Source organism: Eubalaena glacialis, chromosome 11 (assembly GCF_028564815.1).
Source record: "Eubalaena glacialis isolate mEubGla1 chromosome 11, mEubGla1.1.hap2.+ XY, whole genome shotgun sequence".
NCBI lineage: Eukaryota > Metazoa > Chordata > Mammalia > Artiodactyla > Balaenidae > Eubalaena > Eubalaena glacialis.
Genome location: NC_083726.1, coordinates 8,353,152 through 8,596,944, shown reverse-complemented (window position 1 = coordinate 8,596,944; position 243,793 = coordinate 8,353,152). Strand labels below are relative to the sequence as shown.

Here is a 243,793-nt window from a genome sequence, read left to right as displayed (position 1 = left end):
CACAGGAGTTTCCTAGGAAATAACAAGCTCCTATCAAATAGTGATGTCAAGTGGCCACAGATGAGGTTGAGAGGGAGACTGGAGCCATGAATGCTTCGGGTCAAGTTTCCATCCACAAATGATGGAGCCTTCCACTGACATGGCTCTAGGGCACTGAGAAGTTTAAAACTATGGGACAGTGTTACACCTCTGCCATGGCTTTATAAAGTTGTAACTAGGATAGTGCTAGTTGTGAGAGTACAGGCCAAGGACAGTTGACCCTTGAACAATGTGGGGGTTAGAGGCACTGACCTCTGTGTGGTTGAAAATCCACATATAACTTTAGAGTTGACCCTCTGTATCTGCAGTCCTTCAACCACTATTAGTTCCCATTATTGATATTTTGGCCAAGTTCTCTGCAAAATTCTAATGATAAAATTTGCCCTGCTTTTGCCACAGGAGTGTTTGTGAATAACATGAAAGTGCTTTGTAAAGTGAGCATAATACAATGAGGTCATGATTGAGAATGCCTTAGTGTGTTTTGTAGGCTTCACCTGTGGTTCCCATTAATTCACTGCATCATCCCCACCTTGGAACACCCGTAGGAACCCGAGCTCAGGTTAATAAGCAGTTCTAAAACGAAATTGTGGTACATCTCTTCAGAGTAGGGTGAAGTTTCTAGAAAAATATTCCTGTAATCCTGTTATAGCTTTTGGTGACCTTTCTAAAACATGGCAAGTGCTTTTTTTTTTTTTTTTAAACTAGAGCCTGATGTCCACTGGGACCTGGATATCAAATAGAGATGGGCCCTGCTACCGTCATGGACTGTTCATTCGTACTGCACTTCAACATTTTCTCAGACAGCATCCAGTTCTCACAACCACCACAAGTGCACATTCTCATTTTATGGGTGAGCCAAATGTTAGCGTGGTTGATAGACTCAAATGCAGGCCTCTGACTACACCCTCTCATTGCATTATGCCCGAAGATTGAATTTCTCGGGTAGGACCTCAACCAATTTGTTACTAGTTGCGGCTCCTTCCAAGGCTTGTGAATTGTGTAAGAGTGGATCAGGCCGGTCTAGGACTGGTTTGTACACCCGTAAAGAAGGCACTTAAATGTTTAGAAAATGAATATCAGGTAAGCCGCTCCTTCCGAGAGCCCTGCCGCGTCTATCCCCCATCCTGACCACTGGTCCACCCCATATTCCCCTAACTCCTAGGGATGCAGCGCAGACGGGAGGCCAGGTGGGCATCGCTAGGCCAAAATTGGGCTTCGAAGGTCGCCTCTCCACCTCCACCCCCAGTACCCCTCGACCCCCCCACCCCCGCCGGAGGACGCGGCCTAGTCTCCGAAAGGAGGTTGGTGTGCGGGGTCCAGAAGCGCGCAGACCCCACCGCACCTCCCGGCCAATGGACCAGAAAGACTACAGCCCCCAGCATGCCCCTCGGCCGCCCGCTCGGCCCGGCGCGCGTGCGCGGTGACGCCGCCGAGCGCCGATAGGGGTCGAGCTTCGAGCCTGACAAGCTTTGGCACAGTGGTGGCGGAGGCGCACGGCCGCGGGGCAGCTGGGCGTCCCCCGCGGGGCAGGTGAGTGTGGAGCGAGAGGTTGGCTGAGACTCGCTGGGTTTGCGGGGCCCGGCGCCCACCTGTGCCCCTCCGGTGGGGACGTGAGGGTCTGTGGACCGACCGACTGACCCACGGACTGATGGGCCGAGGAGCAAGGCGGCGCCGTAGCCGGCCGGCCCGGCCCTCGCTCGTGCGGCGCGCGGGGCGGGGGTCCCGGCTAGGCCCGGGCTCTAGAGGTCGGGCGCGAGGCCTGAGGGGCGCGAGGCCTGAGGGTCGCGGGCGGTGCTCGGGGCGGGGGGCGGCCTCCCGGGGCAGGACCCCCAGCCGGCCCAGCGGGAAGGGGGGCTCCTGGCGCCCGAGCTGAAGTGCCCTGGGCGCTCGAGCCCGAATACGGCCCCCTCCCGCGGCTGGGAGCAGTTTACAGAAGCCGCACCTCAGGCCGGCGACCTTTTTTGTTTTTTGGGTTTTTTGAAAAAACGGCTGCCTCGGATACGTTTACAGCAGCAAAGTCTTCTTCAGGTGTGACTTGTAACTTTACGTTAAAAATTCAAGTCTGGTGTCAGAACACAGGCTCAGATTCTGGCCAGACTCGGAACACACTGTAATATGGGTTTTTAACTCTGGAGAAATTGAGGCATGTACTAGCCAGGACTCAGCCAGTGTGGTTAGGATTGGAATTTTGAAAATTATTCTCATACACGGTTTAATGATCGATCCAAGGTGCTTTTTATATGGGGCGGCGGGGAGAGGTGATTTAAAGTCTCTTTTTGGTGACGAATGACTGTATCATATTTTCCAGGCTTGTGCTGCATATGCGATTTGTGGTGGGTTGCTGGCTCTTTTATGCTTGCTCTTTGGTGGGATATTTAGAAGTGTCTGGAATATTCTTTACCCTTCTTTCTTTTTCTTTCTTGGTAAATTCAAGTTCCTAATCAGACTCTGTTTCACAAAAAGTGAATTTTCAACTTCGACTTGTTTATTTGTAGCTTTTGTGATTGTTTATGATTAAGTTTGTAGGTACACATATATTTCCTCCTTTTCCTCTTCATCTCTTTTCTGTATCTTCCAGTTCTCTCTGAACTCTAAACGATGGAGTTATATCTTCTTTGTTTTACATATTTATTTCTGTTCTCCATGATTAGCTGGTAATTGATTCTAAATAATAGTCAACATCTTTCCTGTCTTTTAATAATCCCAGGTGCCGGTAGCCTTTTCATCACTAATTGTTACATTAGCCTGGGCTTTAGCCCTCTTCCTATCCCTTTTTAAGCATGGGGGTGTGTGATCTGGGAGAGAGGGCCGGGGTGAGGTGTTTTTCTTGACCAGATATAGGTAACAGGTGAACACGACCCATGGCATCAACTTTAGAAGGCTGTGAACAAAAATTGTTTAAATATTAATCTTGTGAATTTGGGAACTTGTCAGGTTGACAGAAGAGTTGGTGAGGTACCTCACAGAAATGAACCTGATGTCAGGGTAAAATATTGAGAAAGGATCTCAGGAATCATCTCTTTTATCATACCGCCATCTTTCAGTGCCCAGAGTGGATGCTGGGGACACCTTGTTGGCTTAGAAACTTAAACAAGGTTTTGTGTGTTTGTGTTTTTGGTTTCTCTCTTCCTAGTTCTCAATGAACGCTTTGGCAGGAGCTCAAAATCTGGTACATTTGATAATTTAACATCAGTTTCATCTGCTTATTCTCCAGATTGTCTCTCTTCCTCAGCTGGTGACATCAGTAATTTTCCACAGCAGCCATTCATGAGCTCATGCAGACTGTCACAAGGAAGTGGAATAGCACAGAGGGTGGCACATACAGGAGAAATAAGGGTCTTGTTTCTTTGCCGTCACATATTACACAAGGAATGAGACAGGAATTCTGGACTGAAGCACAAACTATGCGGGAGGGGTTAGCACACCAGAGTCCAGGCTTCCACATACGGTAATAATCATTGGTACCACTTACTGAATCTCTTCTCTTTGCCAAGTGCTGTAATCGTCACAGTGAAGTACAGGTTTATCATTGTCATTTTATATGTGTGTAAGTTGAAGTACAGAGGTTAAGTGATTTGTCCACAGACATAGTGACAGGGCCAGAATGCAAATTCAGGTCTCTGATTCTGGCATCCCTGCTCTTTCTACTGCACTGTACTACCCTACCAACATATATGTTCAAGTCTTTCTCATTCTTAAAAAAAAAAAACAAAAAAACCCACCTTTCCTGTGGCCACAATTCTTCTTCAAACTACTGTCACTTCCCATCTGTTTCCTTTCTAGATTTGTCCTTAAAAAGCAAACTCTATGCCCTTCTCTTCTGTTTACTCCTTATTTCATTGCAGTCTGGCCCCCACCCCTCGACTCTATTGAAATTGCTCTCATGAACTCCACTCAGCCATTGATTGAATATCTACCTTAGGTACCATCTTCTAGACTTACAAAGAGGCTGAGATATGGTTCTTGCCCTGAGGGAGTTTAGGAGCTAATGAGGGAGAAAAAGAATTTTATACGGGTCACTGTATGTTAACTCCTGACCGAGCAGTCTTTGCTCTTGGGAGTGGGGGAGGAACACTTCACTGAGAAGGTGATAGTGGACTGCCAACAGAGAGAAACCCTAAGTTGTTCCAGGCAATGGTGTCAGGACTGCATGCTTAGGTGTGGACTCTTAGAAGTTGTAACTCGCCAGTGAGAGATGATACAGTTGAAATATACAGTGTAGGCTTTAGAGTCTGCCAGACCTGGGACCTGAGCCTTAATTTCTTCTTCATAATACCTGCCTACAGTGTCAGCTCTGTGAAAGTAGGGCCTTTGTCTTTTTTTTTTTTTTTTTTTATGGCTGTGTTGGGTCTTCGTTTCTGTGCGAGGGCTTTCTCTAGTTGTGGCAAGCGGAGGCCACTCTTCATCGCGGTGCGCGGGCCTCTCACCATCGTGGCCTCTCTTCTTGCGGAGCACAGGCTCCAGACGCGCAGGCTCAGTAGTTGTGGCTCACGGGCCCAGTTGCTCCGCGGCACGTGGGATCTTCCCAGACCAGGGCTGGAACCCGTGTCCCCTGCACTGGCAGGCAGATTCTCAACCACTGCGCCACCAGGGAAGCCCCAGGGCCTTTGTCTTTTTCACCACCCCACTCCTCTCTCCTAGAACACTGGTCAGTAGATGTTTGTGGAGTGAATACCTCATAGGATGTTGTTCAGCTCGTGGGAGGTGCTAGACTCTCAGCAGCACCATGTGACTGAAGTAATGAGGCTGACGTTCAGTGTGGTTTATGAACTGATTTTGAAGACACCATTGTTTGAAATAGTATACATATAATCACCTCCCCTTTTTGAACATTAAGGCTTGTTAATTTATGCTCACAATTCATAAATGAGGAGAGAGACATTCACCTCTTTTCTGTAGGCACAGTTAACTGCTAACTGTTTTCACTTCCAATATTATGCCTCTTTTTCAGTTATAAACACATCTCTGCTTTTTCTAAGTGTTTGTGATGTAGGTTTTGTATGTATTTTTTTTCTCTGCTAATGTTCTGGATTGTTTGGGGAAGTTAATTTCTTTGGAATCATTAAATACCTTTATCAGTAAGAGTAACGTGAGAAATGAGATTGAAAGCACCAGTCCAGTTATCAGAAAGCTTATTCTTGGGAAGGGCCTGATTTCCAATTAGGACTAATAGATTTTTTTTTTTCCTTAACAAAACCATACAACTATTCCTGGTCTTCCTAGATACCTAGTTAGCCTTCTAGCTAACATTCTAAAGACATGAAACAACAGATCATTTCCCTCTTCTTGTGTTTGAGTTTCATTTGTAAATATCCTTAATTTGTGTGACTTGAGGTCATAGGATTAAAGTCCAAGTACCACTTTTTTTTTTTTTTTTTTTGCTTTTGAAGTCAGTGGGATATAGTAATTAGCACCTACAATAAAGTTCAAATTCTGGCTCTACCACTTTAAACTTTGAAAACTTAACAAAAGTGATATAGCTTCCCAATGCCTCATTTTGCTTATCTGTAAAATTAGGATAGTTACTACTACTGTCACCACTCAATAATAGCTCTTATTTATTGGGTGTTTACTATAGACTTGGCACAGTTCTAAGAATTTTACTTCTATTAACTCAATCTTCACAACCACCCTGTATAGTAGTATTATGCCCACTTAAGGTGAGGAACAGTGACAAGATGGTCACCTGAGAGTTGTAATAAAGGTGTTTAATAATGTGATGGGTAGTTGTACTAAATGACCTGTAAAGTTCTCCTCAATTATGATTCTCTGATTGAAATCTAAGTCTCCAGACTCTGAGCCCTAGAGATTGTTCTAGAACAGACTGTTCCTGCCTTTCCGTGTATGGCCAGCCTGGTTTCCTGTTGTCTCTGCCCCACACCCCTGCTTCACCCAGCCCCTTACATTTTTTTTTTAACAGTTTTTTTAAAATTAATTTATTTATTTTTGGTCATGCTGGGTCTTCGTTGCTGCACATGGGCTTTCTCTAGTTGCAGGGAGTGGGGGCTACTTACTCTTCATTGCAGTGCGTGGGCTTCTCATTGCGGTGGCTTCTCTTGTTGCAGAGCACGGGCTCTAGGCACGTGGGCTCAGTAGCTGCGGCTCGCGGGCTCTAGAGTGCAGGCTCAGTAGTTGTGGCGCATGGGCTTAGTTGCTCTGCAGCATGTGGGATCTTCCCGGACCAGGGATCGAACCCGTGTCCCCTGCATTGGCAGGTGGATTCTTAACCACTGGACCGCCAGGGAAGTCCTGCCCCTTACGTTCTTCACATCACCTTCTCATTGAGCCTTCCCTGAACACCTAATTTAAAATAGCAGCTTCCTGGGACTTCCCTGGCGATCCAGTGGTTAAGACTCCGTACTTCCAATGCAGGGAGCGTGGGTTTGATCCCTGGTCGGGGAACTAAGATCCCTCATGCCGCGCAGCCAAAAAAAAAAAAAGTTATTGTCTAACCCTAAGGTTTATAACAGCAGGAGGACAACCTCCTCTGACATCTTTCCTGGAATTTCTGGTGATAATGATGCTGGTCTGAGTGTAATGCAGTTTGCCTGTTACCATGTTGTTCCCAAGTTTTTGATTCAGTTTGAGGTTGGGATAGTGGAAATAGGAGACTTAGCTTCTGGTCCGGCTGTGTCACCTACTCTCTTTACGGCTTTAAATGAGTCTTTTGACCTCTTTAGCCTCAGTTTCTTTCTTTTGAAAAAAGTAAGAGGGAGATGAACTCAAAAGATCCTTCTAACTTCATCATTTGTGACTCTGTTGTAAGAGCCTTTGCCCTGCGCCCAGCATTGAAGAAGCTAATGATCTCTAAACATAGGTGCAGGTCTGTTAGAGAAATTCATTTGCTCTTGTACTATGGGGATTCTCTCCTAATTTATATTTAATTTGGAATTTTCACAGAAATTTATGTTTCTTAATACAGTTGCTTGTATCATGTTTTAACTCTGCCTGGCTCCCACTGGGCTCCATTCCCAAGTCAAGGTACATTGTTCTTACACACGCACAAGTGGCTTCTGTGTCTTCCCAGGGCACTGTGCTGGAGAATTGACAGCTCAGTTGTACTAGTCAGTGTGGTAGAGAGAGAGGGACCACTTAGGAGTCACTTCTGACTCACTGACTGATAATGGGCAAGCTGCTTAACCTCTCTGAGCCCTGGATTTCTCAAGTATAAAATGGGGAGTGCTTAGCAAGTATGGTAAATGCTCAATAAACACTTTTCCTTCTTTCGTGGTATCTCCCTTCTAATACCTCCATCTAACCACTGCCACAAAGTACACAGGATTGGATTACCATACTCTAGGGTTATTGGGTAGGTGTTTTCATATCTGCAAATGAAAAATTCCCAGTAATTATATAGATGGTATGGCCAAATGAGTGACTTAAAGGTAGTTTTTGACCTCTGTGGTTTAATTATATGAGGAATAGGGACTTTGTTAACTATATTTATGATCTGTTCCTTTTAAGTGCCCTAAGCTCCTATGTTAATATAAAGCTTTAAATATAAATTTTTCAGTGCCCTTTTTTGCCAGTCAGCCCTCAAGGAGCTTTATTTTCCTCAAAAACTCTTGTCTGCATTTTTCAGAGCTACCTGAATGTCGAGTTGAGGTTAGGTACCCATTGTTTGTTTCACTTTTACTTCTAAGGGGGGTGTTGCTCCCCAGCCCTGGTGGCGGGAATGACAGCAGGTCCAGGCGGTACCTTGCTTCTGCTTTCCTTATCACAGTGCAGGTGCTTCCAGGCTGTACATCTTAGGGGAGTGATCCTGGGAGGTACTCAGGGAAGTGACCAGAGTACCTTGGGTGATTATTTTACAGGAAGACCTAGAGTGGATGGGCCTGCAGAAGCCTGCACAGGAGAGCCTCATTTACCTGGTGCTGCTGTGCAGGAAAGGGAGAGCCATACCTGGGCTTGTGGAGTTCTGGCGGGGAGAATCCTGTTTCCCTCGTCTGTGTTTCCAGTCCGTGCTCTACCTTGCACAGTCGTGCCTAAATCTTGCCTAAAGGAACACTATCTCTGGTCACAAAGAAAATATTGACTCAGGGACGGGAAAGCAGCCCTAGCTGTAAGCCTGTGGGAGCGGGAGTGGAGGGAGTGGAGCGCAAAGTGGAGTTGATTCCTGGGTCGTTTTGCTCTTTAGCTGATGCCTGTTTGGAAGGAGGCAGTTTGAGAAATTTGGATGCCTTTTTCACTGAGGAGATTAAGAATAAAGTGAATAATAAACATGTTTTCAACAAGAATGATTGGGGTGACTGGAGGGGGGAGCCAGTTCTAGAAGATTAGTGCCACTAGCTGCTTTATCGTGGTGTTTGGTGGGGCTCAAGTTTTGAGACTTTCTTTCCATACTGTGGTAATTGCTTCATTTAGCAGCATGCTCTGAGAGAAAGTGGTGGGTTCTAAGGTCTGAAAGAAGGGTGCTACGGCTGGAGCGTCGAGTGAGTGTCAAAGGCTGAGAGATGAGGCTGGAATGGTCAGCAGGGACTACTAGCTCATGCAGTCTTATAAGTCAAGTTAACAAATTTGGACTTTTTCCAAAAGTCAGAGGGAAGAAAAGGGGCTTTAAAGAGGAGAAGGAAATAATCAATTGCATTTAAAAAGGATTTCTGTGCTGGGTAGAGAGTAGAAGCTGCAGAATCAGAAATTCTGGGGGGTGGGCCCCAGCTGTCTGGGTTTTAAGAGCTGTCTGTTTTTTTAAAAAATTTATTTATTTATTTTTGGCTGCATTGGGTCTTTGTTGCTGCGCGCGGGCTTTCTGTAGTTGCGGCAAGAGGGGGCTACTCTTCGTTGCGGTGCGCGGGCTTCTCATTGCAGTGGCTTCTCTTGTTGCGGAGCATGGGCTCTAGGCGCGCGGGCTTCAGTAGTTGTGGCACGCGGGCTCAGTAGTTGTGGCTTGCGGGCTCTAGAGCTCAGGCTCAGTAGTTGTGGTGCACGGGCTTAGTTGCTCCACGGCATGTGGGATCTTCCCGGACCAGGGCTCGAACCCGTGTCTTCTGCATTGGCAGGCAGATTCTTAACCACTCCGCCACCAGGGAAGCCCTGTCTGGGTTTTAAGAAGCCCTCCAGGTGATTCTGATACACTCTGCAGTTTGAGGACCACTGATGGAGGTCATTTAGGAGAGAGGGAACAATATTGTAAAGTCAGGGAACTAAACTCCATGGTATTGCTGAAGTGTAGCTCATGTTTTTTTAAAAGTAGTTATTTTATATACCTAAATAAAGAAATAAGATAAGCTAATAAAATGTACATTACATAATCAGTCTAAATCACTTACCTTGAAATGTCAATAAAATGGGCATAAGCCCTATATCCCACATTATGTGAGAAGGCCAACACCCTCCCCCAGGTTTTTCAAATTTAACTCCTTTAATTCTCGTAACAACCTGTACGGTAGGAATTATTATTCCTATTTTCAGACCTTTCTTTGATTTTCCCCTCAAACCACAGTCAAGGCTATTATGAGTCCAGCAGGCTTTCTTGAAGGTATGGATGACAAAGGGGTATTACCTTGCAATAGCACACTAACTTAAATTGGGGTTTGGATTGTTCTTTGCTTAAGAGGCATTTGGTCCACCCCTAAGACCTCCCCACTCCCAGGCACGCAGCATGTCACTGTCTCGTGGGTCGCTCTGTCCTGAAGGATGCAGCTCCTTACCCATCTCTGGACTGCTGTTCCCTTCCCCTCTGTAGTCCAGGCCACCCCTATTTTCTGTTCTCCCCTACCTCCAAATTTCCATTAATTTGCTTTGCTAGACAATCGATAGATCTCTCCTTTTCTAATCTGTGGCTTCAAGGTTTACCTTCCACCTTTAAGGAGCTTATCAAAATATTTTCCCAAAGATAAACCTCCTCTCTGGGAAGCATTCTGGAGCCAACTTTTTTTCTTTTAAATAAATTTATTTATTTATTTTTGGCTGCGTTGGGTCTTCGTTGCTGCACGCGGGCTTTCTCGTGTTGCGGCGAGCGGAGGCTACTCTTCGTTGTGGTCTGCGGGCTTCTCATTGCGGTGGCTTCTCTTGTTGCGGAGCACGGGCTCTAGGCGCGCGGGCTTCAGTAGTTGTGGCACGCGGGCTTAGTTGCTCCGCGGCATGTGGGCTCTTCCCAGACGCAGGCAGATTCCTTTCCTTCCTTCCTCCCTTCCTTCCTCCCTCCCTCCCTCCCTCCCTCCTTCCCTTCCTCCCTTCCTTCCTTCCTTCCTTCCTTCCTTCCTTCCTTCCTTCCTTCCTTCCTTCCTTCCTTCCTTCCTTCCTTCCTTCTTTCTTTCTTTCTTTCTTTCTTTCTTTCTTTCTTTCTTTCTTTCTTTCTTTCTTTCTTTCTTTCTTTCTTTCTTTCTTTCTTCATTGGGTCTTCAGTGCTGTGCGTGGGCTTTCTCTAGTTGCGGCGAGTGGGGGCTACTCTTTGTTGCGGTGCGTGGGCTTCTCACTGCAGTGGCTTCTCTTGTAGCGGAGCACGGGCTCTAGGCGCTTGGGCTCAGTAGTTGTGCCTCTCCGGCTCTAGAGCGCAGGCTCAGTAGTGGTGGCACATGGGCTTAGCTGATCTGCGGCATGTGGGATCTTCCCGGACCAGGGATTGAATCCGTGTCCCCTGCATTGGCAGGTGGATTCTCAAGCACTTCGCCACCAGGGAAGTCCTTGCAGGCGGATTCTTAACCACTGTGCCATCAGAGAAGTCCCAAGAGCCAACTATTAAAATAGTAATTTTCCACTGTCCTATTATTATAATATTATAAAATTTTAGGTTCATTTTAGGGGTCACTAGGTTAATTACCTTGCTTCAAGTGACATCGTATTAAACTCTAATAGCAATAATTTGTTACTAATCTGTTCTTTGATTTCTGTTTACAAAGCTGACACTATAAAGTAGAAAAGGCACATTTTTTAAAAATCCAAATCCTCTCCCAAACTAGAGGAATGTACTTCATTTAAAAAATCTTCAAAGGTCAAGTTCCTCACAGCACTGTTTTTATTGCAAAAATTGCTGTTAGGTGCTTAAATGTTGTATCTACAGATGACTGCATTAGTAAATTATAGAACGTATGGTTATAAAGACTCCATGATTACTGGGGAAATGCTGATAATTTGATGTGCAGTAGAGAAAAATATTTTAAAATCTGAAATATAAGAACTGTGTATGTGTGTAGAGAAAAACCAAAAGAGAGCATAGGAAAGAAGAAAGTGTGATTTATTGAGATGGCAAACTTGTGGCAGAATTTTTAAAAATTTTGATTTCTGTTAATGTCATTGTGTTAGTATAATTACAAAACTCAGAGGAGAGTCCCACACTTCCTTCCCATGATAAACCCAGTGACTGTATATGCTGCAGAGATTTTCTTCTGACCTATAGCTTACATATATCCTGCTACCACTTAAGTCTGTCATCTGTGTTCTCAGTGGAAAAGAACGGACCTGTGCAAAGTGCCCAGAAGTGCTGGGAAGAAGCCCCCCTGAGCCTCGGGCTCTGACAGCCAGTGTCCTACCTGACCCCAGCTCGGGTGTGGCTGGGGACCAAGTAAGCGCCCGGGCTGTGGAGAAAACTCAGGACAGGGAGGCATATCTGTACAAGTAGATTCGGAAATAGCATTTTTTCCCCCTTAGAGTCTGTCTTGCAAATTGATGTACTTTTCTGGTCTGGTTTATAAGCATCTTTTTCCTTTAAACTGCTTTTAGTGACTTTTGCTTTGGGCAGAGTATTTCACTTCAGTGTACTGGAAAGAAACTGCAACTCCATGTGAAGTCAAACACCTGGGGATCTTGTTTAGCCTTAAACGAAACAAAACAAAAAATTGGCGTGGAAACCTGGTTTCAGCAGCTTAGGGAGTTCCTGACTTCACAGTTGCTGTTAAGATGTCAGATTCATACTGAGCAGTGTTAGTAAAGTGTTAGTTACAAATGAGAAAGAAAGGGATCCTTTTCACAGTTATATATAAGCTATCTGTAATAGTTTGCACCTTTTTTTTCACTTTTGCTTTCTTTGGTTTCGTATAAATCCCTGTGGAGATGGATATTTGAGGTGATAAGTAGTAGCCCTGTGAGAGGAAGAGGAAGGCAGGATACAGAGAAACTGCATAGTTTATGTAAGTTCAGGCTTCATTTGTGGACCTCAGAAAACTCAAGGACACATTCTTATTCCCTCAGTGTTCTGTACTTAAACTGTAATTTTTAAAATTGAGATATTATAATTCATGTACCATAAAAATCACCCTTTTAAAGTATACAATTCAGAAGTTTTCAGTATATTCACTGTTGTGCAACCATCACCACTATCTAATTCCAGAATATTTTCATCACCCCCAAAAGAAACCACATACCCACTAGTAGTAATTCCCTATTTCTCCCTCCCTCCAGCCCCTGGCAACCACTAATCTACCTTCCTTCTCTATGGATTTGCCTATTCTGAGCATTTTATATAAATAGAATTATACATTGTGTGGTCTTTTGTGACTGGCTTCCTTCACTGAGCATAATGTTTTCAAGGTTCATCCATGTCGGGACATGTGTCAGCACTTCATTCCTTTTTATGGATGAATAATATTCCATTGTATGGATATACACATTTTGTTTATCCATTCATCACTTGATGGACATTTGGATTGTTTCCACTTTTGGTTTTTTGTTTGTTTTTGTTTTGTTTCCACTTTTGGACTATTATAAATAATGCTGTTGTGAACATTCATGTACAATTTTTGATGTGGTATAATTATTTTTAAACACAGTACCTCTGTACTTTTTCAAAAAAGAGAACATTTAAAATCAAAACCAATGAGCCCCATACTCCTACCACTTAAATAAGCCATATTCCTTTTTATATTACCTTCAACATGTATATATTATATATTTTTTAAATGGCTGAAATCACATACTGTCTTCATGCTGATGGCTCTACTTTTCTTCTCTTCCCTCTTCAACTCACTCCAACTGGACTTCCACCCTCACCATTAAAAATTAAAGCTCTCATAAATCGTAGCGATGTTTTCTTAGGTCAGTCTCCCAAGGCAATAGAAATTTTAAAATGGGACCTAATCAAACTTACAAGCTTTCGCACAGCAAAGGAAGCCATAAAACGAAAAGGCAACCTATGGAATGGGGGAAAATATTTGCAGATGATGTGACCGACAAGGGCTTAATTTCAGAAATACACAAACAGCTCACACAACTCGATAACAAAAAAAAACCCAATCAAAAAGTGGACAGAAGACCTAAATAGACATTTCTCCAAGGAAGACATATAGATGGCCAATAGGCACGTGAAAAGTTGCTCAACATCACTAATTATCAGAGAAGTGCAAATCAAAACTACAATGAGGGGACTTCCCTGGTGGCGCAGTGGTTAAGAATCCACCTGCCAATGCGGGGGACACGGGTTCAAGCCCTGGTCCGGGAAGATCCCACATGCCGCGGAGCAACTAAGCCCCTGTGCCACAACTACTGAGCCTGCGCTCTAGAGCCTGTGACCCACAACTACTGAGCCCACGTGCCACAACTACTGAAGCCCACGTGCCACAACTACTGAAGCCCGCGTGCCTGGAGCCCATGCTCTGCAATAAGAGAAGCCACCACAATGAGAAGCCTGCACACCACAATGAAGAGTAGCCCCTGCTCACCACAACTAGAGAAAGCCTACATGCAGCAACGAAGACCCAACACAGCCAAAAAAAAAAAAAAAATACAATGAGGTATCACCTCACACCGGTCAGAATGGCCATCATTAAAAAGGCTACAAATAATAAATGCTGGAGAGGGTGTGGAGAAAAGGGAGCTCTCCTACACTGTTGGTGGGAATGTAAATTGGTGCAGCCACTCTGGAAAACAGTATGGAGATTCCTTAAAAAACTAAAAATAGAGTTACCATATGATCTAGCATCCCACTCCTGGGCATACATCTGGAGAAAACTCTAATTCGAAAAGATACATGCACCCCAGTGTTCATAGCAGCACTATTTACAATAGCCAAGACACGGAAGCAACCTAAAGGCCAATGAAAAATGAATGGATAAAGAAGATGTGGTACATATATACAATGGAATACCACTCGGCCATGAAAAAGAATGAAGTAATGCCATTTGCAGCAACATGAATGGACCTAGAGATTATCATACTAAGTGAAGTAAGTAAAACAGAGAAAGACAAATATATGGTATCACTTATATGTGGAATCTAAAATATGATACCAATGAACTTATTTATAAAACAAACAGACTCACAGATACAGAAAACAAACTTATGGTTACCAAAGGGGAAGGGGGGGAGCGGGATAAATTAGGAGTTTGGGATTAGCGGATACAAACTACTATATATAAAACAGATAAACAACAAGGTCCTTCTGTATAGCACAGGGAACTATATTCCGTATCTTGTAATAACGTATAATGGAAACAAATATGAAAAAGAAGATGTATATATATGTGTATAACTGAATCACTTTACTGTACACCAGAAACTAACACAACATTGTAAATCAACTATACTTCTATTTAATTAATTAAAATAAAAAGTTCAAGAAAAATTATTAAAGCTCTTGTCAGTATCACCACCAACCTCCAGCTTGCCAAACCAATGGCCAGTTCTCTGTCCTCCATACCACTTGACCTCTAAGTAGCACCTGACACTGATGATCACCTCCTCCTCATAGAAACACTTTCTTCTCTTGGTTTCCACAGCGCCACACACTGCTAGTGTTCCTTCTACTTCACTGGTCACTCCTCAAACTTTATTTTTTGTATATTTTTCTGCGTAATCTCTAAATGTTGGAATGTTCCAGGATCTGGTCCTCAGCCCCCTATTCTGCATTCTCTCCTTAGCCACGACATCTAGTCCTGGTGATTCTCAAATTCACGTCTCCAGTTCTGACTACTGTGAACTCTGTGCTCATATATACAATTGCCCAGTTGACCTCTCCACTTAGAGGTCTAATAGACATCCCCACTGAACATGGCCAAAGCAGATTGCTTGCTAACCATGAAACCTGCTCTCCCTCCATCTCCCTTCATCTTGGTTAATGGGATCTGCACAGTTGCTCAGGTCAAAAGCCTAGGAGACATCATTGATTCTTTCCATTATCTACCTCTATATCTCCAAATTATATCCAGAATCTAGTTACTTCTCATCATCTCAACTGTTTTGGTCCAAGATACCATCTGTCACCTGGACAACTATAATAGTTTCCACTCTTAAACCCCTCTGTAGTTCATTCTTCACAAAGTAGCCAATGTGATATCTTTAAAAACCTAAGTCAGACCATGTCATGCCCATGCTCAAAGCTCTCCAATGGCTTCCCATTAAAATAAAATCCAGAGTCTTTGCTATGAGCAGTAGGCCCTACATAATCCAGTTCGTCCTGTCTTTCCAGTGATATCTGCTACTTTCCCCCTCATTGCTCCATCTCAGACACACTTGTCTTTTATTTCTCCAGTGTAATAAATCTTTTGTTCCTTAAGGTCCTTGCACAAGCCGTTTCCTCTGTTTGAGCTTCTAAGTCTTTGCAGAGCTGACTCCTTATCATTCTGGTGTCAGCTGAAATGTCATCTCCTCAGAGAGGCCTTCCCTGACCACTTATCAAAAATAGTCCTGCCCCTACCTGCCTCTGAAATTATTCTTTCATTTACTTATTTATTGTCTGTTTTCTGTCACTAATATTAATAGCTGGCTTTATTAAGCACATACTATGTGCTATGTATTGTGATAAATATTTACATTTTCTCATTTGTCATCCTCATTTTACAGATGCGGAAACTTCAGGTTCATAAAAGCGAGAACTTTGTCTGTCTTGTTTTACTGCTATATCCCGTGCATGTGGAACAGTGTCTGGGGCATAGTAGTTGCTCAAAAAATATTTGTTGGTTGGATAGATGAACAAAAGACTCCTAGGTTTATATCTCTAGTTTTTACATCTCCTTGAAGATGTAAACTTGTGTATCCAGTCACCTGCTTAACAGCTCCGCTTGGATTTCTAAGTAACATTTAAATTATCCTACAGCTCTTCATTCCCTCCTCCCCCAAACCTGTTTCTTTCCCACTCACCACCATATTAGTAAATGTCATCATCGTAAACTCAGGAGTTCAGACCAGAAACCTAGGCCTCACTTTGGGATGCTCCCTTTCTTCACTCCCCACATCCAACCCAGAAGCAAGGCCTATTGGTTCTGCCTCTGGTTATATCTTGAATCCATTTACTTCTCCCCACATCCACTGTCACCACTTTAGTCTCAATCCCCGTCATCTTTCCTGGAGCTTGTACTTCCAAACTGGTCTCACTGCATCCACTCTTGTCTCTCCACAAGCCATTTGCCAAACAGCAGCCAAAGTGATTTTTTAAAAAACGTGTTAGTTCATGCCACCGCCATGTTTAGGATCCTTTTGTAGCTTCCCATTGTCCTTAAAATCTAAATCCTTCACTGTGACCTACAGTCCCTTGACAATCTGGGTGCCTCTACCTCTCCAGTTTCCTCTTACCGTTGTCTCCCTTGTCCACTGTGTTTCAGTTACTGGGCTTTCTCTTCTTCCAAGGCCTTCCCCACCTGAGAGCCTGTGGACTTGCCTTTCTTTCTGCCCATGACTCTACCCCCATCTTTGCAAGGCTGGCTTCTTGTCCTTCCGGTTTCAATTCAAGTAGTGCGTCAGTGACTCCTTCCCTGGATTCTTTTTGTTTTGGTTTGGTTTTTGGTATTTTGTGTGTGTGTGTGGGGGGGGTGCAGTAGAAAAAAATAGCTTTATTGCTTTGCCAGGCAAACCGTCCCTGGATTCTATATCACATCACCCTTTTGTTTTATTCAGATCACTTGCCATACTCTGAAATTCTTATTTATTTATCCATCTCTTTGTTTTCTGTTTGATTTCCCCCCTCTAGATTGTAAATCATTGTTGCCCTAGCACATGATATGTGTTGGGGAAATATTTGGGGAGTAAATGACAGATATACACGTTTCTGAGTGCACATGCTACATACATTTTCTGTTAATATTATATCATAAATAGTATCCATATTTCTTTAGTCCCTATAATTGGAATTCTTTTTTTTATATATAAATTTATTTATTTTACTTATTTATTTTTGGCTGCATTGGGTCTTCGTTGCTGCGCGCAGGCTTTCTCTAGTTGCAGCAAGCGGGGGCTACTCTTCGTTGCAGTGCGCGCGCTTCTCATTGCAGTGGCTTCTCTTGTTGTGGAGCACAGGCTCTAGGTGCTTGGGCTTCAGCAATTGTGGCTCACGGGCTCTAGAGCACAGGCTCAGTAGTTGTGGTGCACAGGCTTAGTTGCTCCGCGACATGTGGGATCTTCCCGGACCAGGGCTCGAACCTGTGTCCCCTGCATTGGCAGGCGGATTCTTAACCACTGCACCACCAGGGAAGCCCATACCACAGTTCTTTATCCATTTACCAGTTAAAGGACGTTTGAGTTGTTTTCAGATTTCAGATTTTGGCAGTCACAGATAAAGTTGCCGCAAACGTTTACATACAGGTTTTTGTGTAAACAAAAGTTTCATTTTCCTTAGATAAACATACCTAGGGGTGGGTTTGTTGGGTTGTGTGGTAAGTACATGTCTAACTTTATAAGAAACTGCCAAACCTTTTTCCAAAATTGTGGTACCATTTTGCATTTCTACCAGCAGTGTATGAGGGTTCTAGTTGCTCTGAATCCTCGTCAGCACTTAATATTGTCAGGTGGTTTGTTTTTTAATTTAAGCCATTTAATATGTGTATGGTAATATCTCATTGTGGTTTTAATTTGCATTCCTTAATAACTGATGACGTTAAGTATCTTTCTGTATGCTTGTCATCTGTATATCTTGTTAATGTTTCTGTTCAAATCTTTTGCCCATTTTATTTATTTTTAATACTTATTTATTAATTTTTGGATGTGTTGGGTCTTAGTTGCAGCATGTGGGCTCTTCGTTGTGGCGCACAGGCTTCTCTCAAGTTGTGGTGCACGGGCTTCTCTCTGTGGCACGCAGGCTCCAGAGCACATGGGCTCTGTAGTTGTGGCCCCTGCGGCATGTGGGATCTTTGTTCCCCTACCAGGGATCGAACCCGTGTCCTGTGCATTGGAAGGTGGATTCTTAACCACTAGACCACCAGGGAAGTCCCGCCCATTTTATTTTTTTAATTGGATTGTTTGTTTCCAGCTCACTGAGTTTAGAGAACTCCTTATATTCTAGATACATGTTCTTTATTAAATGTGTGATTTGAACATATTTTCTACCACCAATGGCTTCTGATAAAGTCTAATTTAATCAAGTTTTTTCTTTTATAGATCATACTTTTAGTGCAATATCTAAGAAATCTTTGCCTAACCAAGGTCACAAACATTTTTTCCTATGTTTTCTTCTAGAAGTTTTGTAGTGATTCTTCTAGGACCATTTGTTGAAAAGACTATCCTTTCTCCATTGAATTGCATTTATATGTTTGTTGAAAATTAATTATTTACTTTCCTAGGGCTGCCATAATAAAGTATCACAAAGTGGGTGACTTAGAACAACAGTAATATTGTCTTACAGTTTTGGAGGCCAGAAATCTGAAATCAAGGTGTCGGCAAGGCCATGCTCACTCTGAAACCTGTAGGGGAGGATCCTTCCTTGCTTCTTCCAGCTTCTAGTAGGCCCAGGCGTTCCTTGGCTTATTACACCATAATTCCAGTCTGTGCTTCACATGGTGTTCTCCCTGTCTCTTCATATTTTCTCTCTCTATATATCTGTGTCCAAATTTCCCCTTTTTATAAGGACATGAGTCATAATGGATTAGGGCTTACCTTAATGAGGTCGTCTTAAGTTGGTTAAATCAGCAAAGACCCATTCTCCAAATAAGGTCACATTCTGAGGTACTGAGGGTTGGGACTTCAACATATCTTTTTTGGGGGACACAACTCAATTCATAACGTTAATTGACCATATGTATGGGTCTATTTCTGGATTACCTATTCTGTTCCATTGATCTATATGTCTTGCCTTTTGCCAGTGTCACCTGTACTACATGTAGCTTTATAGTAAGTATTGAAATCAGGTAGTGTGAATTCTCCAACTTTCTGCTTTCAAAATTATTTTGAGTATTTTGATTCCTTCGCTTATCCATTTAAATTTTAGAATCAGCTTGTCAGTTTCTGCAAGATATCCTACTGGGATTTTTTTTTTTTTTTTTTGAGTATAGCTGCTTTACACTGCTGTGTCAGTTCCTGCTGTACAGCATAGTGAATCAGCCATACGTGTACATATATGCCCTCTTTTTTGGATTTCCTTCTCATTTAGGTCACCACAGAGCACTAAGTAGAGTTCCCTGTGCTATACAGTAGGTTCTCATTAGTTATCTGTTTTATATATAGTAGTGTATATATGTCAGCCCCAACTCCCAATTCATCCCACGGTCCCCTTTCCCCTTTGGTATCAATACATTTGTTGTCTATGTCTGTGTCTCTATTTCTGCTTTGCAAATAAGATCATCTGTACCATTTTTCTAGATTCCACATATATGCGTTAATATACCATGTTTGTTTTTCTCTTTCTGACTTAACTTCACTCTGTATGACTCCTACTGGGATTTTGATTGGAATTATGTTGAATCCTGTCCTTGTTCCCAATCTTAGGGGGAAAGCATTCAGTCATTTATCATTAAGTATGATGTTAACTGTAGGATTTTTGTAGATGCCTTTTATTAGGTTAAGGAAGCTTCCTCTATTTCTAGATCTCTGAGAGTTTTTTATCATGAATGGATGTTGACTTTTGCCAAATGCTTCTTTTGTATCTATTGAGATAATCATATAGTTTTTCTTCTTTAGTCTGTTGATATACTGAATTACATTGATTGATTTTTTAAATATTGAACAAGTCTTGCATTCCCAAGATAAATCCCACTTGGTCATGATGGTATTGTTTTTATGTATTGTAGAACTTATTGGCAAAAGTTGTTCATAATATTCTCTTATTATCCGTTTAATGCCTCCAGGATCTGTAGTAATGTATCCTCTTCCGTTCCTGATAATACTGGTAATCTGTGTCTTCTCGTTTTTCCTGTTCAGTCTGATCAGAGGTTTGATTTTATTGATCTCCAAAGGAACAGATTTTGGTTTCATTGATTTTTCTCCTTTTGTTTTCTGTTTTATTGATTTCTGTTATCTTTATTGTTTATTGCTTTTTTTTCTTCTGCATACTTTGGACTAAATTTACCAATAAATTCAACAACTTGGATAGTGGACAGATTCCTTGAAAGTACACAAACTATCAAAGCTCACTCAGGGGACTTCCCTGGTGGTGCAGTGGTTCAGAATCCGCCTGCCAATGCAGGGGACATGGGTTCGAGCCCCAGTCCAGGAAGATCCCACATGCCGCAGAGCTACTAAGCCCGTGTGCCACAACTACTGAGTCTGCGCTCTAGAGCCCGCAAGCCAGAACTACTGAAGCCCGCGCACCTAGAGCCCGTGCTCCACAACACGAGAAGCCACCACAGTGAGAAGCCCGCCCACCTCAACGAAGAGTAGCCCCCGCTCGCTGCAACTAGAGAAAGCCTGCACGCAGCAACAAAGACCCAACGCAGCCAAAAATAAATAAATAAATTAATTTTTTTTAAAAAAAGCTCACTCAGGAGGAGTAAAGATAATCTGAGTAGCCTTATCTCTATGAAAGAAATTGTAGTTGAAAATCTTTCCATGAAGGAAACTCCAGGCACAGGAGACTTCATTGGTGATTTCCTTTCAACATTTAAGGAAAAAATAATACCAGTTTCTACACAAACTCTTCCTGAAAATGGAAGAGGGGGGACTACTTCCCAAATCATTCTATAAAGCAGATATCATCCTGATACCAAACCTGAAAAAGGTGTTATTAGGAAAGAAAACTACAATCAAACATCCTTCATGAACATAGATGCAAAAATTCTTAACAAAGTTTGGGCAAATTGCATTCCACAATTTCTGAAAAGGAAAATACATCACAATGACTCGGTAGGGTGAGCTTCAGGTATTATTCCTTGTGTTGCTTGCAGGTGGCTCTCTTCCCAACCTTGGGTAGCTTCCTCACACACACGCTCTGACCAGTATTCACATGAAGATTTGGGGGTGCTCTCTGCAGATTTCTGGAGCTCTCTGTGCAAGTCTCTGCTCTCCAACTTCAGGCTGCTTTGGCCACCTCTAGCTCTCAACTCAGCTCCTCTGCCCTCCTGGATGCCCAGTCCTGGCTGCAGACTCTCTCCAGGTGGTAGCGGGCCGTCACAGGGCTCAGCTCAATTGTTTTCTCTTTCTCAGGCTTCACTGTCCTGTGCTGCCTGTCATCCAATGTTTGAAAACCATCGTTTCGTGTATCTTTCTGGCTTTTTAGTTGTTCAGGTTGGGAAAGTAAATCCAGTCCTTGTAACTCCATCTTGGCCAAAAGCGGAAGTCCATAACTGGAATATGAAATGATTAAATCACATTTTATTGTGTCACTATACCCAGATTTGATTAATTCCTCTAATGTTTGACATGTAAATTGTCCTCATGTTTTTGTTGTATAGGTGGTGCTGAAGTAGACCTTTTCATGTACATACCTTTTCACGTCTATTGAATTATTTCCTTAAGATAAGTTTCCAGGAGGATAGTTACTGGATCAAAAGGCATTTTAAAAAATTTACATGCTTAAAGATGACAGTCTTTTAATCTTCCTCCAGTATATTTCTTGTTTTTCAAAAGTTTCTGCCTCTCAGTACCCCTGTGACAACAGCAGGGCCGCCAGTGATGTGGCTGCTTTAGCCAGCTCCCAGATGGCTGCTTTCAGGAAGGTTTCCATAGCGACTGGAGGCTGGAAAAACCTGCCCGCCCAGGTTTGCAATATCACTTCTGGCTCCTGTTGGGAACTTGGGGACTAGGGGGTAGTTGGTAAGAGAAATGGCATATACGTATTATTGCAGAGACTCATTAAAATATATCCAGATCTGACCGTTTCTCACTGTCCCCATGGTAGCAAAGCCAACATCATTCCTACTGTGTCACCCCCTCCTGCCCTGCAGTCTTCTCTGCACAGCAGACAGAGAGAGCTTTGAAATCCTAAATCAGATTCAGGTTTGCCTCTGCTCAGAACCCTTCTGTAAGGAGGATAAGATCCAGTTCTGTACTGCACTCTAAGGCCCTCCTGAGCCGGCTGCACCTCCCACTGTTTCCTCATCCTCCTCCCGCTCCCCAGCTCCTCCCCAGCCCCTCTGCCCTGCAGCTACTTCACCTGCCACCTCTGTTTCTGCCTTGTCTTCACCCTGCTGCTCCTGCTACCTGGATCTTCCTTCCCTCAGGAGCCATAGGACTTGGTCTCCCACTTCCTTTTGTTTGGGTCTTTGCTTGGATGTCACCTTATCCTCAAAGAGCTTTTCCTGACTACGTTATCTACATGGCTCCTCTCTTCTGACTCTCCTATACCTTTATCCTGCTTTATTTTCCTCAGAGTACTGTAGTTAGCATCATCTAACACAGCTGTATTTATGTTTGTTGTCTGATTCTCTGCTGTGATGTAATGGCTGGGACTTTGGTTTTTCACTGTTGCGTCTCAACCCTTAGAACCATGTGTGGTTCGTGGCAGTGCTCAGTAACTGTTGAGTGAATGAATGAGGGGGGCAGGCCAAGGCTAGGAAAGGGAGCTGTGGACTGAGAATTGTCTTCCCAGCCCCCTCAGTCCTCCACAGCCAGAGACAGCTCTTTTCTTCCACTTATAGACAACGCCTGCTTCCTCCACACTTTCTCTACCCTTCTGGAAGAAACAGCCAAATCACTACCTCTGAGGCGTCAATGATGAGGAGTCTTTCTGATGATCCCAGCTGGCATATGTTACATTGAACCATACGAAGTTGTCGTTTTTACAGGTTGTAATGGCTGGATGGCTATCAGCAGTATCATATGGCCTTGAGTAACCTCAGTGTAGAGGGCCCAGATATTCACAGTAACTTTCTGGAAATTATGAGGACTCCTGCTAATTGCCTGATGCTTCCTGAGCACTCGCTGTGTGTCAGTGTGCTGGGGCTCTTTGCGTTCTCACGTCATCCTCATAACCATTGTGAGACATAGGTACTGTTACTCCAGTCTGTGGAGAAGAAAACAGACTCAAAGAGGTGACGTGAACGTGCCCAAGGTTATAACAAGGGGGGAGCCGCAGAGCCGGGATTTGAATCCACATCTGTCTGTCTGGAGAGGTCTTCACTTTAACCGCAGCGCCGTCCGACCTCTGCACAAAGGTGGCAGAGGATGAGCTCGGAAGCCTTGCCCTCCTAACGCTGGTGCCACAGCAGTATGCCTGCCCAGGGCTCCAGGCCAGCGGTGGCCTGGCCGAGCATGGGGTTATTTCCTGGCACTGTCAAGCTGGTGGCGGAGTGACATCATCTCCCCAGCATGGTGGTGCAGGGGGCACATTTATCAGGGTCCATTTGGGAGACTGTACGTGCGTCTCTTCTAGGCTTGTTTTCTCGTGTGTGAGGACCAGAGATAATCTGCTTCAGAATATGCTGTGAGGACTGAACGGTGACGTGATTTTAAGAACTTCTAGCTCAGTCCCTTTAATGTTAAAATACTTGCTCCATCCAGCACAGAATTCTGATTCAAACCAGGCCCCGCATACCTGTTATACTGAAGGAAGACGTTACGTTTTCCTCACGCAGAACAGACAGACAAGTCTAGGATGGCTGGCCCATTAGGGAAGTGGGTTCTGCCATCTGTTTCTCAGCAAGGCTTGTCTGGAAGCAAGAGGGCTCCCTCCCAGCTGGGCACCAAAGCCTCCACGATGGGCATTTAGCCCAAATGTGGCCCAGTCAGGGTGTGTCTGGGGGCAGGAGTAGAGGTTGGTGACCCAGCCCTTGGGACAAGCTGTTTGGCCCCAGATTTGCAAGTGTATCTTTAAAGAGAACTGGGATTTTTTTCATGTGCCCATTTTTCAACATTCGCTGGAGTAAAGGGTCCATAGGGTAATGTTTTCTCACGCTTCTCACGGTGCCCTCGAAGTGGTTCTTTGATTTTCCTCTTTTGTTTCTTTCTCACTCACCTGACCCTTCTCATTTACCCCGAATTCCCAACAGCAGACAGCACGCAGGAGACGAGGCCAACAGCTGTCACCTCTGAGCTCCTGTCACCTGAAAAATGGCGAAAGGAGGTCTAGGCCTAGGTGAATATGATTCCAAAACCTAGAAGGCAACTTGCCCTAAAATATTTCACCCACATCTCCGTTGTTACCTTCCATTTATGTTACCTTCCTTTCATTTCATGGTTAGAAGTAAAAGGTAGAAGTAAAAGGCTTCATATTCAGAAAAAGATTGAGAAAGCCACCCCTCAAACTGTATTTCTGTTGAAGCTCGAGTGGGTGATAATAGGCTCTTGCTTGTTCTAATAGAAGCAGGCTAGAAATAGGAAGTCAGAGGGAGCCCCAAGTGCTGACGCCTCAGTTGATGGCTTATTTAATTTTTTTAAATTGAGATATAATTCACATGGTACAAATTTCGCTATTTTTAAAGTGTATAATTCAGTGGTTTGAGTATTTCATGCTGTTGTGTAACTATCACCACTCTCCAATTCCAGAACACTTTTCATCTCTGCAAACAGAAACCCTGTACCCATTAGCAGTCACTGTGCCTTCCCCTCTCCTCCAGCCCTTGGCAGTCACTAAGCTACTTTCTGTGTCCAGGGATTTGCCTCTTCTGGACATTTCATTTAAATAGAATCATACAATATTCATCCTCTTGTGACTGGCATCTTTAACTGAGCATAATATTCTTAAGGTTCACCTGTGTTATAGCATTATTAGCACTTCATTCCTTTTTATAGCTGAATAATATTCCATTGTATGGATATTCTATGCATTTCATATATCCCTTCATCGGTTCTTGGACATACGGGTTGTTTCTGCTTTTTTGGCTATGAGTAATTCTGCTGTGAACATCCAAGTACAAGTTTCTGTGTGGACACTTGCTTTCATTTCTTGTGGGTAAGTAACGAGGAGCAGAATTCCCGGGTCATGTGGTAACTCTGTGTTTCACCTTTTGAGGAGCTGTCAGTACTTTCCACAGCAGCCCACCATTTTACATTCCCACCAGTAGAGTATGAGGCTTCCAGTTTCGCCACATCCTCACCAACACTAACTGTTGTCTTTTTTTTTTTTTTATGTTGAAGATAAGTTTTAATGGCAGGTGCCTACTGCTGTAGGACAAACAGGAGCTATGTGCCTAAGTGTATTCATCCCATATGGCCAAACACTGCTCTTAAGACTTTTGTCTCCAGGGACTTCCCTGGTGGCGCAGTGGTTAAGACTCCGCCTGCCAATGCAGGGGACACGGGTTCGAGCCCTGATCCGGGAAGATCCCACATGCCATGGAGCAACTAAGCCTGTGGCCCACAACTACTGAGCCTGCGCTCTAGAGCCCATGAGCCACAACTACTGAGCCCACGTGCCACAACTACTGAAGCCCGCGTGCCTAGAGCCCGTGCTCTGCAACAAGAGAAGCCACTGCAATGAGAAGCACATGCACTGCAATGAAGAGTAGCCCTGCTCGCTGCAGCTAGAGAAAGCCCGCGTGCAGCAACGAAGACCCAACGCAGCCAAAAATAAATAAAATATTTAAAAAAAAAAGACTTTTGTCTCCAGTATGCCATCCTCGTGGGTGTGAAGTGGAATCTCATTGTGGTTTTGATGTGCATTTCCCTGATGACTAATGATGTCGAGCATCTTTTTACCTGCTCATTGGCCATTTATGTCTCTTCTTTGGAGAAATGTCTATTTAAATCTTATGCCAGTTTTTATTTATTTCGTTTTAATATTTATTTATTTATTTATTTTGGCTGCTCTGGATCTTAGTTGTGGCACACGGGATCTTTTAGCTGTGGCATGAGGACTTCTTAGTAGTGGCATGCGGGGTCTAGTTCCCTGACCAGGGATCGAACCCAGGCCCCCTGCATTGGGAGTGTGGGGTCCTAACCACTGGACCACCAGGGAAGTCCCCTTATGCCCATTTTTAAATTGGGCTGTTTGTCTTTTTAATTGTTGAGTCATTTTTTAAGAGGACAAAAAAAGGAGGGAGGCAGGGGTTAAACAGTGACATGAGAGACTTAGATGGCAATTTCCTAGTTGCCCAGCTGTGAGGTGCTGGAAGGTGTAGTCGAGCAGACTGGTGGATGAGGTGGAAACGTCGGTGTCGGGTGAGTGGAGGCACTGACTCAGAAGTGTTGTACCTAAGTGATTCCTCAAAACTTCTGGCTCAGAGGAACCTATTCATGGAAGTTCTGGTGGTGGCTGGTTTTTGTTTTCTTTTTTAAGAAACATTTGCCTGAGTACAGAGCATCAGGAAGTCTGTCTGTGTGATCCTCTCCTTCCTTAGTAGTATGGGAACTGAGCAGACCCTCCTCTTGGCTCACAGAGCTGTTGGAGAGCAATAGTTTTGTAGCTTCTTCAAAGTGTATGCTCTCGGATGAAATGTTCAGAATAGGAGGCTTTTTCTTTCAAGTGTGACTTTTCCTTCCCTGTCAAACAGTGGCCAGGATTTACCTCCCCACCACCTCTGGGCCAGCAAATCAGAGTCGGGTAGAAAGGACTCCCAGGAGAGGGGCTGCGTTAAATGACTTTCTTCTTTGCGCTCCTACCAGGGTAAATGTTTCTGGACCAGATGAAGCTTGAGGAGCCTTCCAGCTGTAAGATATTAGGATAGGAAACTCCCGAGTCTGGATCTACAGAAGACTTGCCTGTCCTCTCCACACAATGTCAGGTGGGAGGCAGGGGCCTGGCTTGGACATGGGGCGACAGGCTCTCCAGGGGGAAGGGGGTCTTATCCAGGAGGACACGCCGGTGGGAGGGAAGCAGGCTTGTTTTCCACGGACCTTCGAGGGTCACGTGGACCATCCAGGTAAGAGGTGGAGGAAGGAGGAAGTCGTCTGATGGGCATCTGGGAGAGTTACTGCAACTCTCTTCTCAGTTTTCCTGGATCCCTGTCCTCTCCTTCCAGCCTGCAAATCCTCACTCAAAGGTGGAGGGAGAGGCAAGGAGATGAAGTCTGGTTATGTCTTGTAACACACTGCTGGCTTCCTTTTCCTTCCTCCAGAAAGTTGCACTTTGCTAGGTTTCTTCCCTCCCCCATCCATCCCACTCTAGATGGTCCAGTCCTTTAATGCTGGCACTCTGGGGGTGGGACGGGGGGGAGAGGAAGGGAGAGGGGGTGTCTCAACTTGAATTTTCCCCCTGAGTGCTCTGCATTGTCTTCATCTCCTATTCCTGGTCCTCCTTGGTTTTAGGAAGCCACATACCTTCTGCCAGTGGCCCCTTCTCAGCCCTGACTCCTAGCATGTGGCCCCAGGAGATCCTGGCCAAGTACACACAGGTACAGCAGTCAGCCAGCGGGCGCCAGTGGCTCTGCTCCCACGCTGGGGCACCCAAGGGGACCCACTGCCCGCTGCAGGCATCCTGGGATGGGGGCCACTCCCCCGTATTCACACAGGGTCAGAAGACCCCATCAGAGACAGCATCTTAGCTCCACGTTCCCTGTGAATCGGGCATTAGGTTGGGGAACAAGTATGGCACTCTGCTCTCAGTATTATGGGGACACAGAAATACATAAAACGTGTTTCTTGCCTTGATTTTATCTTTGACCTCTGAGGAAAACAAGGAAAACTCTGGGAGAATTCAAGAGGGTCGTGGCCCCCGTAGCTGAGTGATGACCACAGAAGCTTCAGGGGAGGGTGGCCTTTGGTCTGAGTCAGGGAGGCTGGGAGGCGTGGCAGCAGTGCACGTAGGCCCAGGCTGACTCTTCCTACTCCTGGGTCTAGAAGGAAGAGGCAGTGGAGCAACCAGAGTTCTGCTATGATGAGTTCGGCTTCCGCGTGGACAAGGAAGGTGAGACAGCCCCTCGGGTGTAATCTCTCCACTGTCCTTGGGGAGGACCAGCTCCAGTGACTGATTACACTGCTGTGGCCTCGGGCTCTAGATGTTTTACCCAGATGTTCCAGAATCAAGGACAGAGCCACATCTGATGGTGATGCTGTTATAAGTATCTGGAATCCTTTGGGGGGTTTTTTTGCCATGTTGCGCAGCTTGTGGGATCTTAGTTCTCCAACCAGGGATTGAACGCACGGCCTTGGCAGTGAAAGCACCGACTCCTAACCACTGGACCACCAGGGAATTCCCTGGGTTTTTTTTTTAAGATTAATTTTATTGATCTTCATATGATAATAAAAGCAATAACGTTCATTATAGAGAATTTTAAAACTACATCAAGATATAAAGATTAAAACAACCCATTATCTGACAACCTGAAGATAACTGCTGACATTTCAATGTATTTTTTTCCTGGCTTTGTGTGTATCCATATGTAACTTTTCATAACTAAGATGATATCATATACATGTTTTTATATTGCTCTTATATCTGTTAACATTATTCCATGAGCATTTTTTTCTGTCCGTTAAGACCTCTTTAAAGCATGTTTTTCAGTGGCTGTGTACTATCCTTGTAATTATAATGGATTTGTCATCATATTTTTTTTTAATTTTTAAAAATAATTTTTATTTTTGGCTGCATTGGGTCTTCGTTGCTGTACGAGGGCTTCTCATTGCGGTGGCTTCTGTTGTTGCAGAGCACAGGCTCTAGGCGCGCGGGCTTCAGTAGTTATGGCACGCGGGCTTAGTTACTCCGCGGCATGTGGGATCTTCCTAGACCAGGGTTCGAACCCATGTCCCCTTCATTGGCAGGCGGATTCTTAACCACTGCGCCACCAGGGAAGTCCCTGTCATCATATTTTTATAACCATTCTTCTGTGAGTGGGGCCCTAGGCCATTTCCATTATTTCCTACTGTAAAGACACCTGTTGTTGTCGAGTGGGCTGTTGGAAAGCCATCTGCCAGAACCCAGGGTAGCCTGTTACCAACCAGATGTTAACTGACTGACTGAGACCAGTCATCTTCAGGTCACTCATATTCCCAGTTCTGATGAGTCTTCCTTGTTCTCTAGTTTGCAGGCAGATATTTAGAAGGTAAAAGCTGGGCCTGAGAGGAGCACAGGGAACTTTCTAGTATGATGGAAGTATTCTGTATCTTGATGGGGACAGCGTTTAGACTGTCAGTGTTTAGACATTTGTTTATTGATACTCAACAAAGTGTACACTTAAAGTTTGTGCACTTTATGTGAATTCACTGAAGGTGAAGTTTCAGAAAGTGGAGGCCAAGGGCATGGCTTTAGGATGAGTAAGGATGAGGCTCAGTGGGGCGGCCCCGCCCCACTGTGCATCCCCAGTGCCTCAAACAGAGCCAGAGGCGGTCTTGGCCTCGTGAGTTCCCAGGCAGTAAACAAACAAATGTATGCTGGGGGCAAGAAGAGGCTGGGAGAGGAGGGGAGGTGGGAGACGTTTGAACAGAGACTGGGAGGAAGTGAGGCAGTGAGTGTGGCCAGGAAGGGGAGTAACAGGTGCAGAGGCCCTGAGGCGGGAGTGGATTTGTGGGAAGGAGCTGGGGTGGAGGGAGCAGGGCGCGAGGAGGCGGGGCTCGGGCGCTGTATCTGCGTGAGAGGCTCTGAGCTGTGACGGGGCTGTGGGCAGCCTCTAGGGAGGCAGGGCAGCACTAGGAGGCCGGTGAGGAGGCTGTCGGCTTGGACTAGGGCCGTGGTCGGAGGGGCGCGAGGGCCGAGGTTCTGCCTGTGCTCCGAAGAGGAGGAGCCTGAGCACCTGGTGGTGGGTGGCCTCGTGGGTCTGGTTTGGGGGTGAAAGCGAAGAGCTCGCGCTGGCTGTTCAGGGTGCCATGGGAGATGCTTGGAAAGGTGGTGAGATCCGGGCGGCGGACCCAGAGCCCAGTCTTCTGCTCTTGGGGCACAGGCGGCGGGGGTCGCTCTCCCTCCTCCCCCACAGGCGCAGACGGCGCCCCCCGCCCAGGCCAGCTGCTGGAGGACCCCCCCCAGAGGCTGCGCTGGCAGGCCCACCTGGAGTTCACCCACAACCACGACGTGGGGGACCTCACCTGGGACAAGATTGCCATCTCCCTGCCCCGCTCGGAGAAGCTCCGCTCCCTGGTGCTGGCCGGGGTGCCCCACAGCATGAGGCCGCAGGTGAGGCGGGGCCCGCGGGGGCCGAGGGCTTCAGGGGCCCCTGGGGACTGAGCGCCGTGCTCCCCCCATCAGCTGTGGATGCGGCTCTCCGGGGCCCTGCAGAAGAAGAGGAACTCCGAACTGTCCTACCGAGAGATCGTTAAGGACAGCGCCAATGACGAGACCGTTGCTGCCAAGCAGGTGGGGCCCTGTTTGGGGGGGGGGCGGGGGGGCAGGGGGAGGCCCTTCGGGGGGGCCCGGGCGAGCTCGGCAGAGCTCGGCAGCCGTGAGGCAGCCCTGGGCAGTCCTTGCACCTACAGACGTGTGCCTGGAGCCAGCCAGCTTCCTCCTGGTCCCTCTGTGGCGGGGGGCCCGGGCGGGGCGTGGGGGGAGGGATTGTCAAAAAGGCCACTGGACCGGTGCACATTAGGATCCCCTGGAGATTTTTTTTGTTTGTTTTATTTATTCATTTATTTATTTTGGCTGTGTCGGGACTTAGTTACAGCACGTGGGATCTTTCGTTGGCGGCACGTGGGCTTTTCTCTAGTTGTGGCGCGCGGGCTCAGTTGCCCTGCGGCACGTAGGATCTTAGTTCCCCGAACAGGGATCGAACCCACGTCCCCTGAATTGGAAGGCGGATTCTTAACCACTGGACCACCAGGGAAGCCCCTCCCGTGGAGATTTTAAATACAGGTTTCCAGGCTTCATTCCAGAGATCCTCATTCCACAACTGTGGTTTGAGTCCCGGGAATCTGTAATTTTATGTTCAGAGGCTCCCCCGTGAATCACGTGGCACCAGCTGCACACCAGCTGGGCTCTAATTCTGAAGGGAGGAGGGTGACTTTGACCCGGAGCCTGAGGAATGCCCATTCCTGGGAGAGAAGCCAACCTGAGGTTGCCCCACACAGGGGCCCCTGGCCTCCTTCCCGGGGGTCTCGGTGTCAGGGGTGCGGAGGCTGTGCGCCTGCTCCTGTGCCTCACAGGCTCTTGTGGGCGGGCTGCCAGCAGATTGAGAAGGACCTGCTCCGCACCATGCCCAGCAACGCCTGCTTCGCCCACGTGAGCAGCGTGGGCGTACCCCGTCTGCGCAGGGTGCTCCGAGCGCTGGCCTGGCTCTACCCAGAGATCGGCTACTGCCAGGGCACGGGCATGGTGAGCACAGCGCGGGACGGGGGCAGTAGGCCTGGAGAAGGGAGTGGAGGGGGGGGTCCCCAAGCAGGGAGGGGTTCCAAGCCTGAGGCAGGCATGCGGTCTGTGGCGTGACCCCCCCGCCCAGAGGCGGCCTTGTTCTAACTGGTCACCCCCGAGGGGGTGCCTCTTCTAATTTGCATGGACACCTGGGCAGAGGCCCCTTACCCCCCTGCCCCGGCCAGGTGGCTGCCTGCCTCCTGCTGTTCCTGGAGGAGGAGGACGCCTTCTGGATGATGTGCGCCATCATCGAGGACCTGCTCCCCGCCTCCTACTTCAGCACCACCCTGCTGGGCGTCCAGACTGACCAGCGGCTCCTGCGCCACCTCATCGTCCAGTACCTGCCTCGGTTGGACAGGCTGCTCCAGGAGCATGACATCGGTAAGGGCCCGAACCCACCTCTGCTCTGGAGTCAGGGGGTCCCGAGCTCTGGCTCAGGTGCTGCAGATCTGAGGCCTCAGGACCCAGCTGAGGATGGGGCAGCTGGCAGCTCAGGGGGAGGAAAGGAGCTCATCTGACGACGGCCACTCACGCTGCCTTCATTGCTCTCTTGTTCTCTGATGGTCCCTGACGCCCCGCCTCCTCTCTGCCGTGGAGCAAGCATGGCCCCTTGCTGCTTTGGGAGATTCGCTCCACCTCCTCCACGGCTTGCGTGCCTGGGGGATGCCCCTCCTCTGTGGCTGTTCTGCACCGGCCGTCCCTGGTCCCAGCTTCAGGGCCTCTGGCGTGTGTCCACAGAGCTCTCCCTCATCACGCTGCACTGGTTCCTCACGGCCTTCGCCAGCGTGGTGCACATCAGGCTGCTGCTGCGCCTCTGGGACCTGTTTTTCTACGAGGGCTCCCTGGTGCTGTTCCAGACCACGCTGGGCATGCTGCGCCTCAAGGTGAAGGCCGGAGCCCCGGGTGCCAGATGCAGCTGTCCTGGCAGCCTCCTCGGGGTCTGCCCTCCCTCCACCTCTGCTCCAGTCCGGGCCTCAGTGTCATGTGGCCTGAGCCCTGGCCCCTCTGGAGAGGCCCCGGGGAGGAGGGAGGTCTCTCTGCTGGGGCAGGGCCTCCCTGTGCTCAGCTGGACCATCCAGGGAAGTCACACATGCCTGAGGCCGGTGATTGGGGTCAGCCAGGCAGTGACAGCGCCCCCCTTGCCCCTCGCATGGCCCAGGAGGAGGAGCTGATCCAGTCGGAGAATTCGGCCTCCATCTTCAACACGCTGTCGGACATACCGTCGCAGATGGAGGACGCGGACCTGCTCCTGGGGGAGGCCATGCGGCTGGCGGGCTCCCTCACTGACGTGGCTGTGGAGAGCCAGCGCCGCAAACACCTGGCCTACCTCCTAGCTGACCAGGGCCAGCTCCTGGGCGCCAGCCCCACCGCCAACCTCTCTCAGGTGGGCCCGTGAGGGAGGAGGCCCCAGCTCACCACCGTCCCCTCCAGCTCAGTACCCAGGGCCCGGCCTGGCCAGACCACAGCTGTGCAGGGACCTGCCGCCTTGTCCTTGGCGCGTCTCTGCTGGGACCTGCCTGGTTTGGGCGTAGGACAGACCCAGAGTTGAACTGACGATATGTTTCTGAGCCTCAGAGCCGGCCTCAGAGGCCATGTCAGAGGAGGCACGAGTGAGATGCCGGCCGGGCCTCTGCACGGAAGGGCTCTGCTCACCGTCCCCAGTGCTGGGGCGCCATCCACTTGGCTGGGCGCCGGGTGCCTGGGGCCGCCGCCGACCTGATTTCCCCGCCTGCAGGTTGTCCGCCGCAGGACCCAGCGGAGGAAGTCTGGCATCACGTCGCTGCTCTTCGGTGAGAACTCCGTGCGGGTGGCCAAGCGCTGGGCTGGGCTCCGAGAGCGGGGCGGCAGGGGCGGTCAGACCCGGGGCGTCTGGCCTCACACCCCGTGTGGACTCTGCGCTTCCTTGGAGTCGGGACAGGGCCGGGCTGGGCCACGGCCGCCATTGCTCTCTGGGCCTCGCAGGGGAGGATGACCTGGAGGCGCTCAAGGCCAAGAACATCAAGCAGACGGAGCTGGTGGCCGACCTCCGGGAAGCCATCCTGCGCGTGGCACGCCACTTCCAGTGCACAGACCCCAAGAACTGCAGTGTGGTGAGCCTCAGGTCCCAGGCTGTGCACGCAGCTCAAGCAGGGGCCCTAGCCCTGTTCCAAGCGCCCCCTTGCGGTGGGCTTTTCTGCCTCCACAGCAGGAGCTGAGCCCGGACTATAGCATGGAGAGCCACCAGAGGGACCACGAGAACTACGTGGCATGCTCGCGCGGCCACCCACGCCGGGCCAAGGCCCTGCTGGACTTCGAGCGCCACGATGATGACGAGCTGGGCTTCCGCAAGAACGACATCATCACGGTGAGTGGGGAGCGGGCGCCTTCGTCCCCGCCAGCCCCGAGGCTACGGGCGGGTTGGCCGAGCCCTCACGTGGCCAGAGCTCCCAGCCAAGGACGAAACCAGGCAACTGGAGCTGTGCTTCCCGCCTTTTTCCTCCGTAGATCATCTCCCAGAAGGACGAGCACTGCTGGGTGGGGGAGCTGAATGGCCTGAGAGGTGAGGCCTCCGTCTGGTCCTGTGTCACGCTGGGCGAGGGGAAGGCGGGCCTGGCTGGGAAGCTGCAGCGGGCACTGGGTTTGCTCAGACAGCGGCCTCCGTCGCTCCCGTGTGTCCTCAGCCCCATTGGGGGGAGCATCAGGACGCCAGGACGCCCGCTCCTCACAGGCCCTGCTTCTCCCACAGGCTGGTTTCCAGCAAAGTTCGTGGAAGTCCTGGATGAGCGGAGCAAGGAGGTGAGAGTACGCACGAGGCAGGCCCGTCCCTGGAGCCGCTGCTGCCTCTGGCCCGCGAGGCCTGCACCCTCCTTGCTGGGCCTGCGTCCCAAGCGCATGTGGCTTGTGGCAGTGGCTGTGAGGACAGGGAGGGGCTGGCTGGGGCCTCTCAGACCCCGTCCTCCACCCTCAGTACTCCATCGCGGGGGACGATTCTGTGACAGAGGGGGTCACGGACCTCGTGCGAGGGACCCTCTGCCCGGCCCTGAAGGCCCTGTTTGAACACGGGCTGAAGAAGCCTTCCCTGCTTGGGGGCGCCTGCCACCCCTGGCTGTTTATCGAGGAGGTGAGTCAGTCCTTTTCCCTGAGCCCCTGCACCCTGCGGAGCTGGTGGCAGGAGCTGGTGGGGTGGTGACCTGAACTCAGTTGGACTCTGTGGCTTTGACCTGGTACCTACCCCGTTGCCTGATGCTCACCCTGCCCCCCAGGCGGCGGGCCGGGAGGTCGAGAGAGACTTCGACTCGGTGTATTCGCGCCTAGTGCTGTGTAAGACGTACAGGTAACCCTGCCCTGGCCTCGGTGTCCTCCTGGCAGGGTCACCCGGCAGCCTGGGGCTGGGGGTGGAGGAGGGAGAGGGAGCGGCCCGAGCCCACCAGGGCAGCGCTGGCAGCTTTGGTCCCCCCTTTCAGGTTGGATGAAGATGGCAAAGTCCTGACCCCAGAGGAGCTGCTCTACCGGGTAAGCAGGGCCGTGGGTGGGACAGGCCTTCAGGGTTGGCAGCTGGGGACACCTGAGTGACAGCTGTGCCCTCCAGGCTGTGCAGTCCGTTAACATGACCCATGACGCTGCACACGCACAAATGGACGTCAAGCTCCGCTCCCTCATCTGCGTGGGGCTCAAGTGAGTGTCTGCGCCGCTGCTGAGTGGGGGCCGCGGCGGGGGGGGGGGCCTGAGCTGGGCAGACGGAGGTGGAAGACGGCCAGGGTGGCTCCCGAAGCCCTTCCTCCAGCGTGAGACCAGCCACTGCTTGGGGCGTGGGGCTGGCGCTCGGGTTTTGGGGAGCACAGATTTCAGCAAGGTGAGCAGTGAAGGCTCACCAGGGATGCGGCTGCAAACTAGGGAGGGGCGCCTGCCGGAGGGGCTGCAGGCTTGTGCGAGGCTCGGACCTTGGCCAGGCTGAGTGCGGTGTTTCTGCACTTGCCATGCAGCAGAGGGGTGGCCTCCAGGCTGCCCTGACCTGGAGAGGCGGGGCAGGGGTCCCCGAGACCTGCTTGGAACACGCCGTGGGCCTACCGGCCAGAGAGCGGGCGTGTCGCTCCCTGACTGACCGGCGGGACTGAGGCCCCGGGGCCCGGGGTGGTGGTGGCCGAGTCTCAGACATGGGACCGAGGGGAGTGGGGGCCACAGGGACCTTGGGCCCCTGGGCACGTCTCCCCACGTGGAGGAGCCAGAGTGGCTGAGAGGGAAGGAGGCGGGGTCACCTGCATAGGCCATCAAGCGGAGGGAGGTTGGGGGTGCGGATGGAGGGGCCCTGGAGCAGGGGTGGCCCAGCGCGGTGCGGTGCGGGAGGGCAGAGCCCCGCCTACGGTCCTCAGGACCCTCTGCCTGGAGCCGCCCCCGACCCCGCCCTGCCTGTGGCCAGTGAGCAGGTCCTGCACCTGTGGCTGGAGGTGCTCTGCTCCAGCCTGCAGACCGTGGAGAAGTGGTACCAGCCCTGGTCCTTCCTGCGCAGCCCCGGCTGGGTCCAGATCAAGTGCGAGCTGCGGTGAGGAGGCCCGGCCCCGGGGGTGGGCCGAGGGGCGGGCCGAGCCCCCTGCGGCTGCTGACAGCCTCCCTCTCCCTCCGCCTCCAGGGTTCTCTGCTGCTTCGCCTTTAGCCTCTCCCAAGACTGGGAACTTCCTGCAAAGAGAGAGGTGGGTGGTCGGGTCCTGCCTTCCCCGGGAGGGATGGCGGCTGGGGCAGCGTGGGTGTTTGTGCTGGCGGGTCTCCCCCAGACGCGTGGGTGCTGAGGCAGGCCTCCTGGGGGCCCTGAGTGCTGGTGTCGCCTGTGAGAACCACTCTGGCCCCTTGGGCCCTGTGGTGTGCCCTGCGGCCGTGACAGGAGGGCTGTTCCTGTGCAGGAGGAGAAGCAGCCCCTGAAGGAGGGCGTCCAGGACATGCTGGTGAAGCACCACCTTTTCAGCTGGGACATAGACGGGTGATGCTCTTCCTCCAGGGACCCCGTCACACCCAGGCCTCCCCAGACCCCTTGGCTACCAGGCCCCTTCCTCAAGCAAGAAGAGAACAGCCCGGCGCTGGCCAGCCCCGGGGCCCACCCCAAGCTGCAAGGTCGAGGGGAGGACACACTCGGGAGCTCTGGCTGGGCACCGTGGTAGGGAGTCCGGGGACACCGCCCTGGGTGTCAGAGTGCTGGTGGAGGGCAGCAGGTGGCAGGAGCAGAAGGTGGGGGCCCGGCTCAGCCTGTTACTCTCAGCGCCCGGGGGAGGGCTCTGCCCTGCCAGGGTCTTTACCAGAGGCCCCGGGCCCCAGGTTCACTGTGCTGAACAAAAACCTTGTGAGGTGGCATGCCACCTCTGTTCTGTCAGGTTTTGCTCAGGAGGAGGGTGGGGGTGGCTGAAGGCTCCCCGGCCTCTTTGATTTATAAATAAACTGTCTTTGAGAAGCACCTCTCCCACCTTCTGTCTAGCCAGCTGCGCGTCCAAGGTTCTGCTCTTCCCGGAGGAGTGGTCCAGAATGCACAGCCAGGGATGGGAGGTGGCCTCACGGGGAGGTGCAGTCAGGGTCACAGCGTGGCACCCAGATGCTAGGACACCTAGGACACAGCCACACCACCCACCTCTTCCCTTCCATGGATTGAATGAGATGGACTAACAAGTGGGGTTTTTGTTTTTATTTTAAAAAGTTCACACAGCTTTCCCACCTCTGTCCCAGCACTGGTTTTGGTGACTCCATCCCTGATCCCCTATGAATGACAATGACAGGCCAGAAGGGAGGCCAGGCCCCAAGGCCGGAGGAGGCCATAGCTTGAGGGCCACCTCTGACTCCACTGCTGTCCCAGGGCCGTGGTGGCTGCAGTGAGGCAGTGGGACGGAATGTGGGCAGGTGGCCAGGAAGCACCTCTGCCCTCGTGGCACTGATAAGGAGCAGGAAGCAGGACAGGTGCGGCACAGGCTGTGATGAGGCGTCTACATGTCAAATACAAGTGATGGGTGGGGCCAGGGTAAGCTGTGTTCAGCCCCGGGAGCGGTGGCTTCAGGCCCTTCCGTGTGCACAGAGCAGAACGGGGGCGGGGGGCTGCATTCACCTCCCACCCCCCCCAAGATATATGTGTATATATGTATGGCGATATATAATATAGAGGTATATACACCTGTACAGAAAATATTTGCCACCAACCACTAAATGGTTACACTACACCAAGACACTAAAATGGCAGGGAGCCCCCCCCTCCCGGGAAGCCTGGGTCAGTGGTGTTGGCATCACGAGGGTGGTGAGGTAGAGGCCCAGCCAGTTCCTTCCCTTGCAGGGAAGGGGGAAGAGAAGGAAGGACATGCACCCCTTGCCCTGCCTCAGCCTCGCCTCCTGAGCAAACTGCAGCAGGCAAGTGCACCCCGACCTCACAAAAGGAGGTCAAATAGAAGCCCCTGGCCCATCCAGGCCTCTTGAAACCCCAGGGTGTGACCCAGAGCTGCTGCTTGGAAGCTCTTCTCCTTGGTGAGCCAGAGCCAGGTGTGGGGACACCCTCCTCCGGCCTCCCACGGAGGGGAAAGCAGGGCCTGTGATTGTCAGGACTCACGACCACGTGGAGGGGCTGCATCAGGCAGGAGAGCGCTGAGCTCCCTGGAGTTCCCGAGGTCTCCGACTTGCCAGCCCTCCCAGCCCCCGGCTCTGCAGCCCCCAGAGCTACAAGCAGGAATCCCAGTGTAGCTGCAAGTCGTGGCCGTCGAGGAAGTCTGTGGAGAAGAGGCTGGGGGCCGTGGTGCTGAGCGGGGCCAGGCTGAGCACCGGCCCACCCGACGACAGCTCCAGCCAGTCCATGCCGTCCAGGTGGCCATCGGCCAGGTCCAGGCCCACGCCACTGGGCTCAGGCGCAAAGTGCAATTCTGAAGTGTCCATGGGGGAGGGGGGGTGGTCCAGGATGGCAGAGCTGCTCAGCATCTGGCTGTGGAGGTCGTCAATGAGGGAGAGGGGCTCTGGCCCCTCGTGCCCGCCGGTCAGCAGGGGCAGCCCTGTGCTGCTCTCCAGGAAGTCCTCCAGGCGCCCAGGGAGGGCCGGCGAGCCGGATGGAGGCGGGACAGCCTGAGGGAGCTCGGCGGACGGTGACGGCTGTGTGGCCAGGGGTGACCCGCAGGCTGCTGTCAGGGGGGACTTCTCTTTCCCTGGCTCCTTGAAATCTGCTGAGATCTCTGCCAATCAATCAAGAAAGTGAATGGGTGTCAGAAACCAGCCTGACGATGACCTGCTGTTGGGACCCCGCCTTACACCACATACAAAAAAATAACTCAAAATGGGTCAAAGATCTAAATTTAGGAGCCAAAACTACAAAACTCTTAGAAGAAAAGGGAACATCTTCATGACACTGGATTTAGTAATGATTTCTTAGTTATAACACCAAAGGCACAGGCAATGGAAGAAAAAATAAACTGGACTACATAACAATTTAAAACTTTTGCACATCAAAGGTCACTATCGAGACTGAAAAGACTGCACAGCAACTATACTTCAAAAAAATTAAAACAAGTGAAAAGAACCCATGGAATGGGAGAAAATATCTGCAAACTATGTATCTGGTAAATGATATCCAGAATAGATAAAGAACTAGAACTCAACAACAAAATCCAACTGAAAAATGGACAGACAACTCAGACATTTCTCCAACAGAAGATATTCAAGTGGCCTATAAGCTCGTGAAAAGATGCTCGACGTTATTAGTCATTAGGGAAATGCAAGTCAAAACCACAGTGAGGTATGTGACTTCACAACTACTAGGCTGGCTATTTTCAAAAAACTTTCTTGAAAATAAGTGTTGGTGAGGATGTGGAGCAACTGGAACCCTTGTGCGTTGCTGGTATGAATGAAGACAGCACAGCTGTGTGGAAAACAGTTCTGTGGTTCCTCAAGAATTAAAATACAGAATATGACCATATGATCTAGCAATTCCACTTCTGGGTATGTACCCCAAAGAACTGAAAACAGACTCAGATACCAGTGTTCATACAGCATTACTCACAATAGCCAAAAGGTAGCAACCCAAATGTCCAGTGGATGAAGGGCTGAACACAGTGTGGTACATACACACGATGGAATACTATTCAGCCACAAAAAGGAAGGAAATTCTGATACAAGCTACAACACGGAAGAACCTTGAGGACATTATGCTAAGTGAAGCCAGCCAGAAACAAAAGGACAAATAGTGTATGATTCCACTTAGAGAAGGTATCTAGAATAATCAATTCACAGAGACAGGAAGGAGAAGAGAGGTTACGGGGGCACGGGGGGGACGGAGGAATGGGGAATTAGTGTATAAAGGCCTGACCAGCTGTCTCCCACAGCACCAGCCTCTTCAACCCGCTTCAAGCAGGCTCTGGCCCTGGCCCCCCTGCAGCACCCTGGCTGAGGTCACCAGCTGCCACCACAACACAGCCCGGGACTGGATCCCGGTCCTCGTCTTCCCTGACCGCCCATCGGCAGCCCATGGCCTCAGGACGTCACCCTCCCAAGGGCGCACTCCCACCCTCCACCTGCTGCTCAGCCTCCACCCCGCCCTCTCTGCTCGCCCTGCCTCGCTGCTCCCAACGCCCCCCTGGACGCCAACAACTCCCCAACTCCTGACTCAGCCCAGACCTTGCCCGGGCTGGCCATGTGGCCCTCCACTCGTCTGTCTAGGGACTGAGGCTGCGACTGATGCGGCCACCACTCACCCCGGCCCATGCCCCCGGCGCTCATGCTGCTGCACCCAGTAACTCCCCACACCCTCGGCCTCATCCTTGGCTGCCCTGGGGTCCCCTCGCCACACACCTAAGCCGTGAGGAAACCATACTGGCGCTCTCTCCAAGATACACCCAGATTCCAGCCCTTCCGCACTTCGCCGCTGCCTCCCGGCCCACACACCCCGCTCGCGCCTGGACCACCGCGCCTGCCTCCCTGCTCCTGCCCTTCCAGCGGGGCAACCCTTCCCTCAAAGCTGTGCCACGGCTTCCAGTGTCACCCAGAGCCCATGGGCCTCCGCCCGGCACCCACCAGGCCTCCCAATCTGCCCCTGGCGCCCCCCCCCACCCCCGCCCCCCGGCACCCGTCAGCCCTGCAGGCTCAGGAGCTCCCCAGGGACGCCTGCGGCTAAACTGCACCTGCCCGGCAAGGCTGACCCTGACACCCCTCGCACCTGTGACCCTTCCCGTCCCGGCTTTTCCTAACACCTGTCTGACATACGATAATTTACTTATTTCATTCACCGTTCATCTCTCCACGCTGGGCTATAAATCCTGCCGAGGCAAACGTCTCTCTTGCTCACTGCTACGCCCTGGGCCGCAGGCACGGCGCCGGCCACACAGTGGGTCAGGGTGAGGCAAACGTGTGTCGAGGACGGCACCCCAGGGAGTCCCTGCCCAGGCCTTGGAGAAGGGACGCGTCTCACATGTTACCTCATGCAAAGCACCAGGCCTGCCGGGCATCGTGTTCAAGAACGAAACCAGGGCTTCCCTGGTGGCGCAGTGGTTGAGAATCTGCCTGCCAATGCAGGGGACACAGGTTTGAGCCCTGGTCTGGGAAGATCCCACATGCCGCGGAGCAACTAGGCCCGTGAGCCACAACTACTGAGCCTGCGCGTCTGGAGCCTGTGCTCCGCAACAAGAGGCCGCGATAGTGAGAGGCCCGCACACCGCAATGAAGAGTGGCCCCCGATTGCCGCAACTAGAGACAGCCCTCGCACAGAAACGAAGACCCAACACAGTCATAAATAAATAAATTAATTAATTTAAAAAAAAAAAGTATAAAATAAAGCATTTAAAAAAAAAAAAAAAAAAAAACGAAACCAAACCCAATAACCAACCAGCCTAGGAATGGAGACAACCTGCGAAGAAAGGAGGAGGTCGGGGAGCAGAGCGGCGGGTCTGGACTTTACCTCCACTCTGAATCAGAATGTCAAACAGGTCATCCATCTGCTGGCTTGAGGAACCATTTTCCTGTGGTACAAAAATAAGAAAACGAGATGGAAGTCTAGAACAAGAGGCCCCCCAGCCTGGCTCAGGGCACAGACCCTACCTTGTGGCCCTGAGCCAGCAGCCAGGCCCACAGAGCCCGGCGGCCTGCGCTCAGGCTCCTGGAGCCCACACTCACTCCTGCCCGACGGCTGCTCTCCAAGGCCTCTCTGACCTGCGAGGCTGGCTCCTGCCTGCCCCACCCTCCAGCCAGGCCCGGGGGACTGTGGGAGCCCAGCCCAGCCTAGCCCAGCCAGGCCCCGGTCCACCCTCTTTACCTGCTGTCTGGGCTGCTGGCTCACAGCTTCCTCATAGCCAGGCGGCTCCTTCTTCGGCAGAGAAGTGTGGGGCCCAAAAAGGGGCTGTGGTGGGTGCTCCAGGTCCCTCTGGCCTGGGGGGCCAGGGGCTGGAGAGCCAGGCTGGGACAAGAGCTAGACAGGAGAAAGGGAGGGAACCAGTGGCTGGGGCGAGGGCGACAGCCCAGGGCCCACACGCTCCAGGCAGGCAAGGCGGGCAGCTCTGCCACCTGCACTGGCTCTCGGAGAGCTTTCGTGGAAGCCCCCGGGGAAGAAGGGATGTGGGATGGGGGAGGCCCTGACCTCTGACCCTACAGAGGGCGACTGGCTCCCTGGGGTTTGGTATAAGCCACACGGGGCAGAGGGGGGTCTCTGGGCTGATTCCCTCTCTCCTCCCTGGAGTTTCTGCCTGAGGCTGCTCAGGGGCCTGTGTCCCTTCCTGAGTACCCGAGTCCTGTCACTGCCCCCCTGACCCCCAGCTCAGCAGGGCTGAGAGGCCACACAAAGCCTAAAGCAGCCTCACCTTTGGACCAGGCTGAGTTGAGGGTCTGGGCTGCGAGGGCGGCAGCAGCAGGGAGCCAGCTGCCAATGTCACCTTGGTGGGGGACAGCTGGCCTCTCTGAGGGGAAGGAGAGGAGTGGAGCTGCATCAGGCCCAGCCTGGCGGCCCTCAGTCTCTCCCAGGAGGGGCTTCCCCGACCCTCCCCTGGGCCTGTCCCACCCCACAGAGCAGGGGCAGGAGTGGCCCAGCCCGGGTGGGGCTGCTCAGGAGCCCTCGGCCGGGCACAGAAAGGTTCTGAGGCCAACGGCCAGAGCAGTGGGCAGGCCCTCGTGGCCCCACCCTCAAGGCTGGGGGCCTCACACAGGTGCCTCAACCTTTTCAACTCTGAGCACCTTCCTGGGTGACACCGGGATGGCGATTCCTAGTTTCGGAGAGTTGAAGGGAAGATGAAAGGAAGCGAGCATAACCCACCCGGCCACGGGGGAGCCTGGTGCACAGGGCGCTGTCACGAAGAGTGCCTTCACACCCTCCTGGGGCTCCTGCCCCTCCCACACCCAGGTACCTGCTGGGGGCTCCCGCTGGCCAGGCCAGGGCTGTCTGCATTCTTATTGGTCACAGTGAGGACAAGGTGGGTCCCTGTGGAGTCAGTGAGGAGCGTGGGAGGTGTGACCCCCTTGATGAGGCTGGGGCCCTGTGGGCCCAGAAGCAGCTGCGGGGCCAGGGCTGGTTCAGGCTCGGGCAGCACGGCTTCCTGCTTCACCACCACGGCCGGGGGCACCAGGGTACAAGTGTCATGGTGGGCAGCGGGGCCCGCGAGGCTGGGGCCGAAGGGGTGATCAGGGCCCGGGGGCTGCCTGCTCAGCTGGCAGCTGGCAAGGCTGTTCTCCTGCTTCACTGAGGGGCCAAGAGTGACCTGGGCCGGGACTGGTTCAGGCTCGGGCAGCACGGCTTCCTGCTTCACCACCACGGCCGAGGGCACCAGGGTACAAGTGTCTACATGGTGGGCAGCGGGGCCCGCGAGGCTGGGGCCGAAGGGGTGATCAGGGCCCGGGGGCTGCCTGCTCAGCTGGCAGCTGGCAAGGCTGTTCTCCTGCTTCACTGCGGCACCAAGCGTGGCCGGGGCCGGGGCCGGGGCCGGCGTGGGCTGCTGGGCGCGCTTCTCCTGCTCCAGCTGCAGCCTGAGCCACTCCACCAACTGCTGCTTCTGCCGCAGCATGCGGGTCAGCTCCTCGATCTGCTTGTCCTTTTCCTGCAGCATCTGGTCCTTGTCACGCCCCTCCAGCTCTGCCCGCATCCCAGGGCTGAGACAGCAGGACCCAGCGCGGGGGCCCTCCTCCTTTACAAGGATCTGCAGCGGCGAGGCCTGCAGGGTGAGCTGGGTCACTGGCGACGTCACCATCTCACCAAAGGTGTCCCCGGGCGTGGAGTTCTCGTCGCCTGTGCTGAGCAGTGAACGCTCTGAGGGGGTGGGAGACACAGGGGGCGTGGAGCCCGTGCTGCCAAACTTCACCACTCCATTGCTGGTCACCGTGGCCACCACCACCTCAGCCGGGGCCAGGCCCGCTGCCACCAGGGTGGGCCCCGTGCTTAGCCGGGCCGCGGGGAAGGCTACCACCACCTCGCCGGCCTTGGGCAGGATGGAGGCAGCGGCGGGGGCCTTGGGTGCTCCAGCGGTGGGACTGACTTGCTCCTGGTAGGCGCGCAGGCGCTCAATCAGGTCTGTCTTGGTGCCCGAGACGGGCAGTGACCGCAACTTCAGCTCCTGCTTCAGCTCTGCCACCTGCAAGGGGGTGGAGAGCCGGGCAGTCCTCGTCTGTCTGGACCCCAATGGCCACTTCGGGTGCATCAACCACCTGAGCCTCCCACAGCCCTGGAGGGCGAGACGTGCATCTGCCAGGCTGGTCCCCTCCTCCCCCCCATCCTCACACCGGGGGCGTGGTGCCTGGTGCTCAATAAATACTTAATTGAACTGACTGGATTTTACAGATGAGAAAACTGAGCTCATGAAAGTGAAATAACTTCTTCAAGATCACACAGCTGGTGATGGGCAGAGCTAGGAGTTAGAGCCGGGTCTGAAGGACTCTGAGGCCCATGTCCAGCTCCCCCCAAAAGGGCTGCATCTTGCTAGGGAGGGAGCAGACTGGTTCAGAGGACAAACTCTCCAGGGAGAATGTGATCCACTCCCCTTTCTGATCAGGGCAGAGAAAACAGGCCAGGCCTGGGGCGTCTCCCACCCTCCAAAGCCCAGGGCACCAGCGCAGCCTGTGGCCCAAGTGTGGGCTGCTCTCTCCCAGGCCAACGCAGCACTTGTAGAGCAGATTCAGCAGGGCAGTAGCCGGCCGCATGGAAAGGGCGGGTGCTGTAGTGGAGCCCAGAGTCTGAACCCTGGCTCTACTGCCAGCCGGGCCCATGACCTCAGGCAAACCTCTCTATCCCTCGACGCCTCTGCTTGCTCATCCTTAAGCCGGGGTAACACTCCCCGTTTCTCACACTGCACTGTAGAGGCTGAGGAAAACGAGAGGTGCACAAGTGCTCAGTAAGCCCTATGGCCCTGGACAGATACTGGCTGGCGTCGTTAATGACGATGACCACGATGACAAGGCTAATGCCGCGGATGACCAGGGCCAGGCGGGCCTCAGAGCAGGTTCCAGGTGCCTCTGCTGGAGCTCTGCTCTGCCTCCTGCAGCCGTGGTCCTGGGCCGGCCGCCTCCCCTGCCTGAGACCGAGCACCTGACCGCCCCCACGAGAGGCCAGGCTGGCGACGGCACAAGGCCTCCAGGGGGAAGGGCGTGACCGCCTACCTTCATGTCGTCCAGGTTGGCAGGCAGGGCCCCCGGCTTGCCAGTCAACGAGGTGCTGTTCTGACGTACCAGCCCACTGGGCCCAGGGGCGCCCGAGCCGGAGCTGCTGCTGGTAGCGGAAAGGCTGCGCGTCAGGGGGGCCCCACCGCTTCCCAGAGCCTCCCCTGCTGGCCTGAGAGGAAGAAAGAACAGGAATGAGCCCCCGCCAGGTCTCGCCCTCGGCGAGCCGGGTTGCCGGGTGGAGAGGAGCAAGGGGCAAGGGCCCCGACCACAGGCACTCCGGCAGGACCCGGACCAAAGGGTCCTTCATGTCAGGGCCGCCCGCATCTGCCCACCCCGGGTGCCTGCGGGCAGGTGGGGGTGGGCGGGGCCTACTTGGGCGGGGCGGGCAGGATGGTCTGGTAGTTGTAGTGCTGCTGCTGCTGCTGATTGAGGATCTGGAGCTGCAGGAAGAGCTGCTGCTGCTGCAGGATCCTGGCGTAGGAGGAGTCCATGGGGGGCGCCCCCTTGTCCTGCTTCTGGTCCGGGGGGATGTACTGGTGATACTTGAGCTTCTTCACCTTCGGCTTCAGCTCCTTGGCCTTCTTGCTGCGCTGCGACTTCTCACCGGCAGACTTGGGTTGGCTTTGCTGCGGGCACGGGCGACAGAGAGCGCCGTCAGGAGCAGCCGAGCGGCTCCTGGAAAGGCCCCGCCGCCCACCCCGCCCTGTCCACGCTCCCTGCCGGATGGCACCCCTCCCAAATCAGAGGCCTCCTCAGTGCCCAGGACTGTCCAGGGAGGGGGCGGGGGCTGATGGGGGCGGGGCTTGTGACTGGCTCTGCTCTTAAAACAGCTTCTAGCCCGAGTGCACAGGCCAGGCAGCCTCCCTGTGACCCTGAGCACAGAGTGAACGGGACGACGTGGTGAAAAGAGCTGTTCTACGGAGCTCGCGCAGCCCACACTGGGCGCTTTACAAAAACCGCGTCACACAGACCTGCAAAAACCCTGCCTCCCCAGGAAGCGGCCCGTCTGCTCGAAAGGGAGGAAAGAGGCTCGGGAAAGCCCCGCGCTCGAGGCCGCAGAGTGACTGGGATCTGCACCCGGGGCTCCAGAAGCTCATGTTCATTCACCGACGGGGCGGCCGGCACACAGGGAGGCCGCCTCCCGGGTGAGGAGGGTGGAGGGGGTGTGGGCAAGAGCGAGCAGGGCGCTGAGCGCTGGGGAAGGAGTGAGGAGGGCCTCGCGGCTCCTGAGCAGAGAACGGCAGGTGGAAGGGTGGAGACTCGATGCGGGGCTCAGCTGGGGTCTGACCAGGGCACCGTGGGCACTGGGGATGTGGAAGGAGGTGACCGACTGTCCCGCGGCAGAAGGGACAACAGAGCACGTGGCAGCCAAGCAGCTACAAGGTCACGGTTTTGAGCTTCGGCAACAGCACGTGACAACGGTGGCCCCTTCGCAGAAGTCGGGAAGAGGTGCCGGTTGGCCAGGGTAGGGAGAGCGGGGGAGAAGGCGCGGGGCTGCTGGGACCGGAGAGCACCCGAGAGGAGGGAGGGGGGTCCACTGAGAGGCCCCAGCAAGGCTGAGGGCGCGAGAAAGAGGCCGAGGGCAGCCCGGGAGCACCCCACTGAAAGGGAAGAAGACGGAGAGCCCAGGGAAAGCCCCCAGAGAGAGGAGAGCGACCTGAGGCAGGTCTGAGGCAGCTCGGGGCTCAGCTTGGAGGAGAGTTCGTGGCGGGGCTGGGGAGCTGGGACAGAGGCCGAGGCACTACCGGGAAAGAGGAAGTTGGATAAACACACATCACTGTTCTCGCAAACGGGGAGTGGGCAAAGGAAGGCACCAGTCGTGTGACGAGGAGCAGGTCTGAGGGAGGAATTTGGGGGGAAAACCTCAGACATCTGCGGCCAATCAGGAACAGACCGCAGAGGCAAGGGAGGTGCCGGCTGCTGAGGGAGCAGCCGGGAGCCAGCAGGGCGCTAGGGCACCACTGACTGGGAGGAGCAGGCCTGGGGCGGAGACCCCGCCAACCATCTGGGAGCGCCCGGAGGCACAGGAAGGCTTCGCTAAGGCTGTGAGCCGCAGGAGAGGAACGTGGGCGGCCAGAGGCTCCAGGCCAGGGCCAGGGCCTGTGTGGCAGGACTGGAGAATCAGTCAAGATGGGAAGCAAGCTGGGCGGGAAGGAAGGGCACCTGCCCAGCAGGCGTGGAGCACAGGCTGGAGGGCGGCAGGCAGGGCCAAGGTCCCAGAGGCCGAGGGAGGAAGCTTGGCCAGGCGGGGAGGACCGGACACCGGCTCTTGGTGCTGCTGAACTTAACCTCAGCGTCCAGCACCGTGTTCCCATACAAAGGTCCCCATGGGCATCTCGTGGGGTTGACGGTAAATGCTGTCCCTTCAGGTATCTTAGGTCAGGCCTTGGAGGAAGAGAGTGACAACAAACACCCGGCACGGCCGGCTGGGTGACCTCAGGCCCGTCACCTCACTTCTCGGTTCTGTCATGGCCTCACGAGGCTGTGAGTGGACAGAGGGGACGTGTGGGCGTGTCTTCCTGGGGCGGGCAGGAGTGAGAGCCCGGCCCGCTGTGCTCAGTGAGCGGTGACGGTGGCTGTGACGGCCAGCGTGCGTGAAGGGAACAGGAGATCTCCCAGAGCACTGTGGTGACCTCGGCTGGTCCCCGACCAGGAGGAGAAGAGAGCCAGCCCCACTCCCCACACTGGGACGGAGTCACGGCAGGGCTCAGAGGGGCACGGGGAGGAGAGGGCGGTCAGCTAGAGGTCTGCACCTTAATGAGCGTAGGGAGGGGCTTGGCGGTGGCGACCGTGGTTCCGTTGGCGAGGATGGGCGGCGGCGGAGGCTGCTCCGCCAGGAAGACTGTTTCTGCAGACTCTGGGCCCACGGGGAGTTGAGACAAGACCTGGGAGAGAAGAGGGGAAGTGAGGACACGCCCACCCCTTCTCGTGGCCCCAGAAGCTGCGCCATCTCCAGGCTTCAGCCGGTGGTGTGTCCCTGTCCTGCCCTGCCCGGAGGTGGGTGGCTGTCACCCCCTCGGACGCCATCACTGTTAGGGGACAAATGACGGGCAAAGACGAGAGGGATGAAAAGAACAGCCTCCAGGGTGGCAAGGGGAGAGGGAACTAGAAAAGGGGAAGACAGAGGGTGGTGAAATATCATGGAACTGAACACACTCAGGAGAAGTGGCTGTTCTGAATGAGTGGACATGGGGCAGCAGGGAGGCCTCTGAATCTAACCGCAAGGCTGCCCAGCCGGCGTCCTCCACGAGGGCCCACCGCCGCACTTTCTGGCTTCCCCGTCCCACCTGGCCCAAGCGAGGGACCTCATCCTGGGCCGCTCCAGTAGGTCTGGGGCCCTTGAGCAGGGGAAGCACCTGGAGTGGACAAGCTCACCTGAGTGGGGGACACAGAGGTGGCACTGGGCAGTGGCTCGCTGACTCGGGCTTCCAGGGGTGACGGCACCGAGCCCTGGGACTCATGGCTGGCAGGCTGCTCAGGAGATAAGGCATCGCTGCTGTCCTCATCGAAGGAAGAGCTGTCTGCTACTTTCGGGTAGTTCACCTGGCCCACTGAAAGCCAAGGCCAGGGTGAGACTCCTCCAGCAAACGGGAAGAGGCTGTCCCAGTGAGGCGCCTGCCCCGCGGCCCCGCGGCCCCAGCAAGCAGCGGGAGGAGGAGGCCAGCAGCTGACCTGCCTCCTGTGTCCAAAAGAGCTCAAGGAAAGCTTGTCATCACGACCCCGAAACAAAGGCCAGGAAGAGTCAGTCCCACCAGGCCATCAAAGCACTCCCCTTGGTGGGGAAAGGCCTGATTGCTAACCCCTTGCTTTTAACTCCACCCTGCGTTCAGTCTTCCAAGTCAGGGTCTGCCCTCCCGCCCCACAGCCTGCCACCTCCTCCACCTCCACTGCTTCCCTGCTGTTGAAGGCACTTTATTCCCATCCTGTGGCTGTACAAAACTCTCCTCTTCTCCCAGAGGCTCATGGAGCCTGCGATCAGGGACGGAAGGAGTTTGGGTAACAGCTATGCAGGTGCAGCTCCTCCCTGGGCTGCCCGACTCCCCGAAGACCAGGAGGAACAGACAAAGAGCCTCCTGGAGAAGGGCCGCCTGCTTGCACAGGTGAAGCAGATCAGTGGAAGGACAGCGACCTCCCTTCAGCAGCCAGTGACTGCCAGAGACCCACGTCCTGGGGGTAGGCCTGCGCTCCTGGGCAGGGACCAGGCTGGGTGGGAGAGGTGGGAGAAGCGGGGACCCGGCGTGGGAATCCCAGATGTAGAGGGAAGGAAAGAAGGGGACGGGGCAGGCAGGGTATTTCAAAAGACTCCTGTCACAACCCCGCCGCCAGCACGGTCAGGGGAGAAGTTCTGCACCGGCACTGTCCACACGGGGAAAGAGGCAGTGGCGCAGAGGTGAGCCGGCGGCCATGCCGGGGACGCTGCCGCGGCGGGAAGACCACAGATGAGGAACAGGAGCAAGCCTGGAACTCTCCCAGCAGACCCTCCCCCGCTCCAGGGCCGTGACCCAAGGCCCTCTGCCCCTGGGACCCGGCAGGACGCCCCTGAGCTTGTCCCCCACCCCCTCACCCGCCCTCCCAGGGGCCCGCAAGGAGCGCGGAGGGGACGCAGCTCACTGACAGTGGGCCCTTCTCGCCGGTCACGCTAGGTCTAGGTGCCCTCCCACAGTCTCTTGCTCCCAGAGAGGGGACCTGCCATGGCACAGCAGCCACAGGACAATGGGACTCAGGACGGAGGAGCTGCGGGTCCACCCCCGCCTCAGCCCGGCCTGAGGAAGCTGCTGGCCACGCTGCAGCGGCCCCAGGGCTGGTCAGGCCAGGTCACTGCGGGGCCCACCCCTGTCTCCTGCAGCCAGGGCGGCCCGGATGGGGTCCTGCCCGGCGGGAGTTCACGGGCCAGGCACCCTGGAGCCCAGCCGCTGCTCTGCTGGCGGGAAACGTGGATGCTGAGGGGAGGCCGGGCATGACTCCGACGATCAGCTGGCGGCGCGTGTGTGAGCAGATGACCGCGGGTGGGTGCGTGGTGGAGTCAGGGAGGCGGAGGCCGTCTGCAAAGCCCCTCCCATCCCGGCGCACACCCAGCTCTGCCTCCCCCTCCATCCCCCACCTCCTCGGCCTCTCCTCTGACTCCTTCCTCTCAGCCCTAAACATCCTCCTTGACCACCATCTCCCTCGCTCTCCTCTCCACTCTCCTCCTGAACAGATGGACCACGTTTGCTGTCACCACTGCCTCACCTCCTGCTCACTCCTTGACCTGCACACTCACTGCCGGCGAATGCTCCTTTCTCCCCAGTCACCAGTGATGACCTCGTTCCAAACTAAGCTACTTCCCAGGCCTCAGACAAGCCGTATTCCGCCAGGGCTCCAGGCCACACTGCCCATGCTGTCCCCTCTGCCTGGAATGTCCCTCTGCACCCTCTCTACTTGGCAAACTGACTCAGTCTCCAGGTGGGCCCCAAACGTGCCGTCAGCCCCACCGCCGTCCGCGTCCCTGAGAGACGCCCGTCTCGGATGGGCTCTCGCTGCCCCTGCCACACACCTGCCGTCCTACACTGGCCACGACAGAGCCGCCAGCTGGTCTGTAACGAACGTCACTGCAAACAGCAGCAGCCCTTCCCCGAGTCTCCCCGGGCGCCCAGGACTGTGCCGGGCCCTTCACAGCCATCATCACCTGGGAGCCTGCAAACTGTCCCGAACGGCAGGTGACTTGGCTACGATGTCACAGGGCCCTGGTCTTTCTAACTATGTGGCGCCACACGTGCCTGGGAGCTAGACTCAGAAATCACTTGTGCACACGGCAGCCTTCTCCCGTCAGACTGAGTTCTCTGAGGGCAGCAGCGGCATATTCTGTTCGTCTCTGTAACGGCAGGACTCACATAGGCCTGGCGCGTGGCTGACTCTCCGCAAACATTTACCAGATCTGGGCCGGCTGGAGAGTCCAGAACTGACCTTGGCCCAAACGCTGTCGTGGAATCTGGTGAAGATCCGGGTAGGAAAACACTGACACAAGGTGAAGTGAATGCCAGGGCAGAGCAGGGAATTAAAGGGGAAGAGGGCGGTCAGGGCACGGGCTGCCAGCCTCCAGCTCGGAGCCACCTCCTCTGCGGGTGCAGATGAGGCCCCAGAAACCGGTCTCCTCTGAGCCAGGGCTCGGGCCCAACGTGGCCTGCTTTGGGCCTACTCCTGTGCCCTCCCCTGCCCTGCCCAGGGACCTAGCTCACTTCTACGGTGAGAGCACCTGAGCCTCCTGAAGGCACAGCTGCTTCCTGGGGGCAGGTCTCAGGCCTGCGGCAGCAAAAGAAACATGTCTGTACCAACAGTTACCAAAGTCTGAGGGAATCATGTCTGAACGCCTGACCATGGCACACGAGGCCCTGCACGTCCTGGACTCTGTGGCCTCCCCCCTCACATCTCGACACCCGCTTCCAGCTCCACGTGCAGGCTGCGCCCCCTGCCCGCTGCATACGCTTTAATTCCTACTCACCCTGCACCCCCATCTGGGCCTCACCTCTTCTGACGCCGATGCCCCCTGTCGGGGCTGGGGTGGGCGGCCCTCCATCTCACTCTCGCCTATTTCCTTGCCTGTATCTGCTCCTGGGCTTGAGCTCCGTAAGGACGAGGGGCTTGGTCTGCCTTGTGGGGCTGTGGCCCTAGCACCTAGCACACTGCTTGGATCAATCGACCTTTACTGAGTGAACTATCTGAGGAGAGTGCCAGGCTCCAAGAAGAGATTTCACTAATGAAAAGAAACCGCAGGTATAGTTTCAAGGTCCCAGCGTCTCCACGTGCTCACACACACCAACCCCGACATCTATCTACCTTCTCCGGGAAAGAGGGACAAGCCCCTGCGCTCACAGAGATGGGAAGTGGCCAGAGGCCTCTCTGTCATGGACGTAGCTACTTTGGCACGGCGCTGATCTGTGAGGCCACTGGCGCTGTCCCAGGCTCATAGGACCCGTTTATCAGGCTCTCATACTCTGTACCTCGGCTCCCCCAAGGCTAAGCAGGCAGTCAGGGAGCAAGCGGTCCAGAGCCCATTCCCTCTGCGCCCCGCCTGCAAGTCCACACGTGGTGGCCGGGCCTCCTCACCAATGATGGCTTCCTTCAGGCTAGACTCCACAGGCAGGATATTCTTCTCCACCAGCTCCATGGGGCCAGGCCTCTGCGCAATCTTCTCGTTGAGGTCATCGGCCAGCCTAGCTCTTTTCAGCTTCAGCTGCTTGGCCTGCAGGGAAGGCTCGGCCGAGGTCTCTGCCCGTGGGAGAGAATGGAGTGCAGGACGATATAGGAATGAGCTGGTTCTGCCCTGGGAACTCCAGAGCAGCTCCCCTTCCCTCTGGGGAAGGAGTAGAGACCATGAGAATGCAAATCACGTCCCAGGCAGAGTACGGTGGCCCGGCTTGAAGTTTCACAAGGATAGAAGAAGGGGGCCCCGCTGTGGACAGTGTGTGGTCACACGCAACAATGGTCACTAGGCGCAGGCTGGCCCAGACGACTCTCTGAGGTGGAGCCAGAGCTGAAAGGGCACCAGGCAATGGGTGGTGTCTCCTCTCCCTCAAGCTCGCTGCGTTATGGGGACAATTCGCCTCCCTGCTCTGGGCCTCAGTGTCTTCCTCTGCGAAGTGTGGGGTTCAGTCTAGGAAAGTCTTCTTCCAACCCCAAAGTGGTTTCAAAACCAAACAAAAAATGAACAGACTCAAGCCAAAACCTTTCCTTCCCTAGAATGAGGAAAGAAGTGTGTGTGGGCAGGTGGAGTACGTCTGGGATGATCCTGCTTGTACTTCACAGGTGCTCCTGTAAATACTGAGTGAGTGAATGAATGGATGGATGGATAGATGAATGAATGAATGAAAACAGAAAGTAAACACATTTAAAAACAGAGTTGGAGGAAAGGATTTCATACCGAGGTTTTATGAGATCCAGGGCCACCACATGGCCATAGAAAAAGGAAAGCCACCCCAAGAGAATGTGACTGTGCTTCTTTGGGAACTCCCAAAAACCAGTGGTGGTGCCCACAGCACTGCCGTTTTACTGCGTTAAGGCTCTGGCTTATACTGTCAACAGAAATGGAAGTGATGAAAAAGAGGGAAGATGAAACGTGGGTGGTGCAGGGGTGAAAACAGTGAGAACGAGGGTTTAGATGAAGAAGCATTTCCAATCTAACACACCTTCCAAAATGTGCATCCTGACCAGCTCCGATCTCTCCGGCCGGGAACGAATCTTCCGCTTCAGGTAGTCCTCTGTCTATAGAAAAAACACACCAAGCAGCTCTCAGATCCAGGTCACAAGCTTACGGCATGAACAGGACCAAAAAGCAGCCGTGCCTTTAGTGGGTCACCTCTGCAGCCCCCACAACCTCAGCCTGGAGACTGCAGGGTCCTGAGGCCTGAAGGACGTGTCCACTTTCAGTGCACCTGCCAAGGGCATCATCCATCTGTCAAGACCATTTGTCGCTCTGAGGCTGGACTACTAATATATTTTTTAATCTATTACTTTTACTATCATAAAAGTAATATATGTTATATTCATCAAAGAAAATTCAGAAAATTAGAAAGTAAAACAACAATAAAAATTTTTAATCATCCACCGTTAGTATTTGGGGATATTTGTTTCTAATCATTCTTCCATGCAAAAGATAAGTTTAATTTTGCAAAGCTGTAATCATACTGAATATAATTTTATACCTTATTTCAAAAAACTTGGCATTGCCTGATAGCATGAGCATTTTCCATTCACTCTGAATGGCTGCCAAGTAGAGTACTAATTTTGATACATGGTGTCATAGCTCTAGTTCCTTAAAGTCTCATGTCCTCATTTCTGCACTTCTGAGACGGCAAGCAAATTAAACCATTCCCTCAACAGTCCCAGAGCCAGCCCACTGCCCGGCTCTCACGTTATAATGTATATGTGACTCCGGATTTGTCTGACTCTAGAGCCTGTGCTCTTAACCTTTGCACCAGAATTTTACAAACCATAGGTCAAGACCATTAGTGGGTCAGGACCAGCACAGGATAGGGTAGGATAGGACAAGACAAAGTAGGGTAGAGTAGAACTGAATAGAAAATAAAGTATCAGAGCATACTGCATGCCTGCAGCAAGGTAAAGACTTGCTCCTTGGACTGGCCTTGGTGCTCTGACTGGTCAGCTCTGTGCCAGCCCCAAGGTGGTGCTGAGCTCTCCAGGAGATGGCTCACAGTGGCCGCGGGTTCAGGGTCTATCACCCATCTGCAGTGGGCAGAAGTACTGCCATGGCTGCCAGAGAAGACGGCAGAATAGGTGTCGTACACTGCAGGTCTTCACAGACAGCAGAGGGAGGCATACGGTACTGATGAAGAAAACACCTGGAGTCCACACACCAAGGTTTAAATCCCAGTAAGCTTGCCACTTAGTAGCTGGACAAGTTAGTTAACCTCTCTTAGCTGCATCTATTAAGATAAAGATAATAACACCTAATTCATAAGAGCTGATGTGAACATAAACAAGAAAAGGGTATAATTTCACATATAAAAGTACTCAATAAACTAGTAGCTGTACTAATTAGTTCATATTTACTCCTTGCCTTGGAGAAGCAGGCCAGGAAATGGTGCCAAGTCTTAAGACTGGGTTGAGGGCACAGGCAATGACATTCCTTTTCTCCCTGCTGTATTCTCTCATCCTCCCAGCCACTGAAACAGTGCAGCTGGTCACTCCTTTGGTTCCCAGGACCTGTGACCTCATTCTTCCCACTCACTCTAAGAGTTAATCATAATTTTCCTTAGAAATTTGTTAAAAATAAAATAAAGACAGAGATAGTAAGATAAGTCTTGGAGGTAAATATTTCAGAGTCTCTGAAAGAGCTGTGGGTCTTAGGGAGCCCCGGCCTATGATCCTCCATCTGGGGAGGTTCTCTTCCCTTGTCTGTGAAGGGGCTGAGAGGGGGAAGCATGTTCTGGCGACTTCCCCATCTCCGCCCACACTGGGCAGCAGAATATCCCCTGAGGCCCCCGAGGGAACTGAAACTGAGGGGGACAGGGCAACAAGCCAGGTGCTGCAGTGTGAACCTGAGCTCGGAGGGACCCAGCTTCTGCTTCCACGGCCTCAAGTGGACCCTGGCTGCTCAGGGGCACACGGAGACCAGTAAGGTTTCCATGCCCATTCTGGAGAGGTGTGGGCAGTGTGGCCAGACAGGAGGGACCACCACTCAGCAAGCTTTTCCGTGGCTGGTGGTCGTGTCCTAACAGCTACAAAAGACTAAGTGGAATTAAAGATGGGAAAATACTAGTGGTCTCCAAACCAAAAGAAGGGAGGTGACCATTACATACCCTTGAATGTACTAAAGGAGGAAACTCATTCTGATCATGGCCCATATCATCACACTGGGAGACGCTGGGGTGGGGATGAAGCAGAAAAGCCAGAGCTTTCTATTTAGAACCGTAAGGCCAGGGCTGACCCTGGAGGCAACGCTAGACTGGAAGGAAGATGACAGCAGCACAACGGGCTTTGAAAATGCTCTTAGGAATCCTTGGGAAGCAAGGTGCCTTACCCTGGCCCGCTCCAAGCTCCTTCTCTGCTCATGAAATGCAGCTGGACTTTTCAAAGCTGTTGGGAGAAGAATCATAAAAGAATTACTTTATAGTGAAGCATCATGTCTACTGCTACAATTTACAGTGGAGAAGGTATCTTAAATTCAAGTTAATTTTAGCAGTACTATTAATATCAGCTGAAGTGAAGAAGAAAACGGCACCTGAGTAAGCACATATCTTTATGGTTCAGCTACCCCATCAAAACGATTCTGGTTACTCTGTTCCTAATGGAAAGAGTCACTGCCTAAGCTTGGGCTCTATAAGGTGCACCCACGGAATATAACTTTAATATAATCCTTATGGAGCAGTCAACTCTCCAGGAAGGCCCACTGGGCCTCCCTTTACTCTCGGGGAGACCGGGACACAGAGCAGAGCTGAAAGTTGGGTCCACCCACTTTCCTTCTCCAACCTCATCAGGAATCACAAAGTGACCGAACTGTTTGAATGAGGCAGTTAAACCAAAAAGACATGCATCTACTTGGGTGCCATTTCCTTCTTCAGTTCAGCTGGTATTAATAGTGCTGCTAAAATTAACTTGAATTTCATCTTGAAGGACTAAAAGAACTTCACCATGATTGTATGGTTAACCTTGGTGCACACAGCCAGCAGCTGACCAGAAGGCTCACTGTATCCCCCATCAGGGACCCAGCTCTATTCTGGGGCTACCACCACATGGCCATAGCTCGCAACTCAGCAAAGCACACCAAGGGTGGGGAGACCAAAGCAGGACCCTCTACAAATGCAGCGCCATGAAGAGAGTCTGTGTCAAAAACTCAGCAGATAACGAGTTGGGACACCCTGAGGATGAGAGGGGAAAAGGCCTGACTCACTTCAAGTAGGGAACAACAGCAGTAAGAGAGAAATTCGTAAGACCGTGGTCAGTTTCACTTCTGCTGCCCTAGAATTTCAGAGCAGCTGTGAAACTGTGTGTGGAGATAACTTTTGCTGGGCTGCTGGCTGTGGTAGGAGTGCAGGGGTAAGGAGACGCTAAAAGTAGCCAGAGCACAGATATGACCCTAGCCTGCCTGGGCCTTTGCACTTCCTCCCCCCATCCCACCCCCAGGGGCTGGGCCTCAGCAGCAACAGTCCCCGAAGAAAGCTCCAAATGTCACTGCAGTACTTCTTTTTTTCTTTAAGTTTTTTTTTTTTTTTTCTAATATTAAAGTAAAAAAGAAACTATCATTTTAAAAGATCAGTTGGAAGTACCCTATCTTCTAGCGGCAGGGGGAGCACTAGATTTAACAAATAATCTCTAAGGAAAACCAGCACAGGCTCCCTCCCCAACCTACCAGAGCATTCCAAAGCACGACCCAGGCCATCCCAGCTCTAATCTGAAGGTCTTGGCATCTCAGTGGTTAAGCAGACAGCCCCTGCACCTGCTTCTACTGAGTAAAGCTGGTTCAACTCCAAAATCATCCTCCAAAAGTCCTGATATGCAGGGTGTGATGGACCAGCAGGGAATGAACACACAACCTTGCTCTAGGAGCGCTGATCACAAGGATGAGACGAGAAGCACTAAGAATCAAAGCAAAACTCAGTGTCCGCCCCACCCCACCCCCAGCTGCCTTTCTGCCTTAGTTTTCTCCACGGCTCATCACCGCCTGACACCCTGGATGGTCATACTGCATCTCTCTCTATTTATTGCCAGCCTCCTACCATTACAATAAGCTCCTCAGGGCACGGCAGGGTGTTTGTCTACTTCTTTCTGACAGTACCCCCGCCACGGAGAGCACATAAGTCATTCAATGAATTAATGAATATTCTATAAGGAATGGATACAAAGTGTACACTGGTGACAGGAAAACTAGAGGATTCTGTGAGCTCTAGACTTTCATTTGTACAGCCAGAATTAGGCTCTCATCTCGGTTCAAAACTCCACAGAAGTCCCAGATATAAAAGCAAGACATGTGCATGCCTGTCCTGGGTTCTACCAGTTACTGCTGGTGTGACACGGGGAATGACTGCTTTCCAGGTCTCATTTTCTTCTTCTGCAGAGTCAAGTCCGCCCACCTCCCAGAACTCCTGTGACAATCGAAGGAGAGTGAAAGGGCTCTGCAGCCAGTGGCGCCCTCACCAACACATTTAGGGTGCTGCTGTCATCACGCGCAGTGATTTGGTTGAATCAGGGGTTAGATTCCCACACGGGCCAGCTAGTTCCTACACCACGGTCACAGACAAGCTGGCTAAACACCAGTCAGCGTGCAACGACCTACACTGGCTATCCTAAGGGGTAAGGCACAGATCCAGCTTCTGGAAAAACAACTCACAAAGCGCAGAATTTCTTGATGGAAGGGGAGTGCGACATCTTCATGTACAACGAGGATGTTGCACCATGAGTGGGGATAAGTGACAGGTGAACTGGCTGTACTGTACGTGACTTCCTGCTTCCATCGAGTTAAGGAAATTTTTGCGTAATAGCGAGGATGCCTACCTTCTGTGGTGGGCACGGTTCTAAATACTTTAAAATGTTACCTAATTGAATACTCCTAATGACTCCACGTGGTGTCTAATATTCCACTGTACAGATGCGGACAGGCTCAGGAAGGGTAGGAAAGGCAGCAAGTGGCAGAATAGGATCATAACCTAATTCTCTCTCACCCTCAAGTCAGAGTTCCTTCCCTCCTCTGGGTCGGTTCCTTAACTTCTTCAAAAAGTGGAGAAGAATGACCCTGTTGGATGGGAGGCAAGGAGGCTTCAATGACCTGCAATGCTTAGATGTAGGGCTGAGGGCAGGCCATGTGGAAAGGCCAGCTCGACCACAGTACTGAGCACAAACAGGTGTAAGGAAGGCTCAGAAGAGGGGTGCAAAGTGACTGCAGGTACACAAAGCCACGGTTTCAAACCTGGGGCTCACCATGGAGCTTAAGGTGCAGCCTTCAGCACGGATACTAGGAGACGAGCCTGGAGGTGGATGAGAAGACCAGAGCAGTTCACTAGCTGCTCAGAGCTTGGGCAAAAGAACCAAAAATGAAGACCAAGAAAAGAATTCAAAACAATAATTACTGATCCCAAAAGACGGTTTCATTTTATAACAACAACATTATAATCTCATTGAATCCTCTTAAAAACCATGAGATAGGTACCACTATTCCAATTCTATACGTGAGGAAACTAACACTGCAGTAACCTGTGAGGTCACTCACCGAGTGGTGGACCCCAACCCAGGTCCAGCTCTGTCTCTCTTTCCCCCTTTGTGACAAGCGTGTAGGCTTCCATCAGCCCTTGGAGAGCCCACTCACTTTGTGCTGCTCTCTCCCCACGTCTAATTCTGCTCTCTGACAGCAAGTTCAGCAATTTCAAGAGCCACTTCCAACATGTGAAAGGAAGAGGGAGCAATGACCCATCTTGTGCGGGCTTCAGTCAGGACTCCTGGAAGGCGCTTCCCAGGCCCATCTGGGGAAGCCTGGAGCTGGGGCAGCCAGTGCTCTCGGTAGGTCAGGGTTTGGGGTGGAAAGGGCACTCCTATACGTGTCTGGCCAGCTCTGTTAAAAGCTGCAGCCGTGGAGGGTAACCTAGTGAAGAGATTAGGGGTGATAAAGGTAAGCCCTGGGCTTTCTTGATGTAGAAGCAGGTGGCAATGTATAGTCAAAATCACAAGCTTCCACGCTAAGGGAATGAGACACAAGGAAGTACAGCAACGCAGAAAATAATTTAAAAGTTTAGGCCTCTACTAGTTGTGGAAAATCCCCAAAGGCTCGAAGCTAACCCATAAACATGTGTCTGAGTAGGAGGGCGGCATTCACCTTGGACTCTCACGCCCTCTCTCGCTGCCTTAATGCTTTGCCAGAGGAGCCAGGGCACTGCTCACTCAGAAATTTTATTTTCCCAGAAACTCCTAGAAGGCAGTCTCTGAAAGAGAAGCCCCCCCAAACCAATGCAAACCCAAGAACTCTGCATGTTGTTTCTGAGACTATACATTTTTGGTGTCAGAGGGCACCAAAACTTGATCCTCTACTCCCACCCTCTGGGAGATGGTTTCCTGGAACACTTGCACGGCTTTGCGTGAACACAGGGTGGGTGTGCAAACACATGCTGAAAGGAAAAATAACCAAGCCCCCCACGGAAATCAAATGAACACAAGTGGCTAAGAGGTGTGGTGCTCTTAGTCACAGTTTCGGTGCCAGATGTGGGCCCCGCCCCTGGCTGGCTCTAACCCCCGATTAATACTCTGTTCCCTCTCTCCAGCGTCCATCTTCTTTCTCCCCTTACACATTTGCTACATTAAGTGAGGTAATTTGTGAACTAAAAAGAGAAAAGCTGTTTCAATTTCCTTTTTCAAAACGCACTGCCATCCACTTCCAGGGGGAGTTCGGTGCTGTGCTGGGTGTGATCTGTTCAGACGGAGCGCTGTGATCTGATCTAGCACCGAAGCGCGAACATAAGGAGCCTTAAAAACCAACCTAGCGGGACTTCCCTGGTGGCGCAGCGGTTAAGAATCCGCCTGCCAACGCAGGGGACACGGGTTCGAGCCCTGGTCCGGGAAGATCCCACATGCCGCGGACCAACTAAGCCCGTGCACCACAACTACTGAGCCTGCGCTCTAGACCCCGTGCTCCACAACTAGAGAAAGCCTGCGCGTGGCAACAAAGACCCAAGGCAGCCAATAAATAAATAAATAAATAAAAAGAGAGTAACTTAAAAAAAACAACCAGCCTAGCACATGAATGTAGCACTTTCCCATCACCAGCCCCAGATGTAGTTCAACGTGTAGGCAAGTGAAAGCCTCCTCGGAGCCACAAAGCAGTTCTGGAAATGCATCTCAGCGAGAAGGATAGCAACAAACCACAGATATTCATTTTCTCATCATTATCATTAAGGAATATTTATTAGGTGCCTGGGTCTGAATGTCACTTTATTAGGTGCTGACATAGTAAAAATGATCGCTCCCATACTATGCTAGAATTAAGCTCACCGCCAATTCTGTATTCAGAGGAACTCAAAGGCTATAAACACAGGACAGCTAACAGAGATCAAGACTGCCATGGGCTAAGGAGCCCTTCTTCCAGGCAAGCCTGCTGGATTTCTCTGTTCACTGTAGAAGCAGCAGGCATAGGCACAGTGCATCAGTGGGGGCTGTGTCTGTGTGTGGTAACAAACATACTTAACAATGCAGGTGGGAAATCAGAACTACGTCCATTCATCCATCTATTTAATAAATAATTCTTAAGCAACTACTGTGCTAGTTACTGAGGACAAGGATGTACAGGATGGAGTCCCAGCCCTCAAAGGCAGCTCAGGGTCTGGTCAGGGAAAAAGACAAATAATTACAATACAAGATGGAAGCATAGTTGTAGAGGTAATTTAAAGTGCTACGTAAGACAGAAGAGGCAAAATTCTGCCTGAGGAAAGAGTGTGTGAACTGTATGGGTAGATTTTACAGAGAAAACCCAAATGAATGGAATAGAAACACCACAGGCAGACAAGGAAGGTCATCTAAGAGTGTGACAAGTTCAAGGGACTACAAGTGGTCTGATGTGGTGGGACCAGGGTGTTCACGTGGGGATCATGAGGCTTGGGGGAGGGCGGGGGGCAAGGACTGCATCTGGGGAGCCAGGGAAGACACTTTTCTCTGTTCTTCCCACTAAGTACAACTAAACACTCTGGACCTTACATAAGTAGGTTCTGAAAGGTGGAGGGAAGGTGGCAGACTGGCTAGGGACCTTGGAACCCAAAGAATGACACAGTGGAGAGTCCCCCGAGTTTCCTTTTTGCCTCTTACATCCCAGACTTGGAGCTGAAGAAGCTGGCAACCTGGAAATGCCAATGGAAGTGGACAAAAAAGCCCCAACAAAACCTACTCTCGCTAGCCACAGGACCAGGAAAAGGGCAGCCTAGCAAGAGAAAAAAACTTAAGACAGTAATCATTCTACTCCAGCCAGACAGCATGGTGAAAGCCCCACCCCCAACAGGAAAGGCTAAGTGGGAGTCTAGACTTTCACCCTTACAAGGCTGTAATGAAGCACCCCAACACCCCTGCCAGGTGGTGTCAAAGAAGGCCAAGTAGGAAGCTGCCCCTAATCCAAGGAATAAGTGGAGACCAAGTGCGGAGCCTGGACTTACACCCCCTCTAGCAGTAAGGAGATTCCCCTGCTCCCCCCGCTGAGGTGGTGTCACGGGGAGGACTGGTGAGGTGTCAGGACTTTCACCATTACAAGGTCACCTCCACCCACAAAAAGGTTTAACATCGTGTCATCCAAGCCCTGGAAGGAGAGGAAAAAGATGGGTTGGAAAAGTACTTAAAACTTCCCAAATTTGGCAAGAGACGTAAGTCTTCAGAGATTGAAGAAGCTGAGCAAACCCCAAACAAGTTAAACCCAAAGCAGTTCACCCCAGGATACATCAGTATTAGACTTTTGAAAACTAAAAACACAAAAAAAACTTGAAAGCAGCCAGAGGAAAAACAATTTGAATGACAGCAGATTTCTCATCAGAAACCATGGAGGCCAGAGTGGTCTGTAACTACCACATTACCCAGGCGAGTGACATGATCAGAACTACATGGGGGGTGGGGAGTTATTTCTAACTTGATGTTTTATGTTAAAAAATTAAATGAAGATGTGGCACATATATACAATGGAATATTACTCAGCCATAAAAAGGAACGAAATTGAGTTATTTGTAGTGAGGTGGATGGACCTAGCGTCTGTCATACAGAGTGAAGTAAGTCAGAAAGAGAAAAACCAATACCATATGCTAACACATATATATGGAATCTAAAACAACAACAACAAAAAAGGTCATGATGAACCTAGGGACAGGACAGGAATAAAGACACAGGCCTACTAGAGAATGGACTTGAGGACATGGGGAGGGGGAAGGGTAAGCTGGGATGAAGTGAGAGAGTGGCCTGGACATATATACACTACCAAATGTAAAACAGATAGCTAGTGGGAAGCGGCCACATAGCACAGGGAGATCAGCTCGGTGCTCTGTAACCACCTAGAGGGGTGGGATAGGGAGGGTGGGAGGGAGGGAGACGTAAGAGGGAAGAGATACGGGGATATATGTATATGTATACCTGATTCACTTTGTTATAAAACAGAAACTAACACACCATCGTAAAACAATTATACTCCAATAAAGATGTTAAAAAAAAATTAAATGAGCAGAAACACACCTGGTAATTGGTATGTATTCCTTTCACCACTCATGTCTGCACTCACATGCTCCCCCCTCTTCCCTGCACCCCCTTTTAATTTTGAATTTTTTTTTTGAAACCTACAAAAACACTGAAAGAGCAAGTAATAAATGACCTATAACTCTGACCTAGATTCACCAGTTATCTTTTAGCCATATTTGTTTTCTCTCTCTCCCGTGCGCACATGCACACGCACACAATTTTGTTTGTTTATTTAATCACTTGGAAGTGAGTTGCAGACACAGTTGTCCCTTGGTATCTGCAGGTGATTGGCTCCTGGATGCCCCATGGACACCAAAATCCATGTACCAAAATCCTGTATAAGGATGCTCAAGTTCCTTATACAAAATGGTGTAGCATTTGCATATAACCTACGCACATTCTCCCATATACTTTAAATCGTCTCTAGACTATTTATAATCCCTAATACAATGTGATTGCTATGTAAATAATTTCCAGTGCGTGGCAACTCCAAGTTTTGCTTTTGGGAACTTTCTGGAATTTTTTTTCCCAAATATTTTCAATCTGCGGTTGGTTGAATCCACATGTTTGGAACCTGTGGATACGAAACCTGCAGATACAGAGGGATGACTATCAATCACAACATTTCATCCCTAAATTCTTCAATATGCATTTCCTAAGAATAAAGACATTCTCTTATCTAACTATAATATCTTTATCACACCTCAGAAAATTAATATTAATCCAATAATATAATCGAATTTGCAGTCCATGTTTGAATTTCCTGAATTGCCGTCAAATGTCTTTTATAGCAGTTTGGATTTTCCCCCTTAATCCAAGATGTAATCAAGAATCATGCACTACATTTCATAGTTGTCTCCTCGGTCACATTTTGAAACAGTACTCTTGCCTTCTGCACTTTTCCTGACACTGACTGAAGTATACAAACCAGCTTGTCTTGTGGAAAGAATGTCCTATATTCTGAATTTGGCTGTTTCCTCGTGATTAGATTTAGGTTAAACTTTTGTGGCAGGAAGACTACACAGCTGATGTGCACTTCTTAACATCAGGAGGCACACACAGTGCCATGCTGCCCAGCCACTGACAGTGCTGAAGTATGAAAGGTGACACCAGATCTCTCCATCCTAAAGGCAGCATTTCCCCCTTTGTAATTAATACATAATCTGTGGGGTAACATTTTGAGGCCTTGTGAAAATCCTGTTCCCTAAGCACTACGTACCTAATGGCTTTAGCATCTATCGATGATACCTGCCTGAAATCAAGTATTACATTGGGAACTGCAAAACAGTAAGAACTGCATTTTTACAAGATCACTCTAGTAGAGATCAAGAGGCCATTTAGAAGAATAAAATGGAGTGACCGGGTAAATGGTCGTGCCATTAACACTCCCAGAGAGGGGATACAGAAGGAGTAGGCCTGGGACAGGGTGGGAGAGATGGTGTTTAGTTTGGGACATGCTGAATATGAGCTGATTGTGTGACATCCTATCAAGAGATGTGCAAGTGGTACGTGTGTGTACTTGCATGTGTGTGTATATATGTACATATGCTTGTATGTGTATGTGTGTGCATACAGCATCATCTAGGGATAATGTGATATGTTATGTTGAGACAGAAGAAAATACTTCCCAGGATGAATCTTAAGAGACTCTCAGAATTTAACCATAGGTGACGGAGAGAGCCCAGCAAAAGAAACTGAGAAGGCTCACGGGGGTGGGAGAAGGCTATAAAGATATAGAGACTCGGCTTCAAGAAAAAGGGTGTAGGTAGAAAGAGAGAGATGTTAATAGTGGGCAGGTCAGACAAAATATGGCTTGCAAAGTTTCCAGACCTAGGACACAGCCAGAGGTCTCGGAGCTATGCCAGTGAGTTGGTGGAGATGGGGACTAATCACAAGAGGCAGAGGAGTAACAGTGAGGGTGGGGTCCAGAGGTGTGTGTCCCCTAAGGGGTTAAGACCGCTAACTGTTGATTACTCACTCCCAACAAGTATTAATTGAGAGCCCACATGTCTGCTGGTGCTGGGATATCCTTGTTCTTCTCTAGTGAAGAATGATGCATCAGACAAATAAAGACCTAACACAGTAGGAGGTGGTACATGCTCTGAAGAAATATAAAGCAGGGTACGGGCGATAGAGGGTGATAGGGCAGGATTTTATACGCAGTGGTCAGGGAAAGACTTTCTAATGTGATGTTTGAGCCAAGACCTAGAGGAAAGGAACGAGCCCTGCAGGCAAGGAGAACAGCAAGTGCAAAGGCCCTGGGTGGGAACCTGCCTGAGAGGCAGAGGGACCTCCAGCAGGCCAGGCTGGCAGAGCAGAGTGAGCAAAGAGAAGAGTGGGAGGAGATGCCGTAAGAGGGGGAGCCGCAGAGGGCCCTGCAGGACTTTGGACTTTACCCTGTTCTCAAGTGGAAATAGAGGGAATGAAACGGGGAGAAGAAATAAAGCAGGATTGTGCCTGTCAACCGTGCTGTTGACAAAAAGGCTCCTGAGGGTAACGTAAATAAAAAGATCTGCTGCAAATGGTTTCCTTGTTTTCCCCCTGCTGTTTGCACAGCATGCTGGGAATTACCTTACTTGAGCTTCTTAGTACCTGCTATTTCCTACACTTTATAAAGGAGAACTGACTTGCCTGGGATCACATCCTAATTAACTGCAGAACGAAGACCAGACTCTGGTTCTTCTGATTCTAAAATTCAGATCTTTTAATTTATGTATATTTCAGCATAAGCCAGGTAGGAGGAGGGGTGGGAGTGGGTCAGAGAAAAGATACTTCTCTGATCAAGCATTTTTTTAAAAAAAAATTGATAGTTACAAAAAAATAACAGTGATTTTAATCTGATCTTTTACATTTTGCTTTCCTCTGCTGGCTATTCCTCTGGAAAGAAATGCTGCCTTGTCATTTGCTCTAATACTGGCAATGGGATAGAAGGGAGGACTTCAGATATAACCTCAGAAAATGTCAAGGGGCACACATTTTCCCATTCCTTTTCCCATCAACCCTCTCTCAAAGGGGTCAACATAGCAGAAGAGGGAGTCACCGTATAATCAAACTCCTTCCAAAGTTAACTGAGTCTTTTGCCACATCCCGTGGCCCTAGCACAGAAGTTTGTCACACAGCTCCAGGCAGTTCATTAACTCTGCCAAACTGACCACAGACATGGTGCAAGGCCATATGAGAGGCAGGCAAGGCAGGCTTTTCCCAGCTTTGGAGGCAAGGGGTCATAAGCTGTCTGTACTCAATCATTTTATATGCAGCAGCCTCAACTGTCTTAGAAATTCATCATCAACTCTTGAATCACGTGGATAGGACTATCCTGTACTTCAGAACTCCTGGCGAGAAGAGAGTAACAATATTCTACGCCATCACTAAAAATGTAAAGGGGAATGATGCCAGCAGCCCTTGGTCCAGTGTTTCTCCGAGTGTGGTTCCAGAACCACACTTGCATTAGAAAGTCTCTGGAGGGCAAGAATCTCTATGTAATGCAGATTCCAGAGCTTCAAGAATTTCAGTCTTTAGTCAGCTCTTCAAGGAGGCTGGTGCCAATAAAATTTGAAAACCATTGTTTCCCTAGTCCAAAAGGCAGGGGAAAGGTGACACTGCAGATGAGAAAGTAAGAATTTTTATTTGCTCATTCTCCACCACGAGGGGCTAAGTGACTAAAAAGTACACCTAGTAAGGACTTGATAATTTTTCTGAACAGCTAACTCAAAATTGCAACTCTGATGGCTGTGTAGGTGTCCACAAATTGGTAGAGTTTAATCTCCTGAGCTCCTTTCGGGATCACTGCTTCGAGGTGCAAAGTATGTACTTTTGAGAGTCAGAGGATCAGGGCTTTTTGCCATCTTCCTCACACCCTGGCAAGGGCCTCATTCAGTGGGATGGATTCCACACCGTGCTGTTTGTATTCGGGCCTGGCAACACACTCAGTGGAAGGCGGCTACAGAAATATAGTCCTTGGTCTTAGCACACAGCAGGTGAGGAGCACAGAGGTTGGCTGTGTCACTGATGTGTAAGGGTTTACAACAGCATTAGAGGAATGATTTTTCTTGGGATTCCATATCCAGGCAGAGGAGGGGCCCTTAACCTGGGGCACACTATACCAGCTTTAGAGTATCTATGAATCCCTGGAAACTGTGTGCTGAATTTTGGGTACTTGCTTGGGCAACTGTCTAGTGAGAGGATGTGTAAGATTTTCCAAGGAGCATCAATGGCACACCCACACACACAAAATCAAGAACCTCTGATTTAACTAAGCGTTATTAGGACAGAAGTGAAAAGGTGCCCATGGCCTTCAAGCCAGCAGACAAGAGCAGCAACTTGGAAGCAATTTTAATAGAGGGCTTAAAAATGATGGAGCTACTCTCACATACAACCCCTCCCCACTAACTTTCACCTTTCCCCACCAACTGTAGTTCCTGATCTAACACTGTTTTCAATTTTAATATTTACAAAGTTGAAATTCTGAAAGTACATCAAGCTATCATCATGAAATTCCTCTGTCAATAAGAATCATTAGACCATGACCTTCAGGAATTAGCATGGGGTTCGGAGCCAGAAGACCTGGAGTGGATCTACCTCTGTCTTTTAGTGGTGCTGTGACCTTGGGCAAGTCACATGACCCCTCTGAGCCTCAGTATTCTCATTGGCAAAATGGCAATTATACAATTTGCCGTGATGACTCCTAGCATTAAAGTGAAAGTGCTCTGCCATCTGCTAGAAGCTCTGGTTAATAAGCTTTTGGCACTGTTACTGTTTTAACTTTTTTTTCTGTGCCATCCTCCTTCTGAAGAGAACAGCGTGGGTGTGGAGTCAAATGCTGAGAGCTAACTGGGGTTAACTTCCATTTTTTGTCTTTCTGTTTTTATCTGTTATACCAAAATGCCTGCAAAAATAACCTGCAATGTTGACCATTAACCAAAGAGTTGTGTCAACAGTCCAGGGACTGGCCATGACAATGAAAACCAGAACTAAGTTCATGTGAATCAAAGAAAGAGCTTGGGTGATGGGGTATGGGGAAGGGATCATGCACTCTGGGGCAAGCACGGGTCCAAACTGACAGGCAGAAAACGTGCTTCATCCATATCCTGTTTTGGCACTTGGGCTGTCACCCCCAACCCAAACCATCAGGGAAGCCAACTACCAGGAATGAATGTTTAAAATGGAGACTCAAGGATGCTAACCTTTTCCTTTGCAGAAGTGCAAGCTGCTCCAGAATCTTCAACCTTGACCCACTGATGGTGAAAGAGACTCAAGACTGGGAGAAAAAAGTCATTGCACAATCTTGCATGGCATGAATATCAACAGGTACAGTGAATTCCAAAAGGCTAAAATATCAGGGGTCAAATATTTTGAACTTGGCCTTCCAAGTTTCTCTTTGACATGTATGCCAGCCATGTTTGTATCTGCCTTTCACACCATAGCCCAGCCTAATACTCCAGATCAGTCAATTATCATTCCAATATACACTCCTTGCTGAAGCATACACATATACACCTTTCTGAAGCCCCATAATCAATACACCTAAGTCATCTGTTTAGATACAAGCTCCAAATCATCTTTGCCCTTCTGCAAATAACATCCTACCAGGTTGAAGGATTTTAAATCACTGCCATCATCAGATATCTATCAGGGCTCCCCATGAGTATGTAATTCTTTAGGATTTTTATCGTTTAAGTAAAATTAGTGCGTAGTGTCAACAAGTGACTTTTTAAAAATTTTATTTATTTATTATTTTTGGCTGCGTTGGGTTTTCGTTGTTGTGCGCGGGCTTTCTCTAGTTGCAGTCAGCGGGGGTTACTCTTTGTTGTGGTGCACAGGCTTCTTATTGCGGTGGCTTCTCTTGTTGCAGAGCACGGGCTCTAGGTGCATGGGCTTCAGTAGTTGCAGCACACAGGCTCAGTAGTTGTGGCTCACAGGCTCCAGAGCGCAGGCTCAGTAGTTGTGGCACACGGGCTTAGTTGCTCCGCGGCATGTGGGATCTTCCCAGACCAGGGCTCGAACCCGTGTCCCCTGCATTGGCAGGCGGATTCTTAAACAATTCGCCACCAGGGAAGTCGCCTCAACAAGTGACTTTATTAACTCCTTTACTTCACTTATTATCTTGCAAAGATGTTAGCCTTGGATATCTCAGACATGTTGAGAACTAATTATTAAATGAAAGTGAATACCTATTACACTTTTTAGATATTAAATTGTATCAAGAACCTGTATCAGGAAGATTACTTTTGATGGTCTGTTCAAGAGAGCTCCCTGTTGGATTCTTCTTTGGATTCAGCAGTGAATACGCTCAGAACATACAACTCATTCTAGAGTCTATTTTAGGATTAGTTAGCAACTGGACAAGGAAGAGGTTCTATGCTAGTCACTGACCACTGACATAGGAATACACACTTCTGATGACCTACATCAGCAGGAAGAGAGATGAGGATGCTGACATCTATCAGAAAGGCAACATAAAATGCCAAGGAGTGACGTGCCCAGCTGGTCTTCTTCTGAGATGAAAGAGAAGATTCCTGAGGCCATATGCCTAACACAATTTTCTCTCAGCTTCAAATCTAGGGATCAGGTTAGCTCTAATCCTGGAACACATGTTTTACCATGGTGGTTTTTTTTAAAGATTTATTTTTATTTATTTTGGCTGCGCCGGATCTTAGTTACGGCACACGGGATCTTTTAGTTGCAGCATGCGGACTTCTTAGTTGCAGCATGCATGCAGGATCTAGTTCCTCGACCAGGGATTGAACCCGGGACTCCTGCACTGGGAGCATGGAGTCTTACTCACTGGACCACCAGGGAAGTCCCTACCATGGTGTTTATCAAATGCCATTTAAACTTGGGATTCAACTACAGTTAAATGGTAACATTCCTGTGCTGAGGATACATCATCTCAGACAGGCGGAGTTCTCTTTCTCTGCTTCTTTAAAAAAAAAAAAAGTTATGCTGTACATCTGAAACTAATATAATGTATGTCAATTACATCTCAATTAAAAAGAGAAGGGAAATAAAAAAAACTAGCTCTTTCATCCAAAAATATCTATGTATCTGAAAAAGCCAAGTGGACCACACTAACAGCTGTGAGAGTGAGCATCTGAGAGAAGCACGAGCCCAAGGGCCCTGGGTGGACTGGAGAGGTGGGCAAACTGCAGGCTTTGGGGAGGCCTTTTCTTTTTTTCTCTTTTATAAATTTATTTATTTATTTGTTTTATTTTTGGCTGTGTTGGGTCTTCGTTGCTGCGCGTGGGCTTTCTCTAGTTGCGGCGAGCGGGGGCTACTCTTCGTTGTGGTACATGGGCTTCTCACTGCGGTGGCTTCTCTTGTTGCAGAGCACAGGCTCTAGGCGCAGGCTTCAGTAGTTGTGGCTCGTGGGCTCTAGAGCTCAGGCTCAGTAGTTGTGGCGCACGGGCTTAGTTGCTCCGCGGCATGTGGGATCTTCCCACACCAGGGCTCGAACCCGTGTCCCCTGCATTGGCAGGCGGATTCTTACCCACTGCGCCATCAGGGAAGTCCCGAGGGAGGCCTCTTCTGAGCTGCTGCCAGAAAGGGGAGCTGGTCAGATCCTGTCCAAACTTCTTTGGCTCACAGGAACAGCTGTTCAGAGACTACCACACAGACCTTCTAGCAACTCCCAAGTGGACTGGAGCACATGGGAAACGGCCGAGGCCCAGGTGAGGATGTGCTCTCACCCTAGCCCCACCCAAACTCATAATCTACACAGAACCCTTTGAGACAGAATGTCTCGGACCATGGATGGACCTAGAGATTCTCATACAGAGTGAAGTAAGTCAGAAAGAGAAAAACAAATATCATACATTAACGCATATATGTGGAATCTTGAAAAATGGTACAGATGAACTGGTTTTCAAGGCAGAAACAGAGACACAAATGTAGAGAACAAATGTATGGACACTAAGGGGGGAAAACGGGGCCGGGGGGGAGGGGGGATGGGGGGATGAATTGGGAGATTGGGATTCACATATATACACTAATATGTATAAAATAGATAACTAGTAAGAACCTGCTGTATAAAAAAATAAATTAAATTAAAAAAAAAGAATGTCTCGGACATTGTAACACTTCACTTAAAAGCAAAACAAATGACATTTCCTTGAAGCCTACAATTTTGTCATCTTCAATCTTTGTAAGTTTTACAAAAGGGGGGGTCGGTGGCAATTCAGCCTCAAACTAGACCCTCTTCTGCTCTGGAATCACCAGTATCCCCGCTGGTGAACATTTCTGTCTCTTGGCAAGCTGCCCCAAAATAAAAAAAAAAATTATTCCCAACCCAGCCACTCACTTGTTTTGTTTTAAGAGAGGTTAAAAACAAAAATACATTACCATGGAGAGGTCAAGCTAATAAAATAGTAGTCCCATTAATATACAACCAAAAGGGGAACAATTTTAACAGAGTACCATGTTGGCTAGTGGTTCTTTGAGTCAGTAATTTTCAGCAATTGTTTTTTAATCCAAGGGTAGGGAGGAAAGTAAAATTAAGAAGGATTTTATTTACTGAAAGATAGTTCCTGATCAAAAAAAAAAAAGGTTATGAAGAACCTAGGGGCAGGACAGGAATAATGACGCAGATGTAGAGAATGGACTTGAGGACACGGGGAGGGGGAAGGGTAAGCTGGGACGAAGTGAGAGAGTGGCATGGACTAATATACACTACCAAACGTAAAATAGATAGCTAGCGGGAAGCAGCCACATAGCACAGGGAGATCAGCTTGGTGCTTTGTGACCACCTAGAGGGGTGGGATAGGGAGGGTGGGAAGGAGACGCAAGAGGGAGGAGACATGGGGATATATGTACATGTATAGCTGATTCACTTTGTTATAAAGCAGAAACTAACACACCATTGTAAAGCAATTATACTCCAATAAAGATGCTTAAAAAAAAAAAAAGATAGTTCCTGTTCCCAAACACTGTTTTTCACAGAACTTAATGAGATATATATATATATTAAAAGCTGCTTTCAGATTCACAAGATGGTAGATCCAAGCTAATGTTCCCACTCTTAACTGCAAATAATACTGCCTGTATTTCAAAAGCATGAACAATATATCATCTCATTTATCTCCAAATTAACTGTGGGGTAGATAAGAATTTTATTTTTTAAAAATTTATTTTATTGAAGCATAGTTGGTTTACAATGTTGTGTTATTTTCTGGTGTACAGCAAAGTGATTCAGTTATACATACATATAATAGTTTGCACCTGCTAACCCCCAATCCATCCCTCCCCCACCTCCCTCCCCACCTTGGCAACCACAGTCTGTTCTCTCTGTCTGTGAGTCTTCTTCTGTTTCATAGATAAGTTCACTTGTGTCATATTTTAGATTCCACATATAAGCGATATCATATGGTATTTGCCTTTCTCTTTCTGACTTACTTCACTTAGTATGATAATCTCTAGGTCCATCCATGTTGCTGCAAATGGCATTATTTCATTCTTTTTTATGGCTGAGTAGTATTCCATTGTCTGTATGTATATGTGTGTGTGTATACACACACACACACACACACACACACCCCCAAATCCATTTAGGTTGTTTCCATGTTAGATAAGAATTTTATAAAAGTAGAATTTGAGTTCAGAAAAGTTAAGTGAGTTACCCAAAATCACCATGTTCTTAAGTGGCAGAATAAAGCCTAAAACCCTATTGTCTAATATAACAGCCACCATCCACATATGACTACTTAAATTTAAATTAATTAAAATTAAATTAAATTAAATTAAAAATTCAGCTCTTCACTCAAGCCAGCCACATTTAAGCACTCAATAGCACATGTGACTAGTGGCTAGTGTTATAGAATATTTCTATCATCACTGAAAGTGCTATTGGACAGGGCTGGTATAAAGGCTAGTTCTTTTGAATTCATGGTAACATGGGGGAAAAGATGCCATGGCACCTCAGTATTTAATAAAGACGGACTGAGAGTGACAAAGTTAAACCATAGCCTCTTTCTCATTACAAGAAATTCTGAGGTCTGAGGAGGTTGGTTTACCTTCTCAGGGGTTAAGAACACCAAAAGTTACATTTAAAAGAGCTTCACCAAAATAGATTTTTATCCATATGTACTCAGGAAAGAGAATCTTGAAACTCAGTTTGTACATTTAATCAAGAATAATATAAGAAATAATTCCCAGGTTACAAATAGCAAAAATATTATTATTAAGAATTTTAGCTACAGAGGAAAACAGATCACAATAATTAATCCTGACACTTCCAGCCATTAAATAACCTTCTGTCAGAGTTTAGAAGAAATTTCTTGTTGGTGCAGAGACTGCTACAGTCAGATGAACAGGAGATTTTCGGCTAACGTGGGGCCGGTAAAATGACAGCTTAGATTAGCTACCAGTGCTGCAACTGGGCCGCACTGTCTCTGTGTAGCACTTGGCTAATGCCAACAGCTGAAGCGTGACAAAGGGATCAAACCGTAGAATTGAAGGGCCGGGGAATCAAGATGTGGTGACGTTTATTAAAAATAGAGCTGCGGGAACTCCATTACACGAGGACATTTTTTTTCCAGTTTCAGGGTGAGAACACAGGGCCTACTAGCAGATATATAAATCAGTCAAAACTAGCTGGCCAACTGGCTCACTTTCTCACTCAGCAACATGTCTGAGGGCCTCTCGGGGGCCAGGCAGTTTGAGAGGCCTCTGGATTGACAGTGGCTGCCCTCTCTGAGTTGTGTTGCCCTCACACCCTTCGGATTTTCCCAACCACTGAGAAGTAAGTGTCACCAATGGCAGTGGCTGAGTGCACAGAAACACCATTTAAAATGAAAAAAACAAGCTCACCCAAGAAACGGAGAAAGATCCTTAATCTACTGGACAAACATAATGATTTCCTCATGTTTGCCAAGGTTTTCCTACTACATGCACATGGGGCAATAATGGACTGGTAAGGGGTAACTGGAGCATTAGAAATATGCTACTCTCTGCTTTTTCTCAAGGATTCACAATGGAATAACAAAAGGTTGAGAGGGAACAGACAAATGAGATTCTTCTCTCATATCTAGAAAGATTATAGGAGACTTTTTTCTCATTTGTTTGGGTCAGGAGAACTTCCAGGTTTTCCTTTAAAAGGTTATTCCTCTGCAGCAGCTCTCATTGCCAGAATGTTTTTCTTAATTTTCACCTCAACCTTATGGCTTGTACACTTTAAATGTCACAGAGAAAGGCTGTGGGGAAAGCTCTGTTTGAGAACAAAGTGTACCACACATGACCCACCTCTTCTATGAATCTTCATCCTAGATACAGCAGCATTCCTTAATCCTGTACTTAAACACCAGCTTCCTATCTGTGCCATCTCTCCTCTCCCTCAAGATATGCAGAGCTTTAGACATCATTAAAGAAAGCTAAGGGCCTGGAATATGTAATCCTTTTCTATCTGGCACTCTGCATTTGGTAGGGTTTAAGTAGTGTTAAATTCGAGACAAATGTTTACATGATGAGAAAGAAGGATTCTGGGAAATGATCCTATTTAAAAACACATCGGGCTTCCCTGGTGGCGCAGTGGTTGAGAGTCTGCCTGCCAATGCGGGGGACATGGGTTCGAGCCCTGGTCTGGGAGGATCCCGCATGCCGCGTAGCAGCTGGGCCCGTGAGCCACAACTGCTGAGCCTGCGCGTCTGGAGCCTGTGCTCCGCAACAAGAGAGGCCGCGACAGTGAGAGGCCCGCGCACCGCGATGAAGAGTGGCCCCTGCTCGCCGCAGCTGGAGAAAGCCCTCGCGCAGAAACGAAGACCCAGCACAGCCATAAATAAATACATTAATTTAAAAAAACCAAAAAACAAAAAAAACACATCAGAAACCAACTTCTATATCCCATAGTTTAGATGCCATGAACAGAGCATATCAAGTAGCAGAAAGAGCTGTATGCAAATTGAGGGATTCTTCAATCCCCTGAATTCTATGGGAAGGCCATAGCCCAACTTTGAACAATATGCAAAAACATGAATGACCCTGACAGCAAGGTAGCTACTGAAAACATCATGTCCTACAGATATGATGTCAGAACTGGAAGCCAGCCACACATGGGAGCTGCATGTGAGTGTTCTCTGAAACGAGGTGGGTGGGTTCTTCCTAGAGCTACAAAAAGACTGGGATGAGAAGAATTTGATAAGAGATATTATCAGAAATGATGAGGCAGAATACAGCCATGACTACACTGCTCCTTTCCTCTGGTTTGAAGGTCCTAATTACTTCCTAAGTTGTACAACAAACTTAAACATAAAGGCACTTTTCAGAAACTCCTCAGGCCAGCAAGATGGAAATCAAAATGGGCACTTCAAACCAGATGTTATCTTTTCAGGTCTCCAAATCTCCAATAATAAACAAACGGCTGATCAATTATGATTTGCCCCCAGCACTACTCATATTTTTTTTGAAAGACATGAGTGAAGGGTGAGATGTGGAAATGCTGGGGATGTCAGGGAGGCAGAGAATGTTGGAGACTATAATGGGAGCTGGGGTAGCGGCGAGGGGCTGTGGTGAGGAAGCGGTGTTACTCAGAGGGTGAGGGGCTGGGGAAAAAAAGAGCCTCATCTTTGGGAACTCAGGGCCCTATCTGCATATCAGCAGGCATGCTGATGAGCAGGGAACTTCACACCTGAAACTCTTCCCAGGCCTCAACACTCTCTCTCATAATCTAAGAGTTTGCTTCCTACTTTCTTCACTAGAAAAGCTGGAAACCAAACTGTGCCCATAGTTGAAGGTGGCTTGTTGTATGAGGGAAGATGCAATATTCTCACAGAAGCAGGGCATTTCTATTCCTATAAGAAGGTCAATTATTCTCACTTCACAGATACAAAGAACCACCCAAAGCACATAATTAGATATTCAGAATATTTTAGAACCTGGGCTCCTGACAGAACAGGAGTGTTGTTTCAAATTCCATGCCCAGAATTCCAACAAGTTTGCAATAGAGTGGTATCTGTGTCTGTCTTTCATCCTCTCCCTCTCTCTTTCTTTCTCACACACACTCGCACACACGGATGCGCGGGCGCGCGTGCGCGCACACACACACACACACACACACACACATTCCACTTTACAAATGGCTGTCTTCATTCATTCATTCATTCAGTACCAGGTACTGGGGACAGAAATATAAATAAGATACTTTCTCAAGGAGCTCACAGTCTAAATGGAGAGACAAACATATAAGCAGATAACTGCAATACTCAAGCATCATTTGTCTTAACAACACAGAATACTGTAAGAAATGCTAAGCAAGGAGACTGTATACAATAAATCTTACTAAACAGTTATCTCCAGTAGCCCCTGGTATCAAATGAAAGGCAGCAAGAAGAATGCAAGGCACTCATCCTCCGTGTGGCTTTTGGATCCTGAGAAGCAGCACTAGGCTCTCAGAACTAGCACCGTAATTAGAGTCAGCACCCCACAGGTCAAGGCTGAACTGCTCTTCATCTTGTGTACGGGCAAATCTTACTACCCAGATCAACTGTTAAATGTCTTGAGGGCAAGTCCCATGCCTTACATTTCTTTAATCTCTAGAGCACCTAGGACTACCCCAGGCAAAAAGTAGACACTAAACGCATGATGTCTTGGTGAAAGGCACGAGTAGATGTGACGCTGGGTAACTTGTTCCTCTACAAGGTTTGTATATAGATTGGCGGATCTGGAGTGTTTTGTAAAGCACAACACCGCCCTACCTGATCACATTAACTGATCCACACTTTAAAGATGGGGAGTCCTTCACGGAAGGCCAGAGAAGAAGACGGCATGTGGGTAAATTGTTTGGTAGTTAACAGCAATTTTAAAAAAGATATAAATTTGAGACTTAAGTTTTCTGGCTGACACTTAGGACAGAAATAGACCTCAGACTCCTTATACTTGCTATGAAGTTCTAGCTCTTAGACATGGACCTGGTATTACCACGATGTAAATCAAATCCCATCTTCACTTGCTTAAAAGCCTTCAATGGCTTTCCATTGTCGTTAAAACAGAACTTACCTCCTCCTCGTGGTTGACAAGGCTCTCATTCTGGCTCCGCCCACCTTGCCAATCTTAACTGGCCCCTACTCTCTCCTCACTTACCAGGCCCAGCCACAATGGCTTCCTTGATGTTTGCAAACATGCCAGGCTCTTAAATGCACTAGGCCTTTACACTTGCTTTTCCTTCTTCCTGGGCCCTCTTCCTGCTTCTGAATGACTGACTCCATCATATCCTTCAGATCTCAGCTCAAATATTTCCTCCTCAAGAAGGTCTTTCTTGACCAACTTTTCCAAAGTGATTCCATCTCATTCCTATTATTTGTTAATATACCAACCAGTTAATTTACTTCATAGCATTTACCATGTTTTGAAATAATTGTGTTTGTCTCCCTGTTTATTATATTATCAGTCTTCTAAGTACAAAACTCCTGAGAGAAGGAGTTGAACTTATCTTGCTGTATCAACAGGCACACACTAGGTACTCAAATATTTTGAATGAATGAGTGAATGAGAATTAGGAAAGTACAGTAGCAGTAGGTTAGTAGGCATTGAGTTAAGGTGAAAAACATCAGTTCTCCCACTATGACGCTAGAAGTTGTTGTATGATATATAAATTTTTACTTCATTAGGGTGTGTCCAAGTAGCAGTAACACATAAAGATAAAAGAAATGAGAGGGAGAGCCTAACTCTCTGCTGATGACTTAAAAAGAAATGTCAAAAAAAGCAAAATTTTGCTGGCTTCAGCTTCCACTCATTTTATAAGGCTATTGGTATTAAAAGCAAATTTTCTTACTTCTAACAGATTCCAAGGTTGGCTTTATTTCTCCCAAGTGATGCAGTTCTGCACCAAGCCCAGCCCTGCGATACCCCCATCAATGACTCCATTCAGGCACACTCATCCCCATGCCAGCCTTAGGGTATATCTGAGGCTCTCACTCTAAATAAAACTGGGGTTGACTCAGAATACTAGGTGGAAAAGGGCTGTCTCTTCCCAAGCACCCGAACACTAAGGCAAAACACATGTGAGAAGTGTTCTTCCTCACAGTACCCCAGCTCAAGATCTGTTCCTCCTATAAAGGGAAGTATAATAGAGCGTAGAAACCCTTTTAAACGTGCAGTTCAGAAGCTGAGGATGATTCAATGGTACCGTTAAACCTAACGCTGTTTGTTTCACTGAACTTGATCAATTAGGGCTGTTCTCTTAACTATCACTGATTGAGAGGCCTTGAACTTGGAAAAGCATGACAAAGAAAGGAGTGAAAAATGAACCCCGTAGGCCTTGTTTTCTGTTAGACGCTCCCCGTGGCATACTGGGTACACACAGCGCATCCTAAAAGCAACTCTATCAAGTGCTGAGAGGGGGAGAGAGAGTGGTACTTACGCGGCATGATCCCTTGGCTCACCAGTTCCTCCCGCGTCCGGCGCTGCTGGAGCTTCAACTGCAGCACTGCATGGCAGCAAAGAGAGAGGGGAGATCAAGGCTCAGTCGGGCATTCCACCACAGAAGACACATTTTCAAATGCAAAGAAAGCCTCGAAACAGAAGGGTGTAGTGTGAAAGAAGGATCCCCTTTAATTGTGACTGTAATTGCAGAAGTGGCCTGATACAGCACGGTTTCCGTATTCTGCTGTGGGCGGCGAGAGGAAGTTGCAAAGGGTCTTGCTGGGTGATAACAATCCACAAAGTACCAAAGTCTTGCCTCTTGCTCAAAACCTTCTACAACACTGTGTCCTCCTCCAAGACGAAAAAAACACGAATTCTTAACTCAAAGAAAACATAATGAGGACCACCGCACAGCAGAAAAAGCTTTCTAGATGTTCTACACCTTCTTTCTGGTAGCAAATGTTTACCACCATAAGTATAGCGAGTGATCGATCAGGAAGTATTGGTTATTTGTAAAATCTTTTCTTTTGTATCTAAAAATTATACCTATTTTCAGCAAGCAATGGATTTCCGTGGACCAGAAAATATTTTGCCATTAAGATAACTCTTCTCTGCCTCTTCCTCTTCACTTAGAGCCTTTTTCTGTTGACATGAAACAACAAAGCTAGGTGATTCAAAGCACATCCGGACTAAGGGAGGGTGATGGGTGTTTCTCCTATTTCTACTCTGGCAACACCACTTGATATAACAAGTTAATAGGATTTTTTTTTTTTTTAAGTAAAAAGCCAATTATCCCTATTTCAAATGCCAGTGAAACCTAAAGGGTATTACCACTGCACACCATACAGAATGACAAAGGCACAGCCTCCATTCAGAGACTAAGTGAGAAAATGTCCAGAAAAGGAGGGTTAAGAGGATCTCACGGGTCAAGGGAAGTTCCCTTATATGATAAGTTTTCAATTATAAGGTCCCTGCAAGCCACATCTGAGGGGGACCTGTATCTATTAGGAACCATATTACCCTAATGTCTGTCTTTTCCATCCACAAAGCAGTTTTTAAGAAGGTCTCCAAAAACTGCAGAACCGTAACTAGTCTCTCCTGACTATATCTCAAATTCAGCAGGTCCAAAACCTATCTTTTCCCCCCAAAACCTAACCTACTTCCCATCCTTTTTCTCTTTAATGGTATCACTATCCTCTTCCCCAGTACTAATACTAAAACTTCTGAGCCAACTTCAACTCTGCCACCTGCTTACGCTCCTATTTTATCAAGTTTACCACGTTTCCTCGTGTTGCAGTGACAGCACTGTGTCTCGCCCACTCTCAGTCACCCGATCAAGATTGTCCAATTACTCTTCCTCCAGTACCATGAACTTTCCCAACTCCTTATTCACTTCACCTGGAAATGCCCACCTCTTCACCTGACCTTCCCAACTCACTCCTCCCAGCACTGAGAATTATTCCAGGCCTCCTGTGAGCTACCTTTTATCTGTTATAAAAAGTAGAGTGATATTTTGCCCTGTGTAATACTTACCCTCTGAATAAATCTTCTCTCTCCTACCAGTTTATAAACTCCTGGGGGGGGGGGCAGGGAATATATCTTACTAATCTATGAACCACCCCCCAACAGCACTTAATACACAGTAAGCATTTAACAATTGTTTCTTAAACTGAACTGGATCTCTAAATGATGATACATACAGCCTGAGAAATCTAATCAGGAGGGTATTATTATTATTTACAAATTAACACTGTTAAAAATAAAGACAGCCTTGCAGAATAAAATATAAAAGCAGCAACAGCCACACTAATAGCTAACATTTATAGAACATGTGCTCTGTGCCAGATACTGTCCTACATTCTTTCATGTTTTAACTCACTTAATCTTCATAACTTCCCTACGGAAAGAATAGGTATTACTATCTTACAGGTAAGGAAAATGAGGCCCAGAAAGATTAAGTAGGTTACCTAAGGTGATCTACTAATAAGAGGTACAACAGGTTTTGAACCCAAGCATTCTGATTCCAGAACCTGGGCTCCTTACTTCTCTGCTTCTCCAGGGTCTTTTGGAAGCCTGTGCTGCCGAGATAAACAGGCATGGAGTATGATCACCTGGGTTCATTCTGTGGTAAGACAAAGGGGATGAGGGAAAGGGATGGTTCAGGCCGGGGTCAAAGAAGTTTGGGTGATCAGTTTCAGTAAAATAAATTTAATCTAAGAACTTGATTTCAGAATAAATTACAGATCAACAGCAGTAGTAATAATAAAATAAAATTATAATAGGAGACATTGAGTGTTGCTATGTGTCAGCCCTATGTTAAGTGACTGACATGCTTTTCACTTGTTTAATTAAAAAAAAAAAGCCCTCTTTTTTACGTCGGGACTTGGGAGCTGCTCTGTGGTGCTTGGAACAATGGCTTTCTGTGTAATGGAACTGTTATGTGGAGAGGCTAAGATGCAAAGGAAAGTTCCAAATCATATGGGAGAATGTTTGCTGGAAAATGACTTGGTTAAAACCTGACAATCCTACCAGCATCCTGCAGGTTGATGAATACTAATGAAGCTATGTATGTCACCGACTGATGAACAGCTTCATTTTAAATGAGGGGTTGCTGTCTGCCTATTGAAAGAGGCCAGTTTGCTATGAAGTTCCTAAGGTGTAAACTTTTCTGGCTAGCGCCACGAGATTTACTTGTCTGTTGTATGAAAAACTGGTGATCAGGAAAAGCTCTTCATTTTATGGACAAGGAAAGAAAACAAAACTCAAGACAGATTATTTTTTTTTAATTTTGAAATTGCATTTGTTAATAGATTTCTGAGCCAACATCAAATCTAGATTAATGCATCCATAAGATTCAAGCCATTTCTATTTAATCATGTCACTGCCCTAGAGTCATAACCTGTTATTGATACTTTCTAGCTCTGAAACTGTTTTTAATGGAAAATTCTTTTTCAGTTATCCAGCCTTGTAATTAAATAATTTTGAAGGGGGGGGGGGGGAAAGCCCTGTGGGAATAGTACAATTATTATCTCCATTTTACAGATGAGAAAACTAAGGATCAAACCTTTAAACTTTTGCCTTAGGTCAGATGGCTCAAAAGTGCTGGAACTAGGATTCGCACCAGGTCGCTGTGACACTAAAGTGAAGGTACTTAATACTGTGCCACATGTCTCCTTGGAAGAAAGAAAGAGGAGGGCCAGGCAGGATAAAGTAAGAGGGGAAAAAAGGGCATATATTTGTCATCTTTTAGAGTGTTTCTAAGGCTCCGTGTAAGATGAGCTATTAGAAAAGGATTAAATATAACAAACTGATTTGATTTCAGAGAACAGGGAAACCTAATGCAATTCAGTAAGTCTGAACACTTCAAAAAAACAATAACTAATGAAAACTCTATTATCCAAGAATAATTTTGAAGTATCAATCATCAGCCTTCCTAAAAACCTATATACAGACAGGGCCATAAGGGATCCATTATGCAAACTTACTGACTGAAAAACTTCTTGCTTCATGAAAGCAAAAATTTAACTCTATGATTCGAGCTTTTTATGGAGTTTTTTTTTTTTTTTTTTTTTTTTTTTTAATTTTATTTATTTATTTTATTTTTGGCTGCGTTGGGTCTTCGTTGCTGCGCGCGGGCTTTCTCTAGTTCTGGCGAGCGGGGGCTACTCTTCGTTGCAGTGTGCGGGCTTCTCATTGCGGTGGCTTCTCTTGTTGCTCAGCAAGGGCTCTAGGCGCGCAGGCTCAGTAGTTGTGGCGCACGGGCTTAGTTGCTCCGCGGCATGTGGGATCTTCCCGGACCAGGGCTGGAACCCGTGTTCCCTGCATTGGCAGGCGGATTCTTAACCACTGCGCCACCAGAGAAGGGAAGCCCTTTTTTTTTTTAAACAGCTCTAGGTCAAAGAGGAAGGTTCATCTAATAAACCTTTTCCATCTCTAAAACTAAATGAAATTAAAGTTCAGTTATCTGAAAATTCCATCTTGTGCCTCTCAGCAGTTAACTCCAAAATCTGTGCTTATCTGAAATCTGAACAAGTTTCCCATTTACATAATAGAATTAACCCTGTATCAGTATACTCTGGGTATTGCTATAACTTGATTGTAGGTATGTATTATTTTATACATTGCATAACCCCTGCTAACCCTAACAATGTTTATAAGGAGGAAAATAAAAGCCCTAAGCAGCAAATTCAGAATTATGGTGTAATGTATCTGTTTGGCTCTGTATATATACAACAATCCTTCTTCTAAGACTTTCAGCTACAAAGAAATGCATATTTATATGAATTTCCCCTTTCCTTGGTCTATCTTAATTCCTCTTAATTCTAAGCACTCTAAATAAAATGGCTTTATGTTTCCAGGCCTTGAGGATTATTCATTTTAGAACAAATCATTTAATAACTGACTTTCAGTAAATACCATGTTATGTATTATGTATATTATGTATTACGTATTATGTTATTGTACATCACCATTTAGATTTCCTCTCCATTCCCCAAGTCAATAAAAACTAAACAAAAATACCTATTTGTGTACAAGCATGCATCTTTATACCTTCACTGTTATTGAATTCCACAAATTTAATATATCATCTGTTTCTAAATGGGTCTGTGCAAGCAGCCTATATATAGATGAACAGATGTCTTTAAAGCTGATGCATGGTGAATCAACTGAGTTGCCTGCCAGAAAAGGACTGGAATAAAAAGAAACAAACCGTAAAGTGGGGAACCCTAGGTTCTCCATTCCCCATGAAAATAATCAAGTTTTCCATTTGTTTCAAACACAGGTGATCAACTGCTATTTGAATAACTGGCTGCTTGGGAAATCAAAGTAAGGGAAGGAACTTCACATATTTCTGCCCTGTATGACCATGGAAGTATACTGATGGTATTCAAGGGATAATGCCCAAGAAATGAACACATCAAACAATTGGGTCAACTGGGTCTGGAAAGAAAAAGCAAAAATAAGTGCTGTGTTCTCAAGTCCAGCTCTATGGCGTCCACTGGTCAGTAGTTCTGGATTTTATTGAAAAGGGAGATGTGCAGCTCAGTAGGTTGCTCCTACCTTACTCATATTTACCCATTATTGATTTCACCACGGCTTCTAGAATAGGGAGGCAAAGTATAAGTTATGAGGGAAGTAGAAAAGAAGAGGAAAGGGTTAGTATGGGAATGACTGGGAAAGAACACTCCCTCTGCATCGTCCTTTGCTCAGGATGAAGACCTCTTCAACAAAGATTCTGACTGCAGGAACATTCCATTAACTCAGCTCTATTCGAAACACTGATGAATCTTTTTCTCAGTTCTTTAAATTTGGATATGAAACTTTAAATTAAACCTAATCAAATGACAATGAATTTGATCACAGCTCTTCAGACTATTTATGTTACAAAAAGGCTCCAAAATAAACTTGTTGACAAATAAGGGAAATGCTCCTTGACTAGAAATTATATGCTAGTCCAAAAAGTGCTGTATCAGAAACTCAGTGAGGTTTACATGCTTGAGGAGAGCAAAAGGCAAACAAGCCTTCTCAAAAATCTTTTCTCTCCCCGCTCCCCAACCCCGTTAAGATATTTGACCCTAAGTTATGGAGGTTCTCATACTTCAGAGGAGGAAATTACTACCCAGAAATGATCAATTGAAAGACTGGCCTGGTTGGAGTTAAGTTTGAAAGCATGAGTTTTCATGAGAATTAAAAGTGACCCTCATACTAAGATACTAAAATAAAAAGGACGAATATACTAGAAAATAAATTAGATGTCATTTCTGGCATTCCTAAGGTACAACTAATACTAGAAGATTTCGGGACTTCCATGGTGGTCCAGTGGGTAAGACTCCGCGCTCCCACTGCAGGGGGCCCGGGTTCGATCCCTGGTCGGGGAACTAGATCCCGCATGCATGTGGCAACTAAGAATCTGCATGCTACAACTAAGTCCACAAGCAGCAACGAAGATCCTGCATGCTGCAACTAAGACCCGGCGCAGCCAAAATAAATAAATAAATAAATATTTAAAAAAAAATACTAGACGATTTCTCCATTTTGTTTTAATTCAATTTCATGATACTTACTTAAATGACTTAGAATAAGGAATCTTTTGATTTATCTCCTCATGAATTACAATCTACCTCACTCTTGATAATGAACAAATATGCAGAAAATCAACAAGAATATAGAAAACTTGAACACACTCCACCCACCAACTGCAGAATACATATTCTTCTCAAGCACACATGGAACAGTCTCTAGGACAGGTCATATACTAGGCCATAAAACCAGTCTTAGTGAGTTTAAATGGATTTAAATCATACAAAGTACATTCTTTGACTACAATGAAATTAAATTAGAAACCAACAACAGAAGAAAATTTGGGAAATTCATAATTATGTAGAAATTAAACAACACACTCTTAAGTAGCCAATGGGTCAAAGGAAAAATAATAGGGAAATTAGAAAGTATTTTGAACTGAACAATATATCAAAATTTATGCGATATATCTAAAGTAGTGCTTAGAGGGAAATTCATAGATTTAAATGCCTATATCAGAAAAGAAGAAAGATCTCAAATACATACTATAAAGCCTTCACCTTAAGAAGCTAGAAAAAGAAGTACAAACTAAACCCAAGGTAAGTAGAAGAAAGAAAGTTAAAGCAGAAAGGAATTATATAGAAAACAGAAAAATAAGAGAAAACCAATGGAACCAAAAGTTTCTGTGTAAAAATATCAACAAAACTGACAAATCTTTAGTTAGAATGACCAAGAAAAGAGACATAAAACAGATGCAAAACTCAGCAATGTAAAAGGAGGTATTACCACCAACTATAGTAAGTAAGAAAGTTAAAAGGGAATACTATGAAGGACCATATGCCAACAAACTAGATAACTTAGATGAAGTGGACAAATTCCTAGAAAGGCACAAATTACTGAAACTGACTCAAGAAAAAACAGAATATCCAGAGAGACCTATAAAAAGTAAAGAGATTTTCTTTTTTTTTGAGGAGAAAAGAAAAACCAAGGCTCAGATGGCTTCACTGGTAAATTTTACCAAACATTTAAGAGAAGAATTAATAATAATCCTTCACAAACTCTTCCAGAAAACAGAGAAGGGAACACTTCCCAACTCACTCTATGAGGCTAGCATTACTCTGATACCAAAGCCAGAGAAAGACATCACAACAAAACTACAGACCAACGTCCCTTAGGAACACAGACGCAAAAATTCTCAACAAAATACTAGAAAACAGAAGCCAGGACTGGAACCAAATCTTCTGTATTCTTATCCTTGTATTCTTTCCCCCATTCCAGTGATTCTCAACCTTTACTTCCCAAATAAAATCATCTGAGAATGTCTTCAATTGGTCTGGAGTGTGGCCTGGACATCAGTGTTTTTCAAAAGCTTGCCAGATGACTCTAATGTAGTGTCAGGTTAACAGCTGCTGCCCCATTTAATGCTACTTTGGCCTAACTTAAATTCACTTTACACTGGAAAATTAAACATGTTCCATCCATGTTCATGATGCCAATTATAAATCATGCCGAGTAACTAGTACTGTGCAGATTTAATTCACCTTTCTTTTGAGGCTCCCAATTAACTGCTTTTAAAGCACATCATCCTTTGGTGTGTACTGAACAATGGTTGAATCTTTTTAAGTTAAAAATTTTGTTTTAAATTTGTTTAAAAGTTTGTAACAGGAGAGGACTTTCATTTTCTAACACACTTCTTCCAGAAAAATTATTTGTCGTCTACTACTGAAGGTTTAAATGTCAAGGGGGAAAAAATGGCTAAAGAACAACTTAATAAACAGATAAAATCTGGTATCTCTAGACTCACTTCCGTGAGTTTTCTATCTAAATCTAATGCACTTGATATGATGCATCATCTTCTAAGTTCTCTTTTAAATACAGCCTAGCACACTTATTTAATAAATATTAATTGTTAAAACTAATTTCAGATAGTATATTCTTACTCCAAATTCTGTTCTTTCTATAAATCCCCAAAGCCTGATCTCATAATAATTGGTACATTTTTCCTCCTCATTAACCTTCAGGTACCAATCCCAGAAGAAATAAGCAAATACAATTCAATTCAGCAATAGACAACACCATCTCTAGCTTCAAACTGGAGAACGTGTTTTACTGGGAAGAGAAGGAACAGTGTGGGTTTTAGCCTTATGTGAAGCTTAGCATGCTCATAATTAGAATATTCAGCTTTGCAGCAGTGAATTACACCTATGTTATTGGTGTATTTTTATACTTCAGTTTATCCTATAAACTGCAAAATCACCCAAATTGTAAAACCACATCATCTATCACTTAGAACCAAAGACTATTCTCTGAACACCCACTCATTTCATTATTAGAGTATATGAATAAAAGTAGGTGAAGGGTGTTTATGTCAATTATATCTCAATTTTCAAATTAATTATTTTTTAAAAGTAGTTCACGCGAAGGTACCCCCAGAGGAAGGTATTTCTCATTTCTGCTGCCTGGGCTACTTTACAGCATCACCACCAAAACAGGGATTGGGAGTCGGGATGAGCAAAGAGTTCTCCTCCATGCATCCTCTCATTCACTCATCTAACAAATATGTTAGGGTTCATACTAGTAGGCTGGATACACCTATGGTCTCTGCTCACATAAAGCGTTCAGTCCAGTGGGGAAACTGACATCAAATCACATATAAATAAGTACAAGTTGTGATCAATGTTTTATAAGAAAGAATAAAGGATATGAGAGAGGTCAGACCCTGGAATTCACAGTTACTCCTCCTTTAATATTCTGTGATAACTAACTTTCCACATTTCCTCTTCACTATTTTTTTTTAGATGATTTTTTTTATTCTCTTCACTATTATAGAGTCAATTATTTAAGATATTAACAATCCTTGAGAAACAGAGACGTCAGGGTAAGCTGTATTAAAATAAGTAAGTTAAGACAGTTTCATTTAGTCACTTTACATGTATTTGCTTAGTTGCTCGAGGGTTCACATACTAGTTGGTCAGCACACCTATGCACCTCATATTCATGCCTTATTCAGTTATTCCTCAGTTCCTGTCAAAACTTTCCTTGGCATTCACTCAAGAAATATGAGGGTCTTCTACATGTGCCAGCCACTGAGCTTGCTGTGGGGATATTAGTAGTGACCAGACAGAGTCGCTGCCTTCAGTGGTTGTTTGAGGGAAACAACCATCAAATAAGGACTTATAAGAGTGAAGAGTATTTTCAAAGAAAACATTACTCAGACACCACATCCCAACTAAGTGGTTTGACGGTTCCCACGATTCAATTCATGCATTCAAACATCTTTTGTACTCTCAAAGCCAGGGCCGGGCGCTAGAAATAGATATGTGAATAAGACATGGTTATCATGCTCAAGGAATTCTGAGTCTAATGCAAAAAAAGGGACTCAAAACGGATAATTACAATGCTATAAGAAAGATATTGATGTCTGTAATATAGATTTTTTACTTAAAAAGTCACAGGAAAATGCAACTTTAGCTAGCACACACTACTAAGGGTCCCTGCCAAACTCAAGTCATTTGGTCTTATGTGTGCTACACACATATGCATAAATAATAAAAAGATGTGCTGGTTTCTTAAAAATATAAATTCAAATAGTTACGTATTTTTTAGGTGCTATGGGAATACAAAGGTGATACTACCCAACGCTGGAAGTCACAGAGAAAGAGAAACAAGATCCCTTCTATGTGGGGTAGGACAAGTGAACATATAAATTGGCCCTTAAAAATATTTTATCCCCATGATTAGCTTGAACTAATGTTTTGAGTAATTTTCTGATTTCATTCCCAAAAAGAATACTCCTCTGGGTCCCTGTTTACTGTAATCTCTCATAAGCCCTTCCTGAGAGAGACTAGAAAGATGTCAAAGAGGGGGGAGAGATGCCTCTGTGCTCCCTTACTCTCCTCCACTGCTCTTCCTGCTTCCTGGTTCTCATTCCTACCCTGTCCTACAGCATCCCTGGAATTCTTTTTCTTCTGCTCCTTATATATAATTTCTCAAGCCCTCTAAGTTCTAAATTTCTCTAGTCCTTTTCATGATTAATTTTCTTCCGTCAACTTGGGAAACCAGCCGGAATGGGTTAGCACAGCGTACACAGCACTAAAAATGTATTTCTGGCCTATGCTTTTAATATAAACAATAGCATTTTAAAGGCCCAGTGTATTCTATAATTAGTCCTACTCTTAACCAGAAAGCATTTACTATCAACTTAACTATGACTCCAGGGAGAGGGGCAAGCATTGCATATTGAGTTGGTTATATGAATATTTTATAAGTTCCAAGTGAATGCAATACACTTAGAGAACTGACCTTTAAGGGCAGACCAAAAACATGAGAGAAAGAATGGGAAGACACGGGTTCCAGGCCTGGCTCTGCTGCTACCTAATCAAGTCACTTAACGTCTTTTAGCCTTGACTTTCTCACTATAATACAATTTGGAAAAATAACCCCTACCCTTTGAAGCTCAAAAAAACCTTATGTATGTGAAAAGTGCTTTGTAAAACTGTAACACAGACTATAAATGTTTCACTAGAGGTCTTTACATGAGATAGCTTTTCTCTAGGACAGGAGCAAGAACTGCTAGTACTGTAACCTGGTACCATACCTCCAATGAGATGCTTTATTCTGCAGAGTAAAAGGGCCTTATACAAAAAACCTCCTTATTTAAAATCATGTCCCAAGTTGTGGGGCAGGGGGAAGAGGGAGAAGGGAGGGGAGAGGTGGAGAGGAGAACTACTTCCTTTTAGAAGGCAGTTCTGGAACATGCAGTCAGTGAAGAAGCACGCTCTGTTCCCAGACTCTAGACAACCTGGTATGTATAAAGAGCAAGACGCAGAGAAAGGCAGAAGAATCAGTACCCATTCATTAATAAAATTAAATATACAGGGAGTGTTCAAAGCAGGCTCCTGAAATTCTAAGCTGTCAATACCAAAACAGTGGTTAAAGGACCCAGAAAGGGGACTTCCCTGGTGGTCCAGTGGTTGCGACTCTGCGCTCCCAATGCAGGGGGCCTGGGTTAGATGCCTGGTCAGGGAACTAGATCCCACATGCCACAACGAAGATCCAGCACGTGGCAATGAAGACCCCAAGTGCCACAATGAAGACCCCGAGTGCCGCAACTAAGACCAGACGCAGCCAAATAAATAAATAAATACTTAAAAAAAAAAAGGACCCAGAAAGGTCCATTTATCTGTTGCCAGAGAACGAAGGATCTGCTAAAAGTCAGATCCAGAGTTAAGACAAAAAGGAGGAAGTAGAGGTGAGAGAAGGAAAGTTGATTCAGAGAGGGATCCTACTGATCCACCATCTAAAAAGCACATGGCTAAATGCACTGTGGTATCCTAGATTGGATCTTGGAACAGAAAAAGGACATCAGTGGGAAAACAAATGAAATCTAAATAAAGTTTGGAGTTTACTTAGTAGTGTGACCAATGTTAATCTTTTAGTTTTGACAAATGTACCAAAGGTATGTAAGATGCTAACATTAGGGGCAATCGGTGAATGGTGTATGAGAACTCTGAACTATCTGTGCAACTTTTCTGTAAGTCTAAAATTATTCCAAAACAAAAAGTTTATTTTAAAAACCCATGGATTTGACTCTCCTTTCAGAAAGATATACGAATCAATTACTAAAACATATCAAGGGTCAGGTTTTTTTTTTCTTTTTAATAAATTTATTTATTTTTTATTTATTTATTTTTGGCTGCGTTGGGTCTTCGTTGCTGTGCGCGGGCTTCCTCTAGTTGCAGCGAGCGGGGGTTACTGTTCGTTGCAGTGTGCAGGCTTCTCATTGTGGTGCCTTCTCTTGTTGCGGAGCATGGGCTCTAGGCGCGCGGGCCTCAGTAGTTGTGGTGCGCAGGCTCAGTAGCTGTGGCTCGCGGGCTTTAGAGTGCAGGCTCAGTAGTTGTGGCGCACGGGCTTAGTTGCTCCGCGGCATGTGGGATCCTCCCAGACCAGGGATCAAACCTGTGTCCCCTGCATTGGCAGGCAGATTCTTAACCACTGTGCTACCAGGGAAGTCCCAAAGGTCAAGTTTTTCAAACTGAAGTGCTACCATGTGTTGGACAGAAAGAAATTATAAATAATTATAAATGATTAATTATGAAGAACAAATAATAATGGTCTTCTAATAAATTTAAATTATAAAATGATTTGTGGCATAAACAAATATAATAAACAATAATGTAATGTTTCAAAGACTTGAAGACAGGAATCCCTAATTCTTTTTAAAATCACACACACCAAAATCATCTGTGAGATTTCAAATTTGGTTATTTTATCAATATGCTCATTCAACCCTTTCACAATCCTATAAATTTCTCTTTCGTCTCTGTATACAGTGTGTAAACATGAGTTAAATTATCTCTCAAATGATCTGCTTTAGAAATCAGAAATAATACTAAAAATGATAAATAGCTTCTATTTAATCTGAATACTGGCAGGGATACAGGCAGAGATGAGGTATTTTCCTGGGTTGGTAAACCTGGTAATTTACAAATGATAAGCTTATGAAAATCCAACCTGAACTACTAAAATATGCAAAATAAAGGGGCTCTGTATTGTGTAATAATACTTATAAAACAGTGAAAACATGCATGTATCATCTTATTTAATTCTTAAAACAAAGCTATATGGAAGTTGTTATTATTATTATTTTTGTTTATTTTTGGCTGCGTTGGGGTCTTTGTTGCTGCGCGTGGGCTTCCTCTACTTGCGGCAAGCGGGGGCTACTCTTCATCGCGGTGGCTTCTCTTGTTGCGGAGCACGGGCTCTAGGCACGCGGGCTTCAGTAGTTGTGGCTCACGGGCTCTAGAGCGCAGGCTCAGTAGTTGTGGCGCACGGGCTTAGCTGCTCCGTGGCATGTGGGCTCTTCCTGGACCAGGGCTCGAACCCGTGTCCCCTGCAATGGCAAGCGGATTCATAACCACTGTGCCACCAGGGAAGTCCCGAAGTTGTTATTATTATACTATTTGTAGATGAGGAAATTGAGCGTTAGAGAAATTAAGCAATTTGCTCAAGGTCATAGGGTAAGTAAAGGGTAGAACAGAAATTGGAACCCAGCTCCATTTCAATCGACAACCTGAGCCCTTAACCACTATCGTATGTTGTGCTTCTTTTCTTTCATAAAACACACCAGTTCTGCATGTTTAAAAATGACACTATATTATCTGCCTGATGTGGCTGGAAAAAATTATCTATATGTTTACCAACCAGGGGAAAGTCCAGGTGATTTCAGTGAATAGTTTATGGCATTTCAGAACTCTAGAATTGAAAAGGCCCCGTCTATTCAAATTCCAAAAGACATAGAGACTATAGATAACAGTGGTCACATGTAAAGGTCATTCAAAGGGGCTCCTCCCAGAGACAGGAGGCAGTCTGGAAGGATAACAGAGAACTCCACAGGCCCACTTCCCATTTGGCTCTCGAATAGGAAGAGAGTACCTGCTTCCTGGTACAACTTCCTTTCTGCAATCTGCCAGGGGTTCTTCCCTGGTACTAGGGAGATTCTGGGTTGATTCATTCATTAATTAATCAAACTAATGTTTATCATGCACCTATTATATGCTAGGTATTGTGCTAGGTGATGTAGCAGTAAAATGGACAGATTGACGTCCCTGCCCTCACTGAGTATATGTTCTAGTGCGAAAAACAATAAATAAGTTACATATAACTTCCGGTGGTACATTATGTGAAGAAAAACACAGTGGAATAAGAGAAGAGAGAGTGACAGTGGGTGGTCAATTTTAGACCAAGTTCACAGGGAAGGTCCTTCTGAGGAGACAGATGACTCTTAACGCAGAAACCTAAACAGCGTGATAAACCATGAAAAGATTTGGAGAAAGAGTGCTCCAGGCAGCAGAAATAGCAAGTGCAAAGGCACCGAAGTAAAAGGCTTGTCTTGAGAAGGAGACTAAGATATAAGAGATGAAGAATCGAACATGCTGATTTCCTATACTATGCAGTCACTGGGTTGGATGCACTACTACAGTGACTCATTTATCAATAATATCAACAGTTATTTAAGGTATGTATTGCCTCTCTTTTATAGATGAAGAAAAAGAGGTTCAAAGAGGTTAAGTAACTGTTTGCACAGCTAGTAAGAGGTAGAGCCAGAGTTCAAACACAGGTTGGCCTGATACCAAAGTCTGTGCTTTTTCTATTACATCACATTTAATGCCAGAGTCATAGCAAAAATATTAATAATTATACATAAATAAGTAAATAAATCAAACTCCCACATCCTCAAAAAGCTGAGGCTCACCATTTCATTTTGGGTAGTTGCTCATCACCCCCTTGAAGTAATCTTCTCTAACTGCAGCAGACATATCTCAAACTGCCAGCCACTTCGATGTCATCAGTCTCTTTCCTGAGGATCTATAAGGCAATGCTCAAAACAACCCTATCACAGAAGATCTGAGGATAACGTGTACTTGCACCACACGTCTGAATGGGTGGAGATAAATTGGGAATGTGCTTCCTTTGGACTGGCAGGGCCATCTGAACAATCCCTTCCAACATTAAAGGCACCAGGAACAGCATTTTCCCTGCCACATTAGTTCTGCACATTCACCCAGAAAACATGGGCAGCTTCGAATCTCATTTGCTCTTCCCTGTTGCATAACTGGTGCTGACATTTTGCACCCAACTTCGTTGAGGGCAGGTGACAGGTGAATAGACTCAAAACTTGGAACAGGGTAGTTAAGCCAGAAGTGACAAAAAACTTTTTCCCTTAAAACTATATTAGAGTATTTATTCCTTCTATATCTTTATAATATGGACTTGAAAACATATAGCATGGTAGGATAATCATGACTGAAATAATAAGGGAGGCCTATATCCTCATATAAATTCTGTAAATACTCGGAAAGTTAGTTTTTTACTATTAAAGTATTTCCAACTTAGCTTCTTGACATTTTTGAAATTAACTTTGTGTTTGTATAATTAACGACAGTTCACGTAACTGACATTTTGATAAAAAAATGGTAAATTCTGGTTAAAATAATTTTTAAATGAAAAAAAATTTTAGGGGAAGAATTAGGGAGCAGAGAGGTTATGAGAAATTAGAAATTTGGTAAAACGGGTTAAAACACACACACACACAATCTGAAAATTCTAATGTTTACGTGTAAACTTCTCCATGATATTTAAAGAAAAAATGGTAATAATTTCTCAACCCTTAAATCCTAGGTAATATAAAATTTTATCTATTTTTCGCAAAAAAATTAAAAGAATATTTAAAAATAAATTTTGGTAAAGGCTATAGCAAAATTTTTCTTTTCTGTAGAAGAATGAGATCCATAAAATTAAAGTTCATGTAATATATGAGGTGTGAAAGCTACAAGCCTATCAGCTAAAACTGCTGGAAGGGTTAAAATTCTCAAGACCAAATCCATAAAGGAAAAGCCAGTCTATTACAATACTGTAGCCCATTTAACTACTGTAGGATTTTCCCACGCCCCATCCCCCCAGGTTTAATAAAGACATCTCAAAAGTAAACGTGTAAGTAAGTATAAGGGCGGGCGTGTTGTCAGGAGAACTGCAACTCTGTATTTCCTGAAGTTTGTGTGGTCAAATTTGCAAGTGGAACATATTTCAATACTGCAGGTTTTACACAAAATTTTACAAAACAAACCTGCATTAAGTTAAAGCAGAACTGAAATCAATGCCTTTTCTGGCCACTTCAGGAATGATTTGTGTGTTTTCCCATCATAGAAGCCTCCTTTTTATTTAGATGTTTGGCTCCTTCAACACACACCATGGCTCAGAGTGGACAGTCCAGCTCCAAAGCTAAAATGGAAGTAGAATGCAAAGTGATCAACCGATTACCCAGTTATCACATACCACATCTTTCTAGCATAATTTTGAGTGATGCAGAGGGTGCCACACTTTTCAGCAGAATGCTTATTTTTAAAATATCCCAGATACTAGCTTATAGTTTCCTTTCTCCTGCATTTTCAAATCATCCCAGTAATAACACTCCTCCCTAAGAAGTCTCATTGTAGTTGTTTCAGAAAAGTGCATTAGACTTGTCTGATGCACTGTGTGATACACAAGCAAGACCCTTCTTTCTCTGGCTCTTCTGCCTCTCTGGAGCATAAAAGCAGCCAGAACTACAGCAACAGCTGGGGATCATTAAACTGACAGAAATAGCATAGGAGACTCCATTGGTGTGTGAGTGGGGGGAGGAGAGGCTCAGTATCAGATTAAAAAAAATCAAAAGGGCAACAGGAAAGCAGGGGACGGGGTGGGCAAGGTGAAGCCCAAGCAGTGCATCTCACCCAAATTTACACAGCTAAAGGAACGCACTGAAGCAAATAAAGGGACAGGTGGCTGCAGCCTAACTTGCAGCCACCACCTATTCTCAGATGGAAGGTTAGTCAAACCTAAAAATGTGGGTCAATGACAACAGGCTGGGGAAGAGGCAGGAGGGGAGTTGTGGCATCTCAAACGCTAACCTTGGGTCATCCCCAGTCTGGAGGAATTACTTAGAGGATGTGAGTCAGTTCTGGGACTGTGCGGACAATAAAAATCAACTCCAAGATGGGGCAGGGGCAAGGGGAATGAGAATAGGTGTTAACCCCTAAGTGGACTCAGAGACCAAACCGATCCCAAGGCATCCCTTCAACTGGGGAGGACCAAACACTAGATGAAATGCAGGCTCGCGGGCTGTTCATGCCAGAGCAGAGCCACGCCTCCAATGCTAGCTTTGTAACCTGGCAGGCCTACGAAGGTCAGTACAGGAATGTGCCATCTGCCTGGCCCAGTGCCCGAGTGTGTTCAGCACATATCTGAACACCCTAGACGAGCTTTAGTCAGATGGCCCCATGGGAGTGGGCTTGCATATCCTGATCTATGCCTTAAAGTCTGGTTAGTCCCAGGATCCCGGGGTACCTTCTCCATCCGCACACTTGCTAGGCTGTCATTTAATATCATCAAGGCCTCTCCCACCAAGGCATTTTCTTTATAACTAATCTTACAGGACTGCAGTTTCAGACAGTTCCCCCACCTGCAAGCCTGAACAGGAAATGATTCAACTGCAGATATTATGATTGCAACTCTCTTTGGCAAGAGTGTTTAGTAACTGTGAGATTGCATGAACTTCAGCTGAACATTTTATTTGATACAGCTAATGATTTACTAGAGAAGGCTCCAGACTGACGGCTGTTCTCAGCAAAAAACAACCACTATACTACCCTCCTTCTAGAATGGATTGCTTCTTTTCTAACCCACAAACCTTGCAAGAAAATCTCCTAATGCATATTTCCAAAACCTGGTTTTCTATAATGAGTTGAAAAAAACCTCACAACAGTTGGCTCATTCTGAATATTTGAAGTTAGTATTAAGCAGCATAGAAGATATACAAAAATAAATCCACTAGACAGGAGACTAAGAAAGAATTTAAACTATATGTATATGTAGTTTATACACACACACACACACACACACACACACACAACACATACAGTTTATTTTAAGGCTGCATAACATCAAAGGACAGGATATATTTTAAGCAAACTATTGTGACTATAATCACTTCTCAGTGTGTGCAGCCTAGGTGGGAGTAATTGTATCAATATATCTCTCCGCAACCTTTAACAGAGTAAATTCTTTACCTAAAATGTGAAAAATAAATGTCATAAATCAATCACTTGCTATGTACAAGTCTTGGTAAAAGGTAGGAATTGAGAAGGAAAATAACCCAATATATTTATATAATACTTTACGAAGCTACTTTCACACGCATGATCTTATGAGTTAGGAGGGCAGACATTATACCCACTGTACAGCGAAAGAAACTGGTTTGCCAAGGTTAGAGCCACTTAGCCAAGCTCCCCACTGGCAAGACCAAACCAAGAACTTCAGGTTCTTGACTAACAGCTCAGTACCGAGTCCTAGCTGCCTACCACAAAAAGGCTTCTGCCCTCAAGGAAGTAATCTCTGACACCTAATGCCTCGCCCAGTGTTTCTCAGATGTACTAAGTTTCTTCCCAGTAAGAATCTCACCAATCTCCTGGTCCAAAATCATATTCTGAATCGAATTCAAGACAATTATGTGAAAAGGTTATTTGTTAATATCACTGACAATTAAAAGATGTGAGTTCATTCTGAAGGCTATAATTATTAATATGAGATTGAATAAAACTGAATTAAGACAGAATGCTCAAAATATATCTGTCACTTTGGGACAAACACTGCATTTTGCTTAAGGGCATGATACCGCCCTCTAGTGCACGGTAACCTCAATAGACTCAGCTAATGCATATTGACCACCTACTATGTATAAATGTACTTTGCTAGCATTTTGCAGGGAAAAAAAGAGAAAAGGTTAAGCCTATCACACACATACAACCATAAAAACTATACAAGCCCCCCTCAAGAAATTTATAAATATAATGGAGAAGATAAGAAATGTAAAACAAAGTCACTGTCATCAAAGACAGTATTATAACCGCTTTAAGAGTTTGCAGATAATAAATTATTCGAGTACAAAAAGGATCAGATAAGCTTCTTTGGAGCAGCACCATATATGCCACCTTTGAAGGACTTCAAAAACTAAAGATGAATAGCATGAGCCAAGACCTGGCCTAGGAAATACTATACGGCTAAGAACATAACCAATACACTCCAGTTTAGCTAGAGCATTAAAGGGAGTGGTGGAAGATAGCTGGAAAGGCTAGCTAAGGTCAGAATGTGAAGGGTCTAGAACTGTGCTATCCAATATGGTAGCCACTTGCCACATATGCTATTTAAATTTAATTAAAATTAAATAAAATATAAAATTCATTTTCTCAGTCACTCTAGCTACATTTCAAATCTCCATAGCTATGTGTGTCTAGTGGCTACCATAGTGGGCAAGACAGCTGTAGTACTGGGTAATACTGCACCAGATGGTTGTATTAAACCACAAAACATCAATTTCAAGGCTGATCAATCTTTCAAGCTCACTCCTCCCAAAAAATGCACATCTGATCCTTGCCAAAGTCTATTAATAAAGAAAACCACAGGTCCTAATGCCATAAAAGGTAAATTAAAAAGTCTGGTCTCTATCCTTCTAGGCATTTCCAACTGTCAACTAAAACAATAAAAAAAGTATTACACGTGGCCTCCTATAAACAATTATCTCTAAAAACATGTGCCAGCTTTTAGAATCTTTTTTTTAATTAGGAAAAAGAAAAGACAGAATTACAACTATGAAAGAAGAGAAAGTATTATTAGGTATTTATCTATAATAATAAAACACAAGACTAGGAAGTTACTTCCACTGAGCTTCTTTGCGTATTTAAAGGAAGAACTATCTTTATCCTTCAGACACCTGCTTCACCTCAAAAGGAGTAACATCAGGCATCTTTTACATCTAATGCACAATCTATTTTGTGCAGTTTACAAAATAATTATTTTTAAAAAACAATGTGTATATATATTTGTAGAAAATATAACGTGAGTCCTCTCAAGATCCAGAAGACATACAGAATTCTAAGTACAAGGTTCTAAGCACAGTATAAAAGCAGAAAAACATACAGTCAATTGCTTAGGACAGTTGTCTAAAATTACCATTGTGACCCTACTTATGACAAGAAGTCTGTAGTTCTATTTCCTATACACTCCTGCACTTAAAACAAAGATATTCTTAATGATCAGACTGGGAATCTAGAACACTATAGTACTCTGGAATATAGAAAGTCAACAGTAGCAGCCCAAAGCCTTAAGTCCGGAGTCACACTGTCTCTCTGCCTCTCAAACAACCTTCCCTCTAATGTTGCCATGGTGCTTCTTTGACATTAGTTCAGAGCACTTCTAGATATTCAAAGAAAAATCAACTGCCTCTCAACCAGTTTGTTAAAGTAATCTCTTTGCAAACTGGGCACTGATGAACGCTCATCCCCTCTTCAATGAACTCATTCATTGCTGATTCCACATGCTCAAGTCATCCTATCAAATGTCAGTAAAGTCCCAAAGAGATCTCAAAAATTCAAAAGAAATATCCAAGTTTTTAGAAAAGCAGCATTTATGTAACCGATAATAGAGATTGTATTTAAATTCTGATAATGGATAATAGAGGATTTCCAAGCTAGGAGGGGGAAAATGTTGATAATTCTTTTCTATTCACATTTGATAGAATTTGGATAAAGTCACTATCCTCCCTTTTTTCATAACCCATAACCCTTCTGAAAGAATTTTTTTTCAGCAGTTTCAGCAGTTTTTTCAGAACTTTCAGGGATGTTCACTAGGGAAAACTCCTTTATGGATGTTCACCTAATAAACAGTTTCCTGCTATCTTCCGTACACTTGGATGTAATTCTAATGTAATTCTGCAATTACTAAAAAGATCAGTAAGGCCAGTCCAAATTGTTCACTCTAACCAAAACTAACATGCAATACAAATAAAAAGCCTTCCAAGTGTTATTTTATTTTAAATTATGGTATCTTAATGTTACGAGATCTTAGAGGTTATCTATCTGCTTTCAGTACTTAACAAAAGAAACTGAAGTCATCATCAATAGCTGCCTATTGATTTGTACAGTACCCATGGCCAGAGTATGTTTTATTGGTAAAACACTGTGTTTCGACCCACATACAGGGGAAAAATCCCATCTTACCGAAGAAAAGATTTTTCTTCATTCTTCCATAATCTAGTTTTGATATATGAGCTCTGCATGGGTGGAAGAAAAGGAATAAGAAAGTGAAACATCCTAAACACTGTCCCATCAGGTCATAAAATACAGGACCCTACAGGTCCTTGCTCAGTTATCTATCTGCTAAGTGCTCAATAAGCTTTAATAAAAACCATCCAAAGACAAAACCATCCAAAGTCAAAGCTTGGATGGCTACAGAGAAACAGTGAGGGGATAAAAGACAGCAGTAGATAGAGGAGGAAACAAAAGCATGCAAATCCCACAGGGATAAATATGCCAACCTTCCCGTAAACTGTGATAAGGGGCCAGGCACACTGCTGAGTAGCTGTCCTTTCCCGGCTTCAGGACAATCCATGAGAGTGGCAGAATCCTGCAGGTGGGTTGATAAATCTTGGTCTTCTCCTCCAGCCTGGGGGAGATGTGGGACTCCAAAGGCCAGTGCTGCAACAAACTCATCCTCCTCCCCTCACTCTTTAAAGAGGCCGTTTATTATTTGCAGAAGATTTGATTAGCACTGCTCTTTAAGTTAAAGTGGGCACTTCATTTCTGTAGCCCTAAGGGTTGCAAGAACAGCTAGATCCCAAGTTTACTTAGGGAGTGTGGCATTAAAAGCAGTGACAGCAGAAGGTCAGAATCAGTAAGTCTCCTGGAAAACATTTCTTCCTGTCAGCACTGGGCCTCAAAGCGGACACCTCCCTCCTCTACCCAAATGCCAAAAAGCAGGATTGGGATGATTTCAATGCGCAGAGCTGGAAGAGAAGAGGGTTCCCTTAGAGAAAATGCTCATAGCAACCCCCCAACCTCATTCACCCAAAATAGTAAACAGTTGGTTTCTCTGCTCAGAACCAAAAGGCTTCTGCCAGACAAGCAGCATCACATGACCAGGTTCCCTCTTCTCTCCTCTACCTCCCTCCTTTCTTGTGCAAAGTCTGCACCGAAGCGGAACAAGGAGCTATAACACTACACTATTTTATTTCACTTGACATTTGTTTTTAAAATATTTATAGATGAAAGATATCAAATCGGGAGGAGGGGAAGATACTAAGAGAAAAACTCAGGAAGAATTTACTTTGAAACAAGCCATATCACAGCACTAAGAAGGGTAGCACAAACATAGTGGTTAATTAGCAAATGTGCCCAATGAATGAACAAATGAGTGAAGAGACAGACATTTCTTAGCAAAATATTTTGCTGATAAAATCTCTAAAAGAAGATATAGCTCAGTACCTACTTGACTTGCTCATTTAGAAAGAAAATAAAGGCTCTTAAGAAGCTGGCTAGTGTCAGAGACAACGTACTGTGACAACAGTGGCAGCCCACCAAGAATCTGAGATTCATACTCTTACCTTGTCGGCCTCGACTTACCTTACTCTTTGATATTACTCCTTAGATGTCACAGTCACATCATGCAAATTGCTGAGTAGGCAATCAGGGCAACTATACTAACAGACTGAATTGAAAAGCCTACCCAGCTAATTATGCAAATAGCTGCCACCATGACACTCACTGGCATTTTCACTTAAAGCAGGTGGTGGTGAAAGGCTGGCAGCACAGCTGGTGCCAGATGCGCCACCATACTCTTCTCCCCACAAGGTTCCTAAGCACTTGAAAGCTGAGCAAGGGATACAGGGTAGAGGCAGAGAAGCAAAAACCTCCATGCTGAGCAATCTGTGCCAGTAGGAAAATAGGTGAAGTATAAGAATCAACTGCTTCACCATCACCTGCATGGCCCCTACTCAAGGGGCCAATCAGGGGGCTCTGAGTAGAGTCACTCATCCTTATCCACCCCCTTGCATTGTAAGACGCTCAATAAATATTTATAAAATGGAAATGAAAGAAAAAGGGAAAGGAAAAAGAAAAACAAAATATCAGAAATCCTTAATTTAAGCAACATCTTTTCCCAACAAGACTATGTGAAGAGAAGTATTTGGCTAATATCAGAATACAAATACTACTGATAATTTGCTGGGGATGTGGAGAAACTGGGACTTTCAGACATTACTGGGGAGAACGCAAAATGATAATGCTATTTTGGAAAACAGTCTGGAAATTTCTTATAAAGGTAAACTTACACTTATCATACAACCCAGTAATCCCATTCCTGAGTATTTAAACAAAGAGAAATGAAAACATATGACCACATAAAAAGCTGTATGTGAATATTCAGAGCAGCTTTAATTGCCAAAAACTAGAAGAAAAACAAACGTCCTTCAACTTGTGGTACATCCATACAATGAAATATTACTCAGCAATTTAAAAAAACGCCGAACTACAACAATATGTATGAACCTGAAAAGCACTATGCTAAGTAAAAGAAGACAAATACAAAAGGTTACACACTACATGATTACACATTTATATGAAATTCAAGAAAAAGCAAAACTATAAGGGCAGAAATAAGATCAGCGGTTGCCAGAAGTTGGGAATAGGGAGGAAGACTATCTACCAAGAGGTACAATGGAACTTTTTGATAGAAATAGTCTTTATCTCTTGGTTGTGGTGGTGGTTTACCTTTTACCAAAACTTATTGAACTGTACCCCTGAAAAGGGTGACCATTACTGTATATAAATTTATCTCAATTTTTTTAAAAAGCAGATTATAAAATATTATGCATAGAGGCAGAATGGAATAGTAGTTAAGACTATAAGCTCTAGAGCTAGATTGCCTGGGTTTATTAAATCTTGGTTCTCTTTACCACTTACTAGCTGTATGACCTTGAGATACTCAACATCTCTATGCCTTCATTTCCTCATCTGTAAAAGTAGGGATAACAGTATTCATCCTGTAGGGTTGCTGTAATAAATGAGGTAATACATGCAAAGCACTGAGGACAGTGCCTATTCTATAAGATTCAGTAAATGCAAGCTGTTGTCATCACACGATTATGTAACACATAGATAAACGTGTGCACAGAGGAGAGTGGAAGGATGGTGGTAGGAATAGTATGCTTTTATTTTCTTTCTCCCTTCTGTTTATCTGTATCTTCTAAATTTTCTACTTTAAACAACTACTGCCTTTATAATAAGCAAAAAAAAATTCTTTTTTCAAAAAACAATGAAAGAAAGGACACTGGGCTGGAATTCAGGAGCCCCGTTTTTCAGCTGCGCTGCTAATTATTTAGTTGTAGGACTGCAGGGCATCACCCTCATCTCTAAACGGAAGGGGCCAGAGCTGACAGGCTCCATCTCTAAAATGGAATGGTTCTCTAAGATGTATGGTGGGACTGGGCAAGCTACACCCTTTGTTTTATTTTTCGTTCCATATTTACTGTCTGCCTACCATGTGCCAGGCACCGTGACACAGACAGATAAAACACTCAAGTCACTCCCTTCATGGAGCTTACAATACAGGCTGTTCAAAGAAATGGACAGACGTGTACCCACTTATACAATCGTCGGCATGACAAGTGCTCTGATGGGAACACAAAGAGGGGACTTAACAAGGTTCAAAGGAGTCAGAGAAGACACCTGAGCCAAGTCCTGAACAGTTTTTTTAAAAAGTCAAACCAAAAAGATGGGGAAAGGAATTCCAACCAAAGGGAGAGAAATGTCAAAAAGCAAAAGGTGTGACAGTAACAATTTCTTGGGTAACGGAGGAGAGAGAGGAAGAAAGAAAGGGCACTTTGACAGCAGTGTGAAATGAAGAGAACCAAGACCAGCCGTGGGAGACTGGTTAGGAAAAGGGAAATGAGAGGTCAGGCTGTTTGCTGATAATCTCCAGAAATCATATAAAACTGTAAATGTTTTATTCTTTCTCAAACATCTATATATGAATAAACCTGATAAATATTAGTCTGAGATGTACTTTATTTACAAATATAGCATATACTTACAAAAATTTTACAAACAAAAATGTCAGTTCACTTCCATTTTCCATGGTTAATTGTACACACTTGTTCATTCAGTAAATATTTATTGAGTGTGCGTTATGCACATGCTAGGTGCTGGGGAAGAAGGGAGACACACACAGTAAACAAATGAACCACCAAAGCAAGCAAGAGAACCAGATTGCTTTTTCTTCTGCCCGAGATCTACTGAGATCTTCTACCCCTCTGAAGCAGGATAGAGGCAATGTGATAGCGGCTGAGAGCTCTGCACTCGGAACCAGGAAGATCTTTGTTCAATTTTTTGCTCTTACTACCCACCACCAGTCTGGCTTTGGGTAAGTCACTTAACCTCTCTGAGCTTTCATCCCACCTGAAAATGGTGGTAACATCACCAAATTCATATGGTTGTAGGGTGAATTTAATGAGACAATCAATAATCAATATGTCATGTGTACAGAAAATGTTCAGCAAATGGTTCTTTTTAATATTGTTTAATTATAGTCTTCCACTTTTAGGGCAGCCCATGCTCTCCCATTAAACGGACAAAATTACTCAGAGTAGAAAATAGGGGTAGAAAGGTATAAAAAAGATTTGTTTAACATTACTAAATTCACATTTAGTGAATTCACAACTGTTTTCTTGTAAAGATGTCATGCCTGGAACTCACATTCCTTTAGGATTTCTCAAACTGTTAACATTTGCCTATGTTACAAGACTTAGTAAATTAAATAAAAACCATCACCCAAAAAAGGGAGCCAGTCACAATCTCTCCTGGGATTCCTTCGTTCGGACTCTGACTAACACTGAGTCATGCAAAGACCAGAAACAACGAAGAGCACTGATAAGCAGTCTGCACACAATTGGGGAGCAGAGTTGCCAGACTGTAGACTGACCGTTTACTGCAAGCAGAACTTTCTGAAACAGAAAAACCAAGGTGGAAGGAGAGTTTTCTAACTGGCTGTGCCTTTGAGTAATCAAGTCTTCAGGAGAACGAGGCACACCAATTAATATGTTTCTCAAGGGAAAAAAAAAAAAAAAAGGCTGCTGCCTCCCTATAATCACATACTCAAAAATGTTTTAGCCACCTTTTTAAAATGTTTATTTTTGGGGACTTCCCTCGTGGTCCAGTGGTTGAGAATCTGTCTTGCAGTGCAGGGGATGCCGGTTCGATCACTGGACAGGGAACTAGGATCCCACATGCTGCAGGGCAACTAAGCCCGTATGCTGTAACTACTGAGCCCACACGCCACAACTAGAGGGTCCTCACACAGCAACTAACGAGACTGTCTGTGCACCACAACTAAAGAGAAGCCCGTGCACTGCAAAGAAGAGCCCGCGCGCCGCAACGAAAGATCCCGAGTGCTGCAACTAAGACCTGATGCAGCCAAAAAAAAAAAAAAAAAAAAAAATATATATATATATATATATATATATATATATATTTTTTTTAATAGAAATAAAAACAAATAAAATGTTTATTTTTTACAAATGACTTTGTACAACACAAAAAGAAACTTTCTTCCCTGGGACCCCAGACCTTAACGGCCAAAATGATTTTATTTAAACTTTCCTCCCTAAATTTCCTTTTGCAATGAAACCAGGCAGTGATACTTCAGACCAAACAGAATAATTTCAAGTACAGTCTACACTTTTTTTTTTTTAACTGAAGTAAAAGTCTACCCTTATAAACAGAAAGAGTACCACACTTTTACATCTCTTTCTCTTATTAGTGGTTTATAACCTCCTTTATACAGACAGTCCTCTGTAGACAACTGTCATGCTTCCAGGGAACCCCAGGATCTTTTTGCCCACCTAATACCATACAGGACACCTTTTTTGCTGCTACTCTCCTCCAGTTCCCTTCCTGTCATTAGTGCAGAGGGAAGCCAGCAGCTAGAGAAGCTTCTGAACAACCGAGCATCCCTGCTATGCTCCATTCTGCCTCAAGGTCTCTGGGCTGGGCTGTGTATTAGCAAGACAAGCCTAAAAAAGCCACAAAGCCAGGTTCTTCCCTTTAGGTACTGGAGCGCTGATCTAATGAGGCTAGAAATCCGTGCGCTCGTGCTTCCCCATAACTGCCTGTGCTAGCCCTATAACATACCACCGTTTGCGCTTCTTCAGTGGTCCAGATGTCACCAGCCAAACAAGCCGCCCACATTATAAACTGGCAACAAAATTATTAGTGCATAGTTCTGAGGAAAAAACTATCAGATGACGTCAAACTACATTTCTGCTGGCTCTTTTTTTTTTTAATTTATTGATTTATTTGGCTGCGCCAGGTCTTAGTTGTGGCACGTGGGATCTTTAGTTGCAGCATGCGGGCTCTTAGTTGAGGCATGTGGAATCTAGTTCCCTGACCAGGGATTGAACCTGGCCCCCTGCATTGGGAGTGCGGAGTCTTAGCCACTGGACCACCAGGGAAGTTCCTCTGCTGGCTCTTTCTCATTATTTCATTGTCTTCAATACTTCATTGTCTTCAATTCTATCTTTCAAAATCAAAAGCTGCTAGAACTCCTCCAGCAGAAAGCCATCTCCCCTCACTTTTCTCCACTGAAGCAAGAATACTGCATGTTAATTATTCTGCAAATCCAGACATTTTCCCCAGAAGTCAGGATGCTCAGCAGCCACTCACTCACCAGGGTTACATGTTTTGTTTCACAGGCATCAATTCTCTAGTTCACATAGATACACACAAGTTCCAATCCAAGGACAGTACACACAGGGGAGCCATTTAACTACATGGTGTCTGTAATTTGGGAGTCTGAAAGCAGTTTTAGTCCTTTAAGATAGTGAGTTTATTTTATTTTATTTTTAGGCCACGCCATGTGGCATGAGGGATCTTAGTTCCCCGACCAGGGATCGAACCCGTGCCCCATGCAATGGAAGCGTGGAGTCTTAACCATTGGACTGCCAGGGAAGTCCCTAAGATAGTGAGTTTATTGAGCTCCCTATACTCAGAGTGTCAATTCCAATTTGGAATGCTTCATAATTTTAAAGAGAGTAGAGTCCTTCATCAACCTTCTTAACCTGAGACTCTGATACTATTTAACAACAAAAAAACTTTATCAAGACTGTACTGCAAAGAAGGTATCAACATTTCCCAGGATACTTTTAAAAAATAAACTATCTAAGGCTGCATAGGCCCACTGAAAAGATTCAGTTAAATTTAGATGAAAATAATTTCATAACTTTAAGTGTAAATGGTTAAGAAAGTTCAAAGCTGGATTGGGCCTTCTTTGTACAACTTTGTTATTTTAAGAAAACAAATACTATCTTGTTTTATAATTGAAATTATATATAAATATATTTTATATAAATATATAAATTATATATTTTCAATTATTATAATTGAAAATTAATTTTAAAAATTCAAATTTGACTACTACTTGCTTTGTAGTTAAAAAAAATTAACCTAGACTTCTCAAATTTCTTAGGTCTCAAATTCTCAGGTAATTTCAAGATAAATGCTGCATCTGGTCAGAATTCAGGCTACGGTTCTGAACATATCAACACATCAACACATCAGCCTTTTTGTTAGGAAACAGTTAACTTGTTGTTGTTAAAAGAATGTTTTTGTTAAAGAGTGTTCTTAAATACTTTTAGGAGTGCTTCTCTTTTTTGGTTTGTGTACACAGGGACATACACTGTAACATTACTTATACTTTAAATTACTAATTTAGAAATAAAGTTTTTTAAAATTATACTTAAGAAAAGGAAACAGTAAGTTTTCTGATTAGTAAGACTACGTGAATGGTAAAGAATAATTTAAATTACCTCTAAACCTTATATTTTTATGAAAAGCAACAGAGAACCAAAAATTATTTTCTGAATCCAGATCGTATATTTAAACTTCATCCCCACAAATTCAAGCAATCAAAATGACAAGCAGAAGCACAGCACTTAACTGAGAGCCTAGAAAAGGATTTCATCAAACAGAATCCTCAATCTAGAATCTCAAGTGTGTGACAAGGGACACTCCACTCTTTAAAATTATGAAACATTCCAAGTCAGAATTGACTCTCTGAGTATACTATCTTTTAGGAAACTCAGATCTGCCACCTGTTCACATCCATCATCTTAAAACTCTGGCTCAAAACTTACCTATTCCAAGAAACCTTCCCTAATTAACCTCTAAAAACTCTGGTCACTCCACCTGCTGTACCTTCAGTATAAAATTTCCTCTTATTTTGTAGTATAATGACCAAGTCTATCTTCAACTGAATGTTACTCTTTGAAGAAAAGGATAGGCATCTTGTTTCTTATTTTATTTTGCCATAAGAAAAAAAAAAACAAAACAGGGCTCTATCCAATGGATACTCAATAAACATTACCAAATACCCAGAGCATCTAGCCAATTATCTTTCAGCCGGATGCTCACTAATTATTGAACCCTTAGTAATGTTATTTATCATCATTGCCAGATCCCAGACAAAGGGAAGGAGAAAAAGGTCAAACTCAAATTAGACCCTGGTACTGATAAGGTCTAGACTGTGGTGGTCTATATTTATGTTAAAACACAGGTTAGAAAATTATTCATGAGTCTTCAAGCTCTTTTATACTGTATCTAATCAGAAGACTGCATGGTTTTAATAGTCAGGTGCTTTGAATTTGAAGGTAAAACGCTTAGCTCCAGCACTTACCAGATAGGTTCCAGTTTCTCTCAAAGCAAAATTTTACTTAACTTGAAGGACTGGGGCTGGTGTTAAATGAAATAACTATTTAAAGTGCCTACTACAAGGGAGGAAGTCAATACATGGTAGCTATCATTACTGTCAAAATGATTAATTATAAGCTAAGAAAAACTATTCATAATATAAATTTTACTATATTATATTATGGCATCAATTCCTTGATAAAATATGGTATATAAAATATAATCCCTTCTTGAATGTGATCTGTTTACCACTGTACTAAACTTCCCTAGAAAAATGATCTCTGTTGCAAGGTAATTTGCCAGGGATCTGGGGAAGAAGGTTTTGCATACATGCAAAGACATATTTCCCAGAAAAACTCAGTGTTATGCAACATTTTCACATTAACAGATGTCTTAGAATCCAAACGCCCAACTTTTTACTGTTACCGAACTATCGTAGTCATCCCCTGATCCCTTACAATCCATGTCTCACTGGCATTTCAAGATGTGGCTGCAGTGTCCAAACAGGTTGGGCTTTCATATGGCTTATTCAGCAAACCTGTTAAGAATCCTAATTAAAGTCCTGATTGGAGAGAGATTAAAGTAACAACAAACTATCATGTCATACCCATTAGATGAGTCAAAAATTTTAAGAGTTTGTAACACCTATATCTAGCAGAGAGGTGGGGAAAATGGTACACTCATACATGGCTAGTGGAATGTGAAGCATTACAGTCTGTTAAAAAGCAATTTGGCTACTGCATTTATGGAACTTAAAAATACATATCTCCTTAACTCATCAGTCGCACTCCTAAGAAGAGACACCAAAGAAATACAAACATAAAACATATGTAAAAAGGATGTTTATTGCAGCATGTTTCATAATGGCAAAAAAAGAAGGAAGCAAAATGAATATAATATCCTCCGATACAGGAAATGTCTGAATACATTATAGCCCATACAGGCCATGAAACAGTATGTAGCCATTGAAAAGAATTAATTTGATCTATGTCAAATGATGTGGTAGGATTCCATTAAGTATCGTTGAGTGAGAAAAGCAAAAGGTAAAAAAAAAAATGCATATGACACAATCCCATTTAAAAATAAGTCAATGGCAAAAAAGAAAAAAAAAAAAAACTGTGTGTGTGTTTGTGTGCATATGGATCTGTATACGATTGTGTGAGTGCAGAGAAAAATATAGAAGGATATACATCAGGCTGTTTACATGGTTTGGGGGTAAAGACACACCAATGTGGGGGGAATGAGGAAAAAGAAGAGGAGAGAAAGCTAAGCAAAAAAGCCTGCACTTAAAAAAATAAGGATGTAAAATTTCAGATTTATGTTAACTATGTAAAATTATGTACATATGTAGATTTATGTATGAAGACTTAAGTAAATTTTTAAAATAATAATAATCTCCCAAATGGGGATTGATGAGTCACGACGTTATTTTTAAAAATTTATATTGTTACAATATTTTTAATTGAGTTATAGCTGATATACAATATATGTTACAGGTGTATAATACAGTGATTCACAATTTTTAAGGGTTATACTCCATTTATAGTTATTATAAAATACTAAATATTAAAAAATATTTCCCATGTCATATAATACATACTTTTTTAAAAACATCTTTATTGGAGTATAATTGCTTTACAATGGTGTGTTAGTTTCTGCTTTATAACAAAGTGAATCAGCTATACATATACATATATCCCCATATCTCCTCCCTCTTGCGTCTCCCTCCCACCCTCCCTATCCCACCCCTCTAGGTGGTCACAAAGCACCAAGCTGATCTCCCTGTGCTATGCGGCTGCTTCCCACTAGCTATCTATTTCACATTTGGTAGTATATATAAGTCCATGCCACTCTCTCACTTCGTCCCAGCTTACCCTTCCCCCTCCCCGTGTCCTCAAGTCCATTCTCTACGTCTGTGTCTTTAATCCTGTCCTGTCCCTAGGTTCTTCAGAACCACTTTTTTTTTTTTTTTTTTAGATTCCATATATATGTGTTAGCATACGGTATTTATTTTTCTCTTTCTGACTTACTTCACTCTGTATGACAGACTCTAGGTCCATACACCTCACTACAAATCAATACATCCTTGAGTCTATCGTACACTTCCCACTCCCCCACCCCTCTACTGCCTCTCCCCCCCTTCCCTCTCCCCACTGGTAACCACTAGTTTGTTTCTATAACTGAGTCTGCTTCTTTTGTGTTATATTCACTAGTCTGTTACATTTTTTAGATTCCACATATAAGTGATATCATACAGTATTTATCTGTCTCTGACTTATTTCACTAAGCATAATACCCTCCAAGTCCATCCATGTCGTTGCAAATGGCAAAATTTCATTCTTTTTATGGCTGAATAGTATTCCACTATATTATACACTGCCCCCCCGACACACACACACCCCCACATCTTCTTTATCCATTCATCTGCTGATATTTAGGTTGCTTCCATATCTTGGCTATTGAAAATAATGCTGCTATGAACGCTGGGGTGCATGCATCTTTTCCAATTTGTGGGGTTTTTTCTTTTTTCTTCAGATATATACCAAGGAGTGGAATTGCTGGGTCAGGTGGTAGTTCTATTTTTAGTTTTTTGAGACACCTCCATACGGTTTTCCACAGTGGCTGCACCAACTTACATTCCCACCACCAGTGTGCGAGGATTCCCTTTTCTCCACATCCTCGCCGTGTTTTTTTTTTTAAGGTAAATTCTTTTTACTGTTCATTGTTCCTGATTTATGATTTAATTTTACTTAATCCATTGTTCAACACCCAAACACATATTCATTATATTTCACTGATTCATTTTGTATCAAATTTTGGACTGAAGGAAGTTTCATATAAAAAACAGAGAATTTAAGATTCTTGGATTTCTGGTGCAGGGGATATAAATTTTCTAGGTGCTGCAGGGAAGCCCCAGGGCAAGACCTGTCCAAAATATGACTTCCGACAGCCTGCTATGATGGATGGAATTCTGCATCTCAGTCTTGCTTTTAGGTTAAAACATAGAAATTACCTACAAAATGTAAACCTAATAAGGTTAGAAATCGATGGGCACCCTTTCAGAATCATACCTCCTAAACCAGTATGACCTGGAACCTGTTGGATAGTAATTTTTGATGTGAATTTGGGCAGGGCCAAAAAATTAGATTTTAAATCTAGAATCCTACAGTTAAGAAAAACCATAAAAGTCATCTAGTCCAGCTTCTTTCCAAATGTAGGTATTTTGTCCTCCATAGCATACCTAAAATGGGACCAACAAAGCCTCCAGACTCTTCAACACCTCCAGTGGCAGAAAGCCTGCCACTTCAAGAAGTATACCCATTCCATTGTTCTCATCTGTAATCATCTGGTATTTTTTCTCTCTGTTGAGTCAAAATACAGTTCTCTTTAGGTTCCATTCACTGAGTTCTTTATATATTTTGGATATTAACAGCTTATCAGACATGTCATTTGCAAATATCTTCTGCCATTCAGTAGGTTGCTTTTTTGTTTTGTTGATGGTTTCTTTTGCTGTGCTAAAGTTTCTAAGTCAATAAGTGGTGTTGGGAAAACTGGACAGCCACTTACAAAAGAATGAAACAAGAACATTTTCGCACACCACATGCAAAATTAAACTCAAAATGTATCAAAGACCCAACTATAAGACCTGAAACCACAAAACTCATAGACGACAACATAGGCAGCACACTCCTCGACACTGGTCTTACCAATTTTTTTTTTGGTTCTTTTTTTTTTTTTTTTGAATTTTATTTTATTTTTTATACTGCAGGTTCTTATTAGTCATCAATTTTGTACACATTAGTGTTTATATGTCAATCCCAATCTCCCAGTTCATCCCACCACCACCACCACCCCCTCCACTTACCCCCCTTGGTGTCCATACGTTTGTTCTCTACATCTGTGTCAATATTTCTGCCCTGCAAACCGGTTCATCTGTACCATTTTTCTAGTTCCACATATATGTGTTAATATACGATATTTGTTTTTCTCTTTCTGACTTACTTCCCTCTGTATAACAGTCTCTAGATCCATCCACATCTCTACAAATGACCCAATTTTGTTCCTTTTTATGGCTGAGTAATATTCCATTGTATATATGTACCACATCTTTTTTTTTTTTAATAAATTTATTTATTTTTATTTTTGGCTGCACTGGGTCTTTGTTGCTGCGCGCAGGCTTTCTCTAGTGGCGGCGCGAGGGCTTCTCATTGCAGTGGCTTCTCTTGTTGTGGAGCACGGGCTCTAAGCGCGCGGGCTTAAGCAGTTGTGGCACGTGGGCTCCAGAGTGCAGGCTCAGTAGTTGTGGCACATGGGCATAGTTGCTCCGCGGCATGTGGGATCTTCCTGGACCAGGGCTTGAACCTGTGTCCCCTGCGTTGGCAGGCAGGTTCTTAACCACTGTGCAACCAGGGAAGCCCATGTACCACATCTTCTTTATCCATTCATCTGTTGATGGGCATTTAGGTTGCTTCCATGACCTGGCTATTGTAAATAGTGCTGCAATGAACATTGGGGTACATGTGTCTTTTTGAATTATGGTTTTCTCTGGGTATATGCCCAGTAGTGGGATTGCTGGATCATATGGTAATTCCATTTTTAGTTTTTTAAGCAACCTCCATACTGTTCTCCACAGTGGCTTTATCAATTTACATTCCCACTAAAAGTGCAAGAGGGTTCCCTTTTCTCCACACCCTCTCCAGCATTTGTTGTTTGTAGATGTTCTGATGATGCCCATTCTAACTGGTGTGAGGTGATACCTCATTGTAGTTTTGATTTGCATTTCTCTAATAATTAGTGATGTTGAGCAGCTTTTCATGTGCTTCTTGGCCATCTGTATGTCTTCTTTGGAGAAATGTCTATTTAGATCTTCAGCCCATTTTTGGATTGGGTTGTTTTTTTAATATTGAGCTGCATGAGCTGTTTATATATTTTGGAGATTAATCCTTTGTCCGCTGATTCGTTTGCAAATATTTTCTCCCATTCTGAGGGTTGTCTTTTCATCTTGTTTATAGTTTCCATTGCTGTGCAAAAGCTTTTAAGTTTCATTAGGTCCCATTTGTTTATTTTTGTTTTTATTTCCAGTACTCTAGGAGGTGGGTCAAAAAGGATCTTGCTGTGAATTATGTCATAGAGTGTTCTGCCTATGTCTTCCTCTAAGAGTTTTATAGTGCCTGGCCTTACATTTAGGTCTTTAATCCATTTTGAGTTTATTTTTGTGTATGGTGTTAGGGAGTGTTCTAATTTCATTCTTTTACATGTAGCTGTCCAGTTTTCTCAGCACCACTTATTGAAGAGGGTGTCTTTTCTCCATTGTATGTTCTTGTCTCCTTTATCAAAGATAAGGTGACCACAGGTGCGAGGGCTTTCTATCCTGTTCCATTGATCTATATTTCTGTTTTTGTGCCAGTACCATACTGTCTTGATTACTGTAGCTTTGTAGTATAGTCGGAAGTCAGGGAGTCTGATTCCTCCAGCTCCACTTTGTTCCCTCAAGATTGCTTTGGCTATTCGGGGTCTTTTGTATCTCCATACAAATTTTAAGATTTTTTTGTTCTAGTTCTGTAAAAAAATGTCATTGGTAATTTGATAAGGATTGCACTGAATCTGTAGATTGCTTTGGGTAGTATGGTCATTTTCACAATATTAATTCTTCCAATCCACAGAACATGGTATATATATCTCTCCATCTGTTGGTATCATCTTTAATTTCTTTCATCAGTGTCTTATAGTTTTCTGCATACAGGTCTTTTGTCTCCCTGAGTAGGTTTATTCCTAGGTATTTTATTCTTTTTGCTGCAATGGTAAATAGGAGTGTTTCCTTAATTTCTCTTTCAGATTTTTCATCATTAGTGTATAGGAATGCAAGAGATTTCTGCGCATTAATTTTGTATCCTGCAACTTTACCAAATTCATTGATTAGCTCTAGTAGTTTTCTGGTGGCATCTTTAGGATTCTCTACGTATAGTATCATGTCATCTGCAAACAGTGACAGTTTTACTTCTTCTTTTCCAATTTGTATTCCTTTTATTTCTTTTTCTTCTCTGATTGCTGTGGCTAGGACTTCCAAAACTATGCTGAATAACAGTGGTGAGAGTGGACATCCTTGTCTTGTTCCTGATCTTAGAGGAAATGCTGTCAGTTTTTCACCATTGAAAATGATGTTTGCTGTGGGTGTGTCGTATACGGCCTTTATTATGTTGAGGTAGGTTCCCTCTATGCCCACTTTCTGGAGTGTTTTTATCATAAATGGGTGTTGAATTTTGTCAAAAGCTTTTTCTGCATCTTTGAGATGATCATATGGTTTTTATTCTTGAATTTGTTAATACGGTGTATCACACTGATTTGCGTATACTGAAGAATCCTTGCAACCTTGGGATAAATCCCACTTGATCATGGTGTATGATCCTTTTAATGTGTTGTTGGATTTTGTATGCTAGTATTTTGTTGAGGATCTCTGCATCTATATTCATCAGTGATGTTGGTCTGTAATTTTCTTTTTTTGTAGTATCTTTGTCTGGTTTTGGTATCAGGGTGATAGTGGCCTCATAGAATGAGTTTGGGAGTGTTCCTTCCTCTGCAATTTTTTGGAAGAGTTTGAGAAGGATGGGTGTTAGCTCTTCTCTAAATGTTTGATAGAATTCACCTGTGAAGCCATCTGGTCCTGGACTTTTGTTTGTTGGAAGATTTTTAATCACAGTTTCAATTTCATTACTTGTGATTGGTCTGTTCATATTTTCTATTTCTTCCTGGTTCAGTCTTGGAAGGTTATACCTTTCTAAGAATTTGTCCATTTCTTCCAGGTTGTCCATTTTATTGGCATAGAGTTGCTTGTGGTAGTCTCTCAGGATGTTTTGTATTTCTGCAGTGTCTGTTGTAACTTCTCCTTTTTCATTTCTAATTTTATTGATTTGAGTCCTCTCCCTCTTTTTCTTGATGAGTCTGGCTAATGGTTTATCAATTTTGTTTATCTTCTCAAAGAACAAGCTCTTAGGTTTATTGATCTTTGCTATTGTTTTCTTTGTTTCTATTTCATTTATTTCTGCTCTGATCTTTATGATTTCTTTCCTTCTGCTAACTTTGGGTTTTGTTTGTTCTTCTTTCTCTAGTTCCTTTAGGTGTAAGGTTAGATTGTTTATTTGAGATTTTTCTTGTTTCTTGAGGTAGGCTTGTATAGCTATAAACTTCCCTCTCAGAACTGCTTTTGCTGCATCCCATAGGTTTTGGATCGTCGTGTTTTCATTGTCATCTGTCTCTAGGTATTTTCTGATTTCCTCTTTGATTTCTTCAGTGATCTCTTGGTTATTTAGTAACATACTGTTTAGCCTCCATGTGTTTGTGTTTTTTACGTTTTTTCCCCCTGTAACTGATTTCTAATCTCATAGCGTTGTGGTCAGAAAAGATGCTTTATATGTTCTCAATTTTCTTAAATTTACTGAGGCTTGATTTGTGACCCAAGATGTGATCTATCCTGGAGAATGTTCTGTGTGCACTTGAGAAGAAAGTGTGATCTGCTGTTTTTGGATGGAATGTCCTATAAACATCAATTAAATCTATCTGGTCTATTGTGTCATTTAAAGCTTCTGTTTCCTTATTAATTTTCTGTTTGGATGATCTGTCCATTGGTGTAAGTGAGGTGTTAAAGTCCCCCACTATTATTGTGTTACTGTCAATTTCCTCTTTTATAGCTGTTAGCAGTTGCCTTATGTATTGAGGTGCTCCTATGTTGGGTGCATAAACATTTATAATTATTATATCTTCTTCTTGGATTGATCCCTTGATCATTATGTAGTGTCCTTCCTTGTCTCTTGTAACATTATTTTAAAGTCTATTTTATCTGATATGAGTATTACTACTCCAGCTTTCTTTTGATTTCCATTTGCATGGAATATCTTTTTCCATCCCCTCACTTTCAGTCTGTATGTGTCCCTAGGTCTGGAGTGGGTCTCTTGTAGACAGCATATATATGGGTCTTGTTTTTGTATCCATTCAGCAAGCCTGTGTCTTTTGGTTGGAGCATTTAATCCATTCACGTTTAAGGTAATTATCGATATGTATGTTCCTATGACCATTTTCTTAATTGTTATGGGTTTGTTTTTGTAGGTCCTTTTCTTCTCTTGTGTTTCCCACTTAGAGAAATTGCTTTAGCACTTGTTGTAGAGCTGGTTTGGTGGTGCTGAATTCTCTTAGCTTTTGCTTGTGTCAAAAGCTTTTGACTTCTCCATCGAATCTGAATGAGATCCTTGCTGGGTAGAGTAATCTTGGTTGTAGGTTCTTCCCTTTCATCACTTTAAATGTATCATGCCACTCCCTTCTGGCTTGTAGAGTTTCTGCTGAGAAATCAGCTGTTAACCTTATGGGAGTTCCCTTGTATGTTATTTGTCATTTTTCCCTTGTTGCTTTCAATAATTTTTCTTTGTCTTTAATTTTTGTCAATTTGATTACTATGTGTCTTGGTGTGTTTCTCCTTGGGTTTATCCTGCCTGGGACTCTCTGCGCTTCCTGGACTTGGGTGGCTATTTCCTTTCCTATGTTAAGGAAGTTTTCTACTATAATCTCTTCAAATATTTTCTCGGGTCCTTTCTTCTCTCTCTTCTCCTTCTGGAACCCCTATAATGCGAATGTTGTCGTGTTTAATGTTGTCCCAGAGGTCTCTTAGGCTGTCTTCATTTCTTTTCATTCTTTTTTCTTTATTCTGTTCCGCAGCAGTGAATTCCATCCTTCTGTCTTCCAGGTCACTTATCTGTTCTTCTGCCTCAGTTATTCTCCTATTGATTCCTTCTAGTGTATTTTTCATTTCAGTTATTGTATTTTTCATTTCTGTTTGTTTGTTCTTTAATTCTTCTAGGTCTTTGTTAATAAGCATTTCTTGCATCTTCTCAATCTTTGCCTCCATTCTTTTTCCGAGGTCCTGGATCATCTTCACTATCATTATTCTGAATTCTTTTTCTGGAAGGTTTCCTATCTCCACTTCATTTAGTTGTTTTTCTGGGGTTTCATCTTGTTCCTTCATCTGGTACATAGCTCTCTGCCTTATCTTTCTGTGAATGTGGTTTTTGTTCCACAGGCTGCAGGGTTGTCATTCTTCTTGCTTCTTCTCGCCAACGTGTTATTTGTGTTCTTTTTGATGATAGCCATTCTGCCAGATGTGAGGTGATATCTCGTGGTTTTGATTTGCATTTCCCTGATGATTAGTGACGTTGAGCATCTTTTCACGTGCTTGTTGGCCGTCTGCATGTCCTCTTTGGAAAAATGTCTATTCAGGTCTTCTGCCCACTTTTAAATCAGGTTTTTGGGGTTTGTTTTTTTTTTTGATTTTTTTTTTTTTGATATTGAGTTGTATGAGTTGTTTATACATTTTGGAATATTAACCTCTTTTCGGTCATATCATTTGCAAATATTTTCTCCCATTCAGTAGGTTGTCTTTTCATTTTGTGGATGGTTTCCTTTGCTGTGAAAAAGCTTTTAAATTTAATTAGGTCCTATCTTTATTTTTGCTTTTATTTTCTTTGCTTTAGGAGACAGATCCAAAAAAATACTGCTATGATTTATGTCAGAGTGGTCTACCTATGTTTTCTTCTAGGAGTTATATGGTTTCCAGTCTTACATTTATGTCTTTAATCTGAGTTTATTTTTGTATATGGTTTTAAAGAATGTTCTAATTTCATCCTTTTACATGTAGCTGTCCAGTTTTCCCAGCACCACTTATTGAACAGACTGTCTTTTCTCCATTGTATATTCTTTTCTCCTTTGCCGTAGATTAATTGACCAGAAGTGCATGGGTTTATTTCTGGGCTTTCTATTCTGTTCCATTGATCTATGTGTTTGTTTTTGTGCACTGCAGCTTTGTACTCAGGGAATATGACTTTTGAAGTCAGGGAATATGACTGTGATTCCTCCAGCTCTATTCTTTCTCAAGAATTGTTTTGGCTATTCGGGGTCTTTTGTGTTTCCATACAAATTTTAAAATTATTTGTTCTAGTTCAGTGAAAAATGCCATTGGCATTTTGATAGGGATTGCACTGAATCTGTAGACTGCCTTGGGTAGTATGGTCATTTTAACACTATTAATTCTTCCAATCCAAGAACACGGTATATCTTTCCATCTGTTTGTGTTGTCTTCAATTTCTTTCATCAGTGTCTTACAGTTTTCTGAGCAGGTCTTCTACCTCCTTAGGTAGGTTTATTCCTAGGTATTTCATTCTTTATGATGTGATGGTAAAAAGGATTGTTTCCTTACTTTCTCTTTCTGCTAGTTTGTTGTTAGTGTATAGAAATACAAGATTTCTGTGTATTAATTTTGTATGCTGCAAACTTTACCAAACTCACTGATGAGCTCCAGTAATTTTCTGGTGGCATCTTTAGGATTTTCTGTATATTGCATCATGTCATCTGCAAACAGTGACAGTTTTACTTCTTCCTTTCCAGTTTGGGTTCTTTTTATTTCTTTTTCTTGTCTGATTACTGTGGCTAAGACTGCCAATACTGTGTTGAATAAAAGTGCCAAGAGTGGGCATCCTTGTCTTATTCCTGATCTTATGACTTTAAAAGATTTATTCAGTTATCTCATTCTGATTGCTGCATTTGTCAGTTGATGTTTTTCTATACCACATTTCTAAAACTAATGACGCTCTCCATTTATCACCACGTTCACAGCTTAAGCAAAGTTAAGATACAAAGAAGGTAAACACTATTTGCAAACAGCTAACCCAATGCACTAGCTAGCAGCAAGCACAGATGATATGCAATGAAAACAGACTCTATAAAATGTAACCATGATCACAATGGGATGACTATAGCTGACACTGCTGTAGGACATACAGGAGAAATGTTAAGAGAGTAAATCCTTAGAGTTCTCATCACAAGAGGAAATTCTGTTTTCCTTTTTTCTTTTCATCTTACTTTTCTTTTTATTGTATCTATATGAGAAGATGGATGTTTGCTGAACGTATTTTTGGTAATCATTTCAGAATATATGTGAACCAAACCATCATGCTGTTTGCCTTAAACTTACACAGTGATGTATGTCAACTGTTTCTCAATGAAACTGGAAAAAAAATTATAACCACAAAATGTTCTTGAACACACTATTATTTCAATTCTTCAATGGCCAAATACAATAAATACTGATCATGCTTATTATGGATGGTGAGTTCTGACTAGGATAGATGATGGTTTCCATTAGCAGCTCTTGAAAGCCACTGTGCATCCAAAGAGAAGCGTACTCTAATCTTAGAAACCAAATTCTTACATTACAAAAAAGTGGCCCCAAATCCCAGTTCCTGTGGAAAGAACCTATTACTAACATTCCTCCACCTTGAAGAAACTTCCAATTGAGATACATTTTTGTATCTAAAGGTAGGGCCAGAGTTTCCTGAATGAACAGAAGGCATTCCATCCACAGAAAGTGGTAGCGTGCATAAATAAATTCTATTGGAGATAGACAAACCCATTTTTTTTACACTCCATCAGCAACTGTGCTTTAAAGTTTTTGTTATTTACTTAATCAAATGGGAGACTAAGCTGTCGAGGAGAAACACTTATTTTTCCCTAGAAGCCACTATGCTAATCTTAATGACAGCACATATGCCAGGTACTGTTCTAGGTGCTTTACACATACCAGCTCCTTTAATCTTCACAAAAACCCAGGGTTCTCAACTCGGGGTGATTTTGCCCAGAAGGAGACATATGGCAATGTCTGAAAACATTTTTGCTTGTTACAACTGGAGGGAGCTACTGGCATCTAGTAGGCAGCAGCCAGGGACGCTGTTAAACACCCTACAAAGCACAGGACAGCCCCCACAACACAGAATTATCCAGCCCCAAATGTCAATAGTGCGGAGGCTGAGAAACCCTGTAATGACCTCATGAGGTAGGTGCTACTGTTGTTCCCATTTTTCAGATGAAGAAACTGAGGCACCAAAAAGATAAGTAACTTGCCTAAGGTCACATATCTAGCAGATGGCAAAGCCAGGATCTGAACCTAACAGTCTAGCTCCAGAGTCCTTTCTCTTAACCTCTCATAAGAAAGAAAGATGCTAGTTGGGAAGCTTACCTACAACTTTCTCCCCATCTTCCTAGATTCCAGGCTTATTTGGGAGAATGTATCATTTATTTGTTCATTCACTTGAAATTCCATCTATCCACCTGCGCATCTATCCAATCAACAAGTATTTATTGAGCGTATGTGCCAGATGCTGCTCAAGGCAATTCTAGGTGAACAAGATCTCTGTCCTTGTGGCACATGCGTTCCTCACTCATATTTCCTCCCTGTCCTTACTAGTCCTTGAACATGCCAAGCATGATCACACTTGTGCCTGGAAAGTTTTTCCCCAGAAAAACCCTCACTTCATTCAGGTCTCTGCTTAAAGTGTCACTTCCTCAAAAAGGCCTTCCCTGACCACCATTTCTTTTCTTTTCTTTTTGTATTTTTTTGGCCGTGCCCCACGGCTTGTGGGATCTTAGTTTCTTGATCAGGGATCAAACCTGCGCCCTCAGCAGTGAAAGCGCAGAGTCCTAACCACTGGACCGCTAGGGAATTCCCATGACCACCATTTCTAAATTAGCTACAGACTCTTACCATCTATCCCCTTTCTCTGCTTTCTTTTTCTAAACAGCACTTATCATTCCTAATATTATGTTAATATTTGCTCGTTGTCACTACCTCCCTCTCACCAATAGAATGTAAACTCCATGAGAGATCTATCTCCAGAATTGAGAAGTCTACCTGGCACACAGAAAGCATTCAATAAGTATTTGTTGAATGGCTGGATTAGCAAATGCCTTTTCAATTGAACCATTTCCTCATGACTACCATCCCTCACCTGGACTTTTGCAACTGCTTCTTATTTGGTCTCCCTGCCATCTTTCTTAAGCCCCTTCAATTCATCTTCTACACTGAAACCAGAATAATCTTTCTAAAATGCAAATCTAATGTCATGCCTCTACTCAAAGCCCTTCAATGACTTCCCATTGCGCTGAGGATAAAGCCCAAACTCCTAACATGTCTTTTAAGGCCCCCTTGAATTTCTGAGTTATTCTTAGCATTCATCATTTCACATTTTATAGCTGAAGTCAGAGGAACAGCAGTAATAGCTAACATGTACTGAGCACATGCTGTGTGCCAGGCACTTATCTAAGGGCACTATATGTCAGAAATCACTTAGTCCTAATCTATGGGGTAGAAATTACTGTTATGTCGATTTTCAGATGGGGAAACTGAGACACAGCTAAATAACTGTCCAAGGGCAACTAGTAAGTGGTAGGGCCAGGATGTAAACCCGGGCAGTCAGGTTCCAGAGCCCGCCCTCAAATCCATTATACTACACTGTCTCTATATACCAGCTGTAATACAAGTCCATTAGTTCCTTGAAGGTGCTGTTTTACTTCTCACTTTCAGATGTTCACATTGTCCTCTCTGCTGGAACATCCCTCAGATCATAGCTTAAATATCCCTCCCTCTGTGAGACCTTCCTACGATGCACCCTAGAATTGTTTGGATCCCCCTGCTCTGCTCTCCCATGGCATTCTGAATTTCCCATTATAACTCCCATTCTATTTTATTGTAATTACTTGTCTGCCTTCACCAATAAATTTCAGGCTGCACGAGGACAAGAGCCATGTCTATCCTGTTCACCTCTGCACCTCTAGCACCTGGCACAGGCCCTGGGATATATGAGGGGCTGAGTGAATAATTTCACATGGCACCAGCACTACAATCCTTTCCTAACCCCCTCCCAAAAGTGATTCACTGTTTCTCTAAAAGCCCTGCTCATAGAGCACACATTTTATGCTTCATATTTTGTTAAATAGTATCTACTAAAAAGGATGGAGGGACTTCCCTGGTGGTCCAGTGGTAAAGAACTGGCCTTCCAACGCAGGGGACGTGGGTTTGAACTAAAATCCCACATGCCGCAGAGCAACTAAGCCTGCGTGGCATTACTACCGAGCTCGCGCGCCTCAACTAGAGCCCGTGTGCCACAAACTACAGAGCCCATGTGCTCTGGAACCTGAGCGCCACAACTACAGAGCCCACATGTCCTGGAACCCGTGCACCACAACTACAGAGCCCACGTGCCCTGGAGCCTGCGCGCCACAACTAGAGAAGAGAAAATCCACACGTCACAACTAGAGAGAAGTCCATGTGCCACAACGAAGAGCCTACGCACCGCAACTAAGACCCAACACAGCCAAACATAAATAAAATAAATAAATAATAAAAAATAAATCTTTTTTAAAGAAAGGATGTATATACATATCCTTTCCCTGTATGCTTGTGAAAAGCAGGTATAACATCTTATACATTTATGTGAGCTTTGAAGCGACTCTCACAAACTTAGCACTTAAAAAGTAATTATTGTGTACAAAGGATCTCTCTGTATTATTTCTTACAACTGCCTGTAAATCTACAGTTATCTCAACCAAAATTTCAATTTAAAAAATAATTATTGAGGGTGGGAGGGAGGTCCAAGAGGGAGGGGATATATGTATACATATCGCTGATTTACTTCGTTGTATAGCAGAAACTAACACAACCTTGTGGAGCAATTATACTCCAAAAAAAATAATAATAATAGTAATTACTGAAAGAAATGGATTGATAAATAATTACTCAAGAGCTTAAAAATGACTCCCCACTATCCGATTAAGGCCAAACTCTCCAATTTAACATTCAAGGTCTTATTATTCAGCTCCTTATTATCCAGGATATTATCCAGCTCCTTATTATCTATTCAACCCAATCTTCTCTTCCAACTATACCATACCTCCTATTCCAATCAAGGTGAAACCTTATTCTTCTGACATACCAGCCTAGTCTAGTTTCCAGATCTTGCCTTAGGATACTCCTCCTACCTGAACGCCATCTGATTCAACCCTTCCCTCCTCCGACTCCTGTTACCTATGCTAACAGCACTTTTCCTCTTAGGTCCAGCTCTAATCTTACCTCCATTGTGAAGTTTTCCTGACCTCATTTCTTTCTTTTTTCTTAGGATTTTATAATCTTCACTAACCACGGTATCTCCAACAAGAATGCAAATTTCTTGAGTCTCAGAATCATTCCTTCTACTTCTCAGGAATCCCCCAGAGTACCTACCAGAGTGTTAAGTATATATATAATCAGTAATAAATAAATACTTGCTGATTAAAAGAGAAGTCTCGTTAGCCATGCACATTATCAACCCTCAATCATCCAGGCTAATAGAAGAGCCAGTGTATAGAAAGACAACCTGCTGGATGAGTCCAACTATCTTTTAGAGCGGGCAGGAATGCCTATATTTGTATTAAGTACTGTGCAGTTGTTTCCAATTTTCCAGGAAGTCACAAAGCTGCCACAAATGGTCTAACTGCACAATTCTTCCCTTGTCAAGGCCCAGAGTCTGCACAGCTTATCATTCCATACTGGCAAACAACTGTATAACTTTTCCTCATCGGTGACACAAAGATAAAAATAAGCAGAGGTAGTCATATTCTAAACATTCGCTGGATCTCACCTTCTCCTAATAGGGAGATCATTGTTTGGGCACAAAAGATCATCTATTCTAACTCTCACTGGGCAAATATCTTGTTTGTATCAACAAAGTGCTTTTGTAAATAGAACAGAGTGACAATATCAATAAGAATTTGAACAAGAGGCTTGCCAAAGAAAACCCCTGTGATGATCTACTCTTAGGATAATCCAGAATTGATAAAAAGCCAAATTCTTCCCACAGTCCATAGAGATTTGCCCCAGCCTACAGCTATTTTCCCTAAGTGAGAGTTTGTAAACTCCTCAAACTATGGTTAGCTTTTCTTTCTCATCCAACTGGTCACAGTTTTCTTATAACAACATACCACACATCTGAGAAGCTAAGTTTCTCAGCCTGAATTTGTTTGTACCTGGTAAAGCTACAGCTTTCTCCCAGAGGGATTCCAAAATGCCTAAGCTTCTCTCCAGAAAACTCTCCAAATACTTTCAGTAACCTAATAGCAATAGCTTTGCTACTAAAAAATTTCCCAACATCTTTCTGCTTTGGCAGGCCCTGCTGAAATCCCCCTCCCCATAAGGGGGAATCTGAGTAAAAACACTACCAGCTTCAAGTTCCCTTAGGCAAATCTCCAGCCCCAGTGCAAGGCCATGAGGTTAAACATTTCTCAATGACGCAGGCTCCCTCAGAGGGAGGAACAAGAAAGAAAAAAAAAAAAAAAAGAAAAATCAAAACTTATTCTTCCCAGTGCAATAAATCAAGAGACAACCGCCAAGTCCTAAAAAATAAAGTATGAGTGAAGTTAAACTATACACTGTTTGTTTTGCCAAGGCCCCTCGTAGAAGCACAGAACCAGGATGAGAGCTGTGGGATAGGAGAAAAGGCAACTGCAGAACCAGCAGTCCAGCCAAATAGACAGATAATTCTCTAGGTTCTTTAGAGAATCTCTAGAATACTGATAATGTGTACATTTCCAGCCACTGTATAATTAATTTATGATAACTAGAGCAACTAAAGCAAAATGACTGAATTGGTGGTTGTGGGGTAAGGAAATGGAATCACACATGAAACAAATCATTATTTAGGATTAAAATGTGTATTAGGTGGAAGGCTGAAAAAACCAAAGGAAAGTATGTTTAATCAACTTCTTGGGGAAAGAGTATAAGGCTGATCATAGAGAAAGCAAACTCATCTGAGGGGCTGGGAGGGCTCTTGGACCTCTGGCCGCCTGCAGATAGACAAAAGAATGAAATAAAATCAGAATTGTTGGGACTTCCCTGGTGGTCCAGTGGCCGGGACTCCGAGCTCCCAATGCAGGGGGCCCGGGTTTGACCCCTGGTCAGGGAACTAGATCCTGCATGCCGCAACTAAAACCTGGCGCAGCCAAATGAATAAATTAATTAATTAATTAATTTTAAAAATCAGAATTGTCCCCTCAGAACTCATTTATAGATCACAGAACTTTAGAGTTAGAAAGGGCCTAATGCTTACAAGAAAATGCTAATGATGAAAATATTGTTACATCTGTACAGCACTTCCCCTTTCAAAGTACTTTCATTCATTTAGTCCTTAAATAAATTAAACTATTATGTACCTGCTGTGTGACAGGAACTGTGGATATAGAAATAAGACACCATCCCTGCATTCAAGGAGCTTACTGCTGAGCTCTGCTAGGAACAACAATGCAGTAAAACTAACCCTCTGGTGGTCTGTCCCAAGTATAGGGAGAGCACAGGAGAAGGAGCACCTAAGTCCATCTGGAATCAAAGACAGCATTCATCTCGGAAGAGGGAGCCCTTGGGTTGGGACTTGAAAGCAGAAGTTAGTCGGCTGGCAAACAGAGAGAGGAACGGTCAAGGCAGAGGGAAGATTATATGCAAAGGAATAGAAAATCAAAAGAGCACAGAATGTTCTGGAAACTAAAAGCAGTTTAGCATTGCTGGAGACTGTGAAGTTAGAAGTGATAGGAGGATAATTAGTCAGAGGCCAAATAGACAATATAATAAAGTATAATAGTTTAAATTTTACCCCATAAGAAATCGAAGCATTCTGAGAAGAATAAAATGATTAGAATTGATTGTAAGAAAAAGTATCTTGGCAGCTGTAGGAAGGGCAGACTAGAGAAGAACCAGGTTATAGGCAGAGAGACTAGTAAGAAGGCTACTGAAACCACAGTGAGAAACGATGACAGTCTGATCTAGGGCAGTGAGACAAAATACGAGAAGTCAAAGTAAAGGTAGAATCTACAGAACTCAGAGACCAAATAGATGTGAGGAATATAGGCAAAGAGGAATTGAGAATGACTCCTGATTTTCTGGGTAGGAAACTGGTCTCGAGTTAGGGAACACAGGGGTAGCCGTGGGGACTGGTAACAGCAACTTTAAATCTGTAAAAGCCTGAAGTGTATGTAGTCGTCTAGATGTCCAGGTGGAAAGAAGTAGTAGATTAAATGAAGCTACTAGAGCTCAGGAAATATGGTGGGGCTAGAGATATAGATGCAGACATCCTGAATAAGTGGTAGCTGAAGCCACGAGTTGGGATGAGATTGCTAGGGAGAATGTGCAGACTGAGAAGAAAAATGGGTCACAGACTAACCCTGGGAAAAACTGACATTTAAGGGACAGGAAGAAGAAGAGAAGACTGCAAAAGAGATTCAACAGTGGACAGGGAGGTAGAAGGCAAGTTGAAGAGAGAATGTTGTCTATAGTTTAGCTGCCCAGATCTGAATACCTTTCCTATTTGGGGGAAATTCTAAGATAGGGGGAAGGCAGGCCTCTCTTCCTACTACAGAGTCCCTCTCTCTGCATCCTGGCATCCAGCTCACAAATACAACCCAAGTCCAGCCAATCAGATCCTCTCATCTAGAACTTTGAAAATTGGGGGGATGACACAAATGTGGAAAATATAATCAGAAATTATCCCTGGCACTATGGCAAGTATCTACCGGTGGCACTGCCAATAGCTGCAGGCATTCACTGGAGACCAGGCCAGCAGCAGTGGCAGAGAAAGTCCAGTAAGCAGTGCCAGTGACAGAGTCCTCAGCAGACTAGTCCTGTGACATGGTCTTCGCTATGTCCTGCCTCGCTCAGTTTCTGCTCACTTTCCGACCTTTGTTAGACAGCCTTCTTATTAAGGCTGCGCACTATCCAATACTCTTCCAAAAAATTGATTTTACGCTTAGATTAACCAAGATCACACAAAGAACCCTGAGTAGTATAGAATAAGGAGAGAGCACTGAATAGGGTCAAATGGTAAAGACAAGTCAAGTAAGAGGAGGCCTAAAATGGGCCCACTGCATAGGCTGACTAGTAGTCAGCAGTGTTCTTGGTGACACTGTTCACATGTGTTACCTCATTCCACCCTCACAACACCTTCTGAGGAAAATAAAGCAGGTACTACATCTTTATTTTATGGTGAAAAAATTGAGACTAAAAAAGATTAAGATCATACAGTTCTTTTGACTATCCGCAGTTGCTCTCAAGAAAGTTACTTTATAGATGCTCATTAAAGGAGACGTTAAATGTCTACACTAATTCTTACACTGAATGTCAACTAACACAGATGATGATCACATACGGTCCCCAATCCTGGACTTCCAGCTTCTTCAATTTTGGCAATATAAAGAGGATCCCAACAAAAGCACTAGGATTCTCATAGACAACCACCCAGAAACATACCTCAAGGAACATGAGGCTCCTTGCCATCACCCTTCCATGGCTCATTCAGGGTGCCTTGGCCACTACTTAAAGAATATATCATCAGCTACAAGGACTCCTCAAGTGGAAGAAGGGATCTTCTATCCCTGACCATGAGAACCACTGTGGGAATGAGAGGTTGAGAGCTTTCAGAAGAAGATGGTTATTTCTCAACTTCATTCCTTTGGGATATGTCACAGCCAGGAAGGGAGAAATTGGAAATAGCAGCTTTCACAAGCTGCCAAATCCATGTCCTAGTCCCAGGGGATAATTAGCCAATGAGGTTTTGTAGAGCTGATGTAATGTTGGCAGAGGCTAATAATGCTTTATGTTTGAACATGTAGCCTCTTGATATTTAGCTACAGGGCTAAAAGGGATGACATCCTGAAAAGCCAAGAACCCATAACACCACCACTTAGCAATTTGCATCTTTAAAGTAATTTGTAAACTAACTGATCCGTCTTTATTATGAACAGTGTATAAGAGCATTTGTTAAACTATAAATTTTCTAAATCTTACTTTATGTAACTCTTTTACTAGGAAAAGAAATTTCCAAACACCTCCAAAGAACAAAGATAATTTAGAAAGCCTAAAGTAACAAAAGAAAGAAATTAGAAGGAAGGAAAGTTTTCCTAGGAATAAAGTCTGTTTGTGGTACTTCAGTCCCACTACCAGCACGCCAAGTTTAAGGCTGTCTAATGTTCTTATGAAAACAATTTTTGAAACTGAGTAGACTGAGACAAGCGCTTTCAGGAGCACCACATATCTCACAAGAGTACTCTGAAATGCAGGAGGTTAAGAAATCAACGGGCAAGAAGCAGAAGTATTCAGACATTAAACTCTTGGTTTGAGCTTGAGCTTTTAAATTGCAAAATGAATGCTTGCCACTTTAATAAAAATTAAGTCCTTTGACTTAAATATGCCATGATGATCTCCCAAAGCCTCAGACAAAATTAAGTATATTAAAAAGGAAAAAATTTAAATTCTCTAATCAATTGGCCAAAACATAATGCTCCCAAATATGTACTAGCTCCTTACGAAGCAAGAGATAACTTTTGGTTCAACCTGGGGCAGAAGTGTATCTAGTGATAGAGATACAAATACTCTGTAGTTTATATATCTTGACAATTTCAAAAAAAAAAAAAAAATTGAGAATGACTTTTCTCAAAATGAATGATGGAGAGGGAAAGATGGTACAAAAAACCATGACCCTCTACATCTTATAAAGGAACTAGAGACTCATCCTTAGTGGGATACTCTGTACTTGCTCTTCGAGAAACAGTTGGGCTGGGGAACCTAATACCAAATGTTCCAACAGTGGCTTTCTTCCCAATCTCTCCAATATTTCACGTTCACTTCATTCACTCATTAACATTTATTCAGCACCAACTAGGTATCAAGCTAGATAGATGCTAGATATAAAGTGGCAAAACAAAATTAACAGGTAAGATAAAATTAAAATGAACAATAACAGGTAAGGCCTTCATAGAGTTTATAAACTAGTGAGGGAAACACACATTAAACAATCAAAAAGTCCCACAAATAAACATATAATCTCTAAGTATAAATGCATGAAGAAAGAGAGAATGAGAAAGAATAAAAATAACCAGAGGGGAGGGGCACGCTAGGGGGACATTCTCTGAGACCCTAAGGAAGGATGGAACCTAGAAAGCAAAAGGAAAAAGATCAGGAGGTGCAGCTGGAGAAGTAGGCAGGAATGGATGAAATGAACCATGCACACTGAGAAACTCACCTACTATTTCATGAGTACAAATACTGACTTCAGAACTAGATATCTACGCTCTTATTCTAAACTATCTAAACTAGCATATGATCCCTATGCAGGGGACCACGTTTTTCTAGATTCTCAAACACTTTTCATGTAACACCTATGAAATTCTAAGAGTACATCAAAAAAAGTTTTCCTTCAAATTTATCAAGACTTTTCTAAAAACATTCATACTAACCACCTTAGTTGGGATTAAATATAAATTTAGTAACACTGAGTCAGTTGACCAAAAGCCAAGCTGCAAGGGGATCTTTAGCATAAAACTAATGGGAGATTATTTGCAAACATCTCATGGACTGACTTAGCAGATATAAAACTCAGCTGTTAGGATGTTCTGAAAGCTCTATACTACAGAGCTCAGAAGAAAAGGGGGAAGGAGGCAAGGAGACCTTTTTTTCTTACCAGAGTCAGCAAGGACCTTCACATAGAAAATGTTCCTACTCTAAAGATATACAGATTTAAATTTACTTCCTACCCACAGAAACTATTTGCTACATCGGAAAAAATTTCTAATGCACGTTTATGGCAACACACTCAGGAGGTTTTGCTTAGTTTCAAACATATGAAGCTGGTTTGGGCCATGGGTGTTGAGTCAGAAATCTTGCTACACTGCAACTCAAAATAGCGTCCTTTCTAATCCTCGTGAACAGGTACAAGAATCACTGTTAAAAAGAGGGAAGCTTCTAGGCAAAGGTTAGGGCTTGTATGAAGGCTTTCTAAGTTGGGTTAAATGTAGGGGAAAAGGTCATCCCTATGTAGAGAGGAGATTTAGGACAAGAAAATTTAATACAGATATTCAAAAAGAGAAAAAAGTTAGAAATGTGTTTGACAATTATGTCATAGTGTTCTGGGGGTGCAGGGGATAAGGCAGGGAGGGAAGAGGGTAAAAAAGAAGGTAGGCTATGTAATGAAAGAACAGGACAAGGAACCTAGACAAACTGGGTAGCCTGTCAAGAGCTACTGTATATTTATTGGGGGATAAAAGTTCACGTGGAAAGCAATATAATGTAGTGGTAAAGAGCATGGATTCTGAAGCCAGACCATCTGGGTGCAATCTTAGTTCTACCACTTACCAGGTGTGTGGACACGTTCCTTTATCTACTTTGCCCCCTCAATTTCACCATCTGTAAAATGGGATAATGAGAGCATCCATTTCACATAGTTATTGCAAAGATTAAAAGAGCTAATATATGTAAGGAGCTTGGAACACTGGCACATGGTAAATCCCATTTAAAATGTGTTAGCTACTATTATTTTATTTTAAATATATTTCTACATTTTTCCTGGAATTCTTATAAAATATACTTAGAATTCCATACCCTATAAATGTGTCTCTTATGTTTTGTGGTTTGTTGCATTGTCCTGTTTGGTCTCTACTAGTTTTTTTTTTTTTTCTTTCTTCTATTAAGCCACATAGTAAAGAGATATGCAAAAATGTAAAACAATGCCATTCTCTTACTAATTTTTTATTTTAGAAAATATAGCTATTTTTCTTAAAACATGTTATCTATGTTAACATATTAAAGGGACTTTTATTTAAGTATAGTTGATTTACAATATTGTGTTAGTTTCAGATCTGCACCAAAGTGATTCAGTTATATACATACATATATATAGTTTCAGATTATTTTCCATTATAGTTATTACAAGATATTGAATATAGTTTCCTATCTCTAATTTTTAATTATTTGTTTTTCAAATATAAGGCTGTCTTGCCTAAGCTTAAGGGAAATAATAAAAATTTTCTTCACCGGTGGAGAATTTTATATGGGAAGTACTCTACCCCTGGGTTTAGGCATGGTTAGGCCCAAGAAATGAGTGAGGGCAAGGGAAGGAAACCTCAGGGAGAAAGCTCAGGAACCACCTACAGAGCTGGTTTTGCTAATTTAGAGATTATCTTCCACAACTGTTCTCAAACCTTGGAGGTTTTTGTGTAATATGGCACATTTCCTGACAAGAGATCAGGGAGACAGAGGTGATGTGGGTGGGAAAGAAGTTCACACACTTGGGGTTTTGTTGTGTTTTGTTTGGTTTTTTAAGCATTACCTAGCAGTGCTACCTCCTTTTCTCCTTTTGGCTTACTTCCTTCGAGAGTAATTTTAACTCCAATCTCCTGGTGCCCAAATTAGCTCAGGGTACTCCAGAGTGTATGAAGGTGAAAGGCAATCAACCTGATTTGTTATACCCAATGGAACATTTTTCTGTTGTACATAAAAGGAAAAAAGCAACAAAAGCCCATAAAATGTTCCACAAACTTTAAACTTTAAAAAAATTTTTAGAATAATCACACCCACTCATAGGTTTTGAAAAGCACAGCAACAGAATCACAATAGTTCAAAAGCATAAGAGCACAGTCTGACTGAAAATGATCAATCTAATTTCACTTTGTAAACTGACCAGATGGAAAAGGGAGATAGAAATTAGCAATAGAAGTCAGAGTCCGCGAAATTGTTTTTTAAACAGTTGTTAGCCTTGTATTTATAAAGAAGAGAGAGTTTTAATGTAAAGGTGACTTTAAGCTTAAAACAATCAGAGATAATTTTACAAGTTTTTGAAATCAATTTTATTGAAGTTTAATCTAGATATGATAGACTTACCCATTTTAAGCATACAAGTTCAATGCCTTTTGACAAATGTATACACCTGCATAACCAATATGACAATCAAGATACATGATATTTTCACCCCCTCAAGTGCTCTTATGCCCCTTTGTAGTTAACTTCTCTTTCTGCTTCTGGCCCCAGGCAACAACTGATAGGCTACCTGTCACTCTAGAGAAAGCTGCACTGTTTTCCTCAGACTTTTTTATAAACTGAGGTATCATTCACATTCTATTCAATTCACCCATTCAAAGTCTATAATTCAGTAGTTTTTAGAATATTCCCGAAGTTGTACAACCATCACCACTATCTAGTTCCAGAATATTTTCATTACCCCCCAAGAAATCTGCATCTATTAACAGTCATTCCCCATCACTGTCCTACCCCCCACCACCAAGCCCTGGCAACCACTAATCTTTCTGTCTCTATGGATTTGCCTATTCTGGACATTTCATATAAATGGAATTATACAGTATGTGGCCTTTTGTGTCTATCTTCTTTCACTTGGCGTGTTTTCAAGGTTCATCCATTTTATAGAATAGTTTAGTACTTCCTTCCTTTTTATTGGTGAATAATATTCCATTATAAGGATATACTACATTTTGTTTATCCATTCATTAAGTGATGGACATTTGGGGTGTTTCCACTTTTGGCTAATGCTGCTATGAACATCTGTGTACAAGTTTTTGTGTGGAGCGATGTTTTCAGTTTTCTTGCGTATACACCTAGGAGTAGAATTTCTGGGTCATATGGTAAATCTGTTTAACTTTTTGAAAAGATGCCTAACTGTCTGCGTTTTCTTAAACTTTTTATTTTGAGATGATTATAGATTCCCACCCAGTTGTAAGAAATAATTCAGAGATCCGGTTTACCCTTCACCCAGTTCCCACCCCCCCCCCCGCAATGGTAACAGCTTGTAAAACTATAGTGCAACATTACAACCATGATACTGACACTGATACAATCAAGATACAGAATATTCCATCACTACAAGGATCCCTCATGTTGACCTTTGATAGCCACAATTACTTTCCTCCCAGCATCACCCCATCTCAGCCCCCAAGAGACATCAATCTGTTCTCAATAACTATCATTTTGTCATTTCAAGAATGTTATACACATTATTCCTCCGTGCTACAATGCTGGGTACTCAGTAATTTCAAATTGATTCATTGCTATACCTAATGGAAAAAATCATTTTAAGTACTCTACCTATTCTCCCTAAGGGAAAATGCTTGGGGAGCCCACTGTTCAATAGTTCTCCTAATGTCATGACTTGATTTTATATGTCTCTTCAATATGTTTTTAAGGGATTTGGAGTAGAGCTTTAAACATCTTCGAATGCTAGTTGGGAAAACCCATATCTTTGAAAGTTAAATTACTTTGTGCCTTAAAAACGTGAATTTCACAAATAATTTTTTTTGGAATGATGTGTTTGAAATAGTTATAAATGCTTGCTATTTTTGCCAGTTTTAGGACTTTTTAATATTTGCAATTTGTTAATACTCTTTTAGAAACACTGTGTGTGTGTGTGTGTGTGTGTGTGTGTGTGTATAATTATATTCCTAGTCATACTTAATAAAAAATAGTTTGAAACATAAAAAAAAAAAAATGTTATACAAATGGAATCATATAGGTAACCTTTTCGGATTAGCTTTTTCACTCGGCATGATTCTTTGGAGAGCTGTCCAGGGTGTGTTTTATGTATCAACAGTTTGCTCCTTTTTTTAAAAACAAAATACACCAACAGATCGTCTACTTCTTTCACCTGTTCACCTCCAAAGCAAAGTCAATAAAAATAAAATATCTGTTGGAACAACACTCTTCAACTTTAATACGCACCTGAGGACCTTGTTAAAATAAAGATTCTGATTGCACGTCTGAAGTGGAGCCTGAGATTGTGCATTCCTAACAGGCTCCCAGGTGATACAGATGATGCTGGTCCTTGGAACACACTTTGAGTAGCAAGGTGTTAGAAGGGTTAGCAAGGTTATAGCATCTGTTTGGATAGCCTACTTTATGTTAAAACCATAAATTTTCAATATTCTACACAGCCAAATATTTTATAAATTTGTCTTATGGCACTGATTTGAGGAATATAATTCTTCAATATAAGTGCTTCAGTTCCTATCTACAAGGCAAAGATGAGGCAATATGAATTTTGGCTTTCTGATAAAGAGTAGATGGATTGTTAAGAGGATTTTCACACCTACCCTACAAAGAACAAAACATACTACAGAAAGGTACTTTTAAACAGTTAAAACATTTTATACTAACACCACTATTTTATGCCTAAGAGAACTCAGATTTTTCTTACCCATCAAAAACAAACAAAATAACTTAGTGTGTTTTTAGTTCATAAAAACTTTGCTGAAAGGTTCAGCAAATTGAGAGTAAGTTACCGTGCACGGGAAGGATCTGCAGCTCTGCCAAGAACACGACCTAATACAAACACTGCGAAGATAAATTTCGATAAATCTTACAAAATAGAAACAGACGCAAAAAATATAAAAGAGGTTTAGACAAACTAGACTGGTCAGATGGAATAAGGGATGGAGTGCCTCCTTATCATTCACCGTTTGGTCAGTGGAGTGCTTTGACAGAGGTCAGAGGTCCCAAAATCAACAGTTCTAGCTCTTGATCCAAGACACTACACTTCCAGTCATTTTCTGTCTCTTTCAACTACCTATGTGTGTACACACACACACACACACACACACATCTATTTAATATGAGCTTTATTTCAATACAACAGAAATATATGCTTAAGATGGAAAATTAGAAAGATACAGGAAAACTCAAAGGAAGAAAAAAAAAATCCACTATGAAATCCCCCTACTCAGAGACAGCTATTAATATTCTGAGGTATATCCTTATAGCCATTTTTTTAGGATTATATGGATAAATGGTAAACATTTTCCCACATCTTTAAATAACCTTATGACTACATTAGTACCAATTATATGAATATATCATAAGTTATTTAACCAACACTCTATTGCTAAAGTATTGGTTGTTTCTGTTTGTTTCTGTTTTTTCTATCATAAAGAATACTGCTGGGGATATATGTATACATATAGCTGATTCACTTTGTCATACCGCAGAAACTAACATGAAATTGTAAAGCAATTAGACTCCAATAAAGATGTTAAAAAAAATACTGCTATGAGCATCCTTATATACACACACACACACACACACACACACACATATATATACCTTTTAAAATATCTTTAGAACAAATTTCCAGAAGTACTTCAAGATTAAACAAGAAAGATATTTTTAAAAAATTTATGAGTTGCCAAATATCAAGAGAGTTGTGGCAAGTTGTCAGAATATCCAGGAAGAAATAAAAACTATCTGCACCTAATAGTATTCAAAGCCCAACAACAAAAACCAAAAACAACCACAGTTAACATCAAAAAACATACAGCATTTATTATGTACCAGGAACTGTTATAAGCATTTTACATACATTAAGTTATTTAATACTTAAAACTTCTTGGGGTTGGTATTGATACTATTACCTTTTTTTTTTTAAACAGAAGAACCAACAGGCACAGAGAGGTTAAGTAATTTGCCCAAGGTCACAGAGCTGGTAGTAGTGGCAGAGCTAAGAAACCTGGGTTCCAAAGTCTACGCTCTTGAACACTATACCTATTCCTCTCAACCTTTTTTTTAAATTTATTTATTTATTTATTTATGGCTGTGTTGGGTGTTCGTTTCTGTGCGAGGGCTTTCTCCAGCTGCGGCAAGCGGGGGCCACTCTTCATCGTGGTGCGCGGGCCTCTCACTGTCGCGGCCTCTCTTGTTGTGGAGCACAGGCTCCAGACGCGCAGGCTCAGCAATTGTGGCTCACGGGCCTAGTTGCTCCGCGGCATGTGGGATCTTCCCAGACCAGGGCTCGAACCCGTGTCCCCTGCATTGGCAGGCAGACTCTCAACCACTGCGCCACCAGGGAAGCCCCTCTCAACCTTTTTGACATCAGGACTCCTTTACCCTCTTATAGTTACTGATAATTTCAAAGAGCTTTTGTTTATATGAGTTATATCTATTACTACTTATCGTATAAGAAATTAAAACTGAAAGCATTTAAAATATTTATTATTTCTTTAAAAAATAGCAATAGGGACTTCTCTGGTGGCACAGTGGTTAAGAATCCGCCTGCCAATGCAGGGGAAACGGGTTCGAGCCCTGGTCCGGGAAGATCTCACATGCCGTGGAGCAACTAAGCCCATGTGCCACAACTACTGAGCCTGCGCTCTAGAGCCCGCGAGCCACAACTACTGAGCCCGCGTGCCATAACTACTGAAGCCCGCATGTCTAGAGCCCATGCTCCACAACAAAAGAAGCCACCTCAATGAGAAGCCCACTCACCGCAACAAAGAGTAGCCCCTGCTCGCCGCAATTAGAGAAAGCCTGTGCACAGCAACGAGGACCCAATGCAGCCAAAAATAAATAACTTAAAAAAAAAAAAAAAAGCAATAAACCCAACTATATGTTAACATATATATTTTTATGAAAAAATATAATTATTTTCCAAAACAAAAAAAAAAGCAAAAAGAGTGCCATTTTACCATTTTTGCAAATCTCTTTAACATACAACTTACTAAGACAGCTGAATTTTCATACATGATACTGCATTCAATCTGTTGAGATATCATACCACCATGTAGCTCTGGAAAACTACACAGTACACTCATGAGTGGACAATAGTAAAAAAGGCAAATAACACCTCAGTATAAATATATAAAGAGCTTCCATCTCACATCCACTGGAAAGGTCTCAGAGATGCCCAGAGGTCCCCAGACCACACCTTGAAAACCACTGCACTAGTTACTGCAGTGCATGCTACACAGAATAGTTGAAAGGCATGTCCTCAGGAACATACCTGCCTAAAACATATTCCAAAAACATATCCCAAATTTTTTGGTAAATCATTTACTCAAGAATTATTATTAAGTGCATACTATGCACCAGGTACCCTTATAGGCACTGGAAACACAGCAGAAAAACAAGAGAGAAAAATCCCCTACTTTGAGGTATTTATTTTCTTGTAGGGAAAGACAGCAGTAACCAATAAACAAATAAATCACATATAGTCAGTCCTGCATATCCACAGGCTCTGCATCCACAGATTCAACCAAACACATGAAAATATTTGGGGAAAAAAAAAATTCCAGAAAGTTCCAAAAAGCAAAACTTTAATTTGCTGCGCAGGCAACTATTTACACAACATTTACATTGTATTAGGTATTATAAGTAATCTAGAGATGATTCAAAATATACGGGAGGATGTGCATAGGTTATATGCAAATACTATACCATTTTATAAAAGGGACTTGAGCATCCATGAATTTTGGTATTGGGGGTGGGGAGTGGGCTGGAACCAAGTCGTCCCTTGGTTTCCCCACAGAAACCAAGGGACGACTGTATTCTGTCAGATGGTAAGTGGTACGAGGAAAAATAAAAGCAGAATTTTAAAAAACAGGATGGTCAGAGAAGGCCTGAGAAGGTGACATTGGAACAAAGATCTGAAGGAGGTGAGGGAGCAGGCCGTGAGGCTACCCAGCAAAGAGTGCTCGAGCAGAAAGAATACCAAGTAGGAAAGCCCTGAAACAGGAGCACAGCCTAAGGTGTGCAGGGTCAGCTGAGAGGCCAGCACGGCTGGGACAGAATGAGCAAGGGAAGAGGAGGAGGAGTGTAGTCTGAGAGTTACAGGGCTGGGGCCTTGTAAGGACTTGGGCTTTTTCTGTGAATAAGAACCAGTGGCAGGTGAGGAGGGATACGATCTGACTTTTCATTCTAAATGGAACGTATAAGTAAGTAGTGTTTCAAGTAAAAAAACCTAAATTTAAACATATATTCCATCTCTTACTGTGTGTCTTGAAGCCTCTCTAAGCCTCAGTTTCCTACCCTACAAAATGTGAAGGTACAGATACCTTAAAATTGTTGGGAAGATCAAATAAGATAATATACATAAAAACACTTTAGAAGTATGATACACTATAAAAATTTCACTACTGAGTTTATTTTCACTATGTAATTGCCACAGATACCTCTTTTCTAGGCCCTCTGTACTCTCACTAGACTGCTGCCACCACCCCATTTATGTGGCTGCCGTGAGATTAAGGATGCCCTAGACCCCTAACAACATGAGCTCAGCCTGATACTGCCCTTTAGCTTGTTGAGAGCAAGGCAGAGAACGTTGTTTTTTGTTGTTGATGGCAGAGCGGGAGGTTTTTAATTTTTTTCCCCCTTGTTATTATAAAGAAAATCCTTTCAAAAATAATGCATGTGGTAATCATAAAAGTGAAGTTCCAAAAAAAACAAGACTGTATGAGACTCATCTTTATTTAATTTGGCACTGTTTTAATAAAGCTAAAACTGTGGTTCATGGTCTTGACAGCTTGCCTCATCCAAAAGGAAACAAAAGGGAAGAAAAAAAGATAGAGACAGAGATGAATTCAAATTCCTTTGATCTAGGTCCTTACTCTAAGGGGACCCCAGATAAATTAGTAAGTCAGAGAAAGGGCAGTAAGATGTAATCCAGAATACTGATGACAACATCTGTTTGTCTGCCTACCTGTCTTCTGAGATCATCATCAAGGTATGAGATCAGCACTCAGGCCAGAGAAGGCAGGGCAAGATGGAGGTCCACCAGGGAACCAGGGAACCACAGGGCCTGTAGCATCTGACTCCACTTCCCAGGGGCAGGAGGTAGACACCCAGGCACTGGTTTTTATCTCCACCTCTTAAGATGTGAGTCATTCTGAGTAGTGGGAGAAACCTGCAAGGGAAAACCCAAAGAAACCAAGATCTCTGGGGGAAATTATAAACAATCTCATACATCAAAGGTCTCTGATGGTTTCTTTGTAAGTATGTTATAGCACTGTCATGGGAGTAAGGAAATGAATTCTCCTTCCATCTCTGCCACTAATTAATCATGTGACTTCAGGAAATTAACTAACCTCAAAGGGCCAAATTCCTCATCTTAAATAAAGGAGAGGACAAGAAAATACCTAAGGTTTCCTTCAAGCTCTAAAATTTCTTGAACATAAACAAAAACATATTTTTAAAAGCCCACATTAATATTTAGAGTATTAGTAGATCCAAAAGGTAGTTATTGCTGAAGGTTCTGGAGTTTTTCACTAGCGCTATAGACCCGAGTGATGTGAACCCAAACAGGGGGCCCTTCCTTAAAGAATTAATGTATCACCTAAAAGGGCAAAAGTTGTCTGCCCACCATCTTCCTTTAACCTTATTTTTATGAATTACTCCTCCTCTCTCTCTAACCCATAATATTATAAAATATACAGGTCAGAGGCAAACTGTAATGATTAGGGAACCAGAAGTTAAATAAATATGCAAGAATTAAGTATACAGACATCAAGGAATGAGAGAGTAAATGGACCGAGGAAACACTTTTATATGGTAGCATGTATGGGGTACACACATAAAAAATTTTAAAGGTATATACAGTTAAAAGCAAACTAACAAAGCGGTTTTCTAAGGGACAAATCGAAGAGGGTAATTAGAGGACTTCAGTGTACACTGTGCTGCATTTCTCAGGTTGGATAATGTGTCCATGGGCTTGTGTGTTCTATATACTGTTGTAATATGTACTCCACATGTTCTTTCACAATTATGGGGTATCCCATAATCATAATACATTTAAAAGAGAACTCCATTCTTTTGTGGAACAAAAAGTCTCTTCTGTCCCAATCCCCCAGCTCTCCATCCCTTCTCCCTAAGGCAGTCACTGTTGCCAGTTTCTTACAGTCCTTCCAGAGATATCCTATACAAGACAAGAGTGGGGAGGGGGGTGTAGGGTGTGGATGGAGTCTGTGTGTGTGCGTGGGTGGGTGGGTGGGTATGCAGAGACATGTGCACAAGAGAGACGGAAAAAACAAACCGACTCCCTAACCGTGCCTCATCAAGAGCAGGTGTATATCATGTGACCAAACATACCTAGGAAATTGCTTCAATCCTTTTCTCTACAAAGGGAACTATGATCCACTGTTGTACAGTTATAAGCTAGTAAGAAGACTGCACTGGCTGGATGCAGGGACAGGGCCTGCCTGGTCAAAGCCTTACATATTAGCTGTCAAGGGCTGAGCCCTGGCATTCCTTGGTTCTAAAACATACCAGAGTCAGTACTGTGCCCCAATAATCCCTTAGTCTTAGCTTCAGAAATCCCAAATGTCCATCTCAGATAATTAGTTTTCTAATCACAATGATCTAGATAGGTTTCCATAGGGGTGATAGGTGCTTTAATCCTCTGTGACTTGATCAGAACACTTGGATTTAGCAGTACACATCGCAGGAAGACAGTGCACACTGCACATCCTGAGATGCAGAAGAACTTCAGTTTTGAAAGCTGTGCTTTCAACAGCACACGCTTAGGGCAAGGCCTGGCTAAGATACAGGATGATAGTTAGAGGATTCATGTCTTAATACAACAACAGATCTTAAAATACTTTCATAAAATCTTGGTTTAGGACGCTTATGCCAATTTATTAGGGTAAGTATGCCAAACCAGATTTCTTCATTCATTAAAAAAATAAAACACATGGGGCTTCCCTGGTGGCGCAGTGGTTAAGAATCTGCCTGCCAATGCAGGGACATGGGTTCGAGCCCTGGTACAGGAAGATCCCACGTGCCACGGAGCAACTAAGCCCGTGCGCCACAACTACTGAGCCTGCGCTCTAGAGCCCGCGAGCCACAACTACTGAGCCCACGTGCCACAACTACTGAAGCCCGCGCGCCTAGAGCCCGTGCTCGGCAACAAGAGAAGCCACCGCAATGAGAAGCCCATGCACTGCAACGAAGAGTAGCCCCCACTCGCTGCAACTAAAGGAAGCCCACGTACAGCAACGAAGACCCAACGCAGACATATATACATACATACATATATATATACATACATAAAAAGAAAATACATACTGAGTGTCTACCATGTGCCAATGTCAGGAGCCAATATATGGATGAATATATGGCCTTTGAGAAGCTAATCATCTAATTAGGAAGACATGAAAAACAATAATTAGTCTACATTGTAAAGGTGGTGCTGCAGGAACAGAGAGAAGGAAGGGCTGACTCTATCGAGAGAGGTTTCACAGAAAGGCAGCATCTGTACTGGATCTCAAAGGGTCAGAAAGAGACCACCAGCAGTGAGGAGGATGAAAGTCTCCTCATGCAAGTATGCCTCACCAAAAATCTCCACGCTTCAAATACTAAATGAAAACACAATGTATCCTGGAACTTTGCCATAACATTCAGTATCTTAAAGTTTAATTTAGGGTGAAAACCTTGTATCTTGAATCTTGTCAAAGGAGTTTCATTACTTTAAACATTTCATTAAATAGTAGTTTCACCTATAAAGCATATATTCATGGAAATCCAAATACTTTATTGCTGGAAAACCTACAGCTCACATAGTCTAAATGTCTTGACTTTATAGAAAGAATGATAGGCTTTTTTTTTTTTTATTAAAGCTTCATAAGAGATGCTTTTTCATTTCCTATCATAGATACACCCATTATTTACTATTACAATCCAGTATAATGGTTACAGCTTCAGAAGAAAACAGTAACAATTTTACAAAGCAACACAGTACTAAGGTTTTTGAACATTTAGGAACCACAAGTACTACAGCAATCAGTTTGCTATTACTCCTTTCTATACCCAGTTTCCCTACTTTTATGAACATATGCAAAAGAAAAAGGTCCACATACATGCTATTCTCTGCAGACCTTTCATTCTACCTGTATCCAACACCCCTGTCAATTTCATCCATACTTGTCTTACATACTATTATCGTTTAAAAGTTTTATGAAGTAGCTGGTCCAACAGATGGGTGGCTAGCCCTACCCAACATATGTCACAGGAAAACCAGCTCTTAGGCAAGACAAGAAAATATTAAGTAAGTCCCTTTCCCTTATCCAGCTAGGAACAGTGAGACCCCAGCTCACAGAAAAGCAATCTTTTAACTTCTATTAAGAAAAGTTACTGGACTGAGATTATCTGTAAGTAACAAGATGATCAAAGAAGGGAGAGAGAGTCCAAATGCTAACTTCTACTCCCTAAAATAAAATATGCACTTGCCCACATACAGCAGAGAACCAGGATACAGAACAGGGGGAAAAAAAAAAATCTGACTCATTTTAACTGGGAACTATTTCATCAAAGACAGATGGGAAACATTCAGATAAGCATACTATCTTGTTTAGAACACAAAGCTCAAAAGATCTGTGGGAGGAAAAGGAAAGGAACCTGGAATGCAGAGCATACATGAACAGAAAGACTCAACTAATAAATGACTCATCATGATCTTATTTGTAAAACCAGAAAAAACAAAACAGTAGCAATATCTTTCCTTTTTGTCCATACCCTGTCCATAAAGTGCAATGTGATAGCATCTGATTGTGTCTTCAGATGGATATCTGTGTCTTTCAACATACTATCTAAGCTCTCCCCGAGGAGAACAGTGAGACCAGTTCTGCCTGAGACAGTATCTACCAGCACCAAGGAGTCTAATTTTCCTTTGAGTGAAGGCCAGTGGATGGGAAGAGGTCCCCAAATACCACTTGTATGAATCTTTCAAGATATTCTCTGAAACAGGAAAACACTACAGACTACATTTTAGTAGAAGTCTAAAAATAACAAAAGAACATTCCCTATTTTTAGATATCTAACTTACAAGTTTAAGAACACTAAAAGAAATCATTAAAAACAAACTGGGATTTTTTAAATGTTTTAAAAGATACTTTTAAATTGGGAAAACTGTTTTTAAGAGATAGAACTTCAAAAATCCTGCATTCCTTCTGTTGACTGGCTGCCTCCTTGCTCAAACTTCCTCATCTCCAAAACTCAGAGTCCCAATCCTACATGTTATCAAGAGCATTTCCAAAGAACCAAAAGATGATACAAATAAAAGATTTACCACAAAAGAGAAGAACAACTAAGGAAAAATTTTAAGACACGCTTTCACAAAGAGTCATTTAAAGAAGAGTGTAGATTAGTGATTAAAGACAGTACTGTATAAAACAGCAAAAGCAATTTAATTATCCCTCATTAAAAGCAGCACCACGGACAATAACAAAATACTTGATTAAAGAAGACAAGTAGTTTTTTCTCACATGTCTCCTCACTGAACAGTCTTAAGATCGGTAAGCATCTAATTCAAAGCTATGTCTGAAGATCTAAAATTTGCAATCAGGAAAAAATTATTAATTTTTTTACAATAAAAACCTGAAAATGCAGTACATTTACTGGACAATTTATATTTACCCTCCCTCTATCTTCCTCCCCATCTCCATCCAATCCTAGTACAAATATGCCCAATGTTTTTTAAGAAACCTATGGCAAATAGGATTCGCAGGCAATACGGGAATTACCGGACTGTACAGCCATCATTAACATCTCAGGTTCCAGTAGCGTCATGACAGGTTCTTCTCAGAAACAAGGGCCCACAAATATAATGAAAAAACCTCAAAGTCGCAGAAGAAAGATGTTGTCTTCAGAGGCTACTAAAGCTTTCATAAATTCAGTCTCATGCCTTATGCTCAGATCAGACTGTGAGAACTCACTCCCCTTCTGAGTGCAGTTACCAATTTATCCACCCTTCACACAAGTCAGGATGGCACAGAGTTGATTTACTGCCGACAGGAAACCAAAAAGCACTCAAGTTAAGACATATGAAGTGTGGTTAGAACAGTGAGTGAGCTCCTCCCCTTGCTATTCGTCTCTGGGGGGGAGGGGAGAGACGGACAGAAAGACCTTCAGAAAAGAGATCAACTGCTTTTTTTCCCCTCTCTTTTCAAGAAGAGAAGACAAAGTTTTGTTCAAAACCTTAGTATGAGGGACTCTGCTGCTAATGCAGTTTAGAGCAACAGATTAAACATAATCCAAACAGCTCAATCTTGTGAAAGACACAGCCCAATTACTGACCCATTAATGGGAGGTGGGATGGGGATCACGCATATATAAACACATACACACAAATAAATATGTACGGTGAGTTAGTTTTCTGAAAAAGCGTTCTAACGGCTTTTTCATCTGTGGTATTTATAGATAACAGGCTAAGGAAGTTGAATGTTTAACTACAGAAGCACAGATATTTCTCCACTCCCTCTCCAATTAAAATATCTGTTTCAAAAAGTCATCTGAATACATTCCGGAGCTATAATCTGTCTTTCAGATCTGCCAAACCCCTAAAAGAGCTCCTTACTTTTGCCTGTGTAAGACACGGGATCTGTGAATAGACAGCTTACTGATGTTATTGACTTTTCTAAAATGCTTTATGATCTTGCTGGACGTTTGGAACACATAAGAAGACAGTTATAGAAATAAGAATTTCCCTTTCCTCATAAACAAACTTCAATCCTTTTTCCACTAGCACAGAGCAGGATCTTCTGAATAAAAACGAACATGGGCATTTTAATCTTTCATCGCAAAAACAAAAAGAAACTAAAATCTTTTCAAATTTTAGCAATTTCCATTTATCCAAAATTAAAAACTCATTCCTTCCCTTCACAGTACTTTTTACTGATATTCATAATAAGGATATTAAGATGCCTTTCAGCATATCTGATTGACTTTTTTTGGGGGGGGGGGGCTACGTTGGGTCTTCGTTGCTGTGCACGGGCTTTCTCTAGTTGCAGTGAGCGGGGGCTACTCTTTGTTGCAGTACGTGGGTTTCTCATTGCGGTGGCTTCTCTTGTTGTGGAGCACGGGCTCTAGGTGTGCAGGCTCAGTAGTTGTGGCGCACAGGCTCAGCTGCTCCGCGGCATGTGGGATCTTCCCGGACCAGGGCTCGAACCCACGTCCCCTGCATTGGCAGGCGGATTCTTAACCACTGCGCCAACAGGGAAGTCCCTGATTGACTTTTAAATAGCTGAAAACTAGAAATCCATTTTTGGTATGTTTAGCTAGAATGCCTCGGTTTTTTCTGGGTGACAGCCTGTATCTTGAAAGCCTACTGGGCAAACTCAGCCCAGCAAATGCCTTAATGCTCACGTAGTCACACAAATGATAAATGAAAGCGCTTAGAGGTCTTAAAAGAGAAAGTAGTCTCAGAATGATTGACGGCAATATTCTGTTATTAGAAAAGAGAAAGCAATGCAGATTTGCGGTGGGGGAGAGTCTGTGGAGGAGAAAAAACTTCCTTTCTTTCTCACTCCAAGAACACCATGTTTAAAAGAAAAGCCAGAAAAGCTCTATATAGAACTGTGGGAATGACTCAACAGGCAACGGAGTGGCAGCCGGTGTGGGCTAAATGCTGCTCTGGGAAGAGAGAAGCATTCTCACTGGCCCCTTCTCACAACCAAGCTCTCAAACCATCTTATGAAAAACGGGTAAATTTCAGCTCTCAGACTACATGATAGTCTGGTCAGAGGTTACCAACTAAAGGAAAAGAATCCCTAAAAGCTTGAGTCATTCCTTTGTCCATATGTGGGCTGGACAATTTGCTGTGTGAGGGTTTTTCAAGTGAAACAAGTTCTCACAGTTCTGTACAGGAAAATAAATACAAATTATAAGATTCCTGCAAAGAAGATGGTAGGAAGGGCAGAGGGCTGTTTCCCTTCTGCCAAAACTCTTCTGTTTGCTTGGAATGTCAACTGTCAATATTCCAGCCCGACAGAGATACAGTACTGACAGTCACGTGGTGGTAGTAACATTAACACATCACATTTCAACTGATTTGTTTAACTTTTTCACAGCAACTCCACACCCATTATTTCATCTGCACTTTGGGATAAAAGGAGCTAAATAAAAAGAAAACAATTTTTAAAACAGAAATCCAAAAAATTAATCTTAAAAAAAACACAATAAGCAACACAATCTGCCTTCACCCTGAAGAGTATCAGCAGAGCAACAGACTCAACGTGAAAACTGGTTTTAAAACAGGTTTCACAATTCTAAAAGTCTGAACTCCTGTAGCAGCTTCAAATCCACTAATTTTTGTGCAAATGAGCAAAATTTCATAGAAAGAGAACTAAATAAACTTTGAAAAGGTCTCTGCACACGTGAACATGATTTTCAAGTTGATGGCACCAGGGAAATGAAGGGTAATGATCTTAATTCCCAATAAAATAAAAGCTCTTTTGCTTTTAATCATAACTCTCTAGCTAATTAACAAAAATTTAATATGTAAATTTAATATCTACAGTCTATTAATCCACTCTAAAGGGACTTAATAACTGCAGTATAGCAATATAGTTTATTCATAAAGCTTTCCCACCCACCACTGGCTCCCCAAAGGTCTTTAATGTTCATAATCAAGAGGAACTAAACAAGTTCTTATCCTACTTGACCTTCCTACTGGATTTGTCATGGTTTCCATACTCTTCTTAAAATTTCCTATTTCCTTGACTTCCTTTAAAAATCCTACTTTCCGGGCTTCCCTGGTGGCGCAGTGGTTGGGAGTCTGCCTGCCGGTGCAGGGGACACGGGTTCGAGCCCTGGTCTGGGAGGATCCCGCATGCCGCGGAGCAGCTGAGCCCGTGGGCTACAGCTGCTGGGCCCGCGCATCTGGAGCCTGGGCTCCGCGACGGGAGGGGCCGCGATAGTGAGAGGCCCGCCCACCGCGATGAGGGGTGGCCCCTGCTTGCCGCAGCTGGGGAAAGCCCTCGCACAGAAACGACGACCCAACACAGCCAAAAATAAATAAAAATAAATAAATTAATTTAAAAAAAGAAAAAAAATTAAAAAAAAAAAAAATCCTACTTTCCTACCTCTCTGACCTTTCCTCTCAGAATTCTAAATGGCTCCTCTTTCTCTGCCCCTCTCAGGAGCACCCCTTTCCTTTCCTCTTGTACATATTCTCCCTGGGCAACCTCAGCCTTTCTTAAGGTTAACCACCACCTACATACTGATCCATATCAAGTCCTACCTTTACTTGTACGCTACCAACTATGCATCTCTACGTGGCTTGGCTATCGTAAACTCAGTATGTACAAAAGCAAACTTCCAATATCATTGTTTTGCACCAACCCCTCAAGATACACTGCTTCCATTCGCCCTAACTTAGGTAACAGTACTCAGGTCTTAAACCATAAACTTAGACTCCTCTCCCCTTCTGCCCCAAACATCTAAGTTTAACTAATTATCTTTTTTTTCTTTATATATATAAATTCACTTATTTATTTATTTATTTTTGGCTGTGTTGGGTCTTCGTTTCTGTGCGAGGGCTTTCTCTAGTTGCGGCGAGCGGGGGCAACTCTTCATCGCGGTGCGCGGGCCTCTCACTGTTGCAGCCTCTCTTGTTGCGGAGCACAAGCTCCAGACGCGCAGGCTCAGTAGTTGTGGCTCAGGGGCCTAGTTGCTCCGCGGCATGTGGGATCTTCCCAGACCAGGGCTCGAACCCGTGTCCCCTGCATTGGCAGGCAGATTCTCAACCACTGCGCCACCAGGGAAGCCCTTAACTAATTATCTTATAACTTATTTCTCAAATCCATCCTTTTTGTTCCATCCCTACAACCAGTGCTTTATTTTAGGTCCCTAATATTTCTTGCCTGGAGTACAGTAACAGCTTTTTATCGATAAAAACATTATGGAAAAGTTCAAACATACACAAAGGTAGAAAGAATGGCATAATAAGCAGCTTAGGTACCCCATCACTTAGCTTCAAAATTTATCAATACATGCCTGCTTCCCCCTAGCACCCAGCCAATACTGGATCACTCTGGAGCAAAATCTAAGCATCACCTAATTTCACCTTTATTCTGTAAACCCAGAAGATAAGAACTATTTTCTTAACATAACTACAATACCATTACCACACCTAAATTTTTTTAAAAATTCTTCAATATCATCAACTATCCAGTAGATGTTCAAATGTTCCCTCCTGTCTCATAAATTTTTTATAGATGATTTATTCAAATCAGAGTCCAACAGGGACAACATATTGCATTTCATTAATGTACCTCTCTCACTTTTTTTTTGGCCACGCCACGCAGCTTGCAGGATCTTAGTTCCCCAACGAGGGATCGACCTCAGGCCCCGGGCATTGGAAGCATGGAGTCCTAACCACTGGACTGCCAGGGAATTCCCTATTAAAGCTCTTTTAATCTACAGATTTCTACTTCCTCTTTTCTTATCTTGTAGTTTATTTGTTGAAAATAACCAGACTGTTTTCCCACATTTTGGATTCTGCTAACTGTATCCCAAAGGTGCCATTTAACATACTGCTCCATCCCCTTTATTTCCAGTAAGTTAGGAGTTAGACTCATACAGAGTCATGACCCAATTCAGGTTCAAGTTTTTCACCAGAATATTTTGTAGGTGGTAGTGTGTACTTCAGCAGTAGCTTCTTAACTGTGCTCCTTCTCTCCAGCCTTGCCTCGATTAAAAATCATCCTTGTTACCAACTGACTCTTGTTCCTCCTTCAAAACTCAGTTTAAGTGCTGCCTTCTCCAGAAAGCCTCCCTGATCACACCCTCCATGGATATGCTAAATACCCCTCATTTATGATCCCTCAGAACCTGTTCCCAACTCTATTACTGCTCTTTACCACATGGTTTAATGCCTCTGTATTAACAGAGCTCACACAGTGTCTAACATGTGACAGCATTCATAAATGTATGCCAAATGGAATGAAAAGCCCTATTTATCTCAGAAAATTCTAACAACATGGGGAAAGTTCATAACAACAAAAGAATCCTTACCTACCCAGAAAAGGCAGGTAGTCTGCTACAATTTTCATTAGAACACATGCCAATGTTATTATTTAGAAAACTACACGAGGAAGACTGAAATTATCCACAGTACTGAGGTATAGGGTTAACATAAAAAACGACATCCACAATAATAACCTCAGGAATATTAAGTGCTAATGACAATGAAAATGCCCAAATTGTAGGCGAGGAGTAGGAGAAACCAGAGAAACAGAGCACCTGGCTCACCTAACAAACTAAGCAATCCTTTAAGCATTGAAAGCTGTCAGCTTCACTAACAACTGATATCAATTCCTAGGATGGAATGTAGTATACACAGGTATACAAAATTAAGAATGCCTTTTTGTGATCTCTGTGGGATTTCAGAACACAGACATGTAATCTTGTTCCTATGTCCACTTCTGATTTGGGTTCTCACAAGTACATGCAGGAGTTTACTGAGGTTCAGCTCTACAAAGATCTAATCATCATATCAAAATTTTACAGGATCCAACCAGTTAAGTCTCTCCCCCAGACAACTGGTATTGGCCAAAGTGAAAATACCCAAAAGATAACAAAACCCAACACCGAGACAAGTTGTTACAGGTCCTGGGCAGTTTTCATTTCCTGTGAACACAACCTACTATTGATGAGAAACCCAGTCAAGACCTGCAAACCTGGGAGGCTCACACACTACCATAGGTATGCTATTCCTCAGCCTCAGGACAGACGAAGGCTATACCTCCAGCTAACTTTCCGAAGGACCGTCAATGTTAAGGGCTATGATAGCCATAAATATAAACAGCCAGCTCATTCATACGGCATGTCTGAAATATCGTCATTATGCACGGTATCAACGCCAGTGGGGGCACAAAGACAATGATGAACCAGACTGCCACTGCCTCTGTCCTCAAGGGCCTCGTAATGAAGTAAGGTAGAAAATCTCTAACCAACAATTTAAAAAAGAAGAAATGAAGTGCTAAGTAAGAGTAAAAACAATGAGCTAAACAAACGTAAAAGAAGCAGCAATTGGTTCTGGTTACCAGAGACTTGGATTGTTTCTTAGGGGAAGGATGATGTGAACCGGCTCTTAAGAAAAACAGTCGCCAGAGTTTATCAGTTTCTTTTCCAATTCCCAACTCCACACACTTGTATACCCATGAATCATAAAATAACACAGCCAAAAGAAACCCACTCTTGACCTAATCCAGCCCCTTATCCAGAGAACTAAGATGAGAGACATGTAAGAAACTCTTCTTTAAATTCCTGACAATTGGTTCCCAGTCTGTTACTTGAGTACTTGTGGAAGAACCTTAAAAATGATCTTTTAGTGAGAAAGGAAATGAACTGAATGGTCAAAAATGATGAAACAACTACAAACATTTGGGGAAGGATTATTCCTCACTAATCATCAAAGAAATACAAACTGAAATGAAAACATTTCAATGATCACATCATCAAAGTCCTTTACAAATAAGACTATCAATGTTAGTAAGTGAAACTGGCACTCCAACAGGGTTGACATAATTGTAAATTGGTGGGCTACTCCGGAATGGAATGGGACAATGTATTTCTCAAGAACCTCAACTGTTAACAAGGCCTACAAAGGCCTGTGTGATCTGGCCCCTAACTATCTACTTATTTCACATCACTTTCTCTCTCACTCTCTCCACTGACAGAACGATATTCTTTTAGCTCTTCTGTGCCAAGTTTTCCCCAGTGAACCCTTGCCTGTCCCAGACCCCTTTCCCCACCTCCTCCTCTCCCCAGTCTTAACGCAGGCTATGCCCTCTTTGCTTTGTTGAGCCAAGCGCTCACTACTTGTGCTTTGGCTATCAGCCTAAACGTCTCTCCCTCAAAGAGGCCTTTCCTGACCAACCTCCCCGCCTCCCCACACACCTAAATTAGAACCATCACAATGAGGTTTCCTAATCTGTTTAACATCTTGTGCTTCTTTTTCCCCCTAAGCACTTACCAAAATTTGTAACTATGAATTGGCTTGTGTAACTCTTTGTTTAATCTTTCTGTCTTTCACTAACTGTAAACTCCATGACAATGAGAACCTTATCTGTCTTGTTCCTTACTGTCTCTCCAATACTTGGCATACAGATGGTGCTCGATAGTCACTGAATAAATTTTTTCAATGTTAAAACGGTCAAATTCTTTAAGCCAATATTTTCACTTCTGAGAACCTCAATAACCTAAAAATGCAGAAAAGGCTTTTAAAATGTTTATCCAAATATTAGTGTAAGTGTGAAAAACAGAAAATGATTCAAATGTCCAATCAGTGGGGAAATGAAATAAATGATGGCACAGAATGGAAGTTCTACACATATTAAAAGGCTACTTATAAGAAGTATTTCAATGACTAAAAAAGCTTAAGCTCCAGTGCTAAGTGAAAAAAAGCAGGACACACAATTGAGTCTATAGTATTAGCTCAGTTATTTTTAAAACATACATTTGGAAGAAAACTAGCAGGAAATAAACCATGTGCTAATAAGAATTTTCTCTGGAAGATGGGAGTTATTTGTGTGTGTGTTGTTTGTTTGTTTGTTTAAGAGGGAGATTCTATCTGGTATCTGTTCTCCAGGAGCCTAGCACAACATTTGATGAATACTCAAGAATGGGAAATTGATTATCTCTCAGTACTGAGATGAAATAGGTTATGAAATTCTCTACATCACATTTTAAGCAGAATTGCTTAATGAACTAGCCTGCTTAAGATTCGGGCATTTTCACATTGGCTAATCTAAAAAACCCTTGACAACCAGGCTTCCTGAGGAACGTAAGTAACAAATCTTTCCTTTCCCCAAGAAAATAATGTGATTTGGATCAGAAACTGCCCACTCAAAATTTTTACTTCTCCCAGCAGTTAATTAGTACCTCCTGTGCAACACTAAAGCATGAAAGGATACAGTGTACTCTTACAGGAAAAAAAATACATTATCTGCCCTTTCTTCCACAGGCTACACATATGGAAAACAAATGAGTACTTCCCAAATTTTACACAAAGGAGAAAAACCTATGAAAGGGGAACAACTATGTCGAAGTGAACATTCTCTCCTGTTCATTTCTCTTTACATAATTCTTCCCATCCCACCCAGCAAAGCAGATAACAGACACATACAAATTGCATCTGTTATTTCTTCCAGAAAAATATTTGGGATCAGCAACAACAGTTAGAAAGTGAAAAAAATTTTAAAGATACCATAACAGCATTAAAACTTATGAAACCTCTGAAAATAAATCTAACAAAAGATATGTAAAACCACCACATAGAAAATTGTAAAACCTCACTGAGAGATTTAGAAAATCTGAATAAATGGAGAGGAAATTCCCTGGTGGTCCAGTGGTTAAGACTCTGTGTTTCCAGCGCAGGGGGCAGGGGTTCAATCCCTGGTCAGAGAACTAAGATCCCACAAGCTGTGGGGTATGGCCAAATAATAATAATAATTTCTTAAATAAATGGAGAAAAATACCACATTTGTAGCACAATATTCTAAAGATGCTCATTCTCTCCAAATTGGTTTATAGATTTAATGCAATTCCAATCAAAATCCCACAGTGATTTTAAAATTAATATGGAAATGCAAAGGGCCAAGAATAAGCCAAGAAAAAGACTCTTGGAAAAGGAAAAAGATGGGAAGACTTACTTCTCCCATAGAACAGGACTAACTACAGTTACCATAATCAAGACTGAGGTATTGGTACAAGCACAGACACACAGACCAGTGGAAATAAACAGGAGCTCAGAAACACACTCACACATAGGCAAGTCCCTGATACATGAAAGAAGTAGCTCTGCTGATCAGTGGGAAAGAAGATTATTTTCAATAAATAAGAATCCGGGACTTCCCTGGTGGCGCAGTGGTTAAGAATCCGCCTGCCAATGCAGGGGACACGGGTTTGAGCCCTTGTCCGGGAAGATCCCACATGCCACGGAGCAACTAAGCCTGTGTGCCACTACTGAGCCTGCGCTCTAGAGCCCACGAGCCACAACTACTGAGCCCGTGTGCCACAACTACTGAAGCCCGCGCACCTAGAGCCTGTGCTCCACAACAAGAGAAGCCACCGCAATGAGAAGCCCGCACACTACCATGAAGAGCAGCCCCAGCTTGCAGCAACTGGAGAAAGCCCGCATGCAGCAATGAAGACCCAACACAGCCAAAGATAAATAAATAAATATTTTAAATGAATGAATGAATAAATGAATAAATGAATAAATAAGAATCCATTTGGAAAAAAAAATCAGGTTGGGCCTTACCTTACCCCCATACAAAAAATTAAGATACAAAACTCACTAACTAATTAGAAATCCTTAATTAAAAGATACCATAAAGAGAATGAGAAAGATAAATCACAGAGTGTGAGAAGATACCTGTAACACATTTAAGCAACAACAAACTAGTATTCAGAATATATCAAAGAACTCCTATTAGTTCTTTGGTAGAAAAAATAGGCAAAAAATGTCACTAGGCATTTCACAAAAGAAATCCAAATGGCTAGTACGTATAAGAAGAGATGTTTAACCTCATTAGAAAACAGTAAAATGAAAATCAAGAACATCATAAGATACCTTCACATAACCAACAGAGTAGTAAATATTAAAAATCCAACAATTCCAAGTGTTGGTAAGGATATGGAGCAGTGGGAACTTTCATAAACTGCTGGAGGGTATATAAACTGGTACAACCACTTTGGAAAAGAATTTAATCTTATCTAGTAATTTTGTGTTACTATATATAGGTATAGGACTTTCCATTCCTATGTATATATGCATGTACCCATGCGCCAGGATACATAAAGAACATTCACAGCAATATTGTAATAGCCTAACCCTGGAAACTACCCAAATGTTCACCAGAAGAATGGATTTTTTTAAATTAGGGAATAATTTTCCATGGCAGCATTCACTATACAGTAATGAAAATGAATAAACTAAAGCCGTATGCATAAATGAATAGCACATGTACTGAACAAAAGAAGAATACAGAATCATTCTGTTCACATAAACTTCAACTAAACTATATTGTTTAGGGATATATTTGTAGTAGGTAAAACAAATGATTTTCAAGAAGTCAGAATAGTGGTTACTCCTATGAAGAAGAGACGGTGCTGTAATCAGAGAAGAGCATGTGGGAGGCTTCCTTGGGGCTTGCAATGAGCTATTGTTGAGCTGAGTAGTGGTTACACTGCTCTTTGCTTTATGGTTATTCTGTAAACTATCATGATTTATGCACTCTTCTGTATATATGTTATTATCCTCCCCCGCCCCCCCAAAAAAAGAAAAAAAGACATGAATGGTAAAATATATATCACCAATCTAATACTGAGGGTGGGGGGGCAATTAGTGTAAGAAGCTTTTTCAGCTATGTAGATCTAATTTCAAATGTTCTGTCCCATTGTTCTCTAAGTATATTCATATCTGTTGGATCATGAACAATCTGTGATTCAGAAGTAAAGGTTCCTACAGGTGTAGATAAAAGTAATTTCTTGTGGGTGATATTTCAAGTTTTTATTTACTCAATCCTTGGTGGGTTGGAGAAAAGTACTTTCTCAATAATGAGAATGCAAAATACAAAAATTCAAGTCCTACAAAGTTCTCATTGGCTTTAAGAACCAAACATGGATTTGTTAACTAGAACACAAGAAGTGCAGGAGAGCTATCTAGGGGGTTGCTTAGGGGACCAAGCAGGAAAAAGGAAAGGTAAATCTCACCATTTTCAAAAATTTTGCCTCGTATCAACCTCTATCTATGACCCCCAAAATTATCCCCCATAAACAGATGACTAGCCCCAAATTTAGTCTGTAGTACCTAAAGTGGGAAAGAAAAACAAAGAAATTTGGTATTGATTAGCTCTTATAAAAGAGCTAATTAATGGTTTGTTCATCAAAGGAACAGGAGAGAAGGCAAAAACTAGTAGCTATGGTCCAACTTATTCTTCTGTATACCTTTCAACGTCTTCCTCAGTGCCTCATTTACTGTAGGCACTTTATAAATATCTGCTGAATAATAATTTCCATACTGGTCACAGCAATGAACAGTAGCAGAACTGTAGGAAGGTACAAATGACTGACCTGAAATAAAAGTTTAAAAGTCAAGGATAAAATAAAAGGCCAAGAATACAATCCCCAAAATGCCAGCTTTCTCTTAGAAACATCTATGAACTTGTCATCCATTAAATTATCTAACTTTTGTCTATAATGTCTTCTGAGTAATGCATTCCATGTAATTACTATACACTGTGTCTTAAATCCATAATTCTCAAACGTCAAGAGGCACACCTCTTAGGATATAAGCAAGTCCCCAACTTACAAATGGATTATATTCCAAAAGTTCATTTGTAATTTGATCATTTGGAATATGGAATATACTTTCCCACAAAGGCCATGAAATATGAATTATGGCAAAATTCTCAGGCCTGCCCACAAAAGCCTATAAGGTAACTGAAATGCAATATATTTGCAATGAGAAAAAGGAGTAAATGGTATTTCAGCTCCCATCCTAGAGGCTCCTGAAAATATACCTTATGCAGTCTCAGCCAGTGCTGAAACTCATTCATACTTGAAAGACTGTTATCAGTTAGTATAAAGAAGGGGTAGATATGTAAGGAAAAGAAGCCAAAGAGCACTGTGCCATTAAAGGAAGAAGCAAAGTAAAACTTGAATTTTCCATTATGACACATTCATTCAATGTGTGCCAGCTGGCCAAAGGGGGTAGGGTTAGATCATTAGAGAGATTCTTCTGGACTTCTCCAAGCCCAGCTTGGAGAGGATCCAAAGGTACATCAATTTTATCTTTTAGACCTAAGTGCTCAGCCTAGAAGAAGACAGACGAGTAATATTTTAAAATACACCTTGAAACATCTCTGCCAACTTTTTCCAATTAGGCCAATAAAGGTTGGATTAAGGCATCTCCTCTCAGTAGGGTTCCAACTTCCTCTGTTTAGGAAATAGAGGTGTCAGGACCTTGACTGCCTATTGCTCCATAAGGACCCTTGCTTAATCAATGAATTTCCATATAAGATATGCCTCTAAATGAAAGAGATCTGAGAAGAAGTAAAACTTCACTCCACCTTTTCAACACGCAGTACACCATCCATGAAAAAGCACCTCGAAGCGCAGGATTTATTTTGCTCTAGAACACCACACTTTCCAATTTCATAATCCTCTCAAGGATTTTCCATTTCTGCTCTTACCTTTACCTCCCTACTAATAACCATGCAAAGCAGACCTAGTGTAAAATATAATAATGATTTTCTTACCAGTACATCCAGCATTTTTCTCCTTTTGATAGGAAGAAGCACCATTAAGGTGCACAAACAGAAGACCCAATTATGGCCAGGAAAGCAATGCAACTAGATACTAACAACATGCCCCTGTCCAGACATTCACCTGCTGGCTGCTGGATGGAACAAAAAAGAAAACAGTAAGATGCTTCACCAGGGAAACAGCTCCTCTGCAACTTCCTAGTTTTCTTAACTTGATCAATAATTCCTATTTTCTCCCTAAAACAACAGAATCTGATTTTGACAGTTATTTTAATGATTTCTGCTAAGCAATTGGTATTTTTGGCCATTGACATACATTCTACCATATAAGGTATTTTTCTGTAGTCATCAAACTTCTTATAGATTATTTCTTTATTAAGCCCCTCCCCTCCCCTTCAGCATTATTCTAATACCAGTATTTCACCACTGTTTCCTTTCTAATGTTGAATAAAATTTCAATTCGGGGGGGGGGGTTATTTTCTCCTGCCAAAATGGTAATTATGCTGTACAGACTGTTATGTTTGTCTGTCAGTTTCAAGTATCCACATTCTCTTATAAGCAAGATCACTATTAATCAATTTGGGGCTCCTGGCAGTTAGGAAACCATTCTAGAAACTGAAGAGGTTGGCTCTGACATAGCTTAAACTAACAGAGATAGATGATCTAGATCAGAAGTTTTCAACTTGTGCTCTTTCGAGAGCTGCCTGAGGGGCAGGATGCCAAGTAAGTGGGGTTCTGCCTCCTCCATACAGATTCCAGTCAACTGGAGCAGCTGTTTTACACACTGGACTTATACATAAAATTTCAAATTTATAGAGATCTTCAACTTTAAAAAAGTAGTTAAAACTTCTGGTCTAGGATTTCCCTGGCGGCACAGTGGTTTAAGAATCCACCTGCCAATGCAGGGGACACGGGTTCGATCCCTGGTCTGGGAAGATCCCACAAGCCGCGGAGCAACTAAGCCCGTGCGCCACAACTACTGAGCCTGTGCCCCACAACTACGGAAGCCCACATGCCCTAGAGCCCACGAGCCGCAACTACTGAAGCCCGCGCACCTAGAGCCCGTGCTCCGTAACAAGAGAAGCCACCTCAGTGAGAAGCCCGCGCACCGCAATGAAGAGTAGCCTCTGCTTGCTGCAACTAAAGGAAGCCCGCGTGCAGCAATGAAGACCCAACGCAGCCAAAAATAAATAAATAAATAAACTTATTTTAAAAATGAATAAAAATTAAAATTTTTTTTAAAATACAGACTCTCAGGCCTCACCCAGATCTACAGAATCAGAATCTGCACTTAACAAGCACCCTTGGTGATTGATTAGTACGTTAGTTTCTGGCTAGGCACTAAGGATACCACAATAAATAAGACAGACATAATCCCTGCTTTCACAAAGCTTCTCATCTAGTCAAATGTGATAACAAATGAGTAGATAATTATGTACAGGGTACTTAGGAAGAACACAAAGGGCAAACCCCTAACCTAAGTTGGGAGTCTAAGGAAGAAGTCCTGAAGGAAGCAGCACCTTACCCTGGTTCTTTTTTTTTTTTTTTTTTAATATTTATTTATGTTTTTGGCTGTGCTGGGGTCTTAGCTGAGGCACATGGGATCTTCATTGCAGCACACGGGATCTTTAGTTGCAGCATTCAAACTCTTAGTTGTGGCATTCAAACTCTTAGTTGAGGCATGTGGGATCTGGTTCCCTGACCAGGGATCAAACCCAGGCCGCATGCACTGGGAGTGTGGAGCCTTAGCCACTGGACCAGCAGGGAAGTCCTTACCCTGGTTCTTGACTAGAAAAAAACATTAGCCAGAAGAAGAGGATGAAGGTCATTCCAGGAAGAAAAAACAGGACATGAAGTGGAACTGAGATGTGGAAATGTCTCTTGTGGGAAATCCCAAATATTTTATTGTGAGCGGGAGGAGATGAGAGGCAGGGCAGAAACTGGCTATGAAGGTTTGCCAAGATGAGGAGCATAAAGGGAGGAAATGGGGAACCACTAACTGATTTCAAGCAGGAGAGCAGTAGCCTCGTTTATGGTTTAGAAAGATCACCCCATTGGCAATAGGGACAAGATGAGAAACAAGGAGAGACCAGTTAGAAGGCCATTCTTGCAGTAATCCAAGTATGACATTATTAAGAGTCTGAACTAAGTGGCAGCTGTAAAGATGGCAAGAAAAGAATGAATTCAGTAGATATGACCATTGTGGAATTTACAAAAATTGGTGACTGGTGGCTGGGAGGAAAGATAGAGGAGATAGAAAGGAAATGGAGTAAAAAATTACTTCTAAAAATAGCATGTTATAATCTTTCTGGAGGACAATTTGGAAATAATGACTTTAAAAAATTAAAAACTTCATACCCAAACACGTTACTTTTGTGACCAGAAGGACACAATGTTCTTTATGTCCTTATCTTTTTATCCACTTCTGGGAGTTTGTCCTACAGTTACTTGCAAGATTTATATACCAAGATGTTCACTGCAGTATTATTTATAACATAAAAAAATAAAAACAAGGTAAAGGTCTCACAGGAGACTGGCTAAATGTTGTATACACACAATACAAATATCAAGCAGAGGAAAAATGTTTTCTAATATAGCTGAATGATATAGTAAAATCTCATAAAATAATATTACATGAAAATAATTTATAGAGTATATATGTGTAAAAGTAAACGAATGAACAAATAAAAACTGATAGAAAATATATTAACTGCTGCCATTAGCTATCACTGAACTGTATAATCATGAGGGAATTTTCATTTTCTTTTTTCCTATACTTTATCTGATAATAAAACAAATAAAACCCTTAAAGTTTTCATTCAGAAAGAAAACAAAACAAAGCAACCCCTTGGTCTGAACATCTGGGTAGAAGGTGGTGCCAATTTCTACAATGACGAATTCAGTAGGAACAGCAGTAAGATGATGAGTTTAGCTCTGAGCGTACTGAGTCTGTGGCACATCCAGTGAAGGTGTTCAACAGACAGCCAAGCATATGAGTCTGGAGCTCAGGGCAGAGACTTGGCCTGGAAAGATAACATGGAATCAATAGCATATAATGGAGGTTAAAGCCAGAGTTCTGGGGGAAACCATTCAAGGTAAATATACAGAGTAAGAAGTTAAGGAAGCTCTAGAGCTGAACACTGGAGAGTAATAAAATTTAAGAGGTGAGTAGAGAAAGATAGTAAAAGATCTGAGCAGAGAAGGGAGTGGCTAGAAAGACTGAGTTTTAAAAGCCAGTAAAGAGTAGTATCACAGATGTCAGTGGAGGAAAAGTTTCAGTCAGAGGGCGTGGCCAGCCATGGCAAATGCTACAGAGAAGTCAAATAGAATAAAGAGTACCTATTTGGTCTACAACAAAAAGAGCACTAATGATTTTGGCAATGGCAGTTTCTGAAGAGAGGCAGGGACAGAGGCCAGAATGCAGTGAAGTCTCTGGAATGTGGGAAAGTAGAGAGACAGTAACTGTAAACTACTCTTTCAGGAGCTTGACTTTAAAGGGAAGGTTAGAGAATTGCTGTTGTTCAAAATGGGGGGAAAAATCAGCTGATTTATATGGCAAAGAGCTGAGAGAGAAAGGCTGAAGATACACCAACATCTCTGCCTCAACAGCAACAGTTGCCTTCTACTCCACTGAGACCATCACAGCTGTCAGCACCAATTTTCTCTACTTCCTGCCCAAGATATGAGAGTTTTGCTGTTTGCTGTCTGTCATCACCTTCACTGCCATTCCTCCCATCCCAGAGGAATGCTGGTCCCCACTCACGCTCAAGGCAGAACCAATGCCTTTGGATCCCATCCTCTTGCATCTCCCAGGAACACTGCTCCATCAGTTATCCTTTCTCTTTTTCTGTCTCCAGCTTGTCCCTCTGGACTCTTTCCCCTTAACGTATAAATAAGCTGAACTTTCTGCCACCTTCGGTGAATAAGTAGAAATTATAAATGGGAAAAGAACACAGGAAAACTGCTTGAGTGTCCACTATTTCCCAAAATAAAAAATGCGTGAGTTTCCATTACATTTCCCACTATGCATGTAAAACAGAGTTCTTGCCACAAACAAGTAAACCATTCATCTCTTTATTCAACAAATATTTACTGGGTGCCCACTATGAGCCAGGAGTTGAATAACACTGTGAATAAAATAAAGTTTCTGGACTCATGAAATGTACTATCAGAGAGGGGAAATACAGACAACAAACATATATACACACATGTACAAACACACACACACACACACACACAGGTCATAATAAGTGCTTAGAAGAAAAACAAAGCAGGATAGAGAGTAATGGGAGGTGCTATTTTAATAAGATAGGCAGAGAAAGGCCTCCCAGAGAAAATAACATTTGTGCAGGAACTTCAGTGACAGCACAAGTATCAAGGCCCTGGGGCAGGAGCATACTTGATATGTTCAAGAAATAACAAGAAAGTAAGTGTGGCTGGAACAGAGTGAGCTGGGGAACAGAGGTAAGAAATCAGGTGATGTTGTTCATGCGTTAGCTGTGAGGTAATAGATTTCAGCTACAAAAAAAAAAAAAAGGAAATCAGGTGAGAGGTGATACCAGGACCATGTCGTAAAAACTATGATTTCATCATAAGCCTCATGAGAAGATACTGAAGAGTTCTGAGAGGAGTGTGACAATGTCTGATTTCAGTTTTCAAAGGCCCACTGAGTGGAGAATTCCAATTACAACACAGGTGATGAAGTACGAAGACAAAGGGCAACTGGGCAAACACAAAGAGGGACACCTAACACTGAATATGAGTGAGGACAGGCTTCTCAAAGGGAGTGATGTCTGAACAGAATACTGAAGGACAAGTAAGAGTTAGCAAGAAGGCGGCAGGGTGGGGTTTGGGCGGGGGGGGGGGCGGGTTTCCCAAATAGAGGGTACAGATGTAGAAAAGCCAGAGGAGTTTTGAAAAGGTCTGGTATTTCTATCCCCCAGTATCAAAGAGTCAAAAAATATTTTATAAAAATATACCACTTATAACGTCTACCCCCAAAAAAGATACCAGGGAATACACCTAATAAAATATTTGCATGACCTTTATGGAAAAAATTATAAAATCTGTGGGTAGATACTAAGGACAGCCTATTTAACTAGAGAGATAAAACTAACTAATGGACAGGAAGACCCAATATTTAAAATGTATATTCTCCCCCTTAACCTATAAATAATATATTTCAAATCAAAATCCCAGCAAGAACTTCACAGCAGCATGATTCATAAGAGCCTCAAACTAAAACAAACCAAATATCCATCAAAAGTAAAAATGGACAAATTACATTCATAAAATGGATTGGTTATATAGCAATGAAAATGAACTATTGCCACACACAATTCAACCCAAATGAATTTCAAAAACATAAAAGAAGCCACCAACAGAACACCATACAGCATGATTCCATTTATATCAAGTTTAGAAACAAGCAAAACTAACCTATTGTGTTAAAAGTCAGGACGGTAGTTTCGTCTGATCAGGAAGAGGGAGTACTGATTGGGAAGAAGCACAAGGGGTGGTTCTGGGGTGCTGGAAATATTTTATTTCTTTATTAAATAGTAAGTACGCACAGGTGTATTCACTTTGTCTGTAATAACTTAACAACCAGGATGCTTACAATTTGTGTTATTCTGCATCAACGTTATACTTCAATAAAATTGAAATATACTGATGTCTGCAATTTACTTTGAAATGCATCCAAAAAATAAGGTGGATTGATGGACAGTGGGATGGATAGATCTACTATAAAGAAAATATTATAAAATGTTAATGGTAGAATCTGAGTGGTGGATATAAAGGTGTGCAGTGTAAAACTCTCTACTTCATCATATGTTGGAGTTTTTTCATAATAAAATGTTGGATGAAAAAACCCCAATGGGTTTTCTTGTAGAACTTCACAAGCTGATTCTAAAATTATGGAAAAATAAAAGGGCAAGATTAGCCAAAACAACTTTGAAGAAGAAAAAGGCAAGGAGAGACCTGTCCTAACAGATGGCAACAGTAACTAAAATGATGTAAAGACACAGAAATAGAGAGATCAGTGAAACAGAACAGAGAGCCCAAAAACTAACTCCTGTACACAGAGAAACAGAATAAAGCTGGCATTAAAGATCACTAGGGAAGGGAATTCCCTGATGGTCCAGCAGTTAGGACTCCACGCTTCCACTGCAGGGGGCATGGGTTTGATCCCTGGTCAGGAAACTAAGACCCTACATGCCACGTGGCATGGCCAAAAAAAAAAAAGATCACTAGGGAAAAGAAGAACTATTCAATAAACGGTGATTCATAGATTAGATTAGAAGAAATTACAGAATACCTTTAATAACTCACAGGGAAAATAAATATTGAACAATAAACACAAGTTGCTGAAGAACACATACAATATAGTTCTCCCTCTCCAATTAATACATGTATTACATAAATGTGTATATGGGTTTACAAAATGAGAAATATTACATAGGGAGAAGCAAAGAAGTAGGAAAAAAACCCAGAAACCAATTATGATAACCCAGGCAGGAAATGTTGGGCTTACAATGACCACCTAAACTTATCATTTCTCTATTTTATAAGAAATATTAAGATTATATGAAACTTTCAAGAGACATAAAGTAAGGATCTATGACATTAGAAACATGAAGACCTTGGTTCAAATCAGGCAATTCAATAATTCCATATCTACTCACCATTCTTCCGCTCACTAAGTGGAGGCAAATTGGGATTCCTGCCAGGGTGGAGGCCTAGGGTCAGCTCGGGCTGCAAAGAGAGCTCCTGCAGTTCATTGGCAACAGCTTCGCTCTGGGGGCTGGGTGCCGCGGACAGGGACACCAGCACTGGTTCATCATCATTTTCGCCAGCCCCTCCTCCGTCCAGCCCATTCACAGCAATGACGGAAGGGGGCAGGCACACTACACTGGAGAAATCCACCTTGGCTTTCGTGATGGCAACCTGGAAATGGAAGGAGAAATAAAAAGTTTAGTTATGGAAAAAAGACTATTCCACTGAGTACATGCTGAATACTAATTATTATAAATTATAGTACTGGTGAGCTACCACTATTCTTAAAAGCTTTTTGTAAAGTAAACTAGCATCATTATTAAATTTTTACTATGCTCACAGAGTGCATGAGATTTCAAGTCCAATAAGTGTCCTCAACTATATCACTCAGGAGGATAATGTACGACTGAAATATATCCAACACACACACACACACACACACACACACACACACGTGTCTAGTGGGATAAAAGGAAATAGTGGTCAAGGAGAAATAGCTATGAGATAAATGTTGCCTTCCAACTACTAAGGAAAAATATCTTGTGAAATAATACTTAATGAGTAAAAGGTATTAAAGTATCATATTGTACCAGCATAATCCAGGGGAGAAAATTTCTTTAAGAAAACAATCCCCAAGCCACTAGATTCCACAAAGAAATATAAATAGAGATGTCTGTTTGATAATGGATATTAGCTTAATTTTTTTAAAAAAATTTTTATACAGTTTTTAAAGGTTACTTTCCATTTAAATATTGGCTATATTCCCCATTTTGTACAACACATCCTTGATCCTATCTTACACCCAATAGTTTGTACCTCCCACTCCTCTTCCATCCATATTGCCCCCCCAACACTGGTAACCACTAGCTCGTTCCCTGTGAGTCTGCTTCTTTTTTGTTATATTCACTAGTTGGTTGTATTTTTTACATTCCACGTGTAAGTGATATCATACAGTATTTGTCTTTCTCTGTCTTACTTCACTTAGCATAATGCCCTCCAAGTCCATCCATGTTGCTGCAAATGGTAAAATTTCATTCTTTTTTACGGCTGAGTAGTATTCCATTGTGCATATATACCATGTCTTCTTTATCCACTCATCTGTTGATGGGCACTTAGGTTGTTTCCATATCTTGCCAATTGTAAATAATGCCACTATGAACACTGGGGTGGCATGTATCTTTTCAAATTAGTGTTTTTGTTTTTTAGCTCAAATATTTTAACCTAACTGAATGTTTAATCACAGGACCCAGGAATGGAATACTAAAAACAAAACACATGGCAACCCGAGAAAGAACAAGATCTTTAAAAATGAAAAAGAATACAAATAATTTGAAAGTCTTTTTAACAACAAGGGAATTAATGGTTAAGGGAATTAAGACTATATTCATCCACAAAATGCTGTGGAATTATTAAGAATAAGTTTTACAAATTAAAATGTGGAAACTGTTTATCTAAAATTAAGTTTACAAAAAGATATAAAAACGCATACTCATATAAAAATATTATACACTGAAAAAAAGACCATAAGGAAATTTACCAAAACACAAAATGGGTTTTGTTTGTTTGAACTATGAAAATTTTTACTTTCTTTAGTTTCCAAATTTTCTCTAAAACACACATATAGCTTTTATAATGAAAAAGCTATAATTCTTAATCTAAAAAGGGGACCTAGGAGTTCCCTGCAGACTTCAGTGAGGACTTTAATCTGCTTCAGATTAAAAAACCAACAAAATATTGGAAAGCCATGAAATGAAGAAAGGCACTGAAAACTAAAAGGACCATCACATTCTACCTTCATGTAAGGCTATAATGTGCCCAAACGTGACTGTAGTTCTGGTTGCTCTTCATAAAATGTAAAATGGAATGGAAAAGATCAGATAAGACCAATTAAGAAGGGGGGGGTGACATTAAGAAGAATAAAGACATTAAGGAGGATTCTCTACTCCAAAAATGCTGAAAGAAAGTGAGGCAAGTTCAAAAGAAAAAATATATATATATTAGGAACTCAATAATCTAAGAAGTAGTATGGGCAAACCTTGGGAAAAGAATTTTTTAAGGGTTTGAACAATTTTAGGAATTAAAAAATAACAAATGTTTACCAAGAAAATCCAGAATCTGAACTTCAAAGAATTTTTTCCCATCTTGCCTATGACTTACCATCATTTAAGCCATGTCTCTATGTGTACTGGGAAAAAACAACTGTTATACATGATTAATCCATCTGGCTTTTCTTTGCCACTGACCCTGAAAGAGAATATTTGCTTTCCTTAACAGCAGCCTTTTCAGGCTAAAAAGTTCAATTTTATGATATTTAACAATCCTTTGAGACCCAAACTCCTTAGGACAGAGTCCTGAATACCCTTCCCCACCCTGAAACATATGAGCGTGCTCACACATACATGTGCACATGGATGATGGCACTGAGATGTGAGTTAAAAAAAACAAAACAAAACACTCTTAAATGAAGTTCTAAAGGAAAGCAGGAGGAGGATAGTATCAAAACTTCCGCCTTGGGCTTCCCTGGTGGCGCCGTGGTTAAGACTCTGCCTGCCAATGCAGGGGACACGGGTTCGAGCCCTGGTCTAGGAAGATCCCACATGCTGCGGAGCGACTACGCCCATGAGCCACAACTACTGAGCCTGCGCGTCTGGAGCCTGTGCTCCGCAACAAGAGAGGCCGCGATAGTGAGAGGCCCGCGCACCACGATGAAGAGTGGCCCCCACTTGCCGCAACTAGAGAAAGCCCTCGCACAGAAATGAAGACCCAACACAGCCATAAATAAATAAATAAATAAATTAAAAAAAAAAAAAAAAACACTCTTAAATGAGTCCTAAAGGAAAGCAGGAGGAGGATAATATCAAAATGCCTTGGGCTTCCCTGGTGGCGCCGTGGTTAAGACTTTGCCTGCCAATGCAGGGGACACGGGTTCGAGCCCTGATCCGGGAAGATCCCACATGCCGCGGAGCAACGAAGCCCGTGCACCACGACTACTGAGCCTGCGCTCTAGGGCCTGCGAGCCACAACTACGGAGCCCACACGCCTAAAGCCCGTGCTCCGCAACAAGAGAAGCCACCGCATTGAGAAGCCCACGCACTGCAACGAAGAGTAGCCCCCGCTCACCGCAACTTGAGAAATCCCGCGCACGGCAAAGACGACCCAACGCAGCCAAAAATAAATAAAATAAAAATAAATAAATTTATTTAAAAAAAAAAAACTTCCACCTTAAGACCTAGGAAAAGTAGCTTCACATACAGTAACAGGTTTTCAATAAACAGTTGTTAATATACAATGGAATATTATTCAGCTACAAAACGGAAGGAAATACTGCCATTTGCAAAAACATGGACAGACCTTGAGGGCATTATGCTACGTGAAATAAATCAGACAGAAAAAGACAAATACTGTATGATCTCACTTATGTGGAATCTAAAAAACAAACAGAAAAACAAAAATAAAAACAAACTCATGGGGGCTTCCCTGGTAGTGCAGTGGTTAAGAATCCGCCTGCCAATGCAGGGGACACAGGTTCAAGCCCTGGTCTGGGAAAATCCCACATGCCGCGGAGCAACTAAGCGCATGTGCCGTAACTACTGAGCCTGCGCTCTAGAGCCCGCGAGTCACAACTACTGAGCCCGTGTGCCACAACTACTGAAGCCTGCGCGCCTAGAGCCCGTGCTCCGCAACAAGAGAAGCCACCGCAATGAGAAGCCCACGCACCGCAATGAAGAGTAGCCCCCGCTCACCACAACTAGGGAGAAGCCCGTGCGCAGCAACAAAGACCCAACGCAGCCAAAAATAATAAATTAAATAATTTTTTTAAAAAAAAAAGTCATAAAAAAAGAGATCAGACTTGTAGTTACCAGCCGTTGGGGTGGGAGGTGGAGGAATTGGATGATGGTTGTCAAAAGATACAAACTTCCAATTATAAGATAAGTAGAGTTAACACTGCTACATGGTATATCTGAAAGCTGTTAAGAGAGTAAATCCTGAGTTCTCATCACAAGGAAAAAAAAATGTTTTTGTATTTATATGAAATGATAACTGTTAACAAAACTTATTGTGGTAAACATTTCACAATATATGTAAGTCAAGTCATTATTTACACCTTAAACTTACACAGTGTTATATATCAATTATATCTCAATAAAACTGGAAAAAAAAGTTGTTAAATCATTATAGATTATATGAGTTCATACCTCTCATTAGAAAATGGAGAAATTTAACTGAGATGGTAACAACTGTGTATGTATGCAGTAGACAGACCCTGCAAATAGTATTTGCACATTAACAGCCACTTGATAAATGCCTGTCTGAAAAAGACAGAAGCAAATGAAAGATATTTAAAGACAGTCTGGGGACCAAGACAGGCAAGTCCTGAGGAAAATCTGAACAATACAAGAAGACTGTATGAAAAAATACAGAAAAATTAAGAATAACGTTTGGAAGTCAGGATAGGAACCAGCAAACCTCATTCCACTTAAGTACTCCAATTAAACTGCTGGGGTAGAATCATAGTTTCATATAAAAAGTTCTTAACCAAACAGCAAAATCCCATTATTTCAGACTTCACTGATATCTGTGATACCATAATGAAGTATGAGATTAAGAAATATTTTAAGCTACTTGAGGGAGGGGTAGGATAAAAGAGTGCCACCAATTTTATAGTGTTTACCAGATTAAGAGAAAAACTAAAATACTGCCTCATAATGCATAATTCTTTACACGATTACAAAAGAGACTAGCACATAACACAGACAATGTTAATATGTAAATGTATACTTCTCATTTCAAATGAGCTATTTTTCCATTAAAAATGACCTGGCAGTAGTGTTTACTGGATATAGAGTTTTAGCTTTGCAAGATGAAAAAGCTAGAGATCTGTTGTACAACAATGTGAATATACTTAACACTAGTGAGCTATACACTTAAAAATGATTAAGATGGTAACTTTAGTATCATATGTTTTTTACCACAATAATTTTTAAATGGCTTGGCAAGATCTCTACTTAAGAAATAATTTACTAAACTAACTCATATTATTCATTAAGCTTGAAAGAATAAACTGTCTATTCTTTAAAGTGTCCCTTAATTTACTTTTCAGTAATTCAGAACAACCTTCCTCCTATTACTTTGAATTAGAAAATTATTATTATTGCTGAGATTTGGAGATCTGACATTCACATGTGTTACTGCTCCCAAAAGACAACAAAGATCCATCCATCACATGATGTCATGATTTCTCTAATGAAGTTTGAAGTTAAACTGCATGCACCTGTAATTCTGGTATGTACTTAATGCACATAACCAGTACTTCTAAAAAAAAGTTTTTTTTTAAAGAAAATGTGGACTATGACCCCTAAAAGAAAGTCAACCCAAGTCAAGTGCTGGGCATAAAGAAAAAATGAAGAAGTTTAAAAAGTGATCTTTTTCAGAACTCATACATTTTTAATAGATTAAAGAAAGGAACATTAAATTCTGTAGTGACTTGGACCATGACTGTGCCTGCCACTGCCTAGAATGAAAGAAAAAGCAATTTGAAAAACTGTTTTACTGAGTGTTCTATTCAGAATTTATTTTAATAGCTTAGTAACTGATTAAGTTCCATATTTATAGGATCATTAAGGGCTTGAAGAGGTCATTTAAAAATTTTACATACCTATATAGTTTACCAAACATATTTACTGGGCAAATTATATGCTACAGTAGTATTTAATTTAAAGATTTCAAAAGTTTCAGGATATAGCCTTTCAAAATGCTAACATTAAATGGTATTACGATAAAATTCTCCCATAAAAAATTGTAAGGGGCAGGAGGAACAGATGAAACAAGAGAGACAGAACACTGGTAACTGTTGAAGCTGAATACTGGGTATATGGAGATTCATTATACTATTATTCTCTCTATATTGGTGTATGTTTGCTAACATTCTTATAATGTTTTTAAAAAAAATTTTTTTTTAAATAAGATTCTTCCATAGAACAAAGTGAAGACTTGGTGAGACATAAAGCAAGGTTTCCTTAATCTTGACCTTAGAAAATAAGCCAAACAAAAGTCAAGTATAAGCACTAACAAAAGAAAAGAGAGAATATTTAGCATGAAATATATACATTGGGAAGATTTATTTCTCTAGCAAACATACTACTTTCTACTCATTTTTAAATAGCCCACAGGAGAAAGTCCTAGTAAACTCTGACCATCTAGAGACACGATCCAAAAATGTTGAGGAATCGCCATCATGGATTAAGTCTCCTCTACCAGTTCCTGAATATGCCTAAAATTTTATTTACTGTAAAACTTGCATGAAAAAGAAAAGCTGAAAGAGTAATAGTCATCTCAGATTATACATATATTATTTAGAAAAATTAAAGAGTTATATCTCAAAATACTTTCTGAAATGTCTCAAAGGAAAGATAATTAAAATAACCAAAAGAAAAAATCTGCATCATGTTTTAGTGTTGTAAATTTATAATTCTACTGAGTCCAAAATCAAATTTTCTTTTTCATCATAGGATCATCAACTCCAATTTTTTGGCTGCTGATTCACATACAATCAGTAGCAGCCAGAACAAAAACAACATGGGGGCAGGGTCATCTCCCACAACCCATCTGTTTCCCTCTCTTGCTGGCTTGATTCTCCCTCATCTTTTCTCCACCCCACCCCCTTTTTGGGCTGCATGCCTTCTGCTGGTGCCGAGCGGCACATGTAACTAGACGCAATAGCACAAAATGTGTTAGAGAAATGGAAGAGCTCAGGCAGACAGCTGATAACTCTAAAAAAGTATATACTAACATGATTTTTTATTATGACCCATGACAAAGAGTTTCATGCAACCAAATGATATTACTCTTCTGAAAAAAATTTCTCTGTATAAAAAGTGGTTTTTTAATCAATTAATGAATCTTTTTTCAACTGTACAGATTTTTACTCTTATTTTCCTTGATTTATCTTCAACAGATAAACCAAAATCTTTAAAACTCTTACTGTCTAAACAGATATATATATATATAATTTGACACAAAGGAATTTGAGAACAAGTATTTTCTGAGAGCTAACTATGTACTAGGTACTGTCCTAGATCCTACAGTGAAAGGTGAGGAAAACATCTAGCCTTGGCTAGCTAGCTGCCCTTATCTCTGTTACCACCATCCCCATTATCTTCAGATGTCTTAAAAACTACTCAGGCTACTACAGATGGCAAAGAAAAGGCCTTTCTGCTCCCTCTTCATCTTAGAAGTAATCCAAAACCAAGGAGTACAAGAAACAAGAAAATATAAAATCTAACTCAAAACAACAGAAAGCACATGAAGAGTGGCATGGCAGATTAAAGATGACTGCAAATTCCCTGACACTTCTCCCATTGGTAGGTGAGGTCTATTTCCCCTCCTCTTGAATCTGAGCTGGGCTGTGACTGCCTTAACAATGCAGTACAGTGAAAATGATGCTATGCCAGTTCCAGGTCTAGACTTTAAGGAGACTGGCACCTTTTACCTTGATCTTTGGGAGCACTGTACTCCCAGAAGTCCAACTGCTCTGATGGAGAGACCATAAGAAGAGGTCTCAAGACTACACTGAAAAGAAAAGGGATCTAGCTAAGACTAGCCTTCCAGACATTCCCCACCAAGGTGTCAGGCCTGAATACTCCTGGACACCCCCCAGGCATGCCCAGTCACTTGCTGAATGCCACCATGTGGACCCAAGTTAACAAACACCATGTGGAGCGGAAGAACCCCCAAGCTAAGCCCCACCCAAATCCCTGACCCACAACACTGTGAGACACAATAAATGACATCCCATTTCTTAACATCAACATTGGAAACTGAGATAATAGAGTATGCTTTCAAATTCTCAGGAAAAAACTTATTTTCAAATTGGAATTGCTTATATAGACTATCAATCAAGTAGGAAGGCATTCCACGTAACAAAAATCTTACCTCCCAAGTAATTTTTTTCAGAAAGTTCCATGGAGCTACAGCTTTTGCTCACTTCAGGTTTTCAGCTCCTCCTGATCATTCTACAGGGAATCAGTCATCCAAGTTTTTCCTCTTATCCCAACAAAACAGATAAAAGGCAACAATATAGTACTACCTCTTCAATACCAACAGTACAAGGCCCTTCAGAGTACCTGCTTCATTTCTCACACTCCCCTTTAAGTACCCACTGCTCCCACCATATGTTGCTTTCTACTTGTGACAGCCTAGAACTGCCTCTTCTTCCCCAACCTACCCCCTTCTCCCTATTATCCAACCCCTTCCAACAGGCTATGCTTCCATAAGATCCCAGGCTTGCTTCTCACTGCTTAATTTTACTACTGTTAAAATGGATTGATCCTCCACTAGGCAGTTAAGTTCACTGAGGAAAGGAATTCCATTCTACTGTCTTTTTGACTCAAGTACCTAGATATCATACTTGATGCAGAATAAGAACTCAATAAACATTTGTTCATTTACCGACTATATTAATCTCATGGCAACCACATGACGTACACAATCAAAGTCAGCACTGATACAGAAAAAAAAAGGGAAAAAGGTTCTGTCACAGGTAGGTATTTATGTTTAAATAGAAATACTCAGAAGATCAGAAAAGGCTTCCTAAGAGAGGTAATATTAAGGTTTGGGAAGAGTCATAAAAAATAAATAGGGGCTTCCCTGGTGGCGCAGTGGTTGAGAACCCACCTGCCAAGGCAGGGTACACGGGTTCGGGCCCTGGTCCGGGAGGATCCCACGTGCCGCGGAGCAGCTGAGCCCATGCGCCACAACTGCTGAGCCTGTGCTCTGGAGCCCGTGAGTCACAACTACTGGGCCCGCGTGCCGCAACTACTGAAGCCCACACGCCTAGAGCCCGTGCTCTGCAACGAGAGAAGCCACTGCAATGAGAGGCCCGCACACTGCAACGCAGAGTGGCCCCCACTCACCGCAGCTAGAGAGAGCCCACGCGCAACAACGAAGACCCAACACAGCCAAAAATAAATAAATAAAATAAATAAATTAAAAAAAAAAAAAGATAGTATTACGAAACAGAAACAGGCTCACAGACACAGAGAACAGACTTGTGGTTGCCAAGGGGAAGGGGGCGTGGGGGAGGGAAGTGTCGGAAGCTTGCGATTAGCAGATGCAAACTATTAGATACAGGATGGATAAACAAGGTCCTACTGTACAGCACAGGGAACTATAGTCAATAACCTGTGATAACCATAATGGAAAAGAACATGAAAAAGGATATATATAACTGAGTCACTCTGCTGTACAGCAGAAATTAACACAACACTGTAAATCAACTATACGTCAATAAAATTTTTTTAAATAGGTAGTATTGACAAGATTCACTTATTTCTCATTCATTCTTTCGATAAATATCTACTGAGTAACTACTACATGCCGGGTACTGTTCTGGGTGCTAGGGGATACTACAGTGAATAAAACAAAGTTCCTGCCCTCAGGGAGCTTATATTCTTCCAGGAGACAGAACAGCATGAACAAAAACATGGATGTGAGAAAGTGTGGAGTATGTTCTAAAAGGGCAATCAAGTACAAGTTATATGAGATATGACTGGAACAGCAAGCTCAGTTTCACTCTAAGAAGTAGGAAACATAACACAACATTATAAATCAACTCTAGTCCAACATAAAATAAAAATTAAAAAAAAAAGAAGTAGGGAATAACATGGTCAAACCATGTTTTAGAGAATTAATCTGGCAGTGCAATAAATACTGGATTGGATAAAAGGAATATGAAGTTGGGAAAAAAGTTACGAAGCTACTTTCACTAGGCAAAGTATAATTTACTGAGATCCAGAATTTGGGTAGCAAATGTAGAAAGATGGGAACTGTCACACACAACATGGAGTCATACCTGGCACAGAGCAGAAACTCTAATCTTTGCTGAGTTCAGGCTGAATGAATGAGACAGAATTTATAAGTGATAGGACATGTTTGTGTTTGGTTGTAGGGGTGAAGAAAGGGAGGTGTCAAGATGACTCCATGGTTTTAAGCCAGAGTGACTGCTAGAACGGTGATTCTACTAAAAGAAGCAGGCAAGAAAGAAGGAGGACATTTATCTGAGAGGATGATCAATCTGATTCTGGGTACTGGGTGCAGGAGCCAAAGCCAAATAATAGAAACATCATCTGAGTTTCCATCATGTACATGAGAAGGAAAACATGGACATGAAAGTAGAAGGATAGAAACAAAAAGGAATACAAGAATAGGAAGAAAACAGAAAACAAAAAAAGTAGTGATAGTATTAATAAGAGGAAAAGGCAGAGGTATAGATATAAGGGAATGAGAAATTGCTATCATACCTGACTCTGTTGATAACTCAGGAATTCCTAGTCTCAGATTGCCTACTTTGGTTTTACAGCATCCCTCTGACTCCTAAAATTATCATATACAGCTGAGTATCTAATTACATATCGGTACTTTCTACTCACACTATTTTAGAAGAAGCTCAATAAAGCTGTAACTTTATAATGCTGAGGGGCAACCAGCTGTCCCTAAACTTAAAGACACAAGTAAGCTCAAGGGCTTATATAAAAGGACATGAACTTACCAGCTGGAAGCAGGAGAAATAAATAAAAACATTTAAAATAAAGAAAAGTAAGATATGTATTTTATCTGCAGGCTCAACTCCTTTTCTTTGTATTACCTCTCCACACCACTCTCTACAAGCCCCTGCCAGATACCCGTAGCTTAGAACATAACTTCATGGTGTTGGGTACACATGGGAACACCTTTAACTGAGTGACACAAACTGCTTTTCAGTCTTAATGTCACCTAAGAAGACCTTCTGGGGTGGATCTGGCTTCCATTAATTCACTCAACAAATATATATTGAGCAGGCACTGTTCTAGGCACTGGAAATGCAAGAGACAGAAAATATTCCTGCTTTCATGGAGCTTACATTATAGTGAGAGAGACACAAAAATAAAAGTAAATAAATACACAATAAAATAATTTCAGGTAACTATAAGTATTATGGGGGGGTGGAGGAAGGTTAATTTAAATGTTTAATTTAAATGTTCAAAAAAGGTCTCATTGAGGAGGTGATTTCTGAGCTGAGACTTTTATAACAGCCAACACTTAATGAGCACTTACTCTGTGTGAGGCACTGCATGTGTGTGTATTCAACCTTCACAACACTAACAGGTATTTACTTATATTATCCAATTTTTTACAGGTGAGGAAACGAAGGCACTGAGAGGTTAAATAACTGGAACGCAGAGAATCAGCTTTCAGAGCCCACTTCTCTAACCACTACACAATCTGATGCTACCAGAATTTGACAAGAAGCAGCCAGCCATGCAGGGGAAACAGCATGTACAAGTTCAAAGACCATGAGGTGGGAATGAGCTTGACATCTTCAAGGAACTGAAAGACCAGCCTGGGCAGAGAGCAGAACAGGAGGGGAGAAATACATTTTAGGAAAAACTGGATGCCCCTGGGAGGTTTTAAGCAATGGAGTGATATGATCTGACACATGTTGTTAAAGATCACTTTGGCAGCTGTGTAGAGAATAGATTGTAGGGGAAATTGTTCACCTTAGCCTGCTGCCTGACTTTTGAGTTTGGTATAATTTACCATTCTGCCTGGCCCCCTAGTAACAATTACAATAATGTTGTTTTGGGGAAAAGTTATGTAACCTATATCAATATCTTAAATCACTGAGTTTGGTGATATGACCCTGGGCAAGTCACTCTGAATAAAAACCGTTACTCTTTGTCCTGTTATCTTAAAGGGTCTTATGAGAAGGTATCCTGAAAAGTACAGAGAGTTTAACTACAAGGTGGCATTTTGTTGCAAACATTTAAGAGAAATTTGACAATTTGCCTTAACCCCTATCTCCAATCCCCTGCTCCCCAAGAAAAGGCTGCTTAAGATTTAAAGCACTATTTTCGCAAGATGACTTCATTGCATTCCTTAAACTATATTCATGCCCACAAACACTACAGATATGCTTTCCTTATGATTCCTGATCCCTTTTCTGTGGTGTTCAAATATGTTCCAATTTTTAACTGTGGAATTCTATCTGTCTTTTAGAAATTCTTCTCTTGGGACTTCCTTGGTGGCGCAGTGGTTAAGAATCCGCCTGTCAATGCAGGGGACATGGGTTCAATCCCTGACCCGGGAAGATCCCACATGCCATGGAGCAACTAAGCCCGTGCACCACAACTACTGAGCCTGTGCTCTACAGCCTGTGAGCCACAACTACTGAGCACCCGCACCACAACTACTGAAGCCCGTGCGCCCTAGAACCCTTGCTCCACAACAAGAGAAGCCACCGCAATAAGCCCGCGCACTGCAATGAAGAGTAGCCCCCGCTTGCCGCAACTAGAGAAAGCCCGCATAGCAACGAAGACCCGACGCAGCCAATAAATTAATTAATTTAAAAAAAGAAAGAAATTTCTTCTCTAAGAGAAAGAATGACGGATGTTTAGCAGTCCATATGCTATGTATAAAAGACCTGAATAAATTTAAATATGATCTGAACATATCTGTGTATTCACCTACAAAATTACATAATCCATCCTAAGACAATTTTCAAGTTAGGAATTCTTCTGTCATTTCCACTCTGACGCTAAAACCTTACACTCCAATAAGCCAGGACAACCTGAAATGTTGCCAGGCCACAGTATAGAAAATGTGCCCTAATGATGCTGTTCAGGTATGAATAATATGAAAAAGACTAGTTATTTTTGAACATACTACCTTTGGAATGAAAAACTTGTTGAGACAAAACTCACCTAGGATGAAGACAGGCAGCAGTTGAGGGAAAGGGAAGACATTTACAGTATTGTGCTTTGTTTCCACACTACAATGGAGTGTTTGAAGAGAAGCACTATTTTCCAGTGCCAGAGCCTCACATCCTTAGGTCTCCCAATGAGCTCTCTCCCCATATCTTAAGAATATGTTCCCTCTTTATAAAAGGAGTCATGAATATTTTCTTAAACTCTTGATCAAATATTTCAAAACACTGAGAATGAAATATTTTGCCATAAAAAGAAGAAAAAAAATCCAGAAACTGTCACAGTTTTGTAGGAATACAGCAAACGCAAATATTGGGTCGGCCCAAAAGTTCATTTGGGTTTTTCTGCTACAGAAAAAGTATACTGAAGACTAGAGTCTTCAATACGGGTCACGGAGAAGAGGCTAGGCTACGGCTCCTAGTCACCTACTGGTGCTACAGTAAGGAACACTCAGGACAATGTACAATCTATGACAGCACTGCAGCATTTGAGATGAAACACCACCAGCATTCTCATCAATTATCCTTCTGATTACACTTTAACTATAAAAGCTAACTTATTGATAAAATGAATCTATTCTGACAAGATTAGTTACCATACAAAAGCACTTGCTCTTCACATTACCTTCACAGTAAACAGTGCAGAGTTTGTGTTTAAAAATGCATTTTCAGGGCTTCCCTGGTGGCGCAGTGGTTGAGAATCTGCCTGCTAATGCAGGGGATGCGGGTTCGAGCCCTGGTCTGGGAAGATCCCACATGCCGCGGAGCAACTAGGCCCGTGAGCCACAACTACTGAGCCTGCGCGTCTGGAGCCTGTGCTCCGCAACAAGAGAGGCCGCGACAGTGAGAGGCCCGCGCACCGCGATGAAGAGTGGCCCCCGCTTGCCGCAACTAAGAGAAAGCCCTCGCACAGAAACAAACACCCAACACAGCCAAAAATAAATAAATTAATTAATTAATTAATTTTAATAAACACTAGTACATTTAAAAAAAAATGCATTTTCAGTTGCTCATGGTCATTAAAGGCTTCAATCAAGGCAGAACCTCTGGAAACATAATAAATCTCAACTTAAATAAAAACAGCTCCTAAGTCATGTTCCATTATTCTTCCCTTCTGACAGCCTCTTGCTTCAAATATTATTACTCTCAGCCAAGTAATATTTCTAAAAAAAAAGGTGCTGAGAAGTTCTGATGGAATAAAATGTAACAGACATCAGTAAATATGATTTTAACATCAGTACAATTATATTTAAAGCTTTGAAACAAAGAGGGAAGAAAGAGTACAGGCAAAGAAATCCACTTCCCAAACAAATATAAAATACAGCAAAAGTGTTCTCCAAAGCACTGCAGGAATCTCCACTTTACAGCTACATCTAAGAGCAGTTACTGCAGAATTTATAAAATGCTAAGACACACAGCAGCAGTCAGCAGTTAGCGCAGCGCATTTTGTAGGCATCTATGCAGGCAATAAGCATGATGTGTATAGCAAAAAAAAAAAAAGAAAGAGAGAAAGAAAAGGTAAGTGCACACCAGCATGGAAATATTCTAATGTCTTGGTGGCATATCTTAAAATGGAAAGGTTCTAAATCAATGAAGGAGAAAGGAAGCACACTCGTGATCTACATCTAAAAGAGAAGAAAGCATCCGAATGTAGTAACTTGGAAGTTTTAGATGATATGAAAGAGAATACAACAGAAAGAGAATTAGGAGTGTTTTTAAATACCAGAGATGACCAATAAGCAGAAAGTAAAAGAACCTCACCTGGATCACTATGGGAAGCACTGGAGGTTTTGCCCAATATCCACTTTCTCTTTCTTCCTTAGTAATAGAACACCTGAACTTTAGCTAAGTGCATGCCAGAATGCAGACTGCATTTCCCAGCCTCTCCTGTAGCCAGATGTGGCCATGAGTTTGAGCCAATGGGACATGAATACAAGCATACCTCGAAGCTATTGCAGGTTGGGTTCCAGACCACTGCAATAAAGCGAATATCACAATAAAGCGAGTCACACAAATTCTTTGGTTTCCCAGTGGATACAAGTTACGTCTCCACTATACTATAATCTATTAAGCGTGCAATAGTATTACGTCTTAAAGAAACAATATATATGCCTTAATTTAAATTAGTTTATTGCTAAAAAATGCTTACCATCATCTGAGTCTTCAGCAAGTCATAGTGGTAACATCGAGGATCATCAATCACAAATCATCATAATAAATATAATAATGAAAAGTTTGAAATACTGCAATAATTACCAAAATGTGATATAGAGACACGTTGGAAAAATGGCACCAATAGACTTACTTAATGCAGGGCTGCCACAAACCTTCAATTTCTGAGAAATGCAACATCTGCGAAGCACCATAAAGCAAAGCGTAATAAAATGAGGTATGCCTGTAAAAGTATTAAGTGTGATTTCCAGGAAATGTCCTTAAAGGAATTGAGTACACTATTCTTTAGACTCTCCTCCTTCCTGCTGCCTGGAATATGGATGAGGTGCTGGAGTGCAAGAAGCCATCTCAGGCTATGAGGAAGAAGCCACATGCTGACAATGGCAAGGCAACAAAAATAAAAGCTGGTTCCTTGACACTGTGGAGCACCACACCAGCCCTGGGTTACTTATCTCTGGACTTCTTTTACGTAAGAAGAAAGTAAACTTATATCGTGTTTAAAACCACTATTATTTTACTTTTTTGGAATCACAAATGGTTGAACATAATCCTAATACAGAATTTGGTGCCAGGAATAGAATGCTTCATGAGAAAGATTATAACATTTCTGGTGAGCCTTCAGATACTGAAGACAGCAAAACATCTCATTAAAGCACTGCCTGGGGACTTCCCTGGTGGCACAGTGGATAAGACTCTGCAGGGGGCCTCCAATGCAGGGGGCCTGGGTTCGATCCCTGGTCAGGGAACTATATCCCACATGCATGCCGAAACTAAGAGTTCGCATGCCACAACTAAGGAGCCCACGTGCTGCAACTAAGGAGCTGGCGAGCTGCAACTAAGGAGCCCGTGAGCCACAACTAAGGAACCCGCGAGCCACAACTAAGGAGCCCGCCTGCTGCAACTAAGACCCAGTGCAACCAAATAAATAAATAAATAAATATTTTAAAAAAAGAAAAAAAGCACTGTCTGATTATATTGGAATGCTATAGCTTTAAGGGAAATAGTAGGAAAGATTCAGAATGTTGTATGTGTTGGCTGCTTCTTGCAACTTTCAACAAAATTATATCAGAGAGGTAAAACTCAGACTAGAGCTAGTCAGTCAATAAGAAAAGATAAAAAGGAACATATCCTTGCTAAGGAAAGTGTACTCTTTCCTGTGGCCTGCAATCTAAGTTCACTAGAAGCCTCTTACTTTGGAGCCTTATAGGGTAGAAAAAGCGAACCACTCTGTATTCCAAAATGGTGCAATTAAAGGTAGTGGCTGCCAGGGACTTCCCTGGTGGTCCAGCAGTTAAGACTCCGTGCTCCCAATGCAGGGGGCCCCAGGTTCTATCCCTGGTCAGGGAGCTACATCCCACATGCCACAACTAAAGATCCCACACACCGCAACGAAGATCCCACACTCTGCAACGAAGATCCCACACACCGCAGCGAAGATCCCGCACGCCGCAACTAAGACCCAGTGCAGCTAGCTAGCTAGCTAAATAAATAAATATACATATATATATATATATATTTAAAGTAGTGGCTGCCAAATAGAGATAAGACTGGAGCTCTGCTCATATAAAGGCTATGAACTCAATTGCCAAGACAAAGAGGGCAGGGGTGGGGGGGGAGCAATGGGGAGGGGTGCTTAGGGTCGCCTTCTCACACAAGCCAACTGTTTCAGATAGCCTCACTGTGACTGTCATTAAATTAAGATGGGGTGGAGATAGGTAAGGCACAGATCCAAGTAAGAAAAGACCAGAGTCATCAGGCTTAAAAACAATGCTTAATCCAGAAATTTATTCCTCTGTCAGGACAGAAAGTCTTCAAATTTCCTACACAGTAGCACTTAATACTTGCTATGGACCAGGGACTTTTATATGTTACCAAGTCTCCCCTTTTCGGAAACCATGTCTAAGGAAACCACGTCTAAAAAACTAGAGGGAGCATGAGAATCATGTCTCACCAAATAAAGAATATCAATAAAAAGATAGAAATTTTCCAGGTGGTAATTTTTTATTGCTATCATCCTATTTCTATTACACTTATTGTATACTAATTGTCTTGGGGGCAGTTACCTTGTCTTTTAGTTTATAAGCCCTGAACCATACCTACCAGAGAAGACTGCACATTACTCAGACATCCTGGGCTTTGTGCTGAATGCAGTAACTAAATGAAACATTGGGGTAGTCTCTCTTGGGATAAGGTGAATGTGTTGTATATGTGAAAAGAAGGGTAGGCATATATATTAGAATAACCAAAGGAGCAGACTATAGTTAAAAAACCAAAATCCTAATTATATCCCCAAATCCATTCTTCTCTTCTTTCTCAGTAATAAAAGACTCAGGCAAATGGCAACCCAGATTAATGACTACAATTCCCAGCCTCCCTTGAAACTAGATGTAATGATAGGATAACATTCTGGCCAATGGGCTATAAGCAAAAGTATCATATAGAACTTCTAGGAAGTACAAAGGGAATAAGCACATCTTCAGCCCCTCCTCCTTCCTGATGGCTGGAATACAGATTGTATGGCTGGAGCTTGAACAGTCATTTCAAATTATAAAGTAGAAAATATATGCTGAGGATAGCAAAAGAAACTATCCCTGAGGAAGCCCAGAGTTTGAATTTATACCTATTACAAAGATCTTAAATCAGCTATTTCAGATACTTTCAAAGAGCTAAAGGAAACCATGCCTACAAACTAAAGGAAAGTGTGAGAATAATGTCTCACCAAATAGAGAATATCAGTAAAAAGCTAGAAATTATAGAAAAGAACCAAACAGAAATTCTGAAAAAGCAGAATAACTGAAATGAAATATTCACCAGAGGGTTTCAAGCAGATTTGACCAGGCAGAAGAAAAAAAATCAGTGAACTTGAAGATCAATTGAAGTTATCCAATCTGAGGAAATGAAAGAAAAAACAATAAAGAAAAATGATAATGTCCCTTGAGACCTATGAAACACCATCAAGTTTACCAACATATGCATAACGGGAGGCCCAGAAGAGGGGAAAGGGGGCAGAAAGAATATTTGAAGAAATAATGGCTGAAAATTTCTTAAATATGATGAAAAACATTAATCTACACATTCAACAAGGCCAATGAACTCCAAGGAGGGTAAGCTAAAAGAGATCCACATCTAGACACATCATATTCAAAATATAGAAAGAACAAAAGAAAATCTCGAAAGCAGAAAGAAAAAGTGACTCATCATGTACAAGAGATATTCAATTCAAATAACAGCTGACTTCTCATCAGAAATCCGAGAAGCCAGAAGGCAGTGGGATGGCATATCCAAAGTTCTGGTGGGGGGCGGGGGGAGCCTGTCAACCAAGGATCCTATATCAAGCAAAACTATCCTTCAAAAATGAAGAAAAAATTAAGACATTCTGAGAATAACAAAATTGAGAGAATTTGTTGCTAGCACACCTGCCTTTACAATAAATGCTAAAAGGAGTCCTCCAGTTTGAAATGAGAAAACACTAGAGAGTAACTCAAATCCACATGAAGAAATAAAGAGCACAGATAAAGACAACTATATAGGTAAACAAAAAAGACAATATAAATGCATTTTTGTTTCTCTTTTTCCTCCTGTCTGTGAAAAGACAACTGCATAAAGTAAGAATTATAAATCTGGGTTGTAATTTGTGACATTAACAGCAAAAGGGAGGGGGGAACTGAACTATATAGGAGCAAAATTGTTGTATACTATTGAAATTAAGTTGACATTAATCCCAACCAGAGTGTAAGTTATGGATTTCCACTCCTGGGATCTTAGCATGAGAGGCTCCAAGGACAAACTCCCCTGGAAAATAAGCAAAGCTGGTGAAAACTACTAAAAAGAAAAATTAATTCTCTGGAAATGGTCCTAGAGCCATACAGCAAATAAAGAAGTATTTATTCAAGAGAATCTACTAAAACTTGCTAACAGTGAACATCTGTGGCATCTGAGCCACAATCCACTACTCTGCAGTTAGCTTGATGGAGCTTTGCTCCAGGTGGGTGTGACTAAGAAGGCACTCCTTCTCTCCTCAGCCCCCAACCAATCACCAGAAGGAGCAGGTCACCAAGATTTCGCATCTTCTACAACTCCAACCTGAAAAGGCTAAATTCCTGGTGAGTGGGACCAGGAGATAATGGGCCTCTTCCTCCACCCAGCCCCCATCCATAGGACAGAGGCTGTATCCAAGATGCAGCCATCCAAGAATCCTGGGGTCCAGACTGTATTCTCCCCAACTCACAGGCCAAAGGTTCCATGCCAGGAGACACAAGACAATTAGAAAAAAAGCTACCACCCTGGCCAACATCCAGAGTAATGACTCAGAGATTCTGTCCAGAGGGCGAAGTAGTCCATAAGAAAAGAAAGCTCCAAAGCTCTCTCCAAAGAAACTGGCTTTATTTGAGACAGACTGTAGAGAAATTCAGGCCTAAGGAGGTTCTTGAAAAATAGCTCCTCTTAATCAGGAGCAACAAACTAAACCATAGGCCAGGTAACTCACTAGTAAGAACCAGGGCAAGAGACAGCAAAGAAGAGCCTCTTCTGGGGTCAGAACAAACCACAAAGACTGGGCCTAAAAAATTACCCCAGTCCAAATTTAACTGGATCAAACTGATGAACAATTAACGCCAAGACAGTTCAAGGAGGGAAAGAACAATCTTTTCAACAAATGGTGCTGGGACAACTGGATATCCACATGCAAAGAATGAAGATGGACCCCTACTTCAATACCATTTATAAACATTAACTCAAAGTGGATCAAAGATCTAAGTGTAAGAGTTAAAAATATAAACCTTTTACAAGAAAACATAGGTATAAATCTTCATACCTTCAATTAAACAATTTCTTAGATATGATACCTAAAGCACAACCAAAGAAAAAAATAAATAAACTGGACCATCAAAATGTTTAAATTCTGTGCATCAAGTGATACTATCAAGAAGTGATTTCTCGGGGCTTCCCTGGTGGCGCAGTGGTTAAGAATCCGCCTGCCAATACAGGGGACACGGGTTCGAACCCTGGTCTGGGAAGATCCCACATGCCACGGAGCAACTAAGCCCGTGTGCCACAACTACTGAGCCTGCGCTCTAGACCCGCGAGCCACAACTACTGAGCCCATGCACCATAACAACTGAAGCCCACGTGCCTAGAGCCTGTGCTCCACAACAAGAGAAGCCACCACAATGAGAAGCCCGTGCACCGCAACGGAGAGTAGCCCCCGCTCGCCGCAACTAGAGAAAGCCCGCGTGCAGCAACAAAGACCCAACACAGCCAAAAATAAATAAAATAAATTTATTTAAAAAAAAAAAAGAAGTGATTTCTCCCACAAGAATGGGTCCGCAGCCTGTTAGGAACTGGGCCGCACAGCAGGAGGTGAGCGGTGGACAAGCGAGCAAAGCTTCATCTGCCGCTCCCCATCTCTCGCATTACTGCCTGAACCATCCCTCCTCCCCCGCACCGTCCAAGGAAAAACTGTCTTCCACGAAACCAATCCCTTGCAGAACTAAGGTTCCCATGTCCTGGCTGGATGTCAACTGACTGCTCCCCACTGCTGGAGGCTGCCTACACGCCTTCTCACCTGGCTTCTCCATAAGCAGTTCACAACACGGTGGCAGCAGAAGTGTTCAAGGCCAATCTCCCTCACAGTGAATCCCCCTCGGGCTTCGAATCACTGATTCCTACTACTCATCTGCTAGAAAAAAACTCTCTACTTTAAAGGAAAATCCAGATAATCCTCCTCTTGCTTTATTGTAACATAATCAAGGAAGTGATATCTCATCATATTCAGAGATTCCACCCACACTAAAAGGGGAGGGATCTATGCAAGGGCAAAGGTCATTAGAGGTCATTCTTAGAATTTTGCCTACCACATACTCTATGTTGTATGAACAAAGATAGGTTGTCATAATACATTGGTGAATTTTCTTAAAAAAAAAAAAAAAAGGTTGGGGACTGTTGTGATAAGGTGTTAATATCCAGAATATATAAAGAACTCTTATAATTCAACAATAAAAGGGCAAATAACCCGATTTTAAAATGGGCAAAGGTTTTGAATATACACTCCTCCAAAGAAGATGTATAAATAGCCAATAAGCACATGAAATGATGCCCAACATCATTAGTCATTAGGGAATATGAGACACCACTTCACACCTATTAGGACAGCCAGAACCAAAAAGTCAGATTATAACAAGTACTGGTGAGAATGTGGAGAAACTGGAAATCATATTACGAAGTCATATTATGAAATCATATTATATGATTCCATTCATATGAAAGTCCAGAATAGGGAAATCTATAGATACAGAAAGTAAATTAGTGGTTCTTTATTTGGAAAGAGGGGGAGGGAGACTGGGAGATAGTGAAAACCAAATGGTACAGGTTTCTTTGAGGTGATAAAACGGTTCTAACATCAACTGCAGTAATGGTTGCACATACCTGTGAATATACTAAAAAACACTGAATTGTATACTTTAAATGGGTGAATTATGCAGTATTTGAATTATATCTCATTAAAGCTGTTTAAAAAAAAAAATGAAGCAGCGGCTACTACACGGATGAACCTTGAAGACATTATACTAAGTGAAAGAAGCTAGACACAAAAGACCACACACATTCCATATAAATGGAATAATACAGAATAGGAAAATCCATAGAGACAGAAAGTAGATCAGTATTTGCCTGGTGCTGGAGGTCAGGGGAGAATGGGGAGTAACTGCCAATAAACATTGGGTTTCTTTTGGGGGTGATAAAGATGTTCTAGAATTGGATAGTGGCGATAGTTGTACAACCTTGTAAATATACTAAAAACCAAGGAATTGTGCACTTTTAAAAGGTGAATTTTATGTGTGATTTATATCTCAATTTTTTTAAAAAGGTATATACACTAGAGGGTCCAAAATTAACAAAATAAAAAGTCATACAGCTTCATCAAGGACATTTGTAAGTGAAACTACTTTTTTCTTTCCCTGTAAGTGCACAGCGGTTAAAAAAAAAAATACAACTCTGAGTACAGTTGGTGCCACTCCCTCAATTCATGCTAAGGCGCCAGCAGTCTTACCCACCATTGCTTTTGCATCGTCAATGCAAATGTCAACACAGTGAAATGAGAAATAATATCTTAGTATTATTACAAAGACAGTTTTGAAAGTGAATCAGGGACCCCCAGCAGTCCATCTGCAGACTCCATCTTGCAAACCCTTGGACTAGACTATAATCTCTTAGAAACAGGGAACACATTTTCACACACAAGGTAGCACAGTGAGTCAGAAAAGGAGCATGGATTTTTTTGTCAGGTAGACTTAGGTTCCAATTCTAGAGCTGCCATTTAGGTGACAAGAGCTTAAATTCTCTATGCCTCAGTCTCCTGTGCTATAAAATGAGGATAACACCTACCTAACAGGGTTACTGTATGGATTAATGAGATGAAGACCTAAAGACCAACTGAAATATAACAAGTGTACAATAAATGTTAACTCCCTTCTCCATTTTGTTCCCAACCAGCTAGTACAGGGCCTTGTATAGAGATGCTCAACTGCTCAATAAATAGGTGGAATAGTTTAATTAGCTACCTAATACAGACCTATATAAGTCAAAGTTCTAAATTTAGATACAAAATATTGAGATGTGTTCAAATATTTTTCACAAAAAAATATATTCACTTTAGGGTAAATTTTAAACTGAAAAAATATTATTATTTAAAAATAGTCCAATTTTTTTAAAGTATTTGCTTTCCAGGTAAGTAGCAGTAAGAAGTAAAATATGTTAAATGCTAGACACAGCCCCACACCTCTGATTCAAAAACATGTTTATGGCCTGCATATCTCTATAGCTCAACTACTTGAAATTCGGTTGATATAAACAATCTATGGTGACTTTATTAAACCAATATGGTGATGAAGAACATGAGTATTTTAGTCAAAGAGCCTGATTTTACATGTCTACACTACCATTTACTAGGCTATGTGACCTTAGGCTAGTAATCCTTATGGAGATAATAATGATGCTCACAGAGTTACCCCAAAGATAAATGAGATAATACATGAGAAACACTTATAACAATGCTGACACAGAGTAAGAACTCAACAAATACTATTTTTAAGCAATTTCTCTCATTTAAATATATTATACTCCAGCGATATTCTTTGGTAGCATTCTTATATAGCATTCTGGCAACAAGTATAGAAGTAAATTTAAAAAAAAAAAAAAAAGAACAAGGTGCTCTTCGATAAGTTACTGATCTCAGTAACTTTTGGGTGAATGCTGATAGACCTTTTATGGCATAAAAGTTTTCCACTTATACCATAAACTTACTTTTCCCACCTTTCAATGGGACAATCCAAGAGATTCCAGATCATGGTAGAAATCTGGAATGCCCTAGAAAAACTATGTTTCCAAGTCAGGTTTTGGCTTAAACTTCAAATAATCCCAAAAATGGAGTTTGGGGAGATTATACAAATTTTCTTTGCACACGACGAGATCCCTACTTTCAATGTGTTAAGTGTATCTTTAAAAATACAAAAATGTCTACTGGGAAAAAACTCCAATATAACATTTAACTAAAGTAGTTTGTTTTCTGTCACCATTAAGATAATTAATGAAACAGAAGACTACAGCTGAGAAGCCCAAACATTCCTGACATGAGTGTGTTTCTAACTTGAAGGACCTCATTTTGGAGTGGGGGAGAGAACACCTTTAAAGAATGTTGTGTATACAGTAGACATTAACCATTTTAGTTGATAATGACCAAATGCAGCAAAATAAATAAAACACCACCTTGGCCCCAAACATGGCATATTTATGTAAACACTTCTAAATATCTCTAGAGTACTGAAATGCCTTCAAAAGCTATGCAGAAAAGGAAAGAGCAGAAACAGAGAAAACCATTCCTGCTGAATCTAAATCTGATCTCTTTAAACTACTGTCCTGAAAAATTCCTCAGAGTTCATGATCTTTTCAATAGCACTACTCTCCCCCACCCACATACCCCAGCTCAAAAAAACACTGCCCTAAAGGGGCCAACAATGTGCAATGGGGAAAGGACAGTCTCTGGAATAAACGCTGCTGTGAAAACTGGACAGCCACATGCAAAAGAATTAAACTGGGCCACTACCTTACACCAAACACAAAAATCAACTCAAAATGGATTAAAGACTTGAATGTAAGACCTGAAACCATAAAACTCCTAGAAGAAAACACAGGCGGTAAGTTCCTTGACACTGGCTTTGGCAATTACATTTTTGGATTTGACACCAAAAGCAACGACAACAAAAGCAAAAATAAGTAAGTGGAACTACGCCAAAACTATCAATAAAAAGCTTCTTTCTGCAAAGCAAAGGAGACTACCAACAAATTGAAAAGGCAACCTACTGAATGGGAGAAAATGACTGCAAATCATATCTCTGATAAGGAGTTAATATTCAAAATATATAAAGAATTCATTCAACTCAATAGTAAAAAAAAAAAAAAGAACAAAAAAAACTGATTAAAAAAAGGGCATTATTGGAATAGACATTATTCCAAAGAAGACATACAGATGGCCAACAAGTACATGAAAAGATGCTCAACATCACTAATTATCAGGGAAATGCAAATCAAATCCACAATGAGGTATCACCTCACACCTGTTAGAATGGCTATCGTCAAAAAATTAAGAAATGACAGGCACTGGTGAAGATGTGGAGAAAAGGAAACCCTAGTGCTCTGCTGGTGGGAATGTCAATTGGTGCAGCCACTGTGGAAAACAGTATGGAGTTTCCCCTAAAAATTAAAAGCAGAACATATGATCCAGCAATTCCACTTCTGGGTATTTATCCAAAGAAAACAAAAACACTAACTTGAAAAGATACATACACCCTCATGTTCACTGCAGCATTTTTTGCAATAGCCAAGACATGGAAACACCGAAGTGTCCATCGACGGATGAATGGATAAAGAAAATGTGGTAAAAATATACAATGGAATATTACTCAGCCATAAAAAAGAATGAAATTCTGCCATTTGTGACAACATGGATGGACCCTGAGGGCATTATGCTAAGTGAAATAAGTCAGACAGAGAAAGACAAATACCATATCTCACTTACATGTGGAATCTTTAAAAAACAAAACAAAACAAAACAAAAAAGCGAGCTTATAGATACAAAGAACAGGTTGGCGAGTGCCAGAAGTGGGGTGAAAGGGTGGGCAAAATGGGTAAAGGGGGTCAAAAAGTACAAACTTCCAGTTATAAAAGAAATAAGTCATGGGATGTAATGTACAGCATGGTGACTATAGTTAATACTGTGCTGCATATTTGAAAGTCACTAAGAGAGTAAATCTTAAAAGTTCTCATCACAAGAAAAAAAACTGTAACTATGTGTGGTGACAGATGTTAACTAGACTTACTGAGGTGTTCATTTCACAATATATACAGATATCGAATCATTATGTTGTGCACCTGAAACTAATGTAATGTTATACGTCAATTACACCTCAATTTTAAAAAACACAAAACTGCTGCAGGGGAAAGTCTAACTTGAAAACTCATTCTAAAATATAAAAACTCAATCATTTCTCGGAAAAAAGTGAAACTAGGAAGGGAACATTTTCTATACTAAACAGAAGAGATCCTAGTCACATCCTTACCTCTAAGAATGACAGGAAGGAAACTGTTATTATTAGGGAGACTATCCAGAGCCAAGTCTGCTACTTAAAAGATAAATACTGAGGAATTCCTGAGTCTCATAAAGGCATGCATATTTTGTGCTGTTTCTCTAAGGTTTGTTTAAGATGAGTAGCTAAAATAATTATCATCATCTATCCCCCACTCCATTGTTCAGCTGCAAAAAGTTCTACTCTAAGGAGTTCTTCAGAAGTACACTTCCATCTGGTGATTTACACTTTCTTATTATATACAGTAAATGTTTATAAAAAATAATAATATTAATACCAAATAAACTTCTAAGTCATCAATGTCATTAGTGCCTGCCAATATCATACTAGTTGACAGCCTTCCTTAGACTCAAAGTGTGTGAAAGAACATCTGAAGGGAGCCCTGTGACCCTTCCTAAGCAGCATTCTCACACCACCACTAAAACACACAGGTGCTGTCATAGAGGAAAAGCTAAGTCCTAACTATAAAACATAAAAACCCGTGCACATTTCATAAGAACTCAACCATGCCAATAACTAATGTGCTGTTGTATAATGCTACAGTGTTGATCAAGCATATTTCAATCAAGGAAAAAATATCAAAATATGGATATGAGGATTTTAAAATAAAAATATGAAATAACCCACAGCACTTAATTTCTGCACTTCTTCAAAAACTAATGTTCATGACTATTAGGATGAATCATTTCTATGAATGTAAATATGAAAACATTTGAGGAAAAATGTGTAGGCCAACAGATTTTTTTTAAACCAATGCTGTATGATTTTTTTCACTTTTATTTGTTATTTTTAGTTGTGAAAGAATTTAAAATACAGAAAAGTGTAATATAACAAACTCAAATATAACAATTATTACATACTGCCATATTGGCTTCAGATTTTTTTATGAAATAGAAAACTGGAGGTAAGTTGGTTTCCCTGCTCATTCCACTGTCCTCTCTGCCCCGTCAAAAGTAACAACCCCGCTGAAATTAATACATCTTCTTCTAATCCATGTTTTTTTAAATTAATTAATTAATTAATTTATTTATTTTGGCTGCGTTGGGTCTTTGTTGCTGCACACAGGCTTTCTCTAGTTGCGGTGAGTGGGGGCTACTCTTCGTTGCGGTGCACGGGCTTCTCATTGCGGTGGCTTCTCTTGTTGCGGAGCACAGGCTCTAGGCGTGCAGGCTTCAGTAGTTGTGGCACGTGGGCTCAGTAGTTGTGGCTCGCGGGCTCTAGAGCACAGGCTCAGTAGTTGTGGTGCATGGGCTTAGTTGCTCCGCAGCATGTGGGATCCTCCCAGACCAGGGCTCGAACCCGTGTCCCCTGCACTGGCAGGCGGATTCTTAACCACTGTGACACCAGGGAAGCCCCTAATCCATGTTTTTTAAAAATAAATTTGCAGCATATATATGGATCCACAGACAACACAGATTATTTTATTTTGTTTTTAACAATCGAGTGGTATCACATTTAACTTTTTGTAACTTGCTTTCTTTTTTTCTAAACAAAATGTTTCCAGGATTTATATATGTAGACACAGGTGGACCTGGTTTGTCCTTCTGACTGTATAACAGTAATAAATTGCATTAAAATACTACTGCTTTATTATTATCCATTCCTCTGTAGTTGGATAATTTGTTTCTAAATTTTTCCTATTACAAATTTGACTGAAATAAAAATGCTTGTACATGTTTCCTTTTGCATAAATGCTTGTACATGTTTCCTTTTGCATATGTAACTCTGTAGAGTTATATATCCCTTTAACTGCTGGTTCATAGGATATATTCATTTTCAACTTCACAAAATCTTGCCAAAAATTACACATCCTTCTACAGTGTATTAGGGTTTCTCTTCCCCACAGCCTTGTTAACAATTGGTAGTATTAAACTTTAGTATTAAAGTAGTATTAAACATAGCTTTATTAGACAAATGTGCTTAGCTTAGCTCCCTATGTAACAGCAGTGGCAAACAGGGCAGTCATAACTTTGGTATCCTTATCTTTTCTGGTGCCGAATTCTCCTGCAAAACTGCCTCAGGATGTAAGTGGAGGGTTTCCAACTCTCAAAGCAATGAATTCTCCAGCTTTACCTTTGGCTGAATTACGTACACTCCAGGCACAAAACATAATACAAAGAGAATGGCGCAGGAAATGAGCCTTGTGACTCAAGGAAAACATAGTAAAGCAGAGCCCAAAAGGCTCTTTAAAGTAGATCATACAATCGTGACTACAGAGCAATTCACATAAAGTGCACAGGAAGGAACTGCTTATCTACATTTTTCACCCCCAGTAGTATATATAATTATTTGTTATCTGCTGTATTTTATATGTTTACACTATTTTATAACCACAATTCTGGAACTATTCCCATCAAGTGTGATAGATTAAAACTTATTTTCCTTCTTCTAGGCATTCAGATTCAGGATGGCTGAGTAGAGAAAGAGACTCTTTGTATCAAAACCTTGTCAAAAGGTGGTAGAATTGGTGAATTTTAGGGTTTGAAGAAATCTACAGTATTCAATGATTTCAGATGATGAAGAAACTAAAGCTCAGAAGAGTTATAAGCAATCTGCTCAATGTTACCAAATGAATTAGTGGCAAAGCCAGGAGGAGAACCCCAACCTGCTGACTCCCAACTCAGCATTTCCACACTACCATATTCATTTTCTGTAAACAAATGATGAAACAGGTATGGAGGATTCTGGGCTATTTGATTCAGCACGCTATCCTGTCTTTTAAAATGCGAAATCTCCTCTCATATTGGCTTACCACCCCCTCTCCAAAAGAAGTTACAACAAAATGAAGAGCAGCTACCATTTCTGCCAATCTGAAAGGAAGAGTAGATCCAAAAAGGGGCCAAGTGATACACTGGAATTAAACTGAATACAGCAGGACTGTGAGAACAGCAAATGAGCAAACAGGGATGAGAAGATTCTGTTTAAGCCTCAATGTTACTGAGCAAGAGGGCTCCATGATATAACTTGTTCTAGATATATGAAATCGGTGATTACCTCAACTTTTAATTTTTATTAAAACATTATATAAGCCTTTTAAAAAACATATAGGCTAGATTTATAACAAAAAGCAATAGTCAGTGGGATACTGCGACCAGAATAACATTTTAAAATCATCATTCAGGGAATTCCCTGGCAGTCCAGTGGTTATTAGGACTCCACACTTTCACTGCCGAGGGCCTGGGTTCAAGCCCTGACTGGAGAACTAAGATCCCCCCTGCAAAAAAAAAAATTTTTTTTTAAATTAAATCATCATTCAGACAGTGGAAAAGAGAACAGAGCTGGATGGGGGTAGAACATGAGAGGAAACAGGGATTGCAATTAGGAGGCTACTGGAGAAGTCTAAGAGAGAAATGAAGGTGGCTTAGACAAGAGCAGTAGTGGAGCAGATAGTCAAATAGTCAGATTTGGTTATTTCTGGGATGCAAGGATGGTTCAACATACACAAATCAATTAACACGATACACTGCGTTAACATAATGAAGAATAAAAATCACATGATCATCTCAATAGATGCAGAAAAAGCATTTGATAAAATCCAACACTCTTTCATGATTAAATAAAAAGCTCAACAAACTAGGAATAAATGGAAATTACCTCAACATAACAAAAGCCATATAGAAAAAGCCCATAGCTAACATCATACTCAACAGTGAAAAACTGAAACTGGGCACTAAGATCAGGAACAAGGCAAGGATGCCCACTCTCACCATTTCTACTTAACAGAGTACCAGAAGTCACAGCCAAAGCAATTAGGAAAGGAAAAATAAATAAATAAAAGGCATCCAAATCAGAAAAGAAGAAGTAAAACTGTTCCTGTTTGCAGACATGTTTTTATATATAGAAAACCCTAAAGACTCCACGAAAAAATCCCAAACTATTAGAACTAACAAATTCAGTAAAGTTGCAGGATACAAAATCAACGTACACTAATAAACTATCTAAAAAGGAAATTAAGGGAAGAATCCCATTTACAATATAGCATCAGAAAGAATAAAACAATAAGGAACAAATTTAACTAAGGAAGTGAAAGACTTGTACACTGAAAACAATAAAACACTGACAAAAGAAATTAAAGACACAAACAAATGGAAAGATGTCTCATGTTCATGGATTGGAAGACTTAATATTGGTTAAATGTCCATACTACCCAAAGAGATCACAGACTCAGTGCAATCCTTATCTAAATCCCAATGGTATTTTTTATAGAAAGAGAAAAAACAATTCTAAACTTCATACTGAACCACAAAAGACACCAAATAGCCAAAACAATCTTGAAAAAGAATAAAGCTGGAGGTATCACACGTCCTGATTTCAAAATATATTATAAAGCTACAGTGATTAAAACAGTATATGGTAGTGGCATAAAAGCAGGCATATAGATTAGTGGAATAGAACAGAGAGCTGAAAAATAAATCCACTGGGGACCTCCCTGGTGGCGCAGTGGTTAAGAATCTGCCTGCCGGGCTTCCCTGGTGGCACAGTGGTTGAGAGTCTGCCTGCCAATGCAGGGGACATGGGTTCGAGCCCTGGTCTGGGAAGATCCCACATGCCACGGAGCAACTAAGCCCGTGAGCCACAACTACTGAGCCTGCGCGTCTGGAGCCTGTGCTCCGCAAAGGGAGAGGCCGCGGCAGTGAGAGGCCCGCGCACCGCGATGAAGAGTGGCCCCCGCTCGCCGCAACTGGAGAAAGCCCTCGCACAGATGCGGGGACCCAACACAGCCAAGAATGGATAAATAAATAAATAAAAATTTATAAAAAAAAAAAAAAAAAGAATCTGCCTGCCAATGCAGGGGACATAGGTTCGAGCCCTGGTCCGGGAAGATCCCACATGTCACGGAGCAACTAAGCCCATGCACCACAACTACTGAGCCTGCGCTCTAGAGCCTGCGAGCCACGACTACTGAGCCCGCGTGCCACAACTTCTGAAGCCTGCACATCTAGAGCCCGTGCTCCACAAGAGAAGCCACCACGATAAGATGCCTGCGCACCACAACGAAGAGTAGCCCCCGCTCGCTGCAACTAGAGAAAGCCCGCACGCAGCAACGAAGACCAAACACAGCCAAAAATAAAAATAAATAAATAAATTTATTAAAAAAAAAAAAGCACAGGCAACAAAAGCAAAAATAGACAAACGGGACTACATTCGGCCCTTTGTATCTGTGGGCTCTGCATCCTCAGATTCAACCAACTGTGGATAGAAAAAATTCAGGAAAAAAAATCCCAGAAAGTCCCCAAAAGCAAAACTTGAATTTGCCATGCAGGCAACTATTTAGATAGCATTTATATTGCATTAGGTAATATAAGTAATCTAGAGATGATTTAAAGTATACGGGAGAATGTGTGTAGGTTATATGCAAACGCTATACCATTGTATATAAGAGACATAAGCACTGCGGATTTTGGTATCTGTTGGGCACCTGGAACAAATTCCCCACAGATACTGAGGGATGACTGTATACTAGACTAAAAAACTTCTGCACAGCAAACAATCAACAGAGGAAAAAGGAAACCTACAGAATGAGAGAAAAACATTTGCAAACCATATATCTGATAAGGGGTTAATTTCCTAAATACATAAGGAATTCCTACAATTCAATAGCAAAAAAACCAATAACCCAACTTAAAATGGGCAAAGGACTTGAATAGACATTTCTCTAAAGAAGACATACAAATTGTCAACAGTATATGAAAAAATGCTCAATATCAACCAATCATCAGGAAAACGCAAACTAAAATCACAATAAACTATCACCACATACTGTTAGGATGGCTATTATTAAAAAAAAAAAAAAAAAAGACAAGTGTTGGAGAGGATGTGGAGAAACTGGAACCCTTATACACTGTTGGTGGGAATGCAACGGTACAGTCATTATGGAAAACGGCGTGTAGGTTCCTCAAAAAAAATTAAAAATAGAACTACCATATGATACAGCAATCCCACTTCTGGATATTTTTCCAAAATAACTGAAGTTGGGATTTCAAAGAGATATAAGATATGTTCAATGCACCGCTATTCACAACAGCCAAGATGTGGAAACAACCTAATGGGTTAATGAACTTTAAAAAGGTGATATAGGGACTTTCCTGGTGGTCCAGTGGTTAAGACTCTGCACTTCCAGTGCAGGGCTGGTCGGGAAACTAGGATCCCACATGCTGCGCAGCATGGCCAAAATAATTAATTAATTAATATAAATAAATTAAAAGGTGATATATATATACAATGGGGTATTATTCAACCTTAAAAAAGAAGGAAACCCTATAATATGCAACAATATAGATGAACCTTGAAGACATTATGCGAGGTGAAATAAGCCAGTCACAGAAGCACAAATAGCACATGATTCCACTCACATGAGGTATCAAGATCGTCAAACTCATAGAATAGAATGGTGGTTACCAGGGACTAGGGGGGAAGGTTAAAGAGGACCAGGCTAATCAACGGGTATAAAATTTCAGTTTTATATTTAAGATGAATAAGTTCTAAAGATCTGCTGTACAACATTGTGCATAGATATTATTATTGTACTGTACACTTAAAAAATCTGTTAAGAGGGTACATCTCATTTTAAGTGTTCTTACCATTATAATTTTTAAAAAGTTTTTTAAAGAAAAGAAATAGTCATAATTGGGATATATTTTAAACCTTGGGTTAGAATCGCATGAATGTATACCCTAAAGCAGTATTTTTCATATTGCAATTTGTAATACACTGGTCATGAAATCAATTTAATAGACAAAGGTCAGCATTTTGAACTAAATAAAATAGAAACTATCAGAATGTAGTAAGGGTATTATTTCATGAAACTTTTGTTTCAGATATCTATGTACTTATTGTATAACTGGGTTCTAATATAAAATATGTCTCCAATTATGAGTCACAGTCCAAAAATATTTGTGAAACTTTCCGTAGGAAGTTGAGAGTACTTATCTTCCCTAAAATTTTTGTCAAAGTTCCACATTAGGTTCAAATGAAACAAGCTACCACAAGTTCAAATACATAACTAATATAATCTCATTGATCTGCCAAAAAAAATACATCATTTGGTCTTTTTAAAAAGAAAGAAAGAGGGGCTTCCCTGGTGGCGCAGGGGTTAAGAATCTGCCTGCCAATGCAGGCGACACGGGTTCGAGCCCTGGTCTGGGAAGATCCCACATGCCGCGGAGCGACTAAGCCCGTGAGCCACAACTACTGAGCCTGCGCGTCTGGAGCCTGTGCTCCACGACGGGAGAGACCGCGACGGTGAGAGGCCCATGCACCGCGATGAAGAGTGGCCCCCACTCGCCGCAACTGGAGAAAGCCCTCGCACAGAAACGAAGACCCAACACAGCCAAAAATAAATATAAATAAATAAATAAATTTATTAAAAAAAAAGAAAGAAAGAACAGCACAGGCAATATTCAAGCATCACTGGAATGCCAAGCACAAATTATGTTATTTCTACTAACCACGGAGATATACAGATTACTAAAGGAATATAATGCCAATTTTCTTTAACCACTAAACCATTCTAACCATTCAACTACTCCTAATTTTAGGGATGAAACACCACCAATGCACATTCATAATGGCACTGCTTTCAGAATTTTCAGGAAAAAATCTTACTCTTCCAAATAAGTAAATATGCCTACTTCTCCTTGAAGAATTCAGAGGTTATATACTACAGCTCTGAAAGATTCTTTCATAAAATTTCCTGCCTTAAGCAATAACCTTTTATTAAATAACTGAGATAAAATAAAACATTATCTACCAATTCGTCAAGTCTTTAGGTTCAATTAGCTGAGTCTCTCAACAGCAACACTATTGCCATTTTGGGTGGGTAATTCTTTGTTTTGGACTGTTATCTTGATCCCTGCCCACCAAATGGGAGTGGCATATCTCCTCCCTCCCCTAACAGTCACTGTAACAACCAAAAACGCCTCCATACTTTTTTTTTTTTTTTTAAATGGTGTCTGTGGGCTGTGTCCGCAACCAGTTCGGGGCGGCAGCTTGCTTTTTTTTTTTTTTTTTAATTTATTTATTTTTGGCTGTGTTGGGTCTTCGTTTCTGTGGGAGGGCTTTCTCTAGTTGCGGCAAGTGGGGGCCACTCTTCATCGCGGTGCACGGGCCTCTCACTATCGCGGCCTCTCTTGTTGCGGAGCACAGGCTCCAGACGCGCAGGCTCAGTAGTTGTGGCTCACGGGCCTAGTTGCTCTGCGGCATGTGGGATCTTCCCAGACCAGGGCTCGAACCCGTGTCCCCTGCATTGGCAGGCAGATTCTCAACCACTGCACCACCAGGGAAGCCCCATGCTTTTCCAAATACCCTCTGGAGATATGGTACCTCTCCGATTGAGAACCACTGAAAAGTGTAGATGATTCTCCTTAGTTCAACTGATTGCCACATAATAAATTGTGGCCTCCAACTCAGGGCAGAAATGTCAGGCAGCTATCAGTTCCTGGAATTTAACCATTTCCAAGGAAGCATTAAGATCATGCAGTCTGAAGTAGAAAGAATATTTACCACCTTTTTCCTAGCACTAGGCAGTTCCTGGCTGCTATTTTCGAAGCGGGATACAGCAAATGTAGACATTTAAGGGGAAAAAAAAAAAGGTTAACATACGGATTCTAAGTTAAAAGTGAATCTACATTTCCCCCAAGTTTCATGAAGAAAGGATGGGACAGAGAGAATTACAGAAAAAATGTCTAAGATTATTTCCTTGAACAAAGTCTCCAGGTACATTTACATGTTTATATATACATGTGCAGTGCACAAACTTAAGGGAAAAGTCAATGAGTAATATGTAACAAGTCTTACCAGATTGAGAAGACTATATAACACTTACTAAACACATGTGACCAGAAACAGTGCCAAATGCTTATTTAACACCTGCAGCAAGCTTATAAGAGGAGAAACTGAGGGACTTCCCTGGTAGCGCAGTGGTTAAGAACCCACCTGCCAATGCAGGGGACACAGGTCGGAGCCCTGGTCTGGGAAGATCCCACATGCCGTGGAGCAACTAAGCCCGTGCACCACAACTACTGAGCCTGAGCTCTAGAACCCACGTGCCACAACTGCTGAGCCCGCGTGCCACACTACTGAAGCCCACACGCCTAAAGCCCATGCTCCACGACAACAGAAGCCACTGCAATGAGAAGCCCATGCACCGCAACGAAGAGTAGTCCCTGCTCACTGCAACTAGAGAAAGCCTGCACGCAGCAACGAAGACCCAACGCAGCCAAAAATAAAATAACATAAAATAAATAAGTTTGTAAAAAAAAAGAGATCATCTAGTGACTAAGTGGCTGAGCCAGGAGTCACACCCAGATCACCTCCAGAGCCCTCACCAAGAGTTATATTGTTTCAAGGCACAAATAAGAACACAGGAGGAGGGGACTTTAAGAGCAGGAAAGAACTTATCTGAAAACTATGAAAAATGTTAATACACTAAAGTTAACTATGAAAAGGTTATCAGCAAAAATTCCTGTGACCCAAGAAAAATTCGATTTTCATCCCAAGGCTCTTAAGCAATCATATTTAAACTCTGCACTTAAAAGTTCACATTACAAAGAAGCTCAAATTAAATGAACTCTGAACTCCATTTTGTACGTGCTGCCTTGCACATAATACTCAATTTTTAAACTGTTAGCCTGTTTAATTGTTCCTTAAGAGGCATTTCTATTTTAACAACCACATGGTACTTCGTTACTTCAAGAGATATCAAAAGGGGCTTCCCTGGAGGCGCAGTGGTTAAGAATCTGCCTGCCAATGCAGGGGACACGGGTTCGAGCCCTGGTCCGGGAAGATCCCACATGCCGCAGAGCAACTAAGCCCGTGAGCCACAACTACTGAGCCTGCGCTCTAGAGCCCACGAGCCACAGCTACTGAAGCCCGTGCACCTAGACCCCGTGCTCTGCAACAAGAAAGCCACCGCAATGAGAATACCGCGCACCGCGACTAAGAGTAGTTGCACACAGCAACTAGAGAAAGCCCGTGTGCAGCAACGAAGACCCAATGCAGCCAAAAATTTATAAATAAATAAATTTAATAAAAAGAAAAAGATATCAAAAGGAAATAACTATTATTACCCTAACTGATTATATTTTACAAAGGGGAAAAGGCAACTTTACAATGGATAAATATGGCACATAGAAACTTAACCAAAAGTGAGATTTAACATCACTGATAATGAAACTAACATCATGAGCCTCCTGATGTGAAGCACTAAGAAAGACAAAACATCCTGCACACAATATTTACCCTGAAGTTATTCAAGAGGAAACAGATAAATTCAAACTGAGGGATATTCTGCAAAATAACTGGTTTCCCAAAATGTCAATGTCATGAAAGACACCGCTCCCTTCCTAAAAGAGGGCTAAGGAACTATTTTAGGGTAAAAGACATGACACCAAAATGCAATGTATTTCCTGACTGAATTCTGGATTTCAAAGTTTTTAAAGTAAGCTATAAAGGACATTATTAGAACAACTAAGGAAATATGTACAATGTGGACTACATGTTAGATAATGATAATATGTCAATACTGTCATTCCTGAGTGTGACAACTGTACCGTGGTTATATGAGAGAAATGTCCTTATTCTTTAGAAATGAATGCTGAAATATTTAGGAGTAAAGTAACCCTTAAATGCTTCAACAATATATAAATGTGTGCATGTGTAGAGAGAAAGAGAGAGAACACAAAACTGTGGCAAAACATTCACAATTGGTGAATATGTACTATTCTTGACGATCACTGTACTACTCTTACCAAAATAAAAGGTTGAGGTGGAAAATAATTCAAGACACAAAGCTCAGGCTTCCCTGGTGGCACAGTGGTTAAGAATCCGCCTGCCAATGCAGGGGACACGGGTTCGAGCCCTGGTCTGGGAAGATCCCACATGCCGCAGAGCAACTAGGCCTGTAAGCCACAGCTACTGAGCCTGTGCGTATGGAGCCTGTGCCCCGCAACAAGAGAGGCTGCAACAATGAAAGGCCCACGCACCGCGATGAAGAGTGGCCCCCGCTTGCCGCAACTAGAGAAAGCCCTCGCACAGAAACGAAGACCCAACACAGCCAAAATAAATAATTAATTTAAAAAATAAAAAAATTTTAAAAAGACACAAAGCTCAGGAATCTTAATGTAAACATTACGTAAAGAATTAAGACAGAATAACAGAACCATTCTCTATGGAAGAAGAAAGGAAAGAGAAATGAATCAAGAAGCAGAAGTCAGGGAGTAAGACAGGAATTCAGGCCACTGTGACTCAAACCCCTATCTTCCTTTCTTTATAACCCCAAGCACAAACATAGTATTGGCAGGAACCTCAACACAACCATTTCTAAAGTAAAGGCCCAGCGTGCAGAAACAGTGAGTGTTCACTCACCCACCATTATTTACTAAATATATGTGTGTGTCAGACTCCATGGCAGCAACACACAATAAAAATAAGAGCACAGATTCTGGAATCAGAGTGCACAGGTTTGAATCCCAGCTCTACCAAATCCCAGCTCCACTATTTGCTATTTGTGTAACTTTTAGCAAATTACTCAATCTCTTAGTGCTTTGATATCCTCATTTTTAAAGGGAAGATAATAACAGTACTTACTTCAAAGGGCCGTTTTGAAGATTAAGTGACAAAATATATGTAAAATGCTAGAGTACTGCCTGGCATATATTAAACAACCCAGTAGATACTAGCTACTTTTTTTTGTTTTTATTAGGCACTGGAGACACAAAGTCAAAGAAGATATGGTTCCTTCCCTCAGAGATTTGCGGTCTACCTGAGGAAACAAACAGAAGAATCAATGTCCAAGGACATGTAAATCACTGAAGTTGGAACACACCCTCACACCATACACAAAAATAAACTCAAAATGGCTTAAGAACTTAAATATAAGACATGACATCATAAAACCCCTAGAAGAGAACATAGGCAAAACATTCTCTAATATAAACCTTACTAATGTTTTCTTAGGTCAGTCTCCCAAGGCAATAGAAATAAAAGCAGAAATAAACAAATGGGACCTAATCAAACTTACAAGCTTTTGCACAGCAAAGTAAACCATAAATAAAATGAAAAGACGACCTACGGACTGGGAGAAAATATTTTCAAATGATGCTACCAACCAGGGCTTAATTTCCAAAATATACGAACAGCTCATACAACTCAATAACAAAAAAACAAACAACCCAATCAAAAAAAGGGCAGAAGATCTAAAAAGACATTTCTCCAAAGAAGACATACAGATGGCAAACAGGCATATGAAAAGATGCTCAACATCGCTAATTATTAGAGAAGTGCAAATCAAAACTACAATGAGGTACCACCTCACACCGGCCAAAATGACCATCATTAAAAAGTCTACAAATGACAAATGGTAGAGAGGGTGCAGAGAAAAGGGAACCCTCCTACACTCTTGGTGGGAATGTAAACTGGTGCAGCCACTACGGAAAACAGTATGAAGATTCCTTAAAAAACTAAAAATAGAGTTACCCATTGATCCAGCAATCCCACTCTTGGGCATATATCCGGAGAAAACTCTAATTCGAAAAGATACATGCACCTCAACGTTCACAGCAGCACTATTTACAATAGCCAAGACATGGAAGCAACCTAAATGTCCATCGAAAGATGAATGGATAAATAAGATGTGGCATATATACACAATGGAATACAACTCGTCCATAAAAAATAATGAAATAATGCCATTTGCAGCAACATGGATGAACCTAGAGATTATCATACTAACTGAAGTAAGTCAGAAAGAGAAAGACAAATACCATATGTGGTATTCATTTATATGTGGAATCTAAAATATGACACGAATATGAACTTATTTACGAAACAGGAACAGACTCACAGACACAGAAAACAAACTTGTGGCTACCAAAGGGGAAAGGAGGTGGGGGAGGGATAAATTAAGAGTTTAGGATTAGCAGATACAAACTACTATACATAAAATAGATAAACAAGGTCCTACTATATAGCACAATGAACTATATTCAATATCCTGTAATAAACCATAATGGGAAAGAAAAAAAAATTTCTGTAAAGAATAAATCCACGGGACTTCCCTGGTGGTGCAGTGGTTAAGATTCCGCTTGCCAATGCAGGGGACACAGGTTCGAGCCCTGGTCCGGGAAGATCCCACGTACTGCAGAGCAACTAAGCCCGCGAGCCACAACTACTGTGCCCTCGTGCCACAACTACTGAAGCCCGCGCGCCTAGAGCCCGTGCTCCACAACAAGAGAAACCACCGCAATGAGAAGCCCGTGCACTGCAACGAAGAGTAGCCCCCACTGGCCGCAACTAGAGAAAGGGCGCATGCAGCAACGAAGACCCAACACAGACAAAAATAAATAAATAAAATTAATTAATTAATTTTAAAAAGTAAAATATTTTAAAAAAGAATAAATCCAATGCTATACTTGCATAAGTTAAAAAAAAGATTCAATGTCCAGAGAACAGTGTGATAAGCATTATGTAAAAGTATGCACTTACAGTAAAGGTACTATAAGAGCAGAGAGAAAGGGTGTTTAATAAAACAAAAGATAATAAAAAGTTTACCACAAATGGGACCAGAGCTGACTTCTGAAGAATAAGTAGTTATTTCCCATGGAAAGAGAGTGATTAACCATTCTAGAAGCTTTAAAATCTTAATGGGAAAAAGCCTGACATCAGTTGAGGTTAGGCTAACAAGAATGAAAAGTATGGCAAGAAAAAAAAGGAAGGCAGGAGCCAGATCATAAATGGCCTGTGTGTTAAGCTGAGTTTGAACTTTATCCTGAAAGCAATACACAGCCACACAAGACACAGAAGTAGAGAAGTGATGTGCTTAAATCTCCATGTCAGAAAGATCATTTGGATAGTAAAGTGGAGGGCAAATTAAAGAGGTGAAAGTCGAGAGGCAGGGAGACTGGTTAGAATTCTACTGCAGTAATACAGAGGGATAAAAAAACATAGGCTTCAACCTTTAAGTATACAGCCAAGAAATATGAAAACATGCATTCACACAAAAACTTGTGCACAAATGGCCGTAGCAGCATTAGTCATAACAGCCAAAGAGTAGAAACAACCCAAATGTCCATCAACTAATACTTATTCTTAAAATGTGGTATATCCATACAATGGAATATTATTCATTCATAAAAAGGAATGAAGTACTGATATATGCTACAATACAGATGACCCCTGAAAACATTATGCTAAGTGAAAGAAGCCAGTAACAAAACAGCACACATTTTATGACCGCATTTATATGAACTGTCCAGAATAGGCAATCTATCGAATTACAAAGTAGGTTAGGGGTTATATCACAGCTGGGGGAGAAGGCAGAGGCTGAGAGGAGGGAGGGAATAGGGAATGACTGCTAATACCTATGGGGTTTCTTCGAGGGATGATGAAAATGTTCTAAAACTGTGGTGATGGTTGTACAACTCTATGAATATACTAAAACTACAAAATTGTATATTTTACTTGGGCGACTTGTATGGTATCTGAATTATATCCCAGTAAAGCTGTTTGTTTTTTTTTTAAAATAGGCCTAAACTGAGGTGGTAACAGGAGGGGTCTAAGTTATTTCCCAGGTCTCTAACACGAGTAATATGAATGAAGAATGATTTATGTTGCACTCACCAGATACAGGAGATAAACAGGTGCAGGAGGTGGTGGAGGTGGGGAGAGGTAGGTAAGTTTGGACATGTTAAGTTTAAGGCACCTATGGAACGAACACCCATGTGGAGATGCCCAGGAGGCAGCTGGATCAATAGGTCTAGCACTTGTTAAAGGTCTGGGGTGAAGGAATTACTTAGAAATCAACAGCAAATAAGCAGTGACTGAAACCAGAGGTTTTGATGCAGAGATCCTCAAAGAATGTAGAGAGTGATGAGAGCTCAAGTCTACAACCAAGACTAGAGAGACCCAGTGGGTATCAACAACGGAGAGCTAAGCAGGGAACAAGAAGCTTACCAAAGATGCTGAGAAGCAGCAGCCAAAGAGGAAGGAGGAAAGAATACGATCTTCTGCGGACAGACAGCCTTGAGAAAATAAAATCCTTAACAGTGCCAAATGCCTCAGAGGAGTCCTGCTCCTAGCAATGCCTGGCACACCGAAGGTGCTCAATAAATACCTGATGAACCAATTAATGTAAAGAAAGAAGTATACACTGATTTGGCATATGGAAAAAATAGTGACTGGTGACTTCAGTGAGACCACAGGGTACCTAAATGCAAATTCATAAAGGGTGTCTTCTTTGGGTGGGCACACAGATTGATAAGCAGGGCTCAGGCTGGACTTCAGCCCCCCCACACACATACACACACCCTCAGGCTGGCACCCATGTGCAGTGAACAACTCAGTGGATTAAGAAGTAGAAAGAGATGTGGAAGTGACAAACAGCAAGTATAGATTCTACTCCTTCACAACCTGTCTGAGAAGGGAAATACAGAAGCCTCTGTTACCAGGAAATTTGTCCAATTTAAAAACCTACCAGTAAACTACACCATATACTCTCATCCCCTAAATTTGACTTTGGGAAGAAGGTTTATCCAACCTTTAAAGCACATGTTTTATTTATAACCTATTTAGTCACTTTAACTAAAATGTTAAAGCTTCCATTACCAAAAAGAAATTAAAACATAACCTAGATATACACATGAACGATAAAACAAAAACTAAATTCTACTGAAAACAAAGGACAAAGGCAGCAGCTACAGAACTCCCATAGGCAAAAATAAAGTCATTAAAATACCAAGTGTGGTAGCTTTAAAATATACCCACAGGGCTTCCCTGGTGGCACAGTGGTTGAGAATCTGCCTGCCAATGCAGGGGACACGGGTTCGAGCCCTGGTCTGGGAAGATCCCACATGCCGTGGAGCAACTAGGCCCGTGAGCCACAATTACTGAGCCTGCGTGTCTGGAGCCTGTGCTCCGCAACAAGAGAGGCCGCGATAATGAGAGGCCCGCGCACCGCGATGAAGAGTGGCCCCCGCTTGCCACAACTAGAGAAAGCCCTCGCACAGAAACAAAGACCCAACACAGCCATAAATAAATAAATAAAATAAACCCAAAGTTTAAAAAAAAAAAAATAAAGTAAAAAAATATATATATATATACCCACAAATTCTTTAATACTCCTCCATGCAAAAGGTGGAAACTACTACCTCCCTCGAGTGTGGGCTGTACTTGGTGACTCTCTTCTAATGAACAGAATGTAACAGAAGTGACAATACGTGACTTCTGACATGAAATCATAAAAGGTACTGTGGCTTCCTCCTTACTCTCTCAGCTTAGTCGCTCTAGAGGTAAGCCAGCTGCCATGCTGTGACAAAACTCAAGCAGTCCTCTGGAGAAGTCCATCTGTTAAGGAACTGAGGCCTCCTGCCAACAGCCATGTGAGTGAGCCACCTTGGAAGTGGATCCACTGGCCCCAGTCAAGCCTTCACATGACCACAGCCCCAGCAGACATTATGAGTGCAACCTCATGAGCCAGAATCACTCACTTAAAATGCTCCCAGACTCTTGAGCCACAGAAACTGTGTACAATAACATTTATTGTTGTTTCAAGCTGCTGAAACTGAGTTTTAGGATAATTTATTATGTTGAAATACAGTCATCCCTCAGTATTTGCAAGGAATTGGTTCCAGAACCTGCCACAGATACCAAAATCTGCGGATGTTCAAGTCCCATAGTCAGCCCTCTTTACCTGTGGTCCCACGTCCGAGGATTCAACCAACCACAGATGGTGCAGTAGTATACGTATTTTATTTATTTATTTATTTATTTTATTTATTTATTTTTGGCTGCACTGGGTCTTCATTGCTGCGTGCAGGCTTTCTCTAGTTGCGGAGACCGGGAGCTCTTCGTTGCAGTGTGCAGGCTTCTCATTGCAGTGGCTTCTCTTGTTGTGGAGCACGGGCTCTAGGTGCGCAGGCTTCAGTAGTTGTGACACACAGGCTCAGTAGTTGTGGCACACGGGCTTAGCTGCTCTGTGGCATGTGGTGTCTTCCCGGACCAGGGATCGAACCTGTGTCCCCTGCATTGGCAGGCAGATTCTTAACCATTGCGCCACTAGGGAAGTCCCAGTATACGTATTTATTGAAAAAAGTCTGCGTATAAGTGAAGCCATGCAGTTCAAACCCATGTTGTTCAAGGATCAACTGCAGATAACCAATACGCTGATAAAATTTTTAAAAGCTCAGGAGTACCAGAATATTCATTTACCTTATTTTATCTACTAAGCATCTGAACACTCCTGTACCAAGCAGAATTCTCCAAATAGGCAAATACCTAATCTATATATACAAAGAGAAATAACCAGATACATGATTTCCTTTAAAAATAAATAAATAACAAGTGAAGTGAACAGGAAACCAAGAATAATGCAAGAGCTTTTACTGAGAGACCTAAGGCTTTTGTGAGGAGGGGAGGGGAATAACTCTGAATAAAAGTTAAAGCCCTTCTTTTTAAAAAAGATTACACTTTTTTAAAAGAGGTGAGAGAATGGACTTAAAATGACAAAAGGATGATATGTTTGATGTGCAATAAGAAACTAATATAAAAATAAAAGGGGGACTAACACACCATTGTAAAGCAATTATACTCCAATAAAGATGCCAAAAAAATTTTAAAAATAAAAAAAAAATAAAAGGGGGAAGAAGACATGCGATAGAATGCTGGGAAACTTTATAGGAAGGAGATTAAATTTGACGCACAACAACAGAATTTGTGGATGACTTTAGAGGAAGTTAAAAAATGGTGTTTACAAGAGACCTTTTTGGGGTCCTGGAAAAGTAACACTGCCATGTGATAATGATTACACAACTCTACAAATCTGATAAAAATCACTGAGTCATACACCTCAAAAAGGCAAATTTTGCAGTATATGAATTATGCCTCAATAAAGCTGTTTTCTTTTTTTAAGTGGTATCTGTTCGCTAAAGCAAGGAGGGAAAATTATATTATTAGAGTTTCTCTGACTAAAGAAAGGAAGTAGCCAAGAGGAAAAGTACAGTAATTCATTCGACAGACAAGAAAATAAATAGGAAATTTTTCATAGGTTAAGAAATATTAATGTTTTCATTTCAGCCCAATAAAGGACAGTATTGTGTCTCTGGGTAACTCTTTATAAAACCTGGCTAGGACCACAAAATCTTACTATCTTAAGGGTAGAAAGACAATGGATTTGGAACCCTTAAATGTGGCATAAGGAGAAGGAACACTTTGACTTAATTTCCTATCCCCTAGAAGTGAGTAACAATTTATTCTGATCTCACATTATTGCATGTGCCTGAGATACAGAGATGGTACCTCCTATGAGAAGAATTTTAAGAAATTTAAAAGCAGAAAATCAAATATATAATTGTTTTTAAAAATGTATGTTAATTTCTTTACAAGCCTGATGGCAACAGTCAATTCCCTCAGTCAGTCAAAATATCCACATGGGGAATTTTTTGGTATTTTTGAAGAAGATTAATTTGCATTGGTTCAGGGACTTTTGCAGAAGTTTCCCAAAACAGCAGTACTGTATTTTATTTACCCCATTTGTAACTACAAACAAAGATCAAGCAAAAATGCACCTATAAACAACCACAATTCACATTTGCTTCGAGCTATGAAAATATTAACCTACTCTGACCTCCCCTGCACCAACTTCAGCGAACCCTGGATCAAGAGTCTCAGCTTCCAAAACAGCACAGGTGTCTCTAATTTCAGACCTGCTAGTCTCCTCTCTGACGTTGGCTAAATCAGTAGCAAGCCCAGAAAATAAAAACAAAAAAACTCAAAAGTCATGTAGGTATTTTCTTTCTTCCTCCATAAAAGAATGCTCTAGCAGATACAAATGAAATAGCATATATTAATATATAATTCTATCTCCTCTAAATGGCTATAATAAAAGTCAAAATAGTTCAAGATAGTGATATTCACGATATTATCCATCTAGACTTGAAAAATTGTAATGTCAATGAACTTTACAGTTTATGGTACCATGCCAAACCTTTACTAGGCATTCAATAAATGTTAGTTCCTTTCTTTCCTTTCCATTAATTCTTAGAGTATTTCCATAAAACAGTTCCTGCTCATTATACCCCAATATATAGCAGGAAAATAGAAAAAAGATAATTTCCTCACTGAACACCTAAATCAGACTCTGAAAATTCAGGCCACCAGATGATGATGAAGGCACTGATTTGCAAAAGTTAAACTATACTCTCTCTACCCCCTTCCTAGGCAGCAGTGTCAGTTCCAAGGACCATGTTCCTTCTGCTATTGGAAGTGGCTCAACTGTTCTTCCCCGTAGCAATATATTAGCAGTTCCTGTTCTTTGTGACTAGAAGCCAGTCTCAAGAAGCTATTCTATTTTAAGTGCAGGTGCAGCAAGAGTCCAAAGATTGTCATCAACCCAGAGAACCCCATGCTCAAGTTCACAGGATTCTTGGTTGGAGGATTTTGGGGAGTACTGCCATTGGTTTTTTTGGCTACCAATTTCACTCTCCAAATGATCCAAGTTTCCTGCACCAATGAGCAATGGGGTCTCCACATACCTAAGATTATGGGGAACTAAAATACATGAAACAGCACTAGTCCCTACTTTGACAGGAAATGTTCTGCCAAAAATAGGTTTGCAGAGCTGTGTGAAGCTGCCGTCTATAGCCCTTTTTTGTGGGCATCTGATACAAGACAGATATATGAGCCAAAGTCATATCTGGTGTACTTTTGTTCAGACTCCGGAGCTTAAGATAGGAACACAAGCATGCTGTGTCAAAACAAACTCTAGTGGTTACAGATGGACAGATTCTGTCATCAGTAACAAAATTTATAGTTGTCAGTGATGGTCTGGTTACTGTCAAGATTAGCCCTTTGATTGCATCTAGTCTACCATTCACATAAGCTACTGAATTTTAGTGACCAGAAAAATTAGCTAGCCTGTCACCTCCCACTACAAGCCGGTTTACATAATGGCTCCAATACAAGAACTTCTGCCCTCTAAGGAGTGGGTCATGGTGTGTGTGTGCATGTGTGTGAATTCATGGTTCTGTTCTATGACCACCAAAATTTTAAATCGGTTGTGCTGTTTCTTGGCATTCAATACCCTCAGAGAAGACACTAGATGTAGTCCACAACACTAGATAAACCATGGTGACAGACCATCATAGGGCCATGCTGAGTGTTTCCCTAAACAATAATCAAATCTGATCAATTCTAGTTCAGTGGAACTGAAAATACTAACATACACCTTAGAAAAGGAGGCAGGAAAGAATAAATAAACCTGGGACCTACCTTGTTTACAATTCCCACAGACAGATGAAATTCAATTCCATGCCAACCATACCCTTCGATCACTAAAACACAAACAGAAAAATAAAAGTTCATGCAATATAAGCAGTTCTTCCAGTTCCTACAGCATATTTGGTTTCAATGGTAAGAAGCTGTTTCTTATCTGCTTTCTATCCTCTCCACGCCCACAACAGTAGCTGAGTGTCACTGGCAAAAAGGTCCAGATATGTCGAGTTAAATAACAGGTAACACTGATTGAATACTTACTATATGCTAGGCACTGTTCTAAGTGCTTAAATGCACTAACTAATTTAATCCTCACAACAACCCTATGAGATACTCTTATTAACTCATTTTACATCCAAATGACAACTGGCATATACCTCTGAAAACTGCTCTTACTTGTGTTAAGAAATGCCTCTTAAATAAATGTAGGCGATCTCAACCACTGTGGCTGGGCTGTCTCAATGGCTGATATCTATATATGTTCCATATTCATCCACTCATTATACATTTCTTAAGTCCCCATGGTGGGCTGAGCACTATACTAGATGCTAAACATGATTTATTCTCTGCCCTTTAGGAGTTGAGAAACTAGTTGGGGAGATCAGACTAAATCCAAGAAATGGTTCAAGAAATGGAATGCCCTATTATGAGGTACACTCTCTTTGTGCAATCATTCAGTGAAAAAATGAATAACCTTTGGGAAAAGGAAAGGAAAGCTTTACAGAAGACGTGCCTTAAAGCTGGACCTTTAAGAAAAAAAAAATTGGCAAAGAGAGGAGAAAGGTTCTTCAGGAAAGGAAACGAGAACAAAAACATGGTGGCGGGGACAGACAGACTCTATCTGAGGTCCTTCATAATCTGATCCCATCCAGTCTGACTAGCCTTTGCCTTGGCCGCTGACCTCCCTCCCCATCCCCGTTAGCCACACCAGACTTCTTCCTTCTAGGATACACAATCTTTGATAGCTCCTTTGTTTCTCCTACTGCCTTGCATGTTTTCCCCACCTTTTCCCTGGTGGGTAACATTAAACTAGTCCTAGTATACAGTAGGCACTCAATAAGATATAGCCATTATTGTAAATAATATTGTTTAAGATTCAATTGAAACATTTTTCTATAACCTCTTCCAATTCTCCAGAGTTAATCTACTGGCCTCTCTGCCACACCTACATGGCATTTGTCCATTTTTCCATTACAATGATAAAACATTCTACTGTCCCCAGGTTTCCTTTTTTTTTCTCTTACTTGTCTGAACAGGTAACATCTTTTCTACAACTCTATATCCCCCAAGACCTAGCACAGTGTCTGGCATGTAATAGGTGCCCATCATATGCACTTGTTCACTGAAGGCCCGACTAACTCAAATTTACAAAATGAGTAACGATAGGATTCTTCTAAAAAGTGAGCTCATTTAGTACACTTAAACAATTCAGTCTGTCAAAAATCTAATGCACTTTTACATCTTCATGACTATGTCTGCTACATAATTATACCAACAATTCATGCACAAAAAAGTCAAAGTGGATTCACCAAACACTACCAGCTGACTAGTTTTTGCTTGATGACAAAATGAGGTCCTCATCCATGTCAATGGACACAGGAGAAATTAACTGAATTGACTATTTAGATATTATGGCTGGTGACCTTTCTCAGTGAACGGATGCCACAACTTTATAGGCAGTATGTATGTTTAAATAGGTATTTATACTGGCTTTAGTCACGGGCGGTAGAGATTACAAATTTAGAAGTCCAATCATAAATCCAAGGTTTATTTATAGAAACTTTCCATATGGTAAGAGTTAAAAAGTAAAACAGCAGCCATTTTCTTTGCCGAAAACAAAAGGTAGCAGAGCACCAAAGGACCAGACCTTCTCTTGACTCTGCTCTTGGCACTGCTTAAAGCAGAGGAAGAAATGTGCAGGGCAAGCAGGGGCCTCGCTGAAAATCAGTCACCCACAGCAACTGGCCTTTTGAATGTCTATACTATTCAAGGCTTAAGTATTAATTTATACATGCCCGTGTTCATTGAAAGAACAATTTGTGGCTTGGAACTTTAAAAAGTGTTCTAATGTGCTAGTTTGTCCAATATTAATCGAGTCTGCCAGGTTTGAACATGCCAAGCTTAAAATACTCTCTAGATCGTTATGCAAAGGTATGAGCTCAATCCTTTATTCTCAGGAAAAGGAACTTAGGGAGAATGACTAAAGCAACAGTATTTCAATGAAAGCCATAACAGAAAAAGTCAACTAAATAGTGATGAGTTACTATTTTTAAATATCTGAATAGAAATAAGATACAAGCTAATGATAGATTTCTTACAATTATTAATCTCACCTAAAATGAGATCCTGGGGTTTTAGTTCCAAGGTGTCAGAGAATGTATTTTGAAACTGATTTCTACATGAGACCATCTCATAAAAAGGTTGTTTTAGTCATCCACTGACTAAGCCCCTTCAGAATCGAAGTCTAACTTACTTTATATTGAAATAAATTATATATTTTATATAAACAGTATTATAAGCAAAGTTTTTTTAATCTTTTACTTTATCAGCTTTAGAAAAATTCTAATAAAACCTGGAATGACTAAATTTTTATAAATAAACCTCAGAAGCTCACACATCCAGTCCCTTCAATTTCAGTTGGGGAACCAGAGCAGAAGGGGTTCAATGACTTGATAACGGGAAGACTGGGACCAGAATCTGATTACTAGTCCAATTTATTTATTCTACTCCATACTACTAAACACACTGTTTTATTAAGACAGAAAATGTTTTGGAAATTACAACAGAAGAAAAGTTTAAATAACTACATTCATTCCCTGAGAAGAATTTAAAAATTAGATGTGTGCCCTGAAGATTTGGAAATGCTGACCCTTAAAAACTTAGGCAGTAGAAGACTATAGCAGTTATTTTCAATGCTTTTGGCTCAATAACCTGTAGAATCTTTGCTAGAAGTTTAGCTTTAAAAGGTTTTTCTTACATCCCTAAGGGTATGGGAATAATTTTTACAATCTAAGATGACATTATCCTTACCTTCTAAAATATAAACTTCACACACACACACAAAAAAAGCAATTTCGGGACTTCCCTGGAGGCACAGTGGTTAACACTCCGAGCTCCCAATGCAGGGGGCCCGGGTCCGATCCCTGGTCAGGGAACTAGATCCCACATGTATGCTGCAACTAAGAGTTCGCATGCCACAACTAACGAGCCCACCTGCCGCAACTAAGGAGCCTGCCTGCTGCAACTAAGGAGCCCACCTGCCACAACTAAGACCCGATGCAAACAAATAAATAAATAAATGAAAAAAATCACAAGAGAAATTAGAAAATATTTAAAAAGCAATTTCATAGAATTCAGGGTCTTCTTTCAAACAAATATTTCTTCTGAACGAATTCTACTGTCTCATTTTAATTTGCAGGGAAGAGATGCAAAAAATAAAAGGAAAGTAACAAAAAAATAAAATGGAAGGGAAAAAAAGGAAAAGGAGGAAAGAGGAAAGAAAAATCAATATAAAGGTTTGACTCTGATATCAAAAAAGGAGGAGAAAAACAATTCCCAATTAAATAAGTGAATTGTGGTTTTTAAGCAATCAGCCTCTACAAGGTATGGTTACATACCTCCTCAACCTGAACACCTAAAAAAAATATCTTAACCTCATTTTGCCTGATTCCTCTACTTGCTCTTTCTTCCACTTCCAAAGATAGAGTATTAAGTGGAGTGGGCCTCCTGGAACAAGTAAGGGAGTCAGAAATGTCGGTCCATGCAGCCCCCTCGAAGTGCCGGTACTGGCTGGAGTTACTAGAGTCTCAAAAGGGGAGTCGAGAAAGACCGCTGCGTTCCCAGAGTGTGTCTATAACCTCCTCTAGAAGAGACTAGAAACCTGCTGCCTTTCACATGCACCAAAAGCCCTTCCTTTCCTACTATCAATTTAACTTGGATACAAAAATTACAGTTAATATAACAATTAATTAAGGTGACAAGTGGAAAAAGGAAGCAATACCATAGGTACTATATATACATATATATTATAGAGGGAGGGAGGGAGGGAGGGAGGGAATAAGTAAGACCCGGCTGGTCAACCCAGCTGCAGCATTCAGCATTCAACCTAACATATGCTTGGTAAGGCACTAGAACACAGACATTACTTTACAAATAAAAAACTAAAATCTCAAACCCTCCACTCATAAGAAGAGTTTCCAACTCTATCAAAGCTCCCAGTTTCACCTTCCCCTGCCGTCACCCCATAACAAGCAATGGAAGCATCTCCTATTTCACTGTGTATTAAGACTCAGATGTAGCTCCGGATGGGCAGATATAGCTATCACTTTTTGAAACTGCAAAGCAAAATCCAGGTGTTTGAACATCTGTTCTCTTATGTGACTCTCCTAACACTGTAAGGTGGTATTGGTGTAAGGTATTATTGGTGGAGAGTAAACCGCAGCAAAGCCCCTATTACGAGTGGATTCACAAAGGAGTCCGTCTGTCTATTAGTGTTCTAATTATGTTTAGACCTCAAAGCTGACTCAGACACCTCCGCAGCAAGTCTTAAATAAACATGTACACTCCTATTTTCTTAAACAGAGTAAAATCAATAATTATTTTATTATTCCTTGCTTTTTTCCCATAATAAATTATTTTAATTTTTCAAAATAGGTAATACGTACCTATGGTTTAAAAAAACCTAACAGTGCAATGAGCATATAGTGAAAAGTAGGTCTCTTTCCCACCCAGTCCCCTAGTACTTCTTTCCAGAAAGGATTTCAAGTTTCTTGTAAGTTAACATTTTCTTAATGACTGATTCGCTCTCCTGTGCTTACAAATGTGGCTGCAGCTGAATGACTTGGCTGGTTATCACACTACCGGAGACAGCACATCTCCACCATCACTGAAATGGAGTGTCTGAGCGGGAGGGACCAGCCTTCAGTGCGGCATGGCACATTTGTGCCCTCCCCGTACACACTCCCACTCACATGCATGCACATGAGGAGAGGGTTCTTTTGTGTATATGTGTGGTAAAATATACATAAGATTTACCACTTTAACCATTTTTAACTGTAAAATTCAGTGGCATTAAATATATTCACAATGTTGTGGAACCATCACCACTTTCCACCTCCAAAACTTTTTCATCATCCCAAACAGGAACTCTGTACTCATTAGACTGTAACTCCCCATTTCCCCTCCCTCTAGCCCCCAGTAACACTATTCTACTTTCTGTCTTTATGAATTTACCTATTCAAGGTACTTCATACGAGTGGAATCATACAATTTTTGTCCTTTTGTGTCTGGCTTCTTTCACTTAGCATAATGTCTTCAAGGTTCCCATGTTCTAGATTGTTTCAGAATTTCCTTCTTTTTTAAGGCAGAATAATATCCTATCGTATGTACATAACACATTTTGTTTATCCACTCATCAGTGGAGGGACATTTGGGTTGTTTCCATCTTTTAGCTATTATGAATAATGTTGCCGTGAACGTTGGTATACAAGTATCTGTTTAGGTCCCTTCTTTCAGTTAGTTTGGATATTTGCTTAGAAGTAGAATTGCTGTACCTATGGAAGTTCTGTGTTTAACTTTTTTTAAAAAATAATTTATTTATTTATTTTTGGCTGCACTGGGTCTTCATTGCTGCACACGGGCTTTCTCTAGTTGCGGCGAGCGGGGGCTACTCTTCTTTGCAGTGCACAGGTTTCTCACTGCGATGGCTTCTCTTGTTGCGGAGCATGGGCTCTAGGCACACGGGCTTCAGTAGTTGTGGCATGCAGGCTCTAGAGTGCAAGCTCAGTAGTTGTGGCGTACGGGCTTAGTTGCTGTGTGGCATGTGGGATCTTCCCAGACCAGGGATTGAATCCATGTCCCCTGCACTGGCAGGCGGATTCCTCACCACTGCGCCACCAGGGAGGGCCCCCTGTGTTTAACTTTTTGAGGAACCACAAAACTGTTTTCCACAGTGGCTGCACCATTTTACAGCAGTGATACACAGGGTTCCAGTTTCTCCTCCTTGCAGTTTTTTGGTAATAGCCATCCTAATGGATGTGAAATGATATCTCATTGTGGTTTTCATTTGCATTCAAAGGAGAGGATTCTTATGTCTATGGCTTCAAAACATTTTGCATTTGAAGGTGTTCCTATGGCACTGGTCCATCTCCACCCCACAACAAGTGTCTTATCATCTGGCTCTTCATCATGGTTCTCAAGAGTCTACCACTCATTCAGTGCACTACTCACTTCAAATCTTGCACGCTATGACTACCACCATACTCCATTCTGCCTTCTCTGCATGTCTTAATATCCTTTCATCTATGCTTTTTGGCTTTCTTCTCAAAAAATGTTGATCTATTTATAACCAGACACTGCCAGTTTAATCAACACACTCCTTCAATTTCTGGAAGAACTGACTACTCACAGCACTTTCGGCACTTCAAGTCTTCTCAAGAATTGTCAACAATGCTCAAAAGTTGTTTCTTGACTATCTAAGGCACTTGCTTTTCTTTTTCTTGGTTTTGCGTTAAGAACTCTTTTGGATGCTTGAAAATGACAGAAAGTTGATCTCTGGATAACCAAAGTTTTACCATAGGCATTTTCATGCTTATTTCTACCTGCATTTAAGCAGAGCTTGCAGATAAATAAAATAAATACATTAAACTTCTCAGTGCTCAAGAACACAACAAAAATGACAAAATATAAAATACTTTTGTTAGTATCCCACAATAAATTGCTATTTGTCAACAGTGCCTAGAACATGGTAGGCACTTGATAAATATTTGTTGAATGAATGGTTTAAGGAGATATAATATGGCAGCAGAGAATGTAGGCTTTGGAGTCAGATCTGGATTTGTATGTCAGCTCCTACCTTTATTAGCCATATGATCTAGGGATAAGTTGCTTAGCTTCTCTGAGGCTCAGAGACGCTAAAAAATAATAGATGGATAATACCACCTATCTTTCAGAATGACCATGAAGAGTTGTTATTGGTGGTGTATTCAAACATATAAACTGCTTTGTTGGTATCAACTCTAGGTGCTGCAAAAGCATGGATTTAAGTAAAAGAAACAGTTCAATAGCTCACAATTCATTTATTTATTAGTGATTATTCACTTATTTAGTGATGGCCTACTATGTGCCAGGCACTGTAGTTGCAAAAGACACATCAGTGATCTAGAAAGACATAGATCCTTGCTCTCGTGGAGCTTATATTCTAATAGGGAGAGACAGATAATAAAATGATAAATATAATAAGTAAACTACAAAGATCTTAAAATGTAATGAATGCTTTAGGGAAGAAAAAGAAAAAGTAGATCAGAAAAAAGGGAATAAGAAGTGTTGGGGGAAGAGGACTTGCAATTTTTAAATAAGATGATCAGAGTAGGCCTCATTGAGAAAGCGACAGAAGCAAAGATTCGACAGTCATGAGAGATTCAGTCATGCAGATATCTAGAGGAAGAGCATTCCAGAAAGAGGAAACAGCCAATGCAAAGGCCCTAAGACAGAAGCAGGACTGTCATGTTCAAGGAACGGCACGAAAGATAGTGTGGCTGCAGCAGAGGGAGCAAGGGGGATATAGTTAAGTAAGGGCAGAGAGGTTACTACAAGACCAGATGATATAAGGCCTTACAGGATTCTCTACTCAGAGTGGAACAGGGGGGCCAATGCAGGGGAGCCACTGCTTTTTTTTTTTTTTTTTTTTTAAGTGGCTTAAAAGAAACAAAAATTTGTTATCTTACAGTTCTGAAGGGCAGAAGTCTGGCACAGGTCTCAATGGGCTAAAATCAAGGTGGTGGTAGGGATGAATTGTTTTCTGGAACTCTTGGGGAGAATCTGTTTCCTTGCCTTTTCCAGTTTCTAGAGGCTGCCTACATTCCTTGGCTTGGAGCCACTGCTTTTGAACAGAGGAGTGACATGATCTGACTTAGGTATAAAATGAATGGTTCAGGCTGCTGTGTTGAAAACAAAGGAAAGGGTAGAAGCTGGGAGGTCAGTTAGGAGGCACTACAATAATCCGGGCAAGAGAGGACAGTGGCTTGGACCACAGCGGTAGCAGCAGAGAAGGTGAGAGGTGGCTGATTTTGGATATATTTTGAGGGTGGGCCCAGTAAGTTTTCATGGCAGACTGGATGTGGGGTATGAGAGAAAAATGAGAGTCCAAAGTTTTGATCAGAGCAACTAAAAGAGTAGGATTGTCGTCAAATAAAACAGGGAAAGCTGCGGGTGGAAAAAATTAAGTTTAGAGAAGAAAATGAATAGTTTACTTTTAGTTTTGTGTATGTTGTTTGAGATAGTTGGCCTTCCAACATTTCCAACAGGTAAACAGGGTCAGATTGATGAAATAATGGTTTTTAAAAGCATTTCCATTTTACTATCTTGTAACAGATGATAAACTATAGGTTAGTTTGGCCTAAATGCTACCATTTTATAACAAATTAATTTTAGCAGTTACAATATACACAAAAAAAATACTCATAGTTTGATGCTGTTTAATTCCCAATGACTGACTGTATCCTTTAAAGCTTGAAAATCAGAACTAAAATTCATTCCACCCTACAGTTAGTTATAGGTAGGGGGTCAAATCACAGTAAGTGAGGAGGAATAAGAAAATAATAACAATAATAAAATAATAAAATACAATGAGCTCCTGGCATCTGAATTCTTCAGCCAACACTGAGTTCTTCATCCGATGGCAGCTGGAGGATTCCAGTGATCCTAACACGATCATCTTCAGTCTCACATACTCCTCTTGTTCTAAACACAAATTTTTCTCTCCTTCTGTTCCCTGGAAGGTCCCAAAAGAAGAGAACGGTCCAGAGCCTGAGAACAAATGCATCTAGAGAGAACAATAAAGAGAGGAGCCTACACAGAACTAGTACCACACCCACATTCTGAGTCAAGGCCATGGGAGAAATCGCAAAATCACATCATCTCAGGGCTGGAAAGGGATCATCATGTGTCAACAAATATTTTCCAAGTGACCATGTGCTAGATGCTAAGGATACACAGATGATTATGACAAAATCCCTATTCAAGGCATTGTATGCTAAGCACTTTACTAGAGGAATTAACTAAGGGTTATGGGAGAACAAAGGCAAGAATAAAAGAGCAGATTTTCAAAATAAATTGCCAAGAATTAACTTACGATCACCATATCCACCACCTCCTACCAATCTAACATACAGAAGACTCATCTAGTGCTTCAGGCTAAGGAGAAAGCAAGGTTGTGGTCCTTGCAGGGCTGGGACTTGTAGCCTCTTAGAATCAGTCTTGTTCTCTTACATGGTTGGTTAAAGAAAAGTAGTTAAAGGCAGTTATGATCATTTACATCCCCCCTTCATCTCTTTTCCACCAAAAAACACTTGGATCACGGGGAAACACTTTCTAGTCCAACCATTCACTCAGTGCCAACCTCCAAATTTTTAAAAGGTAGTACTTAATCCTTTAAAATATTAGCTGAAAGAAAACAGTGCCTTCTCTTCCTGTCCTAAACGAAATTTTATTTCACCTAGGCTATTTACAGAGATCTAAGTTACAACTTTAACTTCTAGAATAAACCTAACCATAACCACTTCCAAGCCACGTGTCTTTTCTGCCGGCCCAAGTTCTAACCCCTCCACCTCCCAAGGCTTAGGAGTCTTTCTAGTTCTGAGTCTTCCAGCACTCTTACTTTTCATTGTACCACCAATTGTGACTCTCAAGAATCCAGCCACAAAGTACTACGGGAAATTACTCTATTAATCCACAAACCATATTTCATCTTCATTTTCCAGACGAAATCTCAAAGGCTTGTAATGCACAGTGTCAAAAGTATCATCTGTCTTTACACATGTCTAAAGGAAAAAACTTATCTCTGACTTACGAGTTTTCACTTATTGGTAATCTCTCCATATCCAATAGAAACATACTTTACCACAATAACATATTCCAGCAAACTGCTGCTATCTCAGCAATTACAATTGAGTATATGCTTTCAATAGTGAGTCAGGCCTTGGGAGTGGTTTAGCACATGGAATTTCACCAGTTGGCATCTACAATTAGATTCAAGGAGGCAAATGGAATTTTTCTATCAGGTTTTTCCAAAAGTTAACTAGTTCTTAAACTGATTATACCCTTCTGAAGTATTTACAGATGAAATGATATAATGTCTGGGATTTGTTTTTAAATACTGAGGCGGAAGAGGGGAGCAAGGTTAAACAAGATTGGTCATGTGCTGATAATTGTTGAAACTGGGTGATAGGTCCATGGTGGTGGTTGATTTTATCAGTCTCTTTACTTTTACATGTGTTTGAAATAGTCCATTATAAAGATTTAATTTTTTTTTTAACTTATGTCATGATCTGGTGAACCTGAAAAACAAAGAACAAAGTGATTCTTGGAACCAATGAGCTCCATAATCTACCAGAATAAAAACTGTTCGTTTCTTAATATGTATCTTGAATTTAACACTTATTTCTCACTGAACAAATACTTACCAAGCACATCTAGCAGGTTCCAGGCACCAACCTGAGTTCTGGGGATACAACGATAAACTAAATTCTCTCTCCCTCAAAGAATCCAGTAGTAATCTGTTTTATGAAAGAGGCAAGCACACAGTGTCACAGACCAAACAAGAGGGAGATCTAATCCAACTCTGGCCAATCGGGAAAAGGTTCCCAGGTACCATCTAAATTAATTCTGAAAGAGTCAACCCAGAGAAACAAATCATTTCTTTTTTTCCCATGCTGACCTTTATCATCTCACAGACTGTCAGATCAAAAGGAAAATGCCTTCCTTTAAGAACTAAAGTATCCATTTCCCTATAATGCAGAAATTATCAAACTGTCATTCATTCAACAAAATATATATTAAAAACCTACCACGTGCCAGCATGTACTAGACAAAAAAAGATAAAACATGGTCCCTGCCCTCATGTGGTTTATAATCTCAGAGCACAGAAAGACAAAAACAAGTAAGTAAGCAAGCCATCAAGCAGAAAACTAATTACAAACTTCTCCAAGTTACAAAGAAATCAAAGAAGGAACTTTATGAGTAGAAAGAATCTACTTCGTAAACATGGTGATAAGGAAAGTTGAACAACTATCATCATACCAAGGGATGATAATGTAACTGACTGAAGGGGGTTGGGACTAGGTGGTGAGGTCAGCATAGATAAAGCATGTGTGCAATGTAGGTCATGGGAAGAAATCTGGATTTTATTCTAAGTGTCATGGGAAATGGTTGGAGGTGAGGGTTTTAAGCAGAGAAGTGACATGATTCAGTTTATGTTTTTAAGATCATTCCTGCTACTCTGGAGAGAATGGATTGAAAGAGAATAATAATTTTTACCAAGAGGAATTTTAGATGAGTAAAACCAAAATTGATTTTGGCCAGTAAAAATCGTGTCTGCATTCCATTACCAATCTAAAATCTTTTAAATTACCCAACTTAGTCCAGGCTTCACCTACAGTTTTTTTTGTTTTGTTTTGTTTTTAATGCTTACTACCAATGGGTGATGACCTCTGAGGAGCTCTCTGGGAAGCTGAAACAAGCCTAGATGCCTGGGGGTAAGCATTTTTCCCATTCTCCAATTGCCAAAGTCAGATTAATTTTCATTTACTCATCTCCTAATCCACAATCAGCTTCTTGACTGAAAGGCAAGGAGTAGGAACCTTCCTCAAGTTTTTCAGGTAAGAACAAACTTTACTGAACATCTGATAAGGAATGTGATCGCACAACCTTTCTTATTGCCAACTATGCCCCAGGTGGGAACTCTACTATGAAAGCAATTCTAATTTTCCTGTCCAAATTGGCTAGATCTCAGAAAGATGCCTAAAGCAAACCCATTTAATTCTGTTTTTAAAAAAGCTTTCTCATTCCAAAGTCTAAACAAGAATAAATCTCCTTTCTTAAAAAAAAATTTATCTATTTATTTATTTGGCTGCGCTGGGTCTTAGTTGCGGCACGTGGGATCTTCAGTTGTGGCATGCAGGCTCTTAGTTGCATCATGCGGGATCTAGTTCCCTGACCAGGGATGGAACCCGGGCTCCCTGCACTGGGAGCATGGAGTCTTAACCGCTGGACCACCAGGAAAGTCCCAAGAATAAATTTCTAATAGCATTTGTAGTTAATAAAGAAAGAAAAACAAATTCCACTGTCAAGCCCTGAGGCACGTGACTAAGCAACCCTGATAAAGGCACTGACAAACCAAGTTACGCTCAAAGAGATTTTACTCAGTTATTTGAAAAACAGAATGGAAAGAGGAGCGATAGACAGTACCAGCATCTGTGGGGCTACACCTACATTGCATCACTTAATCTTGATATTATTCCTACAAGAGAAATATATCCCCCCTTTTACTGATAAGGGCACAGGCCCAGAGAAGTTGATACTAGCTCAGGGTCACACAACCATTAAGTGGCTTCCATGGCCCACACTCTTTCCACTAAACAAACGTTTAAATAGAGATCTAAATTACAGAAAGTCTTCCACATGACTCATGTACTAATAGATAAATAAGTTTACACGTGTGTGTGTGTGTGTGTGTGTGTGTGTGTGTGTGTGTGTTTCATCTGGGAGTCTAACCACCAATTGTAATATTTCTTCAGTGGGGAAAGTGTTTAGGATTCCTACTTGGAGACAGACCACCAGAAAGCACCTCTGAAGAGACAAGGGAGTTTGGTGGCAAAAGCTATCCAGGTTATTTGCCCTTAATGAAGCCAAAGGAGCTTCTCCTTGAAGGCAGCATATACTTTCTTGGGGCTAGCAGCAGTGACTCCCTAAGAAAAGCTTATAGGGACTCACGTACAAGGACCATTCCAGGATTGTCTCTAAGTGATTTAGGGTGGTGACACTGAGCAACATGTACATGCAAAAACAACTATTCCATCAACAAATAAAACCAAATAAGACAGGACTCCCCTGGTGGCACAGTGGTTAAGAATCCGCCTGCCAATGCAGGGGACACGGGTTCGATCACTGGTCTGGGAAGATCCCACATGCCACGGAGCAACTAAGCCCATGCGCCACAACTACTGAGCCTGCAAGCCACAACTACTGAAGCCCGCGCGCCTAGAGCCCGTGCTCTGCAGCAAGAGAAGCCACTGCAATGAGAAGCCTGCGCACCGCAACGAAGAGTAGCCCCCGCTCGCCGCAACTAGAGAAAGCCTGCGCGCAGCAACGAAGACCCAATGCAGCCAAAAATAAATAAATAAACAAACAAGACAGTGTACACGAAAGCCCCTAACAGTGGCTAGCATAAAACAGATAACAAAAGCAAGTTTCTTCCATTCTCTGCTCTGAGTTATTTGTACAAAAAAACAAATAACTGCTGGACGGAGCCACAACATCTTACTTAGTTGGGAAAATTGATGAAATTCTCTTTCTGTCAAACCCAGCCAGACTGAGTTTAAATATCTGGGCCTATATTTGCTAAGAACATCAGGGACACAACCACCAACATTTCAGAAGTCAGAAGTCTTCTCTTAAGGGTTATTTTATTTCCTCCATCATTCAACAGCATAGCAAATGGACAAAAAGGTATCTTTAAAGCAAGTCTCCCCAAGAGCTGAGTGCAACACAACTCAGCAAAACCACCACAGTATCACTGCAATCTACGTTACAATCTGCATTCCTCCACTTCTATGATCACTGAGTGGTTGTACACAACCTGGCATATTAAATCATTACTAAATACTTCATACTAGGGCAAATTATTCTTCAACTATTTTAATGGTTTAACTTTTGAAATGGAATGATCTTTTCTATAAAATATTCTTTCAAATTAATTCTATCGTTTAGATGCTCTGAGATTCAGACTCTGAGGTGAACAATCTCCTACTGTAACTGAAGTTGAGATAGTGTGAAATGGTAATGACTGCTGGAGTGAACACAGTGACAAACGTAAGGATCAAATGAAAATCACAGAAGGGCCTTTTGGGATTAATGCTTTTACAGGGGAAAAAAACTCAGACTAAAGAGCTTAGACAACTTGATCAATATTGCACCGCTTATGGGACTTCCCTGGTGGTCCCGTGGTTAAGAATCCGCGTTCCAATGCAGGGGACGCGGGTTCGATCCCTGGTCAGGGAACTAAGATCCCAAATGTGATGCAAATACTGAGCACGAGCGCTCTAGAGCCCACGTGCCACAACTAGAGGGAAGCCCGCATGCCGCAGAGAGGAGCCTGTGCGCGGCAATTAAGACCCGACACAGCCAAATAAATAAATAAAATTCTTTTTGAAATGTCACATCTTATTAGTGACAAAATGAGGGTTTTTTTAAGCCCCAAGCCTACTGATGCCCCGCTGGCCAGCTGACCTCTCCCTAATAATAATAGCTGCCACTTACCAGATAATTACAATGTGCCAGGTGCTGTACTGAGGGTTTTACATATGTGATCTCATTTAATCTCACCACAATCCTATGAGGAAAGCATTTTGTAAATAAGGAAACCAGGATTCAAACCCAAGTCTGTCTGATGGCAAAGTCTTTTGTTTCAACCACTACACTAAGCCTCTCTGCTTTCCATTCATTCATTCATTCATTCATTCATCAAATACTCGCTAAGCAAGGATAATGTGTCAGGTACTGTCTCAGCCCTAGACATACTAGTGATGAAGACAGACAAGGTCCCTGCCCTTATGGCTCTTATGGTAACAAGTAAAAAAATAAGCACTTCAGATATGACTGATAAGTGTTGGGGGGGAAAACAGTACTGTGATAAGAACTATAGAGGCGACATTATGCTACCTACCAGTCATAGATGAAAACACTGAATATGTAAAAGACTACCACCTCATGTCCATTAGCATGTCAACTACGAAAAAAAATAACAAGCACTGGTAAGGATGTGGAGAAATTGGAATGCTTGTGCACTGTTGGTGAGAATGTAAAATGAAAGTAAATTTAATCTTAGACAGTGAAATGACTAAATAAGATTCTGAATCCTTCAAAGATAAAAGGTATTTGAAATAATATATTCTGAAAGGCAGACAAACCACAGTCCTCTCTTTAGTATGATACTAATTTTAGCAAAGGCATAAGTAGAAACAATCTTAATCAGAGAAACGTGTCAATGAGCATAACAGATCTTTCCAAATTAAAATAAACTGTCAAGATTACACACGTATGCAATTCCAACGCCCACTTCTTTTTTCCTCATTCTCATACTCCTGTTAACTTTCTTTCATTCAGTGCCTCTGGTATCTCAGCACAGAGACAAACTCTGATGACTGTACAGGTACAGGCAGTTCATTAAGCTCTCTTACTGGACTCAGATTGCTGCTGTGGGAACTGCCTGCTCTTAAGTTTCTGGGCTATTATCAGATACAGGCAACTCTTAATCTCCCTGGCTTCCTTCCTAGGGAACTGTGCCAACAAAAGGTGGAGAAAAGACCTAGGTCCACAGTTATCTAAAGTACTGTGCTTTTCACCATTATGGAATCTGAGTTACGTGTTACTTACCTTCACAGTAGAATGTACCACCAATCTTTGTTTTATTTATTAAACCCACTTGGTACAGATCTTATATTAGATACACAGAGAGAAAATGGTACAGCTGCCACCCCCCACCCCCAATGAACTATAACGTTAATAGGAAGAAAAGGTCTTGGTGAAAAAAAGAAATGCTAAGTTAAAAAAGAGAAATCAGGGAATTCCCTGACGGTCCAGTGGTTAGGACTCGGCACTTCCACTGCAGTGGGCACAGGTTCGATCCCTGGTCGGGGAACTAAGATCCTGCATGCCACATGGCAAGACCCCCGCCCAAAAAAAAAAAAAGAGAGAGAGAGAGAAATATTAAGAAGGTACCATGGGGAGAGGAGAGTCTGAAAACAAGTTTGAGATTGTATTAATCAAGGAAAGTTGTTTTGTAAAGGAGTTAAGCCTCAGGCGAACTTTTAAAATGGGCAAGGACATAGTTTAGGGAAGGGGAGGAAGAAGGCTATTTGGAGAATTCAGGGCAGCCCGATCAAAGTCAGGAAAGGAACAATTATCAGTAGAGAATGATAACCAGTACTTTTTAAAGTTCTGGTTGAAAAACCATGTAATAACTCTGCTTGGTGACCTATAAAAGTACACAGCCATAACCAAATTTGATGAAGACAACATACAGCTGCAGACTCGCTATAAGACCAAGAAGCAATTTGGTCCTAGCAACACAATTAAGTCAGTCCCCTCCTCCCTCATAGACTCTGACTAGAAAAGAAATCTGCCATTTCTACAGCTATAACTGAATGATATTCTGAAATGTTTTGCTTCCTCTCATCTGAGAAGTTACTATGTAAAGAGTCTGTTATTAAGCCTATGCTATTTTTCCACAGATAGCAGACTGTAAATGCTCAAGACAAAGAAATAGTAGCTGAAACATTCTAAGCAAGAAGAGCTTACCAAGCCTCTGCTTTTATAAGTCAAATGTAATTTTCATATATATATATATATATATAATCAACTGACAGTTAGCAAGTACTTTATTTGGTCAGGGTTTTACATGTGGTAGATGCTCAGTAACTATTTGAATGAATGAATGGACTGATTTGTACTCAAGGTACTAGGGCCAGGAGAAACCAATTAACTCCATAAAAATGACTGGAGTCAGAAAACTGCAGGATAAAGGATGGGATATTTTCTTGCAAGGGAGCTGCAACATTCATTGAACAGAATCTGAAGACCTATTACAGGCCAGGGCCTCTTGCAGTGTATGCACGAGTGGGGGTATAGATTGGCTGTTAGAAACTGGCTGACCTCAACCAAATTTGGCATGCACACATCTTTTGTCTAATCCAGAGTGCTGACCCGTACAGTATTTTTTAAAATCAACTCTGAGGTATAATTTACTCACAATAAAATGCACACATTTGAAGTGTACATTTTCAAGGGGTTCAGTGAGTTCTGACGAATGTACACTATTGTGTAGTCACCACGCCAAATCAAGAAAAAAACATTCCCATCATCCCTCATGTCCTTTTTCAGTCAATCTCCACACACCCCCACCCCAGCCAACCACAGACCTAATTTCTATTACTATAAATTAGTTTTGCCTATTCTAAAACTTCAGTATAAATGAAACCATACAGTAAGTTCTCTTCTGTGTCTTACTTTCACTCAACATGTTTTTGAGATTCATTCACATTGCTGCATGTATCGATAATTCACTGTTTATCCATGGTTTATCTATTCACCTGCTGATGATGGCATCTGGGTTGTTTCCAGTTTTTTGGCTATTATGAATAAAGCTACCATGAACATTGATGTGGTCTTTTTGTGCATATGTTTTCGTTTCTCTTAGATAATAAACACCAAAGAGGAGGATGGAGAGACTTTAGGAGAGACTGACCAATTGTTTAGGTCAAACTTTAGGAGAGACTGACCAATTGTTTTCCAAAGTGGCTGTACCATTTCACACTGCCACCAGCAACATACATGAATTCTAGTTGTTTCAAATCCTCACCGATACTTGGAATTGCCTTTTTTTTTTTTTTTAATTTTTAGCTATTCTTGTGGGTACGAAGTGGTATCTCATTGTGGTTTTAATTTGTACTTCCCTGGTAACTAATGATGTTGAGCACCTTTTCATATGCTTTTAGGCATTCAAATATATTTTCTTCTGTGAAGGGTCTATGCAAACTTCTGCTCATTTTTAACTGGGCCATTTGTCATATTACTGAATTTTAAAGTGTTTCACATACTCTGGATTTAAGTCATATATATGTGTGTGTATGTGTATGTGTATATATATATATCTATATATAGATATATAGATAGTATGTGTGTTTGTAAATGTTTCCTCCTAGCCTGTGGTTTACCTTTTCATTTCTTACAGTGTATTTTGTAGAAAAGAAAGTTTTACTTTTGATACGGTCTGATTTATCAATTTTTTCTTCTATGGTTGGTTCAGGCTTTCTGTGTCCTAAAAAAATCTCTGCCTACCTCAAGGCCTCCAAGATCTTCTCTTATAATTTTGTCTGTAAATTTTATGGCTTTAGTTTGTATGTTTAGGTCTACGAGCCACTTCAAATTAATTTTTCTGTATAGTGTGAGACAGGGATTAAGACTCATTACTTTACACACAAATATCCATCAATTGTTCCAGCAACATTTCTTGAAAAGACTATCCTTTCCCCTCCTGAATTATGTTTTAGCCTTTGCTAAAAAATCAATTGATCATATGTGTCCCCTTCAGGACTCTATTGTGGTCGATGCTCAATATGTTTTTTCTACAGCAACATCACAGTGTCTTTATTACTCTAGCTTTATAATAAGTCTTGAAATCGGTTAATTTAATTCCTCTAAGTTTGTTCTTCCACTTCTAAGTTGTTTGGCTATTGTAAATTCTTTGCAATTCCACATACCTTTTAGATTCAGCATATCAATTTCCACAAAAAAAGCCTGCGGGGATTTAGATTGTCAACACACTGAATCTTTAGATTATTTGAGGCGAAGTGGACTGTTTAACAACACTGGGTCTTTCAAACTGCGAACACTGTACATATCTCTACTTATTTAGGTCTTCTTTAATTTTTCTCAGCAATGTTTTGTGATTTTCAACGTAAAAGTTTTTTATATATGTCAGTAAATTTATTCCTAAGTATAGAAATCTTTTAAATTCAAATTGGTTGTCAACATTTTAAAATAGAGAAAATTCACAATTAAAAAAAATCCAGATTTCTGGCTTCCCTTGGAAAAAATCAGAAGATCAGCAATTCTGGGCCAATACTCCCGCATGTCAGCAATGCATCAAAATTGAGTAGTGGCTGCCCTCTCTAGACAGGGCACGTTCTCTCCAACTGCTACAGTTCCTACCACTCCTTATTAAAAATCCCTGACCTACCCAATTCCATTCATGTAAGTTATCTGCTTGGAGCCTACATACAGTGAAAGGCTTAGGGAAAGAGGAACAGTGATATGATTAAATTTGCATTTGAAACTCTGGCTTCGCTGTGGAGAAAGAGTCAGGGGGAAGGCTGGAAGCAGGAAAATTAGCTAAGAATTTATTGAAGTGGCCCTGGAAAGAGCATGGCTTGGACTAGCTGGAGTGGCTTTAGTAGAAGAAATGAGAAGTTGACAAATGAGATAATATTTATGGAGTGATTATTAACAGAAACTGATGATGGAATGGATGTGAGGACAGAAGGAAATGTCAAAGATGACCCTTCCGATTTCTGGCTTATGTAACTAGGTGGACAGAAGTGCCATTACAGAAATGGGGGACACTGGAGCAGGAACAACTCTGACAGGAGGAAATGAAGGTTAAAAGTTCAGTCTGAAATGTAAATTTGAGGTGTCTGTGAGACATCCAAGTAGAGGTGGCAAAGTGATTTGTGTTCAAAAAAAGATAGAGATACACATTTGGAAATCATTGGCATATAACTGGTGGTTAAAGCTATGGGATTAGACGGGATCTCCTACAGAGAGAGACAATAGGAGGGTTTGAGCCAGAGTCCTGAGGAAATCCCACACTCAGGCCAGGATGAAAAACAGCTAGCAAAAGAGACTGAGAAAGAATGGCAGGAGAGGTAGAAGGAAGGGATAAGGTATTAGATGAAAAACTAAGAGAATCATGTCATACCAAGAATATAAAATGGTTCAAGAAAGAAAGTGATCAACTATGTTAAATACCACTTGGGAGGAAAAACAGGAATAAAAATATCCATTCCTTCATTCAGTAATTCATTCAAAAAATATTTATTAAGCACCTACTACATGCCAAGCATTGATGGTGCTGTGACACAACAATAAACAAAACAAAGTACCTGCCCTTGCAGAGACTATCATCTAGTGGGAGGAGACAGACAGCAAATAAATACATGTCAAGGGGTGATTAATCCTGTGGAGAAAGTGAAGCAGGATAAGGGAAATAGGGAATGCCTGGGATTGGGGAGTAAAGTGGCTTTTTTATATATGATGGTCTAATAACGTAACATCTGAGCAAAGATCTGAAAAAAGTGAGGAAGTAAACCATGTGAAGATCCAGGGATAGAGTATTTCAGGCAGAGGGAACAGCAAACACAAAAACCTGGTACAACCCTGTAACAGCAAGGAATCCAGTGAGGTTGCGGTACAGTAAGCAAGGAGGAGAGTGGAAGACCATGGAATTGACTCTGGAGAGCAAATCATAAGCTCTATGATCTACGTGGAGAGCAGATCATAAGAAATCAAGGGCAGAAGAAGGGAGTCCAGTTCAAAGGAAGCTACTGCAATAATCCAGGCAAGAGAATAATAATAGTGTGACAGTCAGTTGTGTCTACTTGGTTAGGCTAAGGTCCCCAGTTATTCAAACACTAATCTAAGTGTTGCTGTGAAGGTATTTTGTAGATGTGATTAACATTCATAATCAGTTGACTTTAAGTAAAGGAGATTATTCTAGATGATCCAGGTGGGCCTGAATCAATCAGTTAAAAGGCCTTAAGAGCAGAACTGAGGTTTCTCAGAAGAAATTTCACCTGTGGATATCAACTTCCGCTCCTACTGAGAGGTCCAATCTGTCCTTCTTGACAGCCTAGCCTATGAATGTCCCAGTCGCCTAGCCAGCCCCTACAACCAGAAAATGAACCCCTTAATCTCCTGCTGGTTCTGTTTCTCTGGTTGAACCCTGACTGATACAGATTTTGGTATCTTGAAGTGGGGTGCTTCTGTAACAAATTCTTAAAAATATGGAAATGGCTTTGAAATTGGATAATGCGTAGAAGTTGGAAAAATTTTGAGAAGCATAATTTAAAGAGCCTAGATTGCCTTAAAACAGATTGTTGGTAGAAACATGGACACTGAAAGCACTCCTGGTAAGAGCTCAGAAGGAAGTGAGAAGCACAATAGATAAAGCCTATGTTGTTTTAGAGAATACATATGTCATCATAAACAGAAGGCTGGTAAAATATGAACATTAAAGGTGCTCCTGGTGAGGGCACAGAAGGAAATGAGGAACATTATTGGGAACTGGAGGAAAAACGATCCTATTTAGATAGAGGCAAAAAAAAAAAAAACTTACCTGAATTTTGTCCTACAGTTGTGTGAAAAGCAGAACTTGGATATTTAGCTAAGGAGATTTTCAAGCAACAAGTTGAAGGTGCAGCCTGGTTTCTTCTTGCTGCTTACAGTAAAATGCAACCAGAAAGGTAAATTGATGGGCAAAATGCTAAACAAAAGAAACCAGGACATGATGATTGGGGAAATTCTCAGCTTATCTAGATCACAGAAAATGCTAAAATTAGGAGATATACTATTAAGAAAGCACTGTTGTGGAGAGAAAGCCAAGAGTGTGCCTGGACAACCTTTGACTTGTGCTGAAAGATTACACATGTAACTCCGGGACCCCCTCAACCAACCATCTAAGCAGAAGCTAGGAAGAGACGTGAGATTGGAGGACCTTCTTGTCTAACGACAAGAATCCCTGAGACATACACAGGAGACCCAAAAGGCTTCCGAGAATGTTTTATCAGCAGAAACACTGCCAGCTTGGCCTGAAAGGGACAGAAAGAGAACAAAGGAAGACTGTCAGACTACCAAAATTCTACAGGCAATTTAACTACTAATAAAACTACTCAGCTGAAAACATGTGCTACCCTTCAAGAAAAAGTAGGAATAACTCTAAGAACTGAGCCTTGGGCCTAGAAGCCAGAGCCACAGGCCCAGAGGGCAGAGTCTCTAGCCCCAGAGGATTACTCCCAGGCTTTGCAACCTAAGAAATTTTCCCTGCTGAATTCTGAAATTGCTTGGGACCGGTGACACACTTACTCCTTGCATTTTCTCCTTTTTGGAATGGGAATGTCTATGACAGTCATATTTTGCCTGTCCCACCACTGTATTTTGGGAACACATAACTTGTTTTCTAGCTTCCCAGGTCCACAGATAGAAAGAAATCTTGTCCCAAGATGGATCATACCCAGAAGTCTCACCTATACCTGATGTAATGATTTATATGATGAGATTCTGGACTTTTGAGCTGATGATATTTAGATGAGATCTTTGACTTGAGTTGATGCTGCAACTGGCTGAGACTCGGGAATGTTGGAATGCGATGAATGTATTTTGCATGTGGGACAGATGTGAATCTTTGGGGTCCAAAGGACAGAGTGTGGTAGACTGAAAAATGGCACCCTAAAAGATATCCACATCCTCCATATCCTAATCCCTGGAACCTGTGAATATTACCTTATATGTCCAAAAAGGGGGGGGTTATCTTTGTAGATGTGATTAAGCTAAGGATCTTGAGATGGGACAACTATCCTGGATTATCTGGGTCAGCCTTAAACGCAATCACATGTCTTTATAAAAGAGGCAGAGAGAGATGTGACAAACACAGAGGAGAAGATGTGCAGAGAGAAATTTGAAGATGCTAGCCTTGAAGACTGAAGAGACACTGCCTCAAGACAAGGAATGCCAGCAGTCACCAGAAGCTAGAAGAGGCAAGGAACAGACTCTCCCCTAAGGCCTCTGGAAGGGCTGCAGCTCTGCGGCTGACACCTTGATTTCAGCCCAGTGAAACTGGTTTCAGACATCTGACCTTCAGGACTATAAGAGAATAAATACTCAGTGTTTTAAGCCACCAAGTTTCTGGTAATGTGTTACAGCAGCCACAGGACACTAATACAGATGGCTTAGACAAGGGCGATTATGGTGGAGGTGATGAGAAGTGATCAGATTATGCATATGGAAGAAGCTAACAGGATTTGCCGAAGGGAGTGGATATGAAGTGGGAAAGAAAGAGAAGACGACTCCAAGGTTCTTACCTGAGTAACCAGAATTGTTACCAATTTACTAAGCTAGAGACAACCCAATGGCTCAGCAACATGTAAGTCAGTAGTGGCCTCACTGAAAACCGTACTGGTAGAATTTGGAGCTGGACACCAGATTAGAGAGGGTTAGAAAGTCCAGAATATGTATAATTTACTTTGAATATTGCTCTACTCTTTCTGGTTATTCATCTGTACATTGCCCTCCCCTTTACCCAGCTCCCATCTTTAATAGACAAAACTTCAAGTAACAAGTCCCAAATGGGCCAAAGGAAATAAGTTCAGGACATTGTCCTTTAAGGCAAGGGAGGACAGGTTAAGAAGAGGAGGTGAGTCACTTTCATTCATTCAAGTATTTATTGAGCATCTATTATATGCCATGCCAAGCACTATGCTGCATGCTGGGAATACAGCCGGGAACAGACAGACTTGGACCTTAGCCTCGTGAAGCTTATGAGAAGAAAATCATAAAATAATTACATAATTATTTAGCTGCAATTGTGGCTAGTGCTACAAAAGAAAAATTCTGAGTGTTATGAAAGTTAACATGAATTAAACGTCCATTATGTGCTGAATGCTTTACATGTAACTTTATTTACCCCCCACATCTATCCTATGAGGAAGCACAGATTCAGAAAGATTAATTCCCTCACCCAAGATCACAGAGCCAATGAGCAGTAGAGCCACGATTGAAAACAGGTGCGTTCAACTCTAAAACTCATCACTACTATCTCCAAAGAGCAGGGAAAATCTACTCTTCTTTTTAAAAATAAAACAAAAATTGTGGCCAGAAGAAGTAGAAACAATCATGCAGGTAAAGTCTTGAGAATTCCTGCTCTAGAAAGAGCTTTCTAAGCTCACTTGATGAAGGTGAATTTTGGAGCGTATTCAAAAATCCCTTAACACTCTCCAAATAGAACAAAAGGTTACACTATAATTAACTCAGTTTTATTTAGGCACCCAAAAGGTTATTAAACATGTTGAAAGTAAAATGTCATGAATAGTTTATCCAAATTGTACAAGTCACGTCCAGTTTTCACACATACTGTTTCTGCTAGGTTCACCTTCAGAATCAGCTTACAGGTAAAAGCCAAAAGGGGGGGGGGGGCTGTCAATTATGCTGCAGTGACTGATTTAGGAAAATGATTAAATAAATAATTGTTTGACATGAGGTACCCAAAGATTCATGACAGATATCACGCAAATTAACCATACCATCCTATGAACTTCTACTAAGTAAAGGAAATATTTAAATTTATTTAATTTCAAATCACTAGCCTATGATCTCATTATATTCTTGGTTGCCTATTATTCCCATTCCAGGACCACACACCCCCCACACCCCAACCCCAGAAAAAAAAAAAAAAATCTGAACAGAAAGGAAATATCAGCAAGATAATGTGAATGATCACTGACTCTACAAAATAGAATTTCAGGGACTTCCCTGGAGGCACAGTGGTTAAGACTCCGCACTCGCAACGCAGGGGGCCCGGGTTCGATACCTGGTCAGAGAACTAGATCCCACACGCATGCCGCAACTAGGAGTTCACATGCTGCAACTAAGACCCAGCGCGACCAAATAAATAAATATTAAAAAAAAAAAAAAAAGAATTTAAAATACCATGAAATCTTTGCCTTCACTGTCATGACTTCAGGGCATTAACCTGGAATGTTAGAATTAAAGAATGTACAGCTCCTGAATGGAAGCTTTAGTTCCAAGTGATTGTTCATAGAAAGTGATTATAGCATGTATCAAGAATAAGAAAGAAAATGATCCTAACTTTTCATTTTGAAATTGTTTCCCCATCTCTACCTTTTAAAAAAAAAGCCAAGACATATATGTGGCAAATTTTAAAAGACTTTAAAGATATACATCATATAACAAAATATAAAATCAACAATAAAGCCAGTTTCAACCACGATAACACAACTCTTAATACCAAAATGCAACATGGCGTGTCCTAAAGTATGAGGAAAGGACAAATTTCCAAGTTCCTGTAAATTTTGTGGTAGTGAAAATATGTACAAATTAACCACCATTAAGAGACTCTGGCATAACTTACACCATTTACAGTTACAAAGATACTGAAACACCGACAAAAAATTTTAATTTGGATATTTTGGTATGCCCTTATTTAGTAAGTATTTTAACGTGCAACTTAAAATGTGAAGTCACTATTACAGCTTTCCATTTCAGGAATGGCAGCAAGATACATATAAGGAATTTTTTTTTAACTTTTTTTAAAAAATAAATTTATTTATGTATTTTTGGCTGCGTTGGGTCTTCGTTGCTGTGCGGGCTTTCTCTAGTTGCGTCCAGCGGGGGCTACTCTTTTGTTGCGTTGTGTGGGCTTCTCATTGCAGTGGCTTCTCTTGTTGCAGAGCACGGGCTCTAAGCGCAGGGGCTTCAGTAGTTGTGGCGCGTGGGCTCAGTAGCTGTGGCACGTGGGCTCAGTAGCTGTGGCTCGCAGGCTCTAGAGCGCAGGCTCAGTAGTTGTGGCGCATGGGCTTCATTGCTCCGCGGCATGTTGGATCCTCCCGGACCAGGGCTCAAACCCGCGTCCCTTGCATTGGCAGGCAGACCCTCAACCACTGTGTCACCAGGGAAGTCCCCATATAAGGAATATTACAAAGAATATTTTGAGAGCTATAACACCTTGATCATTACCATAAAAAATTCCCACCGTATTGACATTTTCACTAGCTATGCAAAAGAAAGTGAACAGGAACAAACATTTACTGGAGGTAAAGTTAGGCACTTCAAACATATTATGGTAGGGAGTCACCATCTTTTAATTCACAGAGAGACCTGGTTCAAATCCTGACTGTGATCTTCCTAAATTAGTTCATCTCTCCAAGCTTCTCTAACCTCATTTGCAAAATGGTGCTATTATTACTTATTTCACAGAGCTGGTGTCAGCATTAATGAGGTAACACAACGACTAACAAAGCACATGTCACCGTTACTCCCCTTTACATTTCTCCATACTCCTAATAACAACCTCAAGTTGTAAGAATTTTTAACTCCACTTTACAGATGAGGAAATCGAGTCACATAAGGTTAAGTAGAGAGTCTAAGGCTACACAGCTGATAATTGTCAGTACCTAACTCTGCTCACACTCTTACAACTTGACATGTTACCTCACTAATTATTTTACTCTCATACTAGGAAGTTTAGAATTTTTTTTTTCAAATTATACCCATGATACTTTAAATTTTGATATCAAAACAAAGACTTTTCAGCAAACCAAACTGACCCATAATTCCCACAATTTCAGAGGTCAAAAACCTGAAAACAGCCCACCTATCTTCAAATTCAGTAACAGAGGATACACTCCGGATTTCCAAATGAACTACCCAAATTACTTGTTACTGGTACTCATTTATACAGGAAATGATTTCTAAATGCACATTAGCAAGAGTGAGTGAAGAAGCAAATGAACCAGACATACCACAAAAGTAAAAATATGGTATCCGAAGAAAAGAAAAAGAAATTTTCGGGTCTTCCCTGGTGGCGCACTGGTTAAGAATCCGCCTGCCAATGCAGGGGACACAGGTTCGAGCCCTGGCCCGGGAAGATCCCACATGTCGCGGAGCAACTAAGCCTGTGCGCCACAACTACTGAGCCTGAGCTCTAGAGCCCACGAGCCACAACTACTGAGCCCTCGTGTCACAACTACTGAAGCCCATGCGCCTAGAGCCTGTGCTCTGCAACAAGAGAAGCCACCGCAATGAGAAGCCCACGCAACGCAACGAAGAGTAGCCCCCACTCACTGCAACTACAGAAAGCCCGCGCACACCAACGAAGACCCAACACGGCCAAAAAAAATAAATTAAAATAAATTTTTTTTAAAAACTTAAAAAAAAAAAGGAAATTTTCACAACACTCAGTCTTCCTAGGATTCTGCAGACCTTTTATTACTGCTATGTGAGTTGGTCTTAAACAAAGGGTGAGGAAGTAGTCCAGGCTCAGCCACTAGATTATTGTGGAACCTCAAACCATTTAATTTCTCAGTGCCTCCGTTCAACTAAACAATGAGAATTGGACTTGAGTCACTAAACCGCAGAACTGAAGGCAACTTAAGCAATTAGCTCCACCCAAGACACCCTGGCAGTTCACCCAATTTCTTCTTCAACACCTGCAGCGACACGGAGTTCAATTATCTTCCCTCTCCATAGAAGTGATATAGTTAATGTTTTTAAGAATTCTGCAGATTCTTTTGTGACTCAGTCACAAAAGTTCTCATTCTAGGTATTTTTGCTATGGCGCCTAGTTCCACCTCTAAGCTCTTCTGAAGCATATGCAACTTTAAGGACTGCTTCTGGCTAAACCCATTCTGCAGATAGAGGGCCCAGGAATTTACAGGGACAATAAGAGGGTATGAGATACCCTTAACAGGAAACTGTGCACCTTCTGAGGTCTTGTTTTAACTGTGGAGTTCAACTAATAAAACCACTGCTTCACTCTAATTGGAGAAATAAAATTTATCTGGATGTAGATATCTGAACTGGAAAAACTGATGCTGAAGCAGCAATGATTGACATTTAAACGCCTCCTTCTCAATACTCACATCATTTTACATTCATTCATCTCTCCCTCCAACCTCACTCACCCATGTCAGTTCTACGCTACTGCCAAAAAATAATGATGATGATGATGATGAGGATGCATGTAAAGCTGTTCCAAGAACTTGGCATATTTTTAACTTTTTTAATCCTCATAGCAGCAATATAAAGCAGGCACCATTATTATCCCCATTTTACAGTTAGTGAGTCACTGAGAACATAAAGTAGCAAAAGTATCACAGTCACACACCCAAGGTCACAGAGCTAGCAAGTGGTGGAGCCAGGATTCAAACCCAGACAGTCTGGCTCTAGTATTCATTCTCTTAACTACTTACACTCTGTAACTGCTTGTCTATCACCCTGATAAGTTACTGTTCTCTTCAACATCAGAAAAATGACTCCACCTTCACCTTACACATAAAGATCAAACATTTGTCCTTAGTGTCAATGCTGGCCTAGACTACTTAAAACATTTCATGTGGCCCTAATTCAGTGTCCATTTCCACAAATTACCCTACCATGTGGAAGGCACACAGTAAGCACACAATAAATATCTGTGAATATCTGTTAAAAGAATTAAATCTTTCCCAATTCCCTCATCATCCCAAAAGTAATCTTTCCCTCCTCTGAGTCCTTCCCTCCCCTCCCCCAGCACGTTGTGCTTTCTTTCAACACTTAGTTTTTTCTACGCTTCCCGCTGTGGTAGCCAGCCTCCAGGTTGGTCCCCAATGCTCCTCACCTCCTAGTAGTCACATCCTTGTGTAGTCCTTTCCTGCAATGTGTGACCTACAGAATGCTGGAGAAAGGATGGTATGTAATTTCTGAAGCTAAGTCATAAAAGACAACATAGCTTGGTCTCTTGGATTACTTGCTCAGAAGGAAGCCAGCGGCCATGCCATGAGGGCAAGCAAGTAGCTCTGTGCAGGGGCCCACATGGAGAGAAACTGAGACTTCCCCCAACAGCGGGCACCAACTTGCCAGCCATATGATTAGCCTCCTTGGAAGAGGATCTGCCAGTCTCAGTCAAGCCTTTGGACGACGGCAATCCCAGCTGACATATTACTGCAATCTCTAAAGAGACCCTGAGCCTAAAACCACTCAGCCAAACTGCTCCTGAACTCTTGAATCACAGAACCTGTGAGAGGTAATAAATGTTTATTGCCATGTTAAACACTATCTTTTGGGGTAATTATTATATGGCAATAGACAGCAGTAGATAGCTAATAGCAGATACCTACTCTCTAAAACTGTAAGCTCCTTCAGAGTAGAGACTGTTTCCTTGATTCTCAAAACTCCATTAAGCCTTAGAAATAAACAGTGCCTATATTTGTTGAATTGTGTCAGCAGACTATTCCCTCTGTCCGCTGTTCCTTTTCTTCCAAAATGTATCCATTTATAAACTATTCCCTTTGCCTCAAGCACTTCATCTGTACTCTATCAATGTCCTCCCTTTCCTCTTTCAAAGACTTTCTGAAATAATCTTCTGAGTATCTGCTATGTCCCAGAACTGCTCTTGAAGCTGGGAACAGAAGAATCAAACATCCTTGCCCTTATGGAGCTTACAGTCCAGTATATGCCCTTGCTGTGGTGGTCCCTCTAAATATAATACAACCATCTTCGTTAATATGACTTCAAAATTCTAGTTTCCTCCGTGTAAAAATTAAGTATTCAAAAACTTTTACCCCTTTCATCATCTATTTATTATTATTTTTAAATTTATTTATTTATTTATTTTTGGCTGCGTTGGGTCTTCGTTGCTGCACGCAGGCTTTCTCTAGTTGCGGCGAGCCGGGGCTACTCCTTGTTGCGGGGCGCGGGCTTCTCATTGCAGTGGCTTCTCTTGTTGCGAAGCACGGGCTCAGTAGTTGTGGCACGTGGGCTCAGTAGTTGTGGCTCAAGGGCTCTAGAGCACAGGCTCAGTAGTTGTGGCGCAGGGGCTTAGCTGCTCTGCAGCATGTGGGATCTTCCAGGACCAGGGCTTGAACCCGTGTCATTGGCCATATGTCTGCATATGCTTTTCTTTTACATTTAAATAAATATTTAAGCTGCAGCCTCAAGAAAAGTCCACACCTGTTTAACTACTTTGTAAAGTGCCGCACATAGGATCTGTATATCTCAATGTCCTCCATTTTCACTGAATGTTTTCATGGGCCACAGTTTTTAGAAAATATCACATTTATAAGGGTAAAATAAATATCATTTGATAAAAACAGCCTTTATTTATTATATAAGCCCTAGCAACTCTAAATCAAATATGAGGACTTCCCTGATGGCGCAGTGGTTAAGAATCCGCCTTTCAACGCAGAGGACACGGGTTCAAGCCCTGGTCCGGGAAGATCCCACATGCCGCGGACCAACTAAGCCCGTGAGCCACAACTACGGAGGCTGCGCTCTAGAGCCCGCGAGCCACAACTACTGAGCCCACGTGCCACACAACTACTGAGCCCACGTGCCACACAACTACTGAAGCCCGCGCTCTTAGAGCCCGCGCATGGCAACAGAGTGGCCCCCACTCGCCACAACTAGAAAAAGCCCACGTGCAGCAACGAAGACCCAACGCAGCCAAAACTCAATTAATCAAATATGAAACATTTATTTCACAGAAAGCAATCTGTAACACAAGCAGTAAAATGATATACGTGAGTGGAACTTTCTCACCTCATTGTATACTTAGTATTTCTACAGAACAGAGTGTTAAAAGAAAAAGAGCTTACTACACTTTAAAGTCAGGGATTCAAGTCCTGGCTCTGTCACTAATGTGTAACCTTAGACAAATTATTTAACTACCCTGAGCCTCGGTTTCCATATCCTAAAGTGGAGGTAAAATCTACCTCTTAGGGTTATTGTGAGGATTAAGCAATGCATTAAAAGCTTAGCTTGATGCCTGTAACATAGTGGGCATCAAGGAATGTCAGTTTCTTTCCCCTCCTCTAGGGCATGTACCCATGGTCCGAAGAGCTGTCAGGAAATCTTTTCAAGTTCAATTACTTCTGTTTGGAATGATCTTCCTCTCCTTTATCTAATGAGTTAAGATTCAGCTCAAAGGCCATCTTCTCCTTGAAGTCCAAAGGAAAAGTTCCTTTGACTCTCCCATACAGTCCTGGGTTTGTACTTGGAGTTTATGTCAGTGTGTTACAATTACCTGTCACTTTCTTACTCTCCCACTAGACTGTGAGCTCCTCATGAGCAGGGAACATATACTGCACTCATTTTCATAATCTCAGCTTTTAGAAAAACACCTGGCACATTACAGGCATGAAACAAAAATTTAATGAATTAATGAATGAATGAAGTCATTACTTAAGCAGTACCCATAATCACTATGGGGTGACTGAACTTTATGCTTTTGCCCTTTATGGGCCGAGATGCTGTTCTGTACTTCTTTTGAATCCCTTCCTCATAGCTCTCCACAGAGCACTCAGGACATGGAAAGTCTGCAATAAATACTTTTGGATTATGGGATACATATTAGTCTTCCATCTCACATGATTTCACTCTAAATAAAAAATTTATCCTAATGGATGTGACTTTTTGAAGCCTTTTTAAACAGGGGCTCTTCTTAACAGTTATTGGCAAAGAACTGAAGCAAATGCTAGAACTACATTACAGCCAGTTTTTCTTTGCACGTGTTTCTGAAAAAGCAGTAATGGTTTGCTTCTTTCTAAATCATTTCATTAAGAAACTAAGTATCATAAAGCCCTTTGATTCGCTGTGAAAAATGCCAACAACACTAGGCAAAACTTAGTTTAGTAACTTTCAGCCAAAGGTTCCCCACCCTGCAGTCATAGGGCTGTGGGCCAGCTGGCTGTACCACCTCAACCCTGGGAGGTGGCTGCTTTTCAACAGTAAAACTGCATAAGTAAAATGTGGAGTTTTGGGGGGGGGGGTCTTCTAAAGTAAGACACATAAATTTAACTTCTTATTGAAAATAAAGATTCTATTACAGGCTTTGGCTTCAGCTGGAAAAGACCTTGAAAAGAACTCAAAAACTGTCAACTTGGCATTTCAGACATCTTATGGATTTTAAAGTGTGTAAAAATACATGAAGCTGGGCGTAATTTCATTACTACAGTTAAGTGACGTATTTCACATTCCTGTCTACACACATTTCATGCCAAGTATAGGCTGGTAAGCAGTTAACTGGCCACCAAACTGCCCTTTAGTTATGCTGCATAACGGAGAAAACAGAGAAATCTTGACAAAGCCAAGTTGGGCTGGTGCTTACACACACATGCTGGTCTATCATGGTTTTCAACATCATAAAAACAAACATTTCTTGGGCCTTTACAAGGGGCCAAGCGCTGTGTCAAACAATTTATGTGAAGTATTTCATTTAATACTCACAATGACCCCCGATGACAGATACTATTATTATCCCCAATTTTCAGATGAGGAAACTGAGGCCCCAAATTACACAGCTAGCAATTGGCAGGTTTGAGAGTCTGACTCAGAAACTCCAACCCTACCAACTACAGCGGATCAATGCTCTTGCATTCCCCCCAGGGTAGGGGCTGTAATCAAAGCGTCCTGACAGACACTTTGTTAGAGAGAAAAGTTTCAAATCTGCCAGATCCCTTACACCTGGCAGCATTCAGGTTGCTACACAGGCATCAACAAGTCCAGGTGAGACTCCCTTGCCTGGGAATCCTGGCATTGCACATAGATTCTGAAGGTTTGCACAAGATTTCGGAGAAAGCACCCGACACCCAGTCTCTGCAGTCACGAAACGCCCGGGACGCGGCGGGGGCGGGAACCTCCGTGCCTCCCCACCTGCGAGGCCCGCCCGGCGGCGCACAGGTGCACCGCCGCGCCCCGCGCCGCCCGCCCCGGCTCTGCGACCCCGGCCCGGAGGAGCGGGGCGGCGGTGGGGAGGGGCCGGGCCGCGATGCCAGCCCCGCCGGACCCCCCGGAGGGCGCGCGAGCGGCGGGGTCGCCAGGAGAAAGGATGCTCCGGGCGGGGCGGGGCCGCGGTGGGGGAGGGGTCCCCTGCCCGGACTCTCACTCACCGCCTCGCTCTCCTCCCGGCCCGGGCTCTGCGGCGGTCCCCGCTCCGACTCTCACCGCGCGCGTCTCCTCCCAAGGCTCAACGTCCAGCTGGGACGTGCGGAGCTGCGGTGAAGTCGGCGCGAGCGGAGGGCGTGCAGCGAGCGGAGCTGAGAGGGTGGGAAGGATGGGACAGTCGCTGTCGCGGCCGCCGCGGACACCACAGACACGGCAGCGGCCGGCTCCTCTCAGCCACGGAAGCTGCGGGCCCTCCCACCACACCCGCCTCCCGCCCCCCACAACGCCCGCTGGAGAAGTGACAGCAGCGCTGGCCAATCAGAGGCCTCGTGGAGGCCGGGAACCGCGGACTAAGGGGAGGGCGGGGGGACAAGAGGGATACGAGGCGGGCGAGGACGGCGGCGGGACTTCCTGTGACTGACGGTCCAGCGCAGCCAATGGGCAGCAGGGAGATGACCTCATTGCCGAGGGAAGTCTGGAACTGGCGGAGTGGCAGCGAGGAGGTAGGAGGAGGTCGGAGACGAGCCGGAGGCGGGGCGCTGGGGCCTTAAAGAGGCCGCAGCCCATTGGTCACCCAGTCACGGGAAGGGCGGTGGACCCTGCCAGACCTCGCTAAGTTGCCAAGGGGTCAATGCCGCGAGTGCTTAGTGCATTAATCCTCCCGACCCCATCACAATCCTTCTAGGGGCCTGAAGGGTCCCCGCCTGGGGCTCATAAATCGCTTACTTACTTTCACGCTTCCCAAAAGGAGACACAATAAATTCCGCCCTGGCCCGGAGTCCTGAATTCCAGTTACAGCCCCCGCCCCTCAGGAGCCCGCCGTCTCGTTTCCCTGAGTCAGTTTCCCCTACGGTAAAAGGGAGGATACCGGCACCTACCTGCCCCTCCTTTACCCGCCCAGGATGTTGAGATCATTAACAGCAAAAGTGCTTTGGGCTTCAAGAAGGAAAGGCTGAATGAACCCAAAAGCTTGTATCAGGAGACTTCAGGAAAAGCCTCTGTAAAAGGAAGGACTGCACTACACGACTCCCGACGACTCTTGCAATTCTAAAATTCTAAAATGCTGATTGATGTCCTACTTTTTCCGCACGTAGCGAAGGGGTGTGGGGCGGTTGGGGGGTGGGGGGTGTGCGTGCGCGGGACTCCTGCGTTAGGCGCAGAGGCCACACAGGGACTTGGTCCATGACTTCAACAAGAAGAAATAGTGCAGGCTAAGAGGGAGAGAGAAACACGGAAAGCAAGGTCCGCGGCGGTAAGTGCTTTGGTGGAGGCAGGCCATTTGCTTCCCCTCCCCCAGCAATGGGAGGGAGCCCAGAAAAGGCGAAATAACTCCAACTTGGCGGGGTGGAAAAGGGAGGAAGTGTTTTCCCGAAAGCTTCCCGGGGATGGTGTCACCAGACAGGGTAAGGAGGGAGGAGTAACAGTAGCTACAGGAAGAAGGGGGCTAGAGCATTCTTCCAGGTTTAGGATGGAGAAGTGTGAAGGCACAAAAACTGAAAAGCGGCAGCTCATTTTACATTCCAGAGTAAATTCTTAATATGCTCCCCTATTCTCCCCCAAAAGCCTGGCATTTGTGTAACTCTCAGAGGAAGGGCAGGAGAGGGTGCCTCTCCCCCTCCAACAGCTGCAAAAGCCGAAGCGGGCTTGGGTATTCCCAATTACTCATCTATCCATCAGCTTCAAGTTCAGTGTCACAGCTGGTCATAGAATCTTGTAGCTCCGCAGGCAGGATCCGTGTGGCCCCTTAGTGACATACCTTCCCCCAAGGCAAGAATTCTTCTGCAAAAGTCCTGATATACTATGTATTCAACAAATATTTCTCGAGGGAGTAAGACAAAAGAGATAGTCAGTACCCTCTGGGTGCTCTTACCAAACAGGGCGAAGAAGTTAAGGCACATGCTGAGGTGACCAGGCAGAATAACCCAAGCATCATGACTAACTAGAGGGCCCAGAGGTACGCCTCAGAGACAAAAGCACTGCTGGTCAGAATTATTGGGGTGGGGCAGAATTTCCCCAAGACAAGACCGGGCTGGAGCATTCCAGATAGGGTCTACCTAGACACAGCCCTCATGAAACAGCCAGGGTGAGAGGCAAGGATGGCGTAAGTTATTAGTCATGGGAAGAGTGACATCCCACTCAGCTTCCCAGACATGGCAAGCTTACCAGCTCTCAGATAGGCCTGTTCTTTTTTTAGGACAACTTAAATTGTATACATGTATTTTGTGTGTGTGTGTGAATGATACATATATCATATATAGATGGTATTCATATGATCTGCCTCCCTGTAATCTCTGACCCTAAATGCTAATGTTATCCCCTAAAGATAACACAGAACACGTCTAATCCCACTTCGTCATGACAGCATTCCAAATATTTGAAGATGACGGTATGCTTCCTTTCCCACACCCTCTACCCATCCCCCAAAATAACAGGGATTAAGTCTCTTTCTCTTGCCACCATTCCTCAGATGATGGTTTCCATGCTCCTCACTATCCCAATGACTTCATGAGGACATCTTCAGTTTGTCAGGCTCTTCCCGGGACATTTTTGTCCTTCCAGCAAACGTTCTCTCTCGTCTGGGAAGGGGACCCATATTTCCTCTGGGGAACCACTCCTCCCCACTCTTGGTCTATATGGCTGGCTGCCTGGGGCTGACTTGACCTCTCACCTTTCCGGGGGCGGGCCCACAGACCAGTCCTGATCAACCAAATCGCTGTTCACCCCTCCCCACCACCACCTGCAGAGACTGATTTAGAGAAAGACATGTGACCCAAGATGGTACAATTGGAATGAGTCTTGGGCTCTTTGTTGGAACTACTAGGAGGGAGAAGCTCTTTTTGCACTAAGGCGGCTGAACTGTCCGGCTCTGCACCTGGAGCTGACAGGGAGACCACAGGAAAGAACTTGCTTGAGCATAAAGCCGGTATGAGAACCAACAAACTATCAGAGCTGAGATACCGATAAAGGCCACAACGGGTGATGACTCTGAGAGCCTGGATCCAGTTATTTTTTGGCTGTTTGATTTCATAGTTGTTTTAGGTCAGGGTCCTTAGAAACTGCCTGTAAGAGAGGTCCAGTGAATGGAATTTATTGAGGGAGGAAAAACCTATAACGGAGGAAGTTGACCAGGACAGGGAAAGGGAAAGAGCCAAGAAAGGCTCAAATCCTACCTTGGCCTGATCCACAGCAGAGAGCTCTGGAGCATAAACCATACCACGTGGCTATCCCCCCAGTATCTCTCAGCCATTGGCCATAGGTCATGAAGGGGTTAAGGTCACCAAAACTGCTCCCTTCAGCGGAGGGCAATTCTCCGGAATTTTGGGCATCTGGGAACCCTTAGCTGCCAATACTCACAGCAACTGGGGGATGGGTGGACTGGCCTGTTAAAGAAAGCCTGGGAGAAGGGACTTCTCTGGTGGTCCAGTGGCTAAGACTCCACGTTCCCAATGCAGGGGGCCCGGGTTCGGTCCCTAGTCACGGAACTAAATCCTGCATGCATGCCGCAACTGAAGATCCCGCATGCTGCAACTAAGACCCAGTGCAGCCAAATAAATAAATAGTTTTGTTTTTTTTTTTAAAGGAAATCTGGGAGGGGCACCATTTGAGTCTAACGCTCTGGGGCCAATTCATTCCCTTCCCTCTTGGGTTTCTGTTCCTTGCAACCAAAATGTGAGTACCTAAAATACTCAGGTGTGATCAGACCACCACAGAGTACAGTGAGACCTTGGCTGTCCTTGATCTGACCCCCTACATCCATGAGTACACTATGAGATTGTGTTAGCAAGTTTAGTGGCTGCCCTGACCTTCTGGCTCAAAATGACTTTGTAACCAATCCTTTCCACCCTCTTTCCTTTAATGCTTTTTCCCCACCATCTGCTACTAAGCCAAATTCACTCTTTCTTATACATCTTTAATTAATTATTTAACACAAATATGGGATTTTAGGCTTAACCCTGCTAATAATTAGCAGTAGTTGTCATTTTGTCCATTTCCATCCTTTGCTGCAAGTTGGGTTGTCACCCATCTAACTGGCCACTTCAATTTTGTTGTCGTTGCTGAAACGGGCAAACCCAACGACAGAAACCTTCAGCAAGCCGCTACAGACTGATTTCCCCTCCTTCCAACCTGCTAATCCATACTCCTGGAAGATTTACTCCACCTGTCCTTTTCCTCATTGTCTCTCTTCCTGGGGAATCTCTCGAAAGGTATTTTCCAGGTTTTTGGGGGTTTTTTTAGCCACACTGCGCAACTTGTGGGACCTTAGTTCCCCAACCCGAGATTGAATGTGAAAGTGCTGATGCCTAACCACTGGACCACCAGGGAACTCCCATTTCCCAGGTCTTGATCTGCCTTATCCTCAGCACGTCTTGCTCTTTCCTGTTTCTTCTTAAGTCTTTGTTCAGGTTGGTCCCTCTGCCTAAATGTCTTCTCTTTTATCTTTATTTATTTATATCCCAGCTCACATTCCACTTCCTCCAGGAAGCCCTCCACTATTCCTCCAGCCTAAATGGATCGTTCCCTTCTCTGATAATCCATAGCTTCCAGTGTGCCAAGCACAATGCTAAGCATTGAGTGC

The 243,793-nt window shown here is 42.7% G+C and overlaps 2 protein-coding genes across 2 annotated transcripts; one reads left to right on the top strand and one right to left on the bottom strand.

The window, feature by feature from the left end:
- Window positions 1-1,485: 1,485 nt before the first annotated feature.
- Window positions 1,486-36,617, top strand: SGSM3 (small G protein signaling modulator 3). Its single transcript, XM_061206718.1, is given in 23 exon segments — window positions 1,486-1,569; window positions 26,593-26,711; window positions 27,235-27,320; window positions 27,766-27,832; window positions 29,835-30,031; window positions 30,104-30,211; window positions 30,919-30,981; window positions 30,983-31,162; window positions 31,384-31,579; window positions 31,937-32,082; window positions 32,358-32,582; window positions 32,934-32,988; window positions 33,161-33,288; window positions 33,384-33,542; window positions 33,683-33,737; window positions 33,924-33,973; window positions 34,146-34,298; window positions 34,441-34,511; window positions 34,642-34,690; window positions 34,767-34,852; window positions 35,595-35,717; window positions 35,805-35,865; window positions 36,073-36,617. Coding segments are annotated over 22 exon segments (2,346 nt in total). The 5' UTR covers window positions 1,486-1,569; window positions 26,593-26,704; the 3' UTR covers window positions 36,154-36,617.
- A 216-nt stretch (window positions 36,618-36,833) lies between these two features.
- On the bottom strand, window positions 36,834-241,115 carry MRTFA (myocardin related transcription factor A). The gene is made up of 19 exons (XM_061206626.1): window positions 241,088-241,115; window positions 239,948-240,064; window positions 239,640-239,763; window positions 239,223-239,527; window positions 206,956-207,017; window positions 161,058-161,319; window positions 77,769-77,834; window positions 55,266-55,321; window positions 52,912-52,987; window positions 51,833-51,994; window positions 48,125-48,300; window positions 47,503-47,634; window positions 45,122-45,375; window positions 44,747-44,918; window positions 42,508-43,725; window positions 41,968-42,063; window positions 41,427-41,579; window positions 41,073-41,133; window positions 36,834-38,358 (listed from the first exon to the last, which is right to left on the bottom strand). The coding sequence occupies exons 1-19, from the start codon at window positions 241,113-241,115 to the stop codon at window positions 37,856-37,858; spliced, it is 4,023 nt and encodes a 1,340-aa protein (XP_061062609.1). The 3' UTR covers window positions 36,834-37,855.
- Between the last annotated feature and the right edge of the window lie 2,678 nt (window positions 241,116-243,793).

Coding starts and splice junctions, on each gene's coding strand:
- MRTFA (XM_061206626.1), bottom strand. CDS start 241,115: ATGTGCCTTAACTTCTTCGCCCTGTTTG. Junction 240,065..241,087: donor TAACTTCTTCGCCCTGTTTG/GTAAGAGCACCC, acceptor CTTTTACCGTAG/GGGAAACTGACTCAGGGAAA. Junction 41,580..41,967: donor CAACTCAGCCTGGTCCAAAG/GTGAGGCTGCTT, acceptor TCTCCTGTCTAG/CTCTTGTCCCAGCCTGGCTC.